The sequence below is a fragment of the Hyperolius riggenbachi genome, chromosome 3 (assembly GCF_040937935.1).
Source record: "Hyperolius riggenbachi isolate aHypRig1 chromosome 3, aHypRig1.pri, whole genome shotgun sequence".
Classification (NCBI taxonomy): Eukaryota; Metazoa; Chordata; class Amphibia; order Anura; family Hyperoliidae; genus Hyperolius; species Hyperolius riggenbachi.
In genome coordinates, this window is record NC_090648.1 from 24,986,245 (window position 1) to 25,274,602 (window position 288,358).

Below are 288,358 nucleotides of genomic sequence, written 5' to 3' on the forward strand. Positions count from 1 at the left end.
GGGGGGGGGGCCCTGTTACACGGTGGGTAGCGGCGCATTGGCGGCGAGTGGCGGCAATCGATACAAACACATTTTTAAAAAAAATTGTGAAAATCAGCCCCCCAGGGCCTGAGAAATCCAGCGCGGCGGTCATGGACAAGCTGAGCTCGTCCATACCGCTAGGCTGATTAAAGTGAACTGTTTGAGGCTGGAATGAAGCATCAATAAAAACAAAAAGATGTAGTGTAAACCGACACGGTAATATATTGAGGTGTGCTCTAATGTTTCCAGATACTCAAAAAAAAAAAAAAATACAGCAAAGCAATACAATTCTAGCAGCTTCATTTCATTGTTTTCTGAAACCAAGCAAATTTCTTTGGTTGTTTGTGTGGGATCATTGCCATTCTGAAATACCCACATTTGTTTCATTTTCAGCACGATTTAGAATACTCCACTGCCAGGATCGCAGTGGAGTCTTCTAAATCGTTTCTAGGTACATTTTACTATTCCTCCTTCCACGAGTTAAAGAACATCTGCCACTGCCATGTCCTAAAGAGCAGCCTCATACCATGTTGTTCCCACCTTCAAACTTTACTTGTTTATTAAATTGTTTAATAAACCTAGAACTGTTCTGTAGATCAGTGGTGGGCTGAAATTTCACATATGCAAAATTGTGCATCCAAATTCGCAATTATGCATTGTAAACATAAGGCGAAATTTCAGAAAAAAATTGTAATTAATTTTGTATGTAATAGTAGTTCCAATTTTTGCGTAATTTTCACGAAATTTTGCATAATTTTGTGCCGAATTTAGAGGTTAATAGCAAAGCTCCCTTACATGCTATTGCTACCAAAATTACTACATATATTAAGCTGAATAGTGGGTATAAGTCACAAAAAAAAAACTATTATTCAAAAAGACCTTGTAGTTTTTGAGAAACTCCATTTTAATAATGCAAAGAAAAATGGTTTTTAAACTGTGATTCTTCTAAGTTTAAAAACTATTTTTACTTGCATTTTTACAATCGAGTTTCTCAAAAACTATAAGGTCTTTTTGCAAAATTCTTTTTTTTGACTTGTACCTACTATTCTCCTTAACATTTTTTAGCAATTTTGGTGTCAAGAGAATTTATGGGGATTTTGCTATTCACTGCTAAAGAAATTACACAAAATTGTATGCAAAATTACGAATGGCTACACAAAATCAATTGAATTTGCAAATAAGGATCGTAGAAGGACATGACAACTTCAGGGGGCTGATACAAGCCCCAGGTGTTGTTGTTTTTAACCACCTTTAAGCCTTGGAGCACACTAGCCAGTGCAGCAAACCAAACTATCATGCACAATCACGCATTTTCGAGCAAATACAATATTGTTTTTGTGGAAAATTGGCGATTGCACGCGATAATTCACAATTGCGCGAATCACGCAAAAACGGCCATGATAGGAGTTATCCCGGTTTAGTGAATCAAGCCCCATGTGTTTCTGCATTGTGAATTTTTTTTTATTTTTGGATATGTTTTTGTATGCCTTTGTAATTGCTTTTCGCATTTGCATTTCTCATGTGTTTTTGATGCATTTGCATTTTTAAATATTTCCCTGTATCAATGGAGGAACATACAGTATAAACACACACACACACACACACACACACACAATGCATTCCTCTACATTTCCATTGAGATACAGTATGTGCGTTTTACATACTTTTTTGAAAACTATGCAGTAAGTTGTGCGTTTTCGAAAAACGTACAGTGTAAAAAGCACATGCATGCATTTTTACATGCGGCTAATAGTCTTTCATTAACGGCAAATATGCTAGCAATTTCCATAATGCTAGCTTTTCTGCCTACCAGTGTGTTCCTAACTTCAGAGGTCTTTTTTTGAAATTCAAATTTTCTATATAAACAAATTTTGAAATTCAAATTTGTATTGAAACAAAATTTAAAATTCCATTTTAATTCAAATGCTTTAATTCATCTTTACACCAGTTTTAAGAAGTGTTTGAAAACTTTCCTCCTGCTTTGATACCCCTGTGCTCAGTAACCTCTACATGAAGTCCTGAGCAAGAGGACAGAGCTGCCAAAAGGATAAAAATCACTAAAAATGATCAAAATAGGGGAGGCAGTGGTGGACTTACCGCTTCCAAGCAGACACAAGATATTATCTTTATTAACAAAAAATGTTTATTTACATACTCCAAAGTGCTGTGCAATATATTTCACAGATATATCCCACTTCATCAGGCTATAAAGGGAGCATATAACTATGCAAGTCTGGTTCAAAGCAAGGTGTGATTTTGGTTCAGCATTTATTTATTTATTTATTTATTTATTTAATATTACATTTTCTAATTGTACAGATTCATGCCACACCCACCAGTATCACACAACTTTCTATCAAGCCAGTGTCTGTGGAATTATCTCACAATGTAAAATGCAATACAGAATATGGTATTTTTATCCATTTACTTGGTATAACTTCATGTTTCTGTTTATTTATTCAAAATGTATGTTTCTTATTTTAAATGATATTTACTGTGTCTGGGTTGTGGTTTAAAGAGACACTAAAGCGGAAAAAAATGATATAATGAATTGGTTGTGTACTATGGATAATTACTAGAAGATTAGCAGCAAAGAAAATATTCTCATATTTTTATTTTCAGGTATATAGTGTTTTTTCTAACATTGCATCATTCTCTAACATGTGCAGATTACACACCACTCAGCATTCAAAATGATTCTTTCAGAGCAGTCTGAGAACTAATGACCTCTCCTCTAGCAGATAAAAAGAAAACTGTTCACTTACAGTTGAGATAATAAAAGTCAGATAACAGCCCTCTCCACGACTTTGAAAGTCGTAGAGATTAATGGCTTTTTTGCATAGAGATAACAATTGGAGTTTCTTAAATCTTCCTGTACTGGAAACAAATACACTGATGTATCTGATCTTAATGTTTTATTTCTGTAGCTGTGCTACACATACAAATCATAATATCATAATTTTTTTTCGCTTCAGTGTCTCTTTAACTAGTAGTATACAAACTTGTTATCTCTCCCATTACTCTCAATTTTTAGGGTCTACCTAACCCTGTCTCTTTCTTAACATATACTTCAGACATAAAGGTGTGTCCAAAAATTGAGTAGGGACATTTCTCTGGCATGTACCGGGGATCTGATGTCTATTGAAGTCCTCCAGGATAGCTGCAGAAACACAAGACAATCCAGATTAATGGCAAAACAGTATTACTGTAGATGTGTAAACTCAACTTTCAGCTTTGAGTAAACACTGTTTCACTAACCTTTTACCTGTCCTTGCTATGGTCTTCCATAATTGTAGCCCTTTACTAATCAAGGGTTGTAGCACTTTACTGTTTAACAATAGACAAATGTCTAATAAATCAAGGTGTAATTTGCAAGATCAATTAAGTTTTCTACAGTTCACCAGAGTTCTCTAGCCTAGGACGGTCTAATTTAATGACAAGGCCATGACAATTGATTTTCCTGGCATTTGAAGATCCATTGATATTTCTCTGATATTTCTCTAGATATTGACACTGTACAAAAATAATTATTATTAATAATAATAATAATATAGGATCCTATGTAGTATTATGCAGGTGATTTTAATATTTTGGTTGATTAGTATTCACATATCGCTTACCCGCCAGAAGAAATATATATGTTATTTGTCTTGTCTTGTTTTGTTTTGAATAGGTTCTCTTTAAAAACAGATAAGCTGACCAGTAGCATGTCTGCTAAATTTGCACATAGTACAAGAGATGGACATGGGAGCAAGCATGGAGTGGGCAATAACAAAAACAAGTATATATTTGTGCATCTATGTTCCTTCACAGTTCTAAGCCGTTATTTGTGTACAGTGTATTTCTCTCAAAAGAAATGCAGGAAGGGTAAATTACTGCCGTGTTAGACTGTGAAGTTCGCACCAACATATGCATCCTTCTGAAAACAAGTGCAAAATATAGAAGATGAAGTTAAGGGGGAAGTCCTATGAGGCTGTGATGTTTCTGTGTTTATCCCCATAGAGTGCAGATGCAGTAGGTAAGGTAGATAGTATTTGTGTCCTTAATTAATGCCTAAGGAAAACTGAATTCTTTTCATAATTTAACCTTCTTGAAATGAAATGCTCCACTTCTTCCAAGGAAAACTTAATAATAAGAGCAATAAAGGAATACAAATGATATAATCATTAAAATACAGTATATTGACAATGTTGTGTACTCACTTTATATTGCCAGTGGTTTCGACATGAAAAGCTGTGTGTTACGTTATTTGTTCGGATCGGAAAATAATACTGCTCTACACCCTACAGGAGTAACTCGAAAAATTAGAATATCGTTCAAAAGTCCATTTATTTCAGTAATCCAACTTATAAGGTGCAACTAATATATGAAATAGGAAGCCTTTGCAGTCATATTGAATTAAATAGCTGATTAGACTCTGATACTTTAAGCCTAGAATATTGAACATTGTTACAATTTTCACAATATTTGAATGGTCTGAAATTTAGATTTTGGATTTTTCTTATGCTGTAAGACATAATCATCAATGGTCAGATTGGCAGTGGAGAGCCTTTCCAATACCTCTGACAGACGATCCAGGGGTTCTTCCCAGGTTGGACTGAATGCAGCAATGTCATCCAGGTAGACTATTGTGTAACCTTGCGTCCCTTCCAGCAGTTCCTTCATGGCCCACTGAAAGGCGGCAGGTGCATTCTTCAACCCAAAAGGCTTTCTAGTAAACTCATAGGGGACAAAAGGGGTGATGAATGCAGGTTTCTCTTTTGTCTCTGGTGCGAACAGTCCGCCAGTACCCACGGCTAGTGTTGGGCGAACAGTGTTCGCCACTGTTCGGGTTCTGCAGAACATCACCCTGTTCGGGTGATGTTCGAGTTCGGCCGAACACCTGATGGTGTTCGGCCTTTTAAGTTCGGGTTCGCCCCGAACTACTAAATGGCCACCGAACAGGGCTGAACAGGGCCCCTGTTCGGCCGAACAGGGCCCTGTTCGGCCGAATACTGCCCCCCTATGGGGTCGCAGGCATAAGGGGGGAGCATGCCCCGATCACGGGGGGGGTCGGAAATTCCCCCCACCCCCTCCGCTAGTGCTCCCCCCTCGGCCCGCTTCCCCATACAAAAGTTTGGCAAAAGTAAAATAGTACCGGTGGTGGTGGTGGCCTTGCACTGTGAAGTGAGTGAGGAGGAGGAGGAGTCCGGAGAGTGACGCGTTGAGGGAGGCCGGGCAGCGGGCGGTTCAGCGGTAGTACCCTTGTGGTACTTCCGCCCTTTCTCTGACCTCACGTCCTCTGCGTGATGACGCATACGAGGGTACCCTCGTATGCAGAGGACGTGAGGTCAGAGAAAGGGCGGAAGTACCACTACTCCGGACTCCTCCTCCTCCTCACTCACTTCACAGTGCAAGGCCACCACCACCATCGGTACTATTTTACTTTTGCCAAACTTTTGTATGGGGAAGCGGGCCGAGGGGGGAGCGCTAGCGGAGGGGGTGGGGGGAATTTCCGACCCCCCCCGCGATCGGGGCATGCTTCCCCCTTATGCCTGCGACCCCATAGGGCCCCCAAAAGTGGGATGTTCGGGGAGTTCGGGGTTCGGCCTGAACATGCCGAACATCGCGGCCATGTTCGGCGAACTTTCCCGAACCCGAACATCCAGGTGTTCGCCCAACACTACCCACGGCTCAAGTCCATGATTGTCAGAAAGCTGGTGGATGCTAGCTGATCCAACAGTGCATTAACTTGAGGCATGGGATATGCGTTGGTTGTGGTAATGTCATTCATCCCCAAAAGTTAACACATGACCAGGTGGTCTTGCCCTTTTTGGGGACGAGGACAACCAGAGTAGCCTATGGACTTGCAGATTTCTGGATGACTCCCAACTGCAGCATCTCTTCAATCTCTCACTTGATTTTGGCCTGCACTTATGGTGAGGTGTGATAGGGGACCTGCCATAGGGTTTGTGTTAACTTAGTGAGCTGCTAGGTTAGTTTTGCCAGGGAGTCCTGAGAATGTTGTGCTGTGCACACTCAGAAATGTGGTGAGCTGAAGTTGCTGGTGGTATGAAAAGTGGGAGTTGATGTTCCAATCCTACTCCACTTCTCATAGGTCCACTAGCAAGCCTATCACCGGATCTAGCTTTTCTAGTTCTAGCTGGCTGTGTACTGCTAACACATACTGCCCCCTCTCTCCTCATGCACTATTACCATTTTGAAGTAGACATTCTTTTGTCTGTTAGCATTTAAACTTGCATCATATGGCATTTCACTTGCAGTGTATTTGTGCCACTGCATTGGGATGTGCTGGTCTTCAGGGCTGCTGGCAATGGGCAATGAGTCTCCCTGTTTCCCAAAAGATCTGTACAGTACACTGGCCAGCGCACACAGAACTCAGGAATCACCTTCCGGGTTCCATTCTTTTCTGTTTGTACCACTGCTCACTGTACTTCTTGTAATCAGAAAGTACAGTGAGCGGTGTTGCAGACTGAGAAGACTGTCAGCACACAGAGCTGCAGTGCATGGAACTCGGAAAGTGAGTTCTGTGTTCCCTGCCTGCAATTTCTGGAGGGGGAAGACTGAAGGGGGGAACGTAGGTGAAGAAGTGGATAGTCGGGCCTCCCACCCTGCCGCTGTGTGTGTATACTGCTCTCCCCTCATGCGTTGTGCCCCTCCTGCTACTTACAATGGTCCTAGAGGGCCCTAGAGCAGCACCCCCCTCGGCTTGTTATGCCCCTCTTTGGATAGTTATAAATGAGATGAGAAATGAGATGAGAAATGAGGTAGAATGTCTGAAAGTGCAAAATACTGTGTCCAATAAGCTTAAGTCTTTTGTTGACATAATCCAAAATTGCCCATGTCCTGCGGGCCTGTCGGGATGGTATTTGACGACAGATGATAGACAACGGACGCTAGACCAAGTGTGTGGCTGGGCTTTACTCACTTCTCCTTTTGGGGGGGGGGGGGGGCTAGGGGGGGCTATGACATGCAAAAGCCCAGCCTTGTGTAAATGGAACAGAGGGCAGCTCCCCCTTCATAGTGGGAAATTTTAACAGGATTCCTGCTCTGCCAGTCTCTCAATGCTCATAGGTCATACCAAGAAATGGATTGCATATTTGCATTCAGCATGGCACCACAAATACACAGATATGCGACATGAATGATAAACTTGGAAATGTTCTGGAAACCTTTATTGTGCAGCTGTGATCTTCACGGTCTGCGTGAAAATCACATAGTGGGTGTTCTGGACTAACCTTACTAACTTAATTAAAATAGTTTGATTTGTAATTGTTTTCACCCTAAAAATCTATAAATTATAAAGAAATATTAATTGTCTGGTTGGGACTGGCTTATTTAGAAACTTTTGGTGAAGACATTTAAATTCAACCCCCAATAGCACTCCTTCACCTCTAACATAACAGACCTACAATACCAAGACAAAACTTTCAGATCTCACCTAATAATTGCTTCTAGATCTTGCTGACCACTGGAAGACTACGTACAAAATCCCAATCTACTCTGTAATACGAAAGGCTGAGTTTTGCTTACATGATACACATATGTTTGACTACCTTGTTCCATGTGAGATTTGCAACCTTCAGGCCCCTTTCACACTAGGATGTTTTCATTGAGTTGCATTACCCACTTAATGCTGAAGCAATGAAAGTCTATGGGGCATTTCATACCTGACATGGTGCAATGCGCTGGAATTATTGCATCTGATGCAAATGCATCAGCAAATTATGTGTCAACATCCGCGGTGACGAGCGTTGACTGGAAGTCATGTTAGTCAATGGCACCGCAGATATCTTAACTGATAGCCGACCACATCACGCCATGGTGGTAGCCCCAGGACCGCTTAACGTCGATCATCGTAGAGCCCTGGGGCTCCCTTTTGCACGAGACCGCTCGCATACTGCGCGCATCTTGGGTTGGTAGGCGATCGCCGTATCGCTCAGCTGTCCCCTCCAGAGGGACAAAAGTATTCTGCTGTGATAGGCTGAAGCCTATCACAGCCGATTGCGCTGATTTGCTGGCAGGGGGAGGGAGGGAGGACGAGGAAATAGAAAAAAAAAGTTAAAAATATTAGGAAAATTAAGAAATAAATATTTATGGAAAAAAAAACACCTGGAGGGCGATCAGACCCCACCAACAGAGAGCTCTGTTGGTGGGGATAAAAAGGGGGTGGGGTAACTTGTGTGCTGAGTTGTGCGGCCCTGCAGTGAGCCCTTAAGGCTGCAGTGTCCATTTTTGTGAAATATGGCCTGGTCTTTAGGCTGGGTAAAGCCTGTGGTCCTGAACTGTTTCACCTTTTGCGTTGCGTTGCGGTGCACATGCAAAGCATGTTTTTTTTCAATACACTTCCTTGAATTTCATATTTCCGCCCCAGGAAGTGAGTGCTAGAGAGCCTCACTTATAATTTGGCTTGCTGCCAAAAATTACTTTACCGCAGGTATCGCCAAAACCCAATTTTAGTGTTGTGGTGCAGTGCAATCCTCCAAAGGTACCCCAACTTAATATGAAACCGTCTTCAACCTACTACCTAAGGCTAACATCCCCACTGGAACCAACCCCCTTCTATCTAGATAACACATCCCAACCCAAATAACTTGATCTATACCCACCAGAATCTCCATATGACATCCTGCCAGTTCCCCCTTTCCTCCTTATATTGTTTTGTTCACGTTTATGTTTTGATGTTGAAATAGTAGATGTTTCTACTAATAGTAATACTTGTCTTGGCTTGATGCACAATTAGAACATGCTAGGCCATAACTTCTTATGAATTCTGGCGTGCATCCAATAAATACTTCTAAGGACTGGAGAGGATGTGATTCTTGGCTGGGCCGTTCCCAAGCAGCTAAGGGTGTGCGCTCATGCCATCATACAAGTTATGGTACGGTACCTCTAATCTTAAAAATGTTTACTGCATCCCATCGTCACACACACACACACACACACACACACACACACACACACACACACACACACACACACACACACACACACACACACACACACACACACACACACACACACACACACACACACACACACACACACACACACACACACACACACTGTATACACACACACACACACACACACACTCACACACACACGCGCACACCTGACCTGATGACAGCTACAGAAGTTAGTAAATAGAGTAAAAGGGAACCCTCATGCGCATGCCCGAAGGTGATATATCTGTTCATTATTCGCTCAGGGGCTGGGGTGTTATGTTTTTTTTTTCTTCTTCGTTTTTCCTTTGAACTGAATGTAGTCTTCACTTTAGAAAATGTATAATCTTTATTCAGAACACCCTGTTGACCACAGCTGCTGTAGGCATAGGGGTTGATCCTTTATCCATTACTGTGGTTCTGTTTTTTTTTTTTTGTTTGTTTTTGCACTTTTGGCACTATTCTGTTCATAATTGATTAATATGTCTCATACAAAAGATTATTATTTTTTTTTGTATTATGTTATTGTTTTCGAATGACTGATTTGATATTACTAGTCAGTTTACGCAAAACTTTCTTGATCTCCTGGTTCCTCAGACTGTAGATGATGGGGTTCATCATTGGTGTCACCACGATGTACAAAAGTGACCGGTATTTATTCATGTTGGCTGTGTTGTAATCTAATGGTACTATGTAAACAGTTATCAAGGATCCAAAGAATGTGCAAACAGTGGCCAGGTGGGAGCTACATGTGGAGAAGGCCTTTTTACGTCGATTAACAGAAGAAAGCTTAATGATGTTGATGGATATGAAAATGTAGGTTGTAACTATGAAGGCAAATGGTAGAAGTATAATAAATACGGAGCTTACACTATCTACTATTGTGAAATAATATTTGTTTGAGTTGGACAGTTCTGAAATTGGTCCAAAGTCACAAAAGAAATGGTCAATATAGTTATAACTGCAGAAGTTTAACTGATATACCACAAATACTTCACTTAACATTAAAACCATGCCGAAGAACCACGATCCAATAACTAACCGTAAGCAAACATGAGGATTCATGAGTAAAGTATAACGTAATGGTGCACAAATAGCAAGACACCGATCAAAGGACATCACAGCAATAAAAAAGCATTGCACGGATCCACAAATGGCATGGCAGGAAAGCTGAACCAAACACCCAGCAAAAGACAGCGCTCCTTCCTGTAATAATAAAAAGTTCAACATCAAAGGGAGGACACTAGTGGCCATGAGGACGTCTGTTGTGGCCAAGTGTTTAAGAAAGATGAACATCGGGATTTTAAGATGATCAACAGTGGTCACCAATGTGATTATTAGAAGGTTGCCACAGAGTATCATCATGTAAGAAGAAAGAACCCCAACAAAAAATAGAGGTCTAAAACTATGTAGATCTTGAAAACCGAGCAAATAAATCTGTGTAACCAGAGTCTGATTGGCCTCACACATATTTTTGTAGATGGAAGAATGCACGAGAGATCTGCAAATCCTCTTTGATTTTGTTGGAGGCAAATGGAGGAGAATGATGTAATATACAAGATTTATGATACAGCACAAACTTTCAAAGTTTTCTTGGTGGGCTCTATCTTCTCTATAAATGTAGAATCCATGAGTCTGAAAATACAGATCTGAAAAAAAAAGAGTACAGTGACATTTTATTAAATTAAGTTTTCATGGTTTATATTACCTCTCCTTATCTATTTCTCTCATTAATTATCTCATCGTATCTGTGTATATTATGAATGATCTCAAATTGCAGTTGAGATGGATAGTAAATGATAATAGTCTGTGGTGTCAGTGGTGGACTGAACAAAACACAGTATCAGTGTTTGGTGTAGTAAAAAGTTTTATTCTTTTTTATTTGGGACAAACATGAACTTTGCACCCAGTAGAGTGAATTCTCATCTGTAGGTTGCAGTTAATTGCCTATCTAGTGGCAAGTTACCTGTTTTCCATACATAATTTAATAGTCAAGCACTGGTGTTGGTAAAATACAAAGATTGTCTCTAGACTTGCTTTATACCCATTGCACAGTCCCTGTCCTAGAAATCAAAATCAACTGCTACCTACCTATTACCCCTGTGTTCTATTAGATAATTATTAGGAAAGGTTTTTTTTTTTTTTTTAATCAACTACATTATCTTTATTAGTGTTGCTCGGATACCCCTTTTTAAAATCCAAATTCATTTGGACTCAGATACCCAGATACCCGGATCCGAATCGGATATCCGAATCTGAACTTTTCGGAATCCGAATAGAATCGGACAGTGCTGCTCGGATACCACTTTTCAAAATGCGGATTGGACCCGGATCCGGATACCCAGATATCCGATCCGGGTCGGATATCCGATTTCAAAAATTTCCAAACTGAATCCGAATCGCATATCCGACCCCAGTATCCGGGATATCCGGGCAAATTCAGATATCTCGATAGAAAAAAATGGAAGTGGCCTTTAAATTGCTTAACAAATGTTTTTTTAGAGTAAATGAGGCATGTAGCATCATTATTTTTTTAAAGGGGAACACTAATTGATGATGTGGGGACTTAAAATTCCCCCTCCACAAAAAATGGCTGTCAATTAACATCAGGACTAGGTTCCAGACAGCAGTCGTGCCGCCCACATTGTGTCCAAAGTCCAACCGCACAACTGGGACATGGCAGTTTTCAGCCCAGACACCTCCACAAAATTATGCAGCAATTGTGTTTTTGGTTAAATATAGGTGGTATCAGCACAGCAGCAGTGGCCTGTGGCACCCTGGCGGTGGGAGCAGCACAGGCATCAGGAGCAGGGCAATGCAGCTGCAGCAGGTGTAAAGTTTGCAAGGAGCATGCCGGACGTGACACATGGCATGTGGCACTTGGCATGTGGCACTTGGCACATGGCTCATGGCCCTTTGCACTTGGCACATGGCACATGGCACGTGACACTTTGCACTTGGCACGTGACACATGCAAAGTGCCACATGCAAAGTGCAACGTGCAATGTGCAAAGTGCCACGTGCAAAGTGCCATGTGCAAAGTGCAAAGTGCCACGTGCAAAGTGCAAAGTGCCACGTGCGAAGTGCCAGGTGCAAAGTGCCATGTGCAAAGTGCAAAGTGGCACTTTGCACTTTGCACGTGGCACTTTGCACGTGGCACTTTGCACTTTGCACGTGGCACTTTGCACTTTGCACATGGCACTTTTCACTTTGCACGTGGCACTTTGCACTTTGCTCGTGGCACTTGGCACGTGGCACTTTGCATGTGGCACTTTGCACGTGGCTCTTTGCACATACTAAGTGCCACGTGCCACCTGCCACGTGCAAAGTGCCAAGTGCAAAGTGCCACGTGCCAAGTAGTGTTGGGCGAACAGTGTTCGCCACTGTTCGGGTTCTGCAGAACATCACCCTGTTCAGGTGATGTTCGAGTTTGGCCGAACACCTGATGGTGTTCGGCCTTTTGAGTTCGGGTTCGCCCCGAACTACTAAATGGCCGCGAACAGGGCCGAACAGGGCCCCTGTTCGGCCAAACAGGGCCCTGTTCGGCCGAATACTGCCCCCCTATGGGGTCGCAGGCATAAGGGGGGAGCATGCCCCGATCGCGGGGGGGGTCGGAAATTCCCCCCACCCCCTCCGCTAGCGCTCCCCCCTATGCCCGCTTCCCCATACCAAAGTTTAATGAAGTAAAACAGTACCGGTCCGGTGCGGTGGTAGTGGCTGGGTGGCTGGCAGTGGGCGGCACTGTTTAGTGAGTGACTGAGGAGGAGGAGTCCGGAGAGTGACGCGTTGAGGGAGGCCGGGCAGCGGGCGGTTCAGCAGTAGTACCGTACTACTGCTGAACCGCCCGCTGCCCGGCCTCCCTCAACGCGTCACTCTCCGGACTCCTCCTCCTCAGTCACTCACTAAACAGTGCCGCCCACTGCCAGCCACCCAGCCACTACCACCGCACCGGACCGGTACTGTTTTACTTTATTAAACTTTTGTATCTGGAAGCGGGCAGAGGGGGGAGCGCTAGCGGAGGGGGTGGGGGGAATTTCCGACCCCCCCGCCATCGGGGCATGCTCCCCCCTTATGCCTGCGACCCCATAGGGCCCCCAAAAGCGGGATGTTCGGGGAGTTCGGGGTTCGGCCCGAACATGCCGAACATCGCGGCCATGTTCGGCGAACTTTCCCGAACCCGAACATCCAGGTGTTCGCCCAACACTAGTGCCAAGTGCAAAGGGCCACGTGCAAAGTGCCACATGCCAAATGACAGTCAGACAGCAGAGGAGAAGACACTAACTGTCACACTGGCACTGCTCAGCAGCACAGCAGTTCTGTAGTAAGCTAACACAGTAGTACTACTACTCTAACAACTACTAGCACTGACTGCAGTACCACAGCACTAACTACACAATAACACAGTAATCCTATTCCCTAATCCCTAACCTCTACTGTAGCTAGCTAAAGATAACAGCTGGCCAGCAGGCAGCAGCAACCCTGGTCTGTACACAGCACACACACAGACACATAGCAGCTGGAGCAGCACTGGAGCACACACTCTGACTGTCACACAATGAAATCAAGCTAATTAACAATAGAACAATAGTGTAGTGATAGTGAAGGGGTTAATCACTGAACAGCTTTAGGTTTATCACTGTGTACAGCACTTGCTAGGCCAGCAGCACTGGAGCACACACTCTGACTGTCTGTCACACAATGAAATCAAGCTAATTAACGATTTAACAATGGTGTAGTGATAGTGAAGGGGTTAATCACTGAACAGCTTTAGGTTTATCACTGTGTACACACTTGCTAGGCCAGCAGCACTGGAGCATGTCTCTCAGTCACAAGCAAGGATGATATCTCATCATAGCAGCCCTCCTTATTATACAGAGGGGCTGGCCAGGGTTCCTTTCTGTGATTGGGTGGCAGGCTTAGGCTTGGAGCCCTCTGATTGGCTCAATGACATCCCGGACGTCATACAGTATCTCAATAGTCAGATTTTGGAGGATATCCGCGGATATCCGCATTGCCAACCAACTATCTGCAGATAGCTATCCGGATTTCTACAGAAATCTGGTATCTGAATCCGAATCGGATAGCTGAAAAATGGTCAAATATCCGGGTTACCCGGATATCTGGAATCTGGATGAGCAACAATGGAATTGGATATCCAAACCCAGTATCCGGGAAATCCAAATTGATTTGGATATCCGGATAGAAAAGTGGAAGTGGCCAGTAAATGGCTCAAATTGCTTCCAAAACCCCCTCTCTCTCTCTCTCTCTCTCTCTCTTTCTCTCTCTCGGACTGAATGCCACCAAAAGGGATGTTTGCCACTGAAGGCCTCCATTCGGATATCCAAACTAACTATCCACCCGGATTTTGGATTTCACATGGAAATCTGACTTTGCTCGGATAGTGCTATTCGGATTTACACAGATATCCGGAATCCAATCCAAGGTTCGGATAGTGGAAAAAGTTCGGATTATCTGGGTAGTTCGGATGAGCATTACTGATCTTTATCTTTAAACTGAATCCTCAGTCATGTGACAAAATGAAATTTACATTTTCTCTTGAGTTATCTGCTTGGAGACAATATTTAATCTTCACTTTAAAATAACTTTGCAGCACTTTTCAATTGAAAAAGTACCAAAAAGTAGGCGAAACATTGAAAAAGTAGGTGAAATAAAATGTATTGAGTATTTTCTTGGTTGCTGGTGGTTTAAAAGGCATTTTATTGACACTTTTTTTTTAATGTTCCTTATTTTTTATTATATATATATATATATATATATATATATATATATATATATATATATATATATATATATATATATATTTATTTTTAAAATTAGCCCTAGACTGCAATACATACACTACACTACATATATAGACGTCAGCCTATGGTAGGGATTAGATTGAGAGCCGTTCGGAGGAACAATTACGTGATAGGGCTGTCCTCTGTACATTGCTGAGCTAGATCGCAGTGCTGTACACATATATATTATCTTTGTTTGTGTTAAATTCAGCCTGCCAGCTCTGATCGCAGCTGGCTGGCTCATCGCGGTGGCCCCCTGTGTTTACTGCCAGTGAGTGCTCGTTCCCTGCAAATCTCGCTCCTTGCGAGATCACGCTGTATGGCATGATCGAGGAACGAGAGAGCCGCTCTGTGACTGCCTAGCACGTGGTTAAACAGTGGTTAAAGAGAAGATGGAAATTATCTCCTAAGAGAAAATGCAGAAGAAAATGTTAATTGCATATGGGCCAACGCCATGTCCAAGTTGGAGAGAGGCACCTCTCTTTGGATCTGGTGTTTATTGAAGAAAAAATGCAGGAAAACCCAGATTCATTGCAAAAAAAGTTCAATCAAGTAAACACTAGTAAGTTTACTAACCTTTTGACTGTCTTTGCTGTAGTCTTCTATAATTTAGGAGATGTTGTAGCCCGTTACTGTGTTATAGTAGAACATTTTCTAATAAATAATGGAAACGTTTACAGGATCTCGCAGGTTTTCTTCTGTTCACCAGTGTTCTAATGTAATGACAAGACTGTGACGGTTTAATTTTCTGACATTTGAAGTTCATTTTTTTCTTTTCTTGAATCTTAGTTTAAAACCTCCCAAAAGTAGAAGCAAAGAGACAGCTGCCTATGTTTTAATGCACTTCAGGTGGCAGGGGTGTCACAGGGATGAATGCTGTGGGTGTCCTGTGAAAATAGATGCAGCAGTGGGGGAGAAGCACTGAGCGAGTGGCAGCTTCCGCTGTTCTGGGTTTGCTATACTAAGTATAGGAAGCCCAAAAAGGCATCTTTCAAATCCACTCCAGAATCCCCTATTGGTCTTTTAACAGACAATTGAGAATCCCTATTGGTCTGTTAAAATATTAATAGTAGGCACTGGAGGGCATATCAAAGATGTTTATTTACTTAGTATAGCAAGCCCATGGCTGGAGATGGGTTTGACATGTGTGGGGCTGTTCATCGGGGCAGGGACTGATGAGTGTGGTGTTCCTGGCTGTTTGTCAGGTATCAAGAGTATATGGCATTGAATAATTTCCGAGGATACTGTTGTGGGAGTAACGAAAGGTAAGCACTTTTGGTTAATTAAGAATAAAGACTTTTCGTGATTTTAATGGTTTCATCTTGGGTCCCCTTCTCTTCAATATACCATTATTACAGATCCTATCAGACACACTTACTCTTACAGAGAGAAGAAAAGAAAACAGACATACAACAAGTCATATCACCCATTACACACCACCAGCTACAACATTCAAATGCCTTGCAGATGATTCAGGTAATGTGTTTGAAGTTAAAAACTTGGGCAACTGTATGAATTTGAATTATATATATAACTGTGTTAGAGCTTCTCCACAGCTGAAGGCTTCATGGGTGTTTATAGTATATAGTGCTTAATACCCAAAATGTGGTCCAAGGAAGGACAATTGGTGGACCAGTGAATGGGTTCTAGGTGCCCAAGGTTCACTGACACACATGGAGAGAGAAGGCCATCCTGTCTGGACACAGCTTAAATGATCTTCAGGTCACTGTCCTGCAGGGTGGCTTTACATCACAAAACGAGAGACTGACAGCAGAGACAAAATGTATACATTGGTTCAAATCTGTAGATGTAATATTGAACAAGGATGTCAATTTCTTCAATTGGTATGAGGTTGATAATATTTAATGTCATAATTATTTTTCTTTCTCAGCCTAGACAAACTGAAAGAACTCTTGAACTAGGAATTTATGGTGCCTGTGTGCCTGGCAGTGTCTCAGTTGTGTGAGCACCTAATAAACAAAGGGCCTTATCTGTTTGTAATAACAACCTAACAGCCTCTGACACAGTTTTGGATGCTTTGTTTCAATGAAGGCATCATAATGACATGTATTTATGTTTCCTAAAAAAATCTGTGTATCCCCTTTGATGCTGCATGTATAAAGCTGTCTTATAAGCCTACAGGATTCAGTCTGATGAAGGCCCAAGGACCGAAAGCTTACTATTTTATATATACTTTTAAGTTAGCCAATAAATGGTATCATCCTGATTCAAAACTTCTTGCTGTCTGGTTAGGTCTCACAAAAGATCAGCTGTAGCTCAAATTGTTAATAACCTTTATAATAGCCATTATTGAAAGGTATCATTCTGATACACAGAGCTTTGCAGAATATTGAAATTAGTGACAATTGGGGCTATATGACTAAAGACAGTTACAGTGGCTATGCTGATGTTTACCTAGAATGAGCGTGTAAATATAAAAACCACATCATGGTGCAGTGGGCTCATCTTACAAATATTTATTGAACAAACATTCATATGATTTGCTGGAAAAAAAAGAAGTCTGATACATGGAGAATCCTCATCTAAGAACATACAGGACTTTAAGGACCTACTGTATAATGTGTTGGTTTTAGATACCACAGGACACCTTTGGAGGTCTTGCGGACTCTGTGTCTTCATGTGTCAGAGCTGGTTGCTTGGTACAATGAATTTCTATCCTATTACCAAGTAGAGTAGCAGGAGAGAAGAAAGCACAGAAAAATTTGGGAGCCCAATCTGGTGCAATATCGTTAGTAGATCGGGGTATATTCAAAAACAGTTGAGAATATACTCACGAAAATGGGTTGCAGCAGAGGCAACCACTCGTAGTCGCAGGTGGGGAGAAACCGTCCTCACTCGGCCTTTCAGTTCCTAGATGGTCGCTGCTCCGGAAAAATTATTTGTCCATCGAGAACCCTCAACAAAATCACCCTTAATGTATAAGGGATATCAGCTAGAATTTAACACAGGTAGGAGGCACCCAGTCTAGATTATGTCATTGCAGTAGTAGTACTAAATTAGAGTATATATCAAATGTTATCAATGTCAGCTGCCATTTGTTCTTAAAAGCACTTTTATTGACCTGAGGAAGCGGCTATCAGCCGTGAAACACGTTGTCTAGTGCACCAATAAAAACTGATTTCTTAATCCTGAGCATCTACTTGAGTTTATACCAAACACCAACAAGGTAGGACGACTTTACCTTCCTATATTTGAAGTGATACAAAAAAAAATTGATAGATACTCTAATTTAGTACTACTACTGCAATGACATAATCTAGACCGGGCGCCTCCTACCTGTGTTAAATTCTATCCTATTGCCCAGGTGTTTTTGTATTTAGGCTGATTAGATTACATATTTCACCAACCTAACACATTTTTAATATATTGCCTTAAAAAAATAAATCCTTAAACTGACCAACAACATTGTCTATTAAATGCACCCACTGTATAAAAGATGGATGCTGGAGCATGTATGGAATGAACAGTGCAACATTTCTTCTGCCAAAGTACAATCATTGTACAAAAATGATTGTACATAATTGATTGTACAAGTGCATAATTTTGCATCCATGTTCCATCAGGGTTTGAAATCATTTGAAGAATGCAGTGCGTTTCTCTTAAAAGAAATGCAGGAGAGGGTCAGTTATAGTTGCCTTAGGCTGTGAAGCACCCAGCAAAATATGTATTCTTCTGGAAATGTGCAATATATAGAAGACAAAGTAAAGGATGTATTCCCATCAGGCTATGATGTTTATGTTTCATCTCCTGAGAGTTCATTAAGGAAGATAGATAGTAAATGTGTTCTTAATTGATACTTAAGGAGTATATGCATACTACGTCAAGACTGAGAGTAGTTAGCAGCCAAATCTTGCTAATATTATAAATGGATTTTTGGATGTTTAGATGTTTGTTACTCGATCACACAACAATGGCTGAACAGAGTTGAATGAAATTTGGCACACACATTGTACATTACCTGGAATAACATATAGGATATTTTTTATCCCCATAACCAAAAAGTGGGTGGAGACAAATACAGATTTCACTGGGGAAATGTAAACTGCAGCCATTCTTACACTGTTAATGGCAGGGTTCTCAAACTTTGCACAGTTGGTCACTGGGTGACTGGGGTTAATATATAGAAAAGTGGGTGGAGCCTACAAAAGCCAATCAAAATTCACTTATTTATTGATTTTCAAAGGGAATATTTAATTGCTGCCATTCTTGCACTGTTAATGGCACAGGCCTCAAACCTGGTACAGTTGGTCATTGGATGACTGGGGTTCAAATTCAGAAAAGGGGGTGGAGCCACAAACAGCCAATCAGATTTGTTTAATTTCACTGCAAATTATTCATGCCAAAGACCGCAAAGCTCACAAACTTATCATTGAGTAATTGAACAATTGTGTGTTATGGTTAGAAAAAGTGGGCGGAGCCACCACCAGCCTAATATATACCCGGGCAACGCCGGGCAAGCAGCTAGTTAAGAAATAAGGGTACAAACACACATGCATGGGGGTGTAACTAGAGGAGATCAGCCCCTGTGTCCCGGGGGAGGGGCAGAGCTGTAAAGGGCCCCAACTACCACTTCACTACCTCCAATAAAGGGGTCCATTCTTCAGATCAGGTGTTTTTGTGGCTACACTTGTTATGGGTTTGAATATTATGATGTCCACACTTGTTTTATGGCCTTTGCAAGATGAGCCCCCAGGCTCTGAGGGGACAGTGGGGGGACCCCATCAAAGGTTTCATGGGGGGCCCCATGATTTGTAGCTATGCCACTTAACATCCAATGTGTTTTTTACCACTCTTATGCAGTATGAGGGCTGACTCATTGTGAATTCCATGAACAGATAATGGCCTCGATTCACTAAGCTTATCTCCTGTCTTTAATAACTCTTCTGAGCTGTTTCTACAGTTACCACCATGGTGATAACTGTAGAAACAGCTCGGAAGAGTTATTAAAAACAGGAGATAAGCTTAGTGAATTGAGGCCATAGTAAGTAAGCTCTCATACTACCTGGAAGTGGTAATATTGGCCAATGTGTGTGCCAGGCTTCAGTCTACCTCCTTGCTACCAAACGTAATTGTGCCTTCTTAAAACAGAAGGTATTTGCAATAATTCAGCTGTAAGAAACGTTGGTTTCCCATGATGCAGCATCACTCCCAAATATGCAAATCATCTCTTTATGCCCATTCACTCTTGGAAAGTATTCTTTGTAAGCAGTGCTGATGAAGGATATTTCATAATATGCAGTTTTTCTCATTTTGGTTTCCTTAATCTCTACCATCTTCTCCTCACTGTGGGAATGAAAATATGTTAGAAATGTGAGCCAGGCCACATGACGTTTGCCCAGTCCTGTTCTAGCTCTACAATTCTAGACCTCAGACCGGCAAATAAACAATGGCTATCATTCATAAAACTGTTGTCGGTAAAGTAAATCTATGCGGGAAAACACAGCTGGCGGAATTTTAGACTTCTGGCTGCTCATTCATAAAAATGTATCCAGTTGCGATAGCAGTGCGGAGATTCCCCGAACTAGGCTGGCAGTAGGCAGGCGGTAGGCTTGCGGAAGCACAGGAAGCTGCGGAGTTGATACATTTCTCCATGTTCCGCTCTACTGCAGCTGCCTGGGAGGTCTGTGTGTCTACATTCACTTACATTGTTATCGCCACATCAGAGGGAGCTGTACTTCCTGACCTCACATCGCTTGCGGTGATCTTTATGAATTAACATTTTGCTACATTTGTTACGATAGTCACCGCACAAGGCGGTGATTTATCGCTCTGCTCGGTAGTGTCAGCTTTTCATGCGGAAAGAGCCTTTATGAATGCAGAACTTGCTGTGTGTTCGTTAAAGTCAGCTGTTTTAAGCATTTCCACATGCGGAAATGCTTTATGAATGATAGCAATGAAGGAAGCCCATTATAGGCTAGATTATGTTTTCATGAGTGCCCTTGTGTTGCTTGTTGTCCTTGCAGTCCCCCTGTTCCCCATCCCTAGTCCTCTTCCTATTCAATGGGATCTTCCAGTCATAGACCTTTTCCAGGAAGTACTCCCAAGTGGCACCACGGGATTCAGAACTGTGCAGGTGTAGTTCCAAACCGCACATGCACAGCAAAAGCAAGCTCCCCTCCGAGAGGGAATTTTTTTTTTTTCACCACACATGCCGCCAGCCTTAGCCGGCACTTACTGTACTGATGTATAGCAAGTCCCAGCAAAGCTTTTTTGAATGTGTCACCAGGTTTCCCCATGGGTCCCTTAACAGACCAATGGGAATCCTCCCTAAGAAGGATTCATCTTTGGTCTTTCTAAGGGGCCAATGAAAAGTCCCAGCAGCACTTTCAAGGATGCTCTGCAAGATCTTCCTGTATAGCAAGCCCCGACCTTGTGGCTGCCACTGGCACCCATGCTCTCCCCCGCCCCCCTACCAAACACACCCACAGCACCCTACCCTGAAATCCCTGGTGACCCCTTCTCTACTTCCTCATGCTAACCTTTGCTGGGCAGTGAAAGAGTGGGGGTGAGCGTGCGGCAATGAAGAGTTCACCAAGAGCGTCAGTGCAAGGTGCTGTAAATTCCAAGGGTGCTGGCAAGAGTGGGTGCTATGTGCTAAGGAGGTGGTGCCAAGGTAGGAAAGCATGGGTGATGGTGACAGTCAAAGGGTTCTGGTCTTGCTATACTTAAGAATAGCAAACTGCAGTACAGCATCTTTGAAAGTGCCGCTGGGCTCCCCATTGGTCCCTTAACAGAACAATAGGAATTCTCCTTAGTGATCTGTTAGAGGACCAATGGGGAGCTCAATTGGCATTTTAAAAGATGCTTTGCTGGGGATAGCTATACCTAAGTATAGCAAACGCCGGTAGTAACTGATGATGTGTGCGGTTGCTGTTCATTGCTCATCAGGGATCTTTAACCAAAATAATGAGAGGATATTTGTTTGGGACATATCCGAAGATATTGGTGTGGAATTAACCAAAGTTAAATATTAATGATTAAATAATACTAATAAAATACATTTCCATTGTAGTGATTGTATTCCTCTTTTTAACTCTTTGTGGAAATGCATAAGGGATACTTCAGTACCCCATACCCATTTCAGTGAGGGGGATGTCACCATGAATCCGCTCAGGACCTACACACACAGGAGGGGGGTAGTTTGTTACCCGGACCCTCCTTCTGGGCACCGAAGAGAAATATAAGCCCCCTGTTCATGGTATGGACAAGGGCTCTAGGGAAGAGAGGGAGGCTTTGCCACCCCTCCTTTCCAGAGCCCCCTCACGTTGTGGACCATGCGGAATGGTATAGCTCAGAATGCTGAGCCCCATGTGTTCCGGGCTCCACATTCTGGCTATACTAGCCTGCATAGGTGACAAGAGGTTACAGAGGCTTTGGAGGGAAACCACATTTCATGAAAAAAAAAAAATAATAAACAAACAGTAACATTATACTAGCAATGGAAATATTACACTATCTTAAAGATAATACGTACTCTAAAATTCTTACAATAAAAAGCATCCCATTCTATTCATTATGTTCTCCTGGGCCACTCTGTGCTGTTTCTGCCACTCCCTGCTGCAATCCTGGCTTGTAATTGCCAGTTTTAGGCAGTGTTTACAAACAAAAAACATGGCTAATAACCAGCATGTTATAGGCTGAGAGAAGCTTAGTCCGTGACTCATATAGAGCCTGGAGGGGGCGTGGAGAGGGTGTTTTTAACTTCTACCTATCACAGCAAAGCAGCACATTCTTGCCCGAGACCCGACAAAGCTGACAAAGGAAAGATGATTAGATTATATAACAGAGATAATACAGCCACTGTGCAACTAGGAAAGGCTGCAGTAAGACAGACCACATTAGAACAGGTAAAGGAACTTATAGGATAGAAGAAATAAGGCTGACATTTTTGTTACAGAATCTCTTTAACACAAGACATAAACTGGCATAGTTCCAACATAACGTCTGAAAAAGGGCATCATATTTTTTTTCCTTTGACCCCTAAGTAGAGATGATCTCCAAGCTTAATCATGAGTAATCATAAGCAATTACTCGTGATTCAAATGAGGTGTAGTTACAGCAGGTGTGCGGCAAGGAATGAAAGGGTTATTTACCCATAAATCTGCCGTCCGCCCTGTGTCCTATTAGTCCGTGCTGTTAGATGGCTCGTGTTTCAAACCTCGCTGCCATCACTTCCTCCTTAAAGCCGGAAGGAGGAAGTGATGGCAGCGAGGCTTGAAACACGAGCCGTCTAACAGCACGGACTAATAGGACGCAGGGCAAATGGCAGAATTATGGGTAAACAACCCTTTCATTCCCCACCACACACCTGCTGTAACTACACCTCATTTGAATCATGAGTAATCACTCATGACGACTCATCGTGATTAAGCTTGGAGATCATCCCTACCCCTCACCACTAACACTAGCCCAAACTATAACCTTCCTCACCCTATCACCAATAGTGTCAAAGAAGAAAGGGTCATTGAACATGACAGGATCCTGCATACCAAGCTTAAAGGGGTCCATTAAAATATTAACCTTGGTTGATGAAAAAATGTTTATGATAAACGTTTTCCAAGTTGTAAAGAATGATTTGGTATACTTCTCCTTATGCAGGAGGGCTTCTTGTTTCTCCATATTCATGAATCAGTTCCTCCTTGAGGTCCCAGGAGGTGGGAACAAAAGGGTATATCCACTTATTTTATACTAGCTGGACGCCCGGCGTTGCCTGGGTATGTATTTGGCTAGTGTTGGCTCTGCCCACTTTTCCTAACCCTAACACAAAATTACTTAATGACCAAGTTTGTGAGCTTTGCGGTCTTTGGCATCAATAATTTGCAATGAAATAAAATTAATCTGATTGGATGTGGCTCCACCCATTTTCTCAATTTGAACCCCAATCACCCAATGGCCAACTGTACCAGGTACAGGTGATTAACAGTGCAAGAATGGCAGCAATTAAATATTCCCCTTAAGAATCAATAGGTGGATTTTGATTGGCTTTTATAGGCTCCACCCACTTTTCTGAATAATAATCCCAGTCACCCAGTGACCAACTGTGCAAAGTTTGAGAACCCTACCATTAACAGTGTAAGAATGGCTACAGTTTACATTTGCGCAATGAAATTTGTATTTTTCTCCACCCACTGATTATCTAACATTGTTCAGGTATGTATTTGGCTGGTGTTGGCTCCGCCTACTATTTCTAACCCAAACACACAATTACTCAATAACCAAGTTTGTGAGCTTTGCGGTCTTTGGCATCAATAACCTGCATTAAAATGAAACAAATTTAATTGGCTGTTTGTGGCTCCACCCCCTTTTATAAATGTAAACCCCAGTCACCCAATGATCAACTGTACCAGGTTTGAGGCTTGCGCCATTAACAGTGCAAGAATGGCAGCAATTAAATATTCCCCTGAAAAATCAATAGGTTAATTTGTATTGCCTTTTGTAGGCTCCACCCACTTTTCTGAATATTAACCCCAGTCACCCAGTAACCAACTGTGCAAAGTTTGAGAACCCTACCATTAACAGTGTAAGAATGGCTGCTGTTTACATTTTCCCAGTAAAATTTGTATTTGTCTCCGCCCACTTATGACCTGGCAATGCCCGCTTATGTATTTGGCTGGTGTTGGCTGTGCCCACTTTTCTAACCCTCACACACAATGAATCAATTACTCGATTACCAAGTTTGTGAGCTTTGCAGTGTTTGGCATCAATAATTTGCATTGGAATGAAACAAATCTAATTAGCTGTTTTTGGCTCCACCCCTTTCTTAAATTGAACCCTAGTCACCCAATGATCAACTGTACCAGGTTTGAGGCTTGTGCCATTAACAGTGCAAGAATGGCAGCAATGTAAATATTCCCCTTGAAAATCAATAGGTTAATTTTGATTGGCTTTTATAGACTCCACCCACTTTTCTGAATATTAATCCCAGTCACCCAGTAACCAACTGTGCAAAGTTTGAGAACCCTACCATTGACAGTGTAAGAATGGCTGCAGTTTACATTTTCCCAGTAAAATTTGTATTTGTCTCTGATCACGCAAAATTTGTATTTGTCTCGATCACGCAAAAATGGCTGAACGGATTTGAATGAAATTTGGCACACACATAGTACATTACCTGGAATAAAGTATAGGATGCTTTTTATTCCCATCACCAAAAAGGGGGCCTTTTTGGTTATGGGAATAAAAAGTATCCTATACTTTATTCCAGGTAATGTACTATGTGTGTGCCAAATTTCATTCACATCCGTTCAGCCATTTTTGCGTGATCGAGTAACAAACATCCAAACATCCAAACATCTAAACATCCAAAACTTTCCCATTTATTATACTAGCTGGTCGCCCGGCGTTGCCCGGGTATGTAATTGGCTAGTGTTACCTTTTTCTAATCCTAACACACAATTACTCAAGGATGACCTAGTTTGTGAGCTTTGCGGTCTTTGGCATCAATAATTGGCATTGAAATGAAATAAATCTAATTGGCTGTGGCTCCACTCCTTTGAAAATCAATAGGTGAATTTTGATTAGCTTTTGTAGGCTCCACACACTTTTCTGAATATTAATCCCAGTCACCCAGTGACCAACTGTGCAAAGTTTAAGAAACCTGCCATTGACAAAGTAAGAAAAACAAAAGTTTGCTTTCTTAAAACAGAAAGAATTTGCGATAATTCAGGTTGGAGTGAGCTTAAAATGTCTCCCATGTGCATCACATTTGAATACATGCAAATTAACCATTGTTACCCTTAAAAGCTAAACACACCTCCAGAACTGCTGGAATGCAATGATGTGTCAGTTTGTTAATTTGCACACAGCCATAATAACCCAACATGCATACAGACTGTTTTGGATTATTTGATCCTCATCAGTGCATGGCATGGATTAATTTGATTCTATGCAGTAGGGCTTGTAACACCGAGAGGTACAGACTAACCAGCAAGCTCATGGTGACCCAGAACTCATTGGAGTGTGTAAGGGACTACAATGGTCCTAAAAGCCCCCTTACTAAGATGTTAAGAAAAACAAAAGTTTGCTTTCTTAAAACAGAAAGAATTTGCGATATTTCAGGTTGGAGTGAGCTTGAGATGTCTCCCAGTGCATCACTGCTGAATATATGCAAATTAACCATTGTGCACTTAGAAGCTAAACACACCTCCAGTGTAACAGTGTAAGAATGGCTGCAGTTTACATTTTCCAGTGAAATTTGTATTTATCTCCGCCCCCTTTTTGGTTATGAGAATAAAAAGTATCCTATACTTTATTCCAGGTAATGTATTATGTGTGTGCCAAATTTCAGTTTACATTCTAGCAGTGAAATTTGTATTTTTCTCCACCCACTGATGTCCTGATATTTCCCGGGTATGTATTTGGCTGCTGTTGGCTGTGACCACTTTTTCTAACCCTAACACACAATTGTCAATAGTCAATGACCAAGTTTGTGAGATTTGTGGTCTTTGGCATGAATAATTTTCATTAAAATGAAACACATCTGATTCGCTGTTTGTGGCCCTACCCCTTTTCTAAATATTTAACCCCAGTCACCCAATGATCAACTGTACCAGGTTTGAGGCTTTTGCCAGTAACAGTGCAAAAATGGCAGCAATTAAATATTTGCCTTGAAAATCAATAGGTGAATTGTGATGGGTTTTTGTAGGCTCCACCCACTTTTCTGAATATTAATCCCAGTCACCCAGTGACCAACTGTGCAAAGTTTTAGAACCCTACAATTAATAGTGTAAGAATGGCTGCAGTTTACATTTTCCCAGTGAAATTTGTGTTTGTATCCGCCCACTGAAGACTCGGCATTGCCCAGCTATGTATTTGGCTGGTGTTGGCTCCGCCCACTTTTCCTAACCCTAACACAAAATTACTTAATGACCAAGTTTGTGAGCTTTGCGGTCTTTGGCATCAATAATTTGCATTGAAATAAAATAAATCTCATTGGCTGTGGCTCCACCCCTTTTCTGAATTTGAACCCAATCACCCAATGGCCAACTGTACCAGGTACAGGTGATTAACAGTGCAAGAGGCTTGTGCCATTAACAGTGCAAGAATGGCATCAATTAAATATTCCCTTTAAAGATTAATAGGTGGATTTTGATTGGCTTTTGTAGGCTCCACCCACTTTTCTGAATATTAATCTCAGTCACCCAGTGACCAACTGTGCAAAGTTTGAGAACCCTACCATTAATAGTGTAAGAATTGCTGCAGTTTACATTTTCCCAGTGAAATTTGTATTTGTCTCCGCCTACTGATGTCCCGGCATTGCCCGATTATGTATTTGGCTGGTGTTGGCTGCGCCCACTTTTCCTAACCCTAACCCTAACACACAATTACTCAATGACCAAGTTTGTGAGCTTTGCGGTCTTTGGCATCAATAACCTGCATTAAAATGAAACAAATCAGATTGGCTGTTTGGGGCTCCACCCCCTTATATAAATGTAAACACCAGTCACGCAATGATCAACTGTACCAGGTTTGAGGCTTGTGCCATTAACAGTGCAAGAATGGCAGCAATGAAATATTACCCTGAAAAATCAATAGGTAATTTTTGATTGTTTTTTGTAGGCTCCACCCACTTTTCTGAATATTAATCCCAGTCACCCAGTAACCAACTGTGCAAGGTTTGAGAACCCTACCATTAACAGTGTAAGAATGGCTGCTGTTTACATTTTCCCAGTAAAATTTGTATTTGTCTCCGCCCACTTATGACCCGGCGTTGCCCGCTTATGTATTTGGCTGGTGTTGGCTGTGCCCACTTTCCTAACCCTAACACACAATTAATCAATTACTCAATTACCAAGTTTGTGAGCTTTGCGGTGTTTGGCAACAATAATTTGCATTGGAATTAAACAAATCTGATTGGCTATTTTTGGCTCCACCCCCTTTCTGAAATTTAACCCCAGTCACCCAATGATCAACTATACCAGGTTTGAGGCTTGTGCCATTAACAGTGCAAGAATGGCAGAAATATTGCTCGTGATAATCAACCAACTGTGCAAAGTTTGAGAACCCTACCATTAACAGTGTAAGAAAAACAAAAGTTTGCTTTCTTAAAACAGAAAGAATTTGCGATAATTCAGGTTGGAGTGAGCTTAAAATGTCTCCCAGTGCATCACTGTTGAAAATATGCAAATTAACCATTATTACCCTTGAAAGCTAAACACATCTCCAGAACTGCTGGAATGCAAGGATGTGTCAGCTTGTTAATTTGTGCAGAGCCATAATAATCCAACATGCATACAGACTGTTTTGGATCGTTTGCTCCTCATCAGTGCATGGCATGGATTAATTTGGCTCTATGCAGTAGGGCTTGTAACACCGAGAGGTACAGACTAACCAGCAAGCTCATGGTGACCCAGAACTCATTGGAGTGTGTAAGGGACTACAATGGTCCTAAAAGCCCCCTTACTAAGATGTTAAGAAAAACAAAAGTTTGCTTTCTTAAAACAGAAAGAATTTGCGATAATTCAGGTTGGAGTAAGCTTGAGATGTCTCCCAGTGCATCACTGCCGAATATATATGCAAAGTAACCATTCTACCCTTAGAAGCTAAACACACCTCCAGTGTAACAGTGTAAGAGTGGCTGCAGTTTACATTTTCCAGTGAAATTTGTATTTGTCTCTTTTTGGTTATGAGAATAAAAAGTATCCAATACTTTATTCCAGGTAATGTACTATGTGTGTGCCAAATTTCATTCAAATCCGTTCAGCCGTTTTTGCGTGATCGAGTAACAAACATCCAAACATCCAAACATCCAAACATCCGAACTTTCCCATTTATTATATTAGTAGGATTAGTAGGATCTCAGAAACTACAAGGGGCTTGATTTACAAAACGGTGCTAACTTTAGCACTGGCCCTTAGCACGTCTAAACTCAGTTGAAATGTGAGAAGTAGTGATCGTGCGCAAAGTACAGAGTGCAAAGTTTTGCGCGCGCACTGCACAGAGCGCAGGGCGCTCCGCGCGAAGTGCCCATTAAAGCCTATGGGCAAAAACTTTGCGCGCGATCTGATTGAGAAATCCGGTGCTAACCTACTTAGCACCCTGGTTAGCGCGCCTTAAGACTTTAGACGTGCTAAGTAGGTTAGCACCTCTTAGTAAATCAAGCCCAAGGTCTTTTTGAAAGTTGTTTCACCTTGTTCCCACTGTTCTCCTTAACATACCTAGTAAGTGGAATGATTTTAGCATGTTTGAAAGCTTTGGTATTAACTAAGTCAGCATCATTAACCTTAATGCAATTTACAAGAATGTTTTTGCGAAATTCTTGGAATGACCTTAAGTCCGACAAACTTTTCACAATAACATCTGAGGCATTTTTCCTTATCCCTAAATGAAATCGCTCATGCTACAGCAAGGATTTGGATCATGAAGGAAAGAGATAGCTACTGGCTTTTTCAATTTCTTAGAACCCAAACACAACAGGAACATGTCTAAATGATTACTACCAACACAAAGGGAAAGCTAAATTGACTAGCTTCCTGAGTTACTAAGAGGAAAATCAATGTCTGCTTCTTCTTGTGGTCCAAGCTGGGTATCTCCTCAGGATTATCCCCATGCCTTTGATCCTGGTATTGGTACAGTTGTTCGCTGATGCTGTTACAGTTACCCACCGGCCCGAGCTTCTCCAACCTAGGACTACATTGTATATGATTGTTTGCCCAATCTGTAGAATAAACACACTTCTGAAATGTAGTTTTTTTTCCTCATGCTTTTCTGTTGACTTAGGGCTTGCTCACACCGTGAGCATTTTTTTAAGCACTAGCGATTTTATAAATCGCCTTAAAAGTACTTATGCGATGATGCTCTATGTGAGCGTTCTCACATGAGTGATGAGCTTTCTTTCTGAGCGCAAACACGGGTCCTGCACCATTTCCTAAGCATTTGCGCTTCAATACAAGGTATAGGGAAATTGAAAAGTGCTTTGAAAACCGATTTTATGAGCACTTTTTCTCACAATGTACATACATTCTGTTCCAGGTCAAAGAGCTCCTTTCCTGATTGTCTTTAGGACGAAAAACTCAAATCGCCAGACAAAAGCGCTTAGAAAAGCACAAATTGCTCTGAAAGTGCAGGGAAAGCTCAGCACTTGCGATTGCGCTGGCGATTTATAATGTGAACAAGGCCTCACAGATGTTGCCATCCTTTATTGTATTTTGTAATGGCGAGCACACATGCAGCAGTGCGTGCATACAGCCAGGATCCAACAATGATGAAGTTTGACCATTGATTGTCAAGCCTTGCAGCCATAACCTTAATACTCCACAAGTGTCGGCACTGTAATTTTCCCTATCGTATTTATAGCTTTCTTAGAATCTAATGGCCCCCCTTTTGAGTAGGCAGAGATGCTAATCTACTTGCTCCAACTTTGGGGTTATAATATAGCAACAGAAACCATGGCATTTTATATTCCAAAACCTTGCGCTCCTGTCCTGAGGATAACAGGCTATCACAATTACTTATTCTCCTTTGTCCCAATGCTGCCTTAATTGAAATTGGCAAGGGAAAGCAAATCTAAAAAAAGATGAAGCGCATTACCAAAGGATGATTTAATCACAAATTAAAAGTTCTACTTACAAGATGTAGAATGACAACTCGCTCATCAGCGGTACAGTCCATCGCTACACACATATGCAGGTTGGCAACAACGCGCTGTGCCAACCTGCATACATGTGTAGCGGTGGACTTTTTTTAGATTTGCTTTCCCTAGCACCATACAAAATAAATTAGATACAGTTGGGGACTTCAAACTTGGAGAAGGACTTAGGAGTACTCATTGACAACAAGTTAAATAATCATACTCAATGCCAAGCAGCTGCAGCTAAAGCTAACAAAATTTTGGGATGCATTAAAAGGGAAATAAAAACTCGAGATGCTAGCATAATATTGCCCTTGTTTAACTCTCTAGTAAGGCCACATCTGGAATACGGAATTCAGTTCTGGGCACCACATTACAAAAAAGATATTGCAGTTTTAGAGCAGGTGCAGAGACGAGCAACAAAATTGATACGTGGGATGGAAGGTCTCACTTATCAAGAAAGGTTAGATAAACTGGGTTTATTTAGTCTAGAGAAAAGACGCTTTAGAGGGGATCTAATTAACATGTATAAATACATCAGAGGGCAATATAATAGCTTGGCGGATGAGCTTTTTGTCCCTAGGCCTTCTCAAAGGACTAGAGGACATGATCTGCGCATGGAGGAAAAATGTTTTAGCCATTTATTTAGGAAAGGGTTCTTTACAGTAAGAGTGATTAAGATGTGGAATGCATTGCCACAGGAAGTCGTTATGGCAAACTCTATACCTGCATTTAAGGGGGGCTTAGATGCTTTCCTTGCGTTGAAAGACATCCATGGCTACAATTACTAGGTAATGCCTAATGATGTTGATCCAGGAATTTTATCTGATTGCCATCTGGAGTCGGGAAGGAATTTTTCCCTTTAGGGGCTAATTGGACCATGCCTTGTAAGGGTTTTTTCGCCTTCCTCTGGATCAACAGGGATATGTGAGGGAGCAGGCTGGTGTTGTACTTTATACTGGTTGAACTCAATGGACGTATGTCTTTTTTCAACCAAACGGTTAACCAAATTTGAACCATTCAGCAATCCGAATCGATACAGATATCCGACCCCATTATCAGGGTAATCCGAATATCCGGATTGAAAACCGGAAAGGGCCTTCAAATTGCTTCCAAAATGTCTTTTATAGTAAATGATACATGAAGCATCATTTTTTTTATAATAACTATGTAACTATGTAACTATGGCATTTTATAACCTGGCTCCAAATTGGGCACAAGTTTTCCTGATGACAGCTATAGAAGCTTGTAAATAGAGCTAGAGGGAACCCTCATGTTCATTCTCGCAGGTGCTATCTCTGTTCATTATTCATTCAGGGGCTGGGGTGATAAAATGCAATTTTCTCTTCTTTTTTCACCTTTGAACTGACTGTAGTCATCACTTTAGAAAGCTTCCAATCTGTCTTCAGCACACACTGCTGACCACAGCTTCCATAGGCATAGGGATTGATCCTTTATCCATTTCAATTATTCTGTTTATTTTTTTGTTTGTTTGTTTAGTTTTTTGTTTTTTACACCCTGTTGATATTTTTTCATAATTGATTAAAATATTTTTGTACAAAAGATTTATTATGTTATAATTTTGGATGGCTGATTTGATCTTACTTGCTAGTTTAAGCAAAACTTTCTTGATCTCCTGGTTCCTCAGACTGTAGATAATGGGATTCATTATTGGTGTCACCGCAACGTACATAAGCGACCAATATTGATTTTTGTTGGCTGAGCTGAAAACTAATGGTACTATGTAAACAGTTATCAAGGATCCAAAAGATGTGCAAACAGTGGCCAGGTGGGAGCTACATGTGGAGAAGGCCTTTTTACGTCTATTAGCTGAAGAAAGCTTTATAATGTTGAAAGATATGAAAATGTAGGTTACAACTATGAAGGCAAATGGTAGAGGTATGATACATAAGGAGGATATAATATCCACTATCGTGAAAAAATCTTTGTTTGAGTATGACAATTCTGCGATTGGTCCAAAGTCACAAAAGAAATGGTCAATATAGTTATAGTGGCAGTAGCTTAGCTGAGATATCACAATTACTTCACTTAACATTAAAAAAGTGCCCAAGAACCATGATCCAATAACTAACTGTAAGCAAACATCAGGATTCATAAGTGAAGCATAACGTAATGGTACACAAATAGCCAGATATCGATCATAGGACATCACAACAATAAGAAAACATTGCACAGATGCACAAATGGCATAGCAGGACAGCTGAATCAAACAACCAGCAAAAGACAGCGCTCCTTCCTGTAATAATGAAAAGTTCAACATGAAAGGAAGAACACTACTGGTCATGAGGACGTCTGTTGTAGCCAAGTGTTTAAGAAAGATGAACATTGGAATTTTAAGATGTTTAACAGTGGTCACCAATGTGATTATTAGGAGGTTGCCACAGAGTATCATCATGTAAGAAAAAAGAACCCCAACAAAAAATAGAGGTCGAAAACTGTGTAGGTCTTGAAAACCAAGTAAGTTAATCTGTGCAACTGGAGTCTGATTGGCCTCACACATATTTTGTAGTTTCCCTCTGTTAGTGGCAAATGGAGTATAATAATGTAATATACAAAATTTTCAAAGCTTTCTTGGTGGGGTCTATCTTCTTTATAAATATATAGTCCATGAGTCTGAAAATGCGGATCTAAAAAAAGTGCACACAGTGAAATTTTATTGTTATTATTATAAATTAATTTTGCAGTTTTATATTATCTCTCCTTATTTATATCTTTCATGAATTAGCTCATATTTTCAGTGTATTTCATGAATTATCTGTCCTAGTAGTGGAGATGGATAATGATAGTGTGGCAGTTGGAGGGAGAGAGTGTCTGGGATAGATAGTGTGTAGCTTTGCAGTGTTTCCATCTTTCACACTGCCAATTTTGCAAATCCAATGTGGGATTTGGTGTCCTCCCTTAGACAAACACTTACTTGAAATAAAAATGGGTAATTTGCTCATGCCAAGAAGTCCTGATCTGAGGAGCATGTGTCTGTGGTGGACCGAACAAACATTTTTGCAATAACACCCATTCATAATCACGATTTATAAATCCAATTGATTTTGTGTAATAATTCGTAATTTCACATAATTTTTGCAAAATTTGTGCCGACATTAGCGGTGAACAGCAAGGCCCCATATATGCTATTGTCTCCCCCCCCCCCCCCCCATTACTACATGTGTTAAGTCAAAAAATAATTTTGTCAAAAAGAACTCATAGTTTTTGAGAGAATAGATTATAAAAATGCAAAGGGAAATGGCTTTTTTTTAAACTGTCATTTTTCTGAATTTGAAAAAACATTTTTCCTTTGCATGTTTATAGTTGATTTTCACAAAAACTGCAAGAACATTGCGAAAAACAGCATGTATGGGGGCTTTGCTATTCAGCTCTAAAGACAGCACAAAATTATGCAAAAATTACAAAAAATAACATGAAATTAGGAATGATTGTGATTAAAGAAGAAATTAATTACAGCTTTCCCCAGAATTTTGAAATTACTATTTTGCATTGTAACTGCAAATTTCAATGTAAAATTACGTCTATGCAAAATTTGTACTGAACTCTGTTTGGTACAGCTTTTATGTGCAACTCATAGAATGTTATTTTACATGCATAAAAAAATGTCCAACAAAGCTGTACTTGTCAAAACTGTATCAATTCATAAACCCTTGCTCCTCATCAATGAACTTCATATGCTTCAGTAGTTGCTTTAAATTAAACCTGAGATGGCCCAAAAGAAAAAAAATTATATACATACCCGGGGCAAGTGCTGCTCAGATACCCCTTTTCAAAATCCGGATTAGATCCAGATCCGGATACCCAGATATCCGACTCGGGTCGGATATCCGAGTTCAAACTTTTCCAATCCGAATCCGGATTGGATATCTGACCTCAGTATCCGGGGTATCCGGGTGGATTCGGATATCTGGATAGAAAAACCAGAAGTGGCCTTTAAATTGCTTTAAAAACTTTTTTTTTAGGGTAAATGAGGCATGTAGCATCATTATTTTTTAAAGGAAACCACTAATTAATGATGTGGGGACTAAAAATACCCCCTAAAAAATGGCTGTCAACTAACATCAGGACAAGGTTCCAGACAGCCCTGCAGCACACACTCTGACTTTCACACATTTTAACATAATTAACAATACAACAATAGTGTAGTGATAGTGAAGGGGTTAATCACTGAACAGCTCTAGGTTTATCACTGTATACAGCACTTGCTAGGCCAGCAGCACTGGAGCATGTCTCTCAGTGAGCATTCACAAGCAAGGACGATATTTCTCATCATGGCAGCCCTCCTTATTATAAAGGGGGGGGGGGCTGGCCAGGATTCCTTTCTGTGATTGGGTGCCAGGGCTAAGGCTGGGAGCCCTCTGATTGGCTCAATGAGGTCAGGTGGGGCTGGCCAGGGTTCCCCTCTGTGATTGGCTGCTAGGGCTTCTGTTGGGAGCCCTCTGATTGGCTCAATGATGTCATCTCCTTAGTTACAGTATTCGGTTCCGGATATCCGCCAGATATGTGCAGATATCTGGGTATGCGTCCAAATATCCGCAGATAGCAATCCGGATTTGCACAGAAATTTGGAATCCGTATCCGAATCGGATAGCTGAAAAAAAGTCAGATATCCAGGTTACCCGGATATCCAGAATCTGGATGAGCAGTACTGCCTCTGGCTTCCTCCAGCCCTATTTAGGCTTATCGGTTTCTCGTCATCCTCCTCAGCCTCCTGGTTGTTCCACAATTAAGACTGGCAATTTGGCAATCAGTGAGTGCAGTGCATGTGTGGCCTGGCCATGCGCATACCCCAGAGCCGGATTAAGGCTAAATGGGGCCCTAAGCAAAGTAACTGATTTGGGCCCCCCATCATGTCGTAATAGAATCAGAAGATGCAGATGCACAGCAATATGTCGCACACACCGGGCAGCCGAGCTACTGGTTGCTATGGCCAACAGCACGCTTTCCTCTGTGGGTGCACAATGCAGGGAATAGCAGCGGCAAAATGCAGAGTGAGAGATGAATGGCTGGGACATTTGCACTCAGGGGCTGGGGCACCCCTGTGAAGAGGGCGCCAGATATCACAGCAGCAGCACTTTCCCCCTGCATCTCCAGCCTGGCAATAGCAGAAAGCTCTGGACACCGCCAAACCGGAAGCCGTTCCCCAGACAGAATTGCATAACCACTCCCACCACCGAACAACCAATTTCCTCCCAAACTAGACAGCCACCATGCAGCCTCCATCCCAGTGAATACGATAGTCCAGCAGAGAAGGCAGCCGCAGTGGGGGAGAATGACAGCACCAGATGAATCACATTCACCTATTGCGATCCAAGCAATAGAGGTCCCGTCATCCGGAGCCCATCTGTCTCCTCTAGAGTGCTGCCGCTCTGTTACTACTACTATTACTACTTCCTACTTCATGTCTGATCTGAGAATCAGGAAGTTCAGAGCGAGCGGCTGCACTGTAGAAGAGACAGATGGGTTTCAGATGACGGGATCTCTATTGCTTGGATCATGGATAGGTGAGTGAGCGTTTGCCATCTGCTGCTATCATTCTTGCTGCAGTATGTGGTTCTCTGTGGGAAGGGAGGGTGGAGTGGGCAGCGGCAGAGCGCATAGTAGCAGGAGGGGGACCTAGGAGGAGAGCCTGGCTCTGAAGACAATCAGCAGCGCACGGCATCATTTGACAAGACAAGACAAATAACATTTATATCGCGCTTTTCTCCTGGTGGACTCAAAGCGCCAGAGCTGCAGCCACTAGGACGCGCCCTATAGGCACTAGCAGTGTTAGAGAGACTTGCCTACGGTCTCCTACTGAATAGGTGCTGGCTTACTGAACAGGCAGAGCTGAGATTCGAACCCTGGTCTCCTGTGTCAGCGGCAGAGCCCTTAAAGGGACTCCAAGCAGTGCCTGTGGATATGCCTTTAAGCATACCCACAACTAATTCATTACATCCTCACACCTACCAGCATGATGTTTGTAATTATATCCCCCTGGGTTCCTTATATTTCATTGCATTGTGCTGAATCGAGCTGCCAACTTTGGAGAAAAGTCGTCCTGTGGCCGTGAATTCGATCGTGAAAATATCAAAAACTAAAAGGCATAGAGCAGCCATTTATATATCATTGGAAAGAGGAGAAAAAGAGCTTTAAAATGATATGCATCTTTCCATAGTTACTGCACTGCTCAGAGTCCCTTTAACCATTATACCATCCAGCCACCGCTGACTTTGGAGAAAAGTCGTCCTGTGGCCGCGATTTCGATCGCGAAAATATCGAAAACTAAAAGGCATAGAGCAGCTGTTTAGATATCATTGGAAAGAGGAGAAAGAGAGCTTTAAAATGATATGAATGTTTCCATAGCTACTGCACTGCTCAGAGTCCCTTTAACCATTATACCATCCAGCCACCGCTGACTTTGGAGAAAAGTCGTCCTGTGGCCACGATTTCAATCGCGAAAATATCGAAAACTAAAAGGCATAGAGCAGCCGTTTAGATATCATTGGAAAGAGGAGAAAGAGAGCTTTAAAATGATATGCATCTTTCCATAGTTACTGCACTGCTCAGAGTCCCTTTAACCATTATACCATCTAGCCACCGCTGACAGGATGGCAAGGGCTGGTTTATGTGCTAATGGGGCCCCTTTGACTCTGAATGGGGCCCCAAGCGACTGCTTTTGTTGCCTGGTCGGTAATCCGGCAAAGGTAGTTAGATGCAGTGAGGTGGGTTCACTGAACACAAAAGGTAGTTATATGCAGTGAGGGGAGTTCACTCAACACAATGGTAGTTATATGCAGTGAGGTGAGTTCACTCAACCCAAAAGTAGTTAGATGCAGTAAGGTGGGTTCACTGAACACAAAGGTAGTTAGAGGCAGTGAGGTGGGTTCACTGAACACAAAGGTAGTTATATGCAGTGAGGTGGGTTCACTGAACACAAAAGGTAGTTATATGCAGTGAGGTGAGTTCACTCAACACAAAGGTAGTTATATGCAGTGAGGTGAGTTCACTGAACACAAAGGTAGTTATATGCAGTGAGGTGGGTTCACTGAACACAAAGGTAGTTATATGCAGTGAGGTGAGTTCGCTGAACACAAAAGGTAATTATATGCAGTGAGGTGAGTTCACTCAACACAAAGGTAGTTATATGCAGTGAGGTGAGTTCACTGAACACAAAGGTAGTTATATGCAATGAGGTGGGTTCACTGAACACAAAGGTAGTTATATGCAGTGAGGTGAGTTCACTGAACACAAAGGTAGTTATATGCAGTGAGGTGAGTTCACTCAACCCAAAGGTAGTTAGAGGCAGTGAGGTGGGTTCACTGAACACAAAAGGTAGTTAGATGCAGTCAGGTGAGTTCACTCAACCCAAAGGTAGTTAGATGCAGTGAGGTGAGTTCACTCAACACAAAGGTAGTTATTTGCAGTGAGGTGGGTTCACTGCACACAAAGGTAATTATATGCAGTGAGGTGAGTTCACTCAACACAAAGGTAGTTATATGCAGTGAGGTGAGTTCACTCAACCCAAAGGTAGTTATATGCAGTGAGGTGGGTTCACTGAACACAAAAGGTAGTTAGATGCAGTCAGGTGAGTTCACTCAGCAGGTACTAGTAGGCATATGCAGTACTGGGTAGTACAATGTGCAGCTCCCTGTCACACACACAGGTATTCACTGGATGTGCTGCTGCTGGCAGTGGCACACACACAGTATGAATTAGCAATGCTGTCTAAGCAACACAAGTGTCAGTTTGACACACAGAAAAAAAAATGACACACAGAAAAAAAAAAACACGAAACGCGATTAGCTCTGAAAAGAGCTGTTGAATGAGGGGTGCTATTAAAGCTATAAGATTCAGCCAGGAGCAAGCTAACACAAGCCAAGAGCCTGACTAATCTGTCCCTAGGCGAAAAAGTCTGCAGCAGCTCGCCCTAGTCTGTCTATGTGCAGGCACACGAGTGAGTGTAATGGCCGCCGGAGCCTGCCTTATATAAGGGGGGTGGGGCTCCAGGGCTGAGTGTAGCCGAATTGGCTACAATGTGCCTGCTGACTGTGATGAAGAGGGTCAAAGTTGACCCTCATAGAGCATTATGGGGTGAATCGAACTTCCGGGAAAGTTCGCCTTCGGGAAAGTTCGGCCCATCTCTAGGTGCAAACCGCTCCTGGTCATGGGAGCAAGATGGGGGAGTGTGCTGGGCTGGACTGTGGCTCTGCCGATTGGCTAAATTACTAGGCGAAATTGCAAAAAAACTGGAGGCGGATGAAGATGGCAAGGGATAATCCTGAAGGGGGCTTGGGAAGCCCCAAGTATGTATATATATATATATATATTTTCCTTTAGACCATCTCAGGTACACTTTAACTACTTGAGGACCCTGGGCTTACACCCCACTAGTGACCAGTTTATTTTTTACAATAAAGGCCACTGCAGCTTTAAGGCCTCACTGCGGGGCTGTACAACTCAGCACACACGTGATTCCCCTCCCCCTTTTATGCCCACCAACAGAGCTTTCTGTTGGTGGGCTGTGATGCCTGCTGGAATGTTTATTTCTTTTTATATAAATATGATTTTGTTTTTTGTTTTTTTCAATAAAAAAATGAAACATTTTTTTCAATCCCTGCAGGGGGGCGGGATTAATATTAAATTAATTAAAAAAGAGTAACATTTATAAAAATAAAAAATAAGCAGGAGCAGGGATCAGAGCCCACCAACAGAGAGCTCTTTTAGTGGGCAGAAATGGGGGGGTCACTTGTGTGCTGAGTTGTACGGCCCTGCAGCGAGCCTAATTAGTGAAAAATAGCCTGGTCACTACAGGGGTGTAAGCCTATGGACCTGAAGGGGTTAAAGTGTGCATGGGACTGTAGGGGGTATAGTGAGATATTAGATCATAATAGGGATTACATTTTAAAGAACAGTCAGTGGCATGATTGAAGGATACCTGAGGTGACATGTGACATGATGAGATAGACATGTGTATGTACAGTGCCTAGCACACTAATAACTGTGCTGTGTTCCTTTTTTTTTTCTTTCTCTGCCTGAGAGGTTTAAAGATCAGGTATGTAAGCGACAGTTCCTGTCTGAGTCAGGACTGGGTCAGACTATGGTGGAACCCCTTAGTGATAAGGAATTACAGTCTTAAAACACTTTCCTAGCAGAAAATGGCTTCTAAAAGCAGGAAAGAGATTAAAAAGTTCAATGGTTAATACATTTTAGCTCTGGCATACTTCAATAAATGTGTCATTGAGCAGAAACAATGAAACTGTAAAAACTTAAAAAGTAGATTTAAATATAAAATACAACTGTTGGATATCTAAAAAAAGTCATTTTTAGGAGAAAGAAGATAGATGCAATATTTATCTTATGAGTTTATTTTCACCTCGAGAGTCCTTTAAATATTCTATAAAGTGATGCAGAATATCGTATAGAAGAACTTAATTGAATGTGACTTAAAGAGAATCTGTATTGTTAAAATCGCACAAAAGTAAACATACCAGTGCATTAGGGGACATCTCCTATTACCCTCTGTCACAATTTTGCCGCTCCTCGCCGCATTAAAAGTGGTTAAAAACAGTTTTAAAAAGTTTGTTTATAAACAAACAAAATGGCCACCAAAACAGGAAGTAGGTTGATGTACAGTATGTCCACACATAGAAAATACATCCATACACAAGCAGGCTGTATACAGCCTTCCTTTTGAATCTCAAGAGATCATTTGTGTGTTTCTTTCCCCCTGCAGCTATCTTCCACTGAAGTGTCAGGCTGTTTCTTCCTGCAGAGTGCAGACAGCTCTGCCTGTATGTAATTCATTAGTATGTGAAAGCCCAGCCAGCTCAGAGGAGGATTTATCCAGCTTGTAAAAGATAAGAGAGAAGAGAGAAGCTGCACTAATCGAAATAATACACAGGCAGTGTGCAGAGAGGGGCCTGGAGAGGGGAGATGCATCACAGAACAACAACACTGAAGAACTTGGCAGCCTTCCAGACACAGGCTGACAAGTCTGACAAGAGAGAGATAAGTTGATTTATTACAGAGACTGTGATAGTGGAAAGTGCTGCAGTAAGCCAGAACACATTAGAATAGCTTTTGGAACTTGTAGGATGATAAAAAACAGGATGCAATTTTTGTTACGGAGTCTCTTTAATGAATAAAATTGCTTATTTTTTACAATAATACTTTTAAAATTTTGTCAGTGTTTGCTCATTGTAACCCTTTCTACCACTTGATTTGCATTCTTAAATTTATGATACATGGAAAAATCTTTATTGCTGCCATGGTGAATCACTGTGGAATGTTTGTTGTTTGTTCCAAAGTAAGTAGAACCAACACCTGTGGCTTGATTCACAAAAGTGTGCTAAGTGTTAGCACGACAGTGAAAAGCCCCTTGGCACGTGCAAACTGCCTCTGTGCGCACTAATATGCATGTAAGAGTTTGCATGCGTAAAGTTTAGCGCTGCACACGTAAAGTTTTGCACGCACCACTTTGCGTGCAAAACAGCTGCTTCGCATGCTAAGTAGCGTGATAAGCATACTTTGCATGCGAAGCGGCTGATTTTGCACGCAAAGTGGTGCGCGGAAAACTTTACGCGTGCAAACTTTTATGAGTGCTAAAATAGCACGAGAACATTAACAGCTAACCTACAATTGGTTATATTGAATTAAAAATTACATTCTACAAAATGCCTTACAGTATCAAATAAATGTGATGAAGGCACTTGATTGGCTTAACAAACTCGTGTTTATCAAATCTCATCAGTTACATGGCATGTGTCATGGTTACCCTCTTCATCAGGTGTAGTTTGCATCTGACTTTTCTGCAGGAAAAAAATAAATAAATGGCCTGCATGTACTGTATGATTTTTTTTTTTTCTGAAAGGGGTGCATGATGAGGTTGGATACACTAGGGGTAGGACCCTGCCAGAGGCAAAAGGGAGGGGCTAGGGGCACACTAAGCATGGGTTGCATAATAGGAGCTCAGCAGAGTGAGTTATGGCATTGAGGTGGGGGGTAGACATTCTTGAAGAGGTGCGTTTTGAGGCTTCTTTGAAGGTGTCGAAGGATGGGGCTAAACTTGATGGGTGGTAGAAGGAAGTTCCAGAGAGTCGGGGCAGCACTTGAGAAGTCCTGCAGTCTTGAATGGGAGTAGGAGATGTGTGGGGCAGGTAATTAGGGGATCAGAGGAGGTGGCTGGGTGTATGTCTGTGGACAAGCTCAGAGATGTAGGTTGACTAAAAAAGAAAAATCAGTTGGAAAATAACTTTGCACTAAAAGGAGGAGCAACATAAAACAACAACATGAAGCTGACAAATTCGGTGGAGGTGTTGATAACTAGAGATCATCTCAAAGTTTTGCCTCAGCAAAGTTTGCATCAAAATACAAATCTTGTGAGGTTGATCTTACCTTTCTCCAAATCAAAAACATCAGCTGCTTTTTTTGTTCAGATATATTCATCTCATGGATACTACAGCAGCTGCGAGCACACTTTCAGAGCCATGTGTGTAGGAAAATGTTCAGTAATAAAACATCAGTGACACTGACTGGACCTGTGTGTTGTTGGGAGCAGTCCACAACACAGAGTGTTAAAGAGGCACCATAATGATGTATAGTAGAATGCAGCAAATTACTCAGGATACTCACTTTTACATGAATTATCCTGGTTTAAGCATCAGAACACTTCCTGAATTATTATATACTAGCCAACCAGCGGCGTAGCATACGCCGCATAAGAGGGTAGAGGGCAGGAAGGGGGTATTGGGCACAGTGGTGATGAGGGGGGTTGGACCCCGCCTCAACTGGGTCCCCCATGTGTGCTCTACCTCCAGCTTAAGCTCAGCAGGAACCCCCCCTCACCTGGGTCCCCCATGTGCGCTCCCCCTCCTGCTTAACCACAGTAGCAGCCGCCACTATTAGTAAGAGGCAGCGGGCGGGGATGACTCACCCCTTCTGTGTTCCATCCTGCGTTCCACTGTCGTCACTCCCTGCAATGTCGCACACTGTATTGGTGTAATTTGCCTTTTTAAAACAGAAGGAAATCTGCAATAATTCAGCTATAAGTGAACATTTGTGGTTACCCACAATGCACTGCTACTAAATATGCAAATTACCCCTTTTCTCCCTTGGTAAGCCAAGCAAGCATCCAGAGCTGCTGGTGTACAGCACGCATATAGCTTTAAATTTTACACAGCCAAATCAAACCCACATGTAGACAGTCTGTTTCAGACTTTTAGTCCTCATCAGTGCAGGCATTGATATGGCTGTATGAGATAGGGCTTGGACCAGTACAACAGAGTAACCCAACAGCTCAGGGTGACCCAAACCACTCGGAATGTATAGGGGGATAAAAGGGACCAAAAAGACCGCCTACTAAAAAAAAGCAAAGCTTGGTGTAATTTGCCTTTCTAAAACAAAAGGAAATATGCAATAATTCAGCTATAAGTGAACATTTGTGGTTATCCACAATGCACTGCTACTAAATATGACAATAATTCCTTTTCACCCTTAGCATGCCAAGCAAGCATCCAGAACCACTGGTGTAGAGCAAGCCTATAGCTTTAAATTTTACACAGCCAGACTTTTGGTCCTCATCAGTACATGGCAGGGATAGATATGGCTGTATGAGATAGGGCTTGGACCAGTACAACAGAGTAACCAAGCAGCTCAGGGTGACCCAAACCACTAAGAATGTATTGGAGGATAAAAGGGACCAAAAACACCTTCTACTAAAAAAATCAAAGCTTGGTGAAATTTGCCTTCTTAAAACGGAAGACAATCTGCAATAATTCAGCTATAAGTAAATATTTGTGATTACCCACAACACACTGCACTGCTACTAAATATGCAAATAATTCCTTTTCACCCTTGGTAAGTCAAGCAAACCTATAGCTTTAAATTTTACACAGTCATATCAAACCCACATGTGAAAGCCTGTTTCAGACATTAGGTACTCACCTGTACATGGCAAGGATTGATAAGGCTGTATGAGATAGGGCTTGGACCAGTACAGCAGAGTAACCAAGCAGCTCAGGGTGACCCAAACTACTAAGAATGTATAGAGGGATAAAAGAGACCAAAAAGCCCTCCTACTAAAAAAAGCAAAGCTTGGTGTAATTTTCCTTCTTAAAACAGAAGGAAATCTGCAATAATTCTGCTATAAGTGAACATTTGTGGTTACCCACAATGCACTGCTACTGAATATGCAAATTATCCCTCTTTGCCCTTGGTTTGATATGACACTACTTCTTCTGCTTGCTTGGACCAGCCCCTTCTTCTTGTTTGGACCGGCCCTGGGGGCAGGGCGCTACTTCTTCTTCTTGCTTGAAGGTTGAGGCACTTACTCTATTATATATATAGATAATAATCAATGTGAATGCAAGTCAATGAAATGTGACTAGCACTTCACTAACATCTCACTTATGGTGCCCATACACGGTACAATAAAAATGTTCAATGTTCCCATTCATTCAACGACAACAATCAAATCTAATGAGAGTCAAAAATAATCTTTTTTTTTATCAAGGAAAACAAATGATTATCCCATTTTTTCAATAAAAATCTGAACGGACATGTTGGAAAAATCTTTATACTCAATCTAGCGGAATAAACAAACAAAATAATCTAATAAAAATAAATAAATAAAAAAATTGTACCGTGCATGGGGACCATAACGCTAGCTGTGGTCTTATAAACTTATGTCACCTAATAGCATTTTTTTTTTATAAACTAAGTTCTATTTGCCGGGTTAATTTTGTCCTCCAATATTTTTGTAACGATTGTGGAATTATCTCCGAGGTCAGCGCACAAGAGGTGCGCTGACACTGTGGAAGTCCTCCACAAGCGCCTAAAAAACAGAACCCAGCTTTGGTGCAAAGCACCTGTAGAGGGGAATTCCCAACGGCAGATGGAGCTGTGGAGTGCAGAGGAACAAACCCTCTGCGCTGCCACAGATGCCAGATAGGAATTGTACGAGGGGAAGTAACACAGGGCAAGATAGCCCCTAGTGAAAGAGAGTGAGCACAGAGACAGAATGTATGTATGTCCACCAATCTAGTCGCCACCCGGCGATGGTGAACGCACAACAGTGAAGACCAAGTGGGAAAGCAATCGCAAGAAATGACAATTGCTAACAGTGACACAAGACTGAATAAGCACAGAGATAGAATGTAGTAAGAAAGACACAGTAAACAATAATGATCAAAACTTCAAAGAAAATAACAAACGCGCTATCTAAATGTGGTCGCCGCGCGAAAAGCGCAACAGAGACAAAACACGTTAATGGCGCGGTCTCCGCACGAGAAGCGCAACAGAGACAAAACACGCCAACCCTAACTATCAAATGAACCCAGAAACACAAACAAACAAATAACAGAAACGCTTGCTAATCGGTTGCCTTACCTCAGGCAACAGCAAGTGTTTGCTCCAGACAAACAAACAACAGGAACAAGTCAGATGGTATCCACTGCTCTTCCACAAGAGCGAGTGCGATCCGTACACGGGAACAGAACTGAAAGGGTCCACTGCTCTTCCGCAAGAGCGAGTGCGATCCACACAGACAGAGCGGTTTTCTGTCAGCCGCCGCCGGTGACAGAACAATCGCAACGGAAAGACAAAACGATTTGCTACCGCCAACCGCTGGCGACAGCGCAATCACAAGAACAAGACACGACAGAATAAGCAGTACAAATATACACAATCCTGACTGCACTAACCAGGAATGCAAGGAGCACTCCCAAAGGGGTAACTAATCTAAGCTAGCAATAATAACCAACAATGAGCATAGGGCTGAGACTCCAGGCAAGTTAACAGGAACAAACCATCATGACCAGCAGGGAATTCTGGGAAGAAATGGTATTTATACTGCAAGCCATCAAAGGAAGCAGCTAAGCAATTTGCATGACATCGCTGTTCACCAGCTCCTCAGATTGCTCTTTGATTACTAATTTCATAATGCTCGGTATATTTGGCTCGATTTTGTGGGTCAGTTCTCCCGCTCTATCGATTCCCCGCTCTATTCCACAGGCGATTCTTTTATTGTTTGCTCGTTTTTCTTATCTGTTTCCATTGTGTTCAATGCGGAATTGAGTGGCGAAACAAAAGGGCTGGAGATCGGACATGTCAGAAATGATCCATCGAGCCATCTCAAAATTGAGCCGTGTATTCCCAGCATTAGGTAAGGGTGATAGAAGAGAGAAGAGAGACTGCAGATGAATCAGTGTCTGTAGGTAAAGGAGAGATAGTATTCCTCACTAAATAAATTACCTGGACATAACACACCCTTGTAGTGGTAGCTCCAGCAAGCACTACTTTATTCCAAGCAAGTGGGAACTGTATTTTTTTTACAGATATGACATTACGCTGGGACATAAGCAAGTAGGATGACTGCATGAAAAGTGAATGCAACTGGAGGATAATTAAAAAGGCATCACAACAAAGAATGGACAATTAAAAACATGTCTTCTGCTAAAGAACAACATTAACAAACAAGCAAAGCCAAGCGTATAATTGTGTTTCCATGTTCCTTCAGAGTTCTAAACCATTAGTAGAATGCAGTGTGTTTCTCTTAAAAGTAATACAGGGGAGTCTAAATTAGATCTGTGTTAGGCTGTGAAGGCCGCAGTAAATTTTGGTATCTACTAGAAAAACATGCAATATATAGAAGATAGGGTAAAGGATAAAATCCTAGCGGGCTTAGCCTAGCGGGCTGTCTGTGTTTCTCCCCTGAGACGGCAGATATGGTAGGGGAGGTTAATCGCATGTGTGTCTTTAATGAATACCTAGGGAAAATGGAACAATTATATATATATATATATATATATATACATATATATATATATATATATATATATATATATATATATATATATATATATATATATATATATGTACATATATATATATATATATATATATATATATATATATATATATATATATATATATGTATATATACAGTTATATGTCTGCGGAAAATGTATATTTCTACTGCAACAATGTGAACAATTTATATTTTTACTGTGAAAAAGGCGACAACACAAAAAAAGTATTATTATTTATTATTATTATAATTTGTTATTATTATTTAGTATTTATATAGCGCTAACATCACATTTTTGCAAGAGAACTCAAAAATCTATGTTTTTTTACTGTGAAAATTTGCAAAACACGCAAAAAAAAAAATGACTGAATGCATTTTCGATAGAATTTTCTCTCAAAAATAGAATGTAACATTATTTTTGCAAAAATGTATATGAAAATAATATTGGCATTTTTTACTCATCACTGATTATGATAAGTTTGAACAGGGTCTAAAAGTTTTTGTTTTCCCCTAAGTGACAGTTTTGAAATTGAAAGTAACAGTACACATTTTTTTTAACAATTGAGAAGAAGGTAGGGGCTCATGCTGTCTATTCATTCAACTTTGCAATCAACCTGTAACATTTGGCCCCTCAGACTTCAATGCAAATTCACAAAATGTTTTTACAAAAATGTGGAATTTCAAGACCCACAATTATGTTGCATTTTAAAGAGTTAGATAATCTTGAGTAAGGTGCTATGCTGATTTTTTCAAGCTGGCTGGTTATTGCGCACACGCGGCCCAGAACCGCATGCACCCTTGTCACGCTTTCATGGCCCGGAGCATTCTGTGCTTGAGCAATACGCATAATTTGGCTAATGCACAGAATGTGCGCAGCTCGGGGCCACGTGTGCAAAGTAGCTGCTGACTAAGGGTGACAGCCCAGCCTTTCGGGGGTCGGCGCAGCTGCTGGGAGGGGATCAGGAGGACATTGTAGGCACGGTAAAAAGCAAGGGGGCTGGATGAAGCCCCAGGTAAGTTAAAATATACACTATATATATATATATATATATATATATATATATATATATATATATATATATATGCTGCCAGTGCGCATGCGCGTGCCCGCCGGGTATGCAACCGCCATGCACATGCATGCACTTGCACCCGCCGCTCGGGCGCCCGCAACTGCCCGGCTCACCCACCTTGCTCGTCCGCCCACCTCGCTCCCTGATCCCGTCCCGCTGTCCGTACTGCGCACATGCACAGTAGGCAAATAACAGGGACACAGAGACAGCTGGATGCAGTGACACAGGGAGATATAGATAGATAGATAGATAGATAGATTTTTTTCTCTTTTACTTAAGAATCCCTTTTTTGTTTGGTTGTTTGTTTTACAAATCAGTTTTTTAACATTATATTACAACAGAATGAACTTCTATAGATCAGGACTTTACTAGTAGGTGCAGATATCATTATTTATGCCAACATTGTATTTAACAAATCAGATATATTATCAACATTTTGTATTCACAAATCACAATGCATTTCCCAATGCATCCTATAACAGGCTACTATATGTGACCCAATATCATTTCTGTGTTATAATAATTATCACTATTATTATGGATAAACTTTCCTTTTAAAGCGCTAAGAATTACAGCATTAAAAAGAACCCGAGTGAGAGGGATATGGAGGCTGCCATATTTATTTACTTTTTAACAATCCCAGTTGCCTGGCAGTCCTCCGGATCCTGTGTCTCTAATACTTATAGCCATAGACCCTGAACAAGCATGCAACAGATCAGGGACTCTGACTCAGGTTTTACTAGATTAGCCATATGATTGTTCCAGGGTTTTGACACAGACACTATTTATGCCAGAACTAGCATTGTCTACAAGGAAATAAATATGGCAGCTTCTATATCCCTCTCACCTCAGGTTTACTTTAAACAATGTTACACTGGGACATTTTATTGTTTAGCCCCTTTGGGACCGGCTGCCTACCCCCCCTTAAGGACCCGGTATTTTACATGTGGGGGGGGCGCATTTGGGGGGGGTCAGGCAGCTGGATCCCTATTGTGGGCACTTAGCTTTGGTCCCCCCTGGGTGGCAAGGTGTCCGCCGTATTGATGGCAGCCTTTACTCACCTCCCAGGCTCCAGCGATGAGCTGCTGTGGACCCCTCCGCTCTCGCTGGCTTCCCGACTCGTACTGACGCTAAGTCCCGGGTCGCGGCTTGATGAAATCATCAACTGGGACCCGGCACTTAGCGTCAATACAGCAGGGATGCCGGCCAGAGCGGAGGGGAGCGCCGATCGTCGGGGGAATGGCAGGAAGGTGAGTGGATCCTCTTCCTCCCCCCCCCCCCCCACCGCCGCAGCTCTGTAAGTGATCACTATGATACGCCGGCGATCATAGTGATCACGTGATCTGCAGCCATACGCGATGGCAGCTGATCACTGAGGGGAGATGTCAGCTGTCATATGACAGCTTAATCTCCCCTCTCCGGTGCGCACAATCACGTTGGGATGATTCTTTAGCGCAGAATCAACATCCAGTCGGGGCGGCAGCACCACCTGCTGGATGAAGATTCAACCTACGTTGGTCCCCAAAAGGTTAACAAAGGTATACAAAATAGTGATGAAAACAATGTAGGGATAAGTATAGCAGATGAGTCACTGAGTCCATATGATGGTGGAAAAGAGTACACAGGGATGAGGGCCCTGACAAATAGGTGTATAATCTAAGGGATGGGGAGATGGACAGATATGGCGTGGTGTAAGTCCAAGGAAGGGGGATAGAGCTAGTGATGGGTGAACACCTGGATGTTCGGGTTCGCGAACGTTCGCCGAACATGGCCGCGATGTTCGGGTGCAGTGGTGCTCAGCAGAGCTCGAATATTCGAGTAGCTCGAATATTCGAGCTCTTTTTCAGCTATTCGAGCTCGGTATTCGAGCTCCAAATAGCTGGAGCTATTCGAATGGGCTATCCGAGTACACTCGAATAGCCCATTCACTATTCGAGCTATTCGAGCAACCCGGCGCTATTCGAGCTCGGTACCGAGCTCGAATAGCGTCATAGCCCAGATTGATGTCCTTAGAGCCAATCAGAGGGCTCCCAGGCCCTCTGACGGCAGCCAATCACAGAGGGGGACCCTGGCCAGCCCCTACCCTATAAATAGCGGCCGCCATGTTCCGTTTCTCCATGCTTGCCTGAGACTTGTACAGAGAGAGAGTTGCTCCTTTGTGCTTTGGCTTAGCAAGTGCTCTATTGTGATCATTTACCTAGCGTTTTTGCTCACCTACACCTGCCATATACACCTATATTGTTGTTAGTTAGATAGACATTGTATTTTAGTTAGTAGCTTGTGTGTTACATTAGAGACAGGCAGCTGCTGCAAGCTTACAGGTTTAGGCCTCAGGGGGGCCTTGCCTCTGTGGGCAGCTGTCCTCTGTTTATTTCTCTCATCTATACCAGTATTTCTGCTGTCCTTTACTAATAGTATTGTAGTTATACTGTACTAGGAGTAGGACACTCACTGACTGTCACTGTTTATAGGCTACTAGCTAGCTCCTGCGTGTGTGCACTCACTCACTGTCTGTGTGTACACACACTCTATTTCCTTCTGATTACTGATAGATTATTGTTAGTTAGTTGTACTTACTTACTACTTACTCTTACTGTACCCGTAGGGACACTCACTGTCACTGTTCATATAGGCTACTAGCTCCTGCGTGTGCGCACTGCACTCACTGTCTGAGTGTACACACACAACACACACTCTATTTCCTTCTGATCGCTGATTGATTATCGTAATTAGTTAGTTTTACTTACTGTTACTACTTACTCTTACTGTACTAGGAGTCTAGGTCACTCAGTCACTGTCCATAGGCTACTAGCTCCTGCGTGCGTGCACTCACTGTCTGAGTGTACACACACCCACACTCCATTTCCTTCTGATCGCTGATTGATTATCGTAATTAGTTAGTTGTACTTACTGTTACTACTTACTCTTACTGTACTAGGAGTCTAGGACACTCAGTCACTGTCCATAGGCTACTAGCTCCTGCGTGCGGTCACTCACTGTCTGAGTGTACACACACCACCCACACTCTATTTCCTTCTGATCGCTGATTGATTATTGTAATTAGTTAGTTCTACTTACTGTTACTACTTACTCTTACTGTACTAGGAGTCTAGGACACTCAGTCACTGTGTTCATAGGCTACTAGCTCCTGCGTGCGTGCACTCACTGTCTGAGTGTACACACACCACCCACACTCTATTTCCTTCTGATCGCTGATTGATTATTGTAATTAGTTAGTTCTACTTACTGTTACTACTTACTCTTACTGTACTAGGAGTCTAGGACACTCAGTCACTGTGTTCATAGGCTACTAGCTCCTGCGTGCGTGCACTCACTGTCTGAGTGTACACACACCCACACTCCATTTCCTTCTGATCGCTGATTGATTATTGTAATTAGTTAGTTCTACTTACTGTTACTACTTACTCTTACTGTACTAGGAGTCTAGGACACTCAGTCACTGTGTTCATAGGCTACTAGCTCCTGCGTGCGTGCACTCACTGTCTGAGTGTACACACACAACACACACTCTATTTCCTTCTGATCGCTGATTGATTATCGTAATTAGTTAGTTCTACTTACTGTTACTACTTACTCTTACTGTACTAGGAGTCTAGGACACTCAGTCACTGTCCATAGGCTACTAGCTCCTGCGTGCGTGCACTCACTGTCTGAGTGTACACACACCCACACTCCATTTCCTTCTGATCGCTGATTGATTATCGTAATTAGTTAGTTGTACTTACTGTTACTACTTACTCTTACTGTACTAGGAGTCTAGGACACTCAGTCACTGTCCATAGGCTACTAGCTCCTGCGTGCGGTCACTCACTGTCTGAGTGTACACACACCACCCACACTCTATTTCCTTCTGATCGCTGATTGATTATTGTAATTAGTTAGTTCTACTTACTGTTACTACTTACTCTTACTGTACTAGGAGTCTAGGACACTCAGTCACTGTGTTCATAGGCTACTAGCTCCTGCGTGCGTGCACTCACTGTCTGAGTGTACACACACCCACACTCCATTTCCTTCTGATCGCTGATTGATTATTGTAATTAGTTAGTTCTACTTACTGTTACTACTTACTCTTACTGTACTAGGAGTCTAGGACACTCAGTCACTGTGTTCATAGGCTACTAGCTCCTGCGTGCGTGCACTCACTGTCTGAGTGTACACACACCCACACTCCATTTCCTTCTGATCGCTGATTGATTATTGTAATTAGTTAGTTCTACTTACTGTTACTACTTACTCTTACTGTACTAGGAGTCTAGGACACTCAGTCACTGTGTTCATAGGCTACTAGCTCCTGCGTGCGTGCACTCACTGTCTGAGTGTACACACACAACACACACTCTATTTCCTTCTGATCGCTGATTGATTATCGTAATTAGTTAGTTCTACTTACTGTTACTACTTACTCTTACTGTACTAGGAGTCTAGGACACTCAGTCACTGTGTTCATAGGCTACTAGCTCCTGCGTGCGTGCGTGCACTCACTGTCTGAGTGTACACACACCCACACTCCATTTCCTTCTGATCGCTGATTGATTATTGTAATTAGTTAGTTCTACTTACTGTTACTACTTACTCTTACTGTACTAGGAGTCTAGGACACTCAGTCACTGTGTTCATAGGCTACTAGCTCCTGCGTGCGTGCACTCACTGTCTGAGTGTACACACACAACACACACTCTATTTCCTTCTGATCGCTGATTGATTATCGTAATTAGTTAGTTCTACTTACTGTTACTACTTACTCTTACTGTACTAGGAGTCTAGGACACTCAGTCACTGTCCATAGGCTACTAGCTCCTGCGTGCGTGCACTCACTGTCTGAGTGTACACACACTAAATTTACTTGTGATTACTACTGATTATTGTAACTGCTAGTTGTACTTCCTGACTGTTACTACTTACTTACTGTACTAGGGGACACTCACTCAGTCACCTCACCAACCAACCCACTCCATTAAAGTACCCCACTTTTCACCCGCCCTTTTACAAAACTTTTGTCTATACGCCCAAAACATTTAAGATGTCTGGAAGTGGCAGCCAGCGCGGTTTGGGCAAGGGGAAGGGCAGCAAGGGAATCAGGAGGAGAGGGAGCAGCATTGTGGCAAGCCGCGGCCGCGGGCGCGCCACCATGCACAGTTCCGCAGCAGCAGCAGCAGCGTCAGTGGCTAACATTCCTCCCATAGCCACTGGCCGTGGACGCCTTGGGCGCCGCCCAGCAGGAGCATCTGCAACTCACGCTGCAGAGACACAGCAGCAGCAGCGTGTAGCACCTGCTCCCATTTTCCTCCAGCCGGGTCGGAAACGTCCCATTGAGGAAAAGGATGCAGACACTGTGGTGCAACTCATGACGGAGGATGAGCAGCCCGCCATCAGCTCTGCATCCGAGGCCTCCACCCTCACCACCACCACCACCACCCCTGTTCGCAGCAGCCGCCCAGCAGGGCCTGGGGAGGAGGCCAGTTCACCGTCAGTTGGCGACCTGTCATTCAGCAGTCTTTTGACCCCAGGCATCATGAGTCAATTGTCTGCTGTTGTTGGCGATTTTGAGGAGGAGATGCTGATGGGCACTTTGGGGGATGAGGGATTGGACAGCAAGACTGTGGCGACAGTCAAGCAGCCCATCCATGCATCAGGAGAGGAGTTTGGGGGGTCCTCATCCCAGCAGGACATGTTTCAGGAGGGGGAGGATGATGATGACCCGGTGACAGACAGAGACTGGGTGCCACCACCTCCAGGGGATGTCGTCCTCAGCAGCTCTGAGGAGGAGGAGGAGGATGCTCTTGTGGGCCTTGCAAGGAGGCGCATCATTGCAAGCATTGGCAGCAGCAGTAGGCAGGTCCCACAGCCTGCTGGTGTCTCAGGCTCAGCAGCAGCAGCAGCAGCATCTGCCAGTACCACCACCAGCCGCACCCAAGCCCCCCAAGCCACCCCCCAACCACCACAGGGAGACAGGCAGCAGCGCTTCCATGCCGTAGGGGGATGTTTAAGTCACCAATCTGGCTATATTTCACCATGCCCACTGTGTACAGCAAGTACGCCACTTGCAACCACTGTCAGCGGAAGTTGAGCAGAGGTGCAGACCCCTTAAAGTTCTGCACCAGCTCGCTCATCAACCACCTTGCGGCTAAACATTTCCACCAGCATGAGGAGTTCCAGAGGCTGAAGGCATCTGGTGCTGGCAGTGGCACCACACCCATCACTGCACAGCCTTCAGCAGCAGCAACAGCAGCCACCCGCCCTCCTGCTCCTCCAGCAGCACCAGCAGGAGTGCGGAAACGCACTGCTCCTCCCCCCTCTGCAACTCCTGCCGCCGACACTGAGGCCTGTTCTGGCAGCCAGTCCTCAGTGGCCTCCTCCGCTGTGTCTGCTGATTCCCGTGCCAGCAAAAGGCCACGCCAGAGCCTTTTGAGCGAGTCCTTCCAGGGGGTGGTTAGGGCTCTGCCTCCCAGCAGCCGTCGCGTGCGGCAGCTGAACGGCTTGCTGGCACGGGCCATGTGCTCCCAACTCCTGCCGTACACGCTCGTGCAGGAGGGGAGCGACATTCGTGCGCTGCTTGCTTGCGCAGCCCCAGACTGGCAGCTCCCCAGCAGACACTTCTTTGCCCGCAAGGCCATTCCTGCACTGCACCGCTTTGTGATGGCCAATGTGGAGCGAGGGCTGGAGCACGCGGTTGGTGAAAGGGTCCACGTCACCATGGACTCCTGGAGCAGCCGCTTCGGGACAGGCCGCTACCTGTCCTTCACTGTCCACTGGGTCAGCTTGGTGGAAGGGGGTGAGGATGGGAGAGCAGCAGCGGGCACAGCAGCAGCAGCAACACAGTGGGTGGTGCCACCCCGCAGGGTCAGGGGAACTGCAGCAGGTTCCTCCGATCCTCTGCCATCCTCCGGCACACCTGGCCAAACCCCCCGCCTCAGCAGCAGCGTGAAGGCCCGCCACTGCCAAGCGCTGCTGCACTTGGTCAGCCTTGGGAAGACCAAGCTGACGGCAACCCATGTGTTGGCCAAACTCCAGGAGCAGGAGAGGATTTGGCTGACCCCCAGAGGCCTCAGAGTCGGAGAGGTGGTGGCCGACAATGGGGCCAATCTGGTTGCCGCAATAGACAGGGGAAACCTGACCCACATCCCCTGTCTTGCCCACGTGCTGAACCTGGTGGTGCAGAAGTTCCTGCGCACCTACCAGGGGATGGGCGAACTGCTGGAAACGGCAAGGAATGTTGTGCGTCACTTCCGGCGCTCGGCTGCAGCCTGTGCGAGCCTGGAAGACGTGCAAAAGGAGCTGGATCTGCCACGCCATCGGCTGATCCTTGACGTTCCGACTCGCTGGAACTCCACCCTGGCGATGTTGGAGCGTCTGGTTGAACAGAGGCACGCTGTCAAACAGTACCTTGCCCTGGCCACTGTTTCCGCAGCTCAGAGAAGGGACAAGACCAGCAACATCCCGTCCATCGTCCCCGATGATGACTGGAGGCACATGCAGCAGGTGTGCTTTGTGCTGGCTCCCTTCCTGCAGGCCACAAACATGGTGAGCAGGGACCATGCTATGGTCTGCGAGTGGGTGCCCCTGGTTTCTCTGCTGAACAGGGCCCTCGATGCTTTGCTGGAACAGGGAGCGGCAGCCTTGGACCAGCAGGAGCGGCAACCAGCTGCGCAGTCCACCTCTGAGGGGGAGGAGGAGGAGGACTTGGTGGAGGTCCCTGACCTGGCTGCTGATGAGGGGGATCAGCACAGCGCAGCTGAGTTGGTGCGGGGGTGGAGAGAGGATGAGGCGGCAGAGGAGGAGGATGAGGACAGCACTGACGTCGATGTGCCAGCAGACGTGGCCCGCCTCTTCCCAATGGCAGCGCACATGCTGACGTGCCTGCGCAGGGACCCCAGGGTGATCCAGATGAAGCAGAGGGAGGACATCTGGATCAGCATGATGTTAGACCCACGCCTCAAGGGGAAGTTGAGCCAGTTCCTGCCGCCTGCAGGAGGAGACCCAGCGCAACAAATAAGGAGCTTGCAGCAGGCCCTTGTTGAGCGCTTGGAGGAAGCCTTCCCCCAGCCTTCCACCCCCACTGTCCAGCAGCGAGCACAGAGGCAGCAGCAGGTGCCTGCATCCAGCAGCAGCAAGCGCCCCACAGACCTGCTGTCTCTCAGCCACGAGCTCTACAGGACTGTAGAGGCTCCGGCAGCAGTGACTAGAGAGGAGATGCATGCAGCAGCATCCTCCTCCGGTCACAGCCAGCGCCTGACCCGCATGGTGGCTGACTACATGGGGTCGTACAGCGGGCTTGACAGCGATGCCCCTGTTGATCCCATGGAGTATTGGGTCAAGCGCATGGAGATCTGGAGCGAGCTGGCGCAGTACGCCCTGGAAGTGCTGTCCTGCCCCCCTTCCAGCGTGCTGTCCGAGCGCTGCTTCAGTGCAGCTGGTGGCGTGGTCACCGAGAAACGCTCACGTCTGTCTCACAAATCTGTGGACAGACTGACGTTTCTCAAGATGAACCAGGCGTGGGTGGAAGGCGAGTTCCTGGCCCCTGTTGTCGGCGAGAGGGGGACATGAACTGGCTGCCGGAACCATCGTTAATGTGCCTTACCACCCTTTACCACCTCCTGGCTCCTGCTCACTAAGCCAGCCTGGTTCACTTTGACTATTACGTCGCCTGCAGCCACACATTTTACACCTACAGTGGGCTGCTGTGTACTGCCCTTCTGCTGTCTGTCTGTGTTTCCCACTGCCAGGGTACACAGAATTACCTTCTGCTGCCACTCTGCCACCAGCTATTACGTCAAACAATAGCTATATTGGTTGCAAAACCAAAACCAAACAAACCATTAAAAAAAAAAAAAAAGGTTTAATTTTTCTGAGGTGCCCGGGTTGAAAACTGTGTTGTCCCAGTTGTGTATTGGACACAATGTGGGCTGCACGACCGCTGTCTGGGACCTCCTGTTGTGTTTATTAACAGCCCTGGTATCACCGCTAGGTACCAGGGCTATTATGTCACGGCGAGCTGCCTGCCTCATTGACTGCCTGCTGCCACACACTCATCCTCCTCCTCCTGCTGCTGAATTTACCTCCTGCTGTCTTTGTGTTTCCACTGCCAGGGAGCACATACAATGGCGCTTCCAACATGCGTGCGCCCACCAGCTATTTGTTACGCTCAAAAATAGCTGCATTTCTTTAAAAAAAATTGAAAAGAGAAATACGTGAAGAAGAAGAAGACGATATTGAAAAAGAAAGAGAAGGAGAAGATGAAGATGAAGAAGAAGATGAAGAAGAAGATGAAGAAGATGATGAAGAAGAAGATGAAAAAGAAGAAGAAGATGAAGAAGATGAAGAAGAAGAAGATGAAGAAGAAGAAGAAGATGAAGAAGAAGAAGAAGAAGATGAAGAAGATGATGAAGAAGAAGAAGAAGAAGAAGAAGAAGAAGAAGAAGAAAAAGAAGAAGAAGAAGAAGATGATGAAGAAGAAGAAGAAGAAGAAGAAGAAGAAGAAGAAGAAGAAGAAGAAGAAGAAGATGAAGATGAAGATGAAGAAGAAGAAGAAGAAGATGAAGATGAAGAAGAAGAAGATGAAGAAGAAGAAGAAGAAGATGAAGAAGAAGAAGATGATGAAGAAGACAATATAGAAGAAGAAGAAGAAGATATAGAAGAAGAAGATCGAGAAGAAGAAGAAGAAAGATAAAGAAGAAGAAGAACAAGTATATACAGTAACACTACTGAACAAAATTAAGGACACAACTTCTCTTTCCACATTTTTTTTTAAAGGAACATCCCCACATAATCACTTGCTGTTGTTACTTGGAAAAAAAGATGTTTCTTGCATCATTCACCCTCAAAACAAGTGTTGGAAGCTATTTAAGGCCAATTCGAATAGTCAGCTCGAATAGTGAGCTCGAATACCGACTCGAATAGTGAGCTCGAAGTCCGAGGTCGAATCGAATAGTAAAAATTATTCGACTCGAATATTCGACTGACCTCGAATAATTTACTATTCGAATTCGACCAAACTCGAATTTTAAAAAGGGGTATTTGAGCATCACTATTCGGGTGTTCGCGCCGAACTCCGAACATAATGGAAGTCAATGGGGACCCGAACTTTCGTGCTTTCTAAAGCTTCCTTACATGCTACATACCCCAAATTTGCAGGGTATGTGCACCTTGGGAGTAGTGTTGGGCAAACACCTAGATGTTCGGGTTCGCGAACGTTCGCCGAACATGGCCGCGATGTTCGGGTGTTCGCGCCGAACTCCGAACATAATGGAAGTCAATGGGGACCCGAACTTTCGTGCTTTGTAAAGCTTCCTTACATGCTACATACTCCAAATTAGCAGGGTATGTGCACCTTGGGAGTGGGTACAAGAGGAAAACAAATATTTGAAAAAGAGCTTATAGTTTTTGAGAAAATTGATTGTAAAGTTTCAAAGGAAAAACTGTCTTTTAAATGTGGAAAATGTCATGTTTCTTTGCACAGGTAACATGCTTTTTGTCGCCATGCAGTCATAAATGTAATACAGAGAAGAGGTTCCAGGAAAAGGGACCGGTAACGCTAACCCAGCACCAGCAGCAGCACACGTGATGGAACAGGAGGAGGCGCAGGAGGAGAAGGTCACGCTTTTTGAGACACAACAACCCAGGCCTTGCATGAGGACAAGAAGCGTGCGGATAGCATGCTTTTTACCGCCATGCAGTCATAAATGTAATAAAGATAAGAGGTTCCATAAACAGGGACTGGCAATGCTAACCCAGCAGCAGCAGCACACGCGATGGAACAGGAGGAGGCGCAGGATGAGAAGGCCACGCTTTGAGACACAACAACTCAGGCCTTGCATGAGGACAAGAAGCGTGCGGATAGCATGCTTTGTACCGCCATGCAGTCATAAATGTAATAAAGATGAGAGGTTCCATAAACAGGGACCGGCAACGCTAACCCAGCAGCAGCAGCAGCACACGTGATGGAACAGGAGGAGGCGCAGGAGGAGAAGGCTACGCTTTTTGAGACACAACAACCCAGGCCTTGCATGAGGACAAGAAGCGTGCGGATAGCATGCTTTGTACCGCCATGCAGTCATAAATGTAATAAAGATGAGAGGTTCCATAAACAGGGACCGGCAACGCTACCCCAGCAGCAGCAGCAGCACACGTGATGGAACAGGAGGAGGCACAGGAGGAGAAGGCCACGCTTTTTGAGACACAACAACCCAGGCCTTGCATGAGGACAAGAAGCGTGCGGATAGCATGCTTTGTACCGCCATGCAGTCATAAATGTAATAAAGATGAGAGGTTCCATAAACAGGGACCGGCAACGCTAACCCAGCAGCAGCAGCAGCACACGTGATGGAACAGGAGGAGGCACAGGAGGAGAAGGCCACGCTTTTTGAGACACAACAACCCAGGCCTTGCATGAGGACAAGAAGCGTGCGGATAGCATGCTTTTTACCGCCATGCAGTCATAAATGTAATAAAGATAAGAGGTTCCATAAACAGGGACCGGTAACGCTAACCCAGCACCAGCAGCACACGTGATGGAACAGGAGCAGGCGCAGGAGGAGAAGGCCATGCTTTTTGAGACACAACAACACAGGCCTTGCATGAGGACAAGAAGCGTGTGGATAGCATGCTTTTTACCGCCATGCAGTCATAAATGTAATAAAGATAAGAGGTTCCATAAACAGGGACCGGCAACGCTAACCCAGCAGCAGCAGCACACGTGATGGAACAGGAGCAGGCGCAGGAGGAGAAGGCCATGCTTTTTGAGACACAACAACCCAGGCCTTGCATGAGGACAAGAAGCGTGCGGATAGCATGCTTTTTACCGCCATGCAGTCATAAATGCATGAGGACAAAAAGCGTGCGGATATAGCAGCAATGCTTTTTGCCGCCATGCAGTCATAAATGTAATACAGATGAGAGGTTCAATAAACAGGGACCGGAAACGCTAAACCATCCCAGATGTTCATTGGTCATGTTACTTGGTTGGGGTTCTGGAGTGTTGCGTAGTCGTTTCCAATCCAGGATTGATTCATTTTACTGCCCATCGTTTTGGGGTTGGTGAGAAGGAATAGCTGGTGTGGCGCGGCTGTCTTCAGTGTGGGGACGACCGGGCTCCGAAAGGGCGAGTATGTAATCAAGTTACCTATGAGCAATATAAGAAATATGAACACTATGATGACAGCACTACCCAGCGATGGCATACAGCCACTTAAGGCTGATAAGCCCCTAGCTGACAAGCTTTCCGCATGTGGTGTGCATCTGAGTGAAAAAGAAAAAAAAAAAAAAAAAAAAAAAAAAAAAAAAGGATTGATTCATTTTAATTTGAGTCAGACGGTCTGCATTTTCTGTGGAGAGGCGGATACGCCGATCTGTGACGATGCCTCCGGCAGCACTGAAACATCGTTCCGACATAACGCTGGCTGCCGGGCAAGCCAGCACCTCTATTGCGTACATTGCCAGTTCGTGCCAGGTGTCTAGCTTCGATACCCAATAGTTGAAGGGTGCAGATGGATTGTTCGACACAGCTACGCCATCTGACATGTAGTCCTTGACCATCTTCTCCAGGCGATCGGTGTTGGAGGTGGATCTGCACGCTTGCTGTTCAGTGGGCTGCTGCTGCATGGGTTTCAGGTCCAGCGGTGCCAGCCACAAATCCGTCTGTTCCTTTATTCCCCTCCAAATTTCCTCCCCTGTGTGCTGCTTATCCCCAAGGCAGATCAGCTTCAGCAACGCTTGCTGACGCATGCCAACAGCTGTGCTGCACTGCTTCCACGATCCTACTGCTGCTGGGTTAGTGTTTCCGGATGAGGTACAGCTTTGAGATGCATTGGAGGAGAAGGAGTCAGAGAGGTAGGTGCTGCTGTTATCCAGTGGGAGGGACGGCGGTGCAGCTGTTTGCGACGTGGGCAACACCCACGCCGTAGCAGGTGAGGAATCGCTGCCAGGCTCCACAAGGTTCACCCAGTGCGCGGTAAGGGAGATGTATCGACCCTGGCCGAACGCACTCGTCCAGGTGTCAGTGGTGAGGTGAACCTTGCAGGCAACGGCATTCTTCCAGCTTCGGGTTATTTTGCTGACCACATGCTCATGCAACTCAGGCACTGCAGAGCGCGCAAAGTGGTAGCGGCTGGGAACCACGTAACGTGGGATGGCCACTGACATCATGCCCTTGAAGCTGTTTGTCTCCACCACTCAATATGGCAGCATTTCGCAGGCCAGAAGCTTGGCTATGCTGGCAGTTAGTGCCACGGCCCGGGGGTCATTTGCTGGCAATTTCCTCTTGCGCTCAAACATCTCCGAGACAGACAACTGAACCGTAGGGCTGCACACTGAAGGGCTGTTGGTTGTTGTGTTTGATAAAGACTGGGAGACCTCAAGAGCACTAGTCCGGAAAGTGACAGTGTCAGCGTCGTCTGATGTTTGTGAATGTTGTGAACCACGCAATGGCTGGGCTACTGCTGCTGCTGAGGCGGGTCTGGTGGTGAGTCTGGTGAACCCAAGGGAGGCAGTGTTGCTGGTACCCTGTCCTGCCGCGTTTGCCCACAGAGTGGGATGTTTAGATAGCATGTGGCCGCTCATGCTGGTGGTGGAGAGGTTGTTAATACTTTTCCCCCTGCTCAGGCGGGTCTTGCACACCTTGCAAATCGCCATGGTAACATCCTCAGTGCAGTCTTCAAAGAAAGCCCAGACTTTGGAGCACCTGCCTTGCTGGCGATTTCTGTTTGCGCCTCTTTTGCCTCTCACTTGAACTTCCACGCTTGTGGTGCCTGAAATTGCGCGCCACCTACCTTGTGGCACAAGGCGAACTCGTGCAGCAGTGGGTTCTTCAACAGACTCATCTGTGCTGCTGCTACGATGGCGATGTTCTCGTTCACAAACAAAATCTGGGTCTATGTCCACATTGTCCATACCCTCCTCTTCCATCTCCTGAAACTCATCATATGTCATTGTGGGGTGCCGCCGCCGTGGAGTAGAGCTCCCCAGAACAACCTCTGCGCAGCTCACTCTAACGTTGTCTTCCAGAGCTTCTCGGCCGACCTCCTGCAATTGCAACCCCTCCTGCCCAACTTGCTCTGGAATTTGGGATTTCAAAGTCCTCGGACTCGCCTTGTATTTCAGTGCCCGGTGCATTTCCCACAGTTAATGGTTGTGAATCCGGGCACAACATTTCTGGCTGTTCCTCCAGTGACCTTTCAAAGGTGGAAGTTTGTTGGCCTGGGAATAGCTCCTGCGAATACCCCATTGTGTCCTGAGGTAATTCATCGGACTGGTTATCTGGCAGTTGTGTGCGTGGTGTCGCTGCCGGTTGTGTCAGCTTTGTGCCCACTGGCTCCTTGTAACTGGCTGAGGACTCGGACCTCGTGCGTGATGTGCTGGTGCTGCTTAACCCACTGCTGGACGCTTGAGAGGTCATCCAAGTAATTATCTGGTCCTGTTCTTTTGGATCTGTGAGGGTTGTTGTCCTGGACAACATGGACGGTATTGAGTGGGTTTTCTTGGGTGCTCCCCTGTGGCCTGTACGTGAACCGTCAGGGAAAACACCTCTTCCCTTGCCCCTTCCTCTTTCACCGGATTTCTTCCTCATTTCACTTATCCTTAAAGTACACTCTGACTGGCAGCAGTACAGTGGCAGTACAGAAATGCTATACTGTGGTGGGTGAGCGGTGTACCACTATTGCCAGCAGCGACACAGAGCACAATGCTATACAGTGGCGGGTGAGCGGTGTACTACTGTTCCCAGCAGACACAGAGTGGCAGTAAACACAATGCTATATAGTGTGGCTGAGCCGTGTACACAGAGTGGCAGTAAACACAATGCAATATAGTCTGTCTGAGCCGTGTACACAGAGTGGCAGTAAACACAATGCTATATAGTGTGGCTGAGCGAGCGGTGTACTACTGTTCCCAGCAGACACAGAGTGGCAGTAAACACAATGCTATATAGTGTGGCTGAGCGAGCGGTGTACTACTGTTCCCAGCAGACACAGAGTGGCAGTAAACACAGTGCTATATAGTGTGGCTGAGCGGTGTACACAGAGTGGCAGTAAACACAATGCTATATAGTCTGGCTGAGCCGTGTACACAGAGTGGCAGTAAACACAATGCTATATAGTGTGGCTGAGCGAGCGGTGTACTACTGTTCCCAGCAGACACAGAGTGGCAGTAAACACAATGCTATATAGTGTGGCTGAGCGAGCGGTGTACTACTGTTCCCAGCAGACACAGAGTGGCAGTAAACACAATGCTATATAGTGTGGCTGAGCGGTGTACACAGAGTGGCAGTAAACACAATGCTATATAGTGTGGCTGAGCGGTGTTCACAGAGTGGCAGTAAACTCTCTCTTCTGGCACCTGCAGCCTTTGAAGCCTCATATCAGTTTTTAATCATTTGCAATAAAGGTCTTTTTACTGGATGTGCCCAGCCGCTTTCATCTACTTTAGTACTTGGCAGTAAACACAATGCTATATAGTGTGGCTGAGCGAGCGGTGTACTACTGTTCCCAGCAGACACAGAGTGGCAGTAAACACAATGCTATATAGTGTGGCTGAGCGGTGTACACAGAGTGGCAGTAAACACAATGCTATATAGTGTGGCTGAGCGAGCGGTGTACTACTGTTACCAGCAGACACAGAGTGGCAGTAAACACAATGCTATATAGTGTGGCTGAGCAGTGTACACAGAGTGGCAGTAAACACAATGCTATATAGTGTGGCTGAGCCGTGTACACAGAGTGGCAGTAAACACAATGCTATATAGTGTGGCTGAGCGAGCGGTGTACTACTGTTCCCAGCAGACACAGAGTGGCAGTAAACACAATGCTATATAGTGTGGCTGAGCGGTGTACACAGAGTGGCAGTAAACACAATGCTATATAGTGTGGCTGAGCGAGCGGTGTACTACTGTTCCCAGCAGACACAGAGTGGCAGTAAACACAATGCTATATAGTGTGGCTGAGCGGTGTACACAGAGTGGCAGTAAACACAATGCTATATAGTGTGGCTGAGCGAGCGGTGTACTACTGTTCCCAGCAGACACAGAGTGGCAGTAAACACAATGCTATATAGTGTGGCTGAGCGAGCGGTGTACTACTGTTCCCAGCAGACACAGAGTGGCAGTAAACACAATGCTATATAGTGTGCGCTCTTAGTTCGGCCATGCGGCCGAACGGTTTGGCCGAACACCATCAGGTGTTCGGCCGAACTCGAACATCACCCGAACAGGGTGATGTTCTGCAGAACCCGAACAGTGGCGAACACTGTTCGCCCAACACTACTTGGGAGTGGGTACAAGAGGGAAAAAAAATATTTGAAAAAGAGCTTATAGTTTTTGAGAAAATTGATTGTAAAGTTTCAAAGGAAAAACTGTCTTTTAAATGCGGAAAATGTCATGTTTCTTTGCACAGGTAACATGCTTTTTGTCGCCATGCAGTCATAAATGTAATACAGATGAGAGGTTCAATAAACAGGGACCGGAAACGCTAACCCAGCAGCAGCACACGTAAATGGAACAGGAGGAGGCGCAGGAGGAGAAGGCCACGCTTTTTGAGACACAACCCAGGCCTTGCATGAGGACAAAAAGCATGCGGATATAGCAATGCTTTTTGCCGCCATGCAGTCATAAATGTAATACAGATGAGAGGAGAACGCTAACCCAGCAGCAGCAGCAGCAGCACACGTGATGGAACAGGAGGAGGCGCAGGAGGAGAAGGCCACGCTTTTTGAGACACAACAACCCAGGCCTTGCATGAGGACAAAAAGCGTGCGGATATAGCAATGCTTTTTGCCGCCATGCAGTTATAAATGTAATACAGATGAGAGGTTCAATAAACAGGGACCGGCAACACTAACCCAGCAGCAGCAGCAGCACACGTGATGGAACAGGAGCGACACAGAGCACAATGCTATACAGTGGCGGGTGAGCGGTGTACTACTGTTCCCAGCAGACACAGAGTGGCAGTAAACACAATGCTATATAGTGCTGGGTGAGCGGTGTACACAGAGTGGCAGTAAACACAATGCTATATAGTGTGGGCGAGCGGTGTACTACTGTTCCCAGCAGCGAGTCAGAGCACAATGCTATACAGTGGTGGGTGAGCGGTGTACCACTATTCCCAGCAGCGACACAGAGCACAATGCTATACAGTGGTGGGTGAGCGGTGTACCACTATTCCCAGCAGTGACACAGAGCACAATGCTATACAGTGGTGGGTGAGCGGTGTACACAGAGTGGCAGTAAACTAAACACAATGCTATATAGTGTGGGTGAGCGGTGTACTACTGTTCCCAGCAGCGACACAATGACTGGGGGGACCCTGGCTAGCCTGGCTGGAGAGAGAACTACCCTGCCTGCCTACCCAAAGCTAAACCCACAGACAAATGGCGGAGAAATGACGTGGTTCGGGTATTTATTTACCCGAACCACGTGACACGTTCGGTCAATCAGAGCGCTTCAGGTCCGAACCACGTGACCCGTTCGGCCAATCACTCTTTCGGGGAACGTTCGGCCATGCACTCTTAGTTCGGCCATGTGGTTTGGCCGAACACCATCAGGTGTTCGGCCGAACTCGAACATCACCCGAACAGTGTGATGTTCCGCAGAACCCGAACAGTGGCGAACACTGTTCGCCCAACACTAGATAGAGCTATAAAGATGGTGGCGGTTAATCAATGTTGAATAGATGGGTCTTTAAAGCCTGCTTTCGTATTCAGAGATAATACAACTATCAACAGTGAGTTATGACTGTAATAGTGAGTTAGTGTTGCATACTAAGACATTAGTATGTCCACCCTATTCGTTATTGTTAATTATACTATGGATGTAAAATTGAATGTTGATAACAATTTAGAAAACATTTCACTACAAAACATGTCTAATTTCCAATAAATTGGGCTGTGACTCTGGGTGCTAATTAAATGACATTACATTTTAGAGTGTCTGTTGTGGTGACTTGCTGATTGCTGGTGATGTGGCAATTTGGCAAATTTGCAAATACAGAAACTGACATCTCCTAACAACATAATTAATATAGGACAACATCCAGTGCACATATTGATATACGTAAAACAAATTGAACATATTGAAACAAAAACAAAGCACTCTGCATAAAACATATTATAGAAGATGAACATGATAATAAGAATTAACTAGAGAATACCGGTAACAGCAGGTTGTAGTTGGTTACATTAGTATAACACCTATACTTATGCATCTATTTGAAAATAATTCTAAGGCAAACTATATTTTAACCATTTAACGACCGCCTAATGCCGATAGGTGGCGGCTGGTCACAGTTCCATGTCAGTTCATGGCAGTGGGCTCCATGAACAGCCTGCGAGCCTCCAAGGTTGCGGCTCGCAGGCTAAATGTAAACACCCGGGGAAGAAATCCCTGGTGTTTACAGTGTACGGCGCTGCTGTCACAGCAGCGCCGTAAAGGAGATCGGCGATCCCCGGCCTCTGATTGGCCGGGAATTGCCACCGTCTGCTAGGCTGAAGCCTATCAGAGGCGGTACAGGATGGATCGCCATCCTGTGCCGCCCACAGTGAGGAGGGGAGGGAGGGAAGGAGAGGGGGGGAGGAATAGCGCTGTGGAGGGGGGCTTTTAGGAGCCCCCCCCCGCTAGGCACACGTGACCGGCGGCGATCAGACCCCCCCAGCAGGACATCCCGCTAGTGGGGAAAAAAAGGGGGAAGTCTGATTGCCCTGCCTGCCTGCTGATTTGTGCTGGGGGCTGAAGAGCCCACCCAGCACAGATCCTCCAAAACTCATGCAGTCTTTATGGGGTGAAATATCTTCAGTACTAAGGTGGCAGTACCTGATTCAAATTTGGGTTAGACAAGGTGTAAACATATTATCTTCAGTGTAAATCTTTCAGTCTACCCACTACAGTGACCTGGGCTTCGTCTTGCTTTGGTAAAGTACTTCATCTCTAGAATCAAATTAATTAGTGATTCCAAATCTGACTATGTCGGAACCCCAATATGATAATATTAATTGTCTGGCCACAAAAAGATGGTCTAGACCATTTTGATAATAAATACTAGTAGATTCTACAAAAAAGGCTTGTCGTAGTGTGTAGTACATGTACTGTATATTATAACATTAATGCATAGATAGGTAGCCAAATATAAAAAAAATGCAAAGATAAGTCTATAAGCTTCAGGTGAAAAATATTAATCAAGTTCTCCATTACTGATATTGCAATAGATATTTACAAAAAGAAAAAAAAATCAATAACACCTTCTGATTAATGACATTTCTTACAAAACATTGATTAATAGTTTTCCAGCATGTTAATTGGCTGATCTGATATCGTTCAACAGTTTAAGCAAAACCTTCTTGATCTCCTGGTTCCTCAGACTGTAGATAACGGGATTCATTATAGGTGACACCACAATGTACAGTAGAGAACGGTATTTATTTATGTTGGCTGTGCTGTAATCTGTTGGTACCATGTAAACAGTGATTAAGGTTCCATATGAAGTGCAGACAGTGGCCAAGTGGGAGCTACAAGTGGAGAAGGCCTTTCTTCGGCCATTAGCGGTAGTTAGTTTCATGATGGCAAAAGATATGAAAATGTAGGTTATAACTATGAAGACAAATGGTAGAGGTATAATAAATAATGAGGTCACCAAATCTTGGATCATGAAATAGTATTTGTCGGAGTTGGACAGTTCCACCAGTGGTCCAAAGTCACAAAAGAAATGGTCAATACAGTTAAGACTGCAGAAGTTAAGCTGACATACCACAATTATTTCACTTGATATTAAAACAGTGCCCAAGATCCACAAGACAATAACCAATTGTAGGCAGACATGAGGATTCATAAGTGAAGCATAACGTAATGGTATACAGATAGCAAGATATCGATCAAAGGACATCACAGCAATTAGAAAACATTGCACACACCCAAAAATTCCAAAACATGTCAACTGGACTATACACCCAATTAATGTCAAACTTCCATCATTAATTAATAAAATGTGTAACATCATAGGCAGGACACTGGTGGACATGAATATATCTGCTGCAGCCAAATGTTTGAGAAAAATAAACATTGGGATTTTAAGATGATCAGTAGTGGTCACCAAAGCAATAATTAGAATGTTACCACTGAGTATCATGACATAAGTTAAAAGAACCACAATAAAAAAGAGAGGTTTAAGTTTGTAAACACCTTCAAAACCAAGTAAATGAATCTGTGTGACTTGAGTGAGATTGGTGTCACACATAATTAGTACATGGAACAACGTCCAAGAGCTCTACAAATCCTCTTCGGTCCTGTCGGCCACAAATGGAGGTCATAACTTACGTATACAAGATTTATGATTCAGAGTAAAGGCTCAAAGCTTTATTAGTGGGGTCTATTTTCTTTTAACATACAGAAACCTTTAAAGTGAACCTCCGGACTAAAAATCTACTCAGCAGAACTGAAAAGGCTTGGTGTTTCTTTAACAGTTTCACAGCATCAGAACTTTGTTTTTCTTATCAAAGCATTATTTGTAGCTGCATTTTTAGCTAAGCTCCACCCATCAAAGAAAAAAGCCCGGGCTTTTTTCCCTGATGCTGTGCAGAGCATGATGGGATTTCCTGTGTTGTTATTCACATTGCCTAGCAACTGGGAGAGGTGCTCAGGACACAGGACAGTTGGAACTGTGTCTCATGCTCCTTGTCACCTCCTTTCAACCAAAAAGATGGCTGCCATCATGAAATCAAACATTTGCCTGTTCTTTTAAAACAGGGTGGGTAAGAGATTATATTACCTATCTATTTTAATTAACATAACTAATGTAACTTAATGACAGTATGTTTGTTTAGGCTGGAGTTCCTCTTTAATCTAAAAATACAGATTTGAAAACATATTCGGCAAATGGTTACTACAAACCTCCATTAAGTGAAAATAGGAAACTAAAGAAAATATGTGCTTAACATGTAGTATATTTCAAAGAAATATGACATTGAAGTGTATTCAACAATCTATGCTACACGTGCACACTGCGCACACTGCCGGCAGTGCAGTGTGCACTCTTAAGGTGTACACACTCCTTGCAATGTGCACACGCTAGTGCAGCATCGTGACCGTGGTGCGCAGCCGCAACTCCGTCAATTAACCTGGTGGCGGCTGCGTTGGTCAAGTATCGTGGTTGCGGTATGTACATCAATGTGCACTGATGAATCAACCTGTATGTTCCCTATATGCACCGTGGGGCCATCATGAAAAGTAATTTTGTTGTGTTACACAATGGCAATATATTGCTTAAATCTGAAAAGTTGCCATGTGCAAGAAGTGAATGATTTTACTGGTAATCTCAATAGTAAGGTAGTGCGCACAATGCAAAAAAATGTGACCTGCCTTACCTGGGCAATGTATGCTGTACCAGGGTACCACACACACATAGCTTGCATAGCAAGTGGTACCCCTGGTAACTTATGCATTACCTGGGTATTGTGTGTCACAATATTTGCAGAATGTGTTCTACCCTTACTGTCAGGAATACAAGATCACTGACATTGTAAATAACTTTTGAAAAAGTAACAAAGAAAATAAACATTGCATCTACAGTATTCTTAAACAATTCCAGCCAAAGCCCGAAAAAACTATATACCCTAATACTAAGTCTACATTGCATTATCGATTGAGGTCTGGGTTGACCATTCAAATGCTGGGGAGTCTGTCCTCAGCCGTCAGTTGCCTGAGAAAGACTCCTAGGCCCAGAGTGGCCTGGTTCCTCCCATTATAATAAATGCAAAAGAGAGAAAGAAGAAGAACAGTAGAAGAGAGAAGCCCTACACCCCAACTAAAGAGGTCCACTGATCTGACCCCACCTTTGATACCTCTTCATATGACTCCAGAACTTATCCACCTTGCTTTGCTTCTCTTCTAGAACACCTGCCAGCATCTCTTGGATCATAAAAGTGCTTACCCTACCCTTTACTTCCTTGAAGGGGACCTGCTGCTTCTTCCATGACCTGGCAATGGTCTGCATACATTTGCCACCACCAAAATGAAATGCGTGTTTTGTTTTTGTAAGCAAGTACACTTTAAAATGCAATGGGGCCGACCAAGGATCTCTCTGGAAAGTGTTATTGAAGTGAACCTTCAGTAGCCTGTACACTTTAGTTCAATAATGGGACAGCATAGAACCAGGCCAGAATGTATCCCCTTTCACATTGAATCCTCTGAAGCAATTACCTGACCGGGCAGCCCTGACCTCACAATTAATGTTGATAATATTACTGAATCCTGCTTCTCAGGCCTACGTTTAGGTGTAGCAGCTGATTTTGCTCTCCTTTTCAAATTTCATATAGACATGTGTTCAGATGTTTTTTGGGCATAGTTTGTTGGTGTTCAACATGTCCTAAATCTAAACATTATTAAAGTCAATGGCAGTAAAAACACCATGCTATGTTGCTATGTTTGGTAGTGCCTTTCTTCAGTTTCCAAGTTTGGTAGTGCCTTTCTGTAATTGCCTTGTTTTGTAATGTCTTCCTCGAGTTGCTATGTTTGGTAGTGCCTTTCTCCAGTTTCCATGTTTGGTAGTTCCTTTCTGTAATTGCCTTGTTTTGTAATTTCTTCCTCGAGTTGCTATGTTTGGTAGTGCCTTCCTCCAGTTGCCATAGATGGCCTTTGTATTAAGGACCACAGTCTGCATAATAGCAATTGTAGTAGTGCTGGTGTCAGGCAATCGCTTCACAAATGGAGCAGATGTCCCAATTCCTGTGAGAAAGGGGTAGAGTGGGAGCCCGATGGTGCAGTATCGTTAGATATAAGTGATATGCAGAATGTCTAGATGGTGAATACTCACAAAGGTAGGTTGCAGTCCTGCAACCACTATATAGGCCTGCGGAAAAGTACCGTTCCCGCTTAGTATCCCGGACCCGCTGGATCTGGGCGGTCGCTCTCATCCTATGGTCCTCTCCACTGGTTGAACATGTCCACAAGTGGGAAGGGTTAACACCTCTTTGAGGCTTGGGGTAACACTGGCTCTATTGTTTGGGGAGGCGCCCAAGGAAAATATGATGTATGAGCTTATATTCTATGGTGTACGTAATAAGGAGGTATCTTACCACCAATGAAGACTCACCGCAATGAAAAGGAAAGTCTTTATTGTAAACATGGTTTTACTGTAGACAACGCGTTTCACGGGTCACAGCCCGATTCCTCAGGCCAATACAGACAGTAAACCTTTAATATACTGTAGTCGTGCGGTGCGTGGGTGCCTATTAGAGACTCTAATAGGTGCCCACGCAAAATAGGCACCCACGCACACCATAGAATATAAGCTCATACATCATATTTTCCTTGGGCGCCTCTCCAAACAATACAGCCAGTGCATAATAGCAGTGCATAATAAATAACCTCAGTGGGAGGGTGGGGCCTCATACCAATATACAGCAATATTTAGCTACAGGAAGTGTTTCTGATGCTGTGGCCTACAGCATCAGAAACACTTCCTGTAGCTAAATATTGCTGTATATTGGTATGAGGCCCCACCCTCCCACTGAAGCTATTTATTAAGCAGAATTCTCAGCCCAGAGCATTCTGAGAGACCAGAGAGCTTTCCTACTGGCTTTATAACTCAATAGACAAAAATTCTGCAGAGACCTCATCATAACATAAACTTCAGAATGTGAATTAGAGAAAGGAAAGATTTTATGATGGGAAAAGTCTGACTAAATCATTTAAAAAATAATATTGTAAAAAAAAAAATAATGTTATTCTTTATTTTTTGTTTTGTTTTTATTTATTTATTTTATCTACAGTTACTCTTTAACTTACATTACGCTATTTTTTTTCTGTTGTGGTGCTTTCCCCTTTTGCGAGGTGTTTTCTGTATTCTAAATGTGATGTTGATGCTTTCTATAAAACTTTTGAAACAAAAAGATTAGACAAAACTTAGAGAATGAACCGATCAATACACAATATAACCCACTGTAAGTAAACCAGATAAACAGAATTCACTTACTTGTATGTCTGGTCCAGTCTTTTGGGGTTACTATGGATGTTGAGGATCCTTCCAGTTTATTGGAATTTAGAATCTTGTTTTAACCCTTCCTAAGACTTAGTGTCTCTAACTCCACTTGCTTGAGATGTTAAATTGGAAGGCACTTTGACAAAAGCCGTTTGAGAGACTCCAAATGGTAAGGGAGGGTTTTATAACCAGAGCAATAAAGGTAACTGGGTACAGCTCTTGACTAATTCAGCATGGAATACAGTTTCTCAGTATTTGTGTCATTTTCCCCGGATCACACACCGTGTATGAGCTTTATATTTGAAAGACCAGTCTCTGCTCATTTTATTGTTCATGTACATATGCAATATTCATGTTCTTGTACAGGTGCAATATTTATATAATTTCTTTGTGGGCACCTGAGAAATTGTTCCATTTGTCAGAATTAATTAAATTAGTTGACAGAGGTATAGAATAGACTGATATATATTTCTTTTACCAGCTAAATAATATCCCTTATTTTAGCTTTTTGTTGTATATAAATGTACTAGCTGGTCGCCCGGCGTTGCCCGGGTATGTAATTGGCTAGTGACGTTACCTCTGTCCACTTTTTCTAATCCTAACACACAATTACTCAATGATGACCTAGTTTGCGAGCTTTGCGGTCTTTGGCATCAAAAATTAGCATTGAAATGAAATAAATCTAATTGGCTGTGGCTCCACTCCTTTGAAAATCAATAGGTGAATTTTGATTAGCTTTTGTAGGCTTCACCCACTTTTCTGAATATTAATCCCAGTCGCCCAGTGACCAACTGTGCAAAGTTTAAGAACCCTGCCATCATTGACAGACAGTGTAAGAATGGCTGCAGTTTACATTCTGGCAGTTAAATTTGTATTTCTCTCCACCCACTGATGTCCTAATGTTTCCCGGGTATGTACGGTATTTGGCTGCTATTGGCTGTGGCCACTTTTTCTAACTCTCGACCTGATTCTCTCAAAATCCGCCACCCTCCCCAACCTGGACATCACACCCTTCCCCCTCTCCGACCATCACCTTCTCGCTTTCTCCATCTCCCCATCATGCTCCCCCCACCCTCCACCACCCTCAGGTCGTTGGCAGAGAGATTTGCGTAACCTAGACCCAACTGCACTAGCCTACCCCCTCCACTCCATCACATCCACCCTCCCAAACGTTATCTGCCCAAGCCAAACCATGGCCAAATACAACCAGGCCCTTTCAGCAGCCCTAGACATTGCTGCACCCCCCACATTCTGCCCCAGCCGTCCCATCAACCCCCAGCCCTGGCACAATGCACACACTCGGAAACTCCAAAAACAGACACGCACCTATGAGCGCAAATGGAGGAAATCCCGCCTCAACTCCTACTTCTTGGCGTACAAGGCCAACCTGCAGCTGTTCTATTCCACATTAACTGATGCTAAACAAAAATACTTTGCTGCCTTGATCGGATCCCTCGGCGCCTCTTCGCCACCTTCAACTCCCTCCTTAACCCCACCACTCCTCCCCCCACCTCTGCCCTCTCAGCCACTGATCTGTCCACCCACTTTACTGACAAAATAGCCAGCATCCGACGGGAAATCTCATGCCTCCACTCCACCACTTCTTCCTCTCCCACCAATACCTATACCCCACCCCACCCACCACTCACTGCCTTTACGCCTATCACAGAGGACGAAGTTAGCCGTCTCCTAGCCACTTCTCCTACCACCTCCAGCCCCCTAGACCCTGTGCCATCCAAATGCCTCCATCCTCACTTCCCTGTTCTGGCTCCTGTCCTCACCACTCTGTTTAACCTCTCCCTCTCCACGAGTACCTTCCCCTCTGACTTCAAACAGGCCACTGTACTTCCCCTACTTAAAAAACCCTCACTAGACCCCTCACTTCCATCCAGCTACCGCCCTATCTCCTTACTCCCTTTTGCATCTAAAACTTCTAGAGCGTCTAGTCCACCAACGCATGACCCATTACCTTGACTCCAACTCCCTGTTTGACTCCCTACAATCAGGATTTCAGCCAGGCCACTCCACCGAGACTGCCCTAACCAAGGTCGTTAATGACCTCACACTTGCCAAGGCCGAAGGAAAATACACTATCCTTCTCCTCCTAGACCTCTCATCAGCATTCGACACTGTCGATCACTCCCTGCTTCTCCAGTCCCTGCAATCTGTGGGTATCCAAGACCTTGCCCTAGCATGGTTTTCATCCTACCTCTCAAATCGCTCCTTTAAGACCTCCTTTAATGGTTCCTCCTCAACCTCCCTCCCACTTTCAGTTGGGGTCCCCCAAGGCTCTGTTCTTGGTCCCCTGCTGTTCTCCATTTACACCGCCTCCATCGGAAAACTCCTCTCCTCTCTGGGTTTCAACTATCACCTATATGCAGATGACACCCAGATTTACCTCCATACCACTGACCTCTCCACCACCACCATGGAGAAGGTATCCTCTGGCCTCTCGGCTATTTCATCTTGGATGTCTGCCAGGTTCCTAAAATTAAACCTGGATAAGACTGAACTCCTAATCTTCCCGCCACGTGCTGCCTCACCCCCCACTGACCTCTACATCACTGTCAATGGCACAATTATTCGTCCTACCACACAAGCCCGCTGCCTGGGTGTCACCCTGGACTCAGCCCTCTCCTTCACCTCCCACATCCAAACCGTAGCTAGAGCCTGCTATTTCCACTTGCGCAACATCTCCAAGATCCGGCCTTTCCTGACCCCAGACACTGCCAAACTCCTTGTCCACGCCCTCATCATCTCCCGCCTGGACTACTGCAACTCCCTCTTGTCAGGCCTTCCTCAAAACCGCATCGCCCCCCTAAAATCCATCATGAATGCAGCAGCCAGACTCATCTACTCCTCCCACCGCTCTGTCTCCACGACTCTCCTACGCAAATCCCTTCATTGGCTTCCAATTCACTTCAGAATCAGCTTCAAGATCCTATGTTTGGCATACAAATCCATACACAAGTCCTGCCCAACTTACATCTCTGACCTGGTCAGCAGATATACACCTGGCCGTCCACTTCGCTCCTCCAACGACCTCCTCTTAACCACCACACGCATCTCGCACTCCCATGCACGACTGCAGGACTTCACTAGAGCTGCCCCCATCCTGTGGAACTCTCTCCCACTGCCTGTCAGGCTCTCTCCCACCTTCAACACCTTCAAAAAAGCACTAAAAACTCACTTCTTCAAAGAGGCCTACATCAACTCAACACTGCCCTAATCCTTTCTGTCAATAACTTCTTGCTGCACCCCCTCCTTTTGTGTCACCAACCCCTCCCTCTAGATTGTAAGCCTTTGGTAGGGCCCTCTCCCCTTGTGTATCTTACTTGATTGTGTGCACTTTACCCAGAATTTGGAACTGGTAATTTTTACCACTACCACTCCAGTTTATGATCTGGTATGTACTACTATCTGCATTGTGTGGTGTATCTTATTGCTATTACCTGTATTGTTGTATCTATTGTCTGTTACCTGTATTGTTCTGTCACCCCAGTTATCATTGTCTGTAATCCTATTTATTGTACAGCGCTGCGTAATATGTTGGCGCTATATAAATCTAATTAATAATAATAATAATAATAATAATAATAATAATAATAATAACACACAATTGCCAATAGTCAATAACCAAGTTTGTGAGATGTGTGGTCTTTAGCATGAACAATTTTCATTGAAATGAAACACATCTGATTCGCTGTTTGTGGCCCCACCCCTTTTCTAAATATTTAACCCCAGTCACCCAATGATCAACTGTACCAGGTTAGAGGCTTGTGCCATTAACAGTGCAAAAATGGCAGCAATTAAATATTTGCCTTGAAAATCAATAGGTGAATTGTGATTGTTTTTTGTAGGCTCCACCCACTTTTCTGAATATTAATCCCAGTCACCCAGTGACCAACTGTGCAAAGTTTTAGAACCCTACATTTAATAGTGTAAGAATGGCTGCAGTTTACATTTTCCCAGTGAAATTTGTGTTTGTCTCCGCCCACTGAAGACTCGGCATTGCCCAGGTATGTATTTGGCTGGTGCTGGCTCCGCCCACTTTTTCTAACCCTAACACAAAATTACTTAATGACCAAGTTTGTGAGCTTTGCGGTCTTTGGCAGCAATAATTTGCATTGAAATAAAATAAATCTGATTGTCTGTGGCTCCACCCCTTTTCTGAATTTGAACCCCAATCACCCAATGGCCAACTGTACCAGGTACAGGTGATTAACAGTGCAAGAATGGCATCAATTAAATATTCCCCTTAAAGATTAATAGGTGGATTTTGTTTGGCTTTTGCAGGCTCCACCCACTTTCTGAATATTAATCTCAGTCACCCGGTGACCAACTGTGCAAAGTTTGAGAACCCTACCACTAATAGTGTAAGAATTGCTGCAGTTTACATTTTCTCAGTGAAATTTGTATTTGTCTCCGCCTACTGATGACCCAGCATTGCCCGATTATGTATTTGGCTGGTGTTGGCTGTGCCCACTTTTCCTAACCCTAACACACAATTACTCAATTACTCAATGATCAAGTTTGTGAGCTTTGCGGTCTTTGGCATGAATAACCTGCATTAAAATGAAACAAATCAGATTGGCTGTTTGGGGCTCCACCCCCTTATATAAATTTAAACCCCAGTCACGCAATGATCAACTGTACCAGGTTTGAGGCTTGTGCCATTAACAGTGCAAGAATGGCAGCAATGAAATATTCCCCTGAAAAATCAATAGGTAATTTTGGATTGTTTTTTGTAGGCTCCACCCACTTTTCTGAATATTAACCCCAGTCACCCAGTAACCAACTGTGCAAAGTTTGAGAACCCTACCATTAACAGTGTAAGAATGGCTGCTGTTTACATTTCCCCAGTAAAATTTGTATTTGTCTCCGCCCACTTATGACCGTGCGTTGCCCGCTTATGTATTTGGCTGGTGTTGGCTGTGCCCACTTTCCTAACCCTAACACACAATTAATCAATTACTCAATTACCAAGTTTGTGAGCGTTGCGGTGTTTGGCAACAATAATTTGCATTGGAATGAAACAAATCTGATTGGCTGTTTGTGGCTCCACCCCCTTTCTAAAAATTGAACCCCAGTCATCCAATGATAAACTATACCAGGTTTGAGGCTTGTGCCATTAACAGTGCAAGAATGGCAGAAATGTAAATATTCCCTTGAAAATCAATATGAATAGGCTCCAACCACTTTTCTGAATAATAATCCTAGTCACCCAACGACCAACTGTGCAAAGTTTGAGAACCCTACTATTAACAGTGTAAGAAAAACAAAAGTTTGCTTTCTTAAAACAGAAAGAATTTGCAATAATTCAGGTTAGAGTGAGCTTGAGATGTCTCCCAGTGCATCACTGCCGAACATATGCAAATTACCATTTTTACCCTTAGAAGCTAAACACACCTCCTGAACCGCTGGAATGCAATGATGTGTCAGCTTGTTAATTTGTACAGAGCCATAATAATCCAACATGCATACAGACTGTTTTGGATTGTTTGCTCCTCATCAGTGCATGGCATGGATTAATTTGGCTCTATGCAGTAGGGCTTGTAACACCGAGAGGTACAGACTAACCAGCAAGGTCATGGTGACCCAGAACTCATTGGAGTGTGTAAGGGACTACAATGGTCCTAAAATGGTCCTTACAATGGTCCTTACTAAGATGTTAAGAAAAACAAAAGTTTGCTTTCTTAAAACAGAAAGAATTTGCGATAATTCAGGTTGGAGTGAGCTTGAGATGTCTCCCAGTGCATCACTGCTGAATATATGCAAATTAACCATTCTACCCTTAGAAGCTGCAATTTACATTTTCCAGTGAAATTTGTATTTGTCTCTTTTTGGTTATGGGAATAAAAAGTATCCTATACTTTATTCCAGGTAATGTACTATGTGTGTGCCAAATTTCATTCAAATCCGTTCAGCCGTTTTTGCGTGATCGAGTAACAAACATCCAAACATCCAAACATCCAAACATCTTTCCCATTTATTATATTAGTAGGATTAGTAGGATTACATACATTGTTAGGTCTTATGTTGACCAACTAAAGGACTGTTTTATTTTGAGGGTTTGGCCAGCACTGAGAATTGTGCAGCTTAAGTAGTTTTTAGCTTCTTCTCACCTTGGTGGTCCAGTGGTGAAGTGGTCAAGTGGTCCCTCCCCCCCAAACCCCCCAACCCCATATAGATGTGCTAAATATGAAATGGCCTTTTTATAACATAAGGTATTTGCAATTATTCATATTTATATGGGCACATTAGATCTTCCATGATGAGTTGAACTGGATCCGGACCAACGTAGGTTGAATCTACGTCCAGCAGGTGGTGCTGCGGCCCTGACTGATGGAAATTCAACGTCCCATTAACCGCGCGTCCCTGCTGTTACCGCTGATCTCACCACTTTGTCCCTGCTGCAATTCCCTCGTCCTGCCATATCTAAAACAGCAGAGCACTGTGAGCCAGTCAGGCTTATGATTGATGACAGGGCCAGGAGCCAATGAAAGCGGCTCCTGACCGGCTCACAGTGCTCTGCAAACATAGAGATGGCAGGGCGAGCAAATTGTGGTGGGGTCAAAGCAACGAGATCGGCAGTAACGGCAGGGACGTGTGGTTAAGGGACAGAACGGCGTGACCGGCGGAAGCGGCTGAGTTTTGCGGCGATTTGTCGCAGGGACTGCTGGTACGGAAATGGATAATATTCAATAATGATGCATCATGGGAGATATATCTTGCTCACGTAAAAGTGTTACATTAAAAAAAAAAAAAACTATATGAAGATGTCCTTGAAGAAAATCTCACCTTATCCCTATAAGCTAATACAGCAAAAGAGGAGATCTGTCTGTCTTAAAACCTATCCCAGGGTAATCTCATTTGAAATAACTCACCTCTCCACCTCTTGAAGTGGCTTGAGTGCAATGAAAAGGTGCGCAGTCAAGTTATAGTCAATCATCTGGCTGGGATTTCTAGAAACATTACCTGCAGAACTGCTCTGCCATCTCCCGGGCCTTCCTACCCTGCCATCTCAAGGCAAATACATGCTACACATTACCTAAACATCTGTGGAACAGGTATTTTACCTTTAAGGTCTTATGACAATGTTGGGGTCATCCGAAAAGTAACAGCCATTTTAATTTAATCAATTAAAGGACCACTATCCCAAAATAATACAATTTAAAATGCCTGTAAACACAAAAAAGAAGTAGATTTCATCCAGAGTAAAATGAGCCATACATGTTTTTTGTCCTATGTTGCTGTCACTTACAGTAGGTAGTAGAAATCTGTCAGAACTGACATGTTTTAGGCTAGACCATCTCTTCAAGGGGGATTCTCATCATGGCCTTAATACTTTATAAAGACACTACCTGAAAAAAGATTTATACAAATCTTGCTGGCTAGCCTTTTCTGGACCGTTCTGACCAGCGGAACGTAACTGGACAAAAAATGCAGCAGCATTGGGGCAATGGGGAACAGAACGTTTCTTCACACTAGTGAATAAACAAACCATTACACGGTGGATGGGGGGATGTGGGGATGCGAACCTGAGCTGCGGGCAGGTGAGGGAGGGTGCAGCAACCGGGCGGGTGGGTGAGGGAGGGTTAGGCCCGGTTCACATTAGCGTTCCCTGTCCGGATCCGCCTGATCGGATCCGGACCGTATACTGTACAAACGTAACGTACATTCCGCATAGCAATGCAAAAGCAATGCGGACGTTCACACGCGTCCGTTCCGTACAGTACGGAGCCGGACCGAATCCGGACTCCGGACACTTTTCCAACATGCGCTACATACGCACCCGGACCGGAGCCTGACTTCACCATCAGCAAACAGAAAACAAATGGGAAATGGAAGCACAGAACACACTGGCTACAAACACCTGACGTTCTACCCAACTTCCTATGCGTATTCTAGCGGCGATTTTGGATGGGGACACATGGGCAAGCATTTTGGAGTGGAGCAGCAGTGACTTTTAACGTGCTGGAGCTGTTGGCAGTATGTCGGAGGTGGAGGTGAGGCCTATACAGCAGAGGACCTGATTCCACAGGTGCACCTTCTGCTGACCTCCCAGATGTCAAAATTTTTATTTATTTCTACTCTCTTTTGCCAAACGGATCCGGATCGCATCCTGATGTACACCTGATGCAAAGTGACCGGATCCGGATCGGATCAGAACCGGATCCGATCCGGATCCGGTCAGGTCATCCGGTCCATTTGGCAGAGAAACGCAAGTGTGTACGGGGCCTAAAATACATACCTAATGCTCTTTTGAAGCCGGCGGTAGAGGCTTCCGTCTTCTTCTGAGTGATGTGACTACATGACGCGCTGTGTAGTCACAGCGGAAGAAGAGGAAGCTTCTACCGCCTGCTTCAAAAGAGCATTTGGTATGTATTTAATGGCAAACTGAGTGAAAACTGATCCGATCTATAGTTGATCAGATCCGTTTTCCCTTTCCATTTGACAGTTCGCACAGTGCCATCCGGATCCGTTGAAGCGGAGAACAAATCCACTCACCGGATCCATTTGGCTCAAAAAATGTGACCCGGGCCATAACCTTTTACCATTTTGCAATAGAAAAAGTACCAAGATGTAGGTGAAAGTATTGTTAAAATTATTTTGACTTTTTGTTCGCTGGCGGTGTAAAAGGCATTTTATTTACAAGTTGTAAAAAATATCATCCAGGAGAAAAGTCAGGAGAAAAAATTATTTGCATATGGGCCATGCTATCTCCTATTTTTTTTTTCTCCTTATAATCACCGCCATTATTTATGCATTTTTCATATATTTTCACAAGGTTTTCAATCCCTTTGTTGAACTAATGTCACACTCCTCACATATGTACAAAAAGTATTCAGGAGGAGCACCACAAAAATAGAAGGTGGTGTGCCACGGTCTTTGTCTCAGTGTCCTCAGAGACGCTCTGCCATACAACTCTTCAAGGAGACCGGCACCACTCGATGAGAAGTAAATAAGCTCTTTTTAATGCACGCAAATCATGGCATAGACAATGACAGATGCTGTTTCGGGCTATTCCATGATTTGTGTGCAATAAAAAGAGCTTTTACTACTTCTCAGCTAGCTCTGAGCTACTTCTCATCGAGTGGTGCCGGTCTCCTTGAAGTGTTGTACACTCCTCATTTATGGCTTGGAGGAATTGAGGGGGAGTGTTTTATGTTAATGCTGCTAAACAAACTGTTACTGGTATTCCTCCGCCAGTCAACCTGCGACCTGGACCCTGGACCAACTAAACATATGCTGAAATGCCCTGACCTGCTTGGTCCACCATTTCACAAAATAGTAAATTGCTCTCTGCAAGCAGGGAGGTTTCCTACCTCTCTAAAAGAAGAAATCATCAAGCCCCTTCTTAAGAAACCTTCCATGGATCCAGATGCTATGAGCAGCTACAGATCTGTCTCCAACCTCCCCTTCTTAGGTAAAGTTATTGAAAAGGCTGTCTATCTGCAACGTGAAACCAGTCTGTCAGTAAACAACATCCTGGACCCTCTACAATCTGGCTTTAAGAAACACCACTGCTGTGAAACAGCCCTCATCCAAGTCTGCAACGATCTGCTCAAGGCAAGGGACAGAGGGGGATGCTCCATCCTAATCCTGTTGGATCTCTCAGCGGCTTTTGATACAGTTGACCACGAAATCCTGCTTAACAGACTGCAGGAGTACTGTGGCATCAGTGGATCAGTCCTCCAGTGGTTCAGATCATTCCTGACTGACAGAACACAGAGAGTATCCCTAGGTCCTATAATGTCCAAACCTGCACCTCTACAATTCGGAGTGCCACAAGGATCAATCCTATCCCCTCTGCTGTTTGCAATCTACATGTTGCCACGCGGTACACTTATCCTACGTCATGGCCTGACGTACCACTGCTACGCCAATGACACACAGCTATACCTGTCCTTCAAACCTGGTGGAACAGACCTTACCCCAAAAATAAACTCTTGCTTAGCCGAGCTACAGGCATGGATGAATGATAACTGGTTGAAACTGAATGCTGACAAAACTGAGGTCCTGTTTGTCCAAAGCCAGCACTCGCCATCAAAACAGCTCTATCCTAAAGCAACACCAATCAGGATTGGGAATTCAGACATAAACAGCTCCAACCTTGTGTGCAGCCTTGGCATACTAATCGATAGGGAATTGAGTTTCAGAAACCAAACTTCATCTGTAGTTAAATCTTCCTACTTTAATCTGAAGAACATTGCAAATATTAAACATCTGATTCCCCCAGAGGATCTTTCAACCCTAGTCCACACCTTCATCACATCACGGCTGGACTACTGCAATGCCCTTTATGCTGGCCTCCCAAAAAGGACCTGCGTCGCCTGCAATTAGTGCAGAATGCCGCTGCCAGATTGCTAACAAACCAGCCTCGCTACTGTCACATTACACCGATCCTTCGCTCACTGCACTGGCTACCAGTAGAATGGAGAATACTCTTCAAGATTGGACTGCTGACATTCAAATCCCTGCACAATCTGGGCCCTGGATACATGAAGGACCTGCTGAAGCTGCACCACACCTCTCACAACCTCAGATCAGCAAGTTCTATAAACTTGGTCACTCCCAGAGTGCACCTCAAAAAATCTGGAGATAGAGCCTTCTGTCATGCTGCCCCTACTCTTTGGAACTCCCTGCCACACCCAGTAAAGACAGCACCATCCCTGGAGCTATTCAAATCCAGACTGAAAAGCCACCTGCTTAGCCTGGCATTTCCAGACTTATAAAATTCTTCCTCTGTACAACGATGGTCGGAGCCATGCTTATGCGCTTTGAGTCTCATGGGAGAAAAGCGCTTTACAAATGTTATCTGTTGTTGTTGTTGTTGTAAAAAGTGGCACGGGGTAGAAAATGATCAACCTGACAGATGTGAACTATATTAAACAGAAACAATACCTTGTTTGGAAGATAATACTTTAATCACCTTCACACTAAGGGTGATCATTTTTCAATTAAGATGTCCACCTGTAACGTAATTTCTCTTTTATTAAAAAGCATTGCAATGTCTAATGAACAAAGGCTTTTTTTTACTGTTTAAACAAAAATACACCGTGTTTATCAACGTATAGGGCTGGTTCACAGTACAAGAGCTTTTTTTAAGTGCTTTGTGATTTTAAAAGCTCCAGCTAATGTTATCCTATGTGTGTGCATGTTCACACTGGAGCAATGTGATTTTGTAAAAACCACACATAGCATTGCATTAGCAAGAGCTTTTCAAAATAACTAGTGCTTAAAAAGCTCTTGTAGTGTGAACAAGCCCAAACAAATAAAAATATAGAGCAAAATGTGTACCTGTGATTCTATAGATTTCAAAAGTCTACTGACAATGTTGTCTGGTTCTGTTAGAAGATATGAGGTGAAAGTCCCTTGACGGGGGTTAGCTGTATTCCTCTGTCAGGGTGTATGAAGTATAAGGTATGGTCTGTTTTCTGAGGCAATTTATAGGGATATGAGTGAGAGGGAATATTTCTGAGACACCATGATAGGTACATGTTTATCCCTGGAGAATACAAATGCAGTAAACAAGATTTTATGCATCTTGCCAATTAATGATGTCACATACAGATTTACAGTCTGCAGCAATGATGATAACACCATGACAGTGTGCACCAAAGACAACAAACTTTCAACAGGAAATTGTTTCATGCAGTCAATTGGCACAGGTTGTTTATTGGTCAAAATACCGCAAACCGATACATTTTGTGCAGAGAGACCTGGATACAATAGGCCAACTCACTGGTCCATATTCAATTCATTTTTCTCCTATTTAATAACATCATATCTTATCAATGAAATATCCTTTATGCCTCAACAAGAAAGTAAATTGTTAAAATAAGGTTGAGGGCCCGTTTCCACTAGCGGCTGCGAGACGCGCGGTGGCATTTCCTGCTCTGCGAGAAAGCAGGCGAATCCCATGAGCCGTGCATGGCATGGTGTGATTCGCAGCCTTCCCCGCGAAAACTGAGATCAGTGTCAGCCTCAACTATTTGGTGTAGTATGGCGATTCAGGCATCAAATGAAAGAGGAGAGCACAAACTATAGAAAGGTATGAATCTTTAAGTACTTTGAAGTACTGGTCGGAGTCTCTTTAAAGGCATACTCATGAGAGTTGCTCGGAGTCCATTTAACCTCCTTGCCGGTTATCCTGAGCTGAGTTCGGGGAGGATTTCTCATTACGATTTGCGTGAATTTTTTTCTTTTGTTACAGCACTTTGCTTGCTGCGTGTACAACCTGATCGCCGCCACTCCGCGCTGATTCACCGCTACCCGCCGCGCCTCCCCCCCCCTGACCCCTTGCGCAGCTTGGCCAATAACCACCAGGCTGTGCTATGGGGTGTATCGGGATGCCCCCAACGCCATGTCGTGTGATGACGTCTTCCCGATCGTCGCCATGGGGGGAAGCCAAACAGGAAATCTTGTTCTGTACGGGATTTCCTGTTTGCTCTGATTGCCGGAGGCGATCAGAAGGGGTGGGGGGATGGCGCTGCACAGCGGCTATCATGTAGCTAGCGCTAGGCTAGCTACATGATTTTAAAAAAATAAATAAAAAAAAAAGTGCTGCAACTTTTTTGTAATGGCAGGGGGGTTAATGTTTAGGCCAACTTAGATCTATTTTAGATGTTTAATACTGTTTTGTGGTTTTACATACGGTACATCAATAAATCATTTTGTAGTTTTCTATTTCTGAGTCTACACAGAGTTTAGTTGATTTACTTGTAAAGATAAAGCTTTCACTGTCCACCCTTCATCTGCAAAAGTGCCATGAAAATATATGAAAAATTAGGTTTCAAAAGACACAATCTTTATTATATACTGTATGTACAAACAATATACAATATTGGATACACAATTACTTTTACTTCCTCAATGTAAAATATACAAGTCCATCCCCAGAACCACGGAACACCCACAGCACCTGATAGCAGGTGCTCCAGGGTGCCGCCATGGGTGGGTGCGGTAGGTTCGCTGGATGAGGAGGAGAGCGGGAGCCCTGCAGGGGATAGAGCTCTAGCTGCACTAAGTATAGCAGAGCTCAAAGCATCTTTACATTTCCCTATAGGGCTCCCCACTGGTCTTTTAACAGACCAATGGGGAGCCTTGGAGGAAATCTAAAGATGCTTATGCTCTAGCTATACTTAGTGCAGCTAGAGCTATGGCAAGGAGACGTGTTTGGCAGCGAGTGTGCGGAGATCTTTAATCAAGTTAACAGAGGATATTGTCGTGGGATATTTCTGAGGATATAAGTGTGTGAACATTTTTTAAAGGTAAGTATTCATGGTTAATTTAGAAATGTATTAATATATTTTTTTGTGGTTGTGTTTTTATTTCAGTTAACGCTTTTTGTAAATGGGTAAGGAGTACTATGTATCTCTATCAGGCCCGTTTCTAGGGCCATGTGGCCCATGCAGCCGCCCTGAGCACTGAGAGAGGGGGGGCACTGTAATGGAAGGGGGGAGTCAGCCGTGGGGAGGGCAGCCCGACCTCTCCCTCCCTTCCTCTCCGGGCCACCCTCCTTCTTCCCCCTCTGACTGCATAGTTAGCGCAGGGAAGCGCTGTAAATAGTCAGTAACTCACCTTCCTGGTTCAAATCACCGGTCACTAGCCGCTGGTCTCCTCCTCTGCATAAATGCTGATACACACTATACTTCCTGTTTAGCAGGAAGCAGCGTGTGTATAAGCATCTATGCAGAGGAGGAGACCAGTGGCAAGTGATCAGCGATTGGAACCAGGGAGGTGAGTTATTGACTATTTATTGCGCTTCCCTGCGCTAACTCTGCAGTCAGAGGGGGGAGCATGGAGGGCGACCCGGGGAGAGGAGGGGAGGGAGAGGTTGGGCTGCCCTCCCCGCGACTGCCCCCCCTTCATTAGGGGGGGCACCTACCTACCTACCCTAACCTATATAGGGGGCAGCTACCTATCTAACCTATACTGGGGGAAGCTACCTATCTAACCTACACTGGGGGGCACCTACCTAAACTAACTTACACTGAGGGGCACCTACCTAATCTAACCTACACTTGGGGCAGCTACCAATCTAACCTATAATGGGGGGCAGCTAGCTATCTAACCTATACTGGGGGGCAGCTACCTATCTAACCTATACTGGGGGGCATCTACCTATCTAACCTATATTGGGGGCAGCTACCTATCTAACCTATACAGGAGGGCAGCTACCTTTGTAACCTATACTGGGGGGCATCTACCTATCTAACCTATGCTAGAGGGCAGCTACCAATTTAACCTATACTGGCGGCAGCTACCTATGTAACCTATACTGGGGGGCACCTACCTAATCTAACCTATACTGGGGGCAGGTTCCAAAATAACCTATACTAGGGGGCAGCTACCAACCTAACCTATACTGGGGGGCACCTACCTAATCTAACCTATACTGGGGAGCAGCTACCAATGTAAACTATACTGGGGACAGCTACCAGTGGTGCTCGGATACCTCTTTTTGATATCCGGGTTGATCCAGATCTGGATAGCAAAATATCTGAATAAAAACGGTTAACCAAATTTGAACCATTCAGCAATCCGAATCGATACAGATATCCGACCCCATTATCAGGGTAATCCGAATATCCGGATTGAAAACCGGAAAGGGCCTTCAAATTGCTTCCAAAATGTCTTTTATAGTAAATGATACATGAAGCATCATTTTTTTTAAATAAAAACAGCAATTGTTTATGTGGGGGGGTATAATACAGAAAAAAAAATGGCTGTAAATTAACATCAGGGGGTTCCAGACAGTAGTCGTGCAGCCCACATTGTGTCCAATGCACAGCTGGGACATTACAGTTTTCAGCCCAGACATCTTCAAAAAATTATTATTATTTATTTTTTTTGTCAACAAAATACAGCTATTGTAGTGGAGCAATAGCTGGTGGCAGACTGGCAGACTGGCAAGGGCAGCAGAAGAAGATTTGTTCTGTGTGGACCCTGGCGGTGGGAAACACAGGCTGAGACAGCAGCAGCAGCAGGAGAAGGTAGATGCAGCTATTGATAGTGGGTAATAGCTGGTGGCAGTGGCAGACTGGCAGCAAAAGATATAGTTCTGTGTGGACCCTGGTGGTGGGTAACACAGACAGCAGCAGCAGCAGGGGGAGTAGGTAGATGGAGCTATTGGTAGTGGCATAACAGCTGGTGGTGGCAGACTGGAAGTTGCAACAGAAGATTTGTTCTGTGTGGACCCTGGCGGTGGGAAACAGAGACAGCAGCAGCAGGAAGAGTAGGTAGATGCAGCTATTGACAGTGGCGTAATAGCTGGTGGCAGTGGCTGACTGGCAACAGAAGATATAGTTCTGTGTGGACCCTGGCGGTGGGTAACACAAACTGACACAGCAGAAGGAGGAGGTTGATGCAGCTAGTGATAGTGGCATAATAGTGTGGACCCTTGTGGCGGTGGGTAAAACAAACAGCAGCAGCAGGAGGAGTAGGTAGATGGAGCTATTGGTAGTGGCGTAATAGCTGGTGGTGGCAGACTGGCAGTGGCAGCAGAAAATGTGTTCTGTGTAAACCCTAGCAGTGGGAAACACAGACAGCAGCACCAGGAGGAGTAGGTAGATGCACCCTGGCGGTGGGAGCATAGGCAGCAGGAGACATGTCCCCCTCTTGCCAACAACAGGGAAAGACTCACCCAACAGGGTCTGGCGGCATTTTTTTGCTTTGCACGGGAAGCGAAGGAGGGAGCAGAGCAGGCCACTGAGGACTGGCTGCCTGAACAGGGCTCAGTGTTGGCAGAAGTAGGTAGACGCACCCTGACGGTGGGTGCATAGGCAGCAGGAGATAGGAGGAGGAGTGTAACGTGTGGCAGGCAGCATAGATAGTCCACCATGGCACCTAGTGTTGGTACCATGGCACAGGTAAACCATAACAACAGTGAGGTTCCAGGAAGCCGCAGTTGGGGCCTTCCCACAACTCGGACAGCACAGTTTTCATCCAAGACTCCTCCACAAAAATTACACAGCAATTGTGTTTTGGCATAATAGGTGGCAGCAGCAGTGGTCTGTGGCACCCTGGCGGTGGGAGCAGCACAGGCAGCAGGAGCCGGGCAATGAAGCAGCAGCAGGTATAGCGTGTGCCAGGAGCATTCCGGAGATTGTATCATAGCACGTAGCATTGGTACCACGGCTGTAAAAAAATGTGTCAACCAGGCTTATTAATCAGGACGGAGCCAGAAGGTTGTGGTGGTAAAGGGTGGTAAGACAGGCATAGTGATTCCCAGCCACTTCATGTCCCCCTCTTGCCAACAACAGGGAAAGACTCACCCAACAGGGTCTGGCTGCGTTTTTTCTTTGCACGGGAAGCGAAGGAGGGAGCAGAGGAGGCGTACATCAAAAAACGGCGTCGGCAAAAAAGGGAAACGATAAGCAGTATTATTGTTTATAAAAAATATTGTGTAGAATTTCGTTTACAAATAGTGTTTTATGAATTTTAAATCATTAAATAATGTGTATGAGATCGGCAATTCTTAAAACGTTAATCTTCCCTGTTTCTAAACTGAAACGTATATTTACGTTTGTTAAAAACCCTCCCTGTACCTATCCCTAACCCCTAGACCCCCTGTTAGTGCCTAAACCTAAGACCCCCCTGTTGGTGCCTAAACCTAAGACCCCCCTGTTGGTGCCTAAACCTAAGACCCCCCTGTTGGTGCCTAAACCTAAGACCCCCATGTTGATGCCTAAACCTAAGACCCGCCTGTTGGTGCCTAAACCTAAGACCCCCTGGTGGTGCCTAAACCTAAGACCCCCTATGGATAATAATGTTGTACAAACATTAATAAAAAAAATGTAAATAAAAAAATGTAAATAATTTTTTTGGGTGGATAATAATGTTTTAGAAATGTTTTAGAAATAGTGATTTAGTATCTTTATAAACGTTATTCGTCACGGGCTCATTTTGTAAAGTTAAATCATCACAAGCACAGTTATAAAACCTTAAAAATCTCCGGGCGCCGTTTGTAAACCGTTAAGATTCTTCAGCGCCTTTTTTTCCCATTAAACAGTCTAACAATGGGCCTTTTGGCTTGTACAAACGGATGTGTGAAAGGGGCCTCAGCCGTTCCTGGTCGCAGGTGTGATCTCTCTGACTGGCACCTCCCCTCCTGGTAGCAGGTGCCATGTCTCTGACTCACATCTCCCCATCCTTCACTCAGAACCAGCCAGGCTTGCACTACTCGTTACTCTTTAGTAATGAGGGCTGAGGTAAATCGGGGACCACATCCACCATTTTTTTAGTGGCTGAATAGAGTACTGCTTAAGGGCTCTGCCTTTGACATGGGAGACCAGAGTTCGAATCCTGGCTAGGTCAAGTACCTATTCAGTAAGGAGTTCAAGGCAAGACTCCCTAACACTGCAGGGGGGCCTCCTGAGCGCGTCCCAGTGGCTGCAGCTCTTGAGCGCTTTGAGTCCGACAGGAGAAAAGCGCTATACAAATGTTCAGATTATTATTATCATTAAACGATATCCCGGCGCCCATTAAACGATATTTATAATGGAAGTGAATGGGGCGCCCTTTTTGTCCACTTGTCTCATGCGCCCAAATCTCCTGCTTCCGCAGAGGAGGCCACTGAGGACTGACTGCATGAACAGGCCTCAGTGTCGGCAGGAGTGGCAGAGGGGGTTCTGGTGCTGCTCCGAGCCTGACCACTGCCAGCGCCAGCTTCCTTTAGCATCTTGAACTTCTCACTCTCAACAAAATGTTTTTTGTTTAGATGCGTAATGAAACTGTAGGTGCCATAATTGGAGGAGTCACAACCTCTGCTCAGCTTTAGTTTGCACACATTGCATGTGGCAAAATTGCTGTCCACTGTGGGCAGAGTGAAGAACTGCCAGATTGGGGACATGAAGAGAGTACATTTAAAAAAGTCGCGGTCAAATTTAGGTGCGATTTATCGGGAAAAGAAATATAAAAAATATTGTAATTCAGAAACATTGATAATTTAACGGTATTTGTAATGTAAAATCGATAATTATGATTATTATTATTACAGGTATAAAACAGATGTGAGATGAAAACGAAAATATAATAACATTAAATATCGTAATGTAATTCAACAACACAGCTTAACCCAACCCTACTCTCACACAGAACCCTCCCTTGGTGGTGCCTAAGCCTAACCACCCCCCTGGTGGTGCCCAACCCTAACCCCCCATGGTGGTGGCTAACCCTAAATGTACCTAACCCTACTCTGACACAGAACCCTCCCTGTACCTATCCCTAACCCCTAGACTCCCCTAGTGGTGCCTAACCCTAACCACCCCCTGGTGCTGCCTAACCTTAAAACTCCCCTGGTGGTGCCTAACCCTAACCACCCCCCTGGTGGTGCCTAACCCTAACCACCCCCCTGGTGGTGCCTAACCCTAACCACCCCGCCTGGTGGTGCCTAACCCTAAAACTCCCCTGGTGGTGCCTAACCCTAACCACCCCCCTGATGGTGCCTAACCCTAAAACTCCCCTGGTGGTGCTTAACCCTAACCATCCCCCTGGTGATGTCTAACCCTAAATTATCGTAAATACTTCATATATATCGTAAATAGAAATGTCAAATATTGTTATTACATCTGTACAGCGAATGTTACATTTTCGTAATTACAAAATTATATGTATTTGGACAAAATTTGCTGACATTCCATCATTAAATATGTTCATTTACCGTTATTACACCAAAATAAGTTATCGTTATGACTGGCATCGTTTTTCTTTATTTAGCGTTATGATATTCGTTCTGATATATTATCATAAACTTTAAATTACCGATATTACCGATATTACCGATTCCACAACAAAATTGGGAATATTACCGACTTTACTTTATCGATTTACGTAAAATATCGATTTTAGGCACTTGCGCCCAAACATATGCAAAATTGAGTGTAAAATTACAAAAACGATAATTAACATTAGAAATATAGCCGCGCCCAAATCTATTAGCGCTATTTTTAGCTGATCCGACGTGAAGATTCCCCTGTGGCCTGATGCTGCTGCTTTTCTCCCTGTGGTGGTGGGAGGTTGAGCGGTGTGGCTGGTGGTAGTGGCAGAAGATGAAGTAGCAGGCTGTGAGTCCCACATTCCACACCCACTGCTGCTCCTGCCACTGTCTGCAATGCTGATCCTCCGTGCCAAATCCACCGACGCATCCTCCTCCTCAGAGTGAGAGCTGACATCCCCCTCCTGTGGATGGTAGTCATGGTCCTTCATCTCGTCATCATCATCATCATACTCCACCTCCTGAAACAACTGCTGGGATGATGACCCCCCCCCCCCCCAACTCCTCTTTTTCTGCCACATGCAAGGACCCCCCCCCCCCCCCAACAACAACCACTGTCTGCATTTGTGACTCCACCACATAGCCCAATGCGCCCAGAATATCCTCCTCAAACTCACTGCAGGTAACAGCCCTGTTGTTAGGTCGATTTGCCATACTTTACATGGCAATCGACCTAAAAATCATCGAAATGCGTTCGGAACTGCTCGGAAATAATCGAATCGATGCGTATCGACAGACGCATTTGACGCGGAAACGCATGGTGTGTATTCAGCATTACTGCAGTCTGCACTCTTTCTCTTTAATCCTGTCACTTGTTTCTCTGTCTCACTCTTGTATGCATTGCTGTGCTGCTGTCTCTGTGTCACTTTCATGTCTCTGCTGTTTCCTGTTATCTCACTCTTGTATGCATTGCTGTGCTGCTGTCTCTGTGTCACTGTTGTGTCTCTGCGGTTTTCTGTTACATCACTCGGTTACAGGTAATGTTTGCTTTCCTGGTATTTCCCTCTTATTCCCGACTCTTCTGGCTTATGTCTCCAGTATTGCTGCTCTTTAATGGCTTGTAATTGTGAGTGGTCTCTCTCCTCTCCTGAATTTCTGCAGGACTCTTTTTCTTCCTTACTTTAGTTTTCAGTAGTGCTCTCTTGTCTAAGGCTCTGCCTTGCTCAGACTGTCTCACCAATGGCTGGTCTCTTCTTGTGTCTCTGCTCTATATCCTCCACATTACACTCATTTCTTGCTGCATCATCAACTCAGTCTCAACCGTTTTCAAGGCTCCTCCCCCTCACTACCCTTCAGCTGCCAAAACCCAACTGTTACTTCCCCTCTGCACATGCCTAACTTCTCTCTCCTCTTTTCTGTTAATGGGTTCCCCCTGGTGGCACCTGCAGGCTCTCTTTAAAGAGGAACTCCAGTGAAAATAATGTAGTAAAAAAAGTGCTTCATTTTTTACCATAATTATGTATAAATGATTTAGTCAGTGTTTGCTCATTGTAAAATCTTTCCTCTCCCCGATTTACATTCTGACATTTATTACATGGTGACATTTTTACTGTGGGTAGGTTATGTAGCTGCTCCTAGCTGTTTTGGCTGTTAGAGACAGCTGTAAACAGCTAATTCCTGTCTGTGAACATTGTTACATTGTGGCAGTTTGCCCAGAGTACCGCGGTACTTAGAGCTTCTTGTGGGAGGGGTTTCAGCACAAAATCAGTCATACAGCACCCCCTGATGGTCTGTTTGTGAAAAGCATTATATTTCTCATGTAAAAGGGGATATCAGCTACTGATTGGGTTAAAGTTCAATTCTAGGTTGGAGTTCCTCTTTTACAAAAAGTAAATGCATATTTAACCCTTGGTGTGTTTCTGTTGCAATGATAGACACACAGAGTTACATTAGTACTCTCTCTAACAACTAACTACACAGTAAGTCTAGTAGTAGTACATTAATCTAATCCCTAAAAACTTAGACAAGATAAGCTATACTGTAGCTAAGGCTGGCAGCAGGCCTAGCCTGTGCACACAACAGGCCCTAACCGGGCCTACGAGCTGCACACACCACAGCACCCTGCCCTGACGCCCCTGATGAGCCCTTCACTGCTGCATCCCCCATGCTATCCCATGAATGGTAGTGAGAGAGCGGGATTGAGCATGTGCAGTACAGCAGGGAAAGGGTCACCAGAGGTATCAGTGCAAGGTGCAGTAAGCCCTGGTTGCTGGTGGGAGTGAGTGCTATGTGTTTAGACAGCTGTGCCGGTATGGAGAGCATGAGTGATGGCAGCAGTTACAGGGTCAGGTGTTGCTATACTCAAGTATAGCAAGCCTTAGTAGAGCATCTTTGAAAATGCCTCTGGGGCTCCCCATTGGTCTCTTATCAGACCAATGGGAATCCTCCTCAGGGATCTGTTAAGAGCTCTGGTGGCATTTTCAAAGATGTGTTGCTGAGTAAGGGATACTACTGGGAGGGATGCCGATATGAACTCTTGACTAAGACCTACAACCACAGGAGTGGGGGTATTCACCCCATTCTCCTCCTGGGCACTGGAAAGGAGGGTAAGTCCCCTGGGGGAGATTATTATTATTATTATTTAGTATTTATATAGCACCAACATATTCCGCAGTGCTGTACAGAGTATATTGTCTTGTCACTTAACTGTCCCTCAGGGGCTCACAATCTAATCCCTACCATAGTCCTATGTTTTATGTATGTATTGTGTAGTGTATGTACTGTAGTCTAGGGCCAATTTCGGGGGAAGCCAATTAACTTATCTGTATGTTTTTGGGATGTGGGAGGAAACCAGAGTACCCGGAGGAAACCCACAGAGACACGGGGAGAACATACAAACTCCTTGCAGATGTTGACCTGGCTGGGATTCGAACCGGGGACCCAGCGTTGCAAGGCAAGAGCGCTAACCACTACGCCACTGTCCACCGTGCTGCCCACGGTGGCGTAGTGGTTAGCGCTACGCCACCGTGGGCTTTGCCACCCCTCTTTTGCAGAGCCCCCCGGCGAGCTGGTATAGTTTAGGCTGGGGAGCCCTATGTGGTCCAGGATCAGCACCTGCATAGGTGGAAAGGGGGTACAGAGGTATTGGGGGGGGGGACATGTCATTTGTTTTGCAAAAAATGTGAACAATATTTTACTTATTGTTTGAAGTCCTCTAACAGAAAGCACCAGCATCAATCAAATTCTTAACACTTTTCATATAACCCATATCTCATCATTTCATGGTTCTTTTTTTTTTTTTTTAATTTAAGTTTTTTTTTTTTTTGCCTCAGAATGTTCACTTGCTCAACTAATGAGTACATCACTTCATAGCTATGCTCCCGAGTTGAGCTGAACTTTCATCATTAATTGGCGTTTTTAGATACATAATTGATTCCATTTACTAATAAACATTCTGGGCATACAAAAAATACCTTCATTCGCACTCAACCGCAACCCCATAGAATTCCATACATACTCCCATATATCCATCATCCATTCTCCAGTCGTACAGCCCTGTGTACCCTTCCCGCCCCGCCCCGCTTGTCCTATTCAATAATCTCCAGCCATGCTACTCTCCACCTATCCTGGATTCTGCTGTCGGTGCCCTCGTCTTCCTCCCACCCCTCTAATTCCAGGAACTGTCCCATCTCCATGATCCACTCCCTTAGAGTCGGGACACTTGGACTCCTCCAGTTGCAAGCTATTAATTTTTTTGCCACAATTGCAGCTGGTAGCATCCAACTGCCTTTATCTTCGGGACCAAAAATGATCGTTGATTCTGTGAATTTACCCCTTATGCTATGCTTTCTACCACAGAAAAACTCTATGGCCAACCAAAATTTCTGTATCATAGGGCAGGTCCACCACATATGCTTCAGATCGCCCCTGATGCTGTGGCATCTCCAACATACATCATCTTGATTTGCTCCCATCTTCGCTTTCCGAGCCGGGGAGATATACCATCTTGCTAACAATTTGTAGTTAATCAACTGAAACCCGGGGTTGTGTGTTAACCAGATGTTTTGAAATATTCTATCCCAGTCTAGGGTAGGTGGGGAGTCCAACTCCTTTATCCATTTACTGCAGAAAGGGGGGAGAGGAGAGTCCAAATGCTGGCTTAAAAATGTATATAGATGGGAAATTGATTTTTCCTTCTTTGTAGCATTGGAGAAGCACTTTTCAAAAAAGTTTTGTTGTTTTCTGATCTTTCCCTTAACTTTGTCGAGAAAGCTTAATAATTGGCAATCTTTTAAATTTTTTTCTTTCTTTTTGCCTTTCTCTATATCCCATATTTTGGAATCAAAAATTTCGGATAACGTTATTGTCGGGATGAGCAAGGAGTCCTTAAACCAATAATTATGCAGTCCAGGTCCAAAGTCTGGGTTATTTCCCAAAGTTGTCAGAGGTGGAATTTCTTTTTTGTAGTCCCATTCTAATAGTTCCAGAAAGGACTGAAGAGTGGGGGTTAGAAGAGGGTGTGATGTTCCTTGTACAACCTTCCTAACCGTTTTGGGATGCCATGATTCTATCAGGGTAAAGTCTATAATTTCTCTCTCATATCTGGACCAGAATTTTTGGTGAGAGGCTATCCTAATGTCCAAAAGTCTGTCTAAATGTATACTCTTATAATAATATTGAACATTAGGAACCCCCATTCCACCCATATCCTTGGAGCGACAAATCGTTCGAAATGCTATTCTATGTTTGTTCTTTCGCCAGATGAAATCCCCAAAAACTCTATCCCACTTTACGAACCAGGATTTAGGGACAGCTATCGGGAGATTCTGCATAACAAAATTAATTTTGGGAAGAACTTTCATTTTTATGAAGTTAATTCTGCCGATGACATTCAGCGGAGACCTTTCCATTGCATTTAAAAGATGTATACCTTCATTCTGAATAGCTACATAATTTTCTTTAAAAAGATCATTGCTATTTTTACAGATATTAATCCCCAAATATTTAATTTTTTTGATCTGTGTAGTTAAAATTATACTTATTTTTAATCTCTTCTAATAAACCCTGGTCACAACCCAAATTTAACAAAATTGACTTCTCATTATTTATCTTAAAGTTTGAGACTGTAACGCTTGGTGGTGTATTCTCCACAGTCAGCATGCAACGCATGAGCTGGCGTGGAGGAGGTACACACACTAGCACCAGGAAACAGGCTATCCCTAGTATAGTGGAGGGGAGGACTGACTCCAATAGGAGATTGTGGCGCACAGAGCCGGTGCAGATCTGACAGCCACAAACAATGCTTTCGTTATAACGTCTCAGCGCAAAGTAGCGCTGAGCGCACAAACCAGAACTGAGGAGATCAGGACAGGTAGACAGAATGAACGCTTGCTAGCAAGCGGCTACTTAGCGACAGCAAGCGTCCAAAACCAGACAGACTGGAATGAGGCAGCCAATGTGATGCGGCGATGGCGTGCCTCACAAAGACAGGACAGGATAGTCAGAAAATAGCAGGATTAAGATAGATGAACGTAACACAGATAAATATACAATAAGTATGTTTTCCTAGCGTATTACAATTACAGCTATCAATGAAACTATTTGTAACGTCTGACTAACATATGTATATATCGGCAATGAACCGATATATGACATAAGCAGGAACGCTGACTAGGAATGGAGTAACACAGGGAACAGGACTCAGAAGGATTCGCTATCTCTTCGCAGAGATGAACGCAATCCACAAACGGTAACAGAACAGGATTCAGAAGGATTCGTTATCTCTTCGCAGAGATGAACGCAATCCACAAACGGTAACAGAACAGGATTCAGAAGGATTCGTTATCTCTTTGCAGAGATGAACGCAATCCACAAACAGAACCAGGAGCAGGGTAACTACCTCAGCACGGGTGGTCACGGTACGCGCAACCTACCAAAACGTGCTGGAAAGCTGACTAACTGCACACAGGATATAAACAGTTTGTGTACGTATACATCAGCGACACTGATGTATTAACGTAACACAAATACAAGGAAAATAATAAACGTGCTGGTATGCATATATATTGGCAATGAACCAATATATGATGCAAAGACCAGCAAAGTATCTTTATAACAAGAAACACGATCGGGGGCTAAAGCGACAGCAAGACAGGCTTAAGCTGAAGCTATGAAAACCCAAGGAAACCCTGCAGGAAGCAGATCTTTATACTGAGGTCATCCAATGGGAGCAGACATGCAGATTCCCACACAGGTGAATGATAATCAGTCACAAGCTGACAGCAGGGAAAAACAGACAAAGCTATACAGCTTGCATGGAAATAGATCAGAACTGCCTGAGCTGCAGCACTACTTCCAGCAATAGCTGCTGCAGCAGCGATCATTACAGAGACCTTACAAAAATCCTCTAAAACTTTATAAACCTTATCTAGTGAAAGTTGAGGGTTGCTTAGGGTTAGCAGTAAATCATCCGCGTAAGCCAAAATCTTATTTTCATAATCCCCTATTTTCCAACCTGATACCTCCGTATCCTTCTGTATAGACAAGATCAAAATCTCCATACACAGATTGAACAATAGAGGAGAGAGGGGACAACCCTGTCTAACTCCATTGTTTATTGTAAATGGCTTTGACATTAGCCCATTAATCTTCACCCTAGCCTCTTGATTTTGGTATAATCCCTTAATTCTGTCGATAACAATTTCCCCGAAGCCATACGATCTTAGTGCTGCATAAATAAAAGGCCTGGCTATTCGATCGAATGCCTTTTCGGCATCGATTGTTAACATAACCGCTTGGTCTTTATTACATTTAGCTTTAAATTGAAAATTAATTGCTGCAAAGATATTATCTCGCATGTAATGGCCTTTTCTAAAACCGGCCTGTTCTTTACCTAATATGTTGTCCAATATTTTTTCCATTCTTCGTGTAAGTATTTTCGCGTAAATCTTCACATCAGTGTTAATCACTGAGATTGGCCTATAGCTTGAGCAGCTTTCTAAATTTTTCCCCTCCTTTGGGATTACTGTGATTGTCGCTAAATTTCCGGTACTTGTAAAAGGTTCTCTACCATTATATTCGTTCATCACTTTACATAGCCTTGGAATTATTTTATCATCAAAACACCTATAAAAATCAGCTCCAAAGCCGCCTGGGCCTGGGCTTTTTTGGCTTTGCAGAGTATAGATTACTTCTTTGATTTCTTTTTCGGTAATTGGGGCCTCAAGTTCCTCCTTTTCCTCAGACCCCAACTGGGGAAGTTTCAGTAAATGAAAGTAATTCGTCAATTGATCCGGGGTCGTATCTATTCTGAGATTAAACAAATCTCCGTAATAACTGGCAAAAACATTTCCTATACTGCTACTGTCAAAGCTTAACTCACCTTTACTATCGCGAATTTTCTCTATATAATTGCGCTCCCTCTTTTTTTCTGTTAAATTTGCCATAACTTTCCCCGGTTTATTAATATTAATCACGTAATCTTTTTTCAGCATTTCATGGTTCTAACCCAGCGCTGGGAAAACTACGGCCCATGGGCTGTGTCCGGCCCATGTGCACTGTTTCTCCCACCCGCTGACAGGTGGTCAGATTCCCCTCCTTTCCCTCTCCCTCTGTGAAAAGTTGCGAGCAGGTAGCGGGAATATATGAAAGTCACCTCGCTCACTGATGTCCCGCACCACATCTCCATGGCAACAGGGCATCACATGTCATGACGTCAGGACACACCAGTGTGTGATATGCTGGCATGTCTTGACATCACATCATGTGACGCCCTGTTGGCATGGAGATGCGGCGCGGGACATCGGTGAGCGAGGTCAGTTTCAAATCCCCCGCTGCCCACTCGCAACTTTCCATGGAAGGAGGGGGTAAGAATTTAAGGCCTGGGCTGCGTAGCGATTGCCCAGGTCTGTTCTAACCCCTCCCATATATTACTCTCAAGGTTTTCTCCAGTGTTAAAATATTTTGATCAGGTGTGTGACCTCATACTCTCTAGCTCTGCCTTTCTAGACCCCGGACGTAAGAAGTGTTTTCAAGAGTTAGTGAACCTTGAGGAAGAGGCTAAGCTGATATTTTTGTAATTTCTCTTTACATATATAAAGTACCAATGAACAGGGGCAAATAAAAAATGAAGGAAGCTTATGGTAGGCTAGATTATCTTTTCATGAGTGTCGTGGTACTACTTGTTGTCCTTGCAGTCCACCTGTTCCCTGTTCCTGGTTCTCTTCATATTCAACGATATCCTCCAGTCATATACTTTTTCCAGGAAATTCCCCAGATATTTGTTTGGGACATTTATAAGGATATTGGTGTGGGATTAACCAAAGGTAAGTGGTTATGATTACGACAAATAAAATACCTTTTATTCATTGTAGTGATTTTATCCCTTTTTTAACTCTTTGTGAAAATGGGTAAGGGATACTTCAATACCCCATACCCATTTCAATGGGGGGGGGGGGTGCCACCATGAACCCCCTGAACCTACACTAGCAGGAGTGGGAGTAGACAAGACAAATAACATTGATATTGCACTTTTTTCCTGGCGGACTCAAAGCGCCAGAGCTGCAGCCACTAGGACGCGCTCTATAGGCAGTAGCAGTGTTAGGGAGACTTGCCAAAGGTCTCCTACTGAATAGGTGCTGGCTTACTGAACAGGCAGAGCCGAGATTCAAAACCAGGTCTCCTGTGTCAGAGGCAGAGCCCTTAACCATTACACCATCCAGCTAGTTAGCTACCTCCACCCTCCTCCTGGGCACTGGAGAGGAGAATAAGCCCCCTATCCATGGTATGGACAAGGGCTCTGGGAGAGATTGGGAAGCTTTGCCACCTCTCTTTTCCAGAGCACCCTTATTGTATGGACCATGTAGGCTGGTATAGCTCAGGCTGTGGAGCCCCATGTGGTCCATGCTCTGCATTCTGGCTATTCCAACCTACATTTGTGACAAGGGGTTGTAGAGGTTTTTGAAGGGGACCACATATCATTAAAAAAAACAAAAAAAAAACAAACAAACAATGTTTTATTTATTTTTAACCTCCTAACAGAAATTACCTGCAAGTAGAAAGTACCATCAATGGTAAACATCACAATGACCTAACACAAGACATAAATGTGCATAGTTCCAACATAACTTCTGAAAAAGGACATCTTATTTTTTCCCCTTGCCACATACTGTACACCCGAGTCCCAACAATAACCTTCCCCACCCCATTACCATCAGTGTCAAAGGAACAAAGGGTCATTTAACTTGACATGATCCTTAAGTGAAAAAGAGTACTGTGAGAAAACACGGAAAAGCCGCCGCGTGTGTCAAGAGCAAGGCGGCTAACTCCGCGTCCAGCACAGCAGTTTGCACGCATAGACACGCGTCTGGTAGTATGGTGGAATGCGGAAAGGCCGCCGCATGTCCTGACAGCAAAGCGGCTGTTTCCGCGTCCAACGCGGCGGTTTGCATGCAGCGGCGTGCGCTTGGTGTGGCTGGGTCTGTTAGTGCACATAGGCAGATGGAGAGCTACGCGCGCGCGGGCCTGAACTCAGGACCTTTATACCAGCAGGGGAAGTGTCAGCTGATCAGGGTGATCAGCTGATTCCTGCAGGACTTATGATTGGCTGAGTGGCTCGGGCGGGGCGGCAGAGTCCAGCTACTATATATTCTGCTGCTTGTCAGTTGCTGGTTGTCTGTCATTGCAAACACTTTGTGGAAGCATTCAGACCATAGTCAGATCCTTACAGTGTGTTTGAACCAGGACGGACCTGGGAATTCACACTGAGCCAGATTTCCTTGTACTGTTAATATTATTTGTTAGACCAGTTCCAGGGTGTTGAGATCAAGGCCCTCACACCCAAGACTAGGGAACTGTATTGTCTTTGTGTTATATTGTAGACTAGTTCCAGGATGTTGATGATCACGGAACTCACACCCAAGACTAGGGAATTGTATTATCATTTATGTTATACTCCAGACTAGTTCCAGGGTGTTGACGATCACGAAACTCACACCCAAGACTAGGGAATTGTATTACCATTTATGTTATACTCCAGACTAGTTCCAGGGTGTTGTGATTACGGACCTCACAGCCAGACTAGGATTGTGCTATTACTGTGTTACGTTAGCCCAGTTCAGGGCAAAACCTTGCAGATTAGCAGCAGGGCTTCCTGCAACCCAGTCTCGGTCCCTCGCCCAGGGGTCCACAGGCTACAGGAATATCACGCACAGTCAGGGGTGAATTCCTCAGGAGTCTTAGGCCGCCAGCTCCTCTGGTGGTCTCTACTCAGAGTTGTTACTGTTACACCAAATACTCTCACACACATAGGTGTCCAGAGGTTAGCAAAATATCTGATTATCGGTGATACTGCAGATCATCAATAATCGGGTATATATCTGCATTCTTGGTGATACTGCAGATCACCAATGGTCAGATTCTCTCTGCGTGCTGCTGACACCGATCGTTACAAGTACCTTGAAGATCTGAAGCTGCATACAAAGAGGTATACTTAAAGGTGTCCATTATAATATTAATCATGGTTGATAAAAAAAAAGCATTCATGATTAACTTTTTCCAAGTTGTATAGAATGATTTGGTATAACTCTCCTTGTACTTCTCCTTTTGTAAAAGAGTCTTGTGTCTTTTCATGTTTATCATATGAATCAGTTCCTCCTTGAGGTCGCAGGAGGTGGGAACCAAAGGGTATAACAACGTACTTATAAATATTTCAAAAACTACAAGTTTGTTCAAAGATTTTTTTTTCTTTTTTTCCCACTGTTCTCCTTAACATGCCTTTATTGTTATTATTATTATTAATTTATATAGCGCCAGCATCTTCTGTGGCGCTGTACAACAGCATACAGGGTATAACAATACAAAATAAACTATACAACAGTTAATACAAGCCAAACCGATGCAACAGCTGATGCAATAAACACATTAACTACATATTTTTACACAGGGGTTGGAGGATTGTACACCCATAAGGGCTCCTTCACACTAGAGGCTAGTTTTGGCGTTTTACAGCCAACACCATAGTTTGCGTTTTCCAAGGTAAAATAAAAGTCCATAGACTTTCATTTTACCTTTCACACCTAAAGCAGCTTTTTTCGGGCATTTTGAAGCTCCCCGACTCTTTTTCAAAGCTGTTTACAGCTGAAGTCGACTTTTCGCGTTTCAATGATAGTCAATGGTAAAGGCCAACTACAGCTTTTTCAAACTGTTTTAGAGATGACTTGTTGACTACTTTTTAAAGAAAAAAAAAAAGGATGTTTTCATATGAGCTGTAAAACGCTATGAAAAAGCTTTGAAAACGCTATGGAAAGGCTACAAAAATGCTGACAGCAAAAGGCAGCCTTTTAGCCTTTTCTACCACAGCCTCTAGTGTGAAAGAACACTTACACAGCATTGTGAGACAAAAGGGGAAGAGGGACCTGGCCAAAAGGCCTTTCAGTCTAAAGGTTTAAAGTGAACCTCCGGACTAAAAATCGACTCAGCAGCACTGAAAATGCTTGGTGTTTCTTTAACAGTTTCACAGCATCAAAACTTTGTTTCTCTTATACAAGCCTCATTTTTAGCTGCACAGAAGAAAACTGCCCGGGCTTTTTTCCCCTGACTGTGCAAAGCATGATGGGATTTCTGATTTTGTTGTTCTCATTCTGCCGTTTTGGTGCAATTTTTTTTTTTTTTTTACATTTTGAATTTGACATTTGAAGCCTAGCGTGTGCAGCTGGGAGGGGTGATCAGGACACGGGACAGTTGGAACTGTGTCTCATGCTCCCTGTCACCTCCTTTCAACCAAAAAGATGGCTGCCCCCATGTCAAAGATGGCAGCCCCCATGAATCACAAACATTTGCCTATCTATTACCTATCTATTCTAATGAACATAACTAATGTAACTTGATGACAGTATGTTTGTTTAGGATGAAGCTCCCCTTTAAGGGATAGGACAATATGTAGAGGGAAGCTGAGTATGAGATGGTAGACATAGTGGTCAGTGGGCAAAGGGTTCTAGGTAGGAGAGTATGCATTCCAGAAGAGGTGAGTTTTCACATTGCACCTAAAAAGAGTAAGTGTGGGTGAGTGGCGGATGTGTTGAGGAAGAGTGTTCCAGAGTAAATGGGGGTGATTCTAGCATGAATGGGAGCTCTGACCCCTAATGTAATTTACAGGAGTGTTTTTGTAAATATTTGTGGAACGACCGTAAATTCAACAATATTCCACAATAGCATCAGAGACATTTTTGCTATTCCCTAAATGGGCTCTCTGGTGATACAAAAAGATTTGAATCATGAAGTAAAAAGATCACTACTGGCTTTCCACTTTCTTAAATCCCAAACACAATGGAAACATGTCTAAATTACTACTTCCTTCAGAGGGAAAGCTAGATTGACCAACTTGCAGAGTTGCTGAGGGGGAAAGTCATTTTTGCTTTTCCTAGTGGTCCAAGCTGGGTATCTCATCAGGATTATCCCCATGCCTTTGATCCTGGTATTGGTACAGCTGTTACTGTTACCCCCTGCCTGGGCATCTCCAACCTAGGACTACAAGGTATATGATTGTTTGCAATATTATAATGTTCTAGCAGCACTCAGGAACAGTTCATCATATAAATGCTGGCTTAATACCACTTCACGAAACACCATGCGGTCTCCCCCCCTTCGTAGAGCAACTCACCGGCCCAATATCGCTTCTGGGGTATATGGCCAACCCACTGCCTCCAACTGGCAACCTCCAACAGCTCACTGTCATCTGGGGATGAAAAAAGAGGCCTCCATAGTGTAAAAGTATATTTTTATTCTTAAAAAAATTAGGCTTGTGCCTTTAAAATAGTCAAACCAATATTGCTACTGGATGACAATCACTTAAAAAGAATAAATTACATGTAATGCCCATACAAGTCTTTGCAGGGTTTTCAGAGTATGATCACGCTATGTCCGCATGGGAAAACAATAAAGCGTGCAGTATGCTAAGATACCGCCCCTCACCACCTGCAATGCGGCGCATAGGTGGCACTCTGTAAAAAATGGAGTGCAGCGCCAGCCACGTCCAGCTAGCGTTGCGTGTGACGTCGTCGCTCCGTAGCTCCCCCTCCACCATAGGGATATGTAGGCCTCTTTTTTCATCCCCAGACGACAGTGAGCTGTTGGAGGTTGCCAGTTGGAGGCAGTGGGGTGGCCATATACCCCAGAAGTGATATCGGGCCGGTTCGGCCGCATCCTCTGGTGAGTTGCTCTACGAAGGAGGGGAGACCCCATGGTGTTTCGTGAAGTGGTATTAAGCCAGCATTTATCTGATGAACTGTTCCTGAGCACTGCTAGAACATTACAATATTGCTTTTTGAAGATAAATACATATCTCACTAGAGCGATCCGGCCGTGGTTTGGGCGTTAACAGTCACATTTGGACTTTGGTTACTTAATGTTTATGATAGCCACATAACATATTTGTGCATTGAGTGCTGCTTATTATTGTGTATAAGTATATGATTGTTTGCACAAATGTAGGTTGAAATGTAGGTTGGTGCACCCATTTTTTGTTGTTGTTGTTTTTTCTCTGTTGGTCTAAAGCTGCAGCCTTCTTTCCTTGTATTTTGTTACGGTGAGCACACTTGCTGTAGTGCGTGCATACAGCCAGCATCCAACAATGTTGGAGTTTAACCCTTTGAGCCTATCGAGCCTTGTGGTCTAGACCATTTTTATTTTAACAAGTTTTCTAATTTATATACATTGACATCTCCTAGGAACATAATGAAAATAGGACAACATCCAATGCATATATTGATACATGAAGAAAAAAGCAAAGAAACAAAGCATAGTGCATACATAACAACACATTAACAGTAACAGTTGGTTGTAGTTGGTTACACAAGTATCACACCTATATTTATGCATATCCTTGAGAATAATACTAAGGCGGTGTGCACACATAGCAGAGACGCTAGCGTAGTGGGAAGCGCTGTGTTTTTGCCGCTAATGGAAGTCTATGGGCCGAAAGAGAAAAAAACACATTTGCGTCTTCTATGCATTTTCCATTATGTGTTTTGCAAAACGCTGGTTCTGTTGCATATTATGCAGGATGGCTGCCAAAACGCACATAATGAAAGTCAAAGGGAATACAATGGTATGCATTGTCATGTGTTTTTATATGTGTTTTTGCTTAAAAAAAATGTTTACTGGTGCCTTTTTGCTCCCTGTTGTCTTCCTAGTAATTTGCATAAAATGCAATTGAAAAACGCATGAAAAACGCATACATTAGCGAACAGCAAATGCATTAAAACACACACAAAACACTTGAAAAACGCATCGCAAATGCACCAAAAACGCAGTAAAAATGCACAAAAAACGCACACAACATTAACATGAAATTGGACATAAAACACAACCTTTCACGCTATGTCATATGTAAACCCAGCCTCAGTCAAGTATATTTTAATTATCCTCAGTACTAAGGTAAAAGAACAACCAGAAGTAGACTAATATAGAATTTGCAATAATGGTGGCATATTATCTTCAGTATAGATCATTCTGACTACCAACTACAGTGACTTGGGATGAGTCTTGCTCTGGTACAGTATACCATCTCTAAAATAAAAGGTACTAGTAGTGATTCCAATAGGGGCCGAGACGGGAATATGTTGGAACTCCAATAAGACAAAAATCATTGTCTGGCCGCGGACAGATTGCCTAGGCCATTTTGATAATAAATACTAGTAGTACACAAAATGTAGGTATTACAGGTGAAACTCAAAAAATTGGAATAATGAGCAATAGTTGATTTATTTCAGTAATTCAATGTTTTTTAAACATGGTTTTATTGAAAAATTCAGCAAAAAGTACAAAACAGAATAGCAATATCCTCATTACAAAATACGAGGAGTAATACAGGAGGTAAACATTTAAGGATATCAGTTAGACAGGCAGGTTGATCAAAGTAACCAAAGGGTATATGTCAACTGGACATAATAAACATAACACAAACAGTGAGTCTATCAGATACATTTCTTACAGATGTTACAGTGAGCCTAGAATATTTTAGAAGACACTTATAAAATTACTGTCAATGGAGATAGAATCTATTTTCTCCATACTTTATTATATTTACCGGGACAGTTTCTATGCTGGTATACTAGGTTAATATAAGATAGTACACTATTGACTTGAGTGACCCACTCAGACACTGTTGGTATTCATGGTGCAATCCAACCTAGAGTCATAGATCTTCGTGCATACAAAAGAGCTTCACGTAACATGGTGCGCTCAAACTTGTTATATTGCTGTTCAGGCACTATTCCCAATAAGCAAATTTTAGGATCTCGTGCAATTGGCTTTTACAATATTTCAGCTAACATCCGGATAACCTGTGTCCAGAAGGAATGTACTTGTGGGCACTCCCACAACATGTGCCAAAAGTCAGCTGAGTCGGCCGAGCACTTGGGACACGCTGGAGGGTAGTTATTTGTAATTTTCGATAGTCTAAGAGGGGATAAATATGCTTGTCCAATAATATAAAACTGAATCAGTTTACCATTAGCTGAGATAGATGCCTGAGTAGGTGAGTTAAGCGCATCCTCCCACTTCTCATCATCCATCTCATCCATCTCATCATCAGCTACTAGTCCTGACCATTTAGACTTAAAGAGAACCCGAGGTGTGTTTAAAGAATGTTATCTGCATACAGAGGCTGGATTTGCCTATACAGCCCAGCCTCTGTTGCTATCCCAAACCCCACTAAGGTCCCCCTGCACTCTGCAATCCCTCATAAATCACAGACATGCTGTGAGCCTGTGTTTACATCTGTAATGTCAGTCTCAGCTGCTCCCCCACCTCCTGCATAGCTCCGGTCCCTGCCCCCGTCCCTTCCTTCCAATCAGCAGGGAGGGAAGGGATGCAGGCGGGGACTGGTGTTCTGCAGGAGGCGGGGAGAGCAGCAGACTGACACTATAGAGATAAACACAGCCAGCTCTGACAAGCTGTTTGTCAGCAGCGTGGCTGTGATTTATGAGGGATTGCAAAGTGCAGGGGGACTTTAGGGGGTTTGGGATAGCAACAGAGGCTGGGCTGTATAGGCAGATCCAGCCTCTGTATGCAGATAATATTCTTCAAACCCACCTCGGGTTCTCTTTAACCTCTTGAGGACTGCAGGGCTAAACCCCCCTAGTGACCAGGCAATTTTTAGTTTAAAAGGCCACTGCAGCTTTAAGGCCAAGCTGCAGGGCCGCACAACATAGCACACGAGTGATTCCCCCCCCCTTTTCTCCCCACCAACAGAGCTCTCTGTTGGTGGGGTCTGATCGCTCCCCCCCTGTTTATTTTTTTTTTAATAAATATTTATGTTGCTGCTTTTTTTTCAAAAAACCCTCTTCCTTTAAATCCCCTCCCTCCCTCCGTCCCTCCCTCCCCCCCAGCCGGCCAATCACGCAATCGGCTGTCATAGGCTTCTGCCTATGAGAGCCGATCGCTCTCTTGTCCCCCATGGGGACAGCCGTGTCACACGGCTGTCCCCAGTGCAGCGCTGCTGCTCATCGCAGCGCTGCACGTAGTATATAGACGGCGTGATCGCCGTCTAACAGTCTCCCGAGCGGCAGTAGCCGCTCGGAGACTGAAGGCGGAGCTCCGCTCCGCCCACTAAGCAGGAGATGCGCGCGCATCCTGCGCGCGATCTCCTGCAAATGCAAGCCCCAGGACTTTCCGCCAATCGGCGTTAGGCGGTCCTGGGGCTGCCGCCGCGGCCACGCCTACTGGCGTGTAGCCGTCGGCAAGTGGTTAAGTAGATCTGTATCCTTGTCAGCCAACACTGTGATAAGGGAAGTATACAACATGGACACTAAGCCACTCATACAGTGGTGTGAAAAACTATTTGCCCACTTCCTGATTTCTTATTCTTTTGCATGTTTGTCACACTTAAATGTTTCTGCTCATCAAAAACCGTTAACTATTAGTCAAAGAGATAACATAATTGAACACAAAATGCAGTTTTAAATGATGGTTTTTATTAGTTAGTGAAAAAAAAAACTCAAAACCTACATGGCCTTGTGTGAAAAAGTGATTGCCCCCCTTGTTAAAAAATACTTAACTGTGGTTTATCACACCTGAGTTCAATTTCTGTAGTCACTCCCAGGCCTGATTACTGCCACACCTGTTTCAATCAAGAAATCACTTAAATAGGAGCCATCTGACACAGAGAAGTAGACCAAAAGCACCTCAAAAGCTAGACATCATGCCAAGATCCAAAGAAATTCAGGAACAAAGGAGAACAAAAATACTGTAATTGAGATCTATCAGTCTGGTAAAGGTTATAAAGCCATTTCCAAAGCTTTGGGACTCCAGCGAACCACAGTGAGAGCCATTATCCACAAATGGCAAAAACATGGAACAGTGATGAACCTTCCCAGGAGTGGCCGGCCGACCAAAATTACCCCAAGAGCGCAGAGAAAACTCATCTGAGAGGCCACAAAAGACCCCAGGACAACATCTAAAGAACTGCAGGCCTCACTTGCCTCAATTAAGGTCAGTGTTCACGACTCCACCATAAGAAAGAGACTGGGCAAAAACGGCCTGCATGGCAGATATCCAAGGCGCAAACCACTTTTAAGCAAAAAGAACATTTAGGCTTGTCTCAATTTTGCTAAAAAAACATCTTAATGATTGCTAAGACTTTTGGGAAAATACCTTGTGTACCGACGAGACAAAAGTTGAACTTTTTGGAAGGTGCCTGTCCCGTTACATCTGGAGTAGAAGTAACACAGCATTTCAGCAAAAGAACATCATACCAACAGTAAAATATGGTGGTGGTAGTGTGATGGTCTGGGGTTGTTTTGCTGCTTCAGGACCTGGAAGGCTTGCTGTGATAGATGGAACCATAAATTCTACCAAAAAATCCTGAAGGAGAATGTCCGGCCATCTGTTCGTCAACTCAAGCTGAAGCGATCTTGGGTGCTTCAGCAGGACAATGACCCGAAACACACCAGCAAATCCACCTCTGAATGGCTGAAGAAAAACAAAATGAAGACTTTGGAGTGGCCTAGTCAAAGTCCTGACCTGAATCCTATTGAGATGTTGTGGCATGACCTTAAAAAGGCGGTTCATGCTAGAAAACTCTCAAATAAAGCTGAATTACAACAATTCTGCAAAGATGAGTGGGCCAAAATTCCTCCAGCGCGCTGTAAATGACTCATTGCAAGTTATCGCAAAGGCTTGATTGCAGTTATTGCTGCTAAGGATGGCCCAACCAGTTATTAGGTTCAGGGGGCGATTTCTTTTTCACACAGGGCCATGTAGGTTTTGAGCTTTTTTTCTCACTAAATAATAAAAACCATCATTTAAAACTGCATTTTGTGTTCAATTATGTTATTTTTGACTAATAGTTAACGGTTTTTGATGAGCAGAAACATTTAAGTGTGACAAACATGCAAAAGAATCCTACTAATATAATAAATGGGAAAGTTCGGATGTTTGGATGTTTGGATGTTTGGATGTTTGGATGTTTGTTACTCGATCACGCAAAAATGGCTGAACGGATTTGAATGAAATTTGGCACACACATAGTACATTACCTGGAATAAAGTATAGGATACTTTTTATTCCTATAACCAAAAAGAGACAAATACAAATTTCACTGGAAAATGTAAACTGCAGCCATACACTGTTACACTGGAGGTGTGTTTAGCTTCTAAGGGTAGAATGGTTAATTTGCATATATTCAGCAGTGATGCTCTGGGAGACATCTCAAGCTCACTCCAACCTGAATTATCGCAAATTCTTTCTGTTTTAAGAAAGCAAACGTTTGTTTTTCTTAACATCTTAGTAAGGGGGCTTTTAGGACCATTGTAGTCCCTTACACACTCCAATGAGTTCTGGGTCACCATGAGCTTGCTGGGTAGCATGTCCCTCTCGGTGTTACAAGTCCTACTGCATAGAGCCAAATTAATGTATGCCATGCAGTGATAAGGATCAAACAATCCAAAACAGTCTGTATGTGTGTTGGATTATTATGGCTCTGTGCAATTTAACAAGCTGACACATCATTGCATTCCAGCGGTTCTGGAGGTGTGTTTAGCTTCTAAGGGTAACTATGGTTAATTAGCATATTTTCAGCAGTGATGCACTGGGAGACAACTCAAGCTCACTCCAACCTGAATTATCGCAAATTCTTTCTGTTTTAAGAAAGCAAACTTTTGTTTTTCTTACACTGTTAATGGTAGGGTTCTCAAACTTTGCACAGTTGGTCGTTGGGTGACTAGGGTTATTATTCAGAAAAGTGGTTGGAGCCTATAAAAGCCAATCAAAATTCACCTAATGATTTTCAAGGGGAATATTTACCTTTCTGCCATTCTTGCACTGTTAATGGCACAAGCCTCAAACCTGGTATAGTTGATCATTGGGTGACTGGGGTTCAATTTCAGAAAGGGGGTGGAGCCACAAATAGCCAATCAGATTTGTTTCATTCCAATGCAAATTATTGTTGCCAAACACCGCAAAGCTCACAAACTTGGTAATTGAGTAATTGATTAATTGTGTGTTAGGGTTAGGAAAGTGGGCACAGCCAACACCAGCCAAATACATAAGCGGGCAACGCCGGGGCATAAGTGGGCGGAGACAAATACAAATTTTACTGGGAAAATGTAAACAGCAGCCATTCTTACACTGTTAATGGTAGGGTTCTCAAACTTTGCACAGTTGGTTACTGTGTGATTGGGGTTAATATTCAGAAAAGTGGGTGGAGCCTACAAAAAACAATCAAAAATTACCTATTGATTTTTCAGGGGAATATTTCATTGCTGCCATTCTTGCACTGTTAATGGCACAAGCCTCAAACCTGGTACAGTTGATCATTGCGTGACTGTGGTTTAAATTTATATAAGGGGGTGGAGCTCCAAACAGCCAATCTAATTTGTTTCATTTTAATGCAGGTTATTGATGCCAAAGACCGCAAAGCTCACAAACTTGGTCATTGAGTAATTGAGTAATTGTGTGTTAGGGTTAGGAAAAGTGGGCGCAGCCAACACCAGCCAAATACATAATCGGGCAATGCTGGGTCATCAGTAGGTGGAGACAAATACAAATTTCACTGAGAGAATGTAAACTGCAGCAATTCTTACACTATTAATGGTAGGGTTCTCAAACTTTGCACAGTTGGTCACTGGGTGACTGAGATTAATATTCAGAATAGTGGGTGGAGCCTACAAAAGCCAATCAAAATCCACCTATTAATCTTTAAGGGGAATATTTAATTGATGTCATTCTTGCACTGTTAATGGCACAAGCCTCTTGCACTGTTAATCACCTGTACCTGGTACAGTTGGCCATTGGGTGATTGGGGTTCAAATTTAGAAAAGGGGTGGAGCCACAGCCAATCAGATTTATTTTATTTCAATGCAAATTATTGATGCCAAAGACCTCAAAGCTCACAAACTTGGCCATTAAGTAATTTTTTGTTTGGGTTAGAAAAAGTGGGCGGAGCTAGCACCAGCCAAATACATACCTGGGCAATGTCGAGTCTTCAGTGGGCGGAGACAAACACAAATTTCACTGGGAAAATGTAAACTGCAGCCATTCTTACACTATTAATTGTGGGGTTCTAAAACTTTGCACAGTTGGTCACTGGGTGACTGGGATTAATATTCAGAAAAGTGGGTGGAGCCTACAAAAACCAATCACAATTCACCTACTGATTTTCAAGGTAAATATTTAATTGCTGCCATTTTTGCACTGTTAATGGCACAAGCCTCAAACCTGGTACAGTTGATCATTGGGTGACTGGGGTTAAATATTTAGAAAAGGGGTGGGGCTACAAACAGCGAATCAGATGTGTTTCATTTCAATGAAAATTATTCATGCCAAAGACCACAAATCTCACAAACTTGGTCATTGACTATTGACTATTTGTGTTAGGGTTAGAAAAAGTGGCCACAGCCAACAGCAGCCAAATACATACCCGGGAAACATCAGGACATCAGTGGGTGGAGAAAAATAAAAATGTAACTGCCAGAATGTAAGCTGCAGTCATTCTTACACTGTCTGTCAATGGCAGGGTTCTTAAACTTTGCACAGTGGGTGACTGGGATTAATATTCATAAAAGTAGGTGGAGCCTACAAACGCTAATCAAAATTCACCTATTGATTTTCAAAGTAGTGGAGCCACAGCCAAATATTGATGCCAAAGACCGCAAAGCTCACAAACTAGGTAATTGTGTGTTAGGATTAGAAAAAGTGGACAGAGCTAACACTAGCCAATTACATACCCGGGCAACGCCGGGCGACCAGCTAGTAAGAAATAAGGAAGGGGGCAAATAGTTTTTCACACCACTGTACCTTGCGTGCGCAATACCCCAATTAACGGGAAATCAGAGAAGGTCATTGGAGATTAACTGGGTTTGCCAGCAATGCCTAAATTGCAGGTATTTGTAAAACTGTTTATTAGTAAGATTATGCATTTGTTTAAGTTAGTCAAATGTTTTAAAGACACCTTGGGTAATAAGATGGGTGAATACATTGACACCTATATTCTGCCATTCAAGAGCCCCATGGAATGCTGCCAGTTGTGGGTATTTATGATTAGCCCACAGAGGTGTGATTTCTAGTGTTGCATTTATTCCAAAAATATGTTTAGCTTCTGCCCATATCCTAGCAGCCAGCCTATGAATATATGTACCTCTACCAAGTAATTGAGTTCCAGGGTTTTCCAAAAAGGACAATAAATTATCTCCTTTAACCGATTTGGCCAAAAATTGCTCTGATATGGGACGTTCTAAAGTATCGTGTACCCAGGTAGACAAGAATCTAAGTTGACCAGCTAAATAATATAAATAAAAATTAGGAAGTGCTAACACAGCAGACTGTTTAGGGGCTTGAAGCTCTTGAAGTCTAACCCTGTGCCTAGTTTTACCCCAAACAAGGGTGGCTATTAGCGAATTGAGCTCTGCAAATCATTTTTTAGGGATTAAGATATGGACATGTTCTAAAACATATAGAAGTTTTGGTAGTATAATGATCTTAATTAAGTTCACTCGTCCAGTGACGTTTACGGGGAACAAGCTCCATGCATTACATTTTTCTTTAACAAACTGTAGCAAGGGGTCGATATTTAGACGGTAAAATTCAGATTTGTCGGCCACAATGTGAATACCTAAGTATCAGTAATTCAATTTAAAAGGTGAAACTAATATATGAAATGGGAACCTTTGGCAGGTGTTTCGGATGAATTAGCTGATTAGAGTCTGATACTTTGAGCATACAATATTGAACATTTTCACTATATTCTAATGTTCTAAGATTGTGGTTTGGGTTTTTTTCAGAAGCTGTATGTAGGGATGCTCAACTCCGAACTTGGATGAAATCCGGATAGTTGTTATCCAGATTTCATCCTGTTAAATCAAATTACCTGTGCGGGGGGGGGGGGGGGGGTGTTAATCTTACCTATCTGAAGTCTTATTAGGTCCGTCCCTTAACGCCTCCCATGAGGCGGTCCACACGCTTCACATGACTACAAACACTTCCTCCTTCAGCACGGAAGGAGGAAGTGTTTGTAATCACATGACCGCCGCTTGGACCGCATTGTGGGAGGCGCCGAGGGACAGACCTAAGAAGACGTCAGATAGGTAAGATTAAACTCCCGCCTACCCCGCACAGGTAGATGCATTTAATTTAACAGGATGAAATCTGGATCCAGATTTCATCCAAGTTGGGAGTTGAGCATCCCTAGCTGTATGTCAAAATCCTCAAAATTATAAAAAAAAGGAAAATGAAGGTTTGACATATCTCGCGTTGCATGTGACGAGTCTATTTCATATATTAGTTTCACCTTTTACATTTAATTACTGAAATAAATACATTTATGCAGGATATTCTAATTTTTTTGAGTTTCACCTGTAGGTGTACCATCAGCGTTTTTTAGTATACGTATATTATAACAGTAATGCATCAATGGGTAGCCAAATATAACAAATGTAAACATAAGCCTATAAGCTTCAGGTGAAGTATTTTAATCAAGTTCTCCATTACTGATTTTGAAATCAGTATTCAAAAAAACAAAAAAAAAAAACCTTTTGATTAATGACATATTTTGCATAATATTGATTGATAGTTTCTCATCAAGCATGTTAATTGGCTGATCTGATATTGTTCAACAGTTTAAGCAAAACCTTCTTGATCTCCTGGTTCCTCAGACTGTAGATGATGGGATTCATTACCGGGGACAACACTATGAACAGTAGAGAACGGTATTTATTTAGGTTGTCTGTGCTAAAATCTGTTGGTACCATGTAAACAGTGATTAAGGTCCCATAAGAAGTGCAGACAGTGGCCAAGTGGGAGCTACAAGTGGAGAAAACCTTTCTTCGGCCATTAGCGGTAGTTAGTTTCATGATGGCAAACGATATGAAAATGTAGGTTATAACTATGAAGCCAAATGGTAGAGGTATCATAAATAAGGAGCTTACCAAATCTTGGATCATGAAATAGTATTTGTCGGAGTTGGACAGTTCCACCAGTGGTCCAAAGTCACAAAAGAAATGGTCAATACAGTTAAGACTGCAGAAGTTCAGCTGACATACCACAATTATTTCACTTAATATTAAAAGAGTACCCAAGATCCATGAGACCATAACCAATTGTAGGCAGACATGAGGACTCATAAGTGAGGCGTAGCGTAATGGTATACAGATAGCCAGATATCGATCAAAGGACATCACAGCAATAAGAAAACTTTGCACACACCCAAAAATTCCAAAACATGTCAACTGGACAATGCACCCAATTAATGTCAAACTTCCATCATTAATTATTAAAATGTGTAACATCATAGGCAGGATACTGGTGGATATGAATATATCTGCTGTAGCCAAATGTTTGAGAAAAATAAACATTGGGATTTTAAGATGATCAGTAGTGGTCACCAAAGTAATAATTAGAAGGTTACCACTGAGTATCATGACATAAATTAAAAGAACCCCAATAAAAAACAGAGGTTTTAATTTGTATAAACCTTGAAAACCAATTAAATGAATCTGTGTGACTTGAGTGAGATTGGTGTCACACATAATTTGTACATGAAAGAACTTCCAAGAGCTCTACAAATCCTCTTCGGTCCTGTCGGCCACAAATAGAGGTCTTAACTTGCATATACGAAATGTATGGTTTTGAGCAAATGTTCAATGTTTTATAAGTGGGCTCTATTTTATTTGAACTTATAGAAACATTCTATCTAAAAATAAAGATTTGAAAACATATTAGGGCCCGTTCCCACTATCGCGAATCCGCATGCGGATTCGCACAGCCAATACAATTGGATGGGCCTGTTTCCACTTGTCAGTTTTCCTGAGCGTGTTTGTGTACGGGGAAAATCTGCACGGCAGAGCCGTCAGAATTCACCCCCCCGCACACTGCAATATATTTAATAGGGAAATCGCATGCGGTTTTGGCATGCAGTTTTTTCTCACGATTTAGCATGCAATTTCGCATAGGAAGCAAATATGTGCTTAATATGTAGTATATTTCAAAGAAATATGACTTTGGAGTGTATTCAACAGCCTATGCTACGCTTGCACACTGCGCACAGTGGCGGCAGAGTAGCATGCCCTCTTAAGGTGCGCACACTCCTTGTAATGTGCGCTCGATAATGCAGCATCGTGACTGCAGTGCTTGACTAGCGCGGCCGCTGATACATCAATTAGCCTGGTGGTGGCTGCTCTGATCAAGTATCGGGGTCATGGTATATACATCAATGTGCACTGATGAATCAACCTGTATGTTCCCTATCAGTGGTGCTCGGATGTGGATTTGTGATCATGTATTGCAGTGGATTATGACCATTTTTCTGCTAATCGGCTCCGGTATTCGAATCCGTGGATACATTTTCAATCACTAAAATTCACTTCAGCAGACTGTGAATGTGAAAAAACCCGATCGGGAAACGGCGCAGAAGCCGTGGTTAGGCCGTGATTAGCGGAAGTAGGCGGAAGTGACTTCCCTGGGCCAATCAGAGGCCCCCAGCCAGGGCCTAGCAACCAATCATAGGAGGGGAGGCTATGCCCTCCCCTCCTGTATATAAATTGGTGGCCATGATGAAAAGCTCCGTGTTTGCTAAGACTGTGGCACTGGAGATCCAGGCCATTTGTTGCTAAAGCAAGCAAGTTTTTGGTTGTAAACAAAGCATTTTTACTCCTAACAGTGCTCTTATACTGTACACTACACTTGTATTCAGCTAACTAGCCAGTGAGTCATTGCTGAAGTTAGTTGTAGTCAGTGTAGTCAGAGTGTACTGGTGATTAGTGTATTTAGTGCAGGCAGGCAGGTTCAGACTGATTGTACTGCTCACTGGCTGTGCTCACTTGTGTTCAGCTCATTAGCCAGTGATACGCTTCAGTTACCACTGCAGTTGATTTAGTTAGTTTTGTGAGCGACGTTGTACTGCTCACTGGCTGCCCAATTGTATTCAGCTCATTAGCCAGTGATACACTTCAGTTACAATACAATACAATACAATACAATAACATTTGTAAAGCGCTTTTCTCCCATAGGACTCAAAGCGCATATAATACAGGGTTGCAGGCTGGGTTGTGTTACAGAGGAGATAGTCAGATGTTCATGAATGCCAGACTAAAGAGGTAGGTTTTCAGTTTAGACTTAAATGCTTCCAGGGATGGAGCTGTCCTGATTTGGTGTGGCAGGGAGTTCCAGAGTGTAGGGGTAGCATGACAAAAGGCTCTGTCTCCAAAGGTTTTGAGGTGGACTCTGGGGGTGACCATGGTGTTGTGTCCTTTTGATCTAAGATTGTGGGGGGTGTGATGCAGTTGCAACAAGTCCTTCAGGTATCCAGGGCCCAGATTGTGCAAGGATTTGAATGTCAGTAAGCCAATCTTAAACAGAATTCTCCATTTTATCGGTAGCCAGTGGAGTGAGCTCAGGGTTGGTGTTATGTGGCAATGGCGGGGTTGGCTCGTTAACAGCCTTGCGGCGGCATTCTGTACTAATTGCAGGCGGCGTAAGTCTTTCTTATGCAGGCCTGTGTAGAGGGCGTTGCAGTAGTCTAACCTTGATGTGACGAAGGCATGGACTAGGGTTGGAAGATCTACTGAAGGAATTAGGTGTTTAATCTTTGCAATATTCCTTAGATGAAAGAAGGAACGTTTCACAACAGCTGAGATTTGATTCCTGAAGCTTAATTTCCTATCAATCAGTACTCCCAGGCTGCGCACACAGTCTGAGTTTTTCAGGTCTGAGCTCCCTATCCTTAGCGGTGTTGGCTGAGACTGGGCCTGCTTTGCTGTTGAGCCCTGGCCCTCGATAAGTACCTCAGTGTTGTCAGCATTAAGTTTTAGCCAATTATTATTCATCCACTCCTGAAGCTCAGCTAAGCATGCGTTTATTAGTGGAGTAGGGTCTGCGACGTCAGGTTTGAATGACAAATATAGCTGGGTGTCATCAGCATAGCAATGATATGTCAGGCCATGTTTTTGTATGATTTCTCCAAGTGGCAGCATGTATATGGTGAAAAGTAAAGGGGATAATATTGCGCCCTGAGGTACACCGTATTTTAGTGGTACAGGGTTGGAGAGGAAGGGCCCTAAGGCTACCCTTTGTGTTCTGCCAGCCAGGAAGGAGTTGAACCACTGGAGAACAATGCCATCTATGCCACAGTACTCTTGTAGACTGTTGAGCAAGATTCCATGATCGACTGTGTCAAAGCCGCTGAGAGGTCGACTTACAGACAGTCAGACTGCCACTGCAGTTCATTTACTAAGTTTTGTGAGTGGCGTTGTACTGCTCACTGCTCACTTCTGTTCTATTACTGTATTCATGTTTTTTTCCCTTTACTGAAAAATCAATAAAATCCCCCTGTTATATTCCATATGTCCCCAGGCTGACACAGATTTTGACTGTAAAAATCAGCTCACTTTCTCCACTTTGAAATATTTGTCAACCAACATATCTGACAGGGGTCATGGGGGTAGAAGAAGAGGGAGTGCTATTGCCTCCAAAAGTTCTGGGACTGGTCCACGGCCAGGGAGAGGGTGCTCAGCTGTAGCGGGTGCAGCAGAAAGGCGTCTATCCGCAGCACTGCCTGGGCCGAGTCAGCCGATAGTCACCCATTTTCAGCACCTTGGCTCGACGCCGTGTGGTCATTCACGAGCTTGACTCACAGGCACTGATGGACATGATGACAGAGGAGCAGCCCATCATAAGTTTCTCACAGACCTCCGCCATGAGCAGCACTCCCAGCAGCAGCAGCAGCCAATGCCCCACGCAGGGCCAGGCCGAGGCATAGGCTGGAGAGGCTCCAGCCTCAGGGCGCAGTGTAGTAGGGGGCGCACAATTCATTCAGTTGTCATTCCTAATTGTGTATGAAGCAGAAAGAAATAAGAAAAGGGGATACATGGCAGTGACTGCAAGCCAGATAACTAGATATTAAGGTGTTGGGGAGGTTGTGGGCCCTGTGGCCCTCTTAGTCTAATAGCAATCAGTGTGTGACAGCTGGGGTGGGAGGGATGGAGGGGCGCACTTTGGTGTCTCAGCCTTGGGTGCTGGAGGACCTTGTCCCTGCTCTGGCCCCACGCGAGTTGTGACATCCACCCCAGCAGCCAGTGATCAGCAGCCCTCCCCGGGCGAGAGCGTTGTGTCCCTCATTCCGGCCTCTGGGTGAGTATTGAGAGCTGCCGTTGAGGAGATGATGGGGCCTGATGTGGAGGAGGAGGTTGGGCTCAGGCCAGCATCCCAAGTTTATGTTGAGGACGTTGAGGGGTCTGTGTCTGGGGATGTTGGGGCGGCAGAGGTGATGGGGGAGTCAGGATAAGAGTTCTATGATGATGATGATCGGGACCATCTGTATGTGCCTCAGACCCTGGGAAAATTTTCGTCCAGTTAGGCTGAAGTGGTTAAAGGGGAAGTGAAGGGAGAGGTATATGGAGGCTGCCATGTTTATTTCCTTTTAAGCAATACTTGTTGCTTGGCAGCCCTGCTGATCCTCTGCCTCTAATACTATTAGCCATAACCCCTGAACAAGCATGCAGCAGATCAGGTGTTTCAGACTTTAAAGTCAGTCTGACAAGACTAGCTGCATGCTTGTTTCTGGTGTGATTCAGATACTACTGCAGAGATATAAACCAGCAGGGCTGCCAGGCAACTGGTATTGATTAAAAGGAAATAAATATGGCAGCCTCCGTATACCTCTTACTTCAGTTCCCCTTTAAGTTGTAGTCCCTTATCACCTTGATAATCCATGCAATTTGGGGGATTGTAGCTTGCATGAGGTCTTTGCTATTACCGTTAAAAGAAAATCCGGATCCGGTCGTGGATCCGGCCATGATTGCGCCATTCACGACCGAAAATCCACGTCGTGGCATGGACGCGTATCTAAATCTGGAGCCAATCACATCGGAGGCAATTTTTTTCCGGCAACGGCCGTGGTTGCCGAATTTGTGAATCGAGACATCCAAGCATCACTGTTCCCTATATGCACCGTGGGGCCGTCATTAACAGTAATTTTGTTGTGTTACATAGTGATGACTGTAATGACCCAATTACGATTACACTAAATTTCATGAAAATGTGCGTAATTCACGAAATTACGATTATGGCCATAATAAAAATGTTGCGAATTTCGCTAAATTACGCGAAATTTCGTGTTTATGGGGAATTTCGTAATTACGATCTTTTTCGTAACTACAATTGTTTACATAATACAAACAAATCAGAATTTCATGTTTAACACGCAAATTCAACCTTTCTCAAAATTGTGTTCCAGTCCAGAGGCTCCTGATACATTTAAAGCGACAGCACGTGCAGGTACCTTTGCATTATCAGATATTGCAAGGACCAAAACCAAGTGTCTCAGCATGCATGACCTCTAAGTGCACCTTGGCAAAGAGCACCTGTCTTAGAAGTGGCTGCAGGTAAAACCTCCTGATAAATTTAAAGCAATAGCACGTGCAGGGACTTTTGCATTACCAGATATTGCAATGCCCAAAACCAAGTGTCTCAGCATGCATGACCGCTAAGTGCACCTTGGCAAAGAGCACCTGTCTTAGAAGTGGCTGCAGATAGAGCCTTCTGATACATTTAAAGCAACAGCATGTGCAGGGGCCTTTGCATTATCAGTAATTGCAATCAACTTTCCTGAGTTTAGTCATTACCTAAATGTGCATAATTACTATTAGAAATGAAATTACGTTCATTTTTGTAACTAAAATAACTGTCTTTCTATAGAAAACATGAAATTACTAAATTTCGCGTAAAACACGAATTTGCGACAAAACGCGAAATTGCGAAACCAAAATTTTGCTTACGGAATTCCAAATTACGGTTTGCATGGCAATTTAGAAATTACGAAACCTTGTCTTAGTGGCAAATTTTGCGTCCGTAATTATGGAAACATGAAGTTTTGAAAATTTCGGCTCAACGCTAGTTACACAATGACAATAAATTGCTTGATTCTTGAAAAGTTGCCATGTGCAAGAAGTGAATGATTTTAAGAATCTCAATAGTAGGGTAGTGCGCACAATGCAAAAATACATGAACTGCGTTACCTGGGCAACCCATGCTGTACCAGGGTACCACACACTACATTATTTTCATACTAAGTGGTACCCCTGGTAAATTATGCATTACCTGGGTATTGTGTGTCACAATAATTGCAGAATGTGTTCTACCTTTACTGTCAGGAAAATAAAATCAATACAATTGTAAAGAACTTCTGAAATAGTAACAAAGAAAATAAACATTGCACCTAGTCTTAAAGGGGAACTGAAGAGAGAGGTATATGGAGGCTGTCATGTTTATTTCCTTTTAATCAATACCAGTTGCCTGGCAGCCCTGCTGGTCTATTTCTGTGCAGTAGTATCTGATTAAAACCAGAAACAAGCATGCAGCTAGTCTTATTAGATCAGACTTATAAGTCTGAACCACTGAAACACCTGGTCTGCTGCATGCTTGTTCAGGGGCTATGGCTAATAGTATTAGAGGCAGAGGATCAGCAGGGCTACCAGGCAACTGGTATTGTCTAAAAGGAAATAAACATGACAGCCTCCATATACCTCTCTCTTCAGTTTCCCTTTAAAAGACATCCGAGGCGGAAAAAAAACCTGAGATAAACAATTGCATCTGTCCTCCTACTTCTAAAAATGACTTTTAAAGATATCCCACAGTTTTATTTTATATTTAAATCAACTTTTTAGGCTTTTACTGTTTCATGGCCTTTTCTCAATGACACATTAATTGAAGTATGCCAGGGCTAAAATATATGAACTATTGACCTTTTTTATATCTCTCCTGCTCTTAGAAGCCATTTACTGCCACAAAAGTGTTTTATGGCTGCAATTCCTTATCAGTGAGGGTTATGCTAGAGTCCGACTCGGTTCTGACCCGGACAGGAACTGCCACTTAAATACCTGATTTTTAGCCCTTTCAGGCAGATAAAGGAAAAAAGGAACACGACAGTTATCTGTGTGCTTGGCACTATACATACCCATGTCTATCTCATCATGTCGCGTCACCTCATGAGTCCTTTAAAGAAAACCCAAGGCGGGTTTGTGAAATCCAATTTGGACACAGAGGTACCTTCTGCATACAATGCCCAGCCTCTGTGTCCCTTTGTTCCTCCAGCCCCCCCCCCCCCCCCCGCTCTGCTGTCCCTCATTATAAAAAGTGCCAGGCTAGCGACACACAGATTGTCGTTAGCCTGCTGTTTACCTTCAGGCTGTCACTCACCACCGCTCCCCCGCCTCCTGTATTGCATGGCTCACCGCCTGTGTTCCTTCCCTCCTCGCCTCTGTAAGCTTCCTCCAATGGGAAGCGGAGACAAATGTACTACTGACTTCAGGGTTAAATTATACGGAGACACTGAGGAAGGAGTGAGACAAAGAACAGAATCCTTTTACAAGAAAAAAGGTACTTATGTATTATACCATGCAGCACATCTGGCAGCCTCCAACTGAAAATACATTTACTTCTCTTGCAAGGTAGTACAATCTTTAGAAAGCTGGACATCTTGGCTTTCATTTGCACCAGGTCCTATATCAGCATGATGCATGGTTCACGAATAAATGGGTGTTGAAGGAGGGGTGTACCCTGCACTTGGCTGTCACTGTTAGAAGCTTCCGGTCTCTATATTCTGTGGCTGAGGGTGGCCCCTTCTTGCCTGCAGAAATGAATCGCAGTGACACTAGTAGCACCGATTCAGAAACTGTGGAGTGTAGTGACTCCTTAAAGAGACTCTGTAACAAAAATGTCATGCTTTGTTCTACCATTCTACAAGTTCCTAAACCTATTCTAATGTACTCTGGCTTTCTGCAGCACTTTCTACTATCACTGTCTCTGTAATAAATCAATGTATCTTTCCCCTGTTGGACTTGTCGTCCTGTGCCTGGAAGGCTGCCAACTCTTCCGTGCTGATCTGCTATGCACACCCCTCTTCAGGCCCCTCTATGCACACTCCAGTGTGTGTGTTATTTACATAAGCCAGCAGTGTCTCTCTGCTTATCAGTGAAAGAGAGCTGGAGAAAAAGGTTAGGCTGTGAAAGGAGCTGGGATGACACATACTGAGGAATTACAGAGAGGGGCACAGGCAGATCTGTCTGCAGGAAGCCTGTCACTTCAGTGGATGAGAGCTGCAGGGGACAGAAGGTAAACACACAAATGATCTCTTGAGATTCAAAAGGAAGGCTGTATACAGCCTGCTTGTGTATGGATGTATTTTCTATGTGTGGACATACTGTACATCAACCTACTTCCTGTTTTGGTGGCCATTTTGTTTGTTTATAAACAAACTTTTTAAAACGGTTTTTGACTACTTTTAATGCGGCGGGGAGCGGCGAAATTGTGACAGAGGGGAATAGGAGATGTCCCCTAAGGCACTGGTATGTTTACTTTTGTGCGATTTTAACAATACAGATTCACTTTTAAGCTCTCCAGCCTGCAAGATCTGTTTCCAGGGGCCTGGGCCGATAATATACTTGCAGAAACAGAAAACAGCATTGTGCACGGCACCCCTACACAGAACAGAGCAGAGGGCCGGCGACAACGGTGGTAAGATATAGGAGGAGTGGGAGTTGACAAGTCTGAGGACAAGACTGGGGATGAGAAACAGGAGCTGAAGTTCATCAATTACTAATCTGACTGGCACTGGACAATAAAGGCGTACGTACAAAAAGGGCGCCTGGACAAAAAGGGCGCGGGGTGTAAACTCTAAATAATAATTAATCATTAATAGGGTTTATAAATATAGTGTGCTATATTTCGTTTACAAATAATGTTTAACAAAATTATAAATCATTAAATAATGTTTATGAAATCGGAAATTGTGAAAACGTTAATCTTCCCTGTTTCAAAAGTTAAACTTATAATTACGTTTATAAAAAAAACCAATAATATATGTTTAATTGTTATAATTGTATATTATTGTGAATAACCGTCATTTATGGTTTGTTGTTATAATAACATTTGAAAATATTGTTTATAAAGATGATATAAATATAACTACGTTCGTAATAAATGTTGTAATACATTAGTAATTATTACTAAAATTTTACTAAAACTATACCTAAGCCTACTCTTACACAGAACCCTACCTGTACCTATCCCTAACCCCTAGACTCCCCTGTTGGTGCCTAAACCTAAGACCCCCCTGTTGGTGCCTAAACCTAAGACCCCCCTGTTGGTGCCTAAACCTAAGACCCCCCTGTTGGTGCCTAAACCTAAGACCCCCCTGTTGGTGCCTAAACCTAAGACCCCCCTGTTAGTGCCTAAACCTAAGACCCCCCCCCCTGTTGTTGCCTAAGTAACCCTCCCTGTACCTACCCCTAACCCCTAGACCCCCCTCTTGGTGCCTAAACCTAGGACCCCCCTGTTGGTGCCTAAACCTAAGACCCCCCTGTTAATGCCTAAACCTAAAACCCCCCTGTTGGTGCCTAAACCTAAGACCCCCCTGTTAGTGCCTAAACCTAAGACCCCCCCCTGTTGTTGCCTAAGTACCCCTCCCTGTACCTACCCCTAACCCCTAGACCCCCCTATTGGTGCCTAAACCTAAGACCCCCCTATTGGTGCCTAAACCTAAGACCCCCCCCTGTTGTTGCCTAAGTACCCGTCCCTGTACCTACCCCTAACCCCTAGACCCCCCTATTGGTGCCTAAACCTAAGACCCCCCTGTTGGTGCCTAAACCTAAGACCCCCCTTTATTATGTGGATAATAATGTTTTACTAATTGTGGATTCAAAAAATATTTTGCAATTTACGTTACGTACTGATCGCTTTATTTTGTGAATAATAATGTTTTACAAACAGTAAGACATAAAACTTTAAATAATGTTTTAATTATTTAAATAAGATAAATATGTTTATTATTTTCATAAACGTTATTCGGCACGGGTGCATTTTATAAACGTAAATCACCACAAGTTCAGTTATAAATCATTAAACATCGCCGGGCGCCGTTTGTAAACTTTATTTAGCTCCTGGCGCCGTTTATAAACTTTATTTAGCTCCGGCGCCCTTTTTTCCTACTCGGCGCCCATTAAACGCTATTTATTATGGGAGTGATTGGCGGCGCCCTTTTTGTCCACTAGCGGCATGCGCCCTTTTTTCCCAGCTCCACAATAAAGATACAGGCCAGCCTTTAAAGAGCATGGAGGCTTCTAATAGTAACAGTGACAGCCAAATGCAGTGGATACCCCTCCTTCAACACCCACTAACTCGGGAACCGTGCTTCATACCGACTTGGACCTTGTATAAAAGAAATCAAGACATTCAGCTTTCTAAAGATAGTTCAACCTTGCAAGAGAAGTAAGTATATTTTTAACAGGAGGCTGCCAAAATGTGCTGGATGATATAATGCGTAAGTACCAAAAAAAAAAAAATAATAATCTGAAAACAAGCGGATATCAGAGTTGGTGTGCACCAATTGACCACCAATTTCTACTTACAGTATGGTGTGGTTCTCTTGGAGAAGATGGAGATGATGGTTAATTGTTATCTACAGTTATATACAGTTGCAATGTTTCATGAAGCTTGTAGGCCTAATGCACATCTACCCCGTTACAGAGACAATTTATAGAGGTAGACATGCAGGCTGAAATCCCTCCATGGTAGGCTGTGATATTTCTGGGCATCCCCTGAGACATTAAGATGTTTGTCACTAATTAACTTTGTTGATTCAGACAATCATGTTCTGGGGTAAAAATAGAATATTGATACAAAAAAGTAAGTGAAAAAGTTCTGTCAAAATGATTCTGAATATTTTCTTGCTTGTTGACAAGTTAAAAAGAAGAAAACTTAGGAGAAAAAAAACAAATTGAATGAGAGCCAGTGTGAGCATTCCTGATTTCCATCTGATTAGATTTTTTTCTCTTGTGATTTATTTAACTGTGAGGATCAGCTGAATGATTGGGCAGAAAGAAGATGGTTAGCAGGGGTACCACTATATTGTCATTGTAAGATCTCGCCGATCATGACGGCAGAACGCAGAGAACCACGCTGAGGCGCAAGCCTCTGGGTCTCGGCGAAGCTCTGTCAGTAGAGTGCATGATGCTCTGTTCCCATTGGCTAAGTGGCGGACACGTCCTCAGGACGCACTCTGCCACTGTAAACAGTGACAGGGTGTATGCACAGCATGTCAGCTGACTTGCTGACACGCCGCTGGATGATTGGTTACTTTCAAATTCCTTTTACTTGACTGGTTAATCCTAGTATAAAAGTTAGGTGAGCGCCCTCTGTCATCGCCCGTGATAGCCTCTGCTGGGCTTGTTGCTGAGATTGTGCTCACAACTGCTGATCTTGTGCCGACGTTGTCTGTATCTTGACCAAGCTTATTTTCAGATTGATCTCCTGTTGCCGACTCCTGTTTGTTTCTGACCATGCTCTCTATTGGATTACCCGTTGCAGACTCTGCCTTGTCCCTGAATTTCCCTGATTGCTGCCTGGATTGACTTCTGCATGTTCAATGGACTATTCTTATGAACTCTGCCTGGACCGACTTGGATTGTACTGACCACGTCTTCTGGAAAGTGTGTATCTATCACCAGTCTGTCATTCCCTGGCTATCATCTGGACTGCCTCCAAACACCAGGCCTCAGGTGACTATATCGGAGTTTACACTTCATATTATTCTTACCTTTTTTGGTGAATACTATCTGTCAATCGGTATGCTACATCTGCCTGCAGTGTATTGTAGAATTGTATTAGGTAGGAGTTTTGTGCAGGTGTTACCGGCTGGGCTATAGGTCAGCCACATGAGCATACAGTCTGACCTATAGTCATTGACCAGGCAAGCCTGACAGTATCACGGGCCATATCTCCCCATTCAAAAAGGAGACTAATGGGTGGTCTCCACCACGGAGGGATTGCAAAATCAAATACTGCTTCTCACAGGGGCTGTTAATGCCCTCCTAGAACAAGTATCTGCTCAACAGGTACAACTAACTCAATTGGCCAGTGCCACAACACGTGCTGAATTACCTGCTCCTGCTATGCCTCTTCCTGCTTCTCCACTTTTTTGGTACCAGATCTCAATTCAGTAATTTCATGAATAACTGTCTTTCATATTTCAAAGTTTGTGCTCAATCCTCTGGTTCTGAACCTCAAAGAGTGTCTTTTGTTATCTCCCGGTTGCAAGGGGATCCACAGTCTTGGGCCTATGGCCTACCTCCTGAAGATGGCTCACCTCCTGAACAGTGGATAACATGTTTAAAGCCATGACTGTCTTGTACTCTGATCCTGATGTTACCTCTACTGCAGTACAGAAATTAAGAATATGCTACAGAATTCAGGCGATGGGCTGTTTCAACTACTTGGAACGACTGCACTCTCATGGACCATGTTAAGCTTGGAGGTGTATTCCCCACAGTCAGCATGCAACACATAAGCTGACGTGAAGGAGGTACACACAGTAGCACAAGAAATCAGGATATCCCCAGTTTAGTGGAGGAGAAAACTGACTCCAATAGGAGGATCAAGACAGATGAACGTAACACAGACAAATATACAATAAGTATGTTTTCCTAGCGTATTACAATTACAGCTATCAATGAACCTATTTGTAACGTCTGACTAACATATGTATATATCGGCAATGAACCGATATATGACATAAGCAGGAACGCTGACTAGGACTGGAGCAATACAGGGAACAGGACTCAGAAGGATTCGCTATCTCTTCGCAGAGATGAACGCAATCCACAGACAGAACCAGGAGCAGGATACCAACTCAGCACGGGTGATCACGATACGCGCAACCTACCAAAACGTGCTGGAAAGCTGACTAACTGAACACAGGATATAAACAGTTCGTGTACGTATATATCAGCGACACTGATGTATCAACGTAACACGAATACAAGGAAAATAACAAAATGTGCAAGTATGCGTATATATTGGCGATGAACCAATATATGACACAAGACAAGCAGAGTGACAACTTCTAGAACAAGAGCAGAACTAGGAGGACTCGCTGACCCCTTCGCAGGAGTCAGCGCAGTCCACACGGACTAGGAACGAGGTGGGGCACGAGCATAGTAACAGACAGAATCTGAGACTATGGTAGCCCATGAAGCATTGCAGGAAGCAGTTCTTTATACTGAGGTCATCCAATGGGAGCAGACCTGCAGATTCCCACACAAGTGAATGGTAATTAATCACAGGCTGAAAGCAGGAAAAGGCAGACAATGATATGCAGCCTGCAGGAAAGGGATTGCCCCTCCATTGCAGCAGACAATGTTTGTTTACACAAAAGCATATTAAACTGTCATTAACTTCAGAGCGACTGCAGATGGAATCAGCAACTAGTTTAAGTGCAAACCAAACTATGCAAGCAAATGCATGTAATGACATCAGAACTGCTTGGTTTGCAATACCACTGCAGTCAGCAGTAAACGCTGCAGAAGCGATCATAACAGTACCCCCCCCCCCTTAAACGCGGCCTCTGGACACCTATAAAAACTGACATATTTCTCCTGAACCACCCAAACCAAAAAATCAGAAGCGGAAAATCCAGCAAACTGATCTGACTGAAAATTCATGAAGGTCGGATCAGCCCGACAAAACCAAATTCCTGAATCAGTCTCACCAAAACTAGACCAATTGGAACCAGAACCTACCGAACCATGCCCGTCAGCACTACAAGCCTCAGTGTGATACCCATCAGAACCACGACTTCCAGAAAAAAAAAACAAGAAACTCTCTGAGCGATACCCACCGCCTTCCAGGGACTGTCCAAAAACGCCAAAGCCTTTGCAATGCCCACCGGAACTGTCCTTACCAACACAAAACCCACTGTTGAACCAGTCCAAGGTACCAGGACAAGTTTCCTCAGAGATCTCCCAGAACACTTGGAAGCTCCAAAGAGATCCCCACAGGTTAGAACGCCCCTTAGGCTCACATGGAGAACTATCAAGAACCCCTATGGAACCCAGGGCAACTCCAGAGTCAGGGTCACAAGGACAAACATCAAGGTCAGGGCTTTTAGGGACCAGAACCATCTCCGGGCATGCAGGCCAACCGGCAACATCAGAACATGTCTCCACTAGGGAAGCACGTGAGCACGCTAACACAGACACATCTGGGCACTCTGGCATACGAAGCACATCTGGGCACACCGGCACAAGAGAAACCTCTGGGCATGTCAAGGAACTGCGAACCTCAAAGTCAGTCAAGACAGGACCGAAACCAGAACTGGGCAAAAAAAATCATCATGACTAGACTTCACAGTTACTGGATTCTCACTAAAAACTGCAGGATCAGACTTAGATGTCGCTGATTCCAGCAAGGTTATTAACAAATCATGTTCAGGGGCATTTACAAGACATTGCAAATCTTCTGATGTATGCACTGAACTAGACAGGGTTCCCATAGCTTCTTCTGGACTAGACAGAGACTCATCAAATACACTGGATTGGAGCTCATGAAGGGCTGCAAAACAAGTCAGTATTGCAGCAATCCCCACTGAACTAGGCAAAACTGAGAAACTTACTGGACAGGAAGGGGACTCTGGAACTACTGCCACACCAGCCAGAAAACCAGAATTTTCCAGGATACAGGGCTGGGTTTCAGAAACACTCATTAACCCGGACTGAAATTCTGAGATTTCTATTATTTTTTCCAGCGAGTCAGAATTATCCATGTTACAGGGCAATACTTCTGAAACATTCAGAGGACAGGGCTGAAGTTCCCTGACTACTGTGAGATCAGAGAGGGACTCAACATCTTTAGCTAAATCAGACTGTGTACAGGGCAAGGTATCAAAAACGCTTGCCGACAAAGACAATGTTTCAATAGCTTCTGCTTCACTGGGCAGAGATTCATCAAGTTTTATTAGAGCAGACTGTAATTCCAAAACAGCTGCTAAACAAGTGAATACTACTGCAACACCCACTGAAGTAAGCAGTGCCTCAGACTCCTCTACTAGAGGATCCGAAGTATCCAAAGTACTGGGTGAAGCATAAGACTCTGCGACCACAGCTTCACTGGACAGGATCACTGAACAGGCCATATCGCAGGGCAAAACCATGGAAGCACCTGATGGACAGCATAATGATTCTGTGACCTGAGCTTTATTGGGAAGATCTACTGCACAATTCATGGTACAGGGCAAATTTACTGGAACATTTTCTGAACAAGGTAATAATTCTACGATTTCAGGTTCACATAGCAGATGCTCTGAGCTATTCACGAAACTAGAGCGAGGTGTAGAGACAGGAAGATCAAGACACAAAGTTTGTGCATCTGTGCACTATTCAATTGTAAAATTGGGAAATTCAGATGCTGGGGTTCTGAGGTTTCTAGACAGGATTGCTGGGACTCAGAAACTAATGTAGTGCATCTATTGGCATCTGCTGGATCAGACAGGAGTTGAACTTTATTAACACAGGTAAATTCTACAGAAGTGTTTGCAGAGGCAGGCAAAGATTTTCTAATGTCTGTTTCACTGAACAAAGACTCATGAGTACTGGCTAGGCTGGACTCAGAAGTCAGCAGGACCTCTGGGTCCTCTGCTGAGAAATTTGTGCAGGGCAAGGTTAAGGAAGTATTAGTAATTTCTGTCTTACTGGGAAGTAACACTGAGTTATCCATGGTACAGGGTGGAATTACAGGAACTCCAATTTCACACAAAAGGAGCTCTGAATCACTCGCTGAATCAGCCAAAGGTGCTGAAGCAGGCGAGTCATCAGCAACTGAGGAAGTGGAACAATCTCCAATTGACAGTGTGTCTTCCCTGGTATCAACTGATTGAATCGCATAAAAATCGTCCAAAATCATTCTCCACACATCGATCAATGGAGCCACAAAGTCATACCCACACACACCAGTCTTTATTAGTTTATAAGCCGACTTAATGCATGCATTCAATACTAATTCACTTTTTGCACTGTAAAACTGACAAAATGAACTTGCATCTTTCTTCCATTCATAGACCAGGGCTTCCATCTCTCCTTTCTCAAATGGAGGATCCCATGCATATTTAACAGCTAGGCATTCAGGCTGATCATAGTTTGCAAATGTGTTAGTGGCAGAAACATACAAATTTAAAAAGAACTTTAAGGCAGTTTTTCCAATAAAACAGACTAAGCTTTTCTGAAGGTGGTGCGGATCTTTCTCTTCATTTGCCACAGTTTGAGTCCCATGGTGTCCGGGACTATTAGATCTGCACACCTGACCATCTGAAATTGATGGAAGCCAAGCAAGTGCGACTCCACACTCAAAATTAGTGGCAGAAACATACATTGGGTTATTTAGCAGGTGATTGGCCAATTTCTTATTCCTAAGGATCTCCAATACCTGAAGCAAGTGTTGAACTGTAGTGTATGCAAATTTCCCTTGCTGCACGAATAAATTGATCCGTTCAATACTCTGTAATATATCTTCATAATCATATTCAGATAATTAATTTAAACAAGAACTTTTATTTTCCCTGGCTAGCAATGAAAGTTCATTAGTAGTTTCATAGGTCCATTTGACTCCCCTGAATGGTGACTGAATTTCATTATCTGCTAATGGCGGAGTCTCATTACAGATCTGATGCACAGTCACTAAGGGCAACGACTCCGCTGATTGTAACGCTTTTCTTTTGGAGCGTTTACGTTTGGCTTTAGACCCTGCTGCCTTAGGTGATTTATTCAAAGCAGAAGAAAAGTTATCAGAACAATTATCTGCTTGCTGATTATTTTTGTAGGCAGTAGAAGGAGCAGCTGATTGACAAGCTGCCAGGAGCTTATCAAAAGGGCTAGGCAAATCGGTTTTGCGCAGCCAGTTATGGATCACAAACGCTAGAACTTCCAGCGGTCTTTCTTTCAAATTAGTATGATCCAAGACATTGTATGCCCACTGGAACAAATTTTCCTTAAACAAAACATAAATTAACTGGGGGGCCCACGTTGAAACAGGAGTAGCCTGGAGCTCGGGATTGGCCAAAAACCTGGTACATTCAGAAAAAAACTCATTTTCTGTTTCAGAATTAAGTTTCTCAAATTTCTTAAAGGAACAGGAACCATAACAAACAGTGTCATTTTTGCTGGAAACCCCCCCCCCCCCCACAATGGGGATTGGTAATGGGGCTACCATAATGTTAAGCTTGGAGGTGTATTCCCCACAGTCAGCATGCAACACATAAGCTGACGTGAAGGAGGCACACACACTAGCACAAGGAATCAGGATATCCCCAGTTTAGTGGAGGAGAAAACTGACTCCAAAAGGAGGATCAAGACAGATGAACGTAACACAGACAAATATACAATAAGTATGTTTTCCTAGCGTATTACAATTACAGCTATCAATGAACCTATTTGTAACGTCTGACTAACATATGTATATATCGGCAATGAACCGATATATGACATAAGCAGGAACGCTGACTAGGACTGGAGCAATACAGGGAACAGGACTCAGAAGGATTCGCTATCTCTTCGCAGAGATGAACGCAATCCACAGACAGAACCAGGAGCAGGATACCAACTCAACACGGGTGATCACGATACGCGCAACCTACCAAAACGTGCTGGAAAGCTGACTAACTGAACACAGGATATAAACAGTTCGTGTACGTATATATATCAGCGACACTGATGTATCAACGTAACACGAATACAAGGAAAATAACAAAATGTGCAAGTATGCGTATATATTGGCAATGAACCAATATATGACACAAGACAAGCAGAGTGACAACTTCTAGAACAAGAGCAGAACTAGGAGGACTCGCTGACCCCTTTGCAGGAGTCAGCGCAGTCCACACGGACTAGGAACGAGGTGGGGCACGAGCAGAGTAACAGACAGAATCTGAGACTATGGTAGCCCATGAAGCATTGCAGGAAGCAGTTCTTTATACTGAGGTCATCCAATGGGAGCAGACCTGCAGATTCCCACACAAGTGAATGGTAATTAATCACAGGCTGACAGCAGGAAAAGGCAGACAATTATATGCAGCCTGCAGGAAAGGGATTGCCCCTCCATTGCAGCAGACAATGTTTGTTTACACAAAAGCATATTAAACTGTCATTAACTTCAGAGCGACTGCAGATGGAATCAGCAACTAGTTTAAGTGCAAACTAAACTATGCAAGCAAATGCATGTAATGACATCAGAACTGCTTGGTTTGAAGGACATGAGATGCTGGCAAGATGGAATATCCCTACTTCTGCCCCTAAAGACCCTAGAAGAGATAGACCCCTCTCCAAAGCCCCTACCCAGAAAGAGATGGACACAACCCCACCGCAAGCTGAGGAAGACAAAGCTGAAGAGGCTTCTGGCACTTCCTGAACTGCTAAAGATGCCTAGCCATAGACTTGCTTCCCCCTACTAGTCCTTTTCCCCCGGGTTTCCCTGGAGTAGAAAGGACCCTCAGGAACCCACATCGGTGGGACTGGCCATTTGGCCACACTGACTGTTTTCTTTTGAAGTTTAATTAACTTTGTTTTTCTTTTCTTTCTTTTTTGCTTTTCTTAGCTGGACTGAGAACTTTTCCTGGTAGCTCTTACTGAGGTAGTACCGGATGCCTTGGTACCTGCTGCCGTTTATGCTATCCTTGATGGTTTTTATATGTGTTTATAGATTATGTTTTTTATTGCTATCTTTAACAACTGTCCTTTTTACACCTAGAAATGTGAGGTTCATATTGATGTACTACTTTGGTCTGAATTTTCTGAAACTTAGGGAGCCCAGGGGGAGATCGCCAGCTGTATGGGATTCATCAGGTAAAAATCTTTATGCTGTTATAGATGTCACAGGAATGTAAGCTGTTGTCTCTTAAAAGGACTCCGAGCAGTGCAGAAACTATGGAAAGATGCACATCATTTTAAAGCTCTCTTTCTCCTCTTTCCAATGATATATAAACCGCCGCCCTACGCCTTTTAGTTTTCGCTATTTTCGCGATTGAAATTGCCGCGGCCGTGATTTCGATCGCGAAAATAGAGAAAACTAAAAGGCGTAGGGCGACGATGTAGGTGTCGTCAGAAAGAGGAGAAAGAGAGCTTTAAAATGATATCCATCAAGCCATAGTTATATTGTATTACACAGGACGACACTTTCCAGAGTGTCAGCAGCTCCATTCTGCTGAATGCAGCTGCTGACTTTGACAAAAAGTCGCCCTGTGTAATACAATATAACTATGGCTTGATGGATATCATTTTAAAGCTCTCTTTCTCCTCTTTCTGACGACACCTACATCGTCGCCCTACGCCTTTTAGTTTTCTCTATTTTCGCGATCGAAATCGCGGCCGCGGCAATTTCAATCGCGAAAATAGCGAAAACTAAAAGGCGTAGGGTGGCGGTTTATATATCATTGGAAAGAGGAGAAAGAGAGCTTTAAAATGATGTGCATCTTTCCATAGTTTCTGCACTGCTCGGAGTCCCTTTAATGTGAGGGGATTAAATTCATACAGGAAAAGATTTCTTTTAGATAAATTAGTTAAAAATCATCAAGCAGACATAATCTGCTTACAAGAGACTCATTTGAATAGAATCTCTGCAGGGAAATTTAAACTGAATGGTTACTCACACATCTACCATTCCACACTACAAAAGAAAAAGAAAGCTGGTGTCTGTATTGCTATTAAAGACACACTGGGACTGGTGGTGAGGGAGACCCTCTGTGGGGATGACGGTAGATTGGTGGTAATATCTGGTTCCATTAACTCTCAAGAATTCACATTTGCTAGCATATATGCTCCTAATTCTCATCAGGCTACCTTTATTAACAAAAAACTAAGCAAAATTATTAAGATTAACAAGGGAGGATTATTCATAGTAGGTGATTTTAATTCTGTAGTTGACCCCCTTATAGATTGTACTTCGAAATTAAGGAGAGCCCACTCAATCTTGCAACCATCCTTAACTAAATTTGAGTTGTATGACACTTGGAGGTGTATGTACCCCAGAGAAAACCAGTTTACCTATTACTCACCAGTCCACAAGTCATTCACAAGAATTGATTACTGTCTCACTGATAGGTTTTCCTTGCCACTGGTCTCAGATGTAGAAATTGATTCTAGAGTCTGGTCAGATCATGCCCCTCTAATTACTAAATTTTTATTAAAACACTCTGCCCCACAATCCTTTAATTGGAAACTAAACAAATGTATATTAAATTATGAACATACCTTTCCACTTATTAAAGAAGACCTGAGAGAATATTTTCACCTTAACAACACCTCAGAGGTTTCCAGAGCCACTTTGTGGAATGCGCACAAGGCCTTTATGAGAGGAGTTTTCATGAAGCACAGTGCCATCCAAAAGAAAAAAATTAGAGAGAGGTCTGACTCATTGCTGATCAAAATCAAACAATTAGAAAGAGAGATCTTTAATAATCATAAAATGGAACTATTACAATCTCTAGAATCAGTAAGACAGGAGCTGGCAGACTTAATGTATTATCAATATGATAAATGGCAGACCATACTTAAAGGGATACTGTAGGGGGGTCGGGGGAAAATGAGCTGAACTTACCCAGGGCTTCTAATGGTCCCCCGCAGACATCCTGTGCCCGCGCAGCCGCTCACCGATGCTCCGGCCCCGCCTCCGGTTCACGTCTGGAATTTCTGACTTTAAAGTCAGAAAACCACTGCGCCTGCGTTGCCGTGTCCTCGATCCCGCTGATGTCATCAAGAGCGCACAGCGCAGGCCCAGTATGGTCTTTGTCTGTGCGGTACACTCCTGGTGACATCAGCGGGAGCGAGGACACGGCAACGCAGGCGCAGTGGTTTTCTGACTTTAAAGTCAGAAATTCCAGAAGTGAACCGGAGGCGGGGCCGGAGCATCGGTGAGCGGCTGCACCGGCACAGGATGTCTGCGGGGGACCATTAGAAGCCCTGGGTAAGTTCAGCTCATTTTCCCCCGACCCCCCCTACAGTATCCCTTTAAGGAGCGGTGGTACTATGAGGGAAGCAGAGCCGGGAAAGCCATGGCCCAAAAAATAAAGGGAAGAAGGATACAACAGAGAATTACCAAAATCAAACATCCCAAAACTAAAAATGATGTATATCATCCTACTGATATAGTGGAAGCACTTGCTTCCTACTATGAAGAACTTTATAACTTGGAAAAAAATCCAGACACTCACATCCCATCTATTCAAGAAATTGATAATTATTTATCAAAGGTAGACCTTCCCTTGCTATCAGAATTCGAGCAAAAATCATTATCAGTCCCATTTTATCAACAAGAAATTGAAATAGCAATTAAAAATTTAAAAAATGATAAAGCCCCAGGCCCAGATGGATATATTAATGATTATTACAAGAAATTCCTTCCCATATTAGCTAAGCCACTTACAGAATTTTTTAATGAAGTAACACTTAACCACTTGAGGACCTAGGGCTTTCTACCCCTTAAGGACCAGCCACTTTTTTTCCATTCAGACCACTGCAGCTTTCATGGTTTATTGCTCGCTCATACAACCTACCACCTAAATGAATTTTGGCTCCTTTTCTTGTCACTAATAAAGCTTTCTTTTGGTGCTATTTGATTGCTCCTGCGATTTTTACTTTTTATTATATTCATCAAAAAAGACATGAATTTTGGCAAAAAAATGATTTTTTTAACTTTCTGTGCTGACATTTTTCAAATAAAGTAAAATTTCTGTATACATGCAGCGCGAAAAATGTGGACAAACATGTTTTGGATAAAAAAAAACCCATTCAGTGTATATTTATTGGTTTGGGTAAAAGTTATAGCGTTTACAAACTATGGTGCAAAAAGTGAATTTTCCCATTTTCAAGCATCTATGACTTTTCTGACCCCCTGTCATGTTTCATGAGGGGCTAGAATTCCAGGATAGTATAAATACCCCCCAAATGAACCCATTTTGGAAAGAAGACATCCCAAAGTATTCACTGAGAGGCATAGTGAGTTCATAGAAGATATTATTTTTTGTCACAAGTAAGCGGAAAATGACACTTTGTGACAAAAAAAAAAAAAAGTTTCCATTTCTTCTAACTTGCGACAAAAAAAAATGAAATCTGCCACGGACTCACCATGCCCCTCTCTGAATACCTTGAAGGGTCTACTTTCCAAAATGGGGTCATTTGTGGGGTGTGTTTACTGTCCTGACATTTTGGGGGGTGCTAAATTGTAAGCACCCCTGTAAAGCCTAAAGGTGCTCATTGGACTTTGGACCCCTTAGCGCAGTTAGGCTGCAAAAAAGTGCCACACATGTGGTATTGCCGTACTCAGGAGAAGTAGTATAATGTGTTTTGGGGTGTATTTTTACACATACCCATGCTGGGTGGGAGAAATATCTCTGTAAATGACAATTTGTTAATTTTTTTTACACACAATTGTCCATTTACAGAGAGATTTCTCCCACTCAGCATGGGTATGTGTAAAAATACACCCCAAAACACATTATACTACTTCTCCTGAGTACGGCGATACCACATGTGTGGCACTTTTTCGCACCCTAACCGCGCTAAGGGGCCCAAAGTCCAATAACTACTTTTAAGATTTCACAGGTCATTTTGCGACATTTGCTTTCAAGACGACTCCTCACGGTTTAGGGCCCCTAAAATGCCAGGGCAGTATAGGAACCCCACAAATGACCCCATTTTAGAAAGAAGACACCCCAAGGTATTCCGTTAGGAGTATGGTGAGTTCATAGAAGATTTTATTTTTTTGTCACAAGTTAGCGGAAATTGATTTGTATTGTTTTTTTTCACAAAGTGTCATTTTCCGCTAACTTGTGACAAAAAATAAAATCTTCTATGAACTCACCATAGTCCTAACAGAATACCTTGGGGTGTCTTCTTTCTAAAATGGGGTCATTTGTGGGGTTCCTATACTGCCCTGGCATTTTAGGGGCCCTAAACCGTGAGGAGTAGTCTTGAAAGCAAATGTCGCAAAATGACCTGTGAAATCCTAAAGGTACTCATTGGACTTTGGGCCCCTTAGCGCACTTAGGGTGTAAAAAAGTGCCACACATGTGGTACCGCCGTACTCAGGAGAAGTAGTATAATGTGTTTTGGGGTGTATTTTTACACATACCCATGCTGGGTGGAAGAAATATCTCTGTAAATGACAATCTTTTGATTTTTTTTACACTCAATTGTCGATTTACAGAGAGATTTCTCCCACCCAGCATGGGTATGTGTAAAAATACACCCCAAAACACATTATACTACTTCTCCTGAGTACGGCGATACCACATGTGTGACACTTTTTTGCAGCCTAGGGGCTTGATTCACAAAGCGGTGATAACTCAGTTATCACGTCTAAAAGACTTTAGGCGTGATAACCTTTGCACCACTGAGTTATCACCGATTTGTGCTGCTCTTCGCGCGAAGCTACCGCGCGTACGCGCGTAAGCGCGTAAGCGCGTGTGCAAAGTCCCATAGGGCTTAATGGGAGCTTCGCGCGAAGTGCCGGGTGCTGCGCACGCGCTTGCGCGCGGAAAACTTTGCGCGCGGAAAATTCGTGCGAGTTTCTTCTTATCACGCCTAAACTGAGTTTAGGCGTGATAAAGGGCTTTTCACAGGCGTGCAAACACTTTGCACCGCTTTGTGAATCAAGCCCCAGGTGCGCTAAGGGGCCCAACGTCCTATTCACAGGTCATTTTGAGGCATTTGTTTTCTAGACTACTCCTCGCGGTTTAGGGCCCCTAAAATGCCAGGGCAGTATAGGAACCCCACAAGTGACCCCATTTTAGAAAGAAGACACCCCAAGGTATTCTGTTAGGTGTATGACGAGTTCATAGAAGATTTTATTTTTTGTCAAAAGTTAGCGGAAAGTGACACTTTGTGGAAAAAAACCAATAAAAATCAATTTCCGCTAACTTTTGACAAAAAATAAAATCTTCTATGAACTCGTCATACACCTAACAGAATACCTTGGGGTGTCTTTTTTTCTAAAATGGGGACACTTGTGGGGTTCCTATACCGCCCTGGCATTTTACGGGCCCAAAACCGTGAGTAGTCTGGAAACCAAATGTCTCAAAATGACTGTTCAGGGGTATAAGCATCTGCAAATTTTGATGACAGGTGGTCTATGAGGGGGCGAATTTTGTGGAACCGGTCATAAGCAGGGTGGCCTTTTAGATGACAGGTTGTATTGGGCCTGATCTGATGGATAGGAGTGCTAGGGGGGTGACAGGAGGTGATTGATGGGTGTCTCAGGGGGTGGTTAGAGGGGAAAATAGATGCAATCAATGCACTGGGGAGGTGATCGGAAGGGGGTCTGAGGGGGATCTGAGGGTTTGGCCGAGTGATCAGGAGCCCACACGGGGCAAATTAGGGCCTGATCTGATGGGTAGGTGTGCTAGGGGGTGACAGGAGGTGATTGATGGGTGTCTCAAGGTGTGATTAGAGGGGGGAATAGATGCAAGCAATGCACTGGCGAGGTGATCAGGGCTGGGGTCTGAGGGCATTCTGAGGGTGTGGGCGGGTGATTGAGTGCCCTAGGGGCAGATAGGGGTCTAATCTGATAGGAAGCAGTGACAGGGGGTGATTGATGGGTAATTAGTGGGTGTTTAGGGTAGAGAACAGATGTAAACACTGCACTTGGGAGGTGATCGGACGTCGGATCTGCGGGCGATCTATTGGTGTGGGTGGGTGATCAGATTGCCCGCAAGGGGCAGGTTAGGGGCTGATTGATGGGTGGCAGTGACAGCGGGTGATTGATGGGTGGCAGTGACAGGGGGTGATTGATGGGTGGCAGTGACAGGGGGTGATTGATGGGTGATTGATAGGTGATTGACAGGTGATTGACAGGTAATCAGTGGGTTATTACAGGGGAGAACAGATGTAAATATTGCACTGGCGAATTGATAAGGAGGGGTCTGAGGGCAATCTGAGCATGTAGGCGGGGGATTGGGTGCCCGCAAGGGGCAGATTAGGGTCTGATCTGATGGGTAACAGTGATAGGTGGTGATAGGGGGTGATTGATGGGTGATTGATGGGTAATTAGTGGGTGTTTAGAGGAGAGAATAGATGTAAACGCTGCGCTTGTGTGGTGATCTGATGTCGGATCTGCGGGCGATCTATTGGTGTGGGTGGGTAATCAGATTGCCCACAAGGGGCAGGTTAGGGGCTAATTGTTGGGTGGCAGTGACAGGGGGTGACAGGGGGTGATTGATGGGTGATAGGTGATTGGCAGGTGATTGACAGGTGATCAGTGGGTTATTACAGGGAAGGATAGATGTAAATAATGCCCTGGCGAATTGATAAGGGGGGGTCTGAGGGTAATCTGAGCGTGTAGGCGGGTGATTGGGTGCCCGCAAGGGGCAGATTAGGGTCTGATCTGATAGGTAACAGTGATAGGGGGTGATTGATGGGTGATTGATGGGTAATTAGTGGGTGTTTAGAGAAGATAACAGATGTAAACAATACATTTGGGAGGTAATCTGACGGCGGGCTTGCGGGCGATCTAATGGTGTGGGTGGGTGATCAGATTGCCCGCAAGGGGCAGGTTAGGGTCTGATCTGATAGGTAAAAGTGACAGGTGGTGATAGGGGGTGATTGATGGGTGATTGATGGGTAATTAGTGGGTGTTTAGAGGAGAGAATAGATGTAAACAATGGATTTGGGAGGTGATCTGATGTCGGATCTGCGGGCGATCTATTGGTGTGGGGGGGTGATCAGATTGCCCGCAAGGGGCAGGTTAGGGGCTGATTGATGGGTGGCAGTGACAGGGGGTGATTGATGGGTGATTGACAGGTGATTGACAGGTGATTGACAGGTGATCAGGGGGGATAGATGCATACAGTACATGGGGGGGGTCTGGGGGGGGGGTCTGGGGAGAATCTGAGGGGTGGGGGGGTGATCAGGAGGGAGCAGGGGGCGGGGGGGGTATAAAAAAAAATAGCGTTGACAGATAGTGACAAGGAGTGATTGATGGGTGATTAGGGGGGTGATTGGGTGCAAACAGGGGTCTGGGGGGTGGGCAAGGGGGGGTCTGATGGGTGCTGTGGGCGATCTGGGGCGGTGGGGGGGGGGAAATCAGTGTGCTTGGTGCAGACTAGGGTGGCTGCAGCCTGCCCTGGTGGTCCCTCGGACACTGGGACCACCAGGGCAGGAGGCAGCCTGTATAATACACTTTGTAAACATTACAAAGTGTATTATACACTTTGTATGCGGCGATCGTCGGGTTAACATCCCGCCGGCGCTTCCGTATGGCCGGCGGGATGTTGCGGCGAGTGAGCGGCGACAGGCGGAGGCGGAGGATCGCGTCACGGATGACGCGATCGCTCCGCCCATGCCCAAACAAGGACCGCCGCATTTTGTCAATACGGCGGTCCTTGCGGCGTCTACTTCCCGGCCGCCATTTGTCTATACGGCGGTCGGGAAGTAGTTAAAGGTACTTTCCCTGGAGAGTCATTGGCAGCTCTCATATCCACTATTCCCAAGGATGACAAAGATCCAGCAGATCCTGGTAGTTATAGACCAATTTCCCTTTTAAATACTGATGTAAAGATTTATGCTAGGATTATAGCTAATAGACTGTCCCCATTAATGCCACAACTTATTCATCCTGATCAAGCTGGATTTATCAGGGGAAGGTCTACCAATGATGGAACAAGAAAGGCCCTTGCTATATTGCATCAACTCAAGACCTGTCGGGCGCCTACACTCCTCGTCTCCTTGGACGCGGAAAAGGCGTTTGACAGGGTCAATTGGCACTATTTGTCTAGAGTTTTATTAAAATTTGGTATACCCAGCTTCCTTCATAGTGCCATCCTTGCTCTCTACACACAACCATCTGCTAAGGTCCTGTCTTCTGGTTATGTCTCTTCTTCGTTTGACATCAAAAATGGTACCTGTCAGGGATGCCCCCTTTCTCCATTGATTTTTAACCTTACTTTAGAACCATTGGCCCAACAAATTAGAAATAACCCAAGAATACATGGTGTAAAAATTGGACAAATTCACACAAAAATTGGTTTATATGCGGATGATATAATATTATATCTTCAAAAACCCCTTATATCACTGCCAAATGTCACTACATGAACTAAATGAGTTTTCTAGAGTCTCCTTTTATAAATTAAATGAGAAGAAAACAGTCATTCTCCCCTGCCACATACCAAAGAGGATGAGGGAAGCCCTTCAGGCCTCTTCCTATTTCTCCTGGACTGACAAAAGTATTAAATTTCTAGGTATTCAACTTACACCTACCATAGCCCAGATCTATAGAGAAAATTATAACCCTTGGCTAACCAAATTTAAAGATAAATTAGATTCATTAGCAAAAGTAGAATTCTCTTGGTCAGGCAGAATTGCTGCTTTTAAAATGATGATTTTACCCCAACTTTTATACTTGTTCAGAAATCTGCCTATAAGAGTCCCTCAAATATTTTTTACTACCCTACAGAGACTTCTGAATAAATATATTCTTAACAACAAAAAGGCCAGATTCTCTAACAAAATCCTCACAACACAAATTTCTATGTTAGGCCTAGGAGCCCCCAATTTGGAACTCTATTATATGGCTACAATCTTGGATCAGTCCAGATCGGTCTGGACGGAGGATACAAGCAGGCAATGGTATCTGACGGAAGAGGCACAATTGCCGTATAGCCCTTATAAACTATGTCTGCAGTCCAGACTAACCTGGAAGATCCAACCAAATATTAAGAATCCAATTACAGCTAATACCCTTAGAATTTGGAAGGAGGTGGTTAAGCTTTCTAGAGAAGACCCCCTGGCTATACCTCTGACAACCCCTCTTGAAGCTTTCCACACTACCATCAGAAACATTTCCTTAGACCACTGGATTGATTGTGGGATAACATCTGTGACAGATTTGTTGGAGAGCTCTGGCCTTAAATCATTTGACTCACTAGTGACCACATATGGAATCCCATCCACTGATAAATGGATATATGACAAAATTAACCGATTTCTGAACAAGTACTCATATAGCCCAATTGCATTATTGCCTAAAATTAAGAAGTTAGTGCAGTCGGAGGGAGTAGGCCTGAGGGGCACATCCACCTTTTATAATATTCTACTTGATCTGAAAGGAAAACATCCCCAATGGCAATTGTCTAAATGGCAAACTTATTTACAACGTGACATTGATGAAGAGGAATGGGAGATGACTGTTCAGTCCTTTAGAAAGTCTACTCATTGTATCGGTCATCATGAGGGCTTATTTAAGTGCATTTGGCAGTGGTATATGACCCCAGAAAAAATATCACATTTTGATTCAAAATGTTCCCCACTTTGTTGGAGGGGGTGTAACATGGCGGGTACTATAGAACATATATTATGGGAATGTCCCAAAATTAGAAAACTCTGGGATGATGTTGGAGGTTTTCTGAGACAGCTGCCAATGTCACTCCAGACGATACCACCTGGTATGGCACTCCTTCATTTGGGAACTAGGGACCTTCCCCCTCAAGAGAGACTGATTGCTGACCATATTTTTATTGTAACCAAGAATCAACTGGCATTACACTGGAAAACACCTCAAATACCGAGATTAGAAGAGATCCTTAGGAAAGTAGAGTCTAACTTGTTGGCAGAGAAGGCTTGGTCTATCAGATGCGAGAACTTACAGTCTTTCATGAGGAAGGTTGATCTCTGGCCTACTGTGTACACGGCATCGAGGGTTCTGGAATTCTGAGGTGTCCTCCCTCCCTCCTTCTCTCTCTTCTTCCTCATGGTCCTTCTATTACCTTCTATCACCTTTATTACCTCTCATTACCTTTTTTCACCTCTATTACTTTTACTACAGTTATTACTTCCTCTACCCCTTGCATTGGAGACAACAGATACAAATTCAGGTTTGCTGCCGATTCCCCCCCCCCCCCCCCCCCCCCTCTCTTCTTATGCACATAACCTATTGGACCTCACTAAAGGTAAAGTTGAACTTACACCATTCAACACTAATTTGGATAGTATGGAAAGCATAGTAGTTTAGTTATTAGTTTAGTTAGTTGTTTAGTTTAGTTTTGTTTAGTTTAGTTTAGTACAATATCATTCATCTACAATCTGCTAATTTTTTCAGACATTTATTCTGAAATTGTGCTTACCTCTTATCTGGAGTTAATTTAATGCATCTTATTATAGTTATCCTCAGTCAAGCGTTTATTCTGGAGACTGTGGGCTAAGATTCGCAGGCTCCACTCCCTGGAATCTCAGTAGGGGGTTAACTCCCCCACTTTCCAGGTTGAGAGGATCCTTATTTCTCATTAATTTAATTCCATACTCTCTCAATAGATCTTAGAAATGTGCACTTTAAACTTCAAATACTCATTATCAAGAATTTACTCCAGAGGTTGCAATTGTGTCAATATTATTTGACACAGATTTATTTCTAGTAAGTAAGTAAGTACAATTCATATCATAACAAGTTGAAGATGGTTTAAACTTTCTATACACAGCATTTTAATAATTTGTTATAATTTTGTAATTTTCATAGTTTCTATATCTTAGTGAAATTTCCCATAATTTTTATGTGAATATTGGTGCTTTTCCACATTTATAGATAGGTCACACGCCTGGGTGCGTTGAACGCGTTTCTAGCACGTTTTCGCACCTATTGGCGTTTTTCGCGCGTTTTCTGCGCGTTTGCGCGTTTTTCACGCGTTTCTGCGCGTTTACGCGTTTTTTGCGCGTTTTTGTGCATTTTGCACGATTTTGAGGCTCTTTAAATTCTAACGCGGAATTCCGCATGGTAGCATTGCATTTACGCATCGGGATGCGGATTCTGTACCTTTATGCGGATTATATGCAGATTTAAGCGGATTTACAATCTATACAGTACTATTGAGTGTTTCTTTTTTATTCTACACCATCTCAAAGTTACATTAAACTTATTAATAAGCTAGTTATATGACTGAGTTTTATTTTTATAATGAAAATTTATATGTTAATGTGGGAAACTTTTTTATATATTGTTTATTTGTTACTTGTTATCATAATTTTTATATCTTAGTGAAATTTCCCATCATTTTTATGTGAATATTGGTGCTTTTCCACATTTATAGATAGATCACACGCCTGGGTGCGTTGAACGCGTTTATAGCGCGTTTTCGCACCAATTGGCGTCTTCCGTGCGTCCTACACGTTGGCGCATTTTTCGCGCGCTTTCTGCGCGTTTGCGCATTTTTGCGCGTTTTCGGCGTGTTTGTGCGTTTTTCGCGCGTTTCTGTGAGTTTGCGCGTTTTTGAGCGTTTTTTGTGCGTTTTTGCGTGATTTTGAAGCTTTTTAAATTCTAACGCGGAATTCAGCATGGTAGCATTGAATTTGCGCATCTGGATGCGGATTCTGTACCTTTATGCAGATTTAATGCAGATTTAAGCGGATTTACAATCCACACAGTATTATTAAGTGTTTCTTTTTATTCTACACCATGATTATAAGCTGCAACTTTATTTCAAAGTGACATTTAACTTAATAATAAGCTAGTTATACGACTGAGTTTATTTTTATAGTGAAAATTTATATGTTAATGTGGGAAAAACTTTTTTATATATTGTTTATTTGGTATTTGTTTTACACATATTGCACACTATGCCATTAGATACTTACATAACTTGTATGCTGAAAATTTTTTCAATAAAAACTATTGTGATGCAGAACTGCTTGGTTTGCAATACCACTGCAGTCAGCAGTAAACGCTGCAGAAGCGATCATAACAGACCAATTTCTGTTTGGACTCTCTGATATTGTTAATTATATCCTTGTCAGTCATCCAGTTCCTTCCTCTCTTGAAGAAGCTATTACTCTGGCAATCAGGGTTGACAGGCGAGTCAAACAACATTGCCAGGGATGATCTCATATCTCTTTCTGCAACCACTTCTTCCAATAATAGCGTTGCAACCACCACCGAGGAACCTATGCATTTAGGAGTTTCTAAACTCTCCTTGGCAGAGAGAAATCGGAGAAAGTTTGAAAAGTTATGTTTCTATTGTGGAGAGCCTGGACATGTAGTTAAATCTTAACCATGATAACCCAAGGATGATTGGATAAGAAGGTAATTTCAGACAATTTCAGAGGCACTGTCTGTGCCTCTGCCTTGCTCAGACATTCTCACCAATGGCCGGTCTCTTGTTATGTGCCTCTGCTCTATATCCTCCACATTACACTCATTTCTTGCTGCATCATCAACTCGGTCTTAACTGCTTTCAAGGCTCCTCCCCCTCACTACCCTTCAACTGCCAAAACCCAACTGTTACTTCCCCTATGCACCTGTCTATCTTCTTTCTCCTCTTTTCTGCTGATGGGCTCCCCCTGGTGGCACCTGCAGGCTCTCTTTAAAGCAGCACTTTCCACGAAAAGTAAATGCATATTTAACCCTTGGTGTGTTTGTGTTGCAATGACACACACAGAGTTACATTAGTACTCTCTCTAACAACTAACTACACAAAAATTCTAATAGTAGTACAGTAATCTAATCCCTAATAATTTACAAGATAAGCTATACTGTAGCTAAGGCTGGCAGCAGGCCTAGCCTGTGCACACACACAGGCCCTAACCTGGCCTAGCAGCTGCACACACCACAGCACCCTGCCCTGATGCCCCTGATGAGCCCTTCACTGCTGCATTCCCCATGCTATCCCATGCATGGTAGTGAGAGAGCGGGATTGAGCATGTGCAGTACAGCAGGGAAAGGGTCACCAGAGGTATCAGTGCAAGGTTCAGTGGGCCCTGGTTGCTGGTGGGAGTGGGTGCTATGTGTTTAGACAGCTGTGCCGGTGTGGAGAGCATGAGTGATGGCAGCAGTTACAGGGTCAGGTGTTGCTATACTCAAGTATAGCAAGCCTTAGTAGAGCATCTTTGAAAATGCCTCTGGGGATCCCCAATTGGTCTCTTATCAGACCAATGGGAATCCTCCTCTGGGATCTGTTAAAGGACTTACGAGGCCAAGTCCATCAAAAAAAATAAAAAAAAGTTAGCTACCTTGCTCAGCTTGTAAGGCACGGAGGACGCCGTCCGCGCCCTCCGTGCCGTTCCGCCTGGTCCCCGGCGCTGCACAGCCCCCCGAACGGTCCCCGACCGCGCGCCCCGTGGTCGGGGACTGTTCGGGGGGCTGTGCAGCGGCGGGGACCAGGCGGAGCGGCACGGAGGGCGCGGATGGGGTCCTCCGTGCCTTACAAGCTGAGCAAGGTAGCTAACTTTTTTTTATTTTTTTTTATGGACTTGGCCTCGTAAGTCCTTTAAGAGCTCTGGTGGCATTTTCAAAGATGTGTTGTGGGGCTTTGCTGAGTAAGGGATACTAATGGGGAGGGCAGATGCCGCTATGAACTCTCAACTACAACCACAGGAGTGGGGGTATTCACCCCATTCTCCCCCTGGGCACTAGAAAGTTGGGTAAGCCCCCTTGGGGAGATTATTATTATTTATTATTTATATAGCACCAACATCTTCCGCAGCGCTGTACAGAGTATATTGTCTTGTCACTTAACTGTCCCTCAGGGGCTCACAATCTAATCCCTACCATAGTCCTATGTTTTATGTATGTATTGTGTAGTGTATGTACTGTAGTCTAGGGCCAATTTTGGGGGAAGTCAATTAACTTATCTGTATGTTTTTGGGATGTGGGAGGAAACCGGAGTGCCCAGAGGAAACCCACACAGACACTGGGAGAACATACAAACTCCTTGCAGATGTTGACCTGGCTGGGATTCGAACCGGGGACCCAGCACTGCAAGGCAAGAGCGCTAACCACTACGCCACCGTCCACTGTGCTGCCCAGAGTGGCGTAGTAGTTAGCGCTACGCCACCGTGGGCTATGCCATCCCTCTTTTGCAGAGCCCCTAGGTGAGCTGGTATAGCTCAGGCTACGGAGCCCTATGTGATCCGGGATCAGCACCTGCATAGGTGGAAAGGGGGTACAGAGGTATTGGGGGGGGGGGGGGGGGGGACATGACATTTGTTTTGCAAAAAATGTGAACAATATTTTACTTATTGTTTGAAGTCTTCTAACAGAAAGCACCAGCCTCAATCAAATCCTTAACACTTTTCATATAACCCATATTTCATCATTTCATGGTTCTAACCCAGTGCTGGGAAAACTACGGCCCATGGGCTGTGTCCGGCCCATGTTTGCACTGTTTCTCCCACCCGCTGACAGGTGGCCAGATTCCCCTCCTTTCCCTCTCCCTCTGTGAAAAGTTGCAAGTGGGCAGCGGGAATATATGAAAGTCACCTCGCTCACCGATGTCCCGCGCCACATCTCCATGGCAACAGGGCATCACATGTCATGACGTCAGGACACGCCAGTGTGTAATATGCTGGCATGTCTTGACATCACATCATGTGACACCCTGTTGGCATGGAGATGCGGCGCGGGACATCGGTGAGCGAGGTCAGTTTCAAATCCCCCGCTGCCCACTCTCAACTTTCCATGGAGGGAGGGGGGGGTTAGATTTTCAGGCCTGGGCCACGTTAAGTTTGCAAAGGCCTGTTCTAACCCCTTCCACATATTACTCTCAAGGTTTTCTCCAGTGTTAAATTGTTTTGATCAGGTGTGTGACCTCATACTCTCTAGCTCTGCCTTTCTAGACCCCGGTGTAATAGATTGCGGAAAAGTCGCTGCGCGGCGGCTGATTCCGCGTTCCAGATTGGCGGTTTGCACGCAGCAAATGTGGCTGGGTCTGTTAGTGCACACAGGTTGAGGAATACACGCACGCGCGCTGAGAGGCAGAACCTTTATGACAAACGAGGAGGGATCAGATGACCAGGCTATTGGTTGATCGGTGATGGGTGGCACCGAAAAGCGCCGCTCTATCTATAGTTACTGCTGGTCAGTCTCAAGTTGTCTGCCGTTGCAAACACTTACGTGAAAGCACTCAGACCATAGTCAGATCCCACAGTGTGTTAGAACCAGGAGGACCTGGGAATTCACACTGAGCCAGATTACTTCTGTATTACTATTGTGTTATACTTCAGACTAGTTCCATGGTGTTGAGACCATGGACCTCACACTCAAGACTAGGGATACTGTGTTATCATTGTGTTATACTTCAGACTAGTTCCAGGGTGTTGAGACCACGGACCTCACATCCAAGACTAGGGATACTGTGTTTCATTGTGTTATACTTCAGACTAGTTCCAGGGTGTTGAGACCACGGACCTCACATCCAAGACTAGGGATACTGTGTTATCATTGTGTTATACTCCAAACTAGTTCCAGGGTGTTGAGAACACCGACCTCACACCCAAGACTAGGCATTGTTTGATATCTGTTATGACCTATTGCATTCCTGACTATCCCTCTGCTTTCTGATTCGGTACCTACGCATATCTGATTACCTGTTGCCAACCCTGCCTGCCCCTGGTTACCGAATCAGCCTTTTGTCTCTGTACCTTATCTGCCCGTGTGTTGCCGACCTGGCCTGCCCAACCTTGAGAGCTATCCCTCTCCATTGAGAGATTGGTCTCCAGACCTACTTGTGACGCCCACCTTCTAGGTGTCACTCAGCCACAGGGCCTTCCTGCTATTCAGCCTGGGGCTCCACCCCTTTGGATGTCTCAGGCTGCTGAAAGGTCTTTGCACTTCCCAGAGGGAGGTATTTCCTATACTGCCAAGGACCACCTGCTCCTCGGGTGGTCCCACTCAAAGTCATTACTGTTGCACCAAACACTCACACTATATAGCTGTCCAGAGGTTAGTTATACTTGTATTATTGGTGATTCTGCAGATCATCAATAATCAGGTATATATCGGTATTCTTGGTGATACTGCAGATCACCAATAATCAGATTCTCTCTGTGTGCTGACACCGATCGTTACACCCGGACATCAAAAGTGTTTTCAAGAGTTAGTAAAACTTGAGGAAGAGGCTAAGCTGATATTTTTGTAATTTCTCTTTACATATATAAAGTACCAATGAACAGGGGCAAAAAAAAATGAAGGAAGCTTATGGTAGGCTAGATTATCTTTTCATAAATGTTGTGGTACTGCTTGCTGTCCTTAGGGATGGATCTAGAGGGGGGAAGGCAGGTCTCTTGCCCCAGGCGCAGTTTGTTGAATTCTTAAAAAGGCGGCAAAATTTGGATGGGGAATGGCAGTTTAGGCACCAAAACCTGATCTTTAGGCGCCAAAACCTGACCTTTAGGTGCCAAAACTGGATGGGGAATGGCAGTTTAGGCTCCAAAACATGACCTTGCCCCAGGCGCAACTTGGTCTAGATCCGTCCCTGGTTGTCCTTGCAGTCCACCTGTTCCCTGTTCCCGGTTCTCTTCATATTCAACGGTATCCTCCAGTCATGTAGTTTTCCAGGAAATTACCCAGATATTTTTTTGGGACATTTCTAAGGATGTTGGTGTGGGATTAACCAAAGGTAAGTGGTTATGATTAACCACTTGAGGACCGTAGGCTTTAACCCCCTTAAGGACCAGACCCCTTTTTTCCATTCAGACCACTGCAGCTTTCACGGTTTATTGCTCGCTCATACAACCTACCACCTAAATGAATTTTGGCTCCTTTTCTTGTCACTAATAAAGCTTTCTTTTGGTGCTATTTGATTGCTGCTGCGATTTTTACTTTTTATTATATTCATCAAAAAAGACATGCATTTTGTCCAAAAAATGATTTTTTTTTTAACTTTCTGTGCTGACATTTTTCAAATAAAGTAAAATTTCTGTATACATGCAGCACGAAAAATGTGGACACACATGTTTTTAATAAAAAAACCCCATTCAGCCTATATTGATTGGTTTGGGTAAAAGTTATAGCGTTTACAAACTATGGTGCAAAAAGTGAATTTTCCCATTTCGAAGCATCTATGACTTTTCTGACCACCTGTCATGTTTCATGAGGGGCTAGAATTCCAGGATAGTATAAATACCCCCCAAATGACCCCATTTTGGAAAGAAGACATCCCAAAGTATTCACTGAGAGGCATGGTGAGTTCATAGAAGATTTTATTTTTTGTCACAAGTTAGCGGAAAATGACACTTTGTGACAAAAAAGAAAAAAAAATTCTCCATTTCTGCTAACTTGCGACCAAAAAAAAATGAAATCTGCCACGGACTCACTATGCCCCTCTCTGAATACCTTGAAGTATCTACTTTCCAAAATGGGGTCATTTGTGGGGTGTGTTTACTGTCCTGGCATTTTGGGGGGTGCCTAATTGTAAGCACCCCTGTAAAGCCTAAAGGTGCTCATTGGACTTTGGGCCCCTTAGCGCAGTTAGGCTGCAAAAAAGTGCCACACATGGGGTATTGCCATACTCAGGAGAAGTAGTATAATGTGTTTTGTGTTTGGGCAGCACGGTGGCGTAGTGGTTAGCTCTCTCGCCTTGCAGCGCTGGGTCCCTGGTTCGAATCCCAGCCAGGGCACTATCTGCAAAGAGTTTGTATGTTCTCTCCGTGTCTGCGTGGGTTTCCTCCGGGAACTCCGGTTTCCTCCCACATTCCAAAAACATATGGATAAGTTAATTGGCTCCCCCTAAAAAAAAAAAAAAAATTGGCCCTAGACTACAGTACTTGCAATACATAATATAGACATATGGCAATAGTAGGGATAAGATTGTGAGCTCCTTTGAGGGATAGTTAGTGACAAGATATATATATATACTGTACAGCGCTGCGTAATATGTCGGCGCTATATAAATAATAATAATAATAATTTTGGGGTGTATTTTTACACATACCCATGCTGGGTGGGAGAAATATATCTGTAAATGACAATTGTTTGATTTTTTTTTACACACAATTGTCAATTTACAGAGATGTTTCTCCCACTCAGCATGGGTATGTGTAAAAATACACCCCAAAACACATTATACTACTTCTCCTGAGTACGGCGATACCACATGTGTGGCACTTTTTTGCACCCTAACTGCGCTAAGGGGCCCAAAGTCCAATGAGTAACTTTAGGATTTCACAGAAGACACTGCCGTACTCAGGAGAAGTAGTATAATGTGTTTTGGGGTGTATTTTTACACATACCCATGCTGGGTGGGAGAAATATCTCTGTAAATGACAATCCTTTGATTTTTTTTTACACACAATTGTCCATTTACAGAGAGATTTCTCCCACCCAGCATGGGTATGTGTACAAATACACCCCAAAACACATTATACTACTTCTCCTGAGTACGGCGATACCACATGTGTGGCACTTTTTTGCACCCTAACTGCGCTAAGGGGCCCAAAGTCCAATGAGTAACTTTAGGATTTCACAGAAGACACCCCAAGGTATTCCGTTAGGAGTACGGTGAGTTCATAGAAGATTTTATTTTTTGTCACAAGTTAGCGGAAATAGATTTTTATTGTTTTTTTTTTTCACAAAGTGTCATTTTCCACTAACTTGTGACAAAAAATAAAATGATCTATGAACTCACCGTACTCCTAACAGAATACCTTGGGATGTCTTCTTTCTAAAATGGGGTCATTTGTGGGGTTCCTATACTGCCCTGGCATTTTAGTGGCCCTAAACCGTGAGGAGTAGTCTTGAAAACAAATGTCTCAAAATGACCTGTGAAATCCTAATGGTACTCATTGGACTTTGGGCCGCTTAGCGCAGTTAGGGTGCAAAAAAGTGCCACACATGTGGGATCACCATACTCAGGAGAAGTAGTATAATGTGTTTTGGGGTGTATTTGTACACATACCCATGCTGGGTGGGAGAAATCTCTCTGTAAATGGACAATTGTGTGTAAAAAAAAATCAAAGGATTGTCATTTACAGAGATATTTCTCCCACCCAGCATGGGTATGTGTAAAAATACACCCCAAAACACATTATACTACTTCTCCTGAGTACGGCAATACCACATGTGTGACCCCTTTTTGCAGCCTAGGCGCGCTAAGGGGCCCAATGTCCAATGAGCACTTTTAGGCTTTACAGGGGTGCTTACAATTTAGCACCCCACAAAATGCCAGGACAGTAAACACACCCCACAAATGACCCCATTTTGGAAAGTAGACACTTCAAGGTATTCAGAGAGGGGCATAGTGAGTCCGTGGCAGATTTCATTTTTTTATTGTCACAAGTTAGCAGAAATGGAAACTTTTTTTTTTATTATTTTTGTTTCAAAGTGTCATTTTCCGCTAACTTGTGACAAAAATAAAATCTTCTATGAACTCACCATGCCTCTTAGTGAATACTTTGGGATGTCTTTTTTCCAAAATGGGGTCATTTGGGGGGTATTTATATTATTCTGGAATTTTAGCACCTCATGAAACCTGACAGGTGGTCAGAAAAGTCAGAGATGCTTCAAAATGGGAAAATTCCCTTTTGGCACCATAGTTTGTAAACGCTATAACTTTTACCCAATCCAATAAATATACACTGAATGTTTTTTTTTTTTAACAAAGACATGTAGCAGAATAACTTTCGTGCTCAAATGTATAGGAAATTTTACTTTATTTGAAAAGTGTCAGCACAGAAAGTAAAAAAAGTCATTTTTTGACAAAATTCATGTCTTTTTTGATGAATATAATAAAAACTAAAAATCGCAGCAGCAATCAAATAGCACCAAAAGAAAGCTTTATTAGTGAGAAGAAAAGGAGGTAAAATTATTTTAGGTGGTAGGTTGTATGAGCGAGCAATAAACCGTGAAAGCTGCAGTGGTCTGAATGGAAAAAAAGTGCCTGGTCCTTAAGGGGTAGAAAGACTGTGGTCCTCAAGTGGTTAACATGCCTTTATTTTTATTATTATTATTAATAATTTATATAGTGCCAGCATCTTCCGTGGCGCTGTACAACAGCATACCAGGGGTGCTCAGCAGGCCCCCGAATGCGAAGTTTATCCGAAAATTCGGGCATTTTTAAGGTTTGCCGAATGCAAACCCGAACCCGAAGAATTCGATTCATGCCGAATCCGAGTGCAAAGTTTCCTGAATGTGCGCACTCGTATTCGGCCGGATGGCCGAATGGGTTCGGGTTAGTGATGGGCGAACACCTGGATGTTCGGGTTCGGGAAAGTTCGCCGAACATGGCCGAGATGTTCGGCATGTTCGGGCCGAACCCCGAACTTTCCAAACATCCAGCTTTTGGGGGCCCTATGGGGTCGCAGGCATAAGGGGGGAGCATGCCCCGATCGGGGGGGGGGGTCGGAAATTCCCCCCACCCCCTCCGCTAGCGCTCCCCCCTCTGCCCGCTTCCCCATAACAAAGTTTCAAGAAGTACCTGCTGTGTCCGGTGGTAGTGTGGGTGGCTGGCAGTGGGCGGCACTATGCAGTGACTGAATGAGGAGGAGGAGTCCGGAGAGTGACGCGTTGAGGGAGGCCGGGCAGCGGGCGGTTCACTGCTGAACCGCCCGCTGCCCGGCCTCCCTCAACGCGTCACTCTCCGGACTCCTCCTCCTCATTCAGTCACTGCATAGTGCCGCCCACTGCCAGCCACCCACACTACCACCGGACACAGCAGGTACTTCTTGAAACTTTGTTATGGGGAAGCGGGCAGAGGGGGGAGCACTAGCGGAGGGGGTGGGGGGAATTTCCGACCCCCCCCGCGATCGGGGCATGCTCCCCCCTTATGCCTGCGACCCCATAGGGGGGCCGTATTCGGCCGAACAGGGGCCCTGTTCGGCCCTGTTCGGCGGCCATTAGAAGTTCGGGGCGAACCCGAACTTAAAAGGCCGAACACCATCAGGTGTTCGGCCGAACGCGAACATCACCCGAACAGGGTGATGTTCTGCAGAACCCGAACAGTGGCGAACACTGTTCGCCCAACACTAGTTCGGGTTCGGCTTCGCGATTCGTGATGACGTCATTGGGCCAATCAGAAGTCCTCCAGCCGAGGACCTGGCAACCCTAGCAACCAATCAGAGGAGAGGAGCCTGGCCCTCCCCTCCTAAGGGGCGGCCATCTTGCGGAGTCACGCACTTGTGTGACTGCTGCTTAGTACTGAGAGATTCTCCAGTGCTGTGCTGTGTCTGCTGTGTCTGAGCAAGTGCATTCCACTGCTAAATCTAGCGTTTTGCTTTCTAAACACCTCCTAAACACATTGATTGTAGTCTTATATAGTTAGATAGTATTTTGATTGTTTTTAGTCAGCTAGTGTATAGTGTATACTGTGCTAGGCTAGTGTTAGTCTGTGTGCAGGCTAGGCCTGCTAGCCTAGGGCAGCATTAGCCTACTACTAGCTTAGTTAGGTTAAGGATTCTAGTTAGTTGTGTACTAGTACTAGTGTAGTTAATTATTTAGTACTGCTGTAGTCTGTTAGCTTATTAGTTTCAGTACTGTGTTAGTTAGTTTCTGACTGTGTACAGGCCAGCAAATATCCGTTGTGATCTGTGACAGACAGTCATCTGCCTGAGCCTATTGATTGATTGCGTCTGATCGTGTGTGACCAATTGTAATTGTCACCAACTGTCTGCTGGACGACTTAGTTATTGTGTAGTACGCTAGGAATTTCTTAGTTACCTGTGTGCGTACTACTACTGTCTCCTACTACTACTAGTACCCGTTCAGTTAATTTTTTTCCACTGTTATTGTGTGATTTTATTAGCATCTGTAGTGTGTAATAAAGAATAGTTACATCACAGGCCACCACCGGCATCCGTTGTGAGTGACCTGTGACTGTCACCTGCCCGAGCCTATTGATTGATTAACTGCATCTGACCATGTGTGACCGATTGTAATTGTCACCAACTGTCTGCCGCACGACTTAGTTATTGTAGTACTCTAGGGATTTCTTAGTTACCTGTGTGCGTACTACTAATGTCTTCTTCTACTACTAGTACCCGTTCAGTAATTTTTTTTCCACTGTTAGTGTGTGATTTTATTAGCTACTGTAGTGTGTAATAAAAAATAGTTACATCACAGGCCACCACCAGCATCCGTTGTGAGTGACCTGTCTGTCACCTGCCTGAGCCTATTGATTGATTGATTGCGTCTGACTGTGTGTGACCGATTGTAATTGTCACCAACTGTCTGCCACACGACTTAGTTTTTGTGTAGTATGCTAGGTATTTCTTAGTTGCCTGTGTGCGTACTACTACTGTCTCCCACTACTACTAGTACCTGTTCAGTTAATTTTTTTCCACTGTTAGTGTGTGATTTTATTAGCATCTGTAGTGTGTAATAAAAAATAGTTCCATCACAGGCCACCACCAGCATCCTTTGTGAGTGACCTGTGACTGTCACCTGCCCGAGCCAATCAATTGATTGATTGATTGATTGATTGATTGATTGATTGGGTCTGACCGTATGTGTGACCGATTGTAATTGTCACCAATTGTCTGCCGCACGACTTAGTTATTGTAGTACTCTAGGGATTTCTTAGTTACCTGCGTGCGTACTACTACTGTCTCCTACTACTACTAGTACCCGTTCAGTAAATTTTTTTCCACTGTTAGTGTGTGATTTTATTAGCATCTGTAGTGTGTAATAAAAAATAGTTCCATCACAGGCCACCACCAGCATCCGTTGTGAGTGACCTGTGACTGTCACCTGCCTGAGCCTATTGATTGATTGATTGCGTCTGACCGTGTGTGACCGATTGTAATTGTCACCAACTGTCTGCCGCACGACTTACGCTAGGGATTTCTTAGTTACCTGCATGCGTACTACTACTACTACTACTACTACTACTACTACTACTACTACTACTACTACTATCTACTACTACTACTAGTCACCACCAAGTCACCACCAACACAGACTTTATTAAAGTTTACACCCTTTCCCGCCCTCTTCTACATTTTTTTTTACTGTATTTGCATAGTGCACAATGACTGGCAGAGGTAGAGGGTGAGGCACCACCAGGAGAGGCAGCACCATTGCAGGAGCCACTGCCAGCAGCAGCAGGTCTAGGACTGGTCTGCCACCAGCCACTGACCGCAGGGAGGAGGGAGCAGAGGTGCAACAGAAGCGCATTGTGCCCATCTTTGAGACGGGTCGTCGCCCACGGCACATTGTGGAGAGTCAGGTGCAGGCTGTGGTGGAAATGATGGCAGAGGAGGAAGCCACCATTTCCAGCCAGGCCTCCAGCACCAGCGAGACCAGTGCCACCACCACCAGCACTCCGGTCCGCAGCATGCCTCCACCAGCGCTTGAGGCCATGGTCACGGTGACCCCATCGACCAGCCTGCCCTCAATGAGCATGCTCTTCTCCCCTGATACTGTGACCATGTACAGGGATGTTTTGGAGAAGTATGAGTTGGATATGATGGGGCAATGCAAGGAGGATGAGGAGTTACAGGTGCAGAAGTTTGTGGTTGGCGCTGAGGAGGAGGGGCGTGATGCAGGGGATGTTGGGGTAGAGGAGTTGGTTGAGTCGGGCTCACAGGATATGTTTGTGGATGATGATGATGACTTTCTGGATCCTTCCTATGTGCCAGCAGTACCACCAGCACAGTTGGTTGAAGGCAGATCATCATCGGAGGAGGAGGAGGCGTCTCTGGCGCAGAGGCGTGGCAGCAGCAAGGCAGCCAGCACAGGGCGTGGAAGGCAGGAGCCACAGCCTGCTGCTTCAGCTGCTACCACCACCTGCAGCAAACCTGCAACTAAAACCCAAAAGGCACAATCCTCCAAGGGCACAAAAAAACCCCAGCCCTCAAGCTCAAAGAGCAGGTTGAAGTCCCCAGTCTGGCGGTACTTCACCAAGTGCCCAGTGGACGCGACACATGCAATTTGCAACAGTTGCGTTGTCAGTCTCAGCAGAGGTCGCGATCTGCTCAAGTTGGGTACCTCGTGCCTGCCGACCCACTTACAGAGCAGACATTTGGATGAGTTTAATGAGTATCAGAAGTTGACGGGCAGTGGCGCAGGCAGTGGCAAAACCCAGACAGCCACTGCACAGATTTCAGCAGCATCCGACCCTCCTGCCCATCCAGCAGCAGCAGGAGCACAGCAGCAACTCACTCCCACCCACCCCCTCCCGGGCAGCCAGTCCTCAGTGGCCTCATCAGCTCCCTCCACAGTGGCCTCCTCATCCTCCCGTGCAGGCAAATGCCGACAGACCCTGCTCAGCGAGTCATTCCCCGTTGTGACCAAGGTCCTGCCTCCTGCCCTCAGGCACATCTGGTTGCTGAACAGGTTGCTTACCCGGGCCATGTGCTCCCAGCTCTTGCCATATACCTTTGTGCAGGAGGGGAGTGACATCAGATCGCTGCTGCAGGTTGGGATCCCGGAGTGGCAAGTCCCCAGCCACCACTTTTTCTCCCGCAGGGCGATCCCAGCACTGCACCACTTTGCCATGGCGAACGTGGGCCACACACTCGATCACGCTGTGAGTGCACGGATCCACATAACCATGGATTCATGGAGCTGCCGTTTTGGGACAGACCGTTATCTGTCCTTTACGGCCCACTGGGTCAGCCTGGTGGAAAGCCCGAGCGAGGAAGCAGCAGGTCCACCCTCGGGCGCAGCAGCGGCAGCAGCAGCGGCACCGGCAGTCGCCCACTATGTGGTGCAACCACGTGGGGTCAGGGGAGATGCAGCAGCTCCCAAGCGATCCCATCTCTCCAGCAGCATGAATGCCCGCCACTGCCAAGCGCTGCTGGAGATGAAAAGCCTGGGGAAAAACTCCTTGGCGGCATCCAACGTGCTCCGGTACCTTAGGGAGCAGGAGAGGACGTGGCTGACCCCTAGAGGCCTCACTGTGGGATTGGTGGTGTCCGACAATGCCGCCGACCTGCTGGCTGCCATCAGCAGGGAGACTTGCTCCACGTCCCTTGCTTGGCCCACGTCCTGAACCTGGTGGTGCAAAAGTTCATGCGCACCTACCAGGGGATGCAGGAGCTGTTAGAAGCAGCACAGAAAATTGTGCGTGCTTTCCGCAAATCAGCAGCTGCCACAGCAAAACTGGCAGACGTCCAGCAGCTGGAGGGCCTGCCACGACACTGCCTCATCATTAATGTGCCAACTTGCTGGAACTCCACCCTGGCGATGTTGGAGCAGCTGGTTGAGCAGAGGAGGGCTGTCAACCGGTACATCTATGATGCCACTGTCGCCGGCACCGGCAGCACCACCACCAAATTTCAGCTCCTCACCAACACACAGTAGGGGCAGATGCAGCATTTCTGCTTTGGGTTTGCTCCCTTCCTGCAGGGAACCAACCTGGTGAGTGAACAACGGGCATCCCTCTGCCAGTGGGTGCCCTTTGTTTGTCTGCTGGACAGGGCACTTGGCGATTTGGTGGATTTGGGAGAGGAGGCCCTGAAGTAGCTGGAACAGCAGCTGCCTGTGCAGTCCACTGCTGCGCAGGTATTTGAGTCCCTGGAGGAGGATGAGGAGGAGGAGAATTTGGAGGTGCTGGACATTGCTGCTGGGGGGGGAACATCAGAGTGCAGCAGCAGTGGTGCGAGGGTGGAGAGAGGAGGAAGAGGCTCAGGGGCAAGAGGAGGAGGAGTAGGACGCTGACCCTGATGTCTCTGTTGGACGGTCCACCCTGTTCCCCATGGAAGCGCACAAGCTGCGCTGCCTGCACACAGACCCCAGGGTCAAACGGATGCAAGCGAGGGAGGATGCCTGCATCAGCATAATCCTGGACCCACGGCTGAGGGGGAGGTGGGATCAGTTTCTGCCTGCCAGAGACCGTGAGCAGCGAGCAAGGGAGTTGCAGGAGATCCTTGTTTGGCGACTGGAGGAAGCCTTCCCCCCGCCTCTTACCCCCTCTGTCCCTTTCCAGAAGCCAGTACAGCAGCCGGTGCCTGCAGCCAGCAGTAGCGTCAGGCGCCCAGGAGACCTGATGTCATTGACGCAGGCATTCTACATGATGGTACAGCAGCCGAGAGAGGAGGTGCGTGCAGCAGCCACCTTTGCTGAGAGTCACAGCCAGCGCATTACCCGGATGGTGGACGACTACATGGGGTCCTTCAGTGGGCTTAACATCGGCAGCGAGGAGCCTGTGGACCCCATGGAGTACTGGGTGGAGTGCTTGCACATCTGGAGGGAGCTGACGCAGTACGCCCTGGAGGTATTGTCCAGCGTGCTGTCCGAGAGGTGCTTCAGTGCGGCCGGTGGCATGGTCACAGAGAAGCGCTCTCGTCTGTCCACAGAGGGCGTGGACAGACTGACATTTTTGAAGATTAACCAGGCCTGGATAGAAGGAACGTTCCTGGCACCTGTTGTCGGCGAGAGGAGGACATGAGGTGTCTGGGAATTTGTAATGATTGCTTCTGCTGCCTGTACTGCTGGCTGCAGTGGTTCTAAATTTCTTTCTATACTTTTGCTGGCATGGCTTTGCTTGCACTCTCGTTGAGTGTTGATTACCTTGCAGCTGTTTGGAGATTTGCATGTCCACTCCCTCTGAATGACCTCAGCATAAAGTCTGACTTCCTGCTGTGGTCATTGTCCGACATAATTCCATGTTAGCCTGACTAGCAGTAGCTTAGGACCTCTGTTCTTGGATAGTTAGATAGTATGCTTTGTCACTGTTGTGCTTCGCGTGCAGTGACCGTACTCCAATGTGTTTTAGTCGCTGTTGCGCTTCTCGTGCGGCGACCACGTTTAGGTAGCGTTTAGTTAGCATTTTGTTAGCGTTTATGATTTGCCTCTGTTTCCTTGCTTTGTTCTGTCTGTGGATTGCACTACTCTGGCGGTAAGGGTAGGGGATCCTTCCGATTCCGTTTGCGAAGCTAGCCATCGCTGCAGTTGCGTTTGGCTATTTCATTCTGCCTGGGGATCGCATTCGCTCCGGCGGTGAGAGTGGTGGATCCCATCTGACCTGTCCTTGTTACATGTTTGTCTGTCTGTCTGAGCAACCCTTGCCATTGCCTGCTGTAAGGCAATCAATTGGTAAGCATGCTTGCTATCTGTTTGTTTGTGTTCCTAGTTAGCTTTCCTTGTACGCTCGAACTGGGAGGAAACCAGGGACTCGTACACACTAGTTAGGACGTACAGTACACGTTTGTTATTTTGTCAGTACTTGCGCCATATATCGGTTACGCCAATATATGCGCATGCTGTCTTTATTATTTTCTTGTATTTGAGTCGTGGAGATATATCAATACGTTGATATACGCACATTCGGACTGTTATTATTTCTGTGCCGTTCGGTATTGCTCATTGCCGATTGCACTGAGCAATATTTGTCTGTCATCTGTGGAGCACTCAGAGCTGTTGTCCTCTGTGCTCCACAGCTCCTCCTGCTGTCTGGTATTTCCCTCCGCAGGTGTATTTGCATCGCACTGGGGCCATCTGTCTGAGTGCGTGTGGGAGATTTCCATCGTGTCAGCGTGCACGTTGTGCGCTGACCAACGAAATTATCCCACAATTGTTACAGAATTACAATACATTGCCTGCTGCCATACGTGACTCCTCCTCCTCCTGCTGCTGCATTTATTTATTTATGAATTTATTTATGTATTTATTGTATTTATACATGACTCCTCCTGCTGCTGCTGGCCTGCTGCATGTATTTATTTATTTATGAATGTAGTTATTTATTTATTGTATTTATAAAGCGCCAACATATTACGCAGCGCTGAACATTAATTTAGGTTACAGAGGTGACATACAGCAATATGACAATACAGGAATACAAGAAAACCAGATCACACGCCATAGTATGAGTACCAGGTAAGGCTTAGTCGGTCACTGGATGGAGCATGGAGATTAGGCAAGTTAGGTTCACTCAGATGCATAGCATGGGTTCACAGTAATGAAGGTGCAAGATCAGGTAGGACACAAAAGGAGGAGGACCCTGCCCAAAGGCTTACAATCTAGAGGGAGAGGTAAGGACATGAATGGTAGGGGACCAGAGTTCAGCTGTAGGTTTAGAGCACTTGTGAGGGGTAGTAGGCCAGAGTGAAAAGGTGAGTTTTGAGGGCTTTCTTGAAGATGTTGAAGGAGGGGGCTGCCCTAATGGGTGGAGGTAGGGAGTTCCATAGTGTTGGAGCAGCTCTTGAGAAGTCCTGGAAGCGTGCATGGGACTGGGTGATGCGGGGGGCGGTTAGGCGAAGTTCATTGGAAGAGCGGAGTGAGCTGCTAGGTGTGTACCTCTGAGTAAGATCATAAATGTAGGTTGGACAGGTTTTGTGGACAGATTTGTAGGTCAGACACAGTATCTTAAATTTGATTCTGGACTGGATAGGAAGCCAGTGGAGGGATTCTAGGAGGGGATCTGCTGTGGTGGAGTGATGGGAGCAGTGGATATTTCTGGCTGCCGCATTCATGATGGACTGCAGTGGGGCTGTTCGGGTAATAGGGAGACCAGACAGCAGGGCATTGCAGTAGTCAAGGCGGGAAATTATGAGGGCATGGATGAGGAATTTGGTGGTGGCAGAGGTCAGGAAAGGGCGAATCTTACAGATGTTACGAAGGTGGAAGTTGCAGGACTTTGTGAGGTTTTGGATGTGGGAAGTGAAGGAGAGAGTCCAGGGTGACACCCAGACAGCGGGCTTGAGAGGTAGGGCGAATGGTAGTGTGGTTAACAGTGACATGCACATCTAGGAGGTTTGTGGATGGCCGGGGTGGGAAGATCATAAATTCTGTTTTGTCTAGATTTAGTTTCAGGAACCTAACGGACATCCAGGAGGAGATGGCAGATAGGCAGGAGGAGACCTTGTCCATGGTAGTGGTGGATATGTCAGGGGTGTGGAGGTAGATCTGGGTGTCATCTGCATACAGATGATAGTTAAAACCCATGGAGGAGATAACCTTGCCAATGGAGGATGTGTATAGGGTGAACAGTAGGGGGCCAAGGACCGAACCTTGGGGGACTCCCACCGAGAGGTGGTTGGGGGTGGACGAGGACTCATTGAAGGCGGTCGTGAAGGAGCGGTTGGAGAGGTAGGATGAAAGCCAGGACAGGGCGAGATCGTGAATGCCCAAGGACTGGAGGGACTGGAGGAGTAGGGGATGATCTACTGTGTCAAAAGCTGCTGACAGGTCAAGGAGGAGGAGAATGGAGTATTTACCTTCAGCTTTAGCTAAGGCATGGTCATTGACCACTTTGGTGAGAGCAGTTTCGGTTGAGTGGGCAGGCCGAAATCCAGATTGGAGAGGGTCTAGCAGTGAGTTGGCATTGAGGTACTGGGTCAGGCGTTTGTGAACCAGACGCTCAAGGAGTTTTGAGGCAAAGGGGAGGAGGGAGATAGGACGGTAGTTGGAGGGTAGCGAGGGGTCGAGGGAGGGTTTCTTGAGCAGGGGCAGTACAGTGGCCTGCTTGAAGTCTGAGGGGAAGGTGCCTGTGGATAGGGAGAGGTTGAACAGGGTAGTCAGGACAGGGGCCAATTCAGTGAAGTGAGGCTGGACTAAATCAAAAGGGATGGGGTCAAGGGGGGAAGTAGTGGTATGGGAAGTCTGCAGTAGGTGGTTGACTTCCTCGGTGGTAGTAGGAGTGAAGGATGTGAGGGGAGGATAGGGTGGAGGAGGAGCTGGTTGGGAGGGGGTGGGAGGTGAAGATTGGAGATTGGATATTTCCTGGTGGATGGAGACAATTTTGTTGGTGAAGTGGGTGGCTAAATTTGTGGCAGAGAGGGAGGAAACGGAGGGTGGGTGGGGGGGGGGTTTAAGCAGGGAGTTGAAGGTGGCAAAAAGACACCTGGGGTTGGAAGCTTGTGCTCCGATGAGCTTGGTAAAGTATTCCTGCTTCGCATGAGCAAGGGCAGTGTGGAACTGCAGCAGGTTGCTCTTGTACTGTAGGAAATCCTGGTTAAGTCTAGTTTTTCTCTATTTCCATTCAGTGGTGCGTGTTTTCCTCTGGAGGATGCGAGTATGGGTAGTGCGCCAGGGCTGGGGGTTAGGGGTCGGTTGCGGCGAAATATTGGTGGAGCAGCTTTCTCTAGGGCTGATGAGAGAGTTTGGCGATACTGAGCTGCAGCAAGATTAGGACAGGTTAGGGTGGGAAGAGTGGAGGAGAGGGCATGGAGGGGGTCAGCAAGGACACTAGGGTTGAGCTTGCGTAGGTCTCGCTGCCATCGACCAGGTGGGTGGGTGGCTAATTTGGAGGTGCCTTCTGTGAGGAGGTTGAAGGTGAGAAGGTGATGGTCTGAGGGTGGAAAGGGTGCGATGTCAAGGTCTGCAATGGTGGTGGATTTAGTAAATTTAAGGTCGAGAGTGTGACCTGCAGTGTGAGTGGGGTGTTGGCGTGTTGTACTAGTCCAAGTGAGTTGGCAATGGTGAGTAGCCGGGTCACAGCGGAGCTCTGGGCTTCATCGATGGGAATATTGAAATCCCCATTATTCATGTAATTATTGTATTTATACATGCCCCCTCCTCCTCCTGCTGCTGCTGGCCTGCTGCATTTATTTATTTATGAATTTATTTATGTATGTATTGTATTTATACGTGACTCCTCCTCCTCCTGCTGGCCTGCTGCATATATTTATTTATGAATTTATTTATGTATTTATTGTATTTATACGTGACTCCTCCTCCTGCTGCTGCTGCTGGCCTGCTGCATTTATTTCTTATGAATTTATTTATGTATTTATTGGATTTATATGTGACTCCTCCTGCTGCTGCTGGTCGGCTGCATTTATTTGTTTATGAATTTATTTATGTATTTATTGTATTTATATGTGACTCCTCCTGCTGCTGCTGGCCTGCTGCACTTATTTATTTATTAATTTATTTATGTATTTATTGTATTTATATGTGACTCCTCCTGCTGCTGCTGGCCTGCTGCACTTATTTATTTATTAATTTATTTATGTATTTATTGTATTTATACGTGACTCTTCCTGCTGCTGTTGTATTTATCCTCCTGCTGTCAGTGGTCCCACACCACCAGGGTCCACACAATACATTGCCTGCTGCCAGTGCCACACATCACTCCTCCTCCTACTGCTGCTGTATTTATCCTCCTGCTGTCAGTGGTCCCACTGCCAGGGTCCACACAATACATTGCCTGCTTTCAGTGCCACACGTCACTCCTCCACCTACTGCTGCTGTATTTATCCTCCTGCTATTAGTGGTCCCACCGCCAGGGTCCACACAATACATTGCCTGCTGCCAGTGCCACACGTCACTCCTCCTCCTGCTGCTGTATTTATCCTCCTGCTATTAGTGGTCCCACCACCAGGGTCCACACAATACATTGCCTGCTGCCAGTGCCACACGTCACTCCTCCTCCTGCTGCTGTATTTATCCTCCTGCTGCTGTATTTATCCTCCTGCTGTCAGTGGTCCCACCACCAGGGTCCACACAATGCATTGCCTGCTGCCAGTGCCACACGTCACTCCTCCTACTGCTGCTGTATTTATCCTCCTGCTGTCAGTGGTCACACTGGTTTTAGAGATGATTTGTTGACTTCTTTTTAAAGAAAAAAAAACGATGTTTTCATATGAGCTGTAGAACGCTACGAAAAAGCTTTGAAAACGCTATGGAAAGGCTACAAAAATGCTCACAGAAGAAGGCAGCCTTTTAGCCTTTTCTACCGCAGCCTCTAGTGTGAAAGATCACTTACACAGCATTGTAGAGACAAAAGGGGAAAAGAGCCCTGGCCAAAAGGTTTAAGGTATAGGACAATAGGTAGAGGGAAGCTGTGTATGAGATGGTAGACATGGTGGTCAGTGGGCAAAGGGTTCTAGGTAGGAGAGTATGCATTCCAGAAGAGGTGAATTTTCAGATTGCACCTAAAAAGAGTAAGTGTGGGTGAGTGGCAGATGTGTTGAGGAAGAGTGTTCCAGAGTAAATGGGGGTGATTCTAGCATGAATGGGAGCTTTGACCCCTAATGTAATTTACAGGAGTGTTTTTGTAAAAATTTGTGGAACGACCGTAAATTCAACAATTTTCCACAATAACATAAGAGGCATTTTTGTTAATCCCTAAATGGGCTCTCTGGTGATACAAAAAGATTTGAATCATGAAGTAAAAAGATCACTACTGGCTTTCCACTTTCTTAGATCCCAAACACAATGGAAACATGTCTAAATTACTACTTCCTTCAGAGGGAAAGCTAAATTGACCAACTTGCAGAGTTTCTGAGCAGCGTTGCTCGGATACCCCTCAATCACGGATCCGCGTGCGGCCGTTATTATTGGAGCCGCATCCGTATCAACCCGTGATCGCGTCCCGTATTTTTTTCCGCAACCGGCTCCACCCGTCTTTCCCCGTGTGCAATAATACAAAAATCCGCAATGCCGTGTCGTGACTTGTCATGACTCGTATATTTTCCATGCGTATCGCCATGCCGCCATGCGTAGAAATGTACGTGTTAACAGCTGAGAGTGCGGGTGCGCATGCATGTCGGTAGGCCACGCGTACATAAAATCCGCATGTACAACTTCGTACATGTTCAAATGCATGCTGGGCAGTGGGCACACTGACTAACTGACAGTCAGTATTCACTGGCTAGCTAATACAGTAGTACAGTAGTATATATACAGCAGCACCTGCCTGCACAGTAGCACAACAGCAGACACTAGCAGCACTGTACACTCTGAACTACACTCACTAACTGACAGTGTAATCACTAGGTAACTAAATACAAGTAATATCAGCAATATGAGATCACTGTAATGAGCAAAAACACTGGGTTTTTACACCAAAATGCACTTGCTTGTGACAGAAATGGCCTGGAGATAGTCTCACAGACCACAGTCTCTTGCAAGGACGGAGTTTCTGTAAATGGCCGCTGGTTATATACAGGAGGGGAGGGCATAGCCTCCCCTCCTGTGATTGGTTGCTCTAGCCTGCGTCAGGGGCCTCTGATTGGCCCAGTGACATGTTTTAGGAAAAATCCGCATCACGGCTGCATCACGGCCGTGATTACGGGTCGTGACCTGTATTTTTGTACGCATGCCGTGATCCGGAATTGACGCGATGTCGTGAGCCATGTGGATCACGACATGTGGATCACGGCCTTCGTGATGCGGAAAAATGGTCGTGAATCACGCGTACCCGTGATCACGACCATTCGTGAGAGCACCACTGTTGCTGAGGGGAAAAGTCATTTTTGCTTTTCCTAGTGGTCCAAGCTGGGTATCTCATCAGGATTATCCCCATGCCTTTGATCCTGGTATTGGTACAGCTGTTTGCTGCTGCTGTTACTGTTACCCCCTGCCTGGGCATCTCCAACCTAGGACTACAAGGTATATGATTGTTTGCACAAATGTAGGTTGAAATGTAGGTTGGTGCACCCATTTTGTTGTTGTTGCTGTTGTTTTCTGTTGGTCTAAAGCTGCAGCCTTCTTTCCTTGTATTTTGTTTCACTGAGCACACTTTCTGTAGTGCGTGCATACAGCCAGGATCCAACAATGTTGGAGTTTAACCCTTTGAGCCTATCAAGCCTTGTGGTCTAGACCATTTTTCTTTTAACCAAAGTTCTAATTCATATAAATTGACATCGCCTACGAACATAATAAAAAATAGGACAACATCCAATGCATACAGTGGCTTGCAAAAGTATTCGGCCCCCTTGAAGTTTTCCACATTTTGTCACATTACTGCCACAAACATGAAACAATTTTAATGAAATTCCACGTGAAAGACCAATACAAAGTGGTTTACACGCGAGAAGTGGAACCCAATTCATACATGATTCCAAACATTTTTCACAAATCAATAACTGCAAAGTGGGGTGTGCATAATTATTCAGCCCCCTTTGGTCTGAGTGCAGTCAGTTGCCTGTAGACATTGCCTGATGAGTGCTAATGACTAAATACAGTGCACCTGTGTGTAATCTAATGTCGGTACAAATACAGCTGCTCTGTGATGGCCTCAGAGGTTGTCTAAGAGAATAATGGAAGCAACAACACCATGAAGTCCAAAGAACACACCAGCCAGTTCAGGGATAAAGTTATTGAGAAATTTAAAGCAGGTTTAGGCTGCAAAAAGATTTCCAAAGCCTTGAACACCCCATGGAACACTGTTCAAGCGATCATTCAGAAATGGAAGGAGTATGGCACAAATGTAAACCTACCAAGACAAGGCCGTCCACCTAAACTCACAGGCCGAACAATGAGAGCGCTGATTAGAAATGCAGTCAAGAGGCCCATGGTGACTCTGGAGGAGCTGCAGAGATCTACAGCTCAAGTGCACTGCACAAAGTTGGCCTTTATCGAAGAGTGGCAAGAAGAAAGCCATTGTTAACAGAAAAGCATAAGAAGTCCCATTTGCAGTTTGCCACAAGCCATGTGGGGGACACAGCAAACATGTGGAAGAAGGTGATCTGGTCAGGTGACACCAAAATTGAACTTTTTGGCCAAAATGCAAAGCACTATGTGTGGCGGAAAACTAACACTGCACATTACTCTGAACACACTATCCCCACTGTCAAATACGATGGTGGCAGCATCATGCTCTGGGGGTGCTTCTCTTTAGCAGGGGCAGAGAAGCTGGTCAGAGTTGATGAGAAGATCGATGGAGCCAAATACAGGGCAATCTTGGAAGAAAAGTTCTTGGAGTCTGCAAAAGACTTGAGACTGGGGGCGGAGGTTCACTTTCCAGCAGGACAACGACCCTAAGCATAAAGCCAGGGCAACAATGGAATGGTTTAAAACAAAACATATCCATGTGTTAGAATGGCCCAGTCAAAGTCCAGATCTAAATCCAATCGAGAATCTGTGGCAAGATCTGAAAACTACTGTTCACAAACGCTGTCCATCTATTCTGACTGAGCTGGAGCTGTTTTGCAAAGAAGAATGGGCAAGGATTTCAGTCTCTAGATGTGCAAAGCTGGTAGAGACATACCCTAAAAGACTGGCAGCTGTAATTGCAGCTAGTGTTGGGCGAACACCTAGATGTTCGGGTTCGCGAACGTTCACCGAACATCGCCGCGATGTTCGGGTGTTCGCGCCGAACTCCGAACATAATGGAAGTCAATGGGGACCCGAACTTTCGTGCTTTGTAAAGCTTCCTTACATGCTACATACCCCAAATTAGCAGGGTATGTGCACCTTGGGAGTGGGTACAAGAGGAAAAAAAATATTTGAAAAAGAGCTTATAGTTTTTGAGAAAATTGATTGTAAAGTTTCAAGGGAAAAACTGTCATTTAAATGTGGAAAATGTCATGTTTCTTTGCACAGGTAACATGCTTTTTTTCGCCATGCAGTCATAAATGTAATACAGAGAAGAGGTTCCACGAAAAGGGACCGGTAACGCTAACCCAGCACCAGCAGCAGCACACGTGATGGAACAGGAGGAGGCGCAGGAGGAGAAGGCCACGCTTTGAGACACAACAACCCAGGCCTTGCATGAGGACAAGAAGCGTGCGGATAGCATGCTTTGTACCGCCATGCAGTCATAAATGTAATAAAGATAAGTGGTTCAATAAACAGGGACCACGCCGCAACGCTAACCCAGCAGCAGCAGACGTGATGGAACAGGAGGAGGCGCAGGAGGAGAAGGCCACGCTTTGTGAGACACAACAACCCAGGCCTTGCATGAGGACAAGAAGCGTGCGGATAGCATGCTTTGTACCGCCATGCAGTCATAAATGTAATAAAGATAAGTGGTTCAATAAACAGGGACCACGCCGCAACGCTAACCCAGCAGCAGCAGACGTGATGAAACAGGAGGAGGCGCAGGAGGAGAAGGCCACGCTTTGTGAGACACAACAACCCAGGCCTTGCATGAGGACAAGAAGCGTGCGGATAGCATGCTTTGTACCGCCATGCAGTCATAAATCTAATAAAGATAAGTGGTTCAATAAACAGGGACCACGCGGCAACGCTAACCCAGCAGCAGCAGACGTGATGGGACAGGAGGAGGCGCAGGAGGAGAAGGCCACGCTTTGTGAGACACAACAACCCAGGCCTTGCATGAGGACAAGAAGCGTGCGGATAGCATGCTTTGTACCGCCATGCAGTCATAAATGTAATAAAGATAAGAGGTTCCATAAACAGGGACCGGCAACGCTAACCCAGCAGCAGCAGCAGCAGCAGCACACGTGATGGAACAGGAGCAGGCGCAGGAGGAGAAGGCCATGCTTTTTGAGACACAACAACCCAGGCCTTGCATGAGGACAAAAAGCGTGCAGATAGCATGCTTTGTACCGCCATGCAGTCATAAATGTAATAAAGATAAGTGGTTCAATAAACAGGGACCACGCGGCAACGCTAACCCAGCAGCAGCAGACGTGATGGAACAGGAGGAGGCGCAGGAGGAGAAGGCCATGCTTTTTGAGACACAACAACCCAGGCCTTGCATGAGGACAAAAAGCGTGCGGATATAGCAGCAATGCTTTTTGCCGCCATGCAGTCATAAATGTAATACAGATGAGAGGTTCAATAAACAGGGACCGGAAACGCTACACCATCCCAGATGTTCATTGGTCATGTTACTTGGTTGGGGTCCTGGAGTGTTGCGTAGTCATTTCCAATCCAGGATTGATTCATTTTAATTTGAGTCAGACGGTCTGCATTTTCTGTGGAGAGGCGGATACGCCGATCTGTGACGATGCCTCCGGCAGCACTGAAACAGCGTTCCGACATAACGCTGGCTGCCGGGCAAGCCAGCACCTCTATTGCGTACATTGCCAGTTCGTGCCAGGTGTCTAGCTTCGATACCCAATAGTTGAAGGGTGCAGATGGATTGTTCGACACAGCTACGTCATCTGACATGTAGTCCTTGACCATCTTCTCCAGGCGATCGGTGTTGGAGGTGGATCTGCACGCTTGCTGTTCAGTGGGCTGCTGCTGCATGGGTGTCAGAAAATTTTCCCACTCCAAGGACACTGCCGATACCATTCCCTTTTGGGCACTAGCTGTGGCTTGCGTTGTTTGCTGCCCTCCTGGTCGTCCTGGGTTTGCGGAAGTCAGTCTGTCGGCGTACAACTGGCTAGAGGAGGGGGAGGATGTCAATCTCCTCTCTAAAGTCTCCACAAGGGCCTGCTGGTATTCTTCCATTTTGACCTGTCTGACTCTTTCTTCAAGCAGTTTTGGAACATTGTGTTTGTACCGTGGATCCAGAAGGGTATAAACCCAGTAATTGGTGTTGTCCAGAATGCGCACAATGCGTGGGTCACGTTCAATGCAGTCTAGCATGAATTGAGCCATGTGTGCCAGAGTCCTACCAGAATCCTCATCATCCTCTTGTGAGCGTTGTGATAGTTGTTGTGATGCATCATAGTCGTCACCTTCCTCCTGGTCTGCTTCTGCTGACCATTCGCGCTGAATTGTGGAAGTCCAACGTGCACCGCTCTGGCCCTCGTCAGTGGTGGCATGAAATTCCTGCTCCAACTCCAGCTGTTCCTCCTCCTCTTCTTCGTCATAGCTGCTGGGGCCAGCGTTCCCTGAGGCGGATGGCCTGATGTTGGTACCATCACGCTGATCGTTTTCTCCTTCAGATTCCCCCAGTTGCATCATGACAGCTGTTTCCTTGATTTTCAACATTGACCTCTTCAGTAAACACAGCAGTGGTATGGTAATGCTGACTGAAGAGTTGTCACTGCTCACAAGCAACGTGGATTGCTCAAAATTTTGGAGGACTTGGCAGAGGTCCAAGATGTTGGCCCAATCGGATCCACAGAAGCTTGGCAGCTGTCCGGATGCGCCTCGGTACTGCGCCGTCATGTACTGGACCGCTGCACTCTTCTGCTCACAAAAGCGGGCTAGCATGTGCAGCGTAGAATTCCAGCGCGTAGGGACATCACACAGCAAGCGATGGTGGGGGAGATTGAAGCGCTCCTGCATCTTGGCGAGTGCCCCCGAAGCAGTACTGGAATTTCTACAATGTTTGGCCACTCGACGCACCTTCAACAGAAGATCGGCCACGCCTGGGTATGTCCTCAGGAACCGCTGAACTACTAGGTTCATCACGTGCGCCAGGCAAGGGATGTGTGTCAGCTTAGCCAACCTTAAAGCGCGAATGAGATTACTCCCATTATCACACACAACCATGCCCGGTTTCAGGTCCAGCGGTGCCAGCCACAAATCCGTCTGTTCCTTTATTCCCTTCCAAATTTCCTCCCCTGTGTGCTGCTTATCCCCAAGGCAGATCAGCTTCAGCAACGCTTGCTGACGCATGCCAACAGCTGTGCTGCACTGCTTCCACAATCCTACTGCTGCTGGGTTAGCGTTTCCGGATGAGGTACAGCTTTGAGATGCGTTGGAGGAGAAGGAGTCAGAGAGGTAGGTGCTGCTGTTGTTATCCAGTGGGAGGGACGGCGGTGCAGCTGTTTGCGGCGTGGGCAACACCCGCGCCGTAGCAGGTGAGGATTCTCTGCCAGGCTCCACAAGGTTCACCCAGTGCGCGGTAAGGGAGATGTATCGACCCCGGCCGAACGCACTCGTCCAGGTGTCAGTGGTGAGGTGAACCTTGCAGGCAACGGCATTCTTCAAGCTTCGGGTTATTTTGCTGACCACGTGCTCATGCAACTCAGGCACTGCAGAGCGCGCAAAGTGGTAGTGGCTGGGAACCACGTAACGTGGGATGGCCACTGACATCATGCCCTTGAAGCTGTTTGTCTCCACCACTCGATATGGCAGCATTTCACAGGCCAGAAGCTTGGCTATGCTGGCTGTTACTGCCACGGCCCGGGGGTCATTTGCTGGCAATTTCCTCTTGCGCTCAAACATCTCCGACACAGACAACTGAACCGTAGCGCTGCACACGGAAGGGCTGTTGGTTGTTGTGTTTGATGAACACTGGGAGACCTCAAGAGCACTACTCCGGAAAGTGACAGTGTCAGCGTCGTCTGATGTTTGTGAATGTTGTGAACCACGCAATGGCTGGGCTACTGCTGCTGCTGAGGCGGGTCTGGTGGTGAGTCTGGTGAACCCAAGGGAGGCAGTGTTGCTGGTACCCTGTCCTGCCGCGTTTGCCCACAGAGTGGGATGTTTGGATAGCATGTGGCGGCTCATGCTGGTGGTGGAGAGGTTGTTAATACTTTTCCCCCTGCTCAGGCGGCTCTTGCACACCTTGCAAATCGCCATGGTAACATCCTCAGTGCAGTCTTCAAAGAAAGCCCAGACTTTGGAGCACCTGCCTTGCTGGCGATTTCTGTTTGCTCCTCTTTTGCCTCTCACTTGAACTTCCACGCTTGTGGTGCCTGAAATTGCGCGCCGCCTACCTTGTGGCACAAGGCAAACTCGTGCAGCAGTGGGTTCTTCAACAGACTCATCTGTGCTGCTGCTACGACGGCAATGTTCTCGTTCACAAACAAAATCTGGGTCTCTGTCCACATTGTCCATACCCTCCTCTTCCATCTCCTGAAACTCGTCATATGTCATTGGGGGGGGGGCCGCCGCCGTGGAGTAGAGCTCCCCAGAACAACCACTGCGCAGCTCACTCCAACGTCGTCTTCCAGATCTTGTCGGCCGACCTCCTGCAATTGCAACCCCTCCTGCTCAACTTGCTCTGGGATTTGGGTTTCCGAGTCCTCCTCGGACTCGCCTTGTATTTCAGTGCGCGGTGCATTTCCCACAGTTAATGGTTGTGAATTCAGGCACAACATTTCTGGCTGTTCCTCCATTGACCTTTGAAAGGTGGAAGTTTGTTGGGCTGGGAATAGCTCCTGCGAATACCCCATTGTGTCCTGAGGTAATTCATCGGACTGGTTATCTGGCAGTTGTGTGCGTGGTGTCGCTGCCGGTTGTGTCAGCTTTGTGCCCACTGGCTCCTTGTAACTGGCTGAGGACTCGGACCTCGTGCGTGATGTGCTGGTGCTGCTTAACCCACTGCTGGACGCTTGAGAGGTCATCCAAGTAATTATCTGGTCCTGTTCTTTTGGATTTGTGAGGGTTGTTGTCCTGGACAACATGGGCGGTATTGAGTGGGTTTTCTTGGGTGCTCCCCTGTGGCCTGTACGTGAACTGTCAGGGGAAACACCTCTTCCCTTGCCCCTCCCTCTTTCACCGGATTTCTTCCTCATTTCACTTATCCTTATAGTACACGCTGACTGGCAGCAGTACAGTGGCAGTACAGAAATGCTATACAGTACCACTATTCCCAGCAGCGACACAGAGCACAATGCTATACAGTGGCGGGTGAGCGGTGTACCACTATTCCCAGCAGCGACACAGAGCACAATGCTATACAGTGGCGGGTGAGCTGTGTACCACTATTCCCAGCAGTGACACAGAGCACAATGCTATACAGTGGCGGGTGAGCGGTGTACTACTATTCCCAGAAGACACAGAGTGGCAGTAAACAGAATGCTATATAGTGTGGCTGAGCGAGGTACACAGAGTGGCAGTAAACAGAATGCTATATAGTGTGGCTGAGCGAGCGGTGTACTACTATTCCCAGCAGACACAGAACAGTAAACAGAATGCTATATAGTGTGGCTGAGCGGTGTACCACTATTCCCAGCAGCGACACAGAGCACAATGCTATACAGTGGCGGGTGAGCGGCGTACCACTATTCCCAGCAGCGACACAGAGCACAATGCTATACAGTGGCGGGTGAGTGGTGTACCACTATTCCCAGCAGCGACACAGAGCACAATGCTATACAGTGGCGGGTGAGCGGTGTACCACTATTCCCAGCTGCGACACAGAGCACAATGCTATACAGTGGCGGGTGAGCGGTGTACCACTATTTCCAGCAGCGACACAGAGCACAATGCTATACAGTGGCGGGTGAGCGGTGTACTACTATTCCCAGCAGACACAGAGTGGCAGTAAACAGAATGCTATATAGTGTGGCTGAGCGAGGTACACAGAGTGGCAGTAAACAGAATGCAATATAGTGTGGCTGAGCGAGCGGTGTACTACTATTCCCAGCAGACACAGAACAGTAAACAGAATGCTATATAGTGTGGCTGAGCGAGGTACACAGAGTGGCAGTAAACAGAATGCTATATAGTGTGGCTGAGCGAGCGGTGTACTACTATTCCCAGCAGACACAGAACAGTAAACAGAATGCTATATAGTGTGGCTGAGCGAGGTACACAGAGTGGCAGTAAACAGAATGCTATATAGTGTGGCTGAGCGAGCGGTGTACTACTATTCCCAGCAGACACAGAACAGTAAACAGAATGCTATATAGTGTGGCTGAGCGAGGTACACAGAGTGGCAGTAAACAGAATGCTGAGCGAGCGGTGTACTACTATTCCCTGCAGCGACACAATGACTGGGGGGACCCTGGCTAGCGTGGCTGGAGCGCGAACTACCCTGCCTGCCTACCCAAAGCTAAACCCACAGACAAATGGCGGAAATATGACGTGGTTCGGGTATTTATTTACCCGAACCACGTGACAGTTCGGCCAATCAGAGCGCGTTCGGGTCCAAACCACGTGACCCGTTCGGCCAATCACAGCGCTAGCCGAACGTTCGGGGAACGTTCGGCCATGCGCTCTTAGTTCGGCCATGTGGACGAACGGTTTGGCCGAACACCATCAGGTGTTCGGCCGAACTCGAACATCACCCGAACAGGGTGATGTTCTGCAGAACCCGAACAGTGGCGAACACTGTTCGCCCAACACTAATTGCAGCAAAAGGTGGTTCTACAAAGTATTGACTCAGGGGGCTGAATAATTACGCACACCCCACTTTGCAGTTATTGATTTGTAAAAAATGTTTGGAATGATGTATGATTTTCATTCCACTTCTCACTTGTACAGCACTTTGTATTGGTCTTTCACATGGAATTTCAATAAAATTGATTCATGTTTGTGGCAGTAATGTGACAAAATGTGGAAAACTTCAAGGGGGCCCAATACTTTTGCAAGCCACTGTATATTGATCTGTGAAGAAAAAAGCAAAGAAACAAAGCATAGTGCATACATAACAACACATTAACAGTAAAAGTTGGTTGTAGTTGGTTACACAAGTATCACACCTATATTTATGCATATCCTTGAGAATAATACTAAGGCTGTGTGCACACATAGCAGAGACGCTAGCGTAGTGGGAAGCGATGTGTTTTTGCCGCTAATGAAAGTCTATGGGCCACAGGAAAAAAAAACGGATATGCGTCTTCTATGCGTTTTCCATTATGTGTTTTGCAAAACGCTGGTTCTGTTGCATGTTATGCAGGATGGCCTCCAAAACGCACATAATGAAAGTCAAAGGGAATACAATGGTATGCGTTTTTCATGCGTTTTTGCTTAAAAAAATGTTTACTGATGCCTTTTTGCTCCCTGTTGTCTTCCTAGCAATTTGCATAAAATGCAATTGAAAAACGCATGAAAAACACATACATTAGCGAACAGAAAATGCATTAAAACACACACAAAACACTTGAAAAATGCATCGCAAATGCACCAAAAACTCAGTAAAAATGCACAAAAAACGCACACAACATTAACATAAAATTGGACATAAAACGCAACCTTTCACGCTATGTCATATGTGAACCCAGCCTCAGTCAAACTATATTTTAATTATCCTCAGTACTAAAGTAAAAGAACAACCAGAAGTAGACTAATATAGAATTTGCAATAATGGTGGCATATTATCTTCAGTATAAATCATTCTGACTACCAAGTACAGTGACTTGGGTTTAGTCTTGCTCTGGTACAGTATACCATCTCTAAAATAAAAGTGCTAAATTTCTCTGTCCCTGTGCGCACTGCTTCACCCCCAGGGACAGAGAAAGGTGCACTTGTTTGTTTACTGGCTGGGAGTGGGCGGGGAACTCTCGCTCACACTCCAGCCAGCCCGCACAGCAGGTGACTAATTGGATGTTAGGAACAAGCGTTCCTAAATCCAATTAGCCTTGCCGATTGCGAGTAGAATGAAGACGGCTTCAAACAGAAGCCGTCTTCATTCAAAACAATGTAGGTAAACAAACATGCAGCGCGTGATCGCACGCCCCCGTGACCCATGCGCGCGCACACACCCCGGCTCTGCAGTACTATGATTGGTTATGGGGACTCTCCAGTCCCCAATAACCAATCATAGTACATCAATACTAGAATGGAAGCAGCGCTGAAAGGTAAAAATCGCGCTGGTGTTTCAGGGGTAAAACCCTTCAGTTGTGAAATGGTTAAACCCCCGCCTACCCCGCACAGGTAGATGCATTTGATTTAACAGGATGAAATCCGGATAACAACTATCCAGATATCATCCAAGTTGGGAGTTGAGCATCCCTAGCTGTATGTCAAAATCCTCAAAATTATAAAAAAGGAAAATAAAGGTTTGACATATCTCGCGTTGCATGTTATGAGTCTATTTCATATATTAGTTTCCCCTTTTACGTTTAATTACTGAAATAAATACATTTATGCAGGATATTCTATTTTTTTTTAGTTTCACCTGTAGGTGTCCCATAAGAGTTTTTAGTATACGTATATTATAACAGTAATGCATCGATGGGTAGCCAAATATAACAAATGTAAACATAAGCCTATAAGCTTCAGGTGAAGTATTTTACTCAAGTTCTCCATTACTGATTTTGAAATCAGTATTTAAAAAAAAAACACCTTTTGATTAATGACATGTTTTGCATAATATTGATTAATAGTTTCTCATCAAGAATGTTAATTGGCTGATCTGACATTGTTGAGCAGTTTAAGCAAAACCTTCTTGATCTCCTGGTTCCTCAGACTGTAGATGATGGGATTCATGATTGGGCACAACACAATGAACAGTAGAGAACGGTATTTATTTAGGTTGGCTGTGCTGTAATCTGTTGGTACCATGTAAACAGTGATTAAGGTCACATAAGAAGTGCAGACAGTGGCCAAGTGGGAGCTGCAAGTGGAGAAGACCTTTCTTCGGCCATTAGCGGTAGTTAGCTTCATGATGGCAAAAGATATAAAAATGTAGGTTATAACTATGAAGACAAATGGCAGAGGTATAATAAATAAGGAGGTTACCAAATCCAGGATCATGAAATAGTATTTGTCTGAGTTGGACAGTTCCACCAGTGGTCCAAAGTCACAAAAGAAATGGTCAATACAGTTAAGACTGCAGAAGTTCAGCTGACATACCACAAATATTTCACTTAATATTAAAACAGTACCCAAGATCCACGAGCCAATAACCAATTGTAGGCAGACATGAGGACTCATAAGTGAGGCATAGCGTAATGGTATACAGATAGCCAGATATCGATCAAAGGACATCACAGCAATAAGAAAACTTTGTACACACCCAAAAATTCCAGAACATGTCAACTGGGCAATGCACCCAGTTAATGTCAAACTTCCATCATTAATTAATATGATGTGTAACATCATAGGCAGGATACTGGTGGATATGAATATATCTGCTGCAGCCAAATGTTTGAGAAAAATAAACATTGGGATTTTAAGATGATCAGTAGTGGTCACCAAAGCAATAATTAGAAGGTTACCACTGAGTATCATGACATAAATGAAAAGAACTCCAATAAAAAACAGAGGTTTTAATTTGTATAAACCTTGAAAACCAATTAAATGAATCTGTGTGACTTGAGTGAGATTGGTGTCACACATAATTTGTACATGGAAGAACTTCCAAGAGCTCTACAAATCCTCTTCGGTCCTGTCGGCCACAAATAGAGGTCTTAACTTACATATACGAAATGTATGGTTTCAAGCAAATGTTCAATGTTTTATAAGTGGGCTCTATTTTATTTGAACTTATAGAAACATTTTGTCTAAAAATAAAGATTTGAAAATGTATCAAGCAAATGGTTGCTATGAACCTTTATTAAATGAAAATAGGATACTAAAGCAAATATGTGCTTAATATGTAGTATATTTCAAAGAAATATGACTTTGGAGTGTATTTAACAGCCTATGCTACACGTGCACACTGCGCACAGTGGCGGCAGAGTAGCATGTCCTCTTAAGGTGCGCACACTTCTTGTAATGTGCGCTCGATAATGCAGCATCGTGACTGCAGTGCTTGACTAGCGCGGCCGCTGTTACATCAATTAGCCTGGTGGTGGCTGCTCTGATCAAGTATCGGGGTCATGGTATACACATCAATGTGCACTGATGAATCAACCTGTATGTTCCCTATCAGTGGTGCTCGGATGTGGATTTGTGATCATGTATTGCAGTGGATCATGACCATTTTTTTGCTATTCGCCTCCGGTATTCGACTCCGTGGATACATTTTCAATCACTAAAATTCACTTTGGCAGACTGTGAATGCGAAAATCCAATTGTGAAATGGCGCAGAAGCTGTGGTTAGGGTCGTGATTAGCGGAAGTAGGTGGAAGTGACTTCCCTGGACCAATCAGAGGCCCCCAGCCAGGCCCTAGCAACCAATCATAGGAGGGGAGGCTATGCCCTCGCCTCCTGTATATAAATTGGCGGCCATGATGAAAAGCTCCGTGTTTGCTAAGACTGTGGCACTGAGAGGGTCATCTCCAGGCCATTTGGTGCTAAAGCAAGTGAATTTTTGGTTGTAAACAAAGCAAGTCTCCCTAACACTGCTACTGCCTATAGAGTGTGCCCGAGTGGCTGCTGCTCTGGCGCTTTGAATCCGCCAGGTGAAAAGCGTGATATAAATGTTATTTGTCTTGTCTTGTCTAACAGTGCTCTTATACTGTACACTACACTTGTATTCAGCTAGCTAGCCAGTGAGTCATTGCTGAAGTTAGTTGTAGTCAGTGTAGTCAGAGTGTACTGGTGATTAGTGTGTTTAGTGCAGGCAGGCAGGTTCAGACTGATTGTACTGCTCACTGGCTGCTCACTTGTGTTCAGCTCATTAGCCAGTGATACGCTTCAGTTACTACTTACAGACAGTCAGACTGCCACTGCAGTTCATTTACTAAGTTTTGTGAGTGGCGTTGTACTGCTCACTGCTCACTTTTGTTCTATTACTGTATTCATTTTTTTTCTCTTTACTGAAAAATCAATAAAAGCCCCCTGTTATATTTTGTCTGTCCCCAGGCTGACACAGATTTTGACTGTAAAAATCAGCACACTTTCTCCACTTTGAAATATTTGTCAACCAACATGTCTGGCAGGGGTCATGGGGGTAGAAGAAGAGGGAGTGCTATTGCCTCCGAAAGTTCTGGGACTGGTCCACGGCCAGGGAGAGGGCGCTCACCTGTAGCGGGTGCAGCAGAAAGGTGTCTATCCGCAGCACTGCCTGGGCCGAGTCAGCCAACAGTGGTGTCACCCATTTTCAGCACCTTGGCTCGACGCCGTGTGGTCATTCACGAGCTTGACTCACAGGCACTGATGGACATGATGACGGAGAAGCAGCCCATCATGAGTTTCCCACAGACCTCCGCCATGAGCAGCACTCCCAGCAGCAGCAGCAGCCACTGCCCCACGCGAGTTGTGACATCCACCCCAGCAGCCAGTGATCAGCAGCCCACCCCGGACGAGAGCGTTGTGTCCCTCATTCCGGCGTCTGGGTGAGTATTGAGAGCTGCCATTGAGAAGATGATGGGGCCTGATGTGGAGGAGGAGGTTGGGTTTCCAAGTTTATGTTGAGGACGTTGAGGGGTCTGTGTCTGGGGATGTTGGGGCGGCAGAGGTGATGGGGGAGTCAGGAGAAGAGTTCTATTATGATGATGATGATGATGATGATGATGATGATGATGATCGGTACCATCTGTATGTGCCTCAGACCCCGGAAAACATATTGTGCTATGTGTTTAGTAACTAAAGTCTGCCTTCCCACTGCCCGGGTCCACGGATGCATATAATTTTTTAGGCAGCACTATCAAACTGTGGTACCACCAGTGAGTTGCCATGGTCCTTCTGTGCTGCCACACTGCCCAGGTCCACTGACAACTCTGCTGTCATGTCATTGCTATCGCTACAAAAAAAAAATTATAAAAACCTCTCTGGGTCTTTTTGGCATCAGCCACTCATCCTCCTCCAGTGGTACCATCACCGCCAATTGCCATTGGGACTCACCTTCACCTCTGTGATGGCTTAACGTGTATTTCCCTGTTTAAAACCACTTATTACCAATGAATAGCCCCATTTAAAGTGTTGATTTCACTTTAAAATCCATTTTCTCAAAAATGAAAAATTATGTTTGGAATGTTTTTTGTTTAAGTTGTAGCCCCTTATTACCTTTATAATCCATGCAATTTGGGGGATTGTAGCATGTATGGGGGCTTTGCTATTAACTTTAAGAGAAAATCCAGCTCCGGTTGTGGATCTGGCAGTGATTGCGTCATTCACGACCGCAAATCCACGTCGTAGCGTGGACGCGTATCTAAATCCGGAGCCAATCCCGTCGGAGGCAATTTTTGGGGGGCAACAGCCGTGGTTGCTGAATTTGTGGATTGGGACATCTGAGCATCACTGTTCCCTATATGCACCATGGGGCCATCATTAAAAGTAATTTTGTTGTGTTACATAGTGATGAGCGTAATAATGACCCAATTACGATTACACAAAATTTTGCTAAATTTTGCATAATTCACAAAATTACGATTATATCCGTAATCAAAATGTTGTGGATTTCACGAAATTACGCAACATTTCGTGTTTATGGGGAATTTCGTAATTACGATCTTTTTCGTAATTACAATTGTTTACATAACACAAACAAATCAGAATTTCATGTTTAACACGCAAATTCAACCTTTCTCAAAATTGTGTTCCAGTCCAGAGGCTCCTGATACATTTAAAGCGACAGCACTTGCAGGTACCTTTGCATTATCAGATATTGCAAGGCCCAAAACCAAGTGTCTCAGCATGCATGACCACTAAGTGCACCATGGCAAAGAGCACCTGTCTTAGAAGTGGCTGCAGATAGAGCCTTCTGATACATTTAAAGCAACAGCATGTGCAGGGGCCTTTGCATTATCAGTAATTGCAATCAATGAGTGACTTTCCTGAGTTTCGTCATTACCTAAATGTGCATAATTACTATTAGAAAAAAAATTACGCTCATTTTTGTAACTAAAATAACTTTTTTTTTCTATAGAAAACATGAAATTACTAAATTTCGCGTTAAACACGAATTTGCAACAAAACGCGAAATTACGAAACCAAAATTTTGGTTACGGAATTCCAAATTACTGTTTGTATGGCAATTACGAAATTAGGAATCCATGTCCTAGCGCCAACATTTGCGTACGTAATTAAGGAAACATGAAATTTTGAAAATGTTGGCTCAAAGCTAGTGTTACACAATGACAATAAATTGCTTGATTCTTGAAAAGTTGCCATTTGCAAGAAGTGAATGATTTTACTGGTAATCTCAATAGTAGGGTAGTGCGCACAATGCAAAAAGTGTGACCTGCATTACCTGGGCAACCCATGCTGTACCAGGGTACCACACACTACATTTGCACACTAAGTGGTACCCCTGGTAAATTATGCATTACCTGGGTATTGGGTGTCACGATAATTGCAGAAAGTGCTCTACCTTTACTGTCAGGAATACAAAATCAATACAATTGTAAAGAACTTCTGAAATAGTAACAAAGAAAATAAACATTGCACCTAGTCTTAACCACTTCGGTACCAGCAGCCTCTGCCCCCTTAAGGACCAGAGGCTGCTGGTACACTAAAACGACGCATCCCAACGAATCGCCGCAAAAATCCACCGCTCACGCTGGTCACCCTGCTCTGTCCCTGCCGCAGGCTGCTCTCTCTGCCGTCTCTTTGACGGCAGAACGCTGTGCGCCAATCAGGAGCCGCTTTCATTGGCTCCTGACCCTGTCACTCAATGTAAGCCAATAGGAACGGCTTACAGTAATGACAGGGCCAGGAGCCAATGAAAATGGCTCCTGCCCGGCTCACAGTGCTCTGCCGTCATAGAGACGGCAGGGCGAGCAAATTGCGATGGGGAGAAAGTGGCGAGAGCAGCGGGAATGGCGGGGACGCACAGTGAATTGGACGTAGAGCTTACGTCTAGTCAGAACCGCAGCGCCCCCTGCCCGACGTAGATTTGTACTGCTTCGGTCCCCAAGAAGTTAAAGAGAACCCGAGTCGGGTTTCTGAAATCCAATTAGGACACAGAGGCACATTCTGTATACAATGACCAGCCTTTGTGTCCCTCCATTGTTCCTCCAGCCCCCATCCCGGCTCCGCTGTCTCCCATTATAAAAAGTGGCAGGCTAGCGACACGCAGATTGTCACATGTTGGCTGTTTATCTTCAGACTGTCACTCACCGCCGCTCCCCCGCCTCCTGTATTGCACGGATCACCGCCTGTGTTCCTTCCCTCCCCACCTCTGTAAGCTTCCTCCAATCGGAAGCGGAGACAAATGTAAACCCTGCCTTCAGGGTTAAATTATACGCAGGCACTGAGGAAGGAGGGAGACAAAGAGCAGAATCCTTCTACAAGAAAAAAGGTACTGATGTATTATACACCATGCAGCACATCTGGCAGTCTCCTATTGAAAATATATTTACTTCTCTTGCAAGGTTGAACATTCTTTAGAAAGCTGGACATCTTGGCTATCATTTGCACCAGGTCCCATATCAGCATGATGTACGGTTCACAAATAAATAGGTGTTGAAGGAGGGGTGTACCCTGAACTTGGCTGTCGCTGTTAGAAGCCTCCAGTCTCTATAGTGGGCAGCCGAGGGTGGCCCCTTCTTGCCTGCAGAAATGAATCGCAGGGACACTGGCAGCACCGATTCAGAAACTGTGGAGTGTAGTGACTCCTTAAGCTCTCCAGCCTGCAAGATCTGTTTCCAGGGGCCTGGGCAGATTATATACTTGCTGAAACAGAAAACAGCATTGTGCACGGCACCCCTACACAGAACAGAGCAGAGGGCAGGCGACAACGGTGGTGAGATATAGGAGGAGTGGGAGTTGACAAGTCTGAGGACAAGACAGGGATGAGAAACAGGAGCTGAAGTTCATCAATTATTAACCTGACTGGCACCGGGCAATAAAGATACAGGCAACCCTCTAAAGAGCCCGGAGGCTTCTAATAGTAACAGTGACAGCCAAATGCAGTGGATACCCCTCCTTCAACACCCACTAATTTGGGAACCGTGCTTCATACCGACTTGGACCTTGTACAAATGAAAACCAAGACGTTCAGCTTTCTAAAGATAGTTCAACCTTGCAAGAGAAGTAAGTATATTTTTAACAGGAGGCTGCCAAAATGTGCTGGATGATATAATTCGTAAGTACCAAAAAAAAAAAAATAATAATCTGAAAACAAGCGGATATCAGAGTTGGTGTGCACCAATTAAAGGAATACTATCGATTGAAACAACTTTTTTTTTAATACTCTATATTAGTGTACACATTACCACTAGTGCTAGGGACACTTTATTTATTCACCCAGGTCTCTCTCTTGCTATCCCTGCTTAAAAATTCATTTCTCACACAGCTCATAGTAGTTTGGGTCACCCTGAGCTGCTTGGTTACTCTGTCACACAGCTCACAAATATATTTCACTGTGTCACTCACAGCATGCAGGAGACATGAGGAGAAATAGGCTGATCTGAGGTGGTAACAGGTAACTAAATGAGCTGTAATATTGCTGGAATATAACAAGCTATAACACTAGTCTGTGTTTATCCTCAGACTGGCTGCCTGCTTGAGGCGATTCACTCCAGGCTGCATCCACTTTAAAAGCTGCTGAGAGGGGCAGACCACTGTCTACAATTAGCATTATTAGTATTTTTATCAGTCAAGAGAAGCAAAGATAATAAACACACATTGCTAGAATCTTTAACCCCTTACCACCATATCAACAAGATTATTTCAGCAAGGTGATAATTAAACTATAAACTGAGGAGTTGATAGCATCTCCCCTTTGCAGAGACATGGGCTTAGCCCTCTGGGAGCTCAGTATTAGATACATTTTGTATCCAACACTGACACCAAAACTGAAGGAGGATTTTACAGCTGAGAGGAACAGCTGTGTGAGGAATCAAATTGCTCCTAGTACTTGTCCTAATGTGTGCTACAACATACAGCATTTAAAAATAAATGCATACATCGATAGTATTCCTTTAACCATTAATTTCTACTTACGGTATGGTGTGGTTCTCTTGAAGAAGATGAAGATGATGGTTAATTGTTATCTACAGTTATCTACAGTTGCAATGTTTTATGAAGCTTGTAGGCCTAATGCACATCTACCCCGTTACAGAGACAATTTATAGAGGTAGACATGCAGGTTGAAATCCCTCCATGGTAGGCTGTGATATTTCTGATCATCCCCTGAGACTTGAGATGTTTGTCACTAATTAACTTTGTTGATTCAGACAATCATGTTCTGGGGTAAAAATAGAATATTGATACAAAAAAGTAGGGGAAAAAATTCTGTCAAAATGATTCTGAATATTGTCTTGCTTGTTGACAAGTTAAAAAGAAGAAAACTTAGGAGAATAAAACAAATTGAATGAGGGCCAGTGTGAGCATTCCTGATTTCCATCTGATTAGATTTTTTTCTCTTGTGATTTATTTAACTGTGAGGATCAGCTGAATGATGGGGCAGAAAGAAGATGGTTAGCAGGGGTACCACTATATTGTCATTGTAAGATCTCGCCGATCATGGTGCCAGAACGCCGAGAACCACGCTGAGGTGCAAGCCTCTGGGTCTCGGTGAAGCTCTGTCAGTAGAGCGCATGATGCTCAGTTCCCATTGGCTAAGTGGCGGACAGGTCCTCAGGACGCACTCCGCCGCTGTAAACAGTGACAGGGTGTATGCACAGTGTGTCAGCTGACTTGCTCACACGCCGCTGGATGATTGGTTACTTTCAGATTCCTTTTACTTGATTGGTTAGTCCTAGTATAAAAGTTAGGTGAGCGCCCTCTGTCATCGCCCGTGATAGGTTCTGCTGGGCTTGTTGCTGAGATTGTGCTCACAACTGCTGAGCTTGTGCCGACGTTGTCTTTATCTTGACCAAGCTTATTTTCAGATTGATCTCCTGTTGCTGACTCCTGTTTGTTCCTGATCACACTCTCTATTGGTTTACCCGTTGCAGACTCTGCCTTGTCCCTGAATTTCCCTGATTGCTGCCTGGATCGACTTCTGCTTGTTTAATGCACTATTCTTATGAACTCTGCCTGGACCGACTCCGATTGTACTGACCATGTCTTCTGGAAAGTGTGTATCTATCACCAGTCTGTCATTCCCTGACTATCATCTGGACTGCCTCCAAACACCAGGCCTCAGGTGACTATATCGGAGTTTACACTGCATATTATTCTTACCCTTATTTTGGTCAATACTATCTGTCAATCTGTATGCTACATCTGCCTGCAGTGTATTGTAGAATTATATTAGGTAGGAGTTTTGTGCAGGTGTTACCGGCTGGGCTATAGGTCAGTCACATGGGCATACAGCCGGACCTATAGTCATTGACCAGGCAAGCCTGACTGTATCACGGGCCATATCTCCCCATTCAAAAAGGAGACTAATGGGTGGTCTCCAGGCATGGAGGAATTACAAAATCAAATACTGCTTCTCACAGGGGTTGTTAATGCCCTTACGGAACAAGTATTGGCCAGTGCCACACCACGTGCTGAATTACCTGCTCCTGCTATGCCTCTTCTTGCATCACCACTTAGAACACTTATGGATTCAAAAATGCCTATTCCGGAGAAATTTTCTGGTGCCAGATCTCAATTCAGTAATTTCATGTAATTTCATGAATAACTGTCTGTCATATTTCAAAGTTTGTTCTCAATCCTCTGGTTCTGAACCTCAAAGAGTGTCTTTTGTTATCTCCCAGTTGCAAGGGGATCCACAGTCTTGGGCCTATGGCCTACCTTCTGAAGATGGCCTACCTCCTGAACAGTGGATAACTTGTTTAAAGCCATGGCTGTCTTGTACTCTGATCCTGATGTTACCTCTACTGCAATAAAGAAATTAAGAATATGCTACAGAATTCAGGCTATGGGCTGTTTCAACTACTTGGAACGACTGCACTCTCATGGACCAATTTCTGTTTGGACTCTCTGATATTGTTAATGATATCCTTGTCAGTCATCCAGTGCCTTCCTCTCTTGAAGAAGCTATTACTCTGGCAATCAGGGTTGACAGGCGAGTCAAACAACGTCGCCAGGGATGATCTCACAAATATCTTTCTGCAATCACTTCTTCCAATAATAACGTTACAACCACCACCGAGGAACCTATGCATTTAGGAGTTTCTAAACTCTCCTTGGCAGAGAGAAATCAGAGAAAGATTGAAAAGTTATGTTTCTATTGTGGAGAGCCTGGACAAGCAGTTAAATCTTGCCCAAACAAACAAAAAAGGAGTCCGAAAACTCCAATGCCTAGCTGCAGTGAAGAGAATCCAGTTAAGCAGTCAAAATTTCTCTCCAGAGAATAATCTCATCATTTTACCTGTTGCCATTAATGAAGATGAAATAGTGTATGATTGCCAGGTCTTAATCGATTGTGGGGCTGTAGGCAATTTCATGGACATTTCCTTTGCAGAAACATTATCCATTCAGACAACTGCAGTGTCTGAATCGATATGCATCACTACAGTTGATGATACTGTGTTACAACAAGATCAGAGGTTTAAGCTGGCCATACACTGGCCCGATTTGCCGCCGTTTCGACAGCAGATTCGATCACTGGGATCGAATCTGCTGCCAATCGTTCGCGCTACACGCCGAATTACGATCCATTCCGTCCAATCCGTCAATTGCGCCATGCGGAAAATAACCGTCATCATGGTTAAGAAAACATAACCCAGTATTTGATTGGCAATCTGTTCAGCTGATCAGCTGGTCTACTCAGAGTAACAACGAATGCTTACAAAAAGTGGTGTTATCTTTTATAAAACTCATTGAACAAAAATTGTCTCATGTGTATCAGGAATTCGTTGATGTGTTTTCCCCCAAAGCAGCAGATGTGTTACCTACTCCTAGATCATATGATTGTGCTATTGAGCTCCTCTCTGGTAGTATGCCTCCTCGTGGTCAGCTGTACAATCTGACTAGACCAGAGAAGCAGGCCATGAGGGAATATATCCAGGAAAACCTTCAGAAGGGGTTCATCAGAACCTCTTCCTCACCAGCTGATGCGGGATCCTTTTTTGTGAAGAAAAAATATGGTGGTTTAAGACCCTGTATTGATTATAGAGGGTTAAACAAGGTTACTGTAAAAAAAATCATTACCTATACCCTTGATTGAAGATCTGTTCTCTCAGGTTACATGATGCTAAGAAATTCTCTAAATTAGATCTCAGAGGTGCCTATAACCTTATTCGTATCAGAGAAAATAATGAATGGAAAACAACCTTTAATACTAAAAATGGTCATTATAAATATCTGGTTATGCCCTTTGGATTATGTAACGCTCCTGCAGTTTTTCAACATTTTGTTAATGATGTATTTCGTGACTTCCTGGGTAAATTTATGGTGGTGTATTTAGATGATATCTTGATCTTTTCTTCCTTCTTCCTTCCATGTAAAAAAAGTGTTAATCAAATTGAGAGAAAATCGATTGTATGCTAAGCTGAAGAAATGCATTTTTCATCAAGTCACATTTCTGTGGTATGTAATCTCTGATACCGGTTTGACCATGGATCAGGAGAAGGTCAAAGCTGTATTAGAAGGGCCTCAGCCAAACAGCCTTAGAGCCCTGCAACGTTTTTTGGAATTTGCCAATTTTTATAGGTACAGACCAACCAGCAAGCCCATGGTGAACCAGAACTCATTGGAGTGTGTGAGGGGCTACATAAAAATCTTAAGTACATTGAGAACGCTAAGCAGTTAAATTCACGACAAGCCCGCTGGGCATTTTTTTTCTAGGTTTAATTTTCAAATTACTTATAAACCTAGTTCAAAAAACATCAAGGCCGATGCCTTGTCAAGATATTTTCTGAAAGAAAATAATGATTTGGATCCTATATCCATAATTCCTAAGAAGTGTATTATTTCTGTTGGTAAATTGTCTCCTGACCTTTCCAACCAGTTGCTCAAAGCTCAAGACCAGGCACAAAAAGATAAACACCCTGGGAAAATGTTTATTTCTGATGAATTACGAGAAAAGTTTTTTGAACAATGTCATGCAGACAAGTCTGTAGGTCATTCTGGGGTTAAAAAAAACATTGACCTTCTCAGGAGGGATGTTTGGTGGCCCTCTCAGTAAAGATGTGGAAACTTTTGTGAAATCATGTTCTGTTTGTGCTTGAAGTTAGGTGACACATTCAGCACCTCAGGGTACTTTGTTGCCTATTCCTGAAAAACCTTGGTCTCATGTATCCATGTATTTTGTGGTTGATCTCCCAGTTTCCCAGGGTAAAACTGTCATTTGGGTAGTAGTGGACAGATTTAGTAAGATGTCACATTTTTTACCTATTCCTAAACTGCCTTCAGCCAAAGAATTAACTGTGCTGTGGTACCAACACTAGGTGCCATGGTGGACTGCCTATGCTGCCTGCCACACGTTACACTCCTCCTTCTCCTGTCTCCTGCTGCCTGTGCTGCTCCCACCGCCAGGGTGCCACAGGCCACTGCTGCTGCCCAAAAAATTGTGTACTTTTTTTGAGGTGTCTGGGATGAACACTGTGCTGTCGAGTTGTGGGGAGGCCCCAATTGTGGCAGTACTACCACTTCCTGGAACCTCACGGTTGTTATGGTTTAACTTTGTCTTGGTACCAACACTTGGTGCAATGGACTATCTATGCTGCCACATGTTATACTCTTCCTCCTGCCACCTGCTGCCTGTGCTCCCACCGCCAGGGTGCATCTGCCTACTCCTCCTGCTGCTGCTGTCTGTGTTTCCCACCGCCAGGGTCCACACAGAACAAATTTTCTGCTGCCAGTCTGCCACCACCAGCTATTACGCCACTACAATAGCTGCATATACCTACTCCTCCTGCTGCTGCTGTATGTGTTCTCCACCGCCAGGGCCCACACAGAACTATCTTCTGCAGTCAGTCTGCCACCACCAGCTATTATGCCACTACATAAGCTGCATCTACCTCCTCCTCCTGCTGATGCTGTCTGTGTTTCCCACCACCAGGGTCCACACAGAACTATCTTCTGCAGCCAGTCTGCCACCACCAGCTATTATGCCACTACAATAGCTGCATCTACCTCCTCCTCCTGCTGTCTCTGTTTCCCACCACCAGGGTCCACACAGAAATATCTTCTGCTGCCAGTCTGCCACCAGCTCTTATGCCACTACAATAGCTGCATTTACCTACTCCTCCTGCTGCTGCTGTCTGTGTTTCCAACCGCCAGGGTCCACACAGAACTACAGTGGCTTGCAAAAGTATTCGGCCCTCTTGACGTTTTCCACATTTTGTCACATTACTGCCACAAACATGAATCAATTTTATTGGAATTCCATGTGAAAGACCAATACAAAGTGGTGTACACGTGAAAAGTGGAACGAAAATCATACATGATTCCAAACATTTTTTACAAATAAATAACTGCCAAGTGGGGTGTGCGTAATTATTCAGCCCCCTTTGGTCTGAGTGCAGTCATTTGCCCATAGACTTTGCCTGATGAGTGCTAATGACTAAATAGAGTGCACCTGTGTGTAATCTAATGTCAGTACAAATACAGCTGCTCTGTGACAGCCTCAGAGGTTGTCTAAGAGAATCTTGGGAGCAACAACACCATGAAGTCCAAAGAACACACCAGACAGGTCAGGGACAAAGTTATTGAGAAATTTAAAACAGGCTTAGGCTACAAAATGATTTCCAAAGCCTTGAACATCCCATGGAGCACTGTTCAAGCGATCATTCAGAAATGGAAGGAGTATGGCACAACTGTAAACCTACCAAGACAAGGTTGTGTACTTAAACTCACAGGCCAAACAAGGAGAGCGCTGATCAGAAATGCAGTCAAGAGGCCCATGGTGACTCTGGTTGAGCTGCAGAGATCTACAGCTCAGGTGGGAGACTCTGTCCATAGGACAACTATTAGTTGTGCACTGCACAAAGTTGGCTCTTATGGAACAGTGACAAGAAGAAAGCCATTGCTAACAGAAAAGCATAAGAAGTCCCGTTTGCAGTTTGCCACAAGCCATTTGGGGGACACAGCAAACATGTGGAAGAAGGTGCTCTGGTCGGATGAGACCAAGATGGAACTTTTTGGCCAAAATGTAAAATGCTATGTGTGGCAGAAAACTAACACTGCACATCCCTAAGAACACCATGCTCTGGGGGTGCTTCTCTTCAGCAGGGACAGGGAAGCTGGTCAAAGTTGATGAGAGGATGGATGGAGCCAAATACAGGGCAATCTTGGAAGAAAACCTCTTGGAGTCTGCAAAAGACTTGAGACTGGGGTGGCGGTTCACCTTCCAGCAGGACATCGACCCTAAAGATAACGCCAGGGCAACAATGGAATGGTTTAAAACAAAACATATCCATGTGTTAGAATGGCCCAGTCAAAGTCAATATCTAAATTCAATCGAGAATCTGTGGCAAGATCTGAAAACTGCTGTTCACAAACACTGTCCATCTAATCTGACTGAGCTGGAGCTGTTTTGCAAAGAAGAATGGGCAAGGATTTCAGTCTCTAGATGTGCAAAGCTGGTAGAGACATACCGTAAAAGACTGGCAGCTGTAATTGCAGCAAAAGGTGGTTCTACAAAGTATTGACTCAGGGGGCTGAATAATTACGCACACCCCACTTTGCAGTTATTGATTTGTAAAAAAATGTTTGGAATAATGTATGATTTTCGTTCCCCTTCTTACGTGTACACCGTTTTGTATTGGTCTTTCACGTGGAATTCCAATACAATTGATTCATGTTTGTGGAAATAATGTGACAAAATGTGGAAAACTTCAAGGGGGCCGAATACTTTTGCAAGCCACTGTATATCTTCTGCTGCCAGTCTGCCACTGCCAAACAGCTATTACGCCACTACAATAGCTGCATCTACCTCCTCCTCCTGCTGCTGTGTCAGTCTGTGTTACCCACCGCCAGGGTCCACACAGAACTATATCTTCTGCTGCCAGTCTGCCACTGCCACCAGCTATTGCACCACTACAATAGCTGTATTTTGTGGAAAAACAAAAAAAAACACTTTATTTTTTTTGAGATGTCTGGGCTGAAAACTGTGATGTCCCAGTTGTGTATTGGACCCAATGTGGGCTGCAAGACCGCTATATGGAACCTCCTGAGTCCTGATGTTAATTTACAGCCATTTATTTCTTCTTTTATTTTATTACTAGCTGGTCGCCCGGCGTTGCCCGGGTTTGTAATTGGCTAGTGTTAGCTCTGTCCACTTTTTCTAATCCTAACACACAATTACCTAGTTTGTGAGCTTTGCGGTCTTTGGCATCAATAATTGGCTGTGGCTCCACTACTTTGAAAATCAATAGGTGAATTTTGATTAGCTTTTGTAGGCTCCACCTACTTTTCTGAATATTAATTCCAGTCACCCACTGTGCAAAGTTTAAGAACCCTGCCATTGACAGACAGTGTAAGAATGGCTGCAGTTTACATTCTGGCAGTTAAATTTTTATTTTTCTCCACCCACTGATGTTCTGATGTTTCCCAGGTTTGTATTTGGCTGCTGTTGGCTGTGGCCACTTTTTCTAACCCTAACACACAATTGTCAACAGTCAATGACCAAGTTTGTGAGATTTGTGGTCTTTGGCATGAATAATTTTCATTGAAATGAAACACATCTGATTCGCTGTTTGTAGCCCCACCCCTTTTCTAAATATTTAACCCCAGTCACCCAATGATCAACTGTACCAGGTTTGAGGCTTGTGCCATTAACAGTGCAAAAATGGCAGCAATTAAATATTTGCCTTGAAAATCAATAGGTGAATTGTGATTGGGTTTTGTAGGCTCCACCCACTTTTCTGAATATTAATCCCAGTCACCCAGTGACCAACTGTGCAAAGTTTTAGAACCCTACAATTAATAGTGTAAAAATGGCTGCAGTTTACATTTTCCCAGTGAAATTTGTGTTTGTCTCCGCCCACTGAAGACTCGGCATTGCCCAGGTATGTATTTGGCTGGTGCTAGCTCCGCCCACTTTTTCTAACCCTAACACAAAATTACTTAATGACCAAGTTTGTGAGCATTGAGGTCTTTGGCATCAATAATTTGCATTGAAATAAAATAAATCTGATTGGCTGTGGCTCCACCCCTTTTCTGAATTTGAACCCCAATCACTCAATGGCCAACTGTACCAGGTACAGGTGATTAACAGTGCAAGAATGGCATCAATTAAATATTCCCCTTAAAGATTAATAGTAGGATTTTGATTGGCTTTTGTAGGCTCCACCCACTTTTCTGAATATTAATCTCAGTCACCCAGTGACCAACTGTGCAAAGTTTGAGAACCCTACCATTAATAGTGTAGGAATTGCTGCAGTTTACATTTTCTCAGTGAAATTTGCATTTGTCTCCACCTACTGATGACCCAGCATTGCCCGATTATGTATTTTGCAGGTGATGGCTGCGCCCACTTTTCCTAAACCTAACACACAATTAATCAATTACTCAATTACCAAGTTTGTGAGCTTTGCGGTCTTTGGCATCAATAACCTGCATTACAATGAAACAAATCATATTGTCTGTTTGTGCCTCCACCCCCTTTTATAAATTTAAACCCCAGTCACCCAATGATCAACTGTACCAGGTTTAAGGCTTGTGCCATTAACAGTGCAAGAATGGCAGCAATTAAATATTCCCCTTAAAAATCAATAGGTATTTTTGTATTGCCTTTTGTAGGCTCCACCCACTTTTCTGAATATTAACCCCAGTCACCCAGTAACCAACTGTGCAAAGTTTGAGAACCCTACCATTAACAGTGTAAGAATGGCTGCTGTTTACATTTTCCCAGTAAAATTTGTATTTGTCTCCACCCACTTACACTGTTAATGGTAGGATTCTCAAACTTTGCACAGTTGGTCACTGGGTGACTGGGATTAATATTCAGGAAAGTGGGTGGAGCCTATAAAAGCCAATCAAAATTCACCTATTGATTTGTAAGGGGAATATTTAATTGCTGCCATTCTTGCACTGTTAATCACCTGTACCTGGTACAGTTGGCCATTGGGTGATTGGGGTTCAAATTCAGAAAAGCTCACATACTTGGTCATTAAGTAACTGTGTGTTAGGGTTAGGAAAAGTGGGCAGAGCCAACACTAGCCAAATACATACCCTGGCAACGCCGGGCGACCAGCTAGTATATACTACAAGAAGAAGGGGCTGGTCCAAGCAAGAAGAAGAAGAAGAAGTAGTGTCATATCAAACCAAGGGCAAAGAGTGATAATTTGCATATTTAGTAGCAGTGCATTGTGGGTAACCACAAATGTTCACTTATAGCTGAATTATTGCAGATTTGCTTCTGTTTTAAGAAGGAACATTACACCAATCTTTGCTTTTTTTAGTAGGAGGGCTTTTTGGTCTCTTTTATCCTCCTATACATTCTTAGTAGTTTGGGTCACCCTGAGCTGCTTGGTTACTCTGTTGTACTGGTCCAAGCCCTATCTCATACAGCCTTATCAACCCCTGCTATGTACTGATGAGGACCAAAGGTCTGAAATAGGCTGTCACATGTGGGTTTGATATGACTGTGTAAAACTTAAAGCTATAGGCTTGCTTGACTAGAGTGAAAAGGAATAATTTGCATGTTTAGTAGCGGTGCATTGTGGATAATCACAAATGTTCACTTATAGCTGAATTATTGCAGATTTCCTTCTGTTTTAGGAAGACAAATTACACCAAGCTTTGATTTTTTTTAGTAGAAGGTCTTTCTGGTCCCTTTTATCCACCTATTCATTCTGAGTGGTTTGGGTCACCCTGAGCTGCTTGGTTACTTTGTTGTACTGGTCCAAGCCCTATCTCATACAGCCGTATCAATCCTTGCCATGTACAGATGAGGACCAAAAATCTGAAACAGGTGGTCACGTGAGTTTGATATGGCTGTGTAAAATTTAAAGCTATAGGCTTGCTATACACCAGTGGTTCTGGATGCTTGCTTGGCTTGCTAAGGGTGAAAAGGAATTATTTGCATATTTAGTAGCAGTGCATTGTGGGTAACCACAAATGTTCACTTATAGCTGACTTATTGCAGATTTCATTCTGTTTTCGGAAGACAAATTATACCTAGCTTTGTTTTTTTAGTAGGAGGTCTTTTTGGTCCCTTTTATCCCCCTATACATTCTGAGTGGTTTGGGTCACCCTGAGCTTCTTGGTTACTCTGTTGTACTGGTCCAAGCCCTATCTCATACAGCTGTATCAATACCTGCCATGTACAGATGAGGACCAAAAGTCTGAAATAGGCTGTCTACATGTGGGTTTTGATATGACTGTGTAAAATTTAAAGCTGTATGGTTGCTATACACCAGCGGGTCTGGATGCTTGCTTAGCTTACCAAGAAGGAAAAGGGGTTATTTGCATATTTAGTAGCAGTGCATTGTGGGTAACCACAAATGTTCACTTATAGGTGACTTATTGCAGATTTCCTTCTGTTTTAAAAAGGCAAATTACACCAATACAGTGTGCGGCATTGCAGGAAGTGACGACAGTGGAACGCACGATGGAACACGGAAGAGTTGAGTCATCCTCGCCCGCTGCCTCTTACTAATAGTGGTGGTTGCTACTGTGCTTAAGCAGGAGGGGGAGCGCATATGGGGGACCCAGGTGAGAGGGGAGGGGGTCCTGCTGAGCTTAAGCTGGAGGGGGAGTGCACATGGGGACCCAGGTGAGGGGGGGGGTCCTGCTGAGCTTTAGCTGGAGGGGGAGCGCACATGGGAGACCCAAGTGAGGTAGGGGGTTCCAACCCACCCTCCTCGCCGCTGTGCCCAATACCCCCTTCCTGCCCTTTACCCTCTCATGCGGCGTATGCTACGCTGCGGGTCGGCTAGTATATATATATATATATATATATATATATATATATATGTATATATATGTATATATATATATATATATATATATATATATATATATATATATATATACAGTGGCTGGATAGTGTACTGGTTAAAGAGACTCTGAAGCGAGAATGAAGGAAGACTGAGAGGGGCGGGGGAGAGGCGGAGATACGCGCTGACAGACGCGCGTGGGGCAGGGCTGCGGCGGTTAGCCCTGCCCCAACCAGGAAGCGCTCCCCGGGTGTATCGAGGGGGATTTGGGGGTGAAGGGACCCCCGTTAAGCCGCGCTATAGCGGCGTTTTAGCAGGGGCACACGTGCCCCTGCTATTTATGAGGTCTGAAGCGAGATTTATTCTCGCTTCAGACTCTCTTTAAGGGCTCTGCCTTCGACAAGCGCTATACAAATGTTCGGATTATAAGTTATTGCATATATATATATATATATATATATATATATATATATATATATATATATATATATATATATATATATATATATATACATATATACATATATACAGTGGGTTGCAAAAGTATTCGCCCCCCTTGAAGTTTTCCACATTTTGTCACATTACTGCTACAAACATGCATCAATTTTATTGGAATTCCAGGTGAAAGACCAATACAAAGTGGTGTACATGTGAGAAGTGGATTGAAAATCATGCATCATTCCAAACATTTTGTACAAATAAATAACTGCAAAGTGGGGTGTGCATTATTATTCTGCCCCCTGAGTCAATACTTTGTAGAACCACCTTTTGCTGCAATTACAGTCTTTTAGGGTATGTCTCTACCAGCTTTGCACATCTAGAGACTGAAGTCCTTGCCCAATCTTCTTTGCAAAACAGCTACAGCTCAGTCAGATTAGATGGACAGCATTTGTGAACAGCAGTTTTCAGATCTTGCCACAGATTCTCGATTGGATTTAGATCTGGACTTTGACTGGGCCATTCTAACGCATAGATATGTTTTGTTTTAAACCATTCCATTGTTGCCCTGGCTTTATGTTTAGGGTCATTGTCCTGATGGAAGGTGAACCTCCGCCCCAGTCTTAAAGCGGACCCAAACCAAACATTTTTTTTTATTAAAAATATTTAGTTGCACCACTCTGACACATACAAAGATAAATAAACACTCCTTCAAACCTATGATCATTTCAGTGCATGCTATTCACCCTTCTCTTTTCATAGCTAGGGCTATACTGGGGGCAGCCATTAGCAATTCCTCCATTGCCAGACACCATCTACTCCACCAGTTTGCCGGAAAAATCCCGGCAATTTGAAAGGAAGGGAGGGGTTCCTCCAATAAATGTAAAAATATTTTATATTTGTCATCATGCAGCTGAAAAAAGGCTGCTATTTATTATTATAATTTAGAAAATAGATTTTATTTCTGAAATCTTGTATTTTTAATTTGGGTCCACTTTAAGTCTTTTGCAGTCTCCAAGAGGTTTTCTTCCAAGTTTGCCCTGTATTTGGCTCCATCCATCTTCTCATCAACTCTGACCATCTTCCCTGTCTCTGCTGAAGAGATGCACCCCCCGAGCATGATGCTGCCACCACCATATTTGACAGTGGGGATGGTGTGTTCAGAGTGATGTGCAGTGTTCGTTTTCCACCACACAATGGCTATCATTCATAAAGCATTTCCGCATGCGGAAATGCTTAAAACAGCTGACTTTACCGACCACTCGGCAAAGTCAGCATTCATAAAGGCTCTTTCCGCATGGAAAAATGACACTACCGAGCAGAGTGATAAATCACCGCCTTGTGCGGTGATTATCGGAACAAATGTAGCAAAATGTTCATTCATGAAGATCACCGCAAGCGGTAAGAGGTCGGGAAGTACCGCTCACTCTGATGTGGCGATACTAATGTAAGTGAATGGAGACACACAGACCTCCCAGGCAGCTGCAGCAGAGCGGAACACGGAGAAATGTATCAACTCGGCAGCTTCCGTGTCTCCGCCAGCCTACCGCCTGCCTACCGCCTGCCTAGTTCGGGGAATCTCCGCACTGCTTCCGCACATGGATACATCTTCATGAATGCCCACCCAGAAGTCTAAAAATCCGCCAGCGGTGTTTTCCCGCACCGATTCTGTTTACCGACAGCCTGTTCATGAATGATAGCCATAGCGTTTTGCAAATTGGCCAAAAAGTTCCATTTTGGTCTCATCTGACCAGAGCACCTTCTTCTTCTTCTTCTTTTGGTTGCTGTGTCCCCCACATGGCTTGTGGCAAACTGCAAATGGGACTTCTTATGCTTTCTGTTAACAATGCCTTTCTTCTTGCCACTCTTCCATAAAGGCCAACTTTGTACAGTGATGACTAATAGTTGTCCTATGGACAGAGTCTCCCAACTGAGCTGTAGACCTCTGCAGCTCGTCCAGAGTCACCATGGGCCTCTTGACTGCATTTCTGATCAGCGCTCTCCTTGTTCGGCCTGTGAGTTTAGGTGGCTGGCCTTGTTTTGGTAGGTTTACAGTTGTGCCATGCTCCTTCCATTTCTGAATGATGGATTGAACATTGCTCCGTGGGATGCTCAAGGCTTTGGAAATCTTTTTGTAGCCTAAACCTGCTTTAAATTTCTCAATAACTTGATCCCTGACCTGTTTTGTGTGTTCTTTGGACTTCACAGTGTTGTTGCTCCCAATATTCTCTTAGACAACTTCTGAGGCCCTCTCAGAGCAGCTGTATTTGTACTGACATTAGATTACACACAGGTGCACTCTATTTAGTCATTAGCACTCATCAGGCAACGTCTATAGGCAACTGACTGCACTCAGATTAAAGGGGGCCGAATAATTATGCACACACCACTTTGCAGTTAGTTATATGTAAAAAATGTTTGGAATCATGTATGATTGTCGTTCCACTTCTCACGTGTACACCACTTTGTGTTGGTCTTTCATGTGGAATTCCAATAAAATTGATTCAGGTTTGTGGCAGTAATATGACAAAATGTGGAAAACTTCAAGGGGGCCGAATACTTTTGCAACCCACTGTATATTCAAATATGTTACTTTTTTATAAAATATATTTTATTTGAAACCCTGCAAAACAACATGATGTATACTGTATATTTTGAGCTGTCAGTAAATGATGTTAGAAATTAAGTCGGACAACTCAAAATTAAGTGTGCTCTTAAAATCAGAATGTATACAAAGTAACACTCTTAGATTTACAACATTCTTTTGACCTATATGCTCCTAATTAATGCATACTTACCTGAGCCTGCATAATTCCATCCTCCTCAAGCAGGGAGATTTGGTGCAGGAGCACATAGTAGTCCTTTCCGCTAATCAGCTTGTAGCTCACAGTGGCTGAAGCAGAGGACCATTTGCAGCAGTGAGATGAAAGTAATACATAAGGTAGTAAATATGCATACTGCAGTATATTTTTATAATGTGTATTGTGTGGAATCTATATATATAATAGAGTAAGTGCCTCAACCTTCAAGCAAGAAGAAGAAGTAGCGCCCTGCCCCCAGGGCCGGTCCAAGCAAGAAGAAGGGGCTGGTCAAAGCAAGAAGAAGAAGTAGTGTCATATCAAACCAAGGGCAAAGAGGGATAATTTGCATATTCAGTAGCAGTGCATTGTGGGTAACCACAAATGTTCACTTATAGCTGAATTATTGCAGATTTGCTTCTGTTTTAAGAAGGAAAGTTACACCAAGCTTTGCTTTTTTTTTAGTAGGAGGGCTTTTTGGTCTCTTTTATCCTCCTATACATTATTAGCAGTTTGGGTCACCCTGAGCTGCTTGGTTACTGTGTTGTACTGGTCCAAGCCCTATCGCATACACCCATATCAACTCCTGCTATGTACTGTTGAGGACCAAATGTCTGAAATAGGCTGTCACATGTGGGTTTGATATGACAGTGTAAAACTTAAAACTATAGGCTTGCTTGACTTATCAAAGGTAAAAAGGAATAATTTGCATATTTAGTAGCGGTGCATTGTGGGTAATTACAAATGTTCACTTATAGCTGAATTGTTGCAGATTTTCTTCTGTTTTAAGAAGGCAAATTACACCAAGCTTTGATTTTTTTAGCAGAAGGTCTTTTTGTTCCCTTTTATCCACCTATACATTCCGAGTGTTTTGGGTCACCCTGAGCTGCTTGGTTACTCTGTTGTACTGGTCCAAGCCCTATCTCATACAGCCGTATGAATCCCTGCCATGTACAGATGAGGACTAGTGTTGGGCGAACATCTAGATGTTCGGGTTCGGGCCGAACAGGCCGAACATGTCCGCGATGTTCGGGTGTTCGACCCGAACTCCGAACATAATGGAAGTCAATGGGGACCCGAACTTTTGTGCTTTGTAAAGCCTCCTTACATGCTACATACCCCAAATTTACAGGGTATGTGCACCTTGGGAGTGGGTACAAGAGGAAAAAAAAATTTAGCAAAAAGAGCTTATAGTTTTTGAGAAAATCGATTTTAAAGTTTCAAAGGGAAAACTGTCTTTTAAATGCGGGAAATGTCTGTTTTCTTTGCACAGGTAACATGCTTTTTGTCGGCATGCAGTCATAAATGTAATACATATAAGAGGTTCCAGGAAAAGGGACCGGTAATGCTAACCCAGCAGCAGCACACGTGATGGAACAGGAGGAGGGTGGCGCAGGAGGAGAAGGCCACGCTTTGAGACACAACAACCCAGGCCTTGCATGAGGACAAGAAGCGTGCGGATAGCATGCTTTGTACCACCATGCAGTCATAAATGTAATAAAGATAAGTGGTTCAATAAACAGGGACCACGCGGCAACGCTAACCCAGCAGCAGCACACGTGATGGAACAGGAGGAGGCGCAGGAGGAGAAGGCCACGCTTTGTGAGACACAACAACCCAGGCCTTGCATGAGGACAAAAAGCGTGCGGAGAGCATGCTTTGTACCGCCATGTAGTCATAAATGTAATAAAGATAAGAGGTTCAATAAACAGGGACCACGCGGCAACGCTAACCCAGCAGCAGCAGCAGCAGCAGCACACGTGATGGAACAGGAGGAGGCGCAGGAGGAGAAGGCCACGCTTTGTGAGACACAACAACCCAGGCCTTGCATGAGGACAAAAAGCGTGCGGATAGCATGCTTTGTACCGCCATGTAGTCATAAATGTAATAAAGATAAGAGGTTCAATAAACAGGGACCACGCGGCAACGCTAACCCAGCAGCAGCAGCAGCAGCAGCACACGTGATGGAACAGGAGGAGGCGCAGGAGGAGAAGGCCACGCTTTGTGAGACACAACAACCCAGGCCTTGCATGAGGACAAAAAGCGTGCGGATAGCATGCTTTGTACCGCCATGTAGTCATAAATGTAATAAAGATAAGAGGTTCCATAAACAGGGACCGGCAACGGTAACCCAGCAGCAGCAGCAGCAGCAGCAGCACACGTGATGGAACAGGAGGAGGCGCAGGAGGAGAAGGCCACGCTTTGTGAGACACAACAACCCAGGCCTTGCATGAGGACAAAAAGCGTGCGGATAGCATGCTTTGTACCGCCATGTAGTCATAAATGTAATAAAGATAAGAGGTTCAATAAACAGGGACCACGCGGCAACGCTAACCCAGCAGCAGCAGCAGCAGCAGCACACGTGATGGAACAGGAGGAGGCGCAGGAGGAGAAGGCCACGCTTTGTGAGACACAACAACCCAGGCCTTGCATGAGGACAAAAAGCGTGCGGATAGCATGCTTTGTACCGCCATGTAGTCATAAATGTAATAAAGATAAGAGGTTCCATAAACAGGGACCACGCGGCAACGGTAACCCAGCAGCAGCAGCAGCAGCAGCAGCAGCACACGTGATGGAACAGGAGGAGGCGCAGGAGGAGAAGGCCACGCTTTGTGAGACACAACAACCCAGGCCTTGCATGAGGACAAAAAGCGTGCGGATATAGCAGCAATGCTTTTTGCCGCCATGCAGTCATAAATGTAATACAGATGAGAGGTTCAATAAACAGGGACCGGAAACGCTAAACCATCCCAGATGTTCATCGGTCATGTTACTTGGTTGGGGTCCAGGAGTGTTGCGTAGTCGTTTCCAATCCAGGATTGATTCATTTTAATTTGAGTCAGACGGTCTGCATTTTCTGTGGAGAGGCGGATACGCCGATCTGTGATGATGCCTCCGGCAGCACTGAAACAGCGTTCCGACATAACGCTGGCTGCCGGGCAAGCCAGCACCTCTATTGCGTACATTGCCAGTTCGTGCCAGGTGTCTAGCTTCATGCCCGGTTTCAGGTCCAGCGGTGCCAGCCACAAATCCGTCTGTTCCTTTATTCCCCTCCAAATTTCCTCCCCTGTGTGCTGCTTATCCCCAAGGCAGATCAGCTTCAGCAACGCTTGCTGACGCATGCCAACAGCTGTGCTGCACTGCTTCCACGATCCTACTGCTGCTGGTGCTGGGTTAGCATTTCCGGATGAGGTACAGCTTTGAGATGCGTTGGAGGAGAAGGAGTCAGAGAGGTAGGTGCTGCTGTTGTTATCCAGCTGTTTGCGGCGTGGGCAACACCCGCGCCGTAGCAGGTGAGGAATCGCTGCCAGGCTCCACAAGGTTCACCCAGTGCGCGGTAAGGGAGATGTATCGACCCTGGCCGAACGCACTCGTCCAGGTGTCAGTGGTGAGGTGAACCTTGCAGGCAACGGCATTCTTCAAGCTTCGGGTTATTTAGCTGACCACGTGCTCATGCAACTCAGGCACTGCAGAGCGCGCAAAGTGGTAGCGGCTGGGAACAACGTAACGTGGGATGGCCACTGACATCATGCCCTTGAAGCTGTTTGTCTCCACCACTCGATATGGCAGCATTTCGCAGGCCAGAAGCTTGGCTATGCTGGCTGGCTGTTACTGCCACGGCCCGGGGGTCATTTGCTGGCAATTTCCTCTTGTGCTCAAACATCTCAGAGACAGACAACTCAACCGTAGCGCTGCACACCGAAGGGCTGTTGGTTGTTGTGTTTGATGAACACTGGGAGACCTCAAGAGCACTAGTCCGGAAAGTGACAGTGTCAGCATCGTCTGATGTTTGTGAATGTTGTGAACCACGCAATGGCTGGGCTACTGCTGCTGCTGAGGCGGGTCTGGTGGTGAGTCTGGTGAACCCAAGGGAGGCAGTGTTGCTGGTGGTACCCTGTCCTGCCGCGTTTGCCCACAGAGTGGGATGTTTGGATAGAATGTGGCGGCTCATGCTGGTGGTGGAGAGGTTGTTAATACTTTTCCCCCTGCTCAGGCGGGTCTTGCACACCTTGCAAATCGCCATGGTAACATCCTCAGTGCAGTCTTCAAAGAAAGCCCAGACTTTAACTGGCTGAGGACTCGGACCTCGTGCGTGATGTGCTGGTGCTGCTTAACCCACTGCTGGACGCTTGAGAGGTCATCCAAGTAATTATCTGGTCCTGTTCTTTTGGATCTGTGAGGGTTGTTGTCCTGGACAACATGGGCAGTATTGAGTGGGTTTTCTTGGGTGCTCCCCTGTGGCCTGTACGTGAACCGTCAGGGGAAACACCTCTTCCCTTGCCCCTCCCTCTTTCACCGGATTTCTTCCTCATTTCACTTATCCTTAAAGTACACGCTGACTGGCAGCAGTACAGTGGCAGTACAGAAATGCTATACAGTGGTGGGTGAGGGGTGTACCACTATTGTCAGCAGTGACACAGAGCACAATGCTATACAGTGGCGGGTGAGCGGTGTACTACTGTTCCCAGCAGACACAGAGTGGAAGTAAACACAATGCTATATAGTGTGGCTGAGCCGTGTACACAGAGTGGCATTAAACACAATGCTATATAGTCTGCTATATAGTCACCCCGAACAGGGTGATGTTCTGCAGAACCCGAACAGTGGCAAACACTGTTCGCCCAACACTACTGGGAGGGAACGCAGATTTTAGTACCTAAACACACGATACAACATGTTTTCCGGGGTCGGACTCTGAGGCACATACAGATGGTCCCGATCATCATCCTCATCATACAACTCTTCTCCTGAGTCTGACCCACCCACCACCTCTGCCACCCCAACATCCCCAGACACAGACCCCTCATCGTCCTCAACATTAACTTGGGATGCTGGCCTGAGCCAGACCTCCTCCTCCACATCAGGCCCCATCATCTCCTCAATGGCAGCCCTCATTAATCGCTCTGGCGACGGACTGATGGACACAACGTTCTCCTCCGGGGAGGGCTGCTGCTGACCACTGGCTGCTGGGGTGGATGTTATAGCTTGCGTGGGGCGTTGGCTGTTGCTGTTGTTGGGAGTGCTGCTCACAGCGGAGGTCTCTGGGGAACTCATGTTGAGCTCATATAGTGGTTGACGGTGAGTGGAGTATTACTGATCCCAGCAATATACACACTGACTGGCAGAGTACGCAATGCTATATAGTGTGGCTGAGCGGTGTACACAGAGTGGCAGTAAACACAATGCTATATAGTCTGGCTGAGCGAGCGGTGTACTACTGTTCCCAGCAGAATCAGAGTGGCAGTAAACAATGGTATATAGTCTGGCTGAGCGGTGTACACAGAGTGTCAGTAAACAATGGTATATAGTCTGGCTGAGCGGTGTACACAGAGTGTCAGTAAACAATGGTATATAGTCTGGCTGAGCGGTGTACACAGAGTGGCAGTAAACACAATGCTATATACTCTGGCTGAGCGAGCGGTGTACTACTGTTCCCAGCAGACACAGAACAGTGAACAGAATGCTATATAGTGTGGCTGAGCGAGCGGTGTACCACTATTCCCAGCAGACACAGAACAGTGAACAGAATGCTATATAGTGTGGCTGAGCGGGCGGTGTACCACTATTCCCAGCAGACACAGAACAGTGAACAGAATGCTATATAGTGTGGATGAGCGAGCGGTGTACCACTATTCCCAGCAGACACAGAACAGTAAACAGAATGCTATATAGTGTGGCTGAGCGAGCGGTGTACCACTATTCCCAGCAGACACAGAACAGTGAACAGAATGCTATATAGTGTGGCTGAGCGAGCGGTGTACCACTATTCCCAGCAGACACAGAACAGTGCACAGAATGCTATATAGTGTGGCTGAGCGAGCGGTGTACCACTATTCCCAGCAGACACAGAACAGTAAACAGAATGCTATATAGTGTGGCTGAGCGAGCGGTGTACCACTATTCCCAGCAGACACAGAACAGTAAACAGAATGCTATATAGTGTGGCTGAGCGAGCGGTGTACCACTATTCCAAGCAGACACAGAACAGTGAACAGAATGCTATATAGTGTGGCTGAGCGAGCGGTGTACCACTATTCCCAGCAGACACAGAGTGGCAGTAAACAGAATGCTATATAGTGTGGCTGAGCGAGGTACACAGAGTGGCAGTAAACAGAATGCTATATAGTGTGGCTGAGCAAGCGGTGTACTACTATTCCCAGCAGACACAGAGTGGCAGTAAACAGAATGCTATATAGTGTGGCTGAGCGAGGTACACAGAGTGGCAGTAAACAGAATGCTATATAGTGTGGCTGAGCAAGCGGTGTACTACTGTTCCCAGCAGTGACACAATGACAGGGGGGACCCTGGCTAGCGTGGCTGGAGCGCGAACTACCCTGCCTGCCTACCCAAAGCTAAACCCACAGACAAATGGCGGAGATATGACGTGGTTCGGGTATTTATTTACCCGAACCACGTGACCGTTCGGCCAATCAGAGCGCGTTCAGGTCCGAACCACGTGACCCGTTCGGCCAATCACAGCGCTAGCCGAACGTTCGGGGAACGTTCGGCCATGCGCTCTTAGTTCGGCCATATGGCCGAACGGTTTGGCCGAGCACCGTCAGGTGTTCGGCCGAACTCGAACATCACCCGAACAGGGTGATGTTCTGCAGAACCCGAACAGTGGCGAACACTGTTCGCCCAACACTAATGAGGACCAAAAGTCTATAACAGGCTGTCACATGTGGGTTTTATATGGCTGTGTAAAATTGAAATCTATAGGCTTGCTATACACCAGTGGCTCTGGATGCTTGCTTGGCTTACTAAGGGTGAAAAGGAATTATTTGCATATTTAGTAGCAGTGCATTGTGGGTAACCACAAATGTTAACTTATAGCTGAATTATTGCATATTTCCTTCTGTTTTAAAAAGGCAAATTACACCAAGCTTTGCTTTTATTAGTAGGAGGTCTTTTTGGTCCCTTTTATCCACCTATACATTCCGAGCGGTTTGGGTTACCCTGAGCTGCTTGGTTACTCTGTTGTACTGGTCCAAGCCCTATCTCATACAGCCGTATCAATCCCTGCCATGTACTGATGAGGACCAAAAGTCTGAAACAGGCTGTCTACATGTGGGATTGATATGACTGTATAAAATTTAAAGCTATATGCTTGCTATACACCAGTGGCTCTGAATGCTTGCTTGGCTTACCAAGGGGGAAAAGGGGTAATTTGCATATTTAGTAGCAGTGCATTACAGGTAACCGCAAATGTTCACTTATAGCTGAATTATTGCAGTTTTCCTTCTGTTTTAAAAAAGGCAAATTACACCAATACAGTGGGTAGCATTGCAGAAAGTGATGACAATGGAATGCACAATGGGACACGGAAGAGGTTAGTCATCCCCGCCCGCTGCCTCTTACTAATAGTGGCGGCTGCTGCTGTGCTTAAGCAGGAGGGGAGCGCACATGGGGGACCCAGGTAAGGGGGGGGGGGGGTTCCTGCTGAGTTTAAGCTGGAGGTAGAGCACACATGGGGGACCCAGTTGAGGGGGGGTCCAACCTCTCTCTCCCCCGCTGTGTTCAATACCCCCTTCCTGCCCTCTACCCTATTATGCGGCGTATGCTACGCCGCGGGTCAGATAGTAAATTATATTACCCTACAAAGTTTTTGAAATCTTTCTATACTACCTTGACAAAGGGGTACATGATGACACCCAGCCCCTTATCAGCCAGCTTCAGAATAGGATCTTTATTTTTCAACCACCAACCATCTTCCTAATTTCCTGATACACCCTCCTCTTTCCCTTTTCCCTTCTAATTTCAATTTCCTCGAGACCTCTAAGGACCACTCTTTTTAATGTCTTTACCGTACTGCCCTTTCCTGCATCTTGAGGGTTTAACAAGGATTTGTTTCTTAATTGTGTGTGTTTAAAGGGTTTTTTCTGGGTTGAACACATGCTAGCTGCAGAATATAGAGAACGAAAAAAAAGATGAAATTGAAAGGAAAAGGTATTTTTAGTATCAGTGGTAAAAGCCTGACAGATAGTCAATTAAATTTACTTACATACATTTGAAACATATTTGGACGTTTGTATGTAGTATGTACGTAAATTGAATATGAAAAAAAAAAGTGAAAATATAAAAAAAATCTGAGTGGGAAAGGCCCTGCAGCTAGAATGTATTCGACCTAGGAAAACCCCTTTAAACACACACAATAAAGAAACAAATCCTTGTGGGAGAATATATTGATGTATTTTTACAGGAAGAAGTTGGAAAGGTACCTGAATTACTCAGAGATACAAAACATTTGTTACAGATTTTTGGAGGGGTTTTAGATGGGTGGGGACAATTGGCTGCCTACCAGTGGTGCTCATCCGGATTCCGTATATCCAGGTAACCCGGATATCCAAACATTTTTACGCTATCCGGATCGGATTCCGGATTTCTTTAGAAATCCGAATAGCTATCTGTGGATATTTGGCCGCATAACCCAGACATCCGCGGATATTGCGAAATACTGTAACTAAGGAGATGATGTCCTGGAGCCAATACAGGGGGGGCTGGCCAGTGTTACTTTCTGTGATTGGATGCCAGGGTTTAGGCTGGGAGCCATCTGATTGCCTCAATGAGGGAAGTTGCCATGTGCCACTGCCACATGTCGCATGTCACTTGCCACGTGTCACGTGGCACTTGACAAATGCCACGTGACACTTGACAAGTGCCACGTGACACTTGACAAGTGCCACGTGCCAAGGGCCATGAGACACGTCACATGCCAAGTGTCACGTCCGGCATGCTCCTGGCACACGTTACACCTACTGCTGCTGCATTGCCCTGCTCCTGCTGCCTGTGCGGCTCCCACTGCCAGGCCAGGGTGCCACAGGCCACTGACCTGCCAAAACCAATTCCGGGCATGACCCAGTCGTGCTTGGCGAAATAAAATATTCTGATTCTGATTCAATAAGAGGGCTCCCAGCAGAAGCCCTAGCAACCAATCACAGAGGGGAACCCTGGCCAGCCCCACCTGACCTCATTGAGGCAATCAGATGGCTCCCAGCCTAAACCCTGGCACCCAATCACAGAAAGGAACACTGGCCAGCCCCCCTGTATAATAAGGAGGGCTGCCATGATGAGACATATCATCTTAGATTGCTGAATTCTCACTGAGAGACATGCTCCAGTGCTGGTGGCCTAGCAGGGGGGCAGTACACAGTTATAAACCTAAAGTCATTCAGTGATTAACTCCTTCACTATCACTACACTATTGTTAAATCGTTAATTAGCTTGATTGATGTCATAGTGTGACAGTCAAATTGTGTGCTCCAGTGCTGCTGGGCCAAGGGCTGTACACAGTGATAAGCTGTTCAGTGATTAACCCCTTCACCATCACTACACTATTGTTAAATCGTTAATTAGCTTGATTGATGTCATTGTATGACAGTCAGTGTGTGCTGCGGGCAGCTGCTATGTGTCTGTGTGTGTCCTGTGCACAGACCAGGCCAGCTGCTGCCTGCTGGCCAGCTATTAACTATTAGGTATAGGTTAGGGATTAGGGGATTGGAGGATTACTGTGTTATTGTGTAGTTAGTACTGCAGTCAGTGTGCTAGTAGTTGTTAGAGTAGTAGTACTACTGTGTTAGCTTTCTACAGAACTGCTGTGCTGTGAGCAGTACCATTGTGACAGTTTGTGTGCACTAGTGTCTTCTCCTCTGCTGTCTGACTGTCACTTGGCACTTGGCTTGTGTCATGTGGCACTTGTCACGTGGCACTTGCCACTTGTCATGAGGCACTTGCCACTTGCCACGTGTCACATGGCAGTTGCCATGTGCCACTGCCACATGTCACATGGCACTTGCCACGTGTCACTTGACAAATGCCACGTGACACTTGACAAGTGCCACGTGACACTTGACAAGTGCCACGTGACACGTGTCAAGTGCCATGTGACACTTGACAAGTGCCACGTGCCAAGGGCCATGAGACACGTAGCATGCCAAGTGCCACGTGACACGTGCTAAGTGCCAATTGCCATGTGTCACGTCCGGCATGCTCCTGGCACACGTTACACCTACTGCTGCTGCATTGCCCTGCTCCTGCTGCCTGTGCAGCTCCCACTGCCAGGCCAGGGTGCCACAGGCCACTGGTACCATCTATATTTAACCCAAAACACAATTGCTGCGTAATTTTTTGGAAGTGTCTTGGCTTAAAACTGTCATGTCCCAGTTGTGCGGCTGGACTTTGTACACAATGTGGGCTGCATGATCGCTGTCTGGAACCTATGCCTGTTGTTAATTGACGGCCTTTTTTTTGGGGGGGGGGGGGGGGCGGGCGGGATTTTGAGTGCCCACATCATCAATTAGTGTTCCCCTTTAAAAAATAATGATGCTACATGCCTCATTTACCCTTAAAAATGTTTTTAAAGCAATTTAAAGGGCACTTCCGGTTTTTCTATCCTGATATCCGAATCCGCCCGGATAGCAGATAGCCCGGATAATGCGTTCGGATATCCGCATGAATGCGGATATCTAAACATTCAGATTCGGATATCCGATCTGGATCTGGATATCTGGGTATCCGGATGCGGATCAATTCAGATTTGAAAAAGTGGTATCCGAGCACCAATGCTGGCCGCGGCAGATGTCTCGTCCCTATACACCATAATTCCCCATGAAAAAGATATAAAGGCAGCTCTGCTTGCTGGTTCGGATCTGGATCGTAGACAGATTTCTTTTGTGATAGATCTACTGCAATTTTCATCAACACACAATAACTTTTGGCATGATGGCAAGTACTATCTACAAAAAATCAGGGATGTGTGATGGGTGCAAAGTTCGCATGCAGTGTTGCAAACCTGTACATGGGGAGATGGGAGGAGCTTATACAGGAAAAGGATGGTAACAATAGAGTGGCACTGTGGGGTAAGTTTATTGCTGATTTGATATTTTTTTTGGAGGGGCCCTAAAGCAGAGTTGGTTGTTTTGTGTACAATGATGAATACATTATGGGGAGAAATTAAGTTAACATTCAACCTTAGCCAGGAGAAGGAAACTTCCTGGATTTGGAAATTGGAAAATCAGACTGGTTCCAAAAACATTCTTTAAACCTACTGACCATAATGATATATACCTAGATTGAAAAACACACGATTGGTTCGCACTATGGCCAGGGGCCCCGGACCTCTCTCACTGGCCGGGGCCCCAAGGCCAACATGCGATACCTGGAGGGGAGTGCAGGTGGGCCTGGAACCCTCACACACAGGCTCTGGACCTCTCACATCCAGAAAACTCACCAACACTGCCTCCATACTGAATGCTAAATTCAACACACACAAGCAATAGAACACAGCAGTACATGCATCCAGCTACATTTAAGTGGTCAGCAGGTGCTCGTCAGCCAATCAGGATGCACTATCATACACCCTTTACCTGCCATACCACATCTAGCAGCCATTAGCATTCAGGTGGGAGGCTTCAGTTGGACGCCATCGCAAGATTGCGTCGCTAGCAGGACCGCCCCGTGCAGGCATCCCTCCCACAGGGGTCCCTCCCTAACCGCTCACCTGTCCGCCATGTCCTAGAGCTGAAAGAAAACGTTTAAAAACACACGATTGGTTCGCACTATGGCCAGGGGCCCCGGCCCTCTCTCACTGGCCGGGGCCCCAAGGCCAACATGCGATACCTGGAGGGGAGTGCAGGTGGGCCTGGACCTCTCATACCCAGGCTCTGGACCTCTCACATCCAGAAAACCCACCAACACTGCCTCCATACTGAATGCTAAATTCAACACACACAAGCAATATAACACAGCAGTACATGCATCCAGCTACATTTAAAGTAGTCAGCAGGTGCTGGGTGTGAGAGGTCCAGGCCCACCTGCACTCCCCTCCAGGTATCGCATGTTGGCCTTGGGGCCCCGGCCAGTGAGAGAGGTTAAGTGTATATACATATATATATAGTCCTCGTGACTCTCTTAAGGTGTATGTTTTGCAGACAACCTCAGCTATGCACAGGTAGGGTAATTAGTGTCTAGGCTAGGTGGATTCCATGTATCTGAGACATTAATTACCCCACTTGTGCATAGGTGAGATTCCCTGGAAAACATGCATCGTTGAGGAGTCATGAGGACAGGTTTGAGACACACTGAACATTAAGGGTCCCTTTTTTTTTTTAAAGAACAAGACCACAGCAATCAAGGGTCCAAAAATGCCTTCCAACACTGCTAAGTGTACCTATTACATTGAAAAGCATTTAGCACTCAATCTAGATCTGTACTGTAAAAAAGTGTGGTTTTAACCATCCATTTCTGTCTCTATAAGAAATAGACCCAGTTAAGGAGTAGAAGATTGTGATTGAAGAACATACATTTTCACACATGATCAGGTTACCTTACTGAATGTACTCTAAAGGGCCAATATTCTTATTAGCTGCCCACGTGCTTGGAGCCTCACTGAAGAAAAGTCATGTACAAATGTTAGAAGTAGTGATGGTCACTGTGGGGGAACCATGGTAGCCTGTGTGACAAAGACAAGACAAGGATCCAAATAGTGCAGTATCATAGTATACAATTAGCTCAATCTTACAAGTACGATTATACTCACAAAGGTGGGTTGCAGAACCTGCAACCACCGTATATCGCTTACGGGGAAAACCTTGTCCCTGCTCAGTACTCCAGGTCCTGAACCAGGTGGTTTCTCTCCTTGGTTCCTTTCTAATGGTGGATGGCAGCACACTAGTGGGAAATGAAGGAGGTTGGAGGCCCTCCAAAATAAATATGTATAGGCACTTTATTTACCTGAGGAAGTGGGCAGAATCCCAAGAAACAAATTGTATTTTATAATTGTGCTTGAATAAACCTTACCTGTGTTTTTCTGGGTTTGGTTGATTGATTCCGGATCGGGCTGATTGAAGCAGAGCTTCGCTGCTTCTATGCGGAAGAAGCCCGCAATGTACCCACGTGAGTTTGGGGTACATCACGGGCTCCTTCCGCATAGAGGCAGCGCAGCTTTGCCTCTATGCGCGTCAATCAGCCCGGACCGCCACCTCTCCCCCACCCCTCTCAGTCTTCCTTCACTGAGAGGGGCGGGGGAGAGGCGGAGATACACGCTGATTGATGCGCATAGAAGCGGCAGCACAATTCACTACCAAGAAAGTCGTGGATTTTGCCTGCCGTGCACCCCCGTGAGTTTGGGGTGATTGAGGGGGTTTTCAGCCGCGGTTCTGCAGTGTTTTAAGAGGGACAATAATGTTAATGAGGTTTTTAAAGTAAAATCCTCATTTTCTGGAGATTTCAGAGTCTCTTTAAATTGTTCACAAGGCGATTTTTTATTCTTTATCCTAAATCTCTTGCAAGCTGTTTTTGTTTGGCATGAACATGTTTTATAATTAACTAGTCCTCGAAAGACTAAAATTGTCTTCAAAATATTAAAGTAAGCTAGCTCAATTTTTACAGGGGCCATTTTTTTCTTCAATGGTTAATTTGCATATATTCAACAGTGATGCACTGGGAGACATCTCAGAGCTCACTCCAACCTGAATTATCACAAATTCTCTCTGTTTTTTTTATTTCCATACATGTGTTTTGGCCATTTTGACATTATTGAGCAATTTATGGACAGCCCTCTGGATCTCCGGGTTCCTGAAGCTGTATATGATGGGATTCATCATTGGAGCCACCACAATGTACAACAAAGACTTGTATTTATTTATGTTGACTTTGCTGTAATCTGTTGGTATCATGTAAACCCCAATCAAGGTCCCATAAGAAGTGCAGACAATGGCCAGGTGGGAGCTACATGTGGAGAAGGCCTTCTTCTGTCCATTAGCAGAAGATATCTTCAGGATGGTAATAAAAATGTAAATATAGGTCATAACGATGAAAGCAAATGGTAAAAATACCATAAATATGGTAGATATAAAATCCAGTAACATAGAAGTGAGTTTGTTTGTGGAAGATAGCTCTATTAATGGTCCAAGATCGCATAAAAAATGGTCAATGTAATTAAGACCACAGAAGTTGAGTTGGCACATCAGAGAAAATTCAGCTGAAAATAACAAGATACTTAAGAACCATGATCCAATAACTAACTGAAAGGAAATTTGAGCATTCATTAGGGAAGCATAACGCAAAGGTTTACAAATAGCCAGATATCGATCATAGGACATCACAGCAATGAGAAAACACTGCACTGATCCAAAAATGCCAAAACAGTACAGCTGAGTAATACACCCAAAAACAGACAGTGTTCCTTCCTGTACTAATATAATGTTTAACATCATAGGCACTATAGTAGTGGTCATCAGGATATCTGCTACAGCCAAGTGCTTGAGAAAGATGAACATCGGGATTTTAAGATGATCAACAGCACTCACCACAGTGATAATGAGAATGTTGCCACCGAGTATCACAATGTAGGATAAAAGAAACACAATAAAAAACAAAGGTTTGAATTTGTTTAGTCCTCGAAACCCAAGTAAATATATCTGTAAAACCTTAGTCTGATTAGCCTCACACATTTTGGACCTGGAAGGATTGCAAAGAGGTAGAAACGATCATAATCTTCTAATTACAATTACGCAAAATTTTCACAATTACCGCCATATGTTATTATGAATTGGACATTCATTTGATTGTGTGCAATCCATTAGTGATGTGCAAGATTCTTGCCTAATTTTCGCTTATTCCCACTATTCTCCTTAACATACGTCGAAATGTTTGTGACAATGGCATGTGTGGGGGCTTTGCTATTAACAGCTAAAGTCGGCACAAAATTACGCAAACATTATGCAAACTTATAGTTCCTGTTTATGTTTACAAATGAAATTGATTATGATTTTTTCCTAAAATTTCAAATTAGGATTTTGCATCATAATTGTGAATTATTATGATGCAAAATTATGATCATGCGAAAATTGTGCTCCTCGCAGCAAAGTACAACAGAAACGGGCTTTAGGTTTCGAAGGCCCAAAATGCCGTATGAAATATTTTTTATACAAATTGTATTATGTTGAACATATATTTAACCGCTTTCCGCCCGCGTCACGCCAATGGGCGTGGCCGCGGTGGCAGCCCCAGAACCAGCTAATGCCCGATTGGCGTAAAGTCCTTGGGGCTCGCAGTACAGGAAATCATGCGCACACTGCGCGCGCATCTCCTGTTAGTGGGCGGAGAAGAGCTCCGCATTCAATCTCCAAATGGCGGTTGCTGCTCGGGAGACTGTTAGACGGCGGAATCGCCATCTAATTACATTGTACAGCGCTGCAATCGCAGCAGCGCTGTACTGGGGACAGCCATGGGACACTAGAGAGCGATCGGCTCTCATAGGCAGAAGCTTATGACAGCTGATCGCCGTTATTGGCTGGCTGTGGGGTGGGAGGGAGAGAGGGTAAAGCAAAAAGAAAAAAAATAAACAGTTTTATTTAAAAAGAGACAACATTTACACAAAACAAACAAACACTGGGGGGAGGGGGGCGATCAGATCCCACCAACAGAGAGCTCTGTTGGTGGGGAGAAAAGGGGGGAGGAATCACTGGTGTGCTGTTTTGTGCGGTCCTGCAGCTTGGCCTTAAAGCTGCAGTGGCCTTTTTTAACAAAAATAGCCTGGTCTTTAAGGGGGGGCAAAGCCCATGGTCCTCAAGAGGTTAATATATATATATATATATATATATATATATATATATATATATATGTTATTGTTTTTTTCTAAAATATATGTTATTTGAAACCCTGCAAAACAGCATACATATTTAGAGCTTAGATAAATGTTGTTAGAAATTAAGTCTGACAACCCTGAATAAAGTGTGTTCTTAAAATCGGAATATATTCAAAGTAACACTCTTAGATTTACATTATTGTGACCAATTTTCTCCTTATTAATACACACTCCTCTGCAGTGTTGCTTGCAAATGTTCACCAAAATCATTTTTTACATCAAAAATGCTATTTTTGATTTCAAGAAAATATTGACAAAAATACACAATGGGTATCATTCATAAAGCATTTCCGCATGCGGAAATGCTTAACACCGGTGACTTTCCCGACCACTCAGCATAAGCCCCATTCATAAAGGCTCTTTCCGCATGAAAAGGTGACAGAGCGATACATTTCCGCCTTGTGCGGAGTTTTTCTAGATTAATCTAGAAAAAGTAACAAACACATCCATTCATAAAGATTAGAGCAAGGGGTATCCGGAAGGAAAATACCGCTTGCTCGACAGTAGCGATAGGCAGGCGGAATACATATAAATGAATGGGAGGGACCTCCCAAGCAGCATCAGACAGAGCAGCGCAGGGAGGGAATCGGGCAGCTTTTAAGTTTCCGCATGTCTTCCGCCACGCTGCCGCCAGCTTCCTCCAGAAAACCTCCGCACTTCTTCCGCAACAGGCAGACTTCTTTATGAATGGCCACCCAGAAGTCTTAATTACCGGTTGCGGAAAAGAACGGTGTTTTCCCGCACTACCGACAGCCTATTTATGAATGATACCCAATATGGTCAAAGGGAAAAAAATAATTTTTCTAGGCATATCATGTCAGATTGAGCCTACAGTGTCATATATAGGTCTGTATGTGATTTAAAACTTCTTATTGTACGGTTCTGATACAGTCTGTATAATGCCTAAAAAAGTAAATTAACATTTCAAAAGCTTACAGTAAACCATGTACAGTTAGTCATGTAAGGTATTACTGGAATCAACGTCACCCTAGACTCTTCCCTCTCCTTCAGCCAACACATACCTGCCCGTCCCCTCCGGTCCTCCAATGCTCTCCGCCTGACCTCTCCACACATTTCTCATTCCCATGCATGCTTACAAGACTTCTCAAGAGCTGCCCCCACCCTATGGAACTCCCTTCCACTCCCCCTCAGACTCGCTCCTTCCTTCAACACCTTCAATCAAGCCCTCAAAACAAATTTCTTTAAAATAGCCTACCCTACATCTACCACACTCTAACTCTCTGTCAATCACCCTTTCCACAGTCCTACCTTATTTGTCCCCCCACCCTTTAGATTGTAAGCCTTGGCAGGGCCTCCCCCTTCCCTTAGTGTATCCTTCTTAATTTTACTACCCCGGCTATGACACCCTTCTCATGGACTAACTCGTACTTGTTTTACCGGGTCTCTGTAAACCGCATTTTATACCCTGATTGTATGTATAACCTTGTGCTATGTTGTATAACCGTTTGCTACCTCTCTGTCTGTCACACCTTGTTGCAATGTATGTATCACTATTTATTGTCCTGTGTAATAGGTTGGCGCTTTATACATACAATAAATAATAATAATAATAACGTTTGTTGGTTTCACACTTGACTGTTATAGATGCATTGTTTTGCAGCAAATTTTCACAAACCAAGCACATTTTTTCATTAGGTACTGTGGCACGTAGTGTCCGAAATGTAGTGCGTGAAATAATCTGTTTATTTTCTGTGAAGACAAATGTAAACCCTGACTTCAAGGTTAAATTATACAGAGACACTGAGGAAGGAGTGAAACAAAGAACAGAAACCTTTTACTAGAAAAAAAATCTCTAAAAACAAGAGGATATCAGAGCACCAGTTGGCCACCAATTTCTACTTACGGTATGGTGTGGTTCTCTTGAAGAAGATGAAGATGATGGTTAATTGTTATCTACAGTTATCTACAGTTGTAATGTTTGATGAAGCTTGTAGGCTTATGCACATCTACCCTGTTACAGAGACAATTTATAGAGGTAGACATGCAGGTTGAAATCCCTCCATGGTAGGCTGTGATATTTCTGGGCATCCCCTGAGACATTAAGATGTTTGTCACTAATTAACTTTGTTGATTCAGACAATCATGTTCTGAGGGCAAAATAGAATGCTTAAAGCGAATGACAGAATATTTAAAGATATTGTAGTGAATCAGTGAGATATGAAAAAGTAGATGAAAAAGTTCAGTCAAAATGATTCTGAGTATATTCTTGCTTGTTGACAAGTTAAAAGGAGAGAAAACTTAGGAGAAAAAGTGAATTGAATGAGGGCCAATGTGAGCAATCCAGATTTCCATCTGGTTGGATTTTTTTTTCTTGTGGTGTATTTAACTGTGAGGATCAGCTGAATGATGGGGCAGAAAGAAGACGGTTAGCAGGGATACCACTATATTGTCATATGTACGATCCATAAGCCCTTTTCACTCACAATATGATTTCTTACAATGTTTTGCTGACCATTCCCTCCTTTGACTCCTTTCCAAGTTCATGCGATCTGGCTCCGCCAACCAGATGTTGGTGTTATCTGTGGTCTACTGGAAGGTTACTAACTACCGCTACTTTCTTTTCTTCGAATTTCTTAACTTCTAATGTATGTTATGACCAAAAGCAAAAATTGGCCAAACAAGGTGGGCATTTCTCAAATGGCTAGCCTACCATATTGCTATTTTCCCAGTAGCATGTCCCTTTCTTAGACATAACAGAATCTGGAGAGGAGGGATGGTTAGTATTAAGCAGACAAAAGGAGAGGGAAGCAGGGCAGAGGAAAGTTGGGGAGGGGTAGTGTTAGGAACTGAAGAGGGGTGGTTAGTGTTAGGCAGAGAAGAGGGGGAGTTAGACATTGACTGGCCATTTTGGGAACCAGCACACCACACATCTGGCTTTGTCCACAACATGTAGGTGGATTCATTTGCATTTGGATGTGCATTGTGACTGTAACAGGAGCTACACTTCAGAGTGTGGCTGCACATTTACTTTAAATTGCTCACTAGTTAGCATACATAAGAAGAACAACAAGGTAATGTGTGGCCCTGTGACAAGGATATGCTTCAAATTTGAAGATCAGGCACCATCAATCAGGGGCAGTTCAGTGGACCTGGAATCATAGACACACCTGATCAATGACGCTCTACCTCTAACGTCTTCCAGTGATATGAGTGGTGCTGGTAATGTATAATTACGAATACTGCATATTATTGTTCAGCCACAGAAACACTGGGGGAGATTTATCAATGCCTTACCGACAGTTTTTTCTACTTAATCTGTTCTAACCAGCAGGGAGAACAGTTCTGCATGATAATAAGAACCTTCTTAAATCCTAGGTAATAGTGGCAATTTAGCATGGATTTCTAGAGCTGCACTACAGTTAAGAAAAGTGCAAATCCATCCCTAAACTGGTGCAGAAAAAGAAGTGCTTGATAGCAGTTCTACAGATGTAGAACTGCAGTCTAGACATGAGTGCAGGCTAGACATGATTTGTGTGGTGCTCCTCCCCCCTGCTGAAATCCCCCTCAGAGCCTGCTGCTATGAATACAGCAGGTGTGTTGGTTACCTCAGCAACAGCAATTCACCTCACACACTGTACTGTCTGAGAGACCTTCCTAGCTCCTCCTATTTTACAACAGTTTTAGATGGAATCTGCACTATTTAGTGATGTCTTAAACTGTCTGAGACATTTCTGCATGGATTTCTAAAAACCTACTTATATTTTGTTTCAGACACTCTTGATAAATGTCCCCCACTGTTACCACACACACCACATACTGTAGACATAGAGACTGCAAGAGGATTTTAACAAGAGGTCTCCTGAATACTATCAACTCTTCTGTAGGATCTTATAACAAGGACCAAACACAGAAGGGATGTAATAATATTCATCACAGCTTCTCTGTTCTACACCTCAGTGTGCCCACTTTTCCCGTCACTAGTGATGTCGCAAACCTCCGATTTTCGGTTCGCAAACCGCGTTCACAAACCTTTGCGGAAGGTTCGATTTGCGGAAAAGTTTGCGAACCTCAATAGACTTCAATGGGGAGCCGAACTTTGAAAATAGAAAAAAGTTATGCTGGCCACAAAAGTGATGGAAAAGATGTTTCAAGGGGTCTAACACCTGGAGGGGGGCATGGCGGAGTGGGATACATGCCCAAAGTCCCGGGGAAAAATCTGGATGTGACGCAAAGCAGCGTTTTAAGTGCAGAAATCAAATTGAATGCTAAATTGCAGACCTAAAGTGCTTTAAAACATCTTGCATGGGTATACATTAATCAGGGAGTGTAATTAGAGTTCTGCTTCACACTGACACACCAAACTCACTGTGTAACGCACCGCAAACAGCCGTTTGTGTAGTGACGGCCATTCTAGACTGGTGCGCACCGTGATGAGAGTGTAGGCTGTGGCAGTTTTCAAGCCCATATGGTCGCCGGGCTGTGGTAGCTCAATGATAGAACAACAGTGACTGTCCAGCTGATCAAATTTGGTCTGACCACAATGAAGCAATTACCTTATTATCTTTTGCGTCCCACCCCCACCCGAGACACTCAAATAGCCGGCGGTCATTGCTTCATTGTGATACCCAAGCCCCTTCACCGCGGCAAGGTAATGATCACGAAGGGGGATGGGCACATGTACATGCCTTTTTTTTTTGTTGCAGCCGTCCGCAGTGCAGCCAGAAAAATTAGGCAGGCATGTACACTCACTAGAAAGATTAGTGTAGCGGCCGCTGCTAGCAGCGGCCTTAAAAATTCAGGAATTCACCTGAGTCCTGGACCCTGTTGGTGGTGGCGGAGAAGGCAAGTGGCCTGCAGGCAGAGATGCTGTGTGTGGGGACTGTCTTAGTCTTCGGTCGTGCAGTAGCCCTTCGTGATCCATGCCTCATTTATCTTGATAAAGGTCAGGTACTGAACACTGTCGTGACTTAGGCGACTTCTCTTCTCAGTGACAATGCCTCCAGCTGCACTGAAGGTCCTTTCTGACAGGACGCTTGCGACAGGGCAATAGAGAAGTTGTATGGCAAATTGGGACAGCTCTGGCCACAGGTCAAGCCTGCACAACCAGTAGTCCAAGGGTTCATCGTCACTGCTCGCAGTGTCTACATACACACTCAAGGCCAGGTAGTCGGCTACCTGCCAGTCCAGGCGTTGGTGGAGGGTGGATCCAGAAGGACTATGGCGAGGAGTTCGACTAAAGAATGTCTGCCTGTCCGAAATCACCCTGAGATTGCTGGAGCGTCCTGTCCTTGCCTGCGTAGACTTGGGAGGAGGAGGATTACTGCCAGTGGTACCTTGATTGCGTTGTGCTGCCACATCACCCTTAAACACATTGTAAAGCATCATTGGCAGCTTGTTCTGCAAGCGCTGCATCCTTTCCGCCTTGTGTTGAGTTGGTAACAGGTCCACCACTTTGTGCCTGTACCGAGGGTCTAGTAGCGTGGCCACCCAGTACAGGTCATTCGCCTTGAGTTTTTTGATACGGGGGTACCTCAACAGGCTGGACAACATGAAAGAGGCCATCTGCACAAAGCTGGATGCAGACGTACTCTCCATCCCCTCTTGCTCTTCCTCAGGGATGGCACGCAACTCCTCTTCCTCCCCCCAGCCACGAACAATACCACGGGAACGTGGAGCAGCAGAAGCCCCCTGTGACGGCTGCCGCGGTTGTTCTTCTTCCGCCGCCTCTTCCTCCTCCACAGAAACACCTTCCTCATCATCATCAGAGTCTTCTCCTTCCCCACACGACTCCTCTTCTTCCTCCTCCTCCACCTCTGTGCTGCCACAGGTGTTGAGGAAACATCTGGTTCAGATGAAAATTGCTCCCACGACTCCTCCTGCCGTAATTGTTCTCGCTCATGCTCCTTTACAGCTGTATCCACCACTCTACGCACGGCACGCTCCAGGAAGTAAGCGTAGGGGATCAAGTCGCTGATGGTGCCCTAAGCGTGACTCACCAGCTTGGTCACCTCCTCAAAGGGTTCCATGACCCTGCATGCATTTCGCATCAGTGTCCAGTTGTTGGGCCACAACATCCCCATCTTCCCAGATTGTGTCCTTGTACTGTAATTATACAGGCACTGGGTGACAGCTTTCTCCTGGTCTAGCAGACGAGAGAACATCAGCAGGGTGGAATTCCAGCGAATCGGGCAATCACAAATCAGGCGTCTCACCAGCAAGTTGTTTCTACGCTGAATGTCTGCAAAGTGTGCCATGGCTGTGTAAGATCGCCTGAAATGCCCACACAACTTCCTGGCCTGCTTCAGGACGTCCTCTAAGCCTGAGTACTTGGACACAAATCTTTGCACGACCAGATTCAGCACATGTGCCATGCAGGAGACATGTGTCAGCTTTCCCAAATTCAACTTGGAAATGTGATTGCTGCCGTTGTCACACACCACGTTGCTGATCTCCAGCTTGTGCGGGGTCAGCCATTAGTACATAGCAGGGAAATGAGCAGCGCTACTTAAAAACAGACTAGTGCCTACCTGCAAAAGAGTGCAAGCCCCACTTGTGGGGTCGAATACACACCGAGCAAACACATGACCTGTCTACCACTAGAGGAGGATGTTGGTTTCCATTAACAGCTTGCATGCAACCTATTAAGTACTCGTCCCTCCCACTGCGAAGAAGTCAATCCTCCATGGGACGGGCCTAACACTAACTAAATCCTAACCTATGTATATGCATAGCCTGGGTGCGGCTAATCAGCCATTGCTCCACCTGTTTGTGAAGAGCAGCCAGGAGAGCTGCTCCAGTGACTCTCCGCTTTGAGGCAAGACATGTCTAAGACTGCATGACACTGTCATACCTGGCATGCAGCATAGACCCTGGGGTGCGGGGGCTGTGTAGCTGGAGAGGAGATTGCGGCACCAGCCAAGGAGGAGGAGGAGGATGACGACAGCGAAGAGGATGTAGCAGGCGGAGTGGAGGTGGCAGGAGGCCTGCCTGCAAGCCGTGGAGGTGTGACAAGTCGGTCCGCTGCGCAGCCATGTACTCCCTGCTTGCTGCCATCGGTCACCAGGTTGACCCAATGGACTGTGTACGTAATGTAGCGGCCCTGCCCGTGCTTGGCAGACCAGGCATCCATGGTCAGGTGGACCTTTGACCCAATGCTCTTCACAATAGATGACACCACTTGCCTCTCAACTGCACGGTACAGTTTGGGTATGGCCTTTTGTGAAAAATAATTGCGGCCTGGTATCTTCCACTGCGGTGTACCAATGGCCACAAACTTACGGAAAGCCTCTGACTCCACCAGCTTGTATGGTAATAGCTGGCGAGCTAATAGTTCCGCCACGCCAGCGGGCAAGAGGGTGACTGGCAGACATTTGCTTCTTACGCTCAAATACTTCCTTTACGGACAGCTGGGTACTGCTGTGGGCAGAGGAGAAGGAACCGCTCAAGGGCAGAGTCGGTGTGGAGGAGGGTGGCTGTGAAGGTGCAAGGGAGAAAGCGGATGAAGACGATGCACCTGAAGGAGGAAGAGGAGAAGGAAGGGTGGCTTGTCTTTTGGGTGCTGCTTTTCCTCAGGTGTTCTTGCCATAGCTGTTTGTGCCTTTTCTCCAGGTGCCTTCATAAGGCACTTGTCCCTACGTGAGTGTTGGCCTTTCCACGGCTCAATTTTTGCTGGCAGAGAGAACAGATGGCTTTGCTCCGATCTGAGACACACATGTTAAAAAATTTCCAAACCGCTGAGCCCCCCTGGGGTGATGGCGCTACGGTGGCATCAGCAGCTGACGTTGAAAGGCATGTTGGCTGGATGTCCATAGCTGGCGATACATGGCGCCGGACACTGCCCCCAGCTGTTTCTGAGGACGAGCACCCTCTGATTCTACAAGAACGAAGTAACAGAGGCGCCAAAGTAGGGTAAAATATATTAAAAGCCGTCTAAAAGGAAGGAAATGGGTGGATTCACCTTCCTCGGGTATATAAATGACCAAACCGATGTGGTAAGGCCAAAACATTTTAATTTATAACAATTCTCCAAAAAAATGCTGCAACGCGTTTCACGGGCCAAGCATCCTGCTTCATCAGGCAATTGTACAAGGAGAACACTAAAAAACAAACAAACATAAAAACAAGACTAAGAGGTGCTAAAAACAGATCAATATCATAACCAGTCATTTCCAACTAAATCAGTTATTTTACAAGTCAATCCCCATTTTTTTTAAAACAGTAAGTAATCAAATGTCCATCATGCCCCATTATATGAACAAAGCCATTGTGGTATATATAATATAAACTGTAAGAAAAACCCGTGAAACGCGTTGCAGCATTTTTTGGAGAATTGTTATAAATTAAAATGTTTTGGCCTTTAAAAGGCTCACATCGCTTTGGTCATTTATATACCTGAGGGAGGTGAATCCACCCATTTCCTTCCTTTAAGACGGCTTTTAATATATTTTACCCTACTTTGGCGCCTCTGTTACTTCCTTCTTGCATTATCTTAGTCCACCCTTGGTGGAGGGGTGCATCCCCGTTCCTATCTACAGAGAGCAACTTTTTAACCTGGGTGGGGTCAGGTGATAGTTCTCCCCACCTGTTTTTTCAGTGGTCGCCTGCATGGTGACCCAGACTTGTGAGTATATTTTCATTTTCCTCATATTTATCCAACATCTGCAGTAATTACTACACCAGATTGGGCTCTCGGTTTCTTGTTTTTTGTCTTCCCTCATGGAGTCTACTCCTCTCTGACGCCCCCTCTGAACTGTCCCCCTGGTCATCTCCTCTACTGGGAACTTACGTGGCATTCGTATAATCGTCATCATAATCCTCCTGCCCAGCTTCACTTTCTTCAGACACCTCCACAACTGCACCAACTTCAGGTGGTTCATCATCCCCCTCCTCACACATTACATCCATACTATCGCCACCTAACTCAGACGTATAAGGTGGTGTACCTGGGCCTTCTTCTTGTTGTTGCAGTAGTGGCTGTGAATCAGTGATTTCACCACCACCACCACCAAATAACTCCTGCGAAGTGTCAAATGCAGCGGATGTGGTGCTTGTACTAGCGGCGGTGGCAATGGCTGTGGGAGATGAGGTGTTCTGTGTTAAATACTCAACCATGTCCTGACAATTTCAGGAAGTGATGGCACATGCCTTCTTCTGAGCACTGTATTTTGGGCCAGGTCTGCACGAAATCACAGCAACACCACCTCACACAGACCTGCCAGTGCCAGGTGGCCTTCTTCTGGGTCTGCCTCTACCTCTTCCTCTACCTGGTTTGTCCATTTTGTCCATCTCGGGGGGATGCTAGGTATATGCAGTGAGCTGGGTTTACTCAACACAACATTTAGTTATATGCAGTGAGGTGGGTTCACTCAACACAACAGGTATTTAGATGCAGTGAGTAGAGATGTAGCGAACGGTTCGCCGGCGAACGGTTTCAGGCAAACTTTGGTGGTTCGTGTTCGCCTAGGGAAGGCGAACTTTTGCGGAAGTTCGGTTCACCCCATAATGCACTATCGAGCAGAACTTGTTGCCTATCAGACTGCACTCACTCCTGGAGCCCCACCCCTTATAAAAGGCAAGGTCCTTGTGCCATTTTACTCACTAGTTTGCCTGCACTAATTAGTTAAGGGACAGCTGCTGGGGAGAGTTTAGTTAGGCTCCCTCACTACCTTCTCCTTCACTCCCTCCTCCCGGAGGGAGGAGGGTCTCATCTTCCAGGGAATTGTAGGCTTTTAAAAGCCAGCTTACATACCTTGGCCGGGAATTGAACCCAGGTCTGAGTGTGTGGTAGTCACCTCTCTTACTCGCTATACCACAACCAACACTACATACGGAAGGCAGCCTAGCATGTACCAGTATGATATATCCTAGAGAAAAATGAGCTTGCTTAAAGATTTGTAGGCTTTTAAAAGCCAGCTTACATACCTTGGCCAGGAATTGAACTCAGGTCTTGGCCAGAAATTGAACCCAGGTCTGAGTGCTTGGTAGTCACCTCTCTTAACCGCTATACCACAACCAAGACTACATACTGAAGGCAGCCTAGCATGTACCATTATGATATATCCTAGAGAAAAATGAGCTTGCTTAAAGCTTTGTAGGCTTTTAAAAGCCAGCTTACATACCTTGGCCGGGAATTGAACCCAGGTCTTGGCCGGAAATTGAACCCAGGTCTGAGTGCTTGGTAGTCAGCTCTCTTAACCGCTATACCACAACCAACACTACATACGGAAGGCAGCCTAGCATGTACCATTATAATATATCCTAGAGAAAAATTAGCTTGCTTAAAGATTTGTAGGCTTTTAAAAGCCAGCTTACATACCTTGGCCAGGAATTGAACTCAGGTCTTGGCCAGGAATTGAACCCAGGTCTGAGTGCTTGGTGGTCACCTCTCTTAACCGCTATACCACAACCAAGACTACATACTGAAGGCAGCCTAGCATGTACCATTATGATATATCCTAGAGAAAAATGAGCTTGCTTAAAGATTTGTAGGCTTTTAAAAGCCAGCTTACATACCTTGGCCGGGAATTGAACCCAGGTCTTGGCCGGGAATTGAACCCAGGTCTGAGTGCTTGGTAGTCAGCTCTCTTAACCGCTATACCACAACCAACACTACATACTGAAGGCAGCCTAGCATGTACCATTGTGATATACCTAAGAGAAAAATGAGCTTGCTCTCTCTCTCTCTCTCTCTCTAGGACTTGATGGTTTTAAGTTGAAAATCCACTTCAATGGCATCAACAGATACCAGCAGAATTTCACAGGCAATTTCGGAATTCTGCCGGATTGAAAAAGCAATTCCGTTCCGACCAAACGGAATGGAATGACCAATTTCTGCCCAAAATTGTGGAAAATACAATTCCGCGGAAATCGATGACCATCCCTTCTAGAGAGAGAGAGAGAGAGAGAGAGAGAGAGATGAATCTACATGGCTATCTGGGGTTCTCTTCGGACAACTGTTGATGCAGTGAGCTGGGTTCACTCAACAGGTACTGGGTATATGCAGTACTGGGTAGTACAATGTGCAGCTCCCTGTCACACACACAGGTAGTCACTGAATGTGCTGGGTTGCAGCAGTGGCACACACAGTATGAATTAGCAAACCTGTGTCTGCAACAAAAGTGTCAGTTTGACACACACACACACACACACACACACACACACACACACACACACACACACACACACACACACACACACACACACACACACACACAAGGAACAGGATTAGCTCTGAAAAGAGCTGTTGAGGGGTGCTATAAAAACAATAATAATCAGCCAGGAGCAAGCTAAGCAGTCAAGAACCTAACTAATCTGCCCCTAGGAGAACAATCTGCAGCAGCCTGCCCTAGTCTGTCTAATAGCAGGCAGACGAGTGACTGTAATGGCCGGTGAGGGGGTGGGGCTCCAGGGCTTAGTGTAGCCTGAATGGCTACAATGTGCCTGCTGACTGTGATGCAGAGGGTCAAAGTTGACCCTCATAGTGCATTATGGGGCGAATCGAACTTCCGTAAAAGTTCGCCTGGTCTAGGCGAATGCGAACCACCAAAGTTTGTCTGGAACCGTTCGCCGGCGAACCGTTTGCTACATCTCTACCCGTCACCTGATCAGATGTGCAACTATCATCTTCCTCCTTCTGTTCAATCCTCTACTGAAAAAAGTCCTGCCTTCCCATGACATCAAAAATGATTATACATCTTCTGATTAAAGCACAGGCTAAGTGGAATGCAGACACTTGCATAACACTGTTGATAAACCAAGAGAACATTGACTGTTTTTCCAGTGGACTCTTTTTTCCCTCCAACTAAAACATTTATCATTTCTTTACTCTATGTCCATGTTACTTCATGCAATAACCACAAGTGAAACATTGTTTCTATGCTGCTCTTGGAACCTCTAGCTGGCCATACACTGTGAGAATTGCTATAGATCAGAAAAATAACCAATCTATGATAGTTACATAGTTATTTTGGTTGAAAAAAGACATACGTCCATCGAGTTCAACCAGAGAACAAAGTACAACACCAGCCTCCTCCCTCACATATCCCTGTTGATCCAGAGGAAGGCGAAAAAACCCTTACAAGGCATGGTCCAATTGGCCCCAAGGGGAAAAAATTCCTTCCCGACTCCAGATGGCAATCAGAAAACATCCCTGGATCAACATCATTGGGCATTACCTAGTAATTGTAGCCCTGGATGTCTTTCAACGCAAGGAAAGCATGTAAGCCCCCTTTAAGTGCAGGTATAGAGTTTGCCATAACAACTTCCTGTGGCAATGCATTCCACATCTTAATCACTCTTACTGTAAGGAACCCTTTCCTGAATAAATGGCTAAAACGTTTTTCCTCCATGCGCAGATCATGTCCTCTAGTCCTTTGAGAAGGCCTGGGGACAAAAAGCTCATCCGCCAAGCTATTATATTGCCCTCTGATGTATTTATACATGTTAATTAGATCTCCTCTAAGGCGTCTTTTCTCTAGACTAAATAAACCCAGTTTATCTAACCTTTCTTGGTAAGTGAGACCTTCCATCCCACGTATCAATTTTGTTGCTCGTCTCTGCACCTGCTCTAAAACTGCAATATCTTTTTTGTAATGTGGTGCCCAGAACTGAATTCCATATTCCAGATGTAGCCTTACTAGAGAGTTAAACAGGGGCAATAGCTAGCATCTCGAGTTTTTATTTCCCTTTTAATGCATCCCAAAATTTTGTTAGCTTTAGCTGCAGCGGCTTGGCATTGAGTACGTTGGTTAAAGCTTTGTATTTTAGGCAATGTTGATGTTAATCTGTTTGTTCTACTTACTGTACATGTTTTTTCTCAGAATAGGAAGTACAACAAGGAATGTGTCACAATCTACTTTATTGCTTTATTAATACAGGTATTAATGATGTCCTCAGCTAGTAAATTGTACCCATGCTGTTGAAAATTACAACTATAAATGTTAGGGGCCTCAATTCGCCTTACAAACGCCATCTATCATGGAACGATGCAAAGACACAAAAATCGCAAATCCTTTTCGTACAAGAGACCCACTTATTAGAGAAAAACACTAACCTATGCCATAATCCTGTATTTCCCTTGATTTACCACAGTACTTTTAAAACGAAAAAAAGAGGTGTAATGATGGCCTTTCATAAAGACCTGAATATAGAGCTTATAACAACTTCTATAGACCCTAATGGAAGATATATTATTTTTGTTGGAATGATTACTGATGAACCTATCACTTTGGTGACGCTAGATAGCCTTAACTCAGCACAAAAAGCTTTCCTCCAAAAACTTTGCACTAAAGTAAAAACAATACAAAAAGGCCAAGTATTAATGGGTGGAGACTTTAACGCCTGCCCGTCCAAGATAGATTCCTCATCAAACGCAAAGCACCAGATAATTGACAAACAGATGCTCTGGAATGAGCTATACGACCCCTGGCGTATCCTGCATGACTCAGAACGCGACTATACGTTCTTTTCCAATGTCTATAAATCCTATTCAAGGATCGATTTTTTTTCTTACTGACAAAATTCTTCTTCAAAAAATACTAGACACCTCAATTGACTATAAATCATGGTCGTATCATGCCCCCGTCCATATATTATTAGATGATACACTTTCCCAAACGAAGCCATACATGTGGAGGCTCAATACCTCGCTTCTTGCAAATAAAAACTTTGCAGACAAAATTACTAAGGAACTACAAGAATTTATAGAAATCAAAAGTACTCCGAATATAAAAGTTGCATCTGTATGGTCTGCTTTAAAAGCCTTCTCAAGAGGCATTTTAATCAGACAGGGTTATTTTATTAAAAGAGAAAAAACGACTAAATACAACAATCTTATAGAGCAGATTAGGAGACAGGAAAAACTCCACAAACAATCCCCCTCCCTTGAAGTAGAAAAAGAACTTTTTTCACCTAAAACACGAACTTCGCACCATACTTCAATCCCACTATGATTTCATTCTTCAAAAATCCAAACTTAATTCCTATTTTCAAAACAACAAGGCAAGTTCTTATCTAGCAAAGCTAATAAAACATAAGCAGATGAAAACAAAAATTCATGCACTAAACAACCCAATCACGAAACAACTTGTCACAAATCCCAAGCTGATCGCTGATCTTTTTTGTGGCTATTACGCTAGCTTATATAATTTAAAAGAAGACCCGGAGACTCCACAACCCACAGAGGAGATTATATCAAATTTTTAGCCTCCATAGACCTTCCAGAATTATCTAAATTGCAGCTGGACAAGCTTAATGCTCCCTTTAGTATCGAAGGAATAAAAGCTACTATAAAAACACTCAGTCTCTGAATGTGCTTCTAGCCCCACTACTCGAAAAGCTATATAACGAATTTGCCCAATCTGGCTATATCCCAGCTGAATATTTGGAAGCCATAGTCCTGCCTAAGCCTGGGAAAGATACAAAACTACCATCTAATTATAGGCCCATTTCCTTATTAAATTCAGATACCAAATTGTATGCAAAATTACTAGCAAATAGGCTTATGAACTACACACCTTTCCTCTTAGATTATGATCAGGTGGGATTCACAAAGGGTCGTCAGGCATCAGACGCTACCAGACGAAGGACCACTATCCTAAAGCTCAACACACACCATACAATCTTGGTTGTACAAATTTACCAAATCTATGTCGTATAAGGGCCAACAGATTGAAAATACCTAGTATGATTGATTGGATAAGCTCTTATACTACATGAAAGTGGTAAGATTGAACAACCAAGATTGTATGGTGTGTGTTGAGCTTAAGACATATTGAGCTCTGTCAAACGCCTTCTCTGCTACTATCTTTGGATGCCGAGAAGGCGTTTGACAGAGTTCATTGGCAATTTCTTAAGGCAACCCTGACTACATTTGGCTTCGCAGGCACCATAGCCAAGACCATAATGGCCTTATACACTGCTCCCTCTGCAGGTTTTATATCTAAGCCATTTGCCATCTCTAATGGCACCAGACAGGGGTGCCCTCTGTCCCCAATAATATTTGTGTTACTTATGGAAACCATTGCGCAAAAAATACGATCCAACCCAAACATCACAGGAAGTGATACGAAGGGCACGAAGCATATCATTAGCATGTTTGCAGATGATGTTGCTTTACTAATAACTAATCCTGAATCTTCTCTCCCATCATTACTGCAAGACCTACAGAGTTTCTCAGAAGCCTCTCTATACAAATTAAATCAACAAAAATCTTTTATCTTAGGCCTTAACATTCCCCCATCACTCGAATCCTACGGTAATTAAAGAGAGAGTACAGCTTCCCAGGGGCAGAGGAAGCAGTGTCATACTTAGGGGTACAACTAACCAAAGCGGCATCCAATTTGTATAAACATAATTTTGTTCCCCTATTATTAGACATAAAAAAAGAATGCAGTGCCATGTCAAGTCTTTGGTTATCATGGTCTGGGTGAATAACGGCCTTTAAAATGTTTTTATTACCAAAAATCTTGTATTATTTTAGAACGCTACACATATTAATACCAAAGGCATGGTTCACAGATGTTAAAAGGTGTTTACATGTTTTTATCTGGAATGGTAAGAAAATTCAAACACCATATCAGGTAATGATACTGTCCAAAAAGCTAGGCGGTATGGGTCTTCCTAAGTTTGAGGCCTATCATCATGCATCCACTTTAGAGATGGCAAGACATTGGTGGAATAAAACTTCCAAAAAACCATGGGTGAAATTGGAATCCCAGATTTTAACTACCAACCTTAGAGACTTTATAAACAGTATTATGATGGGTGCCCCCTCCATTCAATCTCCATACCCGACGATCCACGCTACTCTTAAATCACGGGAATAATTTATTAAAAATATTCCTCCAGCAAAAAATGCAATAGCCATCTCAGTCTCACTATCGGCCCTAAAACATTTTACCCCTGATTTGGATTTAAGAGCATGGGATGAAGCAGGGATTAAAAATTTACAAGACATTTTTGATGGTGCCAGCATCAAATCCTTTGCTAAACGAACTCAACAATTTTTGAAAATGGGGGAGAAACCGAGAGCCCAATATGGTGCAGTATGTTAATATGGAGAGGTCTGTTGTGAATAAATGAGATGATTATACTCACAAGGGTGGGTCGCCACAAAGGCAACCACTGGAAAGGCCGGCGGGGAGAATTGTAACCTGACCCCGCTCAGGTTAAAAAGTCGCTCTCTGTAGATAGGAGAAAATGGGGATACACCCCTCCACCAAGGGTGGACTAGATGACATTGAAATATGATAACAGAGGCGCCAAGCAGAATAAAATTAGTTAAAATTGTTAAAAAGGGGGAAGTGGGTGGACTCACCTCCCTTCTGAAAAAAATGGCCGGACAATGGACAGGTTACTTACAGTCTAAAGTAACATTTATTAGTAACTCCAAAAGTGCAACGCGTTTCACGGGTAACAGTCCCGCTTCTTCAGGCAAACGATTATTTGGAGGGTGCTGGGGAAGGGAAACAAAAGGAAAAAAAAGGGGATTGCCAGAGGAACGCAAATACCAGGCACCCAAAGGTGCACCACAAGTCTACAGCAATAAAATGTGCAATATGCATTTAACAGCAAGATATGCATACAAAATAGACTGAGAACGTGTGCAAATAGCATGTATAAAGTGACAGTGCACATATCCATAATATAAAGGCAGAGTATGAGTCACTCTTAGTAAAATGATAAGACAGTAAAAAAATGAATTTAAAACAGGGAGAAACAGAGAAAGGTTTAGTTTTTAAAGGAGGGAGTGCAGCAGTATATTATGATAAGGCAAAAAAGGCATACAAAAAAAAAAAAAAAAAAGCAGTGTTTCAAGATGAGCAAATGTTCAACTTACTAGAGTTATGAGAAGCAGAGAAAGGTTTCATTTTTGAAGGAGTGAGTGCAGCAGTATATTATGATAAAACAAAAAGGCATACTAAGAAACAGCAGTGTTTAAAGGTGAGCAAATGCTCAACTTACCAAAATCAGGTCATGAACCAGGTAGAGCGCCTCTGTGAGGTGTGGGGTGCTCTGTCTTAAATTTATAAGTGACTGGAATCACCCAGAATGGGGGATGGGAAGTGGGAGCGACAGAGGTCGCATGCTGATGACATATGGTAGTAGGGCGGTGCAGTACTGTGATCAATGTGGGAATAGGATGCAAACCTATGTGTATGATGCTGGATGGGAAGGGAAGGGGGGGGGAGAAAGAGAGGGATATAGGCAAAGGGACTGGGATATGCATAAGTAACAACATGCTTACTCCCATAGTGTACCTTGTATGGGTTGGTAGTGGATGGTGAAAAGCGCATAGGATTGGAGGTGGCCTAAATCTTAAGTAAAAACAATAGATGTGGTGTTTGTTATAGGGTCGGAGGCTGGAGAAAGGAAATGTAGAAAGGTTAAATAAAAGTTGCACTTGGAATACATAAAAAGTACATGTAAAGAAAATGCATAAAAAAATTTGTTCATGCCACACTATGCCGAATGTTGGATCCAAAATATACTGGAGAGGTTCATTCCAGCTAGGGTTAATGGTACAGGGTGAAAAACAGAAAACTGCTGTAATAATAGGAGTATGGATACAAAACTATGCATAGTTGCAAAAATTTGTATAAAGCATAAAACTTGACGAAAATACATTAAAAATGATAAAATAAGTAAATGATCAAAGCAAAACAAGTGTAAGACAAATATAATGGGTTCGAATAAAAGAGAGGACCATTTAAAATATATTAAAAAAAGATGATTCAATATACTTTCTCTAATTATTCGTTTAGACCTTCGGGCGTTAGTGTTTTAAGAATTTGTATCCAGAACATTTCTTTATTCCTAAGGACCTCAAAAGCATTGTGCGGTGGGATGGATTCAATAAGCGTGAATTTGAGTGTTTGTGGATTGCAGTTGTGGGTGGAGCCGAAATGACGGGAAATGCTGTGAAGTGGATAGTTTTTCAATATATTGCGCTTATGTTGTCCTATTCTGTTTCGGACAAGTTGAGTGATTCGCCCCACATATTGCAGATTGCATGAACAAGAGATCAAATAAATGACATTTCTGGTTGAACAAGTAATGTATTGTTTGATAATATACTGAATTTGGGTGGTATTGGATGAAAAGGAATCAGTGGTGTTTATGAAGCGACAGGCAGTACATCTGGATTTCCCACAGGGAAATGACCCAGGGTTTGAGATGGGGGTGGTTTCAGTGGGATTAGGGATAGGTAGGCGTAGTTTACTAGGGGCCAGGAGACTTTTGAGGTTGGGGGCCCTTCTGAATGTGAGTAAGGGAGTTTCAGGTATGGTAGGTTTGAGGTGAGGATCCTGTGTCAGAATCTCCCATCTGTTTTGTATTATGGATCTGATCTGTTTGTGGTGTTTACTGAATCCAGTGATAAATCTGGGGAAAGGACTGGGGGTCGAGGACGAAACAGTATTGTTGGTATTGGTGATGGTGGCCTTCCATTTGGCGTCTTTGATCAGTTTTTTTGGGTAGCCACGTTCTGCAAACTTTTTGGTAAGGATATCTGATTGGGATTGGTAATCGGAGAAATCGGTGCAATTGCGGAAGATTCTGCGGTATTGACTATAGGGAGTATTGGTTGTCCAGGGTCGGTGATGATGGCTATTGAAATGAATGTAATTGTTAGAGTCAACTTTTTTGAAATGTGTCTTGGTTTTGATGTGATGGGTGTTAGTAAATAAAACTAGATCGAGAAAATCGATGGTGGTGGGATGATGTTGGTGGGTGAACGTCAGACCGGCCGGGTTATCGTTCAGGAAGGTGAGGAAGGTAGGAATGAGGGAATGGTCGCCCTTCCAAATGAAGATCAAGTCATCGATGTATCTTTTATATAGAACAATGTTTTTGCTAAATGTATGTGTCTGGGAGAATTTGAGATGTTCCAGGAGGCCCATGGAAAGATTGGCATATGAGGGTGCAAATGAGCTGCCCATAGCGGTACCGGAAATTTGATGGTAATGATTGTCAGCAAATGAAAACACATTGTGTTGTAAAATAAATTCTGCACATTGAGTAATGAATGATTGTTGGGTGGCTGGCATGTCGGGATGGGTGGAAAGGAAATATGTTAATGATCTGAGGCCAAAGGTGTGTGGAATATTGGTGTATAAGGAAGACACATCACATGTCAGCCAGCTGTATTCTGTATTCCAAGGAATAGTGTTTAATATCTGAATAAGATGTTCCGAATCTTTAAGATATGATGGTAGATTTTGTACAAGGGGTTGTAAATGATAGTCTACAAATTTAGATAAGTTGCTGGTGATGGATTGTATCCCTGCAATGATGGGTCTACCAGGTGGATTGGTGAGTGATTTATGAATTTTGGGGAGATAATAAAAGAACGGTGTTTTGGGATGGTGATTGATGATAAAGTTCCTTTCATTCTTGGTAATGATACCGTTTAAAAATGCTTGGTTAATGAAGAGTTTTAAATTAGCGTTATAGTTTGGGGTGGGGTCGGAGTCCAATTGTCTAACTCAACAATTTGCCCTTCCGCATTCTCAATTATTTACATTCCATCGAATATTGCACCTAATTAAATCAAAAGCACTGACCCCTCCAACATTACATCCCAAAATCGTAACTATGCTCAACTTTAAAGGACAATTCAAGGGAGGCATTTCCATCTGGTATAGTAATATATGCTCAAATAGCAGCTCCCCGCTGAATAGATATGCATTAATATGGTCTGCAGATCTAAAAAATAACATATCAGTAGATCAACTACAGTCAGCCAGTAGAGTTTTTGCCAAGATATCAAAGTGTAATACACATTGGGAAACCTCCAAGAAAGCGCTATGCAGATGGTATATGACTCCCAGACAAACGGCATCATTCTCAGCCAATACCTCCCCGTTGTGCTGGAAATGTAACAAAAACCTAGGGACTTACCTCCATATGCTTTGGGAATGCCCCTTAGTTAATAACCTGGAATATAGTGGAGCTCCTCATCAGAAGAGCCTACCTCCCCAATTTCCGTCTCAGTCCTGAATTAGCCATATTGCAGGTGGGGGCATCAGACCTACCCAGCAATATCCATCCCATAATCTGTCATATTATATTCAGTGCTTTGCACATGATATTAATAAATTGGAAATCTACTGAGGAATTTCAACAAGCTCACCTACTAGCGCATACTAAGTTGAATATTTCGATGGAACAAAAAATAAGGAATAGATTAGGTATTGAAAGTGGGGATTATGTGATACCTGATGCTTGGTGTTAAACATTTCTCATAATAACGTATTGGATTCCATGCCATAATGGTCTCCTACGAACTAATTTATGAAAACATGACTTGTACACTTCCTGGACAATAGTCATCTGAAGTCTGCGACATAAGACATGCGTTCAAGTTAACAGTAGCTCAAGTTAAATAGTAGCTATAAAGCTGTTTCTGTTGCTTTGTATTTCCTTTAGCAATCTGGTCACTCCATTAATAATTAAAAGAGGTGGGGATCTCAGTGGCATCTGCACACATCAGGGTTGGTTGTCCTTAAAACTTCAGCAAACTCTGGCCGTAAGGGGATCTATGGATCACTAGTTTTTATTGAGCAACGTTCATAAGCATATCAAAAATTGCATAAATAGCTTGACAATCAAAATTGGTGAACATACAGGTCTTGGGGGTTGATTCACTAAACAGTGCTATTGAATAGTGCTAGAGCGCTATATGAATTACGTGCGTCATTGTGCACGTAAAACTTTACATGCAGTAAAACTGATAGGACGCATTAATTTGAGCGTGTAGAAGCTTATGCATGTAAGGTTAACATTTGCCAGAAGTTTGCCTATATAAGCTTTGCTTAACAGCACTTGCTTCAGAATGGTTTGCGACTGGGCAAGTAAGTGTTATTTGTTTGTATATGTCCATTACAATTTTCAGCTGTTTTTGGCCTTTGTATAGTTGTTCATTTTTTTAAGTAGTATTAAATGGTGTTGGTCATATGTAGAGTGCTAAGCAACCATAACTTTTATTAACTGTATATCACTGTATGCATTGTAACATGTGGATACTGTGTAGTGTGACTTGTGTTGTGTGCTGTGTAATTATGTGTGTGTACTGTGAAGCTGCAGCACACTGCTGGGGACACTGTGAAGCTGTAGCACACTGCTGGGGACACTATGAAGCTGCAGCACACTGCTGGGGACACTGTGAAGCTGTAGCACACTGCTGGGGACACTATGAAGCTGCAGCACACTGCTGGGGACACTATGAAGCTGCAGCACACTGCTGGGGACACTGTGAAGCTGTAGCACACTGCTGGGGACACTGTGAAGCTGCAGCACACTGCTGGGGACACTGTGAAGCTGCAGCACACTGCTGGGGACACTGTGAAGCAGCAGCACACTGCTGGGGACACTGTGAAGCTGCAGCACACTGCTGTGGACACTGTGAAGCTGCAGCACACTGCTGGGGACACTGTGAAGCTGCAGCACACTGCTGTGGACACTGTGAAGCTGTAGCGCACTGCTGGGGACACTGTGAAGCTGCAGCACACTGCTGGGGACACTGAGAAGCTGCAGCACACTGCTGGGGACACTGAGAAGCTGCAACACACTGCTGGGGACACTGAGAAGCTGCAGCACACTGCTGGGGACACTGTGAAGCTGCAGCACACTGCTAGGGACACTGTGAAGCTGGGACACGGTGTGTGCTGGAGCTGACATAGAGGTAAAGGGGACAATTGGCCCAGAGCCCCTGAGCTCTGCAGGGGCACCTGCACTGCTGGACCCTCAGTTGCCTCTCTCACCTTCTGCACCCCAGGTTCCCCCCATAGAGAACATGCATTTACATGATGTTGTTGGCCCCTTAAAGATGCTCAAATCTGCTTGATCACATAAATTGTAGTCGGCCATTGCCGCCAGCTGTTGCCACAAGTGTGCTACCAGAATAAACTGTAAAACTTGCGTTCAGGAAGATGGTGCTTTAATTGACAGCCATGGCCACAGGATTCTGGCCTTTTCTTGTTTTCTTTCCTTTCCCTATTGATTCACTTTGTTTCCCACCTGAAGGCGTTCAGTGTGGTCCGCTCTAGCCTGGGCCGCTGGTGCGAGTCCTGGGGAGTTCAGGGCTAAGAGTTTTTTCTGCCGTCCTGCTATCTTGCTCCATTGTCTGTGCAGGTACAGGGCAAGTACAATATGCCCAAGCATCTGTTGGTTTTTTTTTTACTCTTTATAATGAAAAAAAAAAATAGCAATACAGCTGTTACATGATCAAAGAGTTCACAGACAATTGATAAATGAACAAACGAGGTATAAGTAACAGTATCATAAGACAATAAGTAACAAAAACAATATGCATACATAGAAATCCTACTAATATAATAAATGGGAAAGTTCGGATGTTTGGATGTTTGGATGTTTGTTACTCGATCACGCAAAAATGGCTGAACGGATTTGAATGAAATTTGGCACACACATAGTACATTACCTGGAATAAAGTATAGGATACTTTTTATTCCCATAACCAAAAAGGGGGTGGAGACAAATACAAATTTCACTGGAAAATGTAAACTACAGACATTCTTACACTAGTAATGGCAGGGTTCTCAAACTTTGCACAGTTGGTCACTGGGTGACTGGGATTAATACTCAGAAAGGTGGGAGGAGCCTACAAAAGTCAATCATAATTCACCTATTGATTTTCAAGGGGAATATTTACATTGCTGCCATTCTTGCACTGTTAATGGCACAAGCCTCAAACCTGGTACAGTTGGTCATTGGGTGACTGGGGTTCAATTTGAGAAAGGGGAGTGGAGCCACAAACAGCCAATTAGATTTGTTTCATTCCAATGCAAATTATTGATGCCAAACACCGCAAAGCTCACAAACTTGGTAATTGAGTAATTGATTAATTGTGTGTGAGGGTTAGAAAAGTGGGCACAGCCAACACCAGCCAAATACATAAGCGGGCAATGTCGGGTCATAAGTGGGCGGAGACAAATACAAATTTTACTGGGAAAATGTAAACAGCAGCCATTCTTACACTGTTAATGGTAGGGTTCTCAAACTTTGCACAGTTGGTTACTGGGTGACTGGGATTAATATTCAGAAAAGTGGGCGGAGCCTACAAAAGCCAATCAAAAATTACCTATTGATTTTTTAGGGTAATATTTAATTGCTGCCATTCTTGCACTGTTAATGGCACAAGCCTTAAACCTGGTACAGTTGATCATTGGGTGACTGGGGTTTAAATTGATAAAAGGGGGTGGAGCCACAAACAGACAATCTTATTTGTTTCATTTTAATGCAGGTTATGGATGCTAAAAACTGCAAAGCTCACAAACTTGGTCATTGAGTAATTGAATAATTGTGTGTTAAGGTTAGGAAAAGTAGGCGCAGCCAACACCAGCTAAATACATAATCGGGCAATGCCGGGTCATCAGTGGGCGGAGACAAATACACATTTCACTGAGAAAATGTAAACTGCAGCCATTCTTACACTGTTAATGGTAGGGTTGCACAATTGGTCACTCTGTGACTCGGATTAATATTCAGATAAGTGGGTGGAGCCTACAAAAGCCAATCAAAATTCACCTATTGATTTTCAAGGGGAATGTGTAATTGCTGCCATTCTTGCACTGTTAATGGCACAAGCCTTAAACCTGGTACAGTTGATCATTGGGTGCCTGGGATTCAAATTTAGACAAAGGTGTGGAGCCACAAACAGCCAATCAGATTTGTTTAATCTCAATGCAAATTATTAATGCCAAAGACCGCAAAGCTCACAAACTTGGTAATTGAGTAATTGATTAATTGTGTGTGAGGGTTAGGAAAGTGGGCACAGCCAACACCAGCCAAATACATAAGCAGGCAACACGGGGTCATAAGTGGGCGGAGACAAATACAAATTATACTTGGTAAATGTAAACAGCAGCCATTCTTACGCTGTTAATGGTAAGGTTCTCAAACTTTGCAGTTAATTACTGGGTGACTTGGATTAATATTCAGAAATGTGGGTGGAGCCTACAAAAGCCAATCAAAAATTACCTATTGATTTTTAAGGGGAATGTTTCATTGCTGCCATTCTTGCACTGTTAATGGCACAAGCCTCAAACCTGGTACAGTTGATCATTGGGTGACTGGGGTTTAAATTGATAAAAGGGGGTGGAGCCACAAACAGACAATCTTATTTGTTTCATTTTAATGCAGGTTATGGATGCTAAAAACCGCAAAGCTCACAAACTTGGTCATTGAGTAATTGTGTGTTAAGGTTAGGAAAAGTGGGCACAGCCAACGCCAGCCAAATACATAATCGGGCAATACCGGGTCATCAGTGGGCGGAGACAAATACACATTTCACTGAGAAAATGTAAACTGCAGCCATTCTTACACTGTTAATGGTAGGGTTCTCAAACTTTACACAATTGGTCACTGGGTGACTGGGATTAATATTCAGAAAAGTGGGTGGAGCCTACAAAAGACAATCAAAATCCACCTATTGATTTTCAAGGGGAATATATAATTGCTGTCATTCTTGCACTGTTAATGGCACAAGCCTTAAACCTGGTTCAGTTGGTCATTGGGTGACTGGGGTTCAAATGTAGACAAAGGTGTGGAGCCACAAACAGCCAATCAGATTTGTTTAATCTCAATGCAAATTATTAATGCCAAAGACCGCAAAGCTCACAAACTTGGTAATTGAGTAATTGATTAATTGTGTGTGAGGGTTAGAAAAGTGGGCACAGCCAACACCAGCCAAATACATAAGCAGGCAACACGGGGTGCATTGTGGGAATTGTAGTTCCTTAACAGCTGGACGGCCAAGTTTGCCCTTGCCTAGTAGAACCAAAAAAGAGCCAGCCAAACAGGTTGGCAACACTTTACCATCAAGAGAGACCATGGGACACATGTAAATTGTTATTAGGAGATGCATCTATAAAGCTGTATATGCCCTGATTGCAGGATATTTATGGAAAACTATATTTTCTGTAGGGGATTTTAACATTTTGTCAAAGAGTGTGGAAAAGAGAAAATATGGTCGACAACAACCTGCAATATGGTGCTCATCTCTACACACTGCCAGAAAGAACTATGTGGAAGGTGCACAAATTGTGACATAACCGGTTATTCCAGTAAACTATCACTTATTATCATCCAAGGACTTAGTCTCTGGCCAGACTGAGATTGTTAATGTAAGGAGAGGGAGCAGTTTCTTAGGACCCAGTACGTTGGGGTATTCAAGAAGAGTCAATTAACAGTTAATAATTGGGATGATCATTTAATTTGATGGTCACAGGACCCAAAGCTGTAAATGTCTTCAAGAGACTCTGAAGTCTCCCGAAAATGAGGTTTTTACTTTAAAAACCTCATTAACATTAATGCCCCTCTTAAAACGCAGCAGAACCACAGCTGAAAACCCCCTCAATCACCCCAAACTCCCGGGGTACATTGCAGACTCCTTCCGCCTCTCAGCGCGTCAATCAGTCCGGATCGCCGCCTCTTCCCGCCCCTCTCAGTCTTCCTTCACTGAGAGGGGCGGGAGAGAGGCGGAGATACACGCTGATTGACGAGCATAGAGGCGGCAGCAAAATCCACGAGCAAGAAAGTTGTGGATTTTGCCTGCCCTGTACACCTGTGAGTTTGGGGGGATTGAGGGGGTTTTCAGACGCGGTTCTGCAGCGTTCTAAGAGGGGCATTAATGTTAATGAGGTTTTTAAAGTGAAAATCTCATTTTCGGGAGACTTCAGAGTTTCTTGAAGACATTTACAGCTTCGGTTCCTGTGACCATCAAATTAAAGAGTCTCTTTAACCATTTACCGCCATCCTAACGTATTAAAACGTCATGCTTACCGCTATTAACAGCAACATGACGTTTTAATACGTCGCGCATTCCCGCCGCTGCTACCGCCGTGTGTCCGCCGCTACCGCCGCCATTACCGTCGGGATCCCGTGCTGGGCGATTGGGGAAGAGGACTGAACAGTCCTCTACCCAATCGCAGTGCCTGGAGTGAATGGACGTGACAGCGAACAGCGGCTACGTCCATTCACATAAACAGGAAATGTAACAGTTTAATAAAGTGTGTAAAAAAAAAAAAAAAAAAAGTGAACACGTCCTATGAGTGTTCACCAGCGCCATCTTGTGGCCAAAAAGTATATTACACCTACAAAATACATACATTTTCAAGTATATACACATCATTAATAAAATTACACTTCCAACCCTCCCCCCCAAAAAAAACACTTGTAAAAAAAAAAAAATCAGCTTAAAAAAAGAAAAAAAATAGTTGCCTTAGGGACTCAGCTTTTTTTATTCTATATTTTATGGGGGAAAATTAATTTTAATTTATTACATAGGGGCTTGTAATTATGGCCAGAACAAACAGAAAAATAACCACTTATATTTCAAAATAATATACTGTCGCCATACATTGTGGTAGGGACATAATCTAAATGGTTTAATTATCGGGACCACTGGGCAAATAAAACGTGTTTGTTTTATCCACAGGAGAATGTTTAATTTTAAAACTATAAAGGCTGAACACTGAGAAATAATGATTTTTTTTCTTTTTTTTCTGTTTTTCTCATTAAAATGCATTTAGAATAAAAAAATTCTTAGCAAAATGTACTATCCACAGAAAGCCTAATTGGTGGCGAAAAAAACGAGGTATAGATCATTTTCTTGTGATAAGTAGTAATAAAGTTATTAGGGAATAAAAGGGAGGAGCGCTGACAACTGAAAATTGCTCTGGTCCGTTAGGATAAAAACCCTTGGGAGTGAACTGGTTAAGTTACCTGCTAGATAGTACAACATGAAATCTGGCAAAGCAAAGCCATATAAATTAAAATATTATTATTATTTACAAGGAAGGACATACAAGGAGCTCAAAACAAAACAAGATCATGCAAATGTCTTTGATAACAGTAGTTCAGTGTCTTTGGTCAATATAGGAACTGTTCTAGTCCACAAGAGGGATGACAGACAGTAATATTGCATAATCAAGCTGGAAACACTAGGGAGGGGGGCTTTGCCAGAGTCTTATGCTGGATACACACCATGCGTTTCCGCGTTCGATGCGTCCGTCGATACGCATCGATTCGATTATTTCCGACATGTCCGATTCAAGCTTCGATGGATCGTTAGGTCGATTTGCCATACTTTACATGGCAATCGACCTAAAAATCATCGAAATGCGTTCGGAAATGCTCGGAAATAATTGAATCGACGCGTATCGATGGACGCATTCGAATCGGAAGCGCATGGTGTGTATCCAGCATTACAATCTAAAGGGTAGGGGTAGAGACAATGGGCTCTATTTACAAAACTTTTCATAAATTACTTATTTATCACCTAATTGATAAAAAATAACCTTTCAGAACATTTACAAGCAAAATAATCATTCAAAGAAAAGTATTCCTGATTAACTTCATTTCACTATTACTTTTCCTCACTTTAATTATATATATTTTTTCATCTTTGAGAGCTTAACACAAATAAGGTGAAAACAGAGGAAAACCGGTATAAAGCTATAATGAATCATGTCCAATATTTGCATTGGTTGAGAGGGTGCCCAGCAGCAATGTTTGGGTCAACAATGTATAAGTTAACCCTGTAAAAAAAAAACTTTGGGGGAGGGTCCGTCCGTGAAATGTGCTGATATATATATATATATATATATATATATATATAGCCATATATATATATATATATATATATGGCTGCAGCGAGACGGCGTAACATTCCATTTCTAACATTGGCCGCTGCGCTGCGGCCACTTCGCACATTGGTCGGCCAGAACCCGAAGTGGCTGGCCGGAACTAGAAGTGGCCACACTTCGGGTTCTGGCCGTAACATATATATATATATATATATATATATATATATATACATATATATATATATATATATACATACATGCATATATATATGTGCATATATATATATATATATGTATATATTTATATATATATATATATATATATATATATATATATATATATATATATGTTACGGCCAGAACCCGAAGTGTGGCCACTTCTAGTTCTGGCCAGCCACTTCGGGTTCTGGCCGGCCAATGTGCGAAGTGGCCGCAGCGCAGCGGCCAATGTTAGAAATGGAATGTTACGCCGTCTCGCTGCAGCCAAATTGATGACAAGTTGCTTAATTTAATGAAATATAGCCGGCGGCAATGTAATAGATGAAGCCGCCGGCTTTCGCACTGCCTCTCTCCTCCCCCCCGCCTCTCTCCTCTCCCCCCCCCCTCTCTCTCCTCTCCCCACCTCCCATACAATAAGTAGCAGCCGGCGGGGACACGCGTGACCCGAGAGTCATTCGTTGCGGCAGGGGAATCCTGCCGTTCCTGCATAGCGGGTGCTGGCAAAAGCAATGTCTGCAGCCTCCCCGCTCTGCTGCGACGAACGACTCTCCGGCTGCATGTCCCCGGCTGCTACTTATTGTATGGAAGGCGGGGAGAGGAGAGAGAGGGGGGGGGGGGAGAGGAGAGAGGCAGTGTGAAAGCCGGCGGCTTCATCTATTACATTGCCGCCGGCTATATTTCATTAAATTATGCAAGTTGTCATCAATTTGGCTGCAGCGAGACGGCGTAACATTCCATTTCTAACATTGGCCGCTGCGCTGCGGCCACTTCGCACATTGGCCGGCCAGAACCCGAAGTGGCCGGCCAGAACTAGAAGTGGCCACACTACGGGTTCGGGCCATAACATATATACTGTATATATATATTTCATCGAATTAATCTGTCCCACTACAGACAAAGGAAATTTTCTCCATGAGTCAAATTATCATAAACTAAAAAGCATATAAATTGCAAAGCGGACATTCACAACTATACAAAAATATTTAAATTAGACGACAACCTCCGAACAAATATATCCTCATAAATAACAAGAGGTGGTTGTTCTCGTGGAATTAAAGCTGACTTCTGCCAATTTATATGTAGCCCAGAAAATGACCCAAATTCCTCAATAATCACCATAGTGGTCAAAAGAGATTCAGAAACACTGTCTAAAGATAGAATTAGATCTTCTGCATACAATCCAACGGTTTCAGTAATTGTACCCCAGGTTATCCTGTAAACAATGGGGGCAGATCTAAGCTGAATAGCCAAGATCTCAATGGCAATAGCAAAAGGATCCAGGAATAGCAGGCATCCTAGTCTAGTGCCCGACGCTACTTGAAACACATGTAAGGTGATTAAATTTTACTGAGCAGTCCAGGGTAGAGAATCTAAATCAACACAAGGAAGTTTTCTCCAAACCCAAATTTCCGGAGAACATTGAATAAATAGAGCGCTCCAAAGAGTCAAAGGCCTTAATCATGTCTAAGGACTCCAAGGCCCAGGATTGTTCAGCTTCTGCAGCCAACTAAATCATAGTTTGGACTTTAAAGGGAATCTGAAGTGAAAATAAACATGATATAATGAATTGTATGTTTAGTACAGCTAAGAAATAAAACATTAGCAGCACAGATATTGTTTCAGTACAGGAAGAGTTAAGAAACTTCAGTTGTTGTCCATGCAAAAGAGCTTCTCTGAGCTCCACAACACAAAAAGTTGTGGACAGAACTGTCTTTTGAAGCTCTTATCTCAAATGCCCCTCATTGTTTCTTGTTTGTTTATGATTTTCCTGCAGAGAAAAGTTGAAAAGGTCATTAGCTCTGCTCTGTAAAATATTTTAAAATGCTGAGTGTAACGTGGAAACTGCATATATTAGAGAATGCTGCTTTGATATAAAAAAAATGTTATATAACTGAAAATAAATATATGAGACTCTTTTATTTGCTACTGATGTTCTATTAACCACTTAAGCCCGAAGGGTTGAAATTTTTTTACATCCGAGCAACTTTCACCCCCCATTCATTTGCCAATAACTTTATCACTACTCATCACAATTAATTGATCTATATCTTGTTTTTTCCGCCACCAATTAGGCTTTCTGTGGGTGGTATATTTTGCTAAGAGCCACTTTACTGTAAATGCATTTTAACAGGAAGAATAAGAAAAAAATGGAAAAAATTCATTATTTCTCAGTTTTCAGCCATTATAGTTTTAAAATAATACATGCCTCCATAATTAAAACTCACGTATTGTATTTGCCCATATGCCCCGGGTATTTCACCATTAAAATTATGTCCCTATCACAATGTATGGCGACAATATTTTATTTGGAAATAAAGGTGCATTTTTTCCGTTTTGCGTCCATCACTGTTTAGAAGCCCATAATTTATTAAATCATATTGATATACTCCTTTGACATGCATATTTAAAAAGTTCAGACCCTTAGGTAACTATTTATGTTTTTTTTTTTTTATTATTATTGTAATTTTTTTTTTTTTTTTACTTTAAACTTGTATGTGGGTATTTTTTGGTGTGGGAGGTAAACAGGGTTTTTTTTTTAATATATTTATATGTTTATTTGTAAAAAAAATTCTTTTTAGGTGCAATTTGCTATTTGGTCACAAGATGGCCAGAATCAAAAAGTCCTGGGAGCGATCGATCTCGCTCCCAGGCAGAAGAAAGGAGCCCAGAGCTCAGAAAAGCTGCAGCGTCTGAAGAGACACTGTCGGCTTTTCTCCGGGGGGGTCCGATCAGCGAAAGGGATTTATAATCCCTTTCACTGATCGGTGGGCTAACGGGCAGCAGCGGGGGCGCGCACGGGGGGGCCCGCGGGAGCGCGCGCGACCCGCGGGAGTGCGCGCAGCCCAACTGGACGAGAAATCTCGTCCAGTTGGGCTTAAGTGGTTAATTATCCGTACTACACATGATTTTTTTTTCCGCTTTAGTGTCACTTTAAAGAAGTTCATTTCCCATGCAAGTATATAGACAGTATATAACCCAATTCACTCTATTGACCGGGATCTTGGTAAGAATTTTGTAATGTTTAAAAGGGACATTGGTCTGTATGATGTGTACTCTAGTGAGTTCCTTTCCTGGTTTGCGAACAACCTCAATACAGGCTTCATAAAGACTCTGTGGAAGTAAACTGGCAACAAAGGCATGATTATATTTCAAGTAGAGGTTTTAAATGAACTCCCGGGCCCCGGCAAACATTTATAAACTTCTTTGGGAAGGTCATCAGGACCAGATGATTAAAGGGGAACTGAAGTAAGAGGTATACGGAGGCTGCCATATTTATTTCCTTTTAATCAATGCCAGTTGCCTGGCAGCCCTGCTGGTCTATTTCTCTGCAGTAGTATCTGAATCACACCAGAGACAAGCATGCAGCTAGTCTTGTCAGATCTGATTTTAAAGTCTGAAACACCTGATCTGCTGCATGCTTGTTCAGGGGCTATGGCGAATAGTATTAGAGGCAGAGGATCAGCAGGGTTGCCAGGCAACTGGTATTGCGTAAAAGGAAATAAACATGGCAGCCTCCATATACCTCTCTCTTCAGTTCCTCTTTAAGCAATGACACATTCCACAACTACCTCCACAATTTAAAAAAAATCAGAATAATTTATTTTGCCAACTACAAAGGGGTTGTACCCAGAATTCATTTTGGCTCATACTGGATCTTGAAGGGGGGGGGGGGGGGGATAAGGTCTAATAGCCAAGAGCTGAGGCTGCCATACTACGGCACCACCAGTTGCACTTTGCATCATCTGTTATTCCTAAGGAGACATTGAGGAGGAAAGACAACCTCTTTAAGGTGACAATGTCTTCTAAAGAAATAATGCCGTCCAACATTAATTTTTCTGACTCTGAGGGTTGTGGGCTTTGCACACCATTTTTGTATGTATTTTGTACGCAGCTGTGCAGTGGGCATTCCTAGCCCATTATGGGATCCCTCTACCACTTCCACTTTTCCTCCTTTCCACATACCCCTTGCAACATTCCAGCACTAAGCTCCTATCACAGGAGAGGTGCAGCACCCGGAAGGGGTGGAGCTTGACTCGCTCATATGTCGGATGCCGTCCTCTCACAGGTTCAGTGGAACGCAGCATGACTAAGTATCTGTGAGACACAAAACCACCATCTCAGACAGTGCGCACCTCCGCTCCAGCAGCTGCACTAGATGGCTGCACTATAGGGGAAGACTGGCGATCTTGCTACACAATTTGTATTCTAATTGATTTGTGTACTGAATAAACCATAGATTTTTGGATCGAAGGCATGCGTGTCTTTTTTGCTTTTCATATGGATGAATAATAAACCTGACCATGCAGGTGTCTATACCATTATTTACATCTCAAAAGACAGGGGAAGGGTCTGAGATCCTTTTGTGTTAAATTTCAAAAAGGAGGTTCAGAGAACCAATTCTGGGGAGATCAAACAATAGTCTATCTTTGAAAGGCTATTATTATGGGCCACCTGGTTTGGCAAGTAGGATGTCTTTGCCGCCAAACATCTATCCAACCAAGCAATGACAGAAGAGCCACTGAGCAGTCTGCCTGCAAATGAGTCACAAACTCACAAACTAAATAAAAATCCAATTTCAAATCTTCACATATACTGAATTATTTATCTTGGCATATATAAAAATATAGCGACCTTCAGGATCCTTCTTGCAAGTAGACTTCCATCTAATGGAAGGCTACTTGAAAGAAGTTTTCCTGACTAAGATTGAGACTCTAGAATATGAGGTATGAGTTGAATGACCTATGCATTGTACCTATAATTTCTGGAGATGAGTAAACTTATTAGGGATTAAATGTGTCTCCTAGAGACATAGTGTATGAATATTTTAACAGGGAAATCAATGAAAAAATTTGCAATCTATTGAATGTTGTGCCAGGCCACTTACATTCCAATATAGAATTCTAATCACAATGTTTACACTCGTGATATGATAACAGAGCGATTTTGTTTCATTTTTCTCTCTATGTTTAATAAACAAATATTCAGAAATGGAATCTGACTCACTGGAATTAATACAAATGGTTTATGTGCTGTTTATTTTCATATACTTGTTTTGGACATTTTTACGTTATTAAGTAATTTATGAACAGCCCTCTGGATCTCCGGGTTCCTCAAGCTGTAGATGATGGGATTCATCATTGGAGCCACCACAATGTACAACAAAGACTTGTATTTATTGATGTTGACTTCACTGTAATCTGTTGGCATCAGGTAAACAGTGATCAAGGTCCCATAAGAAGTGCAGACAATGGCCAGGTGGGAGCTACATGTGGAGAAGGCCTTCTTCTGTCCATTAGCAGAAGATATCTTCAGGATGGTAATAAAAATGTAAATGTAGGTCATAACGATGAAAGCAAATGGTAAAGATACCATAAATATGGAAGATATAAAATCCAGTATCATAGAAGTGAGTTTGTTTGAGGTAGATAGTTCTATTAATGGTCCAAGATCGCATAAAAAATGGTCAATGTAATTAAGACCACAGAAGTTGAGTTGGCACATCAGAGTTAATTCAGCTGACACTAACAAGATACTTAAGAACCATGATCCAATAACTAATTGAAAGGAAATGTGAGGATTCATTAGGGAAGCATAACGCAAAGGTTTACAAATAGCCAGATATCGATCATAGGACATCACAGCAATGAGTAAACATTGCACCGATCCAAAAGTGGCAAAACAGTACAGCTGAGTAATACACCCAAAAACAGACAGTGTTCCTTCCTGTACTAATATAATGTTTAACATCATAGGCAGTACGGTAGTGGTCATCAGGATATCTGTTGCAGCCAAGTGCTTGAGAAAGATGAACATCGGGATTTTAAGATGATCAACAACACTCACCACAGTGATAATGAGAATGTTGCCACCGAGTATCACAATGTAGGATAAAAGAAACACAATAAAAAACAAAGGTTTGAATTTGTTTAGTCCTCGAAACCCAAGTAAATAAATCTGTAAAACCTTAGTCTGATTAGCCTCACACATTTTGAACCTAGAAGAATAGCAAAGAGGTAGTAACGATCCTAATCTACTAATTACGATTATGCAAACTTTCACGTGCATTTTCACAATTACAGCCATATGTATTTAAGATTTGGACATTCAATTGAGTTTGTGTAATCCATTTATAATTTTCGATTATTCCCACTATTCTCCTTTACACACGTAGCAATTTTAGTGACAAAAGTGTTGGCACACATTTATGTGAAAATTATGCAAAATTGCAAAATTACAGTTCCTGCTTACAAATGAAATAAATTGTGATTTTTCAGGAAGATTTGCATTAGAATTTTGCATCACAATTGCAAATTACAATGCAAATTTACGATTATGTGAAATTTGTGCTTATCGCTACAAAGAACAGACGGAGCCTAAACACGGAAGCAAGACTGTGCATGAAAAGGTCCCGGAGCGCCTGGAATCCCACGTGAGCGTGTCCGGCGGAGGTGCGCACTTCGGTGGTGCAGCGTGCAGCGAGCCTGCCCATAGCCAGTGAGACGGGGAGAGCCCATTATAAAAAAAATAATTAAATCTTAAAATGTGAGTGCAATATGATTTTATAAGCTATACATGTGAGATGGTTTTACACTATGTTGAGTATTTTTATTGGGTACGTGATGTATTGTGCTGAATGAGGATTATATGGTGACGACATCAGGAAGCTGCCAGGGAGGTGGGGGACGACCCAATAACGGTCCCAAGGTTGCATCTGACCCGTCAATGGGTCTCAGTGGACGGTGAGTCCTATTCTAAGGGTGTGGTGGAGGCTATTCTGTGTGTGAAATAAGATGACAGCAATATGAAGATTGAAGGAATAACTTATGCAGAGCAGCATATGCGGCTTTGATACATAGACTGTTGCATCCAAGTGGACTTTGATTGTGTTTTTGATATCTGTGTGGCGCTACCTCTGGATGTGCACGTTAGTAAAGGATCTTAGAAATTACGTCTGACAACTCGAAATTAAGTGTGCTCTTAAAATCAGAATGTATATAAAGTAACTAGAGATGTCGCGAACCTCCGATTTTCGGAGGCTACATGTCTGGCTACATGTCTGTAAGCAGTGGCTGCATGGTGTAATGGTGAATGGCTCTGCCTCTGACACAGGAGACCAGAGTTCAAATCTCGTCTCTGTCTGTTCAGTAAGCCAGCACCTATTCAGTAGACCTTAGGCAAGTCTTCCTAACACTGCTATCTTGTCTAATTTTTCTCTTGACAACTGTTGAACACAAAATACAAGGCCATGTCTGGCTACATATCTGTGCTACTGTGTGCCTAGTGGCTGCAGCTCTGGTGCTTTGAGTCTGCCAGGAGAAAAGTGTGATATAAATATTATTTGTCTTGTCTAATTTTTCTCTTGCATTAAGCATAAATGGCACATGCTAGGCTACTTTCAGCTACTTTCAGCTACTAGTGTTGGTGGTACAATGGATATGCTAGTTGCCTACCATACACTGAGGCAGGGCCGTTTCTACCCCCGTGCGGGGCGTGCCGCCGCCCGGGGCACTGTTAGGAGGGGGGCGCTATAATGGAGGGGGGAGCCGGAGCCGCGGGGAGGACAGCCCGACCTCTCCCTCCCTCTCCCGGGCGCCCTCCGTGTTCCCCCCTCAGATGCAGAGCGAGCAGCCGGGAAGCGCTGATTGCAACTCACCTGCCTGGCTCCAAGCGCTGCTCTCTCGCCGCTGGTCTGTCTCCTCTCTCTGCATACTGCGGATACACGCGGCTTCCTGTTTAGCCGGAAGCCGCGTGTATCAGCATGTATGCAGAGAGAAGAGACAGACCAGCGGCGAGAGAGCAGCGCTTGGAGCCAGGCAGGTGAGTTGCAAACAGCGCTTCCCGGCTGCTTGCTCTGCACCTGAGGGGGGAGCACGGAGGGCGCCCGGGAGAGGGAGGGAGAGGTCGGGCTGTCCTCCCCGCTGCTCCGGCTCCCCCCTCCACTATAGGGGACAGCTAGCTATCTAACCTATCCTGGGGGCACCTACCTAATCTAACCTACGCTGGGGGCACCTACCTAATCTAACCTACGCTGGGGGCACCTACCTAATCTAACCTACGCTGGGGGGCACCTACCTAATCTAACCTACACTGGGGGGCACCTACCTAATCTAACCTACACTGGGGGCCACCTACCTAATCTAACCTACACTGGGGGGCACCTACCTAATCTAACCTACACTGGGGGGCAGCTACCTATCTAACCTTCACTGGGGGGCAGCTACCTATCTAACCTTCACTGGGGGGCAGCTACCTATCTAACCTACACTGGGGGGCAGCTACCTATCTAACCTACACTGGGGGGCAGCTACCTATCTAACCTATACTGGGGGCACTTATTTAACCTGTATTGGGGGCACCTACCTAGCTAGCCTATACAGGTGGCCACTATACTAACTACCTATATTGCAGGCACCTACCTAAATAACCTGTACTGGGGCACCTACCTATCTAACGTATACCGGGGGCGCCTGCCTGTCTAACCTATACTGGGGGCAACTATACTGGCTACCTATACTGGAGGCACCTACCTGGCTAACCTATAGCGGGGGCAACTATACTGGCTCACCTATGCCTGGCTACCTATACTGGGGTACCTATTCTTGGCTACCTATACTGGGGGGGACCTATACTAAGTGCAACTAGACTTGGCTAACCTATACTGCGGGCACCCATACCTTGCTCGCGGGGGGGGGGGGGGGGGGCGCAATTTTTACACCCTCGCCCTGGGTGCATTTTAGCCTAGAAACTGCACTGCACTGAGGCCTGGGTTCAAATCCCCATCATGGTATATAAGCTGGTTTTTGAAATACTGGAATTCCCTGGCAGATGAGAACCTCCTCCCTCCGGTAGGAGGGAGGAGGGAGGAACCCACAAACAGGCTAATTAAAATCTCCCTAGCAGAGTGTGTAGCAGCTGTCTCATAACTAATTAGTGTAGGCAGACAACTGAGTCAAATGGTATAAAGGACCTAGCTTGGAGGAGGGAGGGGGTGGGCCTCCAGCATTGAGAGCAGTGTGAATGGCAATAATGTGTCTGCTGGCTGTAATATAAAGAGTCAAAGTTTTGCTCAATAGAGCTTTATGGGGCGAATCGAACTTCCGGAAAAGTTCGCGTTTGGTAGGTGAATGCGAACCCCCGAAGTTCGCCTGGAACCGTTCGCCGGCGAACAGTTCGCGACATCTCTAAAAGTAACACTCTTAGATTTACAACATTCTTTTGACCTATATGCTCCTAATTAATGCATACTTACCTGAGCCTGCATAATTCCATCCTCCTCAAGCATGGAGTTTTGATGCAGGAGTACATAGCAGTCCTTTCCACTAATCAACTTGTAGCTCACAGTGGCTGAAGCAGAGGAGCCTTTGCAGCAGTGAGATGAAAGTAATACATAAGGTAGTAAATATGCATACTGCTGATTTTTTATTTTTATATAATGTACAGGGTGGGCCATTTATATGGATCCACCTTAATAAATGGGAATGGTTGGTGATATGGTGATATTAACTTCCTGTTTGTGGCACATTAGTATATGTGAGGGGGGAAACGTTTCAAGATGGGCGGTGACCATGGTGGCCATTTTGAAGTCGGATGTTTTGAATCCAACTTTTGTTTTTTCAATAAGAAGAGGGTCATGTGACACATCAAACTTATTGGGAACTTCACAAGAAAAACAATGGTGTGCTTGGTTTTAACATAACTTTCATGAGTTACTTACAAGTGTCTCTTTGTTTACAGCCATTGACATGTTGCCAAAGTTAAAATGTGAGGAGCGGATAGAAATTGTGTTGATGTCTGGTGAATGCAGTAACCGGGTCATTGCAGCAGATTTCAATGCAAGAAACCCTACGAGACCACCCATCTTCCATGCTACAGTTAGCAAACTGTTTACTAAGTTTCGTGAAACTGGTTCAGCGTTGGATTTGCCAAAATGGGGCACATGAAATCTGTCACTAATGAAGAAACATCAGTGGCTGTCCTAGCTTCATCCAGCAAGAGCCCACAGCATAGCACTCGCCGCATGTCACTGGAGAGTGGCATTAGTTAAACATCCCTAGGGCGGATATAAGCTACTCACAAATGGCACCCTTGCAAACTCCAGCTAATGCAGCATCTCAGCAAGGATGACCCAGATCGGTGCACTGAATTTGCAGAATGGGCAAAACAAAAACTGGAACAGGACCCTCAGTTTACACAGAAGATTTTGTTCAGTGATGAGGCAAACTATTATGTGAATGGTGAAGTTAACAAACAAAACCCCCGCTATTGGTCTGACACTAACCCACTTTGGCTAGATCCCTCCAAGACAGTTGGAACAAAAAAAATGATGGTATGGTGTGGTATAAGGGGTACAAAGATAGTGGGCCATTCTTCATCAATGGAAACATCAAAGCCACTGGATATGCAACATTGTTACATGATGATGGGTTTCCCTCTTTATGCACTGAAGCTGGCTTGTTCCCTGAGTTTTTCCAGCAATATGGTGCACCACCACATTATGGGTGTCAGGTCTGAGCATTCCTAGATGAACAGTTTCCTGGAAAGTGGATTGATCATCGTGGGCCAGTTGAATGGCCCCCAAGGTCTTCCGATCTGACCCCCTTAGACTTTTATCTTTGGGGTCATCTGAAGGCAATTGTCTATGCTGTAAAGATACGAGATGTGCAGCACCTGAAACTACGGATACTGGAAGCCTGTGCTAGCATTTCTCCTGCGGTGTTGCTATCAGTGTGTGAAGAGAGGGAGAAGATGGTTGCATTGACAATCCAACACAATGGGCAGCACACTGAACACATTTTATAAGTGGTCAGAAACTTGTAAATCACTCATGAAAGTATAAAGTTATGTTAAAACCAAGCACACCACACCATTGTTTTTCTTGTGAAATTCCCAATAAGTTTGATGTGTCACATGACCCTCTTCCTATTGAAAAAACAAAAGTTGGATTCAAAACGGCCGATCTCAAAATGGCCACCAGCCATCTTGAAAAGTGTCCCTCCTCACATATACTAATGTGCCACAAAACAGGAAGTTAATATCACCAACCATTCTTATTTTAATAAGATGTATCCATATAATTGTCCCACCCTGTGTATTGTGTGGAATAAATTAAATTACCCTAAAAAGTTTTTGAAAACCTTCCATACTGCCTTGGCAATGGAGTACATGATTATTCTAATACATTACACTATAGAAATATTTTTTTCTTTATTTTTCAGTAATCATTATTATTGTCTAATACTGGTGGTGCCACCAATCAACCCCACACAGTTTAAAGCCCAATTCTTCAACAGACTATCACACCACTTGATACATACATCTATTTTGCTTGAGAAGGGTACACACTTGACTGTTATGGATGCATTGTTTCACACCCAAATTGCAGTTTAAATTTTGCCTCCGTTGTAAGCCAATGAGCTCGTTCACATTTATTGCATTTTTTTCACAAACTGGAAAAAGTTCATACAACCTGCAGCATATTTTCCCACCCCAAGCACATTTTCCCAATACAATGATTACCGTATATACTCGGGTATAAGTCGACCTTGTGTATAAGTCGACCCTAATTTTTGACCCTCTTAAACTGGAATTTATACCAAACCTGATGTGTTTGTGGGGCAGGGGCATCTTATGGACCTTTCCCCCTCAAGCTGTCTCTATCTAAGCTACACAGCCCTCCACCTACACTAACTCCTGCTGCCCCCACCTACTCTAACGTACACTGTACTCCCATGCCTCCATTACTCACACTGTTTGCTCTTTTATGGTCAGAATATGACATACATCATTACAAGAAATGATTACTTAACATAAGTGAGTAAGCTTCAGGATGTATTTATGTGGCTAGATGACATTAAAGTTTTTCAGCGTTAGAAGGTGCTTTTATTTAAGTGAAACTGGGCATGGGTTAATGCCAAATGTCGTTTAAATGTGTGAAAAGTGTGCTGTGTTCTTTCTTAAAAAAAGAGATGGAGAATTAATCAGGCTGGCAGGAGGAATCCAGAATCAACACACAGATAAAAAGGCAGAAAGACTGACAAGAAAGGGGACGTTTAGCAAAACTTTCTCTGCAGTCTTCTATCACACTCTGTACACGGAAGAACATCTGATAACAGTCTGGAATTCAGAGAATGCAGAACGGGACTTACACAGGCTTCTCTGCAAAGTACGTATGGCTGGGCTTCTCACTGCAGACTGTGCACGGAGAGATGGAAACCAAAGTGTGTATACAGAGAGGGGGAGGAGGAGTGTCACATGAGAGACTTCACGGGCTTTTCACTGACTGCACGAGCTGGCAGATATATTGATGGAGGAGAAGCCTTTGAAGATCGGGAAGAAGCCAGAGTTCCCGTGCTCGAGTGTGCACTGGTGTCAGCTACTGCGGGTCCAATTAGCAGCCGTTGAAGCATCACATGCTGAGCGGGGGTCAGTCCATTCTCCTGCTTGCAGGGGGAAGCTGCATTGTGGCATCTAGGAATTTTAGCAGAGCAGGGGGACACAATCTGGCTGGCTGGCAGCATTAGGGGGGCATAATGCAGCAGATGCAGAGCAGAGGTGTCGCTTGATACTCGGCTACAAGGCAGAAATTTAGGTCTGACGCGAGTATAAGTCGACCCCCCTACTTTACAAAAGTAGATCAGTCCTAAATTTCTCGACTTATAGCCGAGTATATACGGTAGTTACAGTGGCAAAAAAAACTGCATAGTGTCCAAAATTTTGTGTGTGAAAAAAATGTGTTTATTTTCCGTGAAGACAAATGTAAACCCTGACTTCAAGGTTAAATTATACAGAGACACCGAGGAAGGGGTGAAACAAAGAACAAACTCATTTTACAAGAAAAAACAAAAAACAACAACAACAACAACAAATCATCTGTAAACTATCTCTAAAAACAAGCGTATATCAGAGTAGGTTTGCATCAGTTGGCCACCAATTTCTACTTACAGTACTTACAGTATGGTGTGTTTCTCTTGGAGAAGATGATTATGATGGTTAATTGTTATCTACAGTTATCTACACAGTTGCAATGTTCGGGGAATCTTGTAGGCATAATGCACATCTACCTTGTTACACTGACAATTTATAGAGGGGGTACACATGATGGAGGCTGAAATCCCTGGTAGGGTGAGATATTTCTGTGCATCCCCTGAGACTACAGACGAAGAAAACAAAGTTGTATGTTTTGTCACTAATTAACTTTGTTGATTTTAAACAAACACTCATTCTTAGGGGGAAAATAAAAAGTGTAAAGCAAATGACTGCATACTTAAAGGACAACTTTCAAAGTTAACTAATTCTAAATGCCACACACATTTCCAGTAATTACAAGCAAATAGCAATACAAAGGCTTTTTTTTCAACTTTTCATTTTTTTATGTAAAGAAAATTTGACATTTACAGAGAGCAGTTTTTACTGTGGGCATTACTATGGAGGACTGTGTCCAGCACATCCAGCATAGAGAAACAGTCCCCACTGTCTGTAATTCGGTGATAAAAATGTGTTGAGTATAATAGAAAGCAGAAATATAGCATCAAATACTGTGTAAATACCTCATAAGCTGCTCCTGTGTCTCTCTGCCTCACGCAGTCTAAAGTAAACAGGAAGAACCCATTCTGAATGGGGAGTGTAAGCATCCAAGAACAGGAATAAAGTACAGCTTCTCTTCAGATTATTTCTCTGTATCTAAAAATTCTCTCAGCTGTTTTCATATGATCTGTGAGAAAGCAGTGTGTGTGAGCAGGGCAGAAGCAAACAGTAAATTATTCCTCTGTAAATAGTGAAAAAGAATTGGAACCTCTCTACATGGTACAGCTCTGGCCCTGATGCTAACTTTGTTACAAAAAGCTAATACACAAGGATTTTTTCCACACAGGCTGCAATCAGAGACTTCTAAAAAGTGTTTTACTGTTACTGGCTAAAAGCTCTATAGGTATGTTGTTTTTTCTTTGATAGTTCCTCTTTAAAGGATACCACAACTGAACATGTGTGGTTAAAATGAGTGCAGCACTGTATAGGTTGTAATACACACATACCGACTGTTTCTCCCGCCCCCCTCCGTCTGCCACTGTTCACACTCTATACACTCCGGTGTGCGGCGACTTGCTTGACCTCTGCCCCGGACATACTGCGCCCTGTGTGCGCAGTATGTCCTTCCCCCTTCACTTCTGGCCGTCGCACAGTGCGAGGCTCAGAAGCTGCTGTCCCCTCTGCGCTGCGTGTGCGCTCCATTACACCGAGCATCACATGCTAATTATGTGACACTCAGTGTAATGGAGCGCACACGCAGCGCAGAGGGGACAGCAGCTTCTGAGCCTCGCACTGTGCGACGGCCAGAAGTGAAGGGGGAAGGACATACTGCGCACACAGGGCGCAGTATGTCCGGGGCAGAGGTCAAGCAAGTCGCCGCACACTGGAGTGTATAGAGTGTGAACGGCGGCAGACGGAGGGGGGCGGGAGGAACAGTCGGTATGTGCGTATTACAACCTATACAGTGCTGCACTCATTTTAACCACACACGTTCAGTTGTGGTATCCTTTAAAGTTATTGTAGTGAGTCAGTGAAAAGTAGGCAAAAAAAGTTCTGTCAGAATGATTCTGAATATTTTCTTGCTTGCTGGTAAGTTAAAATTAGAAAACTAAAATAAATTCACCTGCTGCTGTTTGAAGAAGAGAGGTTCCCAAATACCTCTGATGAGTCAAAATATAGTTACAGAGAGCAGGTAGTGCAGGGTATTTGAGTAAAAAATATTGTAGTTAAATTGGTGTTTAAATCATATAATATATAAAACAGAATGAAAATGTAAATATACAAATGTAGGAAGAAGACCACTATATTGTCATATCTATGACTCATAAACCCTTCTTACTCACAATATGATTTCTTACAATGTTTTTTTGCTGACCATTCCCTCCTTTAACCCCTCTCCCAGTTCATGGCATCTGGCTCCTCTAACCAAATTTTGGCATGATCCATGGCCTACTAGAAGGTTGCCAGTTACCACTACTTCCTTACCTTCTAATTTCCCAAGGTTTTTTTTATGTATGTTACATCCAAAACCAGAAGTTGGCCAAACTGGGTGGACATTTCTCAAATGGCTAGTCTACCATTTTGCTATTTGCCCAGGGTAATATCACTTTATTGGACATAACAGAATCTGTAGAGGAGGAAAGGTTAGTGCGGAGAAAAGGAAAAAGGGTGGTGGGGCAGAGGAAAGGGAGGGTAGTGTTGGGCACAGAAGAGGGGTGGTTAGCATTAGGCAGAGAAGAGGGTAAATTAGACCGGTGAATTTGGGAACCAGCATGACACACTTCTGGCTTTGTTCACAACATGTAAGATTTTCATCAATAAGGAGACGGCACTCAACTGGCTTCAAAACTTGCGTTTATCGAATTATTTAGCAATTACACGACATGTTTTGGGAACATCCCCTTCATCAGGTGTACATGCTTACAATGGCTAACAGTGTTTAAATACATAACCCAATAACCACACCCTTCATTGGTCAGCTGATCAAGGAAGAGGTGGGGCAATGAAGGGTGTCATTATTGGGTTATGTATTTAAACACTGTGAGCCATTGTAAGCATGTACACCTGATGAAGGGGATGTCCCCGAAACATGTCGTGTAATTGCTAAACGATTCGATAAACGCAAGTTTTGAAGCCAGTTGATTGCCGTCTCCTTATTGATGAAAATCTTGCCGTGAGTGGAGTGGTGACCCACGGGAGAGTTGAGCACCGGCGACCCAGGCAGGATCAGGCCTGTGGAGGAGGTTACCCAGGGTTATTGACTATTTGTTCACAACATGTAGATGGATCCATCTGCAGTTGGATGTGCGTTGTGACTGTAACATGAAGCAGGAGCCACATTCAAGGGTGCGGCTGCAAATTTACTTTGAATTGCTCACAATTTAGTGTACATAAAAAGAACAACAAGGCAGTTTGTGGCCCAGTGATAAGGTGATGCAATATGGTAGCTCAGGCACCATCAATCAGGGCCCCTTTAAAAAAATGTTGATTCTCTCATACCTGAACCCAAAAGCCAAATTCTTAAAATGATGAGTGCCAAAAAAACAGTATGTGGAACAATAGCAACGCGATATAACGAGCTAATCACCCACACTATTTCACCTCTCAATAAATATGCCCAAACCTGGTCATATGATCTAGAAAACTGAATCCTAGTTTCCCAGATTGTTCAAGCTAACAAAAGTACAGGGATTGGACAAAATAATGGAAACACCTAACATTTTGGCATCATAATCTTTGAACATGTTTTAACCACTTCACCACTGAGGGGTTTTACCCCTTGAGCACCAGAGCAATTTTCACCTTTCAGCGCTCCTTCCGTTTATTCGTCTATAACTTTATCATTACTTATCACAATGAAATTAACTATATCTTGTTTTTTCGCCACCAATTAGGCTTTCTTTAGTTGGGACATTATGCCAAGAATTATTTTATTCTAAATGTGTTTTAATGGGAAAATAGGAAAAAATGTGGGAAAAAATGTATTATTTTTCAGTTTTCGGCCTTTATAGTTTGTAAATAATGCATGCTACTGTAATTAAAACCCATGAAATGTATTTTCCCATTTGTCCTGGTTATAAAACTGTTTAAATTATGTACCTATCACAATGTTTGGCACCAATATTTTATTTGGAAATAAAGGTGCATTTTTTTCAGTTTTGCATCCATCCCTAATTACAAGCCCATAGTTTATAAAGTAACAGTCTTGACATGAATATTTAAAAAGTTCAGTCCCTAAGGTAACTATTTATGTATTTAAAAAAAATAAAATTTTAATTACAAAAAAAATAAATTGGGGAGTGTGGGAGGTAATGAGTTAATTTTTAATGTATAACTAATGTATTTGTATATGAAAATGCTTTAGGGTGTAGTTTTACTATTTGGCCACAAGATGGCCACAATAAGTTTGTGTTTATGCAACCTGCAAGTGTACAGGAAGTATGTTTGCAGGAAGTTCAGGGAGGCTGGGCAACTTTTTTTTTCACAATGACCGCGCTGCTTCTCGTAGAAGCAGCTGATCATTGCGGGGGGCTTAGATCAACAAACAGGAAAGGTTTTTCACATTCATTGATCTCCGGGCGAGCGGGCGGCGGCGTGCACGATCGCGGCAGGGTGCATGATCGCGGGGGTGCACGGATGAGCGAGCGGGTGCGCGAACAGTGGCGGGAGCGGCATCAGGTACGGATTTCTCCGTCCCTTGGTGGTAACAGGGTGGACAAAGGGACGGAGAAATCCGTACCGCTGGGAGTAAGCAATCAAAACTTGACATATGTTAATTTTTAAAGCTTGCAAGACCACGGCTCCTAAAATCACTGCAGAGTTGAATGAACACCTACAGAACCCTGTTTCCACAAAAAACTTTTTGCGGGAGCTGCACAAATCTGGATTCCACAGAACTCCAATTAGAAAACCTCTGCTCTCAGAGACAAATGTTTCAAGAGTGGTATAGAAACCACCAGAATTGGTCCCTCGAGCAGTGGAAAAATGTGATTCTCTCTGACGAATCATTGCTTACCCTATTTCTGACATCAGGCCGTGTGTACATTTGGAGACAGCCAAAAGAAACATTTCATCCAGACTGACTTCTCCCAACCGTAAAACATGGTGGGGGTTCTGTGATGATCTGGCGTGCTATTTCTTGGAAATCCACCGGACCAATGATTTCCCTTCATGAAAGAATTGACAGCCCAGACTATTTAGGAACTTTGGGCGACCAAGTTCATCCGATGGTTCAAGAACTGTTTCCGGAGAGAAATGCCATCTTTCAAGATGATAATGTCCAAATCCATACATCTAGAATTGTTAAAGAATGGCACAAGGAACATTCTAATGAAGTTGAGCATCTCATCTGGCCACCACAATCCCCAGACCTCAACATTATTGAGCATTTATGGTTGTTTTTAGAGATTCAAGTAAGAAGTCGATTTCCGCCGCCATTGTCTCTAAAAGAACTGGAGGGTGTTTTAACTGAAGAGTGGGCTAAAATTCGTTTGGAAACAATTCACAATTTGTATGAATCAATACCTCTGAGAATTGAGGCTGTAATTGCCGCAAAAGGTGGACCTACAGCATATTAAAATATTATCACGCTGGTGCGTGGTGAGATAGTGTACAGGTAATATACAAACGAATAGTACAATAGCGTAGTCAGGATCAGGCTAAGGTCATACACTAGTCAGAGATATCAAGGTACAGAGTATCTAGGCTAATACGTAGTCAAAAATCGAGCAGAGTTTTACACAAAGGTCAGATGTCAGCCATATTGTAAGGATTAGGCATTAGGCAATAACGAAATCAGGGACAGGCCGAGTCGGTAACGAATATCAGATGGCAGCAGTACAGAAGGACTAGACAGGAGCGAGGTCAAAAGGCAGGCAAAAGTCGGTACACAGATAATAAACAATGAGATGTTACAATGATAAGTCGGTACACAGATAATAAACAATGAGATGTTACAATAATAATATTACAAGAATATATACAAAAATAATTAAGACTGACTAACTGGAGTACATATATATTGTGCGTCTACACAATATATCAATGTAGCTCAGAGTAGCTAGCTAGACCTAGAACCAGCGAACTGATTAGTATCAAGGCCAGTGAGTGATTGAAAGCACTGGCCTTATATACAGATCCCAATTCCCCAGAAACCACTCCCATAGTGATGTCACTTCAGTGAAATCACTGCTGACCTCAGCTAGATCCTCCTCCTAAGCCTATAAGGCTTATTGGCAGTCGCGCGCATTTGGTCGCACTGCACACGCCAGAACTCACCGCCGGAGGGAAGCTGGGGATGCCGCCAGAGGACGTCGGCTGTGAAGTCCCACCGCTCGCCCGGACCACGCCGGGGGACCTGCCGCTGGAAGGTAAGAACGTTACAAATATATTTTGCTGATTTTCAAGGTGTTGACAATCATGATTGTCTAGATGCAACTCTAATTGGGAGACATTTCTCACGATTTTAACTAGATGGTACTTAACCCTAAGGAATTTAGCCTCCTTCGCTACCAATGCCTCAACGTTATGTTAGAAATGTTCAACAAACATAGACACTCTACTACTTATGATGTAGGAATGCCCTACGTGCGTACTCTGTGGCACTGAACAGAGCTATATATATATAAAACAAATGTTTCTATCAAATTTTCAGCTACCACCACAAACAGCTTTAATATGCTTAGACATTGAGAAGATTGACTCTTTTAATGCATGCAAATCTGCGACTTAGGTTTGGCAGCCCAACATATCATAACCAGCAACAATCGTTTTCGGAATCCCCCGCGTTGGATTCAATGGACAGGACAGACAGAGACCCAGCTGTTGTCACCATTGTCAAAGCAGGTATGGTGAGGGGAAGGGGGCTTTGAAGGGGCAGAGAGATAATCACACACATCAAGTAGCTGCCTCAATGTAACTCTCCCTTTTATGCAAGGTCTAGCCAATGGAGCGCCTCCTTCTATTTCATTGATATTCACTGTGTGGCAGTAGGAGTAGTGTACCTACCTGGAGGATTGCACCAGCACCAGCTCTCCTAACAAGGGTTGAGCTTTTCCCTAGACCAAGAGTTTTACTTGAATTGTGATTCTATTATATATCCTCACTAATAACAAGAGGTATTTGTTCTCGTGGAAATAAAAGTTGTATTTTGCCTTTTTATATGTAGCCCAGAAAATGACCCCAATTCCTCAATAATCACCATAGCAGCCAGAAGAAATTCAGAAACATTGTCTAAATATAGAATTAGATCATCTGCTTACAATCCAATGGTTTCAGTAACTGTACTCTAGGTTATCCCATAAACTACAGGGGAAGATCTACGGGGAATAGCCAAGATCTCAATGGCAGTAGCAAAAGGATCCAGGGATAGCGGGCAGACCCAGTCTAGTTTCCTGACGCAATTTAAAACTGATGTAAGGCCTTTAGTTTTTGCTGAGTGAGGCCAGCAGAGAATCTTAATCAACGCAAGGACATTGTCTCCAACCCAAATTTCCCGAGACCATGAAACAAATAGGGCCACTCCAAAAAGTCAAAGGCCTTAGCCGTGTAAGGACACCAAGGCTCAGGATTGTTTAGCTTCTGCAGCCAACTAAACCATAGTTTAGTCTTTAAAGAAGTTCATTTCCCAGGCATGAAGCCTGTTCAGATTCCATGCACAATAGACAATATAACCCAGTTCACTCTTGGCGCCAGGATCTTTGTGAGAGTTTTTTAATCTTTAATTTACCACTTAAGCCAATCTAGACAGATATATTTGTCCAAAAATCGCCACTCAAAGTCAATCTGGATGAATATATCCATCCAGCAGTGTTGCTGCCCTTGAGCACCCGTATCTGTGTGCAGGCGGCTTGTTCCCCGCTGCTATTACAGGTGATTGATTGCTGAAGAGGAACCAGTGTTCCCCAAGGCAAATGATTCCCTGTAAATGAATCAAATGCCTCCAATCAGGAAGTATTTGATTAATGAACCAAAATGTAAAAAAAAAAAGATCTTGCACTCCCTGGTATCTTCCGGGAGAGTGCTTAGCGCCACCTAGTGACCAAAAAACTAAATTAAAGTAGAAATGGGAAAAAAACAAAACAATACACACTAAATAAAAACTGACTCTCCACCCTGCCCATTAACTAAAAAAAAATAAAACACATTTAGAAAAAAATTAAAAAAAAATTACAGTTTAAAAAAAATACACAAATCATCATCAATATGTTAGCACTTAAAAAAAAAAAATAATAACAATAATAATAAACCATATTACCTTTAGCCTATATGGGCTTGTAATTAGTGAGGGACACAAAACTGAAAAAATGCACCTTTATTTCTAAATAAAATATTAGTGCCAAACATTGTACTAGGGAAATATTTTGAATGTTGCAATATCTAGGACAAATGGGCAAATAAAATGTATGGATTTTATCCACAGCAGAATGTTTTATTTTAAAACTATAATGGCTGAAAACTGAGAAATAATGTTTTTTTTTTCCTTCTTTTTTCTTATTATTCCTGTTACAATGCATTTAGAATAAAATAATTCTTAGCAAAATGTACCACCCAAAGAAAACCTAATTGGTGGCAAAAAAAACAAGATATAGATCATATAGGTGTGATACGTAGTGATAAAATTATTGGCGAATGAATGGGAGGAGCACTGACAAGGGAAAATTGCCTTTGTCCTGAAGGTGAAAACACCTGCGGACTGAAGTGGTTAAAACGGGGCATCCATCTGCATGATGTGCACTCTAGCGAGTTCCTTTCCTGGTTTGCGGAAAACAACAATGCAGGCTTCATAAAGCTCTGTGGAAGTAAACTGGTGGTAAAGGCATTATTATCCATCTCAAGTAGAGGTTTTAATGAGATTCTCAACAAACATATATAAACTTCTTCAAAAAGGTCAGCAGAACCAGATGATTAAGCATTGACTGAATCCACAACTACCTTCTTAATTTCTTATTAAAGAGACTTTGTAACAAAGTTTTCATCCTTATTTCTTATCCTTATTTCTTCTATCCTATAAGTTCCTATGCCTGTTCTAATGTGGTCTGGCTTACTTCAGCCTTTCCTACTTGCACAGTGGCTGTATTATCTCTGTTATATGATCTAATCCTCTCTCCTCTGTCGGCCTGAGGCACTCAGGATGGAATGTGCAGGGCTGCTTGTGATTGGATAGAAGCTATACACACCCTCTCCAGGACCCCTGCAGGCTCTGTATGACTCTCACACTCTGCTTCTGTGAGCCTATCACAAGCTGGTTAGTTTGTTTGTAAACACTGCCTAAAGCTGTCAATTACAAGCCAGGTTTGCAGCAGGGAGTGGCAGAAACAGCAAAGAGGGGCCCAGAAGAACATAATGAATAGAATGGTATGCTTTTTGTTGTAAGAATTTTAGAGTACAGATTCTCTTTAAGTAATGGTTCCACCCAACATTGATTTATCTGACTTTCAGAGTTGTAGGCAAACTATAAGATCTAAATACGCACACATACCAGAGTCTCCATCTGATAGGGTAGAACAATAAAGTAATTTTCAGATTTATTTATTTTTAATCTATTGAGGATCTGACACTCCTCTGTCAGGAGAGTACCATATGTATATCTCTAGTCCGGAGGGCCATGTACATAGACACTCCGATAAGTCATTTACCTGATGGATTGTCATGTTCAAAGAGTTTCTGCCTCGGAAAAATAAGTCTTTGAGACTTCTTCTTAAAATGTATTGATAGCAATCTAGGCGTGTTCAACAAAGCTGGTATATTAAAAGAGATGGTGTCTGATAAAAACCTCTGTTCAGCCTCCTGATGCATAGAGAAAAGTTTTTCCTGTTTAGTAAAAGATGATGGTTTAACATGCGTAAAAGCTGCTTGCAAAACTCCCCAAAGGAACAGCTTCAGGGCATCCCATTCAATGAAACTGTCATCATACTATTCATGATATTACAGAAATTCTTTGACCTCATGCACCATTATCTTAGTATTGTTAATTAAGGTTAACCTGAATGGATTAATAACAAACTCGACCATGCTGGTGTCTACCCGAGTCTGTAAATCTAAAAGAACAGGGGAATGGTCTGAGATCTTTCAGTGTAAAATTTCAACAGAGGTGGTTCAGAGAATCAATTTGAGGGAGATAAAAAAAAGTCTATCCTTGAAAGGTTATTAGTATGACCTGCCTGGCAAGTGTTTGCTTTGCTATTAGAATTTTTTTTTTTTTTACTCCAAAGATCTATGGAACTAAACAATGACAAAAATCCTTATAATAAAACTTCAGAGTCAAAGGCTCCCCCTGGCAGTCTTATAAAGTAGCTGGTAGAGAGTTATACAAGCCTAAAATAAAAATAAAAAAATCTCATATAGTGTCTGAATCTATCTTAGCATATATAAAAAATAGCGACCCTCAGGGTCCTTCTTGCATGGGATAGCCTTCCATCTAATGTTTTTCCTGACTAAGATCGAGACTCTGGAATAAGAGGTATGGGGTGAATGACCTAATCATCGTGCCCATGATTTCTGGAGATGAGTAGACTTATTAGAGATTAAATGTGCCTCCTAGAGACATAGGCCTCAAGTTACTAAGCTTTATCGAACACTTTACCGAACGTTTGATAATTTACCTCATAGGTAAAATATAATTTTGAATTCACTAAGGTGTTACCAATTTATTGAATGTTTTGACGATGAAACATTCGATAAATATATAACACCATAGTGAATTCAAAATTAGATTTTACTCATAAGGTAAATTATCAAACGTTTGGTAAAGTGTTTGATAAAGCTTAGTGAATTGAGGCCATAGTATATGAAGTTTATAAAGGGGAAATCAATGAAAAAAAAATTGTGATCTTTTGAACGGTGTGCCCAGGCATATGTATGTACACATCACCATTGTTTCATTATTTCCTCTGTATTTAATAAACTGTATTGTAAAATATGCAGAAATGCAATCTGACTCAGTGAATCTAATACAAAAGGTTTTTGTGTTTATTTTTTCATACATCTGTTTTGGCCATTTTGACATTATTGAGTAATTTATGGACAGCCCTCTGGATCTCCAGGTTCCTCAAGCTGTAGATGATGGGATTCATCATTGGAGCCACCACAATGTACAACAAAGACTTGTATTTATTTATGTTAACTTCACTGTAATCTGTTGGCACTATATAAACAGTGATCAAGGTCCCATAAGAAGTGCAGACAAGGGCCAGGTGGGAGCTACATGTGGAGAAGGCCTTCTTCCGTCCATTAGCAGAAGACATCTTCAGGATGGTAAGAAAAATGTAAATGTAGGTCATAACGATGAAAGCAAATGGTAAAGATACCATAAATATAGAAGATATCAAATCCAGCATCATAGAAGTGAGTTTGTTTGAGGTAGACAGTTCTATTAATGGTCCGAAGTCGCAAAAAAAATGGTCAATGTAATTAAGACCACAGAAGTTGAGTAGGCACATCAGAGTTAATTCAACAGACAATAAAAATATGCTTAAAAACCACAATCCAATAATTAACTGCAAGGAAATGTGAGGATTTATTAGGGAAGCATAATGCAAAGGTTTACAAATAGCCAAATATCGATCATAGGACATCACAGCAATGAGAAAACATTGTACCCCTGCAAAAATGCCAAAACAGTACAGCTGAGTAATACACCAAAAGAAAGACACTGTTCCTTCCTGTACTAATATAATGTTTAACATCATAGGCACTATCGTAGTGGTCATCAGGATATCTGCTACAGCCAAGTGCTTGAGAAAGATGAACATCGGGATTTTAAGATGATCAACAACACTCACCACAGTGATAATGAGAATGTTGCCACCGAGTATCACAATGTAGGATAAAAGGAACACAATAAAAAACAAAGGTTTGAATCTGTTTAGTCCTCGAAACCCAAGTAAATAAATCTGTAAAACCTTAGTCTGATTAGCCTCACACATTTTGGACCTGGAAGGATACAATTGTCTTTTTCTCTAAAATATGTTTAATTGAAAAACCCTGCAAAACAGCATACATATTTGGAGTTGTTAACAAACCATGTTAGAAATCAAGCCTGACAACTCTAAATTTAAAGAGACTCTGTAATGAAAAAAAAAAACCTTTGGGGTATAGTTACCTCGGGAGGAGGAAGTCACAGGGTCCCAATGAGGCTTCCACCCCCCCTGTAGCTTTGGGGAATCCAGCGCTGGCTCCCCTGAAACATCCCCCAACAAGCTTGACAAGCAGGAGATTTATTTACCTCTCCACGATCCTGTGCAGCCGCAGTAGCTGCTCTTCGTTTCGGGCTAGGCGGAAACAGGCAATCCCAATCGTATCTGCTCTACTGTGCAGGCGCAAAGTAGAGCGTATCAATTGGGTTCAGCTATTTCTGCCTTAATCCAAAGGAAGAGCGGCTAGTGGGCCTGTGCAGGATCGCGGTTGGTAAATATTTACCTCGCCACGATTTGGGGGGTCCCGGCAAGGCAACCGAGGGACAGAGGAGAACAGGGAAAGCCTCATTTGGATCCAGAGGCTTTTCCCTCCCGAAGTAAGTACCCCTCAGGGAGGGGCGTCAATACAGATGTAATACATGCTCTCATAATTTCTCGTCTGGACTACTGCAACATACTACTTTGTGGACTACCGTCTAACAAACTGTCCCCACTCCAGTCGGTACTGAACTCAGCTGCTCGTCTCATTCATCTTTCTTCTCGATCTTCCTCTGCCGACCCTCTTTGTCAAGCTCTTCACTGGCTGCAAATTAACCAGAGGATTTAGTTCAAACTCCTAACCTTAACCTACAAAGCTCTCCACAATCTCTCTCCCCGGTACATATCCTCACTAATCTCCAGATACAAACCCAATCGCAATCTCAGATCGGCACATGATCTTCTGTTGTCCTCCTCTAGAATCAACTCCTCACATTCACGTTTACAAGACTTCGCACGCGCTTCACCCCTCCTCTGGAATCCCCTCCCACAACACATCCGTCACTTGCCAACCTTTGTTACCTTTAAACGCTCTCTAAAAACACACTTGTTCCGACAAGCATATGCGCTACCTTAGGCCACTTCCCTTTGTACTAAGACCAAATTGCACTCCTACTAGGTATCCTAAAACACAAAGCCTCTATATATTTGCTGCATACTACCCCTCCTCCTGTCCCCCCCATTCCCTTTAGATTGTAAGCTCACAAGGGCAGGGCTCTCTCCCCCTTTTGTGTCTTGGTAACCATTATACATTTTATTCATCATGTAAATTTTATCACTGTCATTACCAATTCTATAATTTCTATTTTGTATCATTCTTTGTATTTTGTCACTAATTATGTATCTTGTATATGGGTGTACACCATTGTCTGTATTATTATGTACCCCATGTTTGTTTCTTACTTTGTACAGCGCCACGGAATAGGTTGGCGCTTTATAAATCAACAATAATAATAATAATAATAATAATAATAATACAGATTAATATAGAAGATAAGTTTGTATCTATGCTTAAATGACAGATATATGAAAACTTTTTTATGTGGGGTGCCACAACTACTAACCTTCTCTTCCTCCGATACGGGGGACTATACTTCAGATCAGGTTTCCTTGTGGCTACACTTGGTATCGGTGCGAAGATCCTGATGGCAACACTTGTTTTAGGACAATTGTGATATTGTCCCCAAGGCCATGAGGGCAACAAGAGGAGGTAAGGGAAGGGGTGTGAACATTTGTGGGGTGGGGTGTCGATCAAAGTTTTGATTGGGGGCTTCATGTATAGTAGTTATTTGAGTTGAAGCGTTCTTTGACGATTCTGGGCAGCAGAACAGCTTCTTTTATAGAATTCTGAGTGACCGTAAAGGGGTCTGAAACAAAAACATGTAGAGAGCCAGTAAGTAGGATCCTTCAGAAAATTACCAGTTGGCTGGTTGTGAATGAGTATGAAAATGACGATTATTTCCTTCTCCCTTCCTGACCGAGGCTGCATGGTGGGGTAGTGGTTAGCGCTCTCAACTTGCAGTGCTGGGTCCCTGGTTCAAATCCTAGCCAGGGCACTAGCTGCCCAGAGATTGTATGTCCTCCCTGTGTCTGTGCGGATTTCCTCTGTGCACTCCAGCTTCCTCCAACGTTCCAAAAACATACAGTTAATTGGCTTCCCCTAAATTGGCCCTAGAGTATGATACATATGACAGATAATACATACGTAGACATATGACTATGGGAGGGACTAATTTGTGAGCCTGTGAGTGTCAGTGCTATATAAATACTAATAATAATAATAATTCCATCTTCCTCAAGCTGGAACATTTGGTGCAGGTGCACATAGCAGCTTTTCATCAGTTTGTGTATACAATGTATACCATGTATGGCTATCTGCACAAGGTAAGGATTATGTTTTTAATTGTAGACTAGCTAGGGTTCACTGTTGGATATGTTTCACTGTTGAATATGCTTCACTGTTACATTAGTTTGAGGTTTTAACCCTTTGATTTGACAAATTTTCACTGTTTGAACATGCTTCACTATTTGATATGCTTCACTGCTAGATTAGTGGTTAGTTTCTCTCCCATGGGGGCCTGTCACCGCCATGCGAGAGTCTAGTAGGGATAATTTGTGCACAACTTATGCTGAAGCTAACGCCCCCCTTTGCTGTACCTGTTTTGAATGCAAGGTGTTTAATCTGCCCATTATTCGAGCTCTGCATACTTGTGCAGGTAGTCAATTCAGGCGCAGCGTCTGTTTGGAAGCGCTGCCATTTCCTTCTGCTGTACAAAACTTAAGTATACTTCAGGCTAGCTGCCTCCATGGGTGTCAGCTTGCATTCAAATTTTAGAATTTAGACTAGTGTTAGCACATAATTTGCATATGATTTGTATTCAAGGTGTGTATTTAGCCTCAAGGGGCTGGGCATATCTCTGGAGCTTTCACTTCACTTGCAGCCTGTGAGCGCTGCCCATTGCTTGCTGCAGTTTAATCAGTTTGTAACCGGTGCACACCAGAGCGGTTCTGGAGCGTTTTTAAAAAATGCTTGGGGATAGAGAAACGCTTGGTTAATGTATTTCAATGGGTTGGTGCACACCAGAGCAGGTCGTTTTGTCCACAAACGCAAACTCGAGGGCTGCAGCATTTTTTAGATTTCTGAGGCGTTTCTGCCTCAATGTTAAAGTATAGTCAAGTGGAAAACAGCTCTGAAAAACACTAGATCAGAGCGGTATTCCAGGTGTTTTTGTTACAGTAGCTGTTCAGTAACAGCTTTTCTGTAACAATATATGAAATCTGCTACACAAAAAATGCTCCAAAAAACGTGAGGCGTGTTTAGAAAACCTCTCTGAAATCTGCTTCAAAAACCTCTAGCGTTTGGCAGCTCTGCTAGAGGTTTTTGGTGTGCACTGGGCCTAACTGAAGCAGAGAAGCCTTTTTCAGCAGTGAGATGAAAGTGATGTATAAGATAGTAAAAGGGCAACCTGCTGAAAATGTTTTAATATATATTGTTTGGGATAATTTGTATTACCCTGAAAAGGTTTTGAAAACCTGCTATACTGCCTTGACAAAGGGGTACATGGTTACTGTACTGTTACACTGTGGGACTGAATTAATAGTTACGCTGTACAGACCTTCTCTGAATCATTAGGGCTCTTTCACACTATGTGGGTTGCAGTGGGTTTTGTTGCACTGCACATAGTGGGCATTTTCAAGGTAACATGAAAGTCCAAAGACTTTATCATTCACACTACAACAGTGTGCTGTTGTGCATTGCATTATAACTAAAATGCATGGAAATGCACAGCAACTCCCAAACCTATTCACACCCATTCATTTTTATTCACGCGTTTCCATGCATTTCCACTCACTGATTAGTGTGAATGAGCCCTAACCATTGTCCAACACTAGCAGTGCCACTATTCCGTCCACACATTTTATCACTCAATTATTCAACAGACTATCACACTACATGAAAATTGCCAGCTTTCACACGTGACTGATATGGGTGCATTTATGCACATTTGTTTTAGAATTTACCCCTGTTGTAAGCCAATCCATGCCATGCACTGATGAGGATCAAACAATCCGAAACAGTCTGTATGCATGTTGGATTATTATGGCTCTGTACAAATTAACAAGCTGACACATCATTGCATTCCAGCGGTTCTGGAGGTGTGTTTAGCTTCTAAGGGCCCGTTTCCACTAGTGCGACGCGATTTCGCCGGCATTCCGACGCTTGTAAAAACGCATGCGGGTGCGTTTCCACATGCGTTTTACCCGCGATTTCGCGTGCGATTTCGCATGGCAGGGTGCCATGCGAAATTAACCATGACACTGCCAGGGCAAAATAACATTGGGAAGGGTGCGAAATCGCACGCGAAATCGCGGGTAAAAACGCATGTACCAAACGCATGCGTTTTTACTATTAAATACATTAGCGGCGATTCGCACGGATTCCCGACGCAGGCGAAAACTGTGGGTCCCGCCGTGCAGATTTTGCCTGCCGCCAAATCGCTCCCGCACGCCGCACAGGTGGAAACAGCCCCATCCACTAACATTAACTATGCGAATCCGCATGCAGTGCCCGCATGCGGATTCGCCCTAGTGGAAACGAGCCCTAAGGGTACAATGGTTAATTAGCATATTTTCAGCAGTGATGCTCTGGGAGACATCTCAAGCTCACTCCAACCTGAATTATCGCAAATTCTTTCTGTTTTAGGAAAGCAAACTTTTGTTTTTCTCGTTGACACCTAATGCCTTTTATCTGCATATTGGAAAAAACAAACAAACAAAAAGGATTATACAACTTGCAGCATATTTTTGCACAACAGGCACGCTTTCTCATTAACCCCCCTGGCGTTATGATTATTTCCAGATTAAGGATGTAAAAGCTGTACAATTTTTTCACAAGCTTTTGGATCCTAAAAACAAGGGAAAAAAAAACATACCGCAGAGAGATTTGCAGCAGCTTCTGCATATAACTCAGGCACAGGATTACCACTCTAAGATGCAGATTTCCATCCTAAGCCTGACTCCAGATTACCGCTAAGGAGGTTGGTCTGGTGCACACCGAACGGTTCTTGCAGTGATTCGCAAACCGCTTCCGCCTGTGAAAACGCTTGGCTAATGTATTTCAGTGGGATGGTGCACACCAGCGGTTTGAGGATTTTAACAAACTGCAAACTTGCCTCCTGCTGCACGTTTGCGGTTTGCAGAAGCGTTTCTGCCTCAATGTAAAGTATAGGAAAAACGCAAACCACTCTGAAAAATGCTAGATCAGAGCGGTTTTCCAGGCGTTTTTGTTACAGAAGCTGTTCAGTAACAGCTTCACTGTAACAATATTTGTAATCTGCTACTCACAAACGCTCCAAAAAAGGATTAGATAACCTCTCTAAACATGCCTAGAATCGCTCTGAAATCTGCTCCAAAAACCGCTAGCGTTTTGAGTATCTGCTAGCAGTTTTGGTGTGCACTGGGCCTTAGACAATGATTTGGTACTTTGGCAAAACATATGTGTCATAATACAGAAAAACACACGGACCCATATGCAATTCACTCTTTATACTGAGTTATCTCCTAGGAGATAATTTTCATAATCTCTTTAAAATAACTTTTAAGCATGTAACAAATGAAAAAGTACCTAAAAGTTGATGACAAATTATTTTGAGTAATCTCTTGCTGGTGGTTTAAAAGGCATTTTATAACAAGGTGTGAAAATAACAGTTTAGATAATTTTTCATCTTCTTTTTACAATCATTTGTATGACTTTGGAATTAACCACCCTGGCGTTCTATTAAGATCGCCAGGGCAGCTGCATGAGGGTTTTTTTTAAATAAAAAAAAAAATATTTCATGCAGCCAACTGAAAGTTGGCTGCATGAAAGCCCACTAGATGGCGCTCCGGAGGCGTTCTTCTGATCGCCTCCGGCGCCCAGAATAAACAAGGAAGGCCGCAATGAGCGGCCTTCCTTGTTTTGCTTAGATCGTCGCCATAGCGACGAGCGGAGTGACGTCATGGACGTCAGCCGACGTCCTGACGTCTGCCGCCTCCGATCCAGCCCTTAGCGCTGGCCGGAACTATTTGTTCCGGCTGCGCAGGGCTCAGGCGGCTGGGGGGACCCTCTTTCGCCGCTGCTCGCGGTGGATCGCCGCAGAGCGGCGGCGATCGGGCAGCACACGCGGCTGGCAAAGTGCCGGCTGCGTTTGCTGCTCTTTATTTCATGTAAATCGGCCCAGCAGGGCCTGAGCGGCACCCTCTGGCGGTAATGGACGCGCTGAGCTCGTCCATACCGCTAAGGTGGTTAAAAAAAAGGACCAAAAATTAGGTGAAAAAATACTATCAAAACTATTTTAAGTATTTTCTTGCTTGCTGGTGATTTAAAAAGCATTTTATTGACGAGTTTAAAAATATCACCTAGGAGAAAACTCAGGAGAAAAAGTGAATTGCACATGGATCACAGTGTACAAGAATTTGTGAGTGAAAAATGTTTGTTTTTCATGAAGACAAATGTAAACCCTGACTTAAAGAAGATACTGAGGAAGAAGTGCAATCAGAGCCGGGACAAGGTCCTTCAGCACCCAAGGCTAAGACACCAAAGTGTGCCCCTCCATCCCTCCCACCCCAACCATCACACACTGAGTGGTATTAGACTAAGGGCTTGATTCACAAAGCGGTGCTAACCTACTTAGCACGTCTAAAGTCTTTAGACGCGCTAACCAGGGTGCTAAGTAGGTTAGCATCAGATTTCTCAATCAGATCGCGCGTTAACTTTGCGCGCGCAAAGTTTTACGCGCGCAAAGTTTTACGCGCACTAAGTCCCATAGGCTTTAATGGGCACTTCGCGCGGTGCGCCCTGCGCTCTGTGCAGTACGCGCGTAAAGTTTTACGCGCATAAAGTTTTGCGCGCGTAAAGTTTTATGCGCGAAAAGCTTGTTTAGACGTGCTAAGGGGGTTTTCACATTCGTGCTAACAGTTAGCACCGCTTTGTGAATCAAGCCCTAAGAGGCCCCCTAGGGCCCCTACCCCTGTCCCTTTATCCCCCCGTCCCCAACACCTTCATCTCTAGTTATCTGGCTTGCAGTCACTGCCATGTATCTCCTTTTCGTATTTCTCTCTGCTTCAAACACAATAGGGGAATGATAGCTGAGTGAGTCGTGCACCCCCTCCTACACTGCACCCTGAGGCTGGAGCCTCTCTTGCCTCTGCCTTGGCCCGACCCTGAGTGCAACAAAGAACAAGCTAATTTCACAAGAAAATAAAAAACATCTTTGTAAGCTATCTCTTAAAAAAACAACAAGATTGTGTCATAGTAGATGTGCACTAGTTGGCCAGCAATTTCTGCTTACGGTATGGTGTGTTTCTCTTGGAGAAGATGAAGATGATGGTCAATTGTTATCTACCATTATCTACAGTTGTAATGTTCGGGGAAGCTTGTAGGCATAATGCACATCTACGCTGTTACAGAGACAATTTATAGAGGAGGTACACATGGAGGTGAATCCTCCCTCCCTGCTAGGCTGAGATATTTCTGGGCATCCCCTGAGACTTCGGATGAAGGGAAAAAAAAAAAAAAAAAAAAAAAAAAAGGATGTATGTTTGTCACTAATTAACTTTGTTGATTTTAAACAAGCAATCATATTCTCAGGTGGGGGAATAGTTTAAAGCAAATGCCAGCATATTTAGAGGTATTGTACTGAGATTTTAATTGAAAAAGTATCAAAACGCAGGTGAAGAAAGGTACTGTGCACATTTTCTGAGTGTTTTCTTGCTTGCTGGTAGCAGTTGATTAGGTGAGGAAATATCACCTAGGAGAAAACTTAAGAGACAATGGGCCATATGCAATTCGAGGAGATAAGAAGCTGAAAACATGCAAGCTTCTTATCTCCTCACATCGCTCAGGATTTACCGGCAAATTCAATTGCCAGTTTCACCTGAGCGATGTCCTTGCGTAAAGGAGCATAACTCAGGCGAATACTAGGTATTCGCTGAGGGATGCTCCTGTGTGGCCAGCGATGTGGAGCGAGGCATTAGTGCTGGGGAGCTGTCCTTCAGCACCACAGCACTGCAGCCTCGCTCCCCGGGAGATGCGCGCATCGTCGCAAGGCTCTTACCCGCCGCCCGTCGCCTCCTGCCGCTCGTCGCTGCTGGGAAATTCAGAAAAAACATACCTCCATCGTTCCGGCTCGCCGCATGTCCCACGCCGCTCCTCCGCTCATCTCTGTCTCTGTGAGTATTCTTGCTGGGCGCAAAGCATCTTTGAGTCTCCCGCCGGGGCTCCCCATTCATCCACTAGGTGGCCCAATGAGAATCATCCTGATTCTCATTGGTCCAATTAGAATCAGGAGGATTCTCATTGGGCCACCTAGTGGATGAATGGGGAGCCCCAGCGGGAGACTCAAAGATGCTTTGCCGGGCTCCAATACTCACAGAGACAGAGATGAGCGGAGGAGCGGCGTGGGACATGCGGCGAGCCGGAACGATGGAGGTATGTTTTTTGTTACATTTTAAATAGGTAAGGAGTCAAAACTGACTCCTTTACCTATTTAAATCACTGGCATCTGGGGTTTCCTTAGTAAAGGAGGCTCCCAGATGCCAAAAACAGCCCGCAGACACCGGCGATAGGTCTTTTCGCCTGCTCAGAGCAGGTGAAAAGTTAGCACCTGTGTTTGGCGGGAAGCATCGCTTCCTGGGGGGTGCAAAATGCAATTGCATAGGGGGAAAGGAACTTGTTGGGTGATTATATCGCCCAAGCGAGTTCTTTTCCGCCCTGGGGGGTGTTAAATGCAATTGCATTAGGCGACCTTGCTGACGCCTATTTTAAGAACTCGCCAGCACTTAGCTAGTGTTGGGCGAACACCTAGATGTTCGGGTTCGCGAACGTTCGCCGAACATCGCCGCGATGTTCGGGTGTTCGCGCCGAACTCCGAACATAATGGAAGTCAATGGGGACCCGAACTTTCATGCTTTGTAAAGCTTCCTTACATGCTACATACCCCAAATTAGCAGGGTATGTGCACCTTGGGAGTGGGTACAAGAGGAAAAAAATATTTGAAAAAGAGCTTATAGTTTTTGAGAAAATTGATTGTAAAGTTTCAAAGGAATAACTGTCTTTTAAATGTGGAAAATGTCATGTTTCTTTGCACAGGTAACATGCTTTTTTTCGCCATGCAGTCATAAATGTAATACAGAGAAGAGGTTCCACGAAAAGGGACCGGTAACGCTAACCCAGCACCAGCAGCAGCAGACGTGATGGAACAGGAGGAGGCGCAGGAGGAGAAGGCCACGCTTTGTGAGACACAACAACCCAGGCCTTGCATGAGGACAAGAAGCGTGCGGATAGCATGCTTTGTACCGCCATGCAGTCATAAATGTAATAAAGATAAGTGGTTCAATAAACAGGGACCACGCGGCAACGCTAACCCTGCAGCAGCAGACGTGATGGAACAGGAGGAGGCGCAGGAGGAGAAGGCCACGCTTTGTGAGACACAACAACCCAGGCCTTGCATGAGGACAAGAAGCGTGCGTTAGCATGCTTTGTACCGCCATGCAGTCATAAATGTAATAAAGATAAGTGGTTCAATAAACAGGGACCACGCGGCAACGCTAACCCAGCAGCAGCAGACGTGATGGAACAGGAGGAGGCGCAGGAGGAGAAGGCCACGCTTTGTGAGACACAACAACCCAGGCCTTGCATGAGAACAAGAAGCGTGCGGATAGCATGCTTTGTACTGCCATGCAGTCATAAATGTAATAAAGATAAGTGGTTCAATAAACAGGGACCACGCGGCAACGCTAACCCAGCAGCAGCAGACGTGATGGAACAGGAGGAGGCGCAGGAGGAGAAGGCCACGCTTTGTGAGACACAACAACCCAGGCCTTGCATGAGGACAAGAAGCGTGCGGATAGCATGCTTTGTACCACCATGCAGTCATAAATGTAATAAAGATAAGTGGTTCAATAAACAGGGACCACGCGGCAACGCTAACCCAGCAGCAGCAGACGTGATGGAACAGGAGGAGGCGCAGGAGGAGAAGGCCACGCTTTGTGAGACACAACCACCCAGGCCTTGCATGAGGACAAAAAGTGTGCGGATATAGCAGCAATGCTTTTTGCCACCATGTAGTTATAAATGTAATAGAGATGAGAGGTTCAATAAACAGGGACCGGAAACGCTACGCCATCCCAGATGTTCATTGGTCATGTTACTTGGTTGGGGTCCTGGAGTGTTGCGTAGTCATTTCCAATCCAGGATTGATTCATTTTAATTTGAGTCAGACGGTCTGCATTTTCTGTGGAGAGGCGGATACGCCGATCTGTGACGATGCCTCCGGCAGCACTGAAACAGCGTTCCGACATAACGCTGGCTGCCGGGCAAGCCAGCACCTCTATTGCGTACATTGCCAGTTCGTGCCAGGTGTCTAGCTTCTATACCCAATAGTTGAAGGGTGCAGATGGATTGTTCGACACAGCTACGTCATCTGACATGTAGTCCTTGACCATCTTCTCCAGGCGATCGGTGTTGGAGGTGGATCTGCATGCTTGCTGTTCAGTGGGCTGCTGCTGCATGGGTGTCAGAAAATTTTCCCACTCCAAGGACACTGCCGATACCATTCCCTTTTGGGCACTAGTTGCGGCTTGCATTGTTTGCTGCCCTCCTGGTCGTCCTGGGTTTGCGGAAGTCAGTCTGTCGGCGTACAACTGGCTAGAGGAGGGGGAGGATGTCAATCTCCTCTCTAAAGTCTCCACAAGGGCCTGCTGGTATTCTTCCATTTTGACCTGTCTGACTCTTTCTTCAAGCAGTTTTGGAACATTGTGTTTGTACCGTGGATCCAGAAGGGTATAAACCCAGTAATTGGTGTTGTCCAAAATGCGCACAATGCGTGGGTCACGTTCAATGCAGTCTAGCATGAATTGAGCCATGTGTGCCAGAGTCCTACCAGAATCCTCATCATCCTCTTGTGAGCGTTGTGATAGTTGTTGTGATGCATCATAGTCGTCACCTTCCTCCTGGTCTGCTTCAACTGACCATTTGCGCTGAATTGTGGAAGTCCAATGTGCACCGCACTGGCCCTCGTCAATGGTGGCATGAAATTCCTGCTCCAACTCCAGCTGTTCCTCCTCCTCTTCTTCATCATAGCTGCTGGGGCCAGCGTTCCCTGAGGCGGATGGCCTGATGTTGGTACCATCACGCTGATCATTTTCTCCTTCAGATTCCCCCAGTTGCATCATGACAGCTGTTTCCTTGATTTTCAATATTGACCTCTTCAGTAAACACAGCAGTGGTATGGTAATGCTGACTGAAGAGTTGTCACTGCTCACAAGCAACGTGGATTGCTCAAAATTTTGGAGGACTTGGCAGAGGTCCAACATGTTGGCCCAATCGGATCCACAGAAGCTTGGCAGCTGTCCGGATGCGCCTCGGTACTGCGCCGTCATGTACTGGACCACTGCACTCTTCTGCTCACAAAAGCGGGCTAGCATGTGCAGCGTAGATTTCCAGCGCGTAGGGACATCACACAGCAAGCGATGGTGGGGGAGATTGAAGCGCTCCTGCATCTTGGCGAGTGCCCCCGAAGCAGTACTGGAATTTCTACAATGTTTGGCCACTCGACGCACCTTCAACAGAAGATCGGCCACGCCTGGGTATGTCCTCAGGAACCGCTGAACTACTAGGTTCATCACGTGCGCCAGGCAAGGGATGTGTGTCAGCTTAGCCAACCTTAAAGCGCGAATGAGATTACTCCCATTATCACACACAACCATGCCCGGTTTCAGGTCCAGCGGTGCCAGCCACAAATCCGTCTGTTCCTTTATTCCCTTCCAAATATCCTCCCCTGTGTGCTGCTTATCCCCAAGGCAGATCAGCTTCAGCAACGCTTGCTGACGCATGCCAACAGCTGTGCTGCACTGCTTCCACGATCCCACTGCTGCTGGGTTAGCGTTTCCGGATGAGGTACAGCTTTGAGATGCGTTGGAGGAGAAGGAGTCAGAGAGGTAGGTGCTGCTGTTGTTATCCAGTGGGAGGGACGGCGGTGCAGCTGTTTGCGGCGTGGGCAACACCCGCGCCGTAGCAGGTGAGGAATCGCTGCCAGGCTCCACAAGGTTCACCCAGTGCGCGGTAAGGGAGATGTATCGACCCTGGCCGAACGCACTCGTCCAGGTGTCAGTGGTGAGGTGAACCTTGCAGGCAACGGCATTCTTCAAGCTTCGGGTTATTTTGCTGACCACGTGCTCATGCAACTCAGGCACTGCAGAGCGCGCAAAGTGGTAGCGGCTGGGAACCACGTAACGTGGGATGGCCACTGACATCATGCCCTTGAAGCTGTTTGTCTCCACCACTCGATATGGCAGCATTTCGTAGGCCAGAAGCTTGGCTATGCTGGCTGTTACTGCCACGGCCCGGGGGTCATTTGCTGGCAATTTCCTCTTGCGCTCAAACATCTCCGACACAGACAACTGAACCGTAGCGCTGCACACGGAAGGGCTGTTGGTTGTTGTGTTTGATGAAGACTGGGAGACCTCAAGAGCACTACTCCGGAAAGTGACAGTGTCAGCGTCGTCTGATGTTTGTGAATGTTGTGAACCACACAATGGCTGGGCTACCGCTGCTGCTGAGGCGGGTCTGGTGGTGAGTCTGGTGAACCCAAGGGAGGCAGTGTTGCTGGTACCCTGTCCTGCCGAGTTTGCCCACAGAGTGGGATGTTTGGATAGCATGTGGCGGCTCATGCTGGTGGTGGAGAGGTTGTTAATACTTTTCCCCCTGCTCAGGCGGGTCTTGCACACCTTGCAAATCGCCATGGTAACATCCTCAGTGCAGTCTTCAAAGAAAGCCCAGACTTTGGAGCACCTGCCTTGCTGGCGATTTCTGTTTGCTCCTCTTTTGCCTCTCACTTGAACTTCCACGCTTGTGGTGCTTGAAATTGCACGCCGCCTACCTTGTGGCACAAGGCGAACTCGTGCAGCAGTGGGTTCTTCAACAGACTCATCTGTGCTGCTGCTACGACGGCGATGTTCTCGTTCACAAACAAAATCTGGGTCTTTGTCCACATTGTCCATACCCTCCTCTTCCATCTCCTCAAACTCGTCATATGTCATTGTGGGGGGCCGCCGCCGTGGAGTAGAGCTCCCCAGAACAACCTCTGCGCAGCTCACTCCAACGTCGTCTTCCAGATCTTGTCGGCCGACCTCCTGCAATTGCAACCCCTCCTGCCCAACTTGCTCTGGGATTTGGGTTTCCGAGTCCTCCTCGGACTCGCCTTGTATTTCAGTGCGCGGTGCATTTCCCACAGTTAATGGTTGTGAATCCGGGCACAACATTTCTGGCTGTTCCTCCATTGACCTTTGAAAGGTGGAAGTTTGTTGGGCTGGGAATAGCTCCTGCGAATACCCCATTGTGTCCTGAGGTAATTCATCGGACTGGTTATCTGGCAGTTGTGTGCGTGGTGTCGCTGCCGGTTGTGTCAGCTTTGTGCCCACTGGCTCCTTGTAACTGGCTGAGGACTCGGACCTCGTGCGTGATGTGCTGGTGCTGCTTAACCCACTGCTGGACGCTTGAGAGGTCATCCAAGTAATTATCTGGTCCTGTTCTTTTGGATTTGTGAGGGTTGTTGTCCTGGACAACATGGGCGGTATTGAGTGGGTTTTCTTGGGTGCTCCCCTGTGGCCTGTACGTGAACCGTCAGGGGAAACACCTCTTCCCTTGCCCCTCCCTCTTTCACCGGATTTCTTCCTCATTTCACTTATCCTTACAGTACACGCTGACTGGCAGCAGTACAGTGGCAGTACAGAAATGCTATACAGTACCACTATTCCCAGCAGCGACACAGAGCACAATGCTATACAGTGGCGGGTGAGCGGTGTACCACTATTCCCTGCAGCGACACAGAGCACAATGCTATACAGTAGCGGGTGAGCGGTGTACCACTATTCCCAGCAGCGACACAGAGCACAATGCTATACAGTGGCGGGTGAGCGGTGTACTACTATTCCCAGAAGACACAGAGTGGCAGTAAACAGAATGCTATATAGTGTGGCTGAGCGAGGTACACAGAGTGGCAGTAAACAGAATTCTATATAGTGTGGCTGAGCGAGCGGTGTACTACTATTCCCAGCAGACACAGAACAGTAAACAGAATGCTATATAGTATGGCTGAGCGGTGTACCACTATTCCCAGCAGCGACACACAGCACAATGCTATACAGTGGCAGGTGAGCGGTGTACCACTATTCCCAGCAGCAACACAGAGCACAATGCTATACAATGGCGGGTGAGCGGTGTACCACTATTCCCAGCAGCGACACAGAGCACAATGCTATACAGTGGCGGGTGAGCGGTGTACCACTATTCCCAGCAGCGACACAGAGCACAATGCTATACAGTGGCGGGTGAGCGGTGTACTACTATTCCCAAAAGACACAGAGTGGCAGTAAACAGAATGCTATATAGTGTGGCTGAGTGAGCGGTGTACTACTATTCCCAGCAGACACAGAACAGTAAACAGAATGCTATATATTGTGGCTGAGCGGTGTACCACTATTCCCAGCAGCGACACAGAGCACAATGCTATACAGTGGCGGGTGAGCGGTGTACCACTATTCCCAGCAGCGACACAGAGCACAATGCTATACAGTGGCGGGTGAGCGGTGTACCACTATTCCCAGCAGCGACACAGAGCACAATGCTATACAGTGGCGGGTGAGCGGTGTACTACTATTCCCAGCAGACACAGAGTGGCAGTAAACAGAATGCTATATAGTGTGGCTGAGCGAGCGGTGTACTACTATTCCCAGCAGACACAGAACAGTAAACAGAATGCTATATAGTGTGGCTGAGCGAGGTACACAGAGTGGCAGTAAACAGAATGCTATATAGTGTGGCTGAGCGAGCGGTGTACTACTATTCCCAGCAGACACAGAACAGTAAACAGAATGCTATATAGTGTGGCTGAGCGAGGTACACAGAGTGGCAGTAAACAGAATGCTATATAGTGTGGCTGAGCGAGCGGTGTACTACTATTCCCAGCTGACACAGAACAGTAAACAGAATGCTATATAGTGTGGCTGAGCGAGCGGTGTACTACTATTCCCAGCAGACACAGAACAGTATACAGAATGCTATATAGTGTGGCTGAGCGAGGTACACAGAGTGGCAGTAAACAGAATGCCATATAGTGTGGCTGAGCGAGCGGTGTACTACTATTCCCAGCAGACACAGAACAGTAAACAGAATGCTATATAGTGTGGCTGAGCGAGGTACACAGAGTGGCAGTAAACAGAATGCTGAGCGAGCGGTGTACCACTATTCCCAGCAGCGACACAGAGCACAATGCTATACAGTGGCGGGTGAGCGGTGTACTACTATTCCCAGCAGACACAGAGTGGCAGTAAACAGAATGCTATATAGTGTGGCTGAGCGAGCGGTGTACCACTATTCCCAGCAGACACAGAACAGTAAACAGAATGCTATATAGTGTGGCTGAGCGAGCGGTGTACTACTATTCCCAGCAGACACAGAACAGTAAACAGAATGCTATATAGTGTGGCTGAGCGAGGTACACAGAGTGGCAGTAAACAGAATGCTATATAGTGTGGCTGAGCGAGCGGTGTACTACTATTCCCAGCACACACAGAACAGTAAACAGAATGCTATATAGTGTGGCTGAGCGAGGTACACAGAGTGGCAGTAAACAGAATGCTATATAGTGTGGCTGAGCGAGCGGTGTACTACTATTCCCAGCAGACACAGAACAGTAAACACAATGCTATATAGTGTGGCTGAGCGAGCAGTGTACTACTATTCCCAGCAGACACAGAACAGTAAACAGAATGCTATATAGTGTGGCTGAGCGAGGTACACAGGGTGGCAGTAAACAGAATGCTATATAGTGTGGCTGAGCGAGCGGTGTACTACTATTCCCAGCAGACACAGAACAGTAAACAGAATGCTATATAGTGTGGCTGAGCGAGGTACACAGAGTGGCAGTAAACAGAATGCTGAGCGAGCGGTGTACTACTATTCCCAGCAGCGACACAATGACTGGGGGGACCCTGGCTAGCGTGGCTGGAGCGCGAACTACCCTGCCTGCCTACCCAAAGCTAAACCCACAGACAAATGGCGGAGAAATGACATGAATCGGGTATTTATTTACCCGAACCACGTGACAGTTCGGCCAATCAGAGCGCGTTCGGGTCCGAACCACGTGACCCGTTCGGCCAATCACAGCGCTAGCCGAACGTTCAGGGAACGTTCGGCCATGCGCTCTTAGTTCGGCCATGTGGCCGAACGGTTTGGCCGAACACCATCAGGTGTTCGGCCGAACTCGAACATCACCCGAACAGGGTGATGTTCTGCAGAACCCGAACAGTGGCGAACACTGTTCGCCCAACACTACACTTAGCGCTGGCGAGTTTGGTAATTGCATAGGGCCCAATGGCCCATATGCAATTACCTTTTTCACCTGAGTTTTCTCCCAGGTGATATTTTCACAACTTGTAAATAAAATGCATTTTTCACCACCAACAAGCAAACACATACTCAAAATAATTATCGCAGTGCTTTTCCACCTACTTTTTGGCACTCTTTCCATTGCTAAGTCCTAAAAAGTTAATTTAAATTGAAGATAAAAAATTATATCCTAGGAGAAAACTCAGGAGAAAAGGTGAATTGCATATGGGCCATTAGGCCATATGCAATTCATTTTTTACCTGGGTTTTCTCCTGGGAGATAATTTTGCATCTTCGATTTAAAATAACTTTTCAGCACTTTTCAACTAAAAAAGTATCAAAAAGTAGAAGAAAAAGTACTATCAAAATTATTTTGAGTATTTGCTTGCTTTCTGATGGCTTAAAAGGCATTTTATTTGCAAGTTTAAAAATATCACCTAGGAGAAAACTCAGGTGAAAAAACGAATTGCATATGGCCCATTGGCCCATATGCAATTCCCTTTTTCACCTGAGTTTTCTCCTAGGAGAAAAATTTTCATCTTTGATTTAAAAGAACTTTTTAGCACTTTGCAAAAGAAAAAGTATCAAAAAGTAGGTAAAAAGTACTATCAAATTTATTTTGAGTATTTTTTTTTTTTTTGCTTGCTGGAGGTTTAAAATGCATTTTATTGACAAATTTTAAAATATCACCTAGGAGAAAACTTAGGTGAAAAAGGGAATTGCATATGGCCCAAAATGAACTGAATTTAGATCATTGTGAGCATTCCAGATTTTTATCTTAATGGATTCCTTTGAGATTCATAACTGGCTGACCTCTTCTGCCATACATCTAAATTCCTTTTTATTATTTAGATAAGTGGCAACAACGATATTTTTCAAATACTAACATAGTAGACTTGGTTCAAGACTGGAGATGAGCATACAGTATATGGCCATGATCTGCTCTTTACTGACCCCATACACTCCCAAACTCCTCATCCATGCCCTGTCCCTCATCATCTCCCGGCTGAACTACTGCAATACCTCCTGTCAAGCCTTCTTCTGAATCACATCCCCCCCCCTCTCCCCATCCATCATGAATGCATCAGCAAGATGAATCAACTCCCCCCCACTGCTCTGTCTCCATGTTTCCCTATACAAATCCATCCACTGGTTCCTGATCCACTTCAAGATCCAATGTCTAGCCTACAAATCTATACACAATCCTGCCTGACCTTCATCTCTGACTTACTCAGCAGACACACACCTAGGCATCCACTCAGTACTTCCAACAACCTCCTAAAAACAACACACATCTCACACTCCCATGCCCGACTACAGGACTTAACTAGAGCAGCTCAAATCCTGTGGAATTCTCTTCCACTGCCCATCAGGCTTGCCCCTCCTTCAACACCATCAAACAAGCCCTCAGAACTCACCTCTTCAGGAAGGCCTAACTCCACCTTTCCTAACTCTCTATGCCAAGAACCTCTTCATGCAGACCTCCTCCTATTGCGTTACCTCCCCTCCCTTTAGATTGTAAGCCTTTGGCAAGGCTCTTTCTCTTTGTATTCAACCTGATTGTGCATTCTACCCACAGAATAATGTGAACTTTTATTTTTGGGACGACTACTCCAGTGCATGATCTTGCATTGTGTATCTTACTGCTTATTACCTGTACTGTGTTGTTGCCCATCCCTATTATCATTGTCTGTATCTGTAACCGTATATGCTGTCTAGTGCTGCATAATATGTTGGTGCTATATAACTCCACTAAATAATAATATGTGTTTCTCCAAAATTTAGTATTGTTTGAAAATATATGAGCTTGAGGATGCATTTTTGCACTGAAGATCATTTTTGCAAAATGACACGGGCATGGGAAAATTCACTTTTGCCAAATGCATTGATTTCAGTGAACATGAAAAATGTCATTTTCACAGACAGGAAAGGCTAGAGGAAAAAAAACATTTTCAAGAAAAGTTCTCACTTTTGTAAAAACCCAGTATATCTCACTAATATTATAAATGCAAAACTTTGGATGTTTGGATGTGTGTTACTCAATCACGCAACAACGGCTGAACAGAATTGAATGAAATTTGGCACACACATACGGTATAGGATACTTTTTATCCCCATAACCAAAAAGTAGGCAGAGAGAAATACAAATGTCACTGGAGAAATTTAAACTGCAGCCATCCTTACACTGTTAATGGAAGGGCTCTCTAACTTTGCACAGTTGGTCACTGGGACTAATATTCAGAAAAGTGGGTGGAGCCTACAAAAGCCAATCAAAATTCACCTATTGATGTTCAAGGGGAATATTTAGTTGCTTCCATTCTTGCACTGTTAATGGCACAAGCCTCAAACAATGTACAGTTGGTCATTGGGTGACTGGGGTTCAAATTCAGGAAAAGGGGTGGAACCACAGACAATCAGATTTGTCTCATTTCAATGCAAATTATTGATGCCAAAGAATGCAAAGCTCACAAACTTGGTAATTGAGTAATTGTGTGTTAGAGTTAGAAAAAGTGGGTGCAATCAACACCAGCCAAATACAAACCCGGGCAACGCCATGTCATCAGTGGGGGGAGAAAAATACACATTTCACAGGGAAAATGTAAACTGCAGGCATTGCTACACTGGTAATGGCAGGGTTCTCAAACTTTGTACAGTTGGTCACTGGGTGACTGGAATTAATATTCAGAAAAGTGGGTGGAGCCTAAAAAAGCCAATCAAAATTCATCTTTTGATTTTCAAGGGGAATATTTAATTGATGCCATTCTTGCACTGTTAATATCACAAGCCTCAAACCTGGTACAGTTAGTCATTGGGTGACTGGGGTTCAAATTCAGAAAAAGGGGTGGAGCCACAGACAATCAGATTTGTTTCATTTCAATGCAAATTATTGATGCCAAAGACAGCAAAGCTCACAAACTAGGTCATGGAGTAATTGAGTAATTGTGTGTTAGGGTTAGAAAAAGTGGGCGCAGCCAACACCAGCCAGATACATACCTGGGTAATTTCAGGCCATCAGCTAGTATACATAGATAGATAGATAGAGAGAGAGAGAGAGAGAGAGAGAGAGAGTACATGATATACTAATAATTATAATTATTATAATTATATTAATATTATAATGTGTACATAATAAAAATGACTTTTCCAGAGCAGCCCATACTCTATGGAACTCCCATTCACCTTCCTACCCCATCAGGGTCGATTCCCCTTCAACTCATTCAAGCTCTGAATATTTACTTGCTTGCTTACCCCCATTCTCTTCATCCTAGACCCCCTCCTAAGAACAGATAGACCACCGTCTTCTGTCTAGTGTATCCTTATTCTCCTCCTCTTAAATTTTTTTTTTCCAAATAAGTTTTTATTGGAAATGTTTAACACAAATAAACATACAAGAAAGTATGCCACGTAGAAAACATTGTGTACAGCATCAAATATGAACTGTGACATATGGATGAGTTTATGGTAAAGGTACAGTATTTATGCTGGTTCATGTTGCGGGCATATTTTGGTTGAGGCTAGCATACAATGGACATGAACCTGGATTCCTCAAAAAGTCTTCACTGCAATTTTCTGGATAAAGGAGTCATAACACCATCATTAGGTAATAAAAGTTATCCCCCACGTGTATAGTAAGGAACTATAAGATATCGCATATGTATCTCAGGTAAGTAAGAGACTTAATTATATTTATAAGAGAGTAGAAATGAAGTGAAAGGTGGCTATAGTAAGATCTATATAGGAAGATAAGAGGCAGGGGGGGGGGAGAGGGAGAGAGAAAGGAAGCGAGAGGGGGTTGGGGAGGAGATATTTAGGGTGTAGGGTGTAGGGGGGTATATCTGGTCCCGGTCATACTAACTTTATGATCTTGGTTAGGTTGGATTCTATGATATATTCATCATAGAGGGGGTAGGATCTCTATGTAGAATGGTCTTGGCTTTCTCTGAGTCTCTAAAGTCCATCCATATAGCCCATTTAGTGGCAAAGGATTCTGCTTTATCTGAGGTCGGGGTAAATAGGTCCTCCATGCGCATAGTATTGTTTATCTCTTTGAAAAGTTCGGCCATAGAAGGTATTACATTAGATTTCCAGTGTCGGGCGATTAGTAGTCTAGCTGAGATAAGTAAGATTGGAGTTATTGATTTTTTAATAGTGGAGGTTCTACCGGGTAGTAGGGTTAGTAGGGCTGTTGAAGCTTTCAATGGCAAAGACTCACAATACATCTGCTTATGGATCTCAAACACCCCCACCCAGAATTCTTGTATTTTGGGGCATTCCCACCAAATGTGAATATGAGTTCCTATAGCTTGTAGACATCTCCAACAGTGGTCCGAGCTCTCCTGGTTATATTTAGATACCTGAGATGGCACTCGGTACCATCTAGCAAATATTTTGAAGTTCCTCTCCTGAAAGTTTAGAGAGACTGAGGATTTGTGTGTTATCTCAAAGATTTTTTCCCAGTCTTCTGCGGGAAGAGTCTGTCCTAAGTCTCTATCCCAGGCATCTGTTAACTTGAGGAGATCTTTCTCACTGTTAGTGCATACCAATAAGGAGTAAATCTGAGAGACTTTGTGGTTTAAAGAGGCTGTGGTAGCACATAATCTTTCAAATGGCGTTAGACTTCTGTGTATATTAGTTTTGGACATTAGAAGTTTGTAATACCAGGAGAGCTGGGACCACATCAGCCAGTTCACCTTGGGGGGGTTCTGGATGTTACCTATACTTTCTTTGGGCATGAGCCTATTGGAAGTGATGATATGTCTCACTTGGGGCCAAAATTTCCTGTCCCAGCCCAAGAAGGATAGTTGTTGTACTCCTGTAGCTAGGCTAGGATTATCTAGTAGGGGGGTAAGTGGGCTATATAGAGTGGATAGTCTAAGTCGGTCTCTAATGTCACGCCATTTTCTCAAAACAATTTGGCACCAGAAAGCAATATCATCAGATGTGGGTTTTAAGTGTGGGGGTATCCATAGCAAAGCTCTTGGATCTAATTTAGATGTAACTGATTCCAATGTGACCCATTGTTTGTTGTCTCTATCCTGGAACCAGTTCAGTATGTGCGTTAGTAGGGTCGCCTGGTAGTATGTTTTGATGTCAGGTAAGCCCATGCCCCCTTCTGATTTAGGTCGTATAAGGAGTTTAAATTTTGTCCTATGGGTTTTACCTAGCCAAATAAAGTTTAGCATTATCGATTGTAATTTTTTAAGAAAGGGGGAGGGAAGCCCAATGGGTATAGCTTGTAGTATATAGAGGATTTTGGGAAGAGTGTCCATTTTAATAACATTTATGCGGCTAGACCAGGTGAGCCTGAGGTTGATCCAGTTATCTAGTTCTTTTTGGATTTTACTGAGGAGTGGTGGGTAGTTGAGTTGAAATATTTTGCTGGGATCATTGGGTATTAAGATTCCCAGGTATTTAATGTGGTTGGGCTGCCATCGGAAATTAAAATACTTTTTTAGAGTGCTAATTGTTGGAGCTGGGAGATTTATATTCAATGCTTCGGTTTTTGTGATATTAATTTTGAAGTTGCTAACTTCTCCGAATTTATTTAGCTCAGAAAGAGTGTGTGGGAATGCAATGTGGGGGTTGGATATGTATAATAGTAAATCGTCTGCGAATAGCGAGACTTTAAAATGATGGTCCCCTACTTTCACCCCCTGGATTGAAGAGTTCTGCCGGAGCGCTATTGCTAGATGTTCCATACAGATTACATATAGCAGGGGGGATAGTGGACATCCCTGCCTAGTGCCGTTAGCAATTTTGAAGGCGTCCGACAGGGCCCCATTAACTCGAACTCTGGCACTGGGATTGTGATATAGTGATAGTATTTTATTCATGAAAGCCTCTCCCAAGCCTAACTGCCTAAGGGAAAGCTCCAGAAATAGCCAGTGGACCCTGTCGAACGCCTTCTCAGCATCTACAGATATAATACAGAGGGGTAAATTAGTTTTCTTGGCATAGTGAATCAGGGAGACAGTCCTCAATGTATTGTCTCTAGCCTCTCTCCCTGAGACAAAGCCTGCTTGGTCAGTGTGTATAATTGAAGGGAGTAGGGGTTTAAGTCTTTCGGCTAGCATTTTAGCAAAAAGTTTTAAATCTATGTTGATCAAGGAAATGGGCCTATAATTTACGCAGTAATTTGGGTCTTTGTCTGGTTTGGGAATAACCGTGATATGTGCCATCGTGGTCTGAGGTGTGAAGAAATGAGAGTCATCAATTGAATTGAATGCCTGCAACAATATCGGAGATAATAGCATGGAGAATTGTTTAAAAAAGGTTCCTGAGAGGCCATCAGGTCCAGGGCTTTTCCCTTTTTTAAGAGATCCAATACAGGCCATCAATTCAATTTCCGTAAAGTGCTGATCTAATTCTGTGATAGTTTCGGGTGATAATGTGGGCAAAGGAGTGGCATCAATATATGAGGCTATTTTATCTTTTAGTTTGATTGGATCCAGGTCATGAAATTTCCCTTTAAGGTTGTATAAGGAGGTATAGTATGTATTAAATTCTTTAGCTATGTCAGATGTTTTAACTTTGGTCTGATTTTGTGAATTTTTAATGGAGAAGATATTTGTGGAGGGAGTAATTGGGTGAAGGGATTTAGCTAGCAGAGTGCCGCATTTACCTCCTCGATGAAAGTACATACTTCGGGATTTCTCTCTAGCTATCAAGGAGTTTTGATCTATTAAGGATAAGATGGTTTGTCTGGTATTGGATAGCTTGAGGTCTATGTCGGGTAAGTATTGATCTTTTAGTTTGTTCTCTAGGTCTTCTATCTCTAAGAGTAGTTTGGAGATTTTCTCACTACATTCCCTTTTAAGTCGAGAGCCATGATAGATGAAGACCCCTCGTAGAACAAATTTTTTGAGGCTTCCCACTTGATGGCGGGTGAAGTTTCATCATGGCTGTGGTTAAGAGAAAAATTTTATATGGTTTTTTGAATGTCTGCTATACATATGGGGTCATGAAGTAGGTTATCATTCAGCCTCCATTGGCTCTGGGCCCCCAGGGATCTATGTAGGGCAAATGAGCAAAAGATTGGGGCATGGTCTGACCACAGTCTGATGCCTATAGACGCCTGAATATTCCTGTCGAGGAGTCTTTGAGAGGTAAGAATATAGTCTATTCGACTATGTGATTGGTGAACAGGAGAGAAA

At 44.1% G+C, this 288,358-nt stretch overlaps 3 protein-coding genes and 1 long non-coding RNA gene across 4 annotated transcripts; all 4 read right to left on the minus strand.

Annotated features, from left to right (window-relative positions):
- Window positions 1-10,562: 10,562 nt before the first annotated feature.
- Window positions 10,563-144,434, minus strand: LOC137560888 (uncharacterized). Its single transcript, XR_011029840.1, has 4 exons — window positions 144,354-144,434; window positions 133,484-133,576; window positions 15,344-15,480; window positions 10,563-10,615 (listed from the first exon to the last, which is right to left on the minus strand). It is a non-coding gene; the product is annotated as an uncharacterized lncRNA (long non-coding RNA).
- On the minus strand, window positions 66,527-67,465 carry LOC137560734 (olfactory receptor 5P81-like). Its single transcript, XM_068271885.1, has one exon. The coding sequence runs from the start codon at window positions 67,463-67,465 to the stop codon at window positions 66,527-66,529; it is 939 nt and encodes a 312-aa protein (XP_068127986.1).
- A 100,906-nt stretch (window positions 144,435-245,340) lies between the features above and the next one.
- LOC137561964 (olfactory receptor 5P50-like) lies at window positions 245,341-246,288 on the minus strand. Its single transcript, XM_068273309.1, has one exon. The coding sequence runs from the start codon at window positions 246,286-246,288 to the stop codon at window positions 245,341-245,343; it is 948 nt and encodes a 315-aa protein (XP_068129410.1).
- Window positions 246,289-263,801: 17,513 nt separating this feature from the next.
- Window positions 263,802-264,749, minus strand: LOC137561966 (olfactory receptor 10A7-like). The gene has a single exon (XM_068273310.1). The coding sequence runs from the start codon at window positions 264,747-264,749 to the stop codon at window positions 263,802-263,804; it is 948 nt and encodes a 315-aa protein (XP_068129411.1).
- Window positions 264,750-288,358: the final 23,609 nt, after the last annotated feature.

Coding starts and splice junctions, on each gene's coding strand:
- LOC137560734 (XM_068271885.1), bottom strand. CDS start 67,465: ATGTGTGACACCAATCTCACTCAAGTCACACAGATTCATTTACTTGGT.
- LOC137561964 (XM_068273309.1), bottom strand. CDS start 246,288: ATGTGTGAGGCTAATCAGACTAAGGTTTTACAGATTTATTTACTTGGG.
- LOC137561966 (XM_068273310.1), bottom strand. CDS start 264,749: ATGTGTGAGGCTAATCAGACTAAGGTTTTACAGATTTATTTACTTGGG.